At 45.6% G+C, this 220,278-nt stretch overlaps 3 protein-coding genes across 3 annotated transcripts; 1 reads left to right on the top strand and 2 right to left on the bottom strand.

Annotated features, from left to right (window-relative positions):
• Positions 1–45,060: 45,060 nt before the first annotated feature.
• On the top strand, positions 45,061–90,671 carry LOC148515544 (intercellular adhesion molecule 5-like). Its single transcript, XM_088479862.1, has 5 exons — positions 45,061–45,304; positions 59,730–60,005; positions 80,030–80,263; positions 85,624–85,896; positions 90,466–90,671. Exons 1-5 carry the CDS (start codon positions 45,241–45,243, stop codon positions 90,573–90,575), a joined length of 957 nt encoding a protein of 318 aa, XP_088335988.1. The 5' UTR covers positions 45,061–45,240; the 3' UTR covers positions 90,576–90,671.
• A 1,771-nt stretch (positions 90,672–92,442) lies between these two features.
• Positions 92,443–135,631, bottom strand: ZGLP1 (zinc finger GATA like protein 1). The gene is made up of 6 exons (XM_088479990.1): positions 135,016–135,631; positions 127,885–128,661; positions 122,804–122,907; positions 110,602–110,695; positions 97,158–97,289; positions 92,443–92,622 (listed from the first exon to the last, which is right to left on the bottom strand). Exons 1-5 carry the CDS (start codon positions 135,330–135,332, stop codon positions 97,178–97,180), a joined length of 1,404 nt encoding a protein of 467 aa, XP_088336116.1. The 5' UTR covers positions 135,333–135,631; the 3' UTR covers positions 92,443–92,622; positions 97,158–97,177.
• Positions 135,632–148,805: 13,174 nt separating this feature from the next.
• RAVER1 (ribonucleoprotein, PTB binding 1) lies at positions 148,806–195,937 on the bottom strand. Its single transcript, XM_088479860.1, has 14 exons — positions 195,689–195,937; positions 192,973–193,039; positions 192,383–192,846; positions 189,886–190,077; positions 189,571–189,700; positions 188,924–189,021; positions 176,592–176,703; positions 175,085–175,239; positions 167,258–167,351; positions 167,053–167,171; positions 166,686–166,763; positions 164,658–164,792; positions 163,061–163,144; positions 148,806–150,751 (listed from the first exon to the last, which is right to left on the bottom strand). Exons 1-14 carry the CDS (start codon positions 195,908–195,910, stop codon positions 150,605–150,607), a joined length of 2,097 nt encoding a protein of 698 aa, XP_088335986.1. The 5' UTR covers positions 195,911–195,937; the 3' UTR covers positions 148,806–150,604.
• Between the last annotated feature and the right edge of the window lie 24,341 nt (positions 195,938–220,278).

Below are 220,278 nucleotides of genomic sequence, written 5' to 3'. Positions count from 1 at the left end.
TTCCCTGGTGTACATCAGTGCGTATGAATGTGCAATGACTGAGACGCCCACTTGTAGTATCCATAGACACTATTATGTCACTTGGTGAATCTTTAGTTGCCATTATCGGTCGCACCATTGAAACTGGATCCTGCCCTATGGTCTCCAATAAGAATGATACGTCATCTGCGTATGCCAATATTTCAGTGACACACCCATAATACAGACCATCTCCATGCACCTGTTTAGCCACCTCCGAGGAATGCCAATACTTTTCCAAGACATTTCTGATACTGGGCACCATGATCGCAAGAGCGCCATTGTGCATACACAATGTGTAACGCCTGCTCCAGCTTTTAGGGAGTTTTGTGCAGTAGCAATGCGTGCGACTTAGGATCAGACCCTACGGGGTATATGTAATTGCCTGCGGACCGCAGGCATCAGCGGGTCCCTTGCAAGACCGCCCAATGTTTTAAAGTAGCAGTCATTTGAAAGGCAAAACCAAGTTGATTTTTCCTTATAAATGCTGCTACTTTAAAACATCCGGCAGTCTTGCAAGGGACCCGCCGATGCCTGCGCTCCGCAGGCTATTACATATTCCCCTATATGTGCAACCTACATCTCGCAAGGTTCAGCTAGAGCCTCGTGCTTAAATTAATTTCCAGGTGGTAGATGTATCACAGCTTGGAGAGAGATAAAGTGGATGGAGATAAAGTACCAACAACCAGCTCCTGTCAGCTTACAGGCTGTGGATACCCTTTGAAAGTGTGTATTTTCGGGGAATATCCCACAAATATGAATTGGTAAATAGGCCTATTAGCCTCTTGACACTGAGCCTGGTTTAACGTATTGAGAGTTTGGGGCCTATTCATCATCACTTCATTTTCACACAAAGCTGGTGAAACTGCAATTGTGAAAATTAAGTTATTGGGCCATTCATCAAGAAGGTAAAGCAGGAGATATCACAGATATCTCCTACTTACCTTCCTCTCGCGGAATGGGCAACTGTCCCCAAACACTAGTATCACAGATATCTCCTACTTACCTTCCTCTCGCGGAATGGCCCGCTGGCCCCATACACTAGTATCACAGATATCTCGTACTTACCTTCCTGTCGCGGAATGGCCCGCTCTCCCCATACACTAGTATCACAGATATCTCCTACTTACCTTCCTATCGCAGAATGGCCCGCTGTCCCCATACACTAGTATCACAGATATCTCCTACTTACCTTCCTGTCACGGAATAGCCCGCTGTCCCCATACACTAGTATCACAGATATCTCCTACTTACCTTCCTTTCGCAGAATGGCCACTGTCCCCATACACTAGTATCACAGATATCTCTTACTTACCTTCCTCTCGCGGAATGGCTCACTGTCCCCATACACTAGTATCACAGATATCTCCTACTCACCTTCCTGTCGCGGAATGGCCACTGTCCCCATACACTAGTATCACAGATATCTCCTACTTACCTTCCTGTCGCGGAATGGCCCGCTGTCCCCATATACTAGTATCACAGATATTTCCTACTTACGTTCCTGTCGCGGAATGGTCTGCTGTCCCCATACACTAGTATCACAGATATCTCCTACTTACCTTCTTGTCGCGGAATGACCCATTGTCCCCATACACTAGTATCACAGATATCTCCTACTTACCTTCCTGTCGCGGAATGGCCCGCTGTCCCCATACACTAGTATCACAGATATCTCCTACTTACCTTCCTTTCGCAGAATGGCCACTGTCCCCATACACTAGTATCACAGATATCTCTTACTTACCTTCCTCTCGCGGAATGGCTCGCTGTCCCCATACACTAGTATCACAGATATCTCCTACTTACCTTCCTGTCGCGGAATGGCCACTGTCCCCATACACTAGTATCACAGATATCTCCTACTTACCTTCCTGTCGCGGAATGGCCCGTTGTCCCCATACACTAGTATCACAGATATCTCCTACTTACCTTCCTGTCGCAGAATGGCCCGCTGTCCCCATAAACTAGTATCACAGATATTTCCTACTTACCTTCCTGTCGCGGAATGGTCCACTGTCCCCATACACTAGTATCACAGATATCTCCTACTTACCTTCCTGTCGCGGAATAGCCCGCTGTCCCCATACACTAGTATCACAGATATCTCCTACTTACCTTCTTGTCGTGGAATGACCCGTTGTCCCCATACACTAGTATCACAGATATCTCCTACTTACATTCTTGTCGCGGAATGACCCGTTGTCCCCATACACTAGTATCACAGATATCTCCTACTTACCTTCCTGTCGCGGAATGGCCCGCTGTCCCCATACACTAGTATCACAGATATCTCCTACTTACCTTCCTCTTGCGGAACGGCCCGCTGTCCCCATACACTAGTATCACAGATATCTCCTACTTACCTTCCTGTCGCGGAATGGCCCGCTGTCCCCATACACTAGTATGGGGACAGTATTCATCAAGCTCCGAAAATATATTATTAGAGCTTGACTGCAGGAGCATTCACCATCTTCTATGGGAAGAAGGTCCGGGCTGTGAAGAGGGATCCTTTCGTATCCCTCTGCCCCTGTTCGGCTTCTTCCACCGGACGTCAGGGCTCTTGTGCGCATGCGTGACCTGTAGGCAGGGGCGCCGAGAGGGAGGGGGTACTAATTACCTAGGCCTGGGCTTGCTGGAGGGGCCTGACGGGGGCCCGGGTCCAGCGCCACCCCCCCTCCCTCTTGCATCAAAGCAGCCCAGCACATGCTGCTTTTTGCTGAGCTGCACTGGGAGACTGTTTGTGGCTGATAAGTAGCAGCCACAGCTGTCTCCTATTCATGTGGGGAGAGCGATCACACTGATCCCACCCCTCACTGGCTATGCGCCAGGCTGAGGGGCTCACCGCACTGCCCTCCGCAGCGCTGTTTTTTTTTCTTCTTCCTTAGGGGGCTTGACCATGCCTCCCGCAATTAGCAATTAGGCCATGCCCCCTCTTACCCCCAGGCCTGGAGCTGCTGTCGGTGCCCCTGCCTGTAGGTTGTGCAGGCTCACTACTCCCGTCACTGCTCCGTCACTGCTTGCGGGGGCAGCTGATTTCACATCAGCTGTCACCGCGCTGGAGCAATGATGAATTGCTGCGGCAGCCGCATCAATTTAGGATGTTAATCATCGGGGTCTGTTCGGACCCCAATAATTAACATGAAGAATAGGCCAGTTTATGTAAATAAGTTATAATCTTATGTGCCCCTTGTTGGTTTTTTAGCATTCATTCTTCATAAAGACAATCAGCTCTTTTCTGCAGATGCAGAGCAGCCTTATCTAAGTGTATTTCAAGCTGTGGTGGAACTACTAGTCTCAGCATGTCCTACCAGCCTTCCCATTAAGCGACAGGGCATCTGGAAGTATGTAGTTTCACCATAGCTGTACAGTCCTAGACTGCCTGCTTCTGACTTGAAGGAGATGAGACCTCAGCTGGGAGCATGGAAATCTCAGTGTATATTTCCTACAACCCCAAATAATTTTCCACAAGGTCATCTCAGTATTGAGAAGTCTGGAATCATTTCAGATAAGGGTGCCTGACTGCTGCTCCCAGGTCTGGACTTGGTGCTCACGATCTGCAGTTCTAAAACTGGGCAGGATCGGTGACTCCTCACGATGGAATGTCCTCTCTGGCCAGAGTCCATGTTCCGCTTTCCCTTACTTACTGATGTGAAAAACATGCATAATAAAGGGACACAGAAAATCACAGAGCTACAAAAGCGGCACAAAAGGACATTGCAGGGCAGCACAAATGTTCACATTGTTGTATGTATTCCATAGTGTTGATCAGCTGCAAGGAAGATCTGTGCAGCATACGAGCCACTACATAAATGAAAGATCTCCACCAGAGACTACCTGTCTATAATCAGTGTTGCATATACTGTACATACCCCACAACCGTCCCTATTTGAGGGGACTGTCCCACCAACCTGAGATCAGGACGTTTATGCCAATTTTCTGGGACGTTTGGGCAATCATAGCAACTGTTAGTATTAGAGCTCCATGTATCTACTAAGATCAAGTGGAGAACTGCCAGCCTACACAGTGGCAAATGCAGGGCACATGGCTACGCAATTCGCGCCAACACAAATTCATTTATTATTTTTCATAAATGAAGTCATGAAGAGATACAGGGAAGAACAATTATCTTAGGATACTGGGAGGATAATGTACGTCAAAGATAAAAATGAAAATGTTCCTCTGCAATGAGGAAAATGTTATTTTGCGGAGATGTATCAAACCTTGGAAAGAGATAAAGTGAAGTTGCCCAAAGCAGCCTATCAGCTTTTAATTGTCATTTATCTAGCACAGTTTATGAAAAATACAGAAGCTGATTGGTTGTTTTGGGCAACTTCTCCACTTTATCTCTCTCCAAGGCTTGGTACATCTCCCCTCTTGTGTGGCTTTCACATTGTCATTTCCAGGGCAATGAAGGTTGGTGATCTGGTGTAGGTACTAGTAACACTGGTCTGCAGTGACACATAGCAAAGGGAAGAGCCATTGCTCCTATTAGTAAGAGTATTCAAAACAGATGGCTTGAATAAAGACTGGCACTGGATTTGACTATTTGCAATTATAGGATGTCAGATGTGCCTAGTGAAACCTTGAAAATTTGACATGAGTGTGTGTAGAGTGGGAAGTAGCCTGGTGATGTAGCATGGGGATGGAAGTTTATTTTTGTCACAGATCCAGACTCCAGTTCATATCCATTCTCGAACAATGGTGGGGGCACAATGTGCGTCCCTTTCGTTCAGGATTGGGGCAGCAAGAGAGACTGCCATGGGGGTTTGAGTGATGATAGGGTCACAAGTATTTAGAGATTGGAGTCAGCCCGGCTCAGGAGTTACTTCATACCCATAAAGTATTAGAAATAAATGGAAGAAGGTAACAAGGTGTCGAAGCCGGATGATTGGCTGAGGCAGAATCTATTTACAATCGGAATCTGCAAGACGCCATTTTGCGACTGATCACCCAGCACCATTTTAAGTTACAACTCACGAGCTAAGTACAGATGGCAATGTTTTTGGTAATCCTTTTAGAAGCCATGACAAGCCCATTCTGGGGACAACCTTGCATAGAAAAATACCAAAACAAACACAGTATTTACGCAGAGTTTAGTAAAACAGCTTCCTGAGAAAAGTAATTAGAAAAAACAATACACAAGGAACTGTGGGTATTTTTGCATGTAAATTAAGAGACCTCACATGTAGGCAGGTATAGCTATGGCAATTGAAATATAACCCAGACAATGATCTGCACAATTGAATTTGTAAATAGGCAGAAGAAAACCTTTAGTTTCACTGTCAGACAGGATGGCACCAGCACACAGCTGGGGGTCTCCACCCTGTTTGGGTGTGAAACTCATTACTAATAACACATTGTTTTGCAGTTTAAAAATGTTAGTAAGGGATAATATATATGTATATATATATATATATATATATATATATATATATATATATACATGCAATATCAGCGGCACTCCGGTGTTTAAAAGAACCACAGACGCAGGTGTAATTATCAACATTTCGATGTATTTCTCACATAGTCATCAGGATACAAAACATTTCAAAAGTACACTTACTTATACCCCACCACCATACACCATGTGCATCGCCACTGCTTCTGGGTTCCGGTCAGTGAAGACGCCCACAAATGACGTCATCATGTACGGCCCGTTGCCATGGTGACTAATGACTCTAAAAACATAAAACAGAAGGCACTCGAATTTACGGAGGCTGAATCCATATATATATAGTGCGATCATGTATTAAAACAACCATATAGACAGTGATAGCATATACATTTTTTCACAAGCCAATCAATGTAATACATAAGGATTATTACAAAAAGGGTGACGATTCGACATGAATAAAATGTACCAAATATAGAAAATGCAGCACAAAGAATTTTTTACCATTTATAACAATTCCTAACACTTTGTAAACCTAAACCAATATCCATAGTATAGCAAGATTCAATACTTACATACATATACGTGCTTACATATTTGTTCTATAATCATATTAATTATACACAGTCCCTAATGCAAGTTCCAGGACCTATATAAAACAATGCAAACCAAGGCTGTCATTAAGACCCCTGGGGCTCAATGTGCCCAACCTATAATCCATCGTGACTCACATTGAAGCAATCTGCGTGACCTATCCCCACCCCTTAACATAGGTGGTATATGGTCTATCAGCATATATCGCAATGTGGATAAGCCATGGCCAGCTTGGGCAAAATGCCTTGCCACAGGTTGGTCCCTGGACCCAGAGGTGATAGCCGCCCTGATTGCGGAACGATGAACAGCCATACGTTCATGAAGGGTACATTCGGTCTTACCGACATAGCTTAATCCACACGGACATGTCATCAAATAGACCACATATCTAGTGGTGCAAGATAATTGATGTCGTATCGTATATTTTGTCCCTTTGTGTGGATGAGAGAAACTGTCCCCCGTGATCAGATATCTACATGTCAGGCAGTTAAGGCATTTGAAGCAACCATTTTTCTGTCTCAAGAAATGTTTCTCTGTGTTATTTTCCCTCTCACTAATATCAGCCCTAACTACCCAATCACGGATATTTTTACCTCGCGAATAACATGCCATGATTCCAGTGTCAGCTAGGTACAAGTCACCATCTTCCTGAACTATGTTCCAATGACGTTTGGATATGGAACTAATACTACCACTGGATGTATTGAAGTGATTAGTCCAGGGAATACATTCTTTTTTGGTTTTAGATTCTTTGGACCTAAATAATTGTTCCCTTGAGACCTTGTATGCTCTATTCCTGGTGCTGAGCAATATCTCCTGATAATATCCTCTCAGTAGGAAATCATCAAACATCATATTGATTTTCTGTTCGGCAACTGCCTCATTGCTACAAATACGCCTTGCTCTTAAAAATTGGGAATATGGTAAGCTGTATTTAGAGTGTTTGGGGTGAAAGCTGCTCACATGGAGAAGTGTGTTCCTATCAGTAGGTTTACGGTAAAGTGATGTACTAAGTTTACTCTGTTGATTTTATATCTCAACATCTAAGAAAGTTACTCGTTCAGCATCTATGCACATACTCAATTTGATAGGACTACACGATGCATTATGGTCACTAATCACCTTTTCCAGTTGGTCCCTACTCTCTGTCCATATTAGAAAGATATCATCGATGTATCTAGTGTAGAAATGAATCCACCTAGATACATCAGATGTAGAAAAGAACATATTTTTTTCAGCCATAAACATATAAGCATTGGCGTACGATGGGGCCACATTGGACCCCATCGCACAACCGCTGCATTGTAAATACACCTTGCCATCGAACATGAAGTAATTATGTGTCAACACAATCCTTAATAAATCAAGGACCAGTTTGATATCAGGCCTGTATATAATGGATTATGGGCCTGATTCAGACCCACTCGCGAGCGGCTGTCCGCTCGCAAGTGGGTCGATGGTCTGCACTGTGCATGCGCACGACGGAGGGAGCTCCATCGTGCGCATGCGCGAGACGCGCCGAGCGAAGGACTTTCCTTCGCTCGGAGTGTCTCATCAAAGGGGGCGTGCTGTCGATGTTGACTGACAGCACGCCCCCTTTGGTGGGTGTGCTGGGGGCGTGCCTGCCAGACGGAGGCATTCCCAAGGGAATGCCTACCGTCTGAAGCCGGGCCCACTGACATCACTAGTGATGTCAGTGGGAGTGATTTTGGCTCTGATAGAGCCAAAATCACTCCTAGCCTTGCGGTTGAGAAACTCAACCGCAGGCTTTTACTCGCAGTTTCGATGGTCGCGATGGTCAAGACCATCGTGACCATCATCCTGCACGCTCGTATATGCTGTGGGTGGTGACCCACAGCTATACGAGCGTCCAGGAGGACGCTCCATATTAATGGAGGTGGGCCCTGATTCAGAGCGAGCGCTCTGGTCAGAGCGTCCGGCTCTGAATCAGGGCCTATCTTTTAACAGTTGAAATACAGCCTCTATCCCCTCATCATTCGGTATCACTGTATATAAACTGGATACGTCAGCACTACACAGTTAACTGTTAGGCGGGATGTCACCTATCGCTAGTAATTTTTTCAAGAAAGAAGTGGTATCCAACAGATAATCTGGGTGACCGACTGCACAAGGTTGAAGCAAAGAATCTAGGTACACCGAAGTGGGCTGGAATAGCGACCTTTGTCGCAAAGATAATTGGCCGCCCGGGGGGCTATCCAAGCCCTTGTGTACATTTGGTACAGTGTATAACAAAGGCATAATCGGAAATTTTGGTAATAATGCATCACACAATTCCTGAGAAATAATCCCGTCAGCCACAGCCCCTTCAAGACAATATTGTAGCTCTCCTCTGAAACGAGCAGTTGGATCCACATCGAGTGGTAAATACACCATGTTATCTGATAGCTGACGCATAATCTCCCTACGGTAATCAATCAAATCTTGTATCACAATTGACCCACCCTTATCAGTGGGTCGAATTACAATGTCATGATTAGACGCAAGTTGTTTAAGGGCTTGAAACTCATCTCTATTTAAATTATGTTGGACACCTGATTTTTTGGGTATCAATTTACTGACATCTTTATCCAACAAATTCATATAAGTCTTGATGGATGACTTATTAGACACAGGATCAAATGTAGACTTGTAGGTAAGTTTCCTAAGGTTCTGGGGTATATCAGTTGGTTTAATTTCAGTTGTTCTCGGTTTCGTACCTCTGAAAAATTCATGTAATTTGAGCTGTCTATTAAGTTTATATTTTTCTACCTCCCAGTTCATACCATCAAAACAAACCGTGGGAACAAAAGATAAACCCCTAGAGAGTACCTTAGTCTCTGTGTCAGATAGCTGGTAATTGGAGAGATTGAATATTATCGCCTCCTCTGTAGGGGGGTCTTCCCAATTTTCTTCATTCTCCACGTCCACTGCCTGCCACGCTGCGTGTATTGTCTCCTCGACCTTTGGCTTGAAGACGAGTGCGTACCCCTAAAGGGACACACATAGATGTATCATTGGAATTATTGACATTGATCCAGCACATGTCATCTAAAGTGTCTACGTTGGGGTCTATCATTTTTATGTGCTCCGTTGTTACTCCACATATATATCTATTTTGTTCATACTCACTGATAACATGGGAGAGTATATATGTGGAGTAACAACGGAGCACATAAAAATGATAGACCACGGGGGACGGTTTCTCTCATCCACACAAAGGGACTAAATATATGATACGACATGGATTATCTTGCACCACTAGATATGTGGTCTATTTGATGACATGTCCGTGTGGATTAAGCTATGTCGGTAAGACCGAACGTACCCTTCTTGAACGTATGGCTGTTCATCGTTCCGCAATCAGGGCGGCCATCACCTCTGGGTCCAGGGACCAACCTGTGGCAAGGCATTTCGCCCAAGCTGGCCATGGCTTATCCACATTGCGATATATGCTGATAGACCATATACCACCTATGTTAAGGGGTGGGGATAGGTCACGCAGGTTGCTTCAATGTGAGTCACGATGGATTATAGGTTGGGCACATTGAGCCCCAGGGGTCTTAATGACAGCCTTGGTTTGCATTGTTTTATATAGGTCCTGGAACTTGCGTTAGGGACTGTGTATAATTAATATGATTATAGAACAAATATGTAAGCACGTATATGTATATAAGTATTGAATCTTGCTATGCTATGGGTATCGGTTTAGGTTTACAAAGTGTTAGGAATTGTTATAAATGGTAAAAACTTCTTTGTGCTGCATTTTCTATATTTGGTACATTTTATTCATGTCAGATCTTCACCCTTTTTGTAATAATCCTTATGTATTACATTGATTGGCTTGTGAAAAAATGTATATGCTATCACTGTCTATATGGTTGTTTTAATACATGATCGCACTATATATATATGGATTCAGCCTCCGTAAATTCGAGTGCCTTCTGTTTAATGTTTTTTAGAGTCATTAGTCACCATGGCAACGGGCCGTACATGATGACGTCATTTGTGGGCGTCTTCACTGACCGGAACTCGGAAGCAGTGGCGATGCACATGGTGTATGGTGGTGGGGTATAAGTAAGTGTACTTTTGAAATGTTTTGTATCCTGATGACGATGTGAGAAATACATCGAAATGTTGATGATTACACCTGCGTCTGTGGTTCTTTTAAACACCGGAGTGCCGCTGATATTGCATGTATTTATGCAGCCTCTGGGTCCAGCGCTCAGAAGGCAACCGGGACTATTATTAATTTTTATGTGGGAGTGCCATCCTATTGTTGGATATATATATATATATATATATACATATATTAAATCCATCATAAATAGACTCACATGCATAAACACCGCACATTACGCACAGTTGCGCTGTTTCACTCTACAAATAAACGCACCACGCATATTAGCAACTTTATGCAATATTCTCTTACACTTACACATACACAAATTACATGAAGGGGTTCCCTAGTATTAAAGTGTAATATTCAAGGTTTATTCAGTGATTATTAATGTTGTGAAATCAAGATTGTTTGATATCTAAGGTTTAGTACATGATAAGTCAATCATGTTTGGTAGCGTACTGATCTACTCTGTCTCAACAGCTTTCCGGAATCATCGGTGAGAAGATTGCAACATGCATTCTCAACTTATGGACTGTAGAGAGTTAAAACACCAAAATGTACTTTGTAATGTTAGCAGCTTAGATTTGCATGCAGGGGGAAAAAGGAGACAAAAAGGCTGTCGGAGACTGACCTGTGTCCATTTGAATCAACCTGTTAAATATCCTGTAACAGAAGCACCGTGACGGAGAACCAATGGAATCATGCCAAATTTGCTTATTGTGTTGCTTATCCCTGTAAGGGTATAAATGTGCTTACAGACTTCAATCTGGAGTCTTCATGCTGATGCTGTTGATGGAGGTTTCTTATGGATGCCTGTAACTGGTCCCAGTTCGTGTGCGTATGTATAACTGTACCTTGGGTCTGTATAATTTCTTTGCGCTAAATTGTCTTTAGATCACAGCGTGTAACCTACTGTTTTTTATGTTGAATAATATCCTTTGTGTGTTGGAAACACATTTCAAGGTCTGAAGGCTTTTATTTTACTATATGACTGCGTACGCAAATAGCGTCAATTTTATAAGGTATAGGCAGGTTTAGAAGGCATAGGAAGGATTGTACTAAGGTCAAATTACGTTATAACAGATGGGGGCTCAGAGTGAGGTCACGTACCAATTCACATGATAAACATACGGTTATCGATCTCTCACCAAAGGGTGGAGTGGCCACATGCAGTTTACCTGCAAACACTTGATGCTGAGAGATCTCTATCCATTATTGTGTGAGTCAAGGTACGCTGACTAGAACCCAGGGACAAGAAAGGAAAAAGTTTGTTTTCTTTTTTGAAACAATTGCATGCTGAAAGGGGTGCCGCAGTATTGCGTACACGGCTGGGTCGCATTTTTGCGTACGCAGCAGAGATGCATTTTTGTGTACGCAGCTAAAGGTAAGAGTCATACGGTTGTGTAGTAGTTGCATTATTGTGCACAATAGTGTATTCGTATTTCCGGTCTTGCTACCACATGTTTTAAAACAAAGCCATTGAGATTACTTTATCAATTGTTGCCAATAACTGGGTTAACGTGTATTTTTCTGCACAGGAAAAAAGTGTGTAACTGTGAGTATTTGTTTAGGGTGTAACAAGAGCCCTAAATGTTAAGGGTATTGTATGATCCTTAAGGGCTAGGTGCAGATTAGCCTAGCTGCTCGGCAGTAGCTACCGTTCTGTACACATCAGCAGGTGTACATGTTGTCTTTGTTGTAGGGACCAGCAGTGTTTAGTAATTAGGTTGGGTTATTTGAGCATTGTAATTGAGCCGCACTAGAAACTTGTGATTGTAAACTGAGAGATAATAGGTGAGTGGAGGCATCTAGAAATTTCTTCCATAGGTGAGTGGAGGCATCTAGAAATTTCTTCCATAGGTGAGTGGGAGCATCTAGAAATAACTTCCATAGGTGAGTGGAGGCATCTAGAAATGTCTTCCATAGGTAAGTGAGAGTATCTAGACTGTCTTTCACCAGTTTAAATCTTTATTGAAAAACTTAGGGTTCTCCCAGGATGGGGGCCAAGCAAACGGTAGAGATGTTAGATGATTTGCTGCTGTTGGAAGCGCCGCTTGGGTCGGCAAGACATATTATGCATACTAAGTACGGTGCCAATGCAACCAGGTATTGTGTTTAAAGGTTTAATATGACGAGGAAGAGTGCTAGGCCGTTTCCTAGAATTGGTAGCTTTGATAATGAGATATTGACCAATGTCTTAGCTCACATCTGTTTGGTGCATTCTCGAGTGAAAAAGGTAAAATATTACGAATGTTTAAAATTGTGGCAGCATGAAGCGGATACATGGTTTAAGAATGTGCAAGCGACGCAAACTAGCGTTGTGAACGCTTTACCAGAAAGTACACCCACAGCGCTAAATTACAATGCGTGCGAGCCACAAAATAGCATGCATGTGCAGCAAGGTAGCATTGTGGAAGGTATTGCCAGTGGTTCACGCGCACCACCGCCATCTTATGTGGATGGGGGTGCAGGTACAGTTATTGAAATAACCCATAAAAATGTAACAAGTAATTTGTACCTTCTCTTAAGTAACCATAAGAAAAATGTTTATGATGTGGATGATGAGCCTATTGTTATGTCTGCCATTTCCCATGCTGTACACATGTTAGATGCTCCACCACGACAATCACAAGTGGTGCCGCCATCTCCATCAGTGATAGTACAGGAAGTGTTAACATCCACTGCACCCGTAGAGGAAGTTGTTAACCCTATACGTTGCAGTAACAGACTAAACCCCCAGCCAGGTAATAAGGTCAAAAGTAGCAGTGCGGTCGGTCTGCATCCCATCCGGACAATAACTGTTCCAAATGGGAATGCGGATGCGAACAGAGTAGTGCCCACAAGGGAAGTAGTAATGCATTGTCCTTGGACAAGAGCGGAGCTAAATTCCATAATGAATGATTTCCCCGATCCCAAAAAGGAATTAGCCAAATGTCAAAGATTTTTGAGAAATTTGGGTAGTTCTCATGAGCCAGTCAACAAAGATTGGCGAGTGGTGTTAAGGGCTTGTCTTCCACACAATACCAACGTGACAAAATTTATTACGGATTGTGTATTGGATGGAGATGTTCCCTTAACAGACGAAATTAATCAAGGTAACATTTCCCGCATTTTAACTCAATTGGGTGTATATTTTCCAGTAGTAATTAGTAATTTAAATAGAACAAAATCTTCACCATAAAACAAAAAGAGAGTGAATCTGCAGAAGATTATTGTGACCGAGCTCTGCAGGCTATCACCCAGTACACTGAGTTAGAAGATATTAAAGATAGCACTCACCACAGGGGAATGATTGTCACAATACTTATGGATGGTCTTAAAGAGAACCTAAAGACCCGGGTTCAGACCTCACAGCCTGACTGGAGGGGAGTCACAATAGACACCCTCATAGAATCTGCAATTGACCATGACAAGAACATCTCTAAAAATAGAGAGACCCAGAGCGAGAAACTAATGGCTGTCAGTATTCAAGCCCTAGAAGGAATGACGGTAACTTCCACAGCCAGCAGACACACCTGCATCCACACCTGCACCTGAACAGTTACACGTCCTCACTAATCCCACACCACCGCAAACACAGCCCTACCCCACTTATCCTACACAATCACAAAACCCATACTATCCACCACCACAATATCCATCACCACAATATCTTCAACAACCATACTACCCTCAAAATCTTTATCCTTACCCTCTCCCTTTGCCCACTGCTCAAACCACACAACAACCTTATCACCCACCCCGCTCACAAAAATGTTTTAACTGCAACCAAGTGGGACACCTAAGTAAGTACAGCAAAGGACTCCCAAACCAGACAGTACCTGTATACCCTCATAAGGGATATACACAGAATACAGGAAACCCCCAACAGGCACCAGCTCCAATTCTGGCCATTAATGCTTTATTGGAGAGTGGGAGCCAACGCTAGGAGTCGGGTCATACCTGTGGTCTACAGATAGACAGGTTGACGGGAAGCACTAGGGAAAAACCGGTAATGGTAATTGATGTAACTGATGCCCAATCTCTGTTCTGCTTTCTTCCCTGTGTCCTAACACCCTGACTGTCAGTATCTCTTTGCTTTCACATAGGGGGAGGTGTACACTACACATGGACACGAGTGTCCCATGGGTTCATAGACAACCCCAGTATCTTCTCCCAGGCCTTATATGACTGTCTTTTCAACCTGCCAATGGATCTGTACTCTGATACAATATGTGGACGATTTATTGTTATGCCCTGTTTCATTTATACCATGTTTAAATGATACTAAACTGTTGTGCTTCATCTCTCACACACAGGACACGGTTGCTAAGGAAAAATTGCAGCCATGCCAGGCTAAGGGCAAGTACTTGGGAAACTGTCCAAACCCAGGGGCTAAGACACTACCTAGAGCAGTAGCTATTAATAACAGGGTTTAATTGTACAGAAGGTTGTATGCAGATACGGTATCCCTAGAGTATAGGGATACTCATTTCACAGGTATGGTCATCCAGAAGCATGTGTAAGTTGATGAGTAATAGTAGCACCAGGACCACCCCCAGGCCCCCTCTAAATCTGTCCCCCTTTGAAATTCTGTTTGGTCAACAACCTCATTTGATTATAAGCCCGCAGGAAGATTCGAAAGGTAACAACGAGGTAACTGTAAAGTATCTTATATCAATGAGTAAGCAGTTAAAACAGCAGCAGCAGAAACTGAAATTGTTGTCACCTGATATGCCAGAAGCAAATTGTCATGATGTCAAACCTGGAGAATTTGTTATGATCCAAATTTTCTTACGCTCAGGTTGTCCAGTAGATCGGTGGGAAGGTCCGTATCGGGTGTTGCTGAAGGTGGCCGAGAGAGATACCTGGGTCCATTCCACTCACTGTAGAAAGGTCAACCAACCGGTGGAGATACAGGGTGGAGTCGAGGCGAATAACGTGAACTTGTCGATTGCGAGCCTGTTCCGGGAGGGTTAAAAGGTGCGGTGAGATACCTAAGCTAAAGAAATGTGTAGATCAGTGCTTCCAGCAATGGAGTGGTCTGCTGTGGTCATCCTAGTTCTTTCTTCCAGAGTTTCTGTCGTGATGATCTGATTGGGAATATCCAGTTTCTGTGATGGAGGACAGAGGACGGGGAGGGGAGCTGATAGCGATATCAATGAAGTGGAAGTCAAGAGGAGGAGTGCTATGCCAATCAGGGGAGTGTCTGACCAATCTTAGTACTGTAACTGTTAAGAAATATGACCTTCACACATGTTGAAATGCTTGGTATTCATAAAAACACACCATCACCATATCTTCACACACAGTATGAACACAGAGACAAAATAAATATGATACCTGGTGATGTGCATAAAGCCACTCAGTTAATTAGTGAGACAACTAGCTTTCAAGTTTTAGTAGCATTGGATCCCACCAGGATCGCTCGGGGTACACTAAATTTTAGATATATCCAAGATCTTGCCAAATTAATAGACAATATCACGAGATGTATGATGACAGGTTCAGATATGCAGGTAAAGAGTTACAAGCTTATAAGAAAGAACTTGTGCAGCACAGGTTGGTGTTTAATTATTTAACAGCTGTCACGGGAGGGTATTATGTAACATTGGCCACCCAGTTTGGAGTAAAGTGCTGCACATATATTACTAATAACACCAGTGACCCCAAGGAGGTGATAGACCGGAAGATGGATGAAATTCTGCAGTTAAAATGGGAATTCCGGAAGAACCATAATGCTTCATGAATGAAGTTGAGGAACAGGTAGAGGAATGGTTCGCGTGGTTGAACCCTGTGAAATGGTTCTCCGGTCTAGGAGAGTGGGTCCAGAAATTGGTTGCTACAGTGGGTAAACCTCTGATCCTCATAATCTGTGTCATCATAGTAATTGGCATATGTGTCAAGTGTGTTCCTACTGGTTTTAAGTGTGGATAATGTGAAAATAAGGTAAACTGCAAGAACGAAATTATGATGGTGGTCAGTAGTGACAATATGAATACTGAGGTAAAGGAAGAACTGCATTACAATCCTTAGTTAGAGTGTACTGTACAACAATGTAACCTGAATTTGTGTGGTTGTGCATAAATATATTGTTTATGTTATTTTAAGTCATCGTAGGTAACGCAGTCCCAATCCCTCTCTTTCCAAACTTCCTTTATACGTGAGATGAGTTCCCACATCCTGCCAATGGTCCCTTGGGGATCCTCAGATGGCGTATAAGGGTTGTTTTACAGGAGACGCATTGTCTAAATGGTTCAAATGACCAAACCGTGTCATACCGTATATAACATTAAACGGTATATTCTCATGCATGACTAAACAGATTCAGAATAGGTTGTGATAGCATTTGATTTGGCTATCAAAGGTTGGACTGTCGAAGCCGGATGATTGGCTGAGGCAGAATATGTTTACAATCGGAATCTGCAAGACGCCATTTTGCGACTGATCACCCATGGCCATTTTAACTCAGAACTCACGAGCTAAGTACAGATGGCAATGTTTTTGGTAATCCTTTTAGAAGCCATGACAAGCCCATTCTGGGGACAACCTTGCATAGAAAAATACCAAAACAAACACAGTATTTACGCAGAGTTTAGTAAAACAGCTTCCTGAGAAAAGTAATTAGAAAAAACAATACACAAGGAACTGTGGGTGTTTTTGCATGTAAGTTAAGAGACCTCACATGTAGGCAGGTATAGCTATGGCAATTGAAACATAACCCAGACAATGATCTGCACAATTGAATTTGTAAATAGGCAGAAGAAAACCTTTAGTTTCACTGTCAGACAGGATGGCACCAGCACACAGCTGGGGGTCTCCACCCTGTTTGGGTGTGAAACTCATTACTAATAACACATTGTTTTGCAGTTTAAAAATGTTAGTAAGGGATAATATATATGTGTATATATATACATATATTAAATCCATCATAAATAGACTCACATGCATATACACCGCACTTTACGCACAGTTGCACTGTTTTACTATGCAAATAAATGCACCATGCATATTAGCAACTTTATGCAATATTCTCTTACACTTACACAAATTACATGAAGGGGTTCCCTAGTATTAAAGTGCAATATTCAAGGTTTATTCAGTGATTATTAATGTTGTGAAATAAAGATTATTTGATATCTAAGGTTTAGTACATGATAAGCCAACCATGTTTGGTAGAGTACTGATCTACTCTGTCATCGGTGAGAAGATCACAACATGCATTCTCAACTTATGGACTGTAGAGAGTTAAAACACCAAAATGTACTTTGTAATGTTAGCAGCTTAGATTTGCATGCAGGGGGAAAAAGGAGACAAAAAGGCTGTCGGAGGCTGACCTGTGTCCATTTGAATCAACCTGTTAAATACCCTGTAACAGAAGCACCGTGACGGAGAACCAATGGAATCATGCCAAACTTGCTTATTGTGTTGCTTATCCCTGTAAGGTTATAAATGTGCTTACAGACTCCAATCTGGAGTCTTCATGCTGATGCTGTTGATGGAGGTTTCTTATGGATGCCGGTAACTGGTCCCAGTACGTATGTATAACTGTACCTTGGGTCTGTATAATTTCTTTGCACTAAATTGTCTTTAGATCACAGCGTGAAACCTACTGTTTTTTATGTTGAATAATATCCTTTGTGCGTTGGAAACACATTTTAAGGTCTGAAGGCTTTTATTTTACTATATGACTACGTACGCAAATAGTGTCAATGTTAGAAGGTATAGGAAGGTTTAGAAGGTATAGGAAGGATTGTACTAAGGTCAAATTACGTTATAACAAAGGAGACCAGCCAGGAGACTCACGATCAGGATTGCAGTGTATGAAAAAAACAAGGAGATGGAACACATGCGTGGCTGGGAGTACGGTGTCCTATGGTGGCTTATGTGCCTGGTGCCACAAGTGACTAGTGTAATGGTGCCTTACGTTAGCTTACGTGGAAGGCGCCCTACAGTGACTTTGCTGCATGATGCCCTAAGGAGGTTGCTAATAATAATTACTATGGACAATTTGCATCCACACAAATGGCAAATGGTGGTGCAAGTTATCAGTGATTCACAGGTATGTCATAGAGTCAGGAGTGAACTGACAGTCCTCAGTCATGTATTCTCTATCAAGCAATCACTCAAAATCATTTGTAAATGTTAATAATAACACAATTATGATCAGTGATGTGCTGTGAGGTCAATGGCTGGGTAGGCAAACATGGAGACTGGTCTGAGTGCTGAGAGCCTGTCTCACCCCCTACTCACTGTAATTCTCCTATCACTACACTAAGCTTCAGTGTCCATTGATTCTCCTACCTGCATCTCTGTGTCTTAGCTTGCTGTTGCTGACTGAGTTGAGCTCCGATCTCTAAACTCTGCAGTGCACTTCCTGGTCACATGACACATCTAAGGTGCCTCCCATTCTCAAAGGCATGGTTCTATTAGCTCTCTTTCTGTGCAGCTTACTGCCCCGTTGTGTGGCCCCGCCCCCAGCTCTGCCTGCCCTGCCTACCCTGACTGCACTTCCCTGATTATGATATGTGGTAAATAGGTATATGTCTAAGGCAGTTGTGTGCTGGAGCCAATATACAAATTCAGGGGTGTAACTATGGTGGGAGCAGAGGGTGCCATTGCAATGGGGCCCGGAGGCTTAGGAAGCCTGCCTCCCATGAACCCACCTCATATTGACATCAATGCAGAACATTGCTCCCAGCATTCTACTTCTGTGACCTGAAATGATTACATCAGTGCCAGTAAGGAGACATGCAGAGGAGCCACCAGGCACCAGTCCATAAGATACGTTAAAACACTTTTATAGGTTTATAAAATAGCTACTAGCTCCTAATATTATGCTGAGCCATCTTTAAAATCCCTATTCGAAAAAAAGCTCATGAACACCATATGTAAATTTACTTTTAGACAAGAAAAAATAAGGTGAGTCCATAATGACATTTATTTCCTAACCTAGTCCAGCGATGGTGGTGTGGTGTGGGGGGACCTGCAGTGGGAGTGGGGCTAGTTCCCGTGCACATGTGCAGTGCCCTCCTCGCTGGTGTAGAAATGCTAGACACCAGATGATGAGACGAGAAATGGGTTGATGCTGCGAGTGTCTCCCTGGTGACTACGGGGTGGTTGGGCCATGATCTCGGGGTATAGTGCTTCATCATTAGCGATCTGTTGCAGAGAAACTGGGGATAGTGCCCAGTATTGATGTCACAGTGATAGATAACTAGTTTTTGTGGAACCCCCCTGTATGTAGATGCCCTTCCTTCTAATTGTGTGCATGTTTAGAGGGGCCCCTACAAAATGTTACCACAAAGTTTTATTGAGACCTTGTAGAAATGCTTTCTTTTTGTTCATGATATTTATTTTAACTTTTACTTGGTCTGTATAAACCATCTATATTCCTTTGTAAAAGCAATAGGTATTGGATAGAGGGGTAAAATGATGCAGTGGTACAATTACTCTTCGGGGGCCAGATGTACTAAGCTCTGAAAAGTGATAAACTGGAGAGTGATAAACCACCAGCCAATCAGCTCCCAACTGTCATTTTTCAAACACAGCCTGTAAGTTGGGAGCTGAGTGGCTGGTGGTTTATCTTTCTCCACTTTATCACTTTTCAGAGCTTAGTACATCTCCCCCCTAGGAGAGTACTCACCTACAATCCCTAGCACAGTCATGTAACTATTACTAAAGTCTACATTACATTTTTATTTTGATTTTTTTACTACATAAAAAACAATAACAAGGGGTCAATTAACAACAACAAGAAACCTAGGAGTCTGAAGACAATAGGTTGGTGTGAATTTGAATACAAGTTGTCTGTAGATGCTTACGCAGTGCATGCATAGAAATTAGGGCCTGATTCAGAGGTGCTTGCCATTTGCGAGCGCTAGCTTTGAATCAGGACTTTTTTTTTTTTATGTTTCGGCCTCCAGGCCGCTCGCATAGCTGTGGGTGACCATAATCGCGACCATCGGGCTTGAGGCGAGAGCCTGCGGTAGGGTCTTGGCTCCTGCAAGCCTGAATAGGAAGTGATGTCAGTAGGGCCGCCCACAAACGGCAGGCGTTCCTAAGAGAAAGCCTGCGTTTGTGCAGCCACCCGCCCTCCCCACCTACAAAACGGGGCGAGCTGTCAATCGACATCGACAACCACCCCGTCTTGTAGTGAGCCACAGAGAGAGGGAGCTGCCGTTGCTCGCTGGGGCTCGCGCATGTGTAGGCCGGAGGCGACGCATGCGCAGGGGCCAAACATCGACTCGCTTATGAGCGGGTCTGAATCAGGCCCTTAATCTGTAAGTTTGCCCATTTTCAGAGTATGTCTTTTTGCAAGTGGACCGCCACTATCCATACATTTCACACTGGAGCAGTACAAAAACATAAAAGATTTGCTCCAAACGGGCCCATGAGTTACGGGGCACCCAGCACCTCATAACATCTTACTCTTCCAGGTTACCGACAGCACCATCTTTCCGGTGATGTCTTTGCTAACTTCTGTGCAGACACAATATGGTAATGTCTAAATCCCCTTCACGGAGAGGACCCTGACGTCATCAGCCAGTGTCCAGCATCATTCTCTGCCATCCAAGTGGGCATAGAGGGGGAATATAACCATGTGGCGAGCGTAGCGAGCCACCGTGCCCAAAGCGTGTCGGCCGCAGTGAGTGCGCGAGGGGACAACAAACTTGTTTAAGTGGGGACAAAGTACTTCTGTAGCTGGCTGTCATGCGCAGGAACTGCACTTCTGCCCTCACTCACGTCACTTCCAGGTCCCTAGCACGAAGGGGAAATACAGCCAGCCGGCACAATATACAAGAAGACATCTCCAGAAAGGTGGCACTGTGGCAGCCAAGTAACCTTGCATAGGAGGGGGAGTGATGTGTGTGTGAGAGAGAGAGAGAGAGAGAGAGAGAGAGAGAGAGAGAGAGAGAGAGAGAGTGTGTGTGTGTATATGTGTAGGTGTGTGTGTGTGTGCCATACATGCCTACCCTCCCGGTTTTCGCGGGAGGCTCCCGATTTTTTGGGTAACCCCCCGCACCCCTGGAAGGGTAGGCATTTCTCCCGCATTCTGCCCACTTCCTAGTGAAGTGGGCAGAATTAGGAGAATACCCGCGTCAATCGCGGGTCTCCGTGAAGGGGGCGGGGATTAAGCTGTGATTCTGCATGAATCACAGCATTTGGCCCCGCCCCCTATGTAATATGTGCCCAATCGCGGCAATTTTACCGTGAGGGGGCGGGGCTTAATGACGCAAATCGTCAAGCCCCGCCCCCGTTGGCCCCCTGCTGCTTCTCTTACCCGGTAGGGATGGGACATCGAAAGAAAACATTGGAAGTACCGATGTTTTTAACATTGAATACAAAACATTATTTAGATATAAACATTGGCTCTCTGGAACCGATGTTTACCGATGTTTTTTTTATAAGCAAACTGTATTTAAACATATAATAGACTAATAAACTTTTAAAATAACCTAATACTATATGGCATATGGCTATCTTCATGGAGGCAAACATATATATAATACATACATACATAGCAGCACAAGAGGGTGTTTGTTTTCAAGGGAACTCCCGCAGCTATTCAATACACCGCGCCGTTTGGGCGCGCTAAGGATATTTTTTCGCACCCCCTGGGGATGCGAGGAGAAATCCGACCAAAGTGACGGGCGCGCAGCTGTTTTTCGGCTTAGCGCGGCACTAACAGCCGCGCACCCGGCTCTTTGGTCAGAGAATGCCGGTTATCGCGCCTTAACACCCTTGTTAAGGCGCGATAGGCATGACAACCGGCATTCTTTGACCACACAGCGCACTGAATTGAATAGCTCCGGGAGGTCGCTCCCGGCGCTATTCAATTTGCGTTGAATAGAATCGCCCCCTCTGTTTCCTCAAGTTCTCCCTTTCGCTCTGCCAGCTCCTCACCAATGATGTCACGCCAGACACTTGGCACTTGCAATGGTAATGAAACATTGAATCAAAAACATTGCAGGGTTAAACATCAAACATTGAAACCATTTAACCGATGTTTCCGATGAAACATCAAATGATTCCCATCCCTATTACCCGGGCTTCTCCCGGGAAGAGAATATTAAAGGTAGGCAACCCTGGTGTGTGCGTGTGTGTGTGTGTGATCAGCCCCCACCCTGACAAATAAGTAGATGTTGTCTTCAAATAGCATTGTATTCAAGAGCAAACAGTGTGTCATGTTATAAAACAGTTATAACTAACGGCGAGGAGATTTTTAAAAAATAGTATGCTGAGAGCTTGAGAAAAGCCTTGATGGAAAAACAACAATAAATGCTGCCAAATATTCTGTGTCTGCCTTTGATCTGCAAATAGAAGGAGAGTGAAAACATACCAAATTGAAAGCGTGTTAAACTGCAAGTTAGGGTCTTGTTTTATTCAAATAATTGTATCTCAAGAATGTATACCACCTCCCTCAGTTTACCTAAGTTTTTGCTGCTTGGGAAACACAAAGTACTATATAGCATGCAGAGCTGTTCAATATAACTCAACTCTGAAAGCTGTATATACATAATGAGTCCTTCCTCATTACAGGTCACAGACGGAGCCAGATGTCAGAAGGAAATGAGAGGAAGCCCCTGGCTGAGCCCCGGCATGCTCTGCAGTTGTGGTTGCATATTTTTTATAACTTTAATTTTTTTTTTTCCACATCACTAATAATGCAGATTCATTAAACTCTGTTTAATTTCGTGGCTGGTGGTTACACTGTATAGATAAAGTCAAGTGTGCATGAATAAAGCGTAATAAGGATAGCGATTGTGATTGAACGGGAAGGGAGATAGTATCAATAAAATAAAATATGGTGGGAGAAAAACAGTATTCCAGAATTAGGTGCTATGGGCCTGATTCAGACCCACTCGCGAGCGGCTGTCCGCTCGCAAGTGGGTCGATGGTCTGCACTGAGCATGCGCACGACGGAGGGAGCTCCGTCGTGCGCATGCGCCAGACACGACGAGCGAAGGACTTTCCTTCGCTCGTTGTGTCCGATCAAAGGGGGCGTGCTGTCAATGTTGATTGACAGCACGCCCCCTTTGGTGGGCGTGCCGGGGGCGTGCCTCCCTGACGGGGGCGTTCCCACGGGAACGCCTCCCGTCAGAAGCCGGCCCACTGACATCACTAGTGATGTCAGTGGGAGTGATTTTGGCTCTGATAGAGCCAAAATCACTCCGGAGCTTGCGGTTGAAAACCTCAACCGCAGGCTCCGGCTCGCAATTTCGATGGTCGCGATGGTCACGACCATCGCGGCCATCAAAATGCACGCTCGTATAGCCTGTGGGTGGTGACCCACAGCTATACGAGCGTCCAGGAGGACGCTCCATGAAAATGGAGCCCGGCCCTCATGCAGAGCGTGCGCTCTGCTCAGAGCGTACGGCTCTGAATGAGGGCCTATATGCAACTAATAGACAGTTACATGTGCAACAGTTCTAATAATGGCCACTGCTATTTGATGCTATACTGCTAAATTATTCATATACCATTTTAAAGGTTTTGTGCATTACTGAAAGATAACTTCATCCACCCAAAAATTATAATAATAGGGGCCTCATTTACTAACGAGTTTTATCACCAAAACGATTGATTAATGTCACTGTGTATGATAAGTGGTGCTCCAGCCAATCAGCTCTCAACTGTCAACTGTTAGAAAAATGACAGTTGGGTGCTGATTGGCTGGAGCATCATTTATCATACACAGTGACATTTATCAATCGTTTTGGTGATAAAACTCATTAGTAAATGGGGGCCTAATTATGGTTACCTGATGGTCTACAGTACATACAACTCAGATTGTTATAGCTCTTTGCATGCACAAGATCTGTACTGCACCTGTGCAGGTCTCTTTCTGTGACTATGATCGCAGTGCTCCTAAGCCATAGCATGATTGGGGGCGGGTAATGGGCAACAACGGCCAGCGTAACCGAAAACGGGGGCGTGTTACCCATTTTCTAGGAGTGGCAAAGCCACTGTCTGCTGACCGCGGCTACGGAGCTGCGACTGCCACTCTGAGTAGCCTCAGGCTCACTCAGATGGATGGTGATTTGATGCTGCTTCTTCAGATGCAGCACTCTGATCTGCGATGCCATCAGGTGGCGTCTTGTGTCCTCAGACGCCTCCTGCGGCATTAGCATATTTATCTAAAGACACAGCAGTGATGCTAATAATGTGCAACTCTGAATCATGCCCAAAGTTGTATGAGATAAAGTGAAACAAATACTTAGATTCCGCACTCTGAGGCTGACTGGGTGGGACACATCTGCGGGCGCTTTTCCATCTGGCTGCGGCTGCCAGCTTACATTATGGTAATGTGAAAATCTGCCCGTGTATGCTAAAGGGGATGTAGTTATCAGACCGGCGGCATCCCCTTTAGCATACACGGGCAAATTTTCACATTACCATAATATAAGCTTGCATTCCGAAGGGGAAAACCCGACACTGGATTTAAGATAGGTGTTGAAATACTGATGCCTATCTTAACCCTGACATTGGAATCCATAAGGACGCCAGCCTGAACGAAGGTAAGTCGGGGCATCTTAGCTGTTAGCCCCAGGGAGAAGGTTAGTTTTAGGCACTGTATCGGGGGTTAGGGTTAGGCACCACTGTGGGGGTTAGGGTTAGGCACTAAGGGGGGGAGGGTTAGGTTTAGGCACAAAGGGGAGAGGGTTAGGGTGTGGGTGGGGAGACTTAGGGTTAGGCTACATGAAGAGAGGGTAAGTATACTTACCTGACCCCTGTCGGGATACCGACCATCAGGATGCCGCTGTCGGTACATTGACATCCCGACAGCCAGCATTACATACTGATTCCTGCTAAAGACCTGTGAGACTGCATGTGGAAGAATATCCTGGCCATCATTAGTATGGGGACTTACACCAGCCCCATGCTGGGTGCAAAAGAACAGTCTGAAAATAACATCCCATTTCTGTCTGTATGCTGCGATCGACAGGGGCGCTGAGAGGACGAGGAGGAGGCAGATACTAACAGGAGGCCTGTTCATGTTAGAGGGTCTGGCCCAGCTGCTCAGGAAGACAAACTTCACCTTTGCAGCACTTCAGCACTTCTCTGTGTCAAGCATAGTATTTTATTTATTGGTTCTAATTCGTCGGCTGGTTTTGGTTTTGGATTTGTTTCCAAAAATTGGCAAAAAAAAGCTAAAATCACATAATTGTAGCCTTTTTTTCCCCTAGAGTATTATTAACCTCAATAACATTAATTTCCACTTATTTCCAGTCTATATTGACCACCTCACAGCTCACAATATTGTTTTTAATATTCAATGTTGTGACTGGGTGAGAGCTGTCATGCTTGCTTCCCCTTGCAAAGGATTGTTTCACAGTCATTTGTTTTTTTTAAATAGTAGTCTTCTTGGTCCCCATCTGGGATGAAGATCCATCCCCAGCAGCAGCAGCAGGCCTAGCACTGAAGGAATCTAGGATAGGGAAGGAGTCACCTAGCCTTAACAAATTCGATGCAGGACTATCTCCTATCATTACTATGGATATTGAGGATGAAGGTGTTGGGATCTAGTTGAACATGAGAGAAGGAAGCTAGCTGATGGTGGACTGCTTGTTGTTATTTTTTTAGAACCAGTTTCTGATGTTGTCGAAAACTTTTCATGAGTTTGCTGCAAATTACGTAATAGGAGGAGGTTCCTAGATGGTTAACATCCCTACCTCTGCTTATCGTGGTTTTACAAACGCTACAGATGGCTTGACAATTGTCGTCAGGATTTTGGTAAAAATAATTCCACACATAATTTGTTGGTCCTATGCCCAGGCATGACAATGGCCTTCCTATTATCATGGCCAAGAGCTGCTTCCACTGGTGCCTGACTTACACAAACAACATCCTCATTAGCGCAGGCGTCAGCTGCACAAATATCCTCCTCATCCTCTTGCACTTCCTCGGTGGCATCCTCAATTTCTATGAAAGCTATATTTGTGCTGTTCATCCCCACATTTGCAGAGGGAGCAGAAGTGGTGGAAGACGGCTTCTCTGTGAGTAAAATAGTATCAGGTCAGACTCACACATCGCACACGTGGACACACTTAGACTCTCCTCAGGGATTTGTGACATTTCTGTTTGTAAATGCACAGTTTGTTCTACTGCCTTAGTGGTTTTCATTTTTTTTACACCTCTTCTACACTCTGAGTGATTAGGCCATTAGAAGCAGAGGAAGATGCCTCACTGACACTTGCAAAACCACCACTCGTAAATATGGCCAAGGCTTTCCTTGCCACTGCGTGTGGTGAATGGCATGTTGGCAATTTAATTTTTTTTCTGCACCACACTTGTCCTTTATTCGATGTGTGTTTTTCTTTAGCACTGTATATTGTTTTTTTTAATTTCAGATGCCCTGACTTAGGGCCTGATTCAGACCCACTCGCGAGCGGCTGTCCGCTCGCAAGTGGGTCGATGGTCTGCACTGAGCATGCGCACGACGGAGGGAGCTCCGTCGTGCGCATGCGCCAGACACGACGAGCGAAGGACTTTCCTTCGCTCGTTGTGTCCGATCAAAGGGGGCGTGCTGTCAATGTTGTTTGACAGCACGCCCCCTTTGGTGGGCGTGCCGGGGGCGTGCCTCCCTGACGGGGGCGTTCCCACGGGAGCGCCTCCCGTCAGAAGCCGGCCCACTGACATCACTAGTGATGTCAGTGGGAGTGATTTTGGCTCTGATAGAGCCAAAATCACTCCAGAGCTTGCGGTTGAAAACCTCAACCGCAGGCTCCGGCTCGCAATTTCGATGGTCGCGATGGTCACGACCATCGCGGCCATCAAAATGCACGCTCGTATAGCCTGTGGGTGGTGACCCACAGCTATACGAGCGTCCAGGAGGACGCTCCATGAAAATGGAGCCCGGCCCTCATGCAGAGCGTGCGCTCTGCTCAGAGCGTACGGCTCTGAATGAGGGCCTTAGACCCTCTATGCCCTTAAGCATCGACTTTAGTAGATGACATTGAAGGACTAGCGTTGTCATCATTACTGGTGGTAGAAGCTGCAGCGACAGTATTTGGTTGCTATTTTTAGAATGTAAGCTCTCACGAGCAGGGCCATCTACTCTTTTGTGCTTCTCCTTACTATAGTGTCATTTACTTCTTACTCACCACTAGGGCACTAACACTTGGTTGCTTATGCTCTGTTGCTTATCTGGGTGATATGGTCCCTAATGTAGCAATATATATTATCCATGTCCTGTATTGTATTGTTCTGTAAGTCACTTGTCTACAATTTGGTTATGTACCTTGTAAGTTGCTGCGGAACACTTATATAAATAAATTATAATAATAATAATAATAATAATAATAATAATATAATTCTCTAAACTGAACGTTATCTATTTTTTTAATTTGAAGGTTACTGTGTGGCTTGTATATGCATGTGAGCAAAACAAAGCGCACAAAACAGTACAAACAATACAATTATTTATTTTTTTGATGGCACAGGTCTATTCCTGCGTGAACTGGAGCTACAGGGCTTATATATGCGTGTGAGTAAAACAAAGCGCACAAAACAGTACAAACATTTTTCTTTATGGCACTGCTGTGTTCCTGCGTGGACTGGAGTCATAGAGCTTATATATGCATGTGAGCAAACAGTACAAACAATACAATTATTTAATTAAAATTTTTGATTTTTTTTTGATGTCGCAAGCACAGCTCTATTCAAAGAGCGTGGAGTGGAGTCACAGGCTAATAAATGCACATGAATGTCTGATGGAGTCTGAAAACAGCACAGCCAATACAGCAGAGTACAGCACAGCATACAGCAGCGTGCACCCCCTATACACATTGATTGACTAAGCAGCACAGCCACTTGTGAAACTTGTTGAGAGTCAGGACACAGCCTATACAACAGAGTGCAGCACAGCAGCACACACCTCCCTATATACTGTACACAATAACTAAGAGGCACATCCCGTACAGCAGAGTTAAGCACAGCATACATCAGTGACTTATATAGAATCCAAAACCTGTGAGAATCATACGCCATGAGGATGTTGTTTTGCCTCAAAGTGGAATCTGAGTAAGGCAGGAAGATCAAAGCTGCCGCTCGGACCTACCCGGATTCCAAATGTTCGGGCGGGTTCGGATTCTAAGGAATCCGAACCGCTCATTTCTATTTTCCAGTCATCACCCAGAAACGCCCATTTAATGGATAGTGTGGTCCGTCAAAGGACGGCTCAATCTGTATGCAATAGCGAACTCTGGGCCTGATCCAGTAAGGATCGCTATTGCGTACCCAGCTGTGAATTCGCATGAAATGCAGCTGCGAAAGTATACGAATGCTTGCCACAGCTCAGCCGGCATAGAGACACCCACTGATACTTTCTCACATCCGCACTATCTTGCACTCCTGTGCATAGCCGTAACTAGACTTTTTGGTGCCCTGTGGCAGAAAGAGTATTGGCGCCCCCCTATTTTTTAAATAGAGAGATAACAGACCCAAAAAAGGCCATGGCCTCATGGAGAAGGGTCAGGGAAGAGATAGGGGAGGTCAGGAGATGCTAGGGATAAAAGAAGAGGAAGCTACAAGTGAGAATGATAATAAACAGGAAAATTGACAGGCCCAAACAGCGCCCCCTGCCCTGCGATGCCCTGTGCCATGGCACTGGCCGCAATACCCTAGCTACGGCCCTGCTCCTGTGTATACATCAGTACTATAAGCCTGTCACGCAACATTTACACCAGGTCTGACCAGCCGTAGAAACTGCAAGTTTCGACGCACGCAGTGAGGACTCAAGCTGTGAATGCAATCGCAGAAGCTAATTTATGCATGCCCATGAAACAGCATTCAAACGGACAGATGTTTTTCAAACCACTCCCCTGTCACCACCCCAAATGCTCACAGCCTGTGATTCACTGTGCGATGGATTCCTCAGTGCGTCCATAACCGCGGCACACGCAGTGCATACACATGCACAGTGGTTAACAATCACTCAATCTGCGAACGTCATTGCAATTGCGTACGCTGCTGAATCAGGCCTTCTGTCCACTGCCTAAGTCTGATTTGGCGCATGTAGAGTCACTGATTTATTTCTTTAGTGCAGTGGTTCCCAAACTGTGAGCCGCAGCACCCTGGTGTACCGCTGTGCTGTCACCGTGGTGCCACGGCCGGAGGGAAGCTGCTGTCAGTTTTTTTTTCCCAGGCCTGGCAAAACCGTTGATCGCGATCTACCGGTAGCTTGCGGAGCTCCCACCGGTAGATCGCAATCAACTTTCCTACAGAAACTTGAACGCTGGCTTTCGAAGCTATCAGAGACAAAAGAAGCCTCTGATCGCTTCAGTGTTCCTAGTAATGCAGTGCGCGGGGGTGCGGATGATGTCACGACATCACCTGTGCACCCGCACTCCGTGCAATGCATCACTGGGACTTGTGAGGATCCTGTGCACCTGCTGGATCTAGTCAGCACAGCGGCAGTGGGAGTGACAGCAGGAGGAGCGGTTCCCAGCGCAAACTTCAGTCAGGTAAGTTCTGCACAGGGGTGTGGGGGCTAAAAGTGGACGCACTGCCTAAGAGGCACTACTACAAGGGGTACTGCATAATGGGCACAACTACAGGGGACTTTACATAAGGAGCACTACTATAGGGGGCATTGCATAAGGGGCACTGCATAAGGGGCAGTATGCTGAAATGTGTGAGAACTGAAGAGGAGAGTGAAATGCAGCATCAGAACCAGTGGCGTAACTACATCCCAGGTGCCCGGAGGCAAGATAAATGTTGGTGCCCCCCCCAAACTAAAATGTACCACCCCCCAGCACCTATGCCAGCCCCAGCTGCCGCCGCCCCCCTTATGCAGTTCCTTTTATATAATGCCCCCAGTAGTAGTCCACCTATGTAGTGCTCCCCAGTAATGGTCCCCCTATGCAGTACATACAGTAGTGAGCACCCGGTAGTTGCCCCCAGTAGTGAGGCCCCTTGTAGTTGCCCCCAGTAGTGAGCCCCCTGTAGTTGCCCCTGTAGAGAGACCCCTGTAGTTGCCTGCAGTAGTGAGGCCCCTGTAGTTGCCCCAGTAGTGAGCACCCTGTAGTTGCCCCCAGTAGTGAGACCCCTGTAGTTGCCCCCAGTAGTGAGGCCCCTGTAGTTACCCCCAGTAGTGAGGCCCCTGTAGTTGCCCCCAGTAGTAAGCCCCTGTAGTTGCCCCCAATAGAAGGCCCCTGTAGTAGCCCCCAGTAGTGAGGTCCCTGTAGTTACCCCCAGTAGTGAGGCCCCTGTAGTTACCCCCAGTAGTGAGGCCCCTGTAGTTGCCCCCAGTAGTAGGCCCCTGTAGTTGCCCCCAGTAGTGAGCCCCTGTAGTTGCCCCCAGTAGAGAGGCCCCTGTAGTTGCTCCCAGTAGTGAGGCCCCTGTAGTTGCCCCAGTAGTGAGCACCCTGTAGTTGCCCCCAGTAGTGAGGCCCCTGTAGTTGCCCCCAGTAATGAGGCCCCTGTAGTTGCCCCCAGTAGTGAGGCCCCTGTAGTTGCCCCCAGTAGTGAGCCCCTGTAGTTGCCCCCAGTAGTGAGCCCCTGTAGTTGCCCCCAGTAGTAGGCCCCTGTAGTTGCCCCCAGCAGTAAGCCCCTGTAGTTGCCCCCAGTAGAGAGGCTCCTGTAGTTGCCCCCAGTAGTGAGGCCCCTGTAGATGCCCCAGTAGTGAGCACCATGTAGTTGCCCCCAGTAGTAAGGCCCCTGTAGTTGCCCCCAGTAATGAGGCCTCTGTAGTTACCCCCAGTAGTGAGGCCCCTGTAGTTGCCCCCAGTAGTGAGCCCCTGTAGTTGCCCCCAGTAGTAGGCCCCTGTAGTTGCCCCCCGTAGTGAGGTCCCTGTAGTTACCCCCAGTAGTGAGGCCCCTGTAGTTACCCCCAGTAGTGAGGCCCCTGTAGTTGCCCCCAGTAGTGAGGTCCCTGTAGTTACCCCCAGTAGTGAGGCCCCTGTAGTTACCCCCAGTAGTGAGGCCCCTGCAGTTGCCCCCAGTAGTAGGCCCCTGTAGTTGCCCCCAGTAGTGAGCCCCTGTAGTTGTCCCCATTAGTGAGCCCCTGTAGTTGCCCCCAGTAGTAGGCCCCTGTAGTTGCCCCCCGTAGTGAGGTCCCTGTAGTTACCCCCAGTAGTGAGGCCCCTGTAGTTACCCCCAGTAGTGAGGCCCCTGTAGTTGCCCCCAGTAGTGAGCCCCTGTAGTTGCCCCCAGTAGTAGGCCCCTGTAGTTGCCCCCAGTAGTGAGGCCCCTGTAGTTGCTCCCAGTAGTGAGGCCCCTGTAGTTACCCCCAGTAGTGAGGCCCCTGTAGTTGCCCCCAGTAGTGAGCCCCTGTAGTTGCCCCCAGTAGTAGGCCCCTGTAGTTGCCCCCAGTAGCGAGGTCCCTGTAGTTACCCCCAGTAGTGAGGCCCCTGTAGTTACCCCCAGTAGTGAGGCCCCTGCAGTTGCCCCCAGTAGTAGGCCCCTGTAGTTGCCCCCAGTAGTGAGCCCCTGTAGTTGTCCCCAGTAGTGAGCCCCTGTAGTTGCCCCCAGTAGTAGGCCCCTGTAGTTACCCCCAGTAGCGAGCCCCTGTAGTTGCCCCCAGTAGTGAGCCCCTGTAGTTGCCCCCAGTAGTGATGGCCCCCACCGCGCGCGTGCACACACACACACACAAAAAAAAAAAACACTTACCTTTATCCCCGCTCCAGTGCTGCTGCCGTCCATCCCCGGCGTCCGCTCCTCAGCACTATGGGAGTGACGTTATGACGTCACTCCCATAGTTCACTGCGGGACCCGGAAGACGGAGGGAGCTCCGTCCTCCGGCTACCGCCAGGAGGATAGGATCCGGGCGCCCGCTGGTAACACACTCAGCGGGCGCCCGGCAAATGGAGGGTGCAGGGGTGCGACCGCACCCCTTGCACCCTTCATAGTTACGCCAATGGAGGTGGAGCGCCGATCAGCGGCGCTCCTTCTCCATGCAGCTCCCGGGAACAATGGAGCCAGGTGCCCCCTTCAGGGCTGACGCCTGGCGGCAAATGACTCCATTGTCTCTGGGAGTTCCGCCACTGATCAGAACACATAAGAACTATTACACGGGGGAACAGTCAGTTTGTTGCCAGGGATATTAGAGTCGATTTCGATTCATTTTGTGCTCCTGATCATGAATATGCCATGCTTATTTTTCAATTGGCTCTAGTTTTTGAGATATGCATATGTCTTTAATATTTATGAAAAATGTAATTAAACCATGTTAAAAAGATATTTTTTTTATTCTGATTAAATTTGTTTCGTAAAATGTTATAAAAAGACACAGGATAATTACATACATAAGTGTCAGGGAGCTATTTGTAGGATTTTCCTTTGTATTCTTTTTGTGGGCAGTCCCTCTGCAGACTCCAACAGTAATCGGCCATCATGTGACGATCCCACCTTCCTTAATATCTTTCTTCCAATACCTGAATATCCTGGTGGAACTGTTCACCCTGTTCTTCACTTAAATCTCCTACATTGGACGGGAAGTGATCTAAATGGCTGTACAAAAAATGTACTCATGTTGACACCTTCTATCTCGAAACATTTTAGCATGTTGTGGACTAATTCATGATAGTTGTCTGCCTTGTGTTTTTCTAAAAAATTTTGAATGACAGACACATAACTCAGCCATGCTTCAGATTCTGTTTCAGTCATAGATGTGGTAACATTTGGATCCTTCACCAGTTTCGTATTTGTGAGCCATCAAAAATTCCTGCCTTTAATATTTTCAATACTAAGAGATGGAAATGTTGGACAAATATACGTGAAACAATCGCCTGACTTGTCCAATGCTTTTACAAATTGTTTCATTAAACCCAGATTGATATGGAGAGGCGGCAGTATGATTTTTTTCCTGTCAATTAAGGGCTCATGAATGATGTTGGCTTCTCCTACAGTTATAACTTCTCTTGGAGGTCGTACGGTTTGCTGCCAGTGATTTTGTTTTGCATGACTATCCAATAAGCGTATGTGACAAGGATACTTAGTATATCCACTTGGCACACATTCAGTGCTACCTCCCAGCAAAAGCAGAGGACGTACTGAACAAAACAAGCCCAAACGGCAGGAACTTGGTTGTGGTGGGACAGAGAGAGGGCTGAACAAAGGAGCAGGAGGTGTGCTAACTGCACCACTCTGTCCTCTCCATTGCTTCTCTCTGTGTGCTGGGAGGAGGCGTGGCTGTGGTCTGAGGATGTCCCAGCAGGCAGTGCACTGCCACGCCTCCTCCCAGCGTTAGTGAGTAGATATGAATGTGTTATGTGTCTCAGACGTGATTACCATCTACGTTATCACAAATAAAACAAATTCTTGTTATTGTTGAAAGATGGTAGTTGTTAAAAAAAGCAAAACTAAGTCGATTCTGTTAAGTAAAGCAGGCCTAGACTAGTAAGGTGCTTCAAATGGAGAAAATAAATGAATTTATAATTTTTCATTATATTGAAAACTGGAGCCAATTCAGCTATAGCGAAGATCTAATGCGAAAATAGGACCTGCGAGTACTCTCAAACCAATCTTAAATCCTTGGCAAGAAAAAACAAATATTTTTTTTCCCCAGTGTTATTGTTAACTAGGCAATACTAATATTTAATTCCATTGCAGTATATGATCAAAGTCACAGGGCCTGATTCAGACTCGGACGCTAAGCCGCGATCGCTCGCTATTGGCGATTGTCGCCCATCTGCGCATGCATGAACCAGTCACTGCGATCGGGAATCGTGCGCTCGTAGCACAAAGACTGAGCGCTACTTTGAGTGACAGAATGTGCCATTTGTGGGTGGTAACAGGGGAAGGTGCTTATGAACCAGGGAGTGGTGCTGCGAACGCAGGTGTGTCTTGGCGTCAAAACTGAGGTTTATGGGTGTACATAATTAGCATGGAAGCGTCATTGTACATGTCACTTGGTTGTACTTCAGCCTGCAGTGATCGCAGTGCTTGCGGTGGGGTAGGGTCTACCTCAAGCGCTGCGTGCAGCTCCGATGGTTCTCGATGGTTCTGATTAATCATACACTTCCTGGAGATGACGTGTGTAAGTAAGAAAAGTGGGCGTCTTTATACCGGCGTGTGCTCCCTCTGCTGTCGCTCTCTAAGACATAGAGGGCTTCCTTACACCAGACAGTGCGATCATGGAATTTGCATACCCGACCCCTTTTGGGGTCCAGGTCTGAATTGCTCCCACAGTTCTCTATGTTTGCACTTGGTCTGTGAGTAGACTGGCATAAATCATATTAGTAGAATACCTTTTTATATATAACAATATAAATTTAGTTACAATATAATAATAATAAAAATAATAATAATAAAATGGCAATTTACCATAGATTAAGTGCAATAAAAATATTTTATTAATATGCATAAAAATGACATATATTGTAAACAAGAATAAAACTGTTAAGAAAAACAGTATAAATATATTATGAATAAAGTGCATCTATATATGTTCGCTCTAAAATCTTGTAGTACCGGTACACTACATAAAACAGTACTTATAACATCAAAGTGATCAAACATAAATGTCCGGAGAATGGGGAGGATATGTTCCAGTATAGCGGCACTGTACGGGTTTGCGGCACTATATCTTCCTGATGTGGTATGATACCCCAAATAAAATGCAGTACTCACCCAGAAATAGGTTTGCTCAGTGGCAGTGTAGCTGCTTAGCATCCGGTCATTAAGATTCCTGGAGTGTATGGTAAATGATGTGACTTTATGCTGCTCCCAACTCCAGGTACAGAGACTTCAGGCGTAGTCAGCTTATAGGGCTGCTGTGCAGCCATCAGAAATTGTGGGGCCCGGTACTGACAAAAAATAGGCATCCCCCCCCATGGGTATGGATCAGAGGTGGGCAGAGCTGTAGATAATATGGGTGGAGCTACTTCAGGGGTGGGTCATCAATTGGTGCATAAACCAGTTTAAAAATTCTCAAAGTTTGTGCTGTGGGGGCAGTTGTTATTATAACATGTCAATCTATCATATTATATATGAAATTATACAAATACAGAAAAATAGGAGAGAAAACTGCTGTAAATTCACCCACACACAGAAAATCAGAATCTATATATATAGGGAAAGCAACGTCTATACTCTCTCTCTTTCTCCCTATATAAAAAGAAAAGAAGCTGGAACTATATAATATACATTGAAACAGCCCAGGATCCACATAAAATAAATTTAAATAGCCAGACCCACATAAATGGCCAGAAGGATGGGACATGGAGGACATGGAGGGCTGGACCAATTGGGGGAATGGAGGGGCAAAGGGCAGGGAAAGCTGGACAAGGAGGACACTGGGCTGGGAAGGGTGGACTGGGGTGGCAATTGGCAGGGAAGGCTGGTTGGACTAGGGGGAGCAATGAGCATGGAAGGCCAGCTAGACTGGGGGTGGGGTGGCACAGGGCAGGGAAGGTAGGCTGGCTGGACTCGGGGGGGGGGGGCAGAGAAGGCTGGCTGGACTGGGGGGAGGGCACAGGGCAGGGTCAGGCAGTGGGTCAGCACACCTGGTTTCTTCTGCCAGGCATGTAGATACAGCGTTGGCGGCATTTCTGGAGAGAGAGTGTGGCCCGGGCGGCAGTGGTGCAGAATGCACCATGCGGGAGCCAGGGAGAAAGAGCATCAGCAGCATTTGAAATATGTAGCCAGTCGAGAACCAATCACAGCTAACACTGCCACCCGGGCCCTCTCTCTCTCCAGGCCTGGGACTGGAGTTCTGGCAGTCTGCCCCTGATGGCGGCTCTGTTGAAGAGGGTTTGGCAGCAAACTGATACAAGGTGGAACCTGAACAAAAACACCAAAAGGGAAGGGGTGAGTATAACACAAACAACACAGATAATGTCCACCGAATCTTCTCTGGATGGACGAATGGTCTTGCAAATAACAAAGCAACCCACCCATAGAGCTGCACTAGGCTGAACTTGTTTCCCTAATGTGTACCACACACAACAGCCTGGCTGCTCATTCACACATCTGAATGGCCTGGCAGAGAACAATAGTAACAGGCTGGGTGTAGTTCACTCCCTAACAAAAATTTCTACTAATTCCCCACCATTCATTTACATAACCAATGCCATAATAGTTATAGAACAATGCATCAATCACTGCTACGCCTCTGAGTGGAATGAAAAATACTTGGAACTGATGGTTTAAACTGGTTTCTACTTCTACTTTTATTACGCTGCAACTTCCTCACTTTGTATCATCTCTTCTAGGTGTTGCGTATTCCACTCAGGGTAACATACAGTATGTAGCATGCCCAAAATGGCTGCCTCACTTGGTACCTTGCGTGGGTGGGTTTTGTAACCTGTGGAATTTATTACCCAAAATGGCTGCACTAACCCTGCATTAAGTCCATGTTCATAGTTTTTTGGTCTGTTTTTTTCTTGCTGTAATACAAAATCTCTGTGCGATACTTTTGATTTTTGATGCTTGTGAAGCGACTGAGTCCTGCTGGAGAAAAGCACTATATAAATAACATTTTTATTATTATAAAAACACAAGCAGGTAACTTACCAGCAGCCTACCTTTCATGGGGGCTTGACTGCGGGGGATTATAATGACTTTGTGACAAGATTACCTAATCATGGAGACCATCCTAGCAATGCTCATGTAGCTAATGGGCAAACAATGATACCATTTAGGACCCAGTGCCCACAGCGCAGCGGCTTATTGACGCCTAACCTGTGAGTCTTATACACTAGTATAGGACCTGATGCCCATTCGTGCAACAGGCCTAGTGCCTGCCTATCAATGGGACCAAATAATACCTATGAACCTAATGCTCTCTAAAGCCTTGGCCTAGTGCCGCCTACACAGTGGGGCTTATAACAATATAGGGTCTAATGCTTTTGGTGCCTGGCCTAGTGCCGCCTACACAGGAAGGCCAGAACCTATTGGGCCGGATGCACTCTGCACACCGGGCCCACTGCCCACCTAATAAGGGTCTTGAACCTGTGGCGTATCTATAATGGGTGCAATGTGTGTGGGGCACATGGACCCCCTGGTCAAGTGGGGCCACGCAATGCACACACTGCACCCATATTATTTTTAGACCATACCTGTCCGAGGTACCGCGTCGGGTGTCACTGCTGCTCAGAACACCGAAAAAATGGGCACCGCAGCCATTTTTCTGGTGTTCTGCGCATGTGCAGTAGACTCCGGGCACTACAGTGTGCCCGGAGTCTACTGCATATGCGCAGAACCCCAGAAAATGGCCGCCGCTGCCATTTTCCGGTGTTCTGCGCATGCGCAGTAGACTCAGGGCACACTACTAATGCTTCGGTGGCTGGCCAGCCACGTCAGTCGGCTGCCAGCCACCAGGGAGAGAGGAGGGGGCCCCGCACGAGGAGTGCACACGGGCCCCCTCCTCCCTTAAAACGCCCCTGTCTTGAACACAGCTACAGTATAAATGTTCCCTCATGCCTCCCCAGGCTTAATACCCGCCTAATGTGCCCTAGGCTTAGTGTCTGATGGTGCCCAGTGGCCTTGTGCCTGGACCCTGTTGGTCAAGAAGGAAACATAGGAGATGTACTTACTAGTACTGTAGTCTTCGGCTGAGCCAAGTCTGATTCATCCACTGGCCTGTCCTGCCTCTGGGCCTCCACGTGCTTCACCTAAGAGTAAACTCACCCAGAGCTTCCTGTAGTCTTCACCCAAGAAGCAGTGGCCGGATCAAGATCTTTATAAATTGTCACTGCTGCCCTGGGACTTCTGATGGCTTCACCGACCCTGTCTCCAATGGGTGTCAGATATTTTGTCTTCACCTAGTGTATGGCAGCCTGTTTATATCTCTTAGTAATGGCTGCAGCCTTCCAGCATTACCGGCATCTTCCTGCTTCAGTTTTCAGGAGCTCTTGTCTGTTCCCTCACGCTGACTAACATGAGCCAGTGCCAGGGGGTGGGCCGCTGATGCTGCGAGCTATGATTGGCTCCCCATGGCCATCTCTGATTGACTGCTGGACCGCAAGCCACCTTTGGCTCATGGCTGTCGCCAAATTCAAATTGCCACACTGTGTTTGGTGGGGCCTGAATCCCTGCAGATTCAGGCCTGTCACTAAAGCATTATCCCCATGGCTGCTGCAAAACTCTGCTGAGAGGTAAAGCGGCAGCTGGATCCAGACTATACTCTATACACAAGTTCCAAAATCCATCTCAGACTGTACGCTATACACATCAAGCTCCAGCATCCATCTCAGACTGTACGCTATACACATCAAGCTCCAGCATCCATCTCAGACTGTACGCTATACACATCAAGCTCCAGCATCCATCTCAGGCTGTACGCTATACACATCAAGCTCCAGCATCCATCTCAGACTGTACGCTATACACATCAAGCTCCAACATCCATCTCAGGCTGTACGCTATACACATCAAGCTCCAACATCCATCTCAGGCTGTACGCTATACAGTGGCGTAAGTTCATCCCAGATGCCCGGAGGCAAGTTATAATTTGGTGCCCCCCCGTCACAGCCGCTGACACTGTAATGTAGTAATTCGCATGCAGACAGGCTATAGATAGACAACGTTAGCAGCTGATGGTCTGACACGGAGCTCTCCAGTAGTGTATGGTGGCTTCTCAGGTGCCGGAAAGGGGTGCCTTGTATTGGGTGGCTGTGACGGTACACTCCAGGTACATAGTTACAGCCCTAAGTGGGGTGAATATGTTGTAGACAATGGAGGAGGTGCCCCTTCAGAGCTGGAGCCCGGCGGCAGGTGCCTCCATTGTCTCCCATAGTTCTGCCCCTGACGCTATACACATCAAGCTCCATCATCCATCTCAGACTGTACGCTATACACATCAAGCTCTAGCATCCATCTCAGGCTGTACGCTATACACGTCAAGCTCCAACATCCATCTCAGACTGTACGCTATACACATCAAGCTCCAGCATCCATCTCAGACTGTACGCTATACACATCAAGCTCCAGCATCCATCTCAGACTGTACGCTATACACATCAAGCTCCAGCATCCATCTCAGACTGTACGCTATACACATCAAGCTCCAGCATCCATCTCAGGCTGTATGCTATACACATCAAGCTCCATCATCCATCTCAGGCTGTATGCTATACACATCAAGTTCCAACATCCATCTCAGGCTGTACGCTATACATGTCAAGCTCCAACATCCATCTCAGACTGTACACTATACACATCAAGCTCCAGCATCCATCTCAGACTGTACGCTATACACATCAAGCTCCATCATCCATCTCAGGCTGTACGCTATACACATCAAGTTCCAACATCCATTAAGGCTATACGCTATACACATCAAGCTCTAGCATCCATCTCAGGCTGTACGCTATACACATCAAGCTCCTGTATCTATCCCAGGCTGTACGCTATACACATCAAGCTCCTGCGTCTATCCCAGGCTGTACGCAACTTTCAACATCAAATATATATTGTGCACTATATACAGTTTATATCAATATCAATTCCAGACTGTACTCTATATATGGCTGACTCTAATATTTATTCCTGGCTGCGTGGTATATGCAGTAAACTCAGTTTACCAGCAAGACTCAGTCACCAGTGCCAGATGGTGCATCATATCCAACCATCACTGTCAAAACCTCAGTCAGATCGTATCAACTATTCCAGGCTGTGCGCTAGATTCAACTATATCTCCCTCCATCTTTAGCTGCGTACTATACATGTAAGACTCACCCAGGGGCGTATTTATAAAGGGTGCAGGGTGTGCGATGTATATGGTCCCCTGGGTCCAGGAAGGCCCGCACCGTACACCCTGCATCCATACTTTTTTTTGTCATACTTACCTCTCCGATATCCCACAGAGTAGCACTACTGAAAACGCCTGGAAAATGGCCGCTGCGGCCATTTTCCCGGCATTTCGCAAATGTGCAGTAGGAAATCACTGGAAAATGGCTGACGCGCCACTTTCCAGAAGAACTGCGCATGCGCAGTAGACTCCAGGCACACTCTAGTGCCTGGAGTCTATTGGTACTGCCAGTTCACTGACGGTAGCCGGGGAGAGAGGAGTGGGCCCCGGACGGGGAATGAACACAGGCCCCCCCCTCTCTTAATACGCCCCTGGACTCACCAAATGTTGTTCATGTGCCTGATGCATTTATTTGTCTGATCCAGTCCGTGCTATCTGCTTCATGTTTCTATCATTTCTCTACTGGTAGATTGTCACAGTTGTTTCAGTAATCCAGGCTGCAAGGAAGCTCACCAAGGCTCTGCATTCTGGCTCTCATCCATACTACTATCAATACTAATTGATACAGAAAACATCCCTTGGGTTCCTGACCTGGATCAACAAAACCCCAGTGACCTGATACTCTCCATAAAGCTGGGTACACACTGTGTCGACGAATACACCGATATGCGGATCCACCGACACGGTGGCTGATCAGGTAAGCTATACAAACTTACTAATCGGCCGCACGATGTGTGTTCCCTGATATCACAAATAAGCAGGCATTTGAATCTGCCCGCCCAGTTGAACTGGCAGTCACCGGCGGTCCCTGCAGCATATGTACAGGCAGTCGACTGACTGCCCATACACATAGCCAGATGCACCAATATATTTGCAGATTTATATGCAGTAAAGGATTAGTTGGATACACACTGGCCCATATACCGCATAATCACAGACATATCGGGAGTACACGGCAGCCAATGCTCGTTATATATGGGCCAGTGTGTACCCAACTAATCCTATTACTCCATATAACCTCTCACTATAATTCCTTCTATTACTCTATATAACCACTCTCTAACCTCCCCTATCCTCTCTTTCCCTGCCCGAAGATGACATGACACAAGGGGTAGGTGTGTTTGGATTTTTTTATTACAGTGATTATGGATAAGAGGACAGAGTGTCTATAGGGAGTGAAGGTAAGTATTGTTGTGAGTGAGTGTGTGAATGTGTAATAAAATAATACAATATTCAGTGTCTGTGTCCTGTCTTTTTTGACTATTTCTTTTACAGGGGGACTACAGGCACCAGCTGGCCCTTAATGCCCCACACGCTGGTACTTGCAGTTCTCCACGTACCGGCAAGCAGGGCAGGTTTGCTGGAACCTGTAGTCATCCTGTAAGAGACAATAGTATTTTTTGTAACTTTTATACCATGAACTCAACACCCACCGCCATCAGGGGTGCTGAGCATAGCTGCAGGCTATCAGCCTGGGCCAGAGGTGTACCGGGGAGGTAGGACCTCTTTATTAGGGGGATCCCCACTTTCCGAATAATCCCTGGTCTGACTAGCGAGAGATGCTGAATGCTTCGGCCGGGGGTACTAATTTAAAAGTGTCCCCTGGCTGTGGCATTACATCCCCGCTGGAAAGAGTCTGGTGCTGATTGTGCATTTTCCCCCCCTGTATTTTACACAGCCAGGACTAGCTCAGGAGCCCGATGCTGGTTGTGTAAAATACGGGGGACCACTACGTAATATTTCCCCTGTATTTTACACAACTAGGACCGGCTCAGGAGCCCGGTGCTTGTTGCATTAAATAAAGTGGACCCCTACATCATTTTTTCCCTGTATTTTACACAACCAGGACAGGCTCAAAAAGCCGGGTGCTGGTTAAGCCTCTGGGTGGTGACCACGCATTTTTTCCCAAATTTTTAACCCTTTATTAACTTTACACACACAGAAGCACTGCAAAGATCATACTGATCTGTGCAGACTTCTACAAACACACTGTGAGGTGGTCAAAACTGAAAATGTAAATGACTGAAAATGAATGTTATTGAGGTTAATAATACTGTAGGAACAAAAACAGGCCCAAATATGAGATTTTTGCAGTTTTTATAATTTTTTTAGACAAATACAGATCCAAAACAAAAACCCATGAGGGAGGTTTAAGCAAAACCAAAACACAGAGTTAATACAGATCCAAAACCAAATCCAAAACACAGTGGTCAGCGCACATCTCTAATTACTACATATAACCTCTCCCTATACATCCTCATATTATTGTATATAACCTCTCCTTATAACTCCTCCTATTACTGCATATATCTTCTCCCTATATCTCCTCCTATTACTCCATATAACTTCCCCCTATAGCTCCTCCTATTACTCCATATAACCTCTACCTATATCTCCTCCTATTACTCCATATAACCTCTCCCTATATCTCCTTCTATTACTCCATATAACCTCTCCCTATGTCTCCTATTACTCCATATAACCTCTCCCTATATCTCCTCCTATTACTCAATATAATCTCTCCCTATATCTCCTCCTATTACTCCATATAACCTCTCCCCTATATCTCCTCCTATTACTCCATATAACCTCTCCTTACATCTCCTCCTATTACTCCATATAACCTCTCCATATATATCCTCCAATTACTCCATATAACCTCTCCCTATATCTCCTCCTATTACTCCATATAATCTCTCCCTATATCTCCTCCTATTACTCCATATAACCTCTCCCTACATCTCCTCCTATTACTCCATATAACCTCTCCATATATATCCTCCAATTATTCCATATAACCTCTCCCTATATCTCCTCCTATTACTCCATATAATCTCTCCCTATATATCCTCCTATTACTCCATATAACCTCTCCCTATATCTCCTCCTATTACTCCATATAACCTCTCCCTATATCTCCTTCTATTACTCCATATAACCTCTCCCTATATCTCCTTCTATTACTCCATATAACCTCTCCCTATATCTCCTCCTACTACTCCATATAACCTCTCCCTATAGCTCCTCCAATTACTCCATATAACCTCTCCCTATATCTCCTCCTATTCCTCCATATAACCTCTCCCTATAGTTCCTCCAATTACTCCATATAACCTCTCCCTATATCTCCTTCTATTACTCCATATAACCTCTCCCTATATCTCCTCCTACTACTCCATATAACCTCTCCCTATAGCTCCTCCAATTACTCCATATAACCTCTCCCTATATCTCCTCCTATTCCTCCATATAACCTCTCCCTATAGTTCCTCCTATTACTCCATATAACCTCTCCCTATAGCTCCTCCAATTACTCCATATAACCTCTCCCTATATCTCCTTCTGTTACTCCATATAACCTCTCCCTATATCTCCTCCTACTACTCCATATAACCTCTCCCTATAGCTCCTCCAATTACTCCATATAACCTCTCCCTATATCTCCTCCTATTCCTCCATATAACCTCTCCCTATAGTTCCTCCTATTACTCCATATAACCTCTCCCTTTATCTCCTCCTATTACTAGATATAACCTCTCCCTATATCTCCTCATTTCATTCCATATAACCTCTCCCTATAACTCCTCCTATTACTCCATAAACCTCTCCCTATATCTCCTATTATTCCATATAACCTCTCCCTATATCTCCTCCTATTACTCCATATAACCTCTCCCTATATCTCCTCCTATTACTCCATATAACCTCTCCCTACATCTCCTCCTATTACTCCATATAACCTCTCCATATATATCCTCCAATTACTCCATATAACCTCTCCCTATATCTCCTCCTATTACTCAAAATAACCTCTCCCTATATCTCCTCCTATTACTCCATATAACCTCTCCCTATATCTCCTCCTATTACTCCATATAACCTCTCCCTACATCTCCTCCTATTACTCCATATAACCTCTCCATATATATCCTCCAATTACTCCATATAATCTCTCCCTATATCTCCTCCTATTACTCCATATAATCTCTCCCTATATCTCCTCCTATTACTCCATATAACCTCTCCCTACATCTCCTCCTATTACTCCATATAACCTCTCCATATATATCCTCCAATTATTCCATATAACCTCTCCCTATATCTCCTCCTATTACTCCATATAATCTCTCCCTATATATCCTCCTATTACTCCATATAACCTCTCCCTATATCTCCTCCTATTACTCCATATAACCTCTCCCTATATCTCCTTCTATTACTCCATATAACCTCTCCCTATATCTCCTTCTATTACTCCATATAACCTCTCCCTATATCTCCTCCTACTACTCCATATAACCTCTCCCTATAGCTCCTCCAATTACTCCATATAACCTCTCCCTATATCTCCTCCTATTCCTCCATATAACCTCTCCCTATAGTTCCTCCTATTACTCCATATAACCTCTCCCTTTATCTCCTCCTATTACTACATATAACCTCTCCCTATATCTCCTCCTTTCATTCCATATAACCTCTCCCTATAACTCCTCCTATTACTTCATAAACCTCTCCCTATATCTCCTATTATTCCATATAACCTCTCCCTATATCTCCTCCTATTACTCCATATAACCTCTCCCTATATCTCCTCCTATTACTCCATATAACCTCTCCCTATATCTCCTCCTATTACTCCATATAACCTCTCCCTACATCTCCTCCTATTACTCCATATAACCTCTCCCTATATCTCCTTCTATTACTCCATATAACCTCTCCCTATATCTCCTCCTATTACTCCATATAATCTCTCCCTATATCTCCTCCTATTACTCCATATAACCTCTCCCTACATCTCCTCCTATTACTCCATATAACCTCTCCATATATATAATCCAATTATTCCATATAACCTCTCCCTATATCTCCTCCTATTACTCCATATAATCTCTCCCTATAGCTCCTCCAATTACTCCATATAACCTCTCACTATATCTCCTTCTATTCCTCCATATAACCTCTCCCTATAGTTCCTCCTATTACTCCATATAACCTCTCCCTTTATTTCCTCCTATTTACCCCATATAACTTCTCCCTATAACTCCTCCTATTACTCCATATAACCTCTCTCTATACCTCCTCCAATTACTGCATATAACCTCCCTTTGGAATTCTTCCTATTACCCCATATAACCTATTTATATAACTCCTCCTATTACTCCATATAAAACTTCCTGTAAAAGCTTGCATTTTATCTCTGCAATAACACCCTCTAGCTTTTTCTGCCAATGTTCCATAAATGGTAACTGTTGCTGTAAACAATCCCACCCATTCATCTTCCCATGTGTCATTATAAACCACTTTGTACAGTTTTACAACCAGCTTATTCCATTCCGTCCAGCGCTGAAAGATTATGAAAACTGCCGGAGAAATTAAATAAACCTCCTACATCTTTGGCCATCTCACATCTCTCCCAATTTTGTTTTGGCAAAGTCATCAAGCGATCTGTCCTTCCTTCTGTGACATCCTGAGATTTACTGTAATCTGCTCATAATGGAGGTCTCCTGTGCCTGGTCTCTCCTCTTTATATGGATGTTAAGAACCTGTCAAGTGCACGGTAAGCTCTACAGTACTGACATTCTCTGCAGTGACCTGAATGTATATTGTACAGTCTACTCTTAAAAGCCACTAAATGCAACTTCTTAGATGTGTTTTATGTAATTTAAGGAAATGGAATTGACAGACAAACAGATGGCTAAAGCTATTTTTTAGTGATTCATTAACTACAGAGCACAAACAAACAGAATAGTCCTTTCGCTGGCATCAGGAGATGATTACTGTATCACTGAGCCGTAAGCATGTCTGTCGTGTCTGCAGAATGCTACAGTATGCAGACTATTAATAAGGAATGCCTAAACTCTTTGTAATAGGTGAGTGGGACAGATATATATGAAGAAACCTTTGTGAGAATAGAAAGAAAGGGAAACACAGAATAGACAGCATAACCAATAAAGTGCGATGGAATAATAATAATATAACAATGGGATGGTCTTACTTGGACAATGTGATGAAGAAATGGTTTTAGTAGTAAAGGTATACAACAGACCAATGACATCAAGCATGGATATCTTTAAACCTTGGACTGTAATGGTGGAGTTTTGGAACCTATGAACTAACATATAAGTAAAAGATATCATGTGAACACAGCGGTTCTCAACCTCAGCCCTCAAGTTTTCCCAACAGGTCATGTTTTGAAGATTGCTATCTATGGAAACAGGTGAGATAGATTAACTCACCTGTGCATGAATATAGACATCCATAAAACATGACCTGTTGGTGGTACTTGAAGACTGGATTTCAGAAACACTGATTTCAAATACTAAAATGCATTTTAAATACAATTTTCCACAATTCTACCCATAGTTACTCTTACATGCTTCAAGAAACATACTGGTAAGGTTAATTGTGTTCTGGTAAAAATAAATAAATAACCCTAGTCTATATGTTTGTCCATGTGATAGGGCAGTGGTACCCAGTATCGGTCCTCAAGGCTTCCTAACAGTCCAAGTTTTAAGGATATCCATGATTAAGCACAGGTGAACTCAGCTGGCCAGCGCCGACCAATATTGGGACCGATGCCCAGGCTACGACCTCAGTCACAGCGCTGGGATTGCAGACGCAGCATAAGGTGTCAGACACCTCCTGCTGCATTTGAATTTTAGCAAGGACTGATTTGCATAGCTGCTTGTGTGTGGCTGTGCAATTACATCCACTGATGAATAAGGCCCATAGATCGTAAGCTCCACTGGGGCAGGGACTGAAGTAAATGATTGGGGGGCCTATTTACAGTACTAGGCAGTGTTAGGAGACAGAGTGAAAAGTGATAAGGTGCCAGCCAATCAGCTCCTAACTGCCATGTCACAGGCTGTGTTTGAAAAATGACAGTTGGGAGCTGATTGGCTGGCACCTTATCACTTTTCACTCTGTCTCCTAACACTGCTTAGTACATAGACCCCTATATTATATTCTGTGAAGTGCTGCGGAAGATGTGTGTGCTACAGTATATAAATAATTTTTAACAAATAAAAATTGGGATGCTGATTCAGACGTGCGTGCTTTGAGGTAACAACCAGAGCAGTCACTGTTTGTGCACATAGCCCTGGTCTAGCAATCAGTCACAATGAGGTACAGGTGACTTGATGATTATATCACCAATATGGCGTTTAGTGGCATAAATATCTAGTGTGATACCTCCATTAATGTACCAAAGGGGTTATCCACCTTCAGAGGAAAAAATCTTTTGTATTCTGCATGCCCCCATGCAGTTTCCATGGTTTTATCTTTTTGTGATTTTGGGGCATGTCTGTACATGGGCAGAGAGGTTTGTCATGACACAACTATGCTGTACTCTATGCAGCGGTTACAGATCTTTCCAGCTTTGTGCCAGTATGTAACCTTGCATAACCATGCCTGCCCATATAAAGACATAGGGCCTGATTCAGACTTGTACGCAGTGGCTGTATGTAAATATGCTAATGCTGTGTAAATAGGCATCTCCTGCCAGCTTCTGTGATCCACTGCTGCATCTGAGGACACAGCATCGGCAGGGACGTCTTTATAATGGGTGCAAGGTGTGTGGTGCACACGAGACCCTGGGTCCAGGGGGGCCCAAACTGCACACCCTGTACCCATAGTAAATTATATGTAAGCAGCAAAAAAATCACTGGCAAAATGGTGGCGGACATTTTCCCGGTGACTCGCCCATGCGCAGAAAAGATGTCCCCTGGAAAAAGGCGCGGCTGCCATTTTCCCAGAGACCCGCATGAAGCCGGAATCTACTGCGCTCAGTGCGCTGACAGAGAGGAGAGGGCCCAAACGTAGGTGGCACACGGGGCCCTTCTTTTCTTAAAACGCCCCTGAGCATCGGCAAAAGTTTCAGCCATCCGAGTAACCCTCGGGTTACCCAGGATGGTCGGTGTTTTCACTCAGCCAGGGCTAGGAAATCTGCATCAGAAGATGCATACCCTGGCATCGGCACGTCTACAAAATGGGGATGACACACCCCGTTTTATATAACGCTCACCATTGCTGCCCCCAACCTGCCCACAAATGTTCTTGGGGGCACTGTGAGCGATTTGGCAGAAGGAGACCTGCACATGCGCAGATCTCTCACCATCGGGTAATGTCATGAGGGAGCTAAATCTAAAGGCATGTGTGTAGTAAACGTTGCAGAAGGTAATGTATAGGGCAGCACTAAATAGACTAAAGTTATCTGAAGGTAGAAACCCAAATTAAAGCCCTGGGGGTATATTTACTAAAGTGACAGTTTTTAGAAGTGGAGATGTTGCCTATACCAACCAATCAGATTCTACTTAACATTTAACTAGGACCTTCTAGAAGACAATAACTAGAATCTGATTGGTTGCTATGGGCAACATCTCCGCTTCTGAAAACTCTCACTTTAGTAAATTTACCCCCTAAAGTCATGTGAAGCCCTCACAAAGCACAATTCTGTGTACATGTTGCTGTAGCAGTAATCACATGCAGAGTGACTCATAGTTAAATAGCCGACAGTCATGATTTTTTTTTTGACTGTTGTGTTTATAAGTATTTGTTGCTTCATACAAAGGGGAATTTAAGGAATGGGTATGATATCCTGGCAGTCGGTTTGCCTGCTGTCAATATACCGACAGCGGCATCCCGACAAGAATCCGGTAAGTATAGTAACCCTCCCCCCTTCTCCCCCTAACCCTCTGTTCCTACATCCTAACACTAACCCTCCCTGTTAGTGCCTAAACCTAACCCTCCACCCTTAGTGCCTAACCCTAACCCTCCCCCCTTAGTGCCTACCCTAACCCCCCAAGTGGTGCCTAACCCTAACCCACCCCCGGGGGTACCTTACCCTAACCTCCCCCTCCCTAACCTAACCCTAACCACCCCATGACGCCGAAAGCTAACCATACTCCCCCCTACCAGCGGCTAAGTCCTAACCAGCCCTGTTATACCTACGCTTGGCATCCCGGCTGTCGGGATTCTGGTTTCGGCACCGTCAGCTACTGTCGCTTTTTCGGCACCAGTCTTCTGGCTGGGTAGTGGCATTCCGGCACCGGGATTTTGTCAGCCGGGATGCCGGCTGCAGGTATATTCCATACATCACAAATTTATATCTGTTCTCCTACATCAGTGTGACAGAAACCACACATCACTGCTGTGGGGAAACCCTGCTCCCTCCACTATCCATCTCTCCTGCTGCCTCTGGCCAGGAATCAGAGATGTGCACTATTCCGATATTTACTAAACTGAGCAATTATCGGTCGCCTGTGCATGCAGCACAGCCGCACTGCGCACGCGCCAAGGTACCTTTGCCATGCCGCTCTCTGTAACAATTATTTCACACAGTTAATGACTGTCAGGTACCATTTAGAGGAGGAAGTGGGGAGTGATGTCAAAAAAATACAGATGTGTGGTATTTTTTTGGGGGGTGTCATAGCCTGCTTCTGCGATCCCATACTCAGATAAAGTGGTTCCATTGTCTCAGTTCAGGTGGCCATTCTGCATGACCATAGGGCTACTGAAATGGGCAATTGTTAAATGATCTGTGATGGGGGCTGTGTTTGTACTCACTCGCTTGGATCTGCAAAGCCACCGGTGGCCGTCTCAATACATTTCCAGCCAACTACAGCATTATCACATTTTCGCACAGCAGCTGCGTGCGGGATCGCAGCTGTGAATGCATTAGCGTACATGTCTGACTCAGGCCCTCTATTCTCCTACTCATATCACTACTCCTTCTAGTATATCTCTCTCAGACTATGGTCTCCTTATGCCTCTATTCCTATCCTCACATCACTACTGTTGGGGAACCCTAATTCAGCAGTGGTGATCGGGAATCTGTGCAGGCGCCAGACCCGTTCTGTGCATGTGCAGAATGGGTATGCGAGCCCGCACGTTAACTGTCAGCAGACTGTCAGTGATTGACAGTCTGCTGCTGTTTGGGGGTGGGGAGACGGCGGCGATGGCCTCCATTTCCTGAAACGGATGCGTTTCGCCACCTTTAGGGGGGAGGGAAGAGGCTAGGATCTCAGTCGGCTGAGGGAGATTTCCTGGCCTCTTCCTTCCAACTGAGTGACCCCATGGGTCTCCTTAGCCGGCCGATGGTCCACAGAGTATCCGATGCTGTGTTGGTCAACACAGCTCGGATATGTAATGCAGCTGGAGGAGTGATGCCTCCTCCTGCATTACCATATCAGCACAGATGGAATAGCTGAGCTGCTTGCGAGCAGCTTAGCTACTGTATTCCGTCTGAAGCTGAATCAGGCCCATAGCTCTCAGACTGTGGCCTCCTGCTGCCTGTATTACCCTTCCCATATCATGACATTATCTCTATCACATGCAGCACTGTCCTCACTAGCAGTAGCGGCTCCAGGCACGGGCAAGCAGGTCCGTCGCCCGGAGCGCTACTGTTTCCGGAGGGCGCAGGAAACGCCCACCTCCCTCCCAGCGCTATAGGACATATTTAAACTCGGTGGGAGGGAGAGGAGGAGGGAATGGGCGGCAACACAGGACGGCGCTGGGCGCAGCACAGCCTAGCGCAGGCCCTGCTCACTAGCACCTATAAACCAGTGGACAGGAACCTACTTACACTCAGAGCCGCAGGTGAGGACCAAAGTACAGCAGAACAGCCTTCATTGCTGCACAAAGTAAGTCAGTAGAGCACAGTCACTAGTGAATTTTGTATGCAGCACCAACTCTCATGGTCCAATCCATACTTTATCATTGCAATGTAATCTTGTTAATGTAAAGACGTAGTGGAGTGTTGCACATCCTTTTTGTTTCCTGGCTTAGATTGTAATGTATGTTGAACAAATGCTTGTGGATATGTAAGTGACATGATAACTACCTGTAGGAAAATGTTGTCTGTGTGTGATCTGATTGCCAGCAATATAGGCATGAGTCACTTATGGTCTTCAGCAATAGCCAGATCACCTTCCTGCAATTCTAGGGAAAGATCAACACAAATCCACCCCAATCCACCTGCCTGGTTCCCACTGATTGGAAAATATTCCTTCCCGACTAAATGCTCCCATTTCATTAACACTCCCTGTACATACTTGCCTTCTTTTGAAAAAGCATTTCAGGGAGATTGTGAAAGCAACACCTATGAGCACGGTAAAGTGGGCGTGTACTGCTACATCTGAGGGGCGTGTCATACATGTGATAGGCGTGTACTGCTACATCTGAGGGGCGTGTCATACATGTGATAGGCGTGTACTGCTACATCTGAGGGGCGTGTCATAATACTGACTTACACACAAATGTAAACAAGCCCCAAAGCAGTTAGTAAGATCTATTTGGTGATGAAAACACCCTTATACTTTCAGGGCTTGCTCATGTATTGAGTTTTACAAGGGCTTCAATATAAGTGGCCACGAGAAACCTTATATGAAAATGCATGTAGCCATAGGGATCATTGTGCCTTATAAACACTGCAGGGAAATGGGACTGATGATCCCATTTGAATGTATATAGGTCTGGTTTCTTTATTTCCCAAAAACAAGCTACATAATGGGGGTGTAATCAGGGAGATTGCTACTACTGTATTTCATAGAGTCTCCCTGACAATCAGGGAGAGTTGGCAAGTATGTCCATATATGAGAGGCAAGTTGTTATGATTGTAAGCTATTTTGAAGGAAGCAACCTCCAGTGCTATTGTTAACTATATGATATCTGGATACACAATATTCCCTTGCAAAAAGTCTCGCTTCTCTGATGAATATATGAAAACACAAATCCTTTGTGACTACAGAATCCACCGTTGGATGTAAAAAAAGATTGGACTTGTAGTCACTTTTAATACATATAAATAATAACCATAGACTCCACACACTGTTGACATTACTATGAGAGTGGAAGTATCCAGGTGAGGACTCAATACTTTCTCTCCTTGTAAATGGAATATTCACTTTGCTCCCAAATCATTTTGTTCCCTATTACCCCCACCACATCCTTCAGTCACACTCTCCATCACTTACAGATGTGCCCTCATACATAGCGGCTTCAGTTGTGCCAAATAGCCCCACTCGGCACGATAGGACCCGAGCGACACGGTTGCACCGAGCATCTTTCTCACCCAAAATGTGCTTCCTATTTGGGAGTGACAAAACTACTATACACTACACTACATTGCACTGGTCAATTTGATGTGCGACATGTGTACATCTGTGTGCGACCGAGTTAGAATCTCTATAAGTGCTGCGACGCAGCGGTGCAGCCTTTCTCACACAAAGTTGCGATTCATCTGTGACTTTGTATATGATTAAAACTAATTCCTGTGGGGATAAAGTCGCAGGCCCAGCGTTTCTGGTACACTGACAGGTGTTTTGCTGCATCTGCATATAAGATGCAAAATTTAAAGTAGAAGATGGTACGCTACTCCTCTTTGAGTGGCTCAGTAATGCCGGGCGTCTCATGTCTGTATGGCTGTATGTCTGTATGGAGCACAGACAGTGGCAGATTTTTCCTAGGGGCTGCAAGGCTGCAGCCTCCCCCAGTAAAATCCACCACCTCAGTGTAGTCAGTGCAGTCCATGACTGCACTGGCTATGCTGGGACTGGCAGTGGTTTCCTATTGGAAGTGCCACCTGCCAGTCACATATACAACAGGCAGCCCCAGAGGGAGGTGTCTCCTCCCCCTGGGACTGCCAGTCCGGGCTGCTATTAGCAGAGAGCGGCTTCCAGGAGGAAGCCGCTACTCTGCCTTTCCGCCAGCTCTAACCGGCTCTTTGGGGCTGCAGACAATGCAGCCCTTTGGAAGCCGGTGGTGACATGCCCGCTGCTAGTGCGCATGTTCCGGTCCCAGCGCCTGACTGATCGATTACGCAGGTTCAGGGACCCAGCCAGGAGGAGGAGGAGGCAGGAGCCGGTGAGTGATCCTGACGTTTTCAGTGGCGGCAGCCCCCCTCATCAAAGAGGGTAGGAGTCGCCGCTGATGCTAGGTGTATAAGGACACATCTGTAACCTGCGGCTGGCTGGCAACTTTTAGCCTGGGGGGCAAATGCATGCAGGCAGCCCTGGCAGAGGAGTAGCATGTAGCCAGGGTGACCAGGGAACGTGTGTGCTAAGGCGCCCCCCCTCAAGTGTTTCAGGGAGGAGGCGGGTCCATATTGGATTAATGTAAAGTAAAAATAGATTAGGGGCAACCCCCTGTAGTGGTGCCCATATGCAGTGCCCTCATGTGCCCCAGTAGTGCCCCCAGTAGTGATCCCCCCTATGCAGTGCCCCTTATACAGTGCCCCCAGTAGTGGTCCCCCCTGTGCAGTGCCCCTTGTGCCCCCAGTAGTAAGCCCTTTATATAGTGCCCCCAGTAGTGGTCTCCCCCTTGTAGTGTCCCAGAAGTGGTCTCCCCCTTGTAGTGCCCCCAGTAGTGGTCTCCCCCTTGTAGTGCCCCAGTAGTGTTCTCCCCCTTGTAGTGCCCCCAGTAGTGGTCTCCCCCTTGTAGTGCAGTAGACACACGTAATAAAAAAAACCAAAACACCTGCATTTCCGCTCCTGCCGCCGCCATCCGCTCCTCCGTCCATCCTCCCAGGCCGGCCCGCTCTGCATTATGGGAGAGACGTCATGATGTCTCTCCCATTACCCACTGCAGGAGCCGGAAAATGGAGCTGCTCCGGCAGTGGGCGCAGCAGCAGTCAATGAGAGTCTGACAGACTCTCATTGGCTGCTAATTAAAACAAACACACTGCTGCTGGCGCCGGCGGCTGTGTGTTTGTCAGTCACTATGTAGTGCTGACCGAACTCCATCCGGTCAGCGCTACACGCGCGGTGCAGCTGTGTCACAGAGACACAGACTGCCCGCGGACCGCATGGCGCTGCGGCCCAGGGGGCACATGGCACCCTGCCCCCCGGCCAGGCCCGCCTCTGTCTGTAACTGTCTATCAGTCCACACTCAGGCCCATAGGGAGCTGATCTGGGCCCCAGTAATTCTTGGGGGGCATGGCCCAACTACAGAAGGTGTAGTCATGCCCCCCTTAGAAAAAGAATAGAAAAATAATTGCAGTGCCGCTAAACAGGGGACCCCCTGAGCAAGGGGAAAATCCAGGGAGTGCGATTAGTGTGATCACCAACCCCACTCCCCCGGACCCCTCCAACAAGTCTGGGCCAGGGTAATTAGTACACCCCCTCTCTGCGCCCCTGTCCACATTGTCAAAGTGGATTTGGGGTGTATAATCTATGGTACTGTATATAGTTTGATTAATGTCCCTAAGCTGTCACATGTGATGTCTTCTCCCTCTGTGCCTGTGAACAGAATAAATGGGGCTAATTCTGAGTCAGATGCATCTGTGGACACTTTACCGGATGGCCGCCCACTTACTAGCTTATGCAAATGCCACAGTCCACCCGTGCATGCAGAAAATCTGTGCGTCTACAGGTGGCAGCCTGTCCGGCCCACTGTTCTTAAGTCCACAGCTGTAACTGTCCTCATTAGTATATGGCAGGGCTGTAACTAGGATGGTGCAACCAGTGCCATGGCACAGGGCAGGGGGCACTGTTTGGGCCTGTCAATTTTCCTGTTTATTATCATTCTCGCTTGTAGCTTCTTATTTTATCCCCAGCATCACCTAGCCTCCCCTTTCTCTTCCCTGGCCCTTCCCCATGAGGCCATGGCCATTTTTTATTTGAACTATCTTATGTCCCTATTTAAAAAATGGGGAGGGGGGTGCCAATGCTCTCTCTGGCACAGGGCACCAAAAAGTCTAGTTATGGCTCTGATATATGGACATGCACCCATCCCATGGTGGGTGCAAAATACCCATAGGAAACAGGTGTCCCACCTCCATCTGATAACATAAATTATTTTCTGTGCTTGCGGGGAATCCAAACATCCCATGCCAGGAAAGGGAGCGGTTCTCCACACATTAAACATGATTGTAGAACTTAGTGTTGGTTTAACTGTAACTTGGCATTTCATATACCTGCTTAAGAACAATGGAGCAGCTTGCAGCCTATGTGGTCTGTAACTGGATAAAATGACTGTGCCCAGGAGAGTGTCCTGGAACTGGGTCACTGGGTAATGATCCAGTACCCATATCTCAATGGTATTAAAGATTGAAGAAAGTGACCATCTAGTGTTACCCAGATTTTGTTAAAACTGCAATCGTTTCCCACTTTTATCACACAAAAAAAATATTCCACAGACTTGGGTAACTGTTGTGGATATACATGCCCTATCATCACTATGATTTAAATGGTGATTATTTAGGACAAAAAGCTCAAATGTCAAAGCACAGCTTGTCAGTTAAGATTGCCATGACTCACTAGTCAAGCATATTTAGCTAAGCAGTGCTTTAGCATACTATTATGTGCTTTACAAACGCACAATAGTGTGTAACCAGACTACATTAGCTAAAGGCATTTATGACTGTAGGCAGGGCATGACTGATGTTTTAATAAACTTATTTGATGCTTATTATTACTGCTAAGAATACTTGGCACTGCTATGACAATGAAACCTGTTGGGGCAAATTTCAGTCACTCTCTTAATTCTTAACACAGCGAATGCTTATTTCAGAAATAATTTTGAAATGGGAAATGCCAGGTGCAAGGGCAATCTAACTGCAGAATGTGGTGGATAACTTTATTTTATTACTGAAAAAAGATAATGAAAAGATAGGAAAAAATATTCTTTTAGGTTGTGTACAAAGTACCTGAAAAGAAAAGGTAACTAACATTATGAGATGAGCGGTTTGGTTTTGCTGAAAACCCAACACAGCAGAACTTTGGGGTTCTGAGTCAAACTGAATCGCAGCTCTGGTCTTCTCGCCAAGTTTGGAACTAAGGGTCTGATTCAGAGCCGGACGCTATTTGCGCTCGCTCGTTCAGAAAAAGGGGGTGGCTATTTAAATTAACCGTTCGCTCTTTGCGGTCTGTGGTCGCCTCCATGTCTGAACGAGCGAACAAAACATGCAGTCGTTATTTTGAAAAATACGCCCCCTGGCCGCTCGCATCATACGTCATGTCCGCTATTTATTAGATTAATCGAGTACATCGAACAGCGTATGAACTGCTCGCTATTCTTGTGGTTGGTTTTTCCTACCGCAATCATGCGAGCAGTTCTGGCTAAAAGACACCCAACTGACGTGGTCGATGACGATGCTTTGTTAATTATGCACACCCTTAAAACGCCTGTTCTGACCGTTTGGCATGCCTGCTTTCGGATCGCCACTCCCCGTTTTCAAGCACCTTCCCCTGTTACCACCCACAAACGCCTCACTCTGTCACTCAAATTAGCAGGCATTCGCTATTTTGCGAGCACACGATTTTCGGCCGCACTGACTGGTTCGCGCATGCGTATTACAACCCGTACACATGCGCAGATGTGCGACCATCGCTCGGAACGAACGAGCGGCTGCTTACGAGCAGCTCTGAATGAAGCCCTAAAACCGGATAAAAACATGATTTTAGCTGTTTTTATATATATATTTTTTTTAATAAATCCAGATCAAAAAAACAAAATCGAACCCAAAAAGCTTGAAGGCGGTTTTTGCTAAAACCAAAACACAACTGTAGGAGGCTGCCCACAGCTACCCAGGCTGTGATCAGCAATCTTAACAGGATCACCTCCAGTCTGCTCCAAACTCCCTGATGTGCCCCCCACTTGCACCACAGCAGCAGAGATGGGCGGTCCTAAGGAGCTGTGTTAACACTTCATTAACTTCACTTACAGATGAAGTGAATAACATGGATTACAATATCTTGCTACAATGGCACCTAAAACTGTATAAACTGTATAACATTACAATAGCTATTTAAACTTGATTCAGTATCATTTTATTAACAAACCTTCATATTTATTAAAATAAAATTAAAGTGAACTAGGTTTCAATTAGCTATTATTTACCTAGTTTAATAATAATAAAAAATTTGCCAATTTTTGGGGATATTTTTTAGAATGTATCTATTCCTGCCTGTCTATACCTTCTCTGCCTATACCTTCTAACAATATTCCTTCTTATACCTTCTAAAATTGTCGCTATTCAGCGTTATGAGTCGCACAAGAAATAAATGCTTTTAGACTTCGAGTGTGGTTCCAAAGCACAAAAAGATATTATTCAATATAAAAACAGATGGTTACACGCTGTGATCTAAATACAATTAGCGCAAGTAAATCATACAGACCCAAGGTACAGTTGTTACATACGCACGCGCTCAGTGGCAAACGCAGGATTTCTAGAGGGGGGTTTCCAAATGCTTGATTTCAGAGCGAGTGTGGCCAGTCCATGAAGAGGCAGAATTAGTACTTATCCAGCTTTAATATGTTACATACAAAGTATATTGTGTTGCATAATTCCAGCATATACAGGAACAGCGATCACTGTAAGCCATTAGATGCGGCAGTAGATCCATCCTGTCTGAGCAGAATGTTTTTCTTCAGATGTGGGCATCATTCCAGAGCATTGAAGCAAGTCCGGGAGTCTGGGGGAGCGGCAGAAGAACCTAGCACTGCCCTGGACATATATATGTATATATTGGTCTAATTATGTACTGGATAGTGTATTACAGGTTGAGTCTCCCATATCCAAATATTCCAAGATACGGAATATTCCGAAATACGGAATATTTTTGACTTGACTGGGATTATGAAACCTTTGATTTTTGATGGTTGAATGTACACAAACTTTGTCTAAGGCACAAATTATTAAACATATTGTATAAAATTACCTTCAGGCTGTGTGTATAGGGTGTATATGAAACATAACTGAATTTTACTTCTGTACACAAACTTTGGCCCTGATTCAGAGCCGGACGCTCTGACCAGAGTGCTCGCTCTGAATCAAGGCCCACCTCCATTAATATGGAGCATCCTCCTGGATGCTCGTATAGCTGTGGGTCACCACCCACAGCATATACGAGCGTGCAGAATGATGGTCGCGATGGTCTTGACCATCGCGACCATCGAAACTGTGAGCAGAAGCCTGCGGTTGGGTTTTTCAACCGCAAGGCTAGGAGTGATTTTGGCTCTGTCAGAGCCAAAATCACTCCCACTGACATCACTAGTGATGTCAGTGGGGCCGGCTTCAGACGGTAGGCGTTCCCTTGGGAACGCCTCCGTCTGGCAGGCACGCCCTCGGCACGCCCACCAAAGGGGGCGTGCTGTCAGTCACCATCGACAGCACGCCCCCTTTGATGAGACACTCCGAGCGAAGGAAAGTCCTTCGCTCGTCGGGTCTCACGCATGCGCACGACGGAGCTCCCTCCGTCGTGCGCATGCGCAGTGGGGACCATCGACCCACTTGCGAGCGGACAGCCGCTCGCGAGTGGGTCTGAATGAGGGCCTTTGTTTGAGCCACAAAATTATTGAAAATATTGTATAAAATTACCTGCAGGCTGTGTGTATAAGGTGTATATAACACATAAATGCATTCTGTGTGTATATTTTGGGTCCTATTCCCAAGATATTTCATTATGATATGCAAATATTCCAAAATACGGAATATTCCATTATCCAAAATACCCCTGGTCCCAAGCATTTAGGATATCGGAGACTCAACCTGTATTTACAGTATTAATAATTAACCCTATTGATGGTCTATAGCAGTGCACCCAGTTACTGAATAAACCTTGAATATTACACTTTAATGTTAAGGTACCTTTTATGTAAGTGTGCAGTGTGTAAGTATTGGGGAATTGGGAAAAGACTCTAGTTAGCGCTGTGCGACTATGTGTTTAGTGGAGTACACCATGGTACGTGCTTTGCAGGGTTAATCATTTTATATGTTTTAGTGACTGTCTGTATTTGTATGGTGAGGACATTTAACTTCTTTCTATTACGTGGGAATCGCAAGACGCTAAATAATAGCATCGCCATATGTACTTATAATGGCGTGATTCACTAAAAATGGCGCTGGGCGGCCATTCGCAAAATGGCGTCTCATTGCCATTCGCAAAATGGCGTCGCCCCGATCTAATTTTAAACCGATCCTGTCTCAGCCAATTATCCGGCTTCGACAAATGGTTAGTCAGTTAAATAGGGAATTCTTAAATATATTTCATAGAAATGCAGTGGGCAGGTAACGGGATGAGATTGATTACAATGGGAATTGGCTAAGTGGTTGATTAGGTGCAGCACAGGTAAGCAGATTATTTTATTTGTGTTCATTCCTCTCCACTCCCAGGTTTTTTGTTTTTTTTTGCTTTCTTTGTTTCCTATGTTTTTTTTTATTTGGCTCCCTTGCATATTAAATAGAACAAAACAGGAAGAAAAAAAAAAGTGTACAAAGGAGCACTACAATGTATGAGACCTGGGTGTGTTGTTGGTTATACTTTTATTGGGTGGGATGTTTTTTCTCTGTTCTAAAAATGCCGAAAAAATCACGTAAGGGAAAAACAACAATTTTGTGCCCTGATTGTTGCAAAGTGCTTCTGGAACAGTTGGGAAAAGGAACTTTGTGACCAATAGCAGTACTGAATTTCCCTCACTCCCCATAGAGGTGCGCAGGAAAATTAGTGGTGCTTGGCTACGGCGATGAGTGGTATTAGGCACTCCCAAACCCACTTTGGTGGTATTTGAGGACTGGAGTTGAGAACAACTACCCTGGATAAGGGGTCTGTGGACTTCAGTGCCCATTCCTGGCAAGTAACAGGGGGATAGCTAAGCAGACGTGGGGATGTCGCTGTAAGCGGCTTTGTCCAAATATAGACAACCGCTCACAAGAGAGGCCATACTGTGATAGGGCCGGTGGAAGTTTCAGTGCACTGGTGGTGCATCTAAAGATGCAGTAAGACGGAAATGCACCATCGTAAGATGCTGCATGTGGGCGTCCCGGCATTAAGAAAATCAGCCGCGGCATTGGTAAAGATGCAGACGTGGCAAAGGCCGCAGCCACGTGCAACTCTGAATTAGGTCCTATGTGAGGCAGCCACAGGTGGACCCGTCTTTCGCTACTATCTGGCTGTTACTGTAGGGGCAGTTTGACCATTGACATTCCCTCACGTCAGGATTGTTCACTGCACACGTGTAATATTAACCTTCTTCTCTTCCCCCAGCTCTCCTTCCAATTCCCATACTGAACATAGAGGACAAGATAAAACTCAATGAAGAAACAAAGATAAGCTGCTCGTTACCTGCCAGCGAGTGTTCCTGCCTGGAGGTGGATTTAAAAATTGTCACTAACGAAAGACTCAGAAACTGTGTCTCCTACAAAGGGAACTTCCCTAATGTCACCTGCATGCTGGATGTCACCAAGGAGATGAATGAGATGGAGCTGTCCTGTGAGGCTCACTTTAGGACCAAAAGTAAACCTCGAAAGCTGAACATTTATAGTAAGTATGAAACTAACGTAATCTATATTAATATATAGGCACTCAATGGCCACTTTATTGGGTACACCTGTACTTTAATACAAATATCTAATTGGCCAATCATGTGACAGCAACTCACTCAATACATACAAGCATACAGACATGGTCAAGAGGTCCTGTTGTTTTTTAGACAAAACACTGAATGGGGAAGAAATGTGAACTAAGTGACTTTGACCGTGGAATAATTGTTGGTACCAGACGGGGTATCGGAGTATCTAAGAAACTGCTGATGGCTTAGAATTAGAGATGTGTGCCGACCCCTGTGTTTTGGTTTTGGATTTGGATCTGGATCTCCCCTGGTTTTGGATCTGAATCTGGTTTGGGATTTTTTTCCTTGGTGTTTAGTTTTTAGGTTTTGGTTTTGGATCTGTATTTTTTCCAAAAAATGATATAAACAGCTAAAACCACATAATTTGTAGCATGTCTAGGCATTTTCAACCACCTCACAGCTCACAATATTGATTTCACTATTTATCACTATGAATACCCCTTAATCGCTAGTTGCTTTTAGCGCTGCAAGTCGAATAAGAAATAATTGCTTTCCAGCCCAACTGTGTTTCCAAAGCACAAAAGTTATATTATTCGCATAAAGGATAATACGCACTTTGATCTAAACAATTAGCGTAAAGTAGCAAGTATATACAAAAGGTACAGCTTGATACATACGCATGCGCACCGGTCCCAGTATACAGTCGTCACTCCAGAAGCCTGTGGTCATCCAAGAAGATTGGCTACTGACTGGGACCGGTGAGCAGGTTATATACCCTACAGATCATAATAACAACAATGTAGACATACAAACATAATTCCATTGGTTCTTGCTCTTGGTCTTTGTAGTACGCTGTAGTTCATAGGACAGTTCATATGTTGTCACTAGGGGTATGTCCCTATTCTCCAACAATGTCTTGAGATTACTTTGTCTTTCTTTAACTGGTTTAAGACACTACATACAGAGTATACATTCTAACCAATAATTTCCTATAATCCATAACCATCGAATGCAAGATGCGACTCCCTCGCTGATAGATTTGAATATCTGGAAATAAACAGGGTGTCAGTATAGTACCAAACATGCCATGTCTACCATGTTGTATACCTTAAATATCATATATGCATAATGATTGTCTAACAAAACCTTTTCTTAATGCTAGGGAACCTTTTCCATATGTGCTTGCATAAGTAATAGTGAGATATTTACAGGAAATCATCAGTGTGTGTTGTGCGTCTGAACGCAGCGCAAGCACTGTGCTGCATGTATGTGTTGTGTATCATGCAAATATGTGCTGTATGTATTTTATTCGTTAATGTGTGTCTGAATATGTGTTTTTTAATTAATATATATATATATATATATATATATATATATATATATATAGCTTTATCCAGTAACTGGTATTTTTGATATTATATCTGTCTGAACTAAGTTCAACAAATGACAGACAATGAAGTTGTTCTGATCAGAGATGAGCAGCAGATAGATACTTGATGGAGTCACAATGTCTGATGGCTAATGAAAGGCCTCTTCTGCCTATTTGGAATGTAAACGTTAGTTCCTTTAGGCATACAATGATAGTCAGACTTATGACAATGGTCTCTAATTTTGCATTTAAAACACTCGTCTGCACCACACAGTATGTGTGTGTTTTTCAATTATCTGCCACAGACATACACAGAACCTGTCTCCTATACACTGGCTAAAAGTTGCATTTTTAAATATATATATATATATATATATATATACACATACCCATGCGCATCAGATCGCGCCAACGCAGGACAGCGTCCGATCTACCCCCCATCAGGCCATAGACGACTAGATTGTCAGATAATAATTACAAATGATCATGACCAATTATTTGGCTTCGACATCACCAATACAGGTCAAAGGCTGCAGTGAGCTGGCTAGCTAAAGTAAGCAACAGAGCAGCGGTACAAACGTACGGCAGTTTAAAACAATATAGGACATCTACTGTATGAAACATAACCACACAGCAGTGGCAGACAGGATGGCAGTTTAATAAACTATAATAATGTCAGTCGGCAATGCCCCAAATTGTGCCAAATGTAAAGGAAAAAGGTGCAAGATGGAATTGTCCCTCCCACCCACTCTTATGTGGGATATTAAAAAGGACATGCACAGTCTAACAAACCAAGCACTTTAGCCACTAGGACCTACACTTTCGTGGCTGAACTCCTTGGTTTGTTTGGGCCCCCACAAAACATTTTTTGGAAGGACTACCTTCAATTATTAAGGAGGAGGTTGATGATGAGGGTGTTGGTGGTGGAGATTGCATGTCCAAACTGCTGGTAACTGATACTGGACTGCTTGTTATTAATTTCCAAATTATAATTTTGTTAAACAAATTGCATGAACTTGCTGCAAATGACAAAACAGGGAGGAGGTGCCTAGATGGTTAACGTCCCTTCCTCTGCTAACTTTGGCTTTACAAATGGAACAGATGCCTTCACAACTATTTTCAGAATTTAGATTAAAATAATTCCACACCCAAGACGTTGCTTTTCTGATTTTCTTTTTATCATTAGCAAGAACTGCTGCCACTGGTGGCTGATTTACGCAAATCACATTCTTATCTTCAACATCCACATTAGCGTCAGATAGGACACAATTTTACCCCTCATCCTCCTTTTGCACTTCCTCCACACTATCATCCTCATTTTTTATTATTTCACCATCTAGTACTAGCACAGCCGTCATGGCGTCAGTGATCCACTATGAAACTAATAGAGGAAGTACGTGTAACAGCTGTTACCCAAAGGACTGTTTAATAGTCAATTGTTTTTTTAAATTACTTCCGATCACGAATCAGGATGTTGATGATGATGCAGGTGTTGGTGTTGGAGATCGAAGGCGCTTGGATCCCACAGAGAGGGAGCAGGTAGGTGACACTGGACTTGTTACGTTTTGAGTTTTGGAACTTGGCAACATACACTTTGATATTTGATGAATGCGCAGTCTTGCTTTCCAATGGCTACATATGGCTTGACAACTGTTGTCCGGATTTGGGTGGAAATAATTCCACATGTGAGAAGTGGATTTTTTTGTCTTTTGCCCCGGCATGACAACAATGGGCTTTTGCTTTTTCAATACATGGGCAACAGCTGTTGCCTTACTTACACAAAGGACATCCTCGGCATCAACATCCTCATCACCAACATCTTCTTCATCAAAATCCTCATCATCCTTAGCACCTTCAACTACCAAAATATCCTCCTTCTCCATGTGCAATTCCACAGAAGCATCCTCACTGACTACATCTGCAAGATGTTGACTGCCCTTCCCCACATTTACAGAGGGCACACAAATTTTGGACTTGGAGGATCCTCCAGTACACTATTATTTAGGTCTGGCTCACACATGGCAACCGCGGACACACTTGCACTCTCCTCGGGGATTTGTGATTTCGATTTCTCAGGGCACACAGTTGTTTTTTCCAAAGGGCTGTCAGAATCAGCAGTCTTCCTAAAGAAAGGCCAAGGCCTTATCCTTTCCTTGCCACTTCGTGTAGTGAAGGGCATATTGCCACATTTTTGTTTATTTAAAGGCAAATTTCCTTTAAATTTTTTCTCTTAACTTCAGTACAAGTAGCTGCCATATCGATGGCATGACTTAAGCCCTGGGGCATGGGCCTTCATAGAGGATGAAGAATTTGACGGCCTTGCACTGCTGGTGGCAGCTACAAAATGTGGTTCTTGGCCTTGCTCTCCTGTCATGTGACAGCCCTCCATATTTTCTGCAGTCTTGAAGCAGTGTCACAAACACCAATAGTGTAGCCAAGGTGCGGTTACAAAATTCACACACATGTAGTTGTGCACACACACAAAAATATTAGACAAAAAAAGACAATTGATTTTTATTTTTTTTCAGCTCCAGAACTTGAGCCCAGAGCACCAATTGATCATGACTGGAGTCGGGCAGCACTAGGTTGCAACTTGCATTACTGGCTGGATCTTGTGCGGTTAAGCCTAACACGCACGCGCACACACAGAAAAATATTACACAAAAAGACACTTTATTGTTTTTTTTTTTACTATTTTTATTTAATTTTGTTTGAGACCAGAACTTGGGCACAGATAGACACAGCAGAGCCCAGATGTATTCTGCACCAGCCCAGAACACAGCAGACAGCACCAGCCCAGAATAGATCAGCAGTGCACCAGCCCTGGACACAGCAGACAGCACAACACCAGAAACTCTCCCAGCCCTACAATACCCACCCTCCCTGTTTAGTCTCCACAGCCGGAGTGAAATGGCATCCGCCGCGTGATCCCTATTTACTAAATTGATCATAGAGACGTAAGCTCGCGAACCACGAGATTTCCGACTCATTGGTTTTGCCTCGGTTTTGACATCTGACTCAGGTGGGAAACCCAGAGCCTGCTTGGATCCGACTCAGATCTGCTAAATTCGGGTGGGTTCGGATCTCTGAAATCCGAACCCGTTCATCTCTACTTAGAATGTTCATATACAAGTCTCTGGAGATTGATACGTACGGGATGTGGTTGAACAGGAGACTCATACCATGAACAAGCAGCCAATATATCTTCAGCACCTGTGCGATGCCATCATGTTCAGCATGGACTGACAATCTCTAAGGAATGTTTTCAGCACCTTGTTGAATGCATGCCAAGAAAAGTTTAGGCTGTTCTGGGGGTCGTGGGGGAAGCCCTGCCCTGAATTTGGCAAGTTCACCTAATACAGTGGCTATTCTGTGTATAGCCCCATAGAGCAGTGGTGGCGAACCCTGGCACTCCAGCTGCTGTGGGACTACATATCCCAGCATGTCCTGCCACAGTTTTAGCATTCCCTAATAGCAAAACTCTGGCAGTGCATGCTGGGATATGTAGTCCCACAGCAGCTGGAGTGCCAGGGTTCGCCACTGCTGCCATAGAGAGACAATGAATATACACACATGACATGAAAATATGTAAAAACATCCTGTAAAATACATCCTAATAAATCTACAACTCTATAATGCTACCAGATACGTTATCTGCACTATGAAATCCATCATATGTAACCATCATTATAACCCCACCATTACCAGATTTGTCAGATTGTGCAGAGGGGAAGACAGTATTTACAAAGTAACCATCAATTATTATTTGAAAATTAGGGATATTGCTCATGTAGCTTATATATTGATATTTGGAGAGTCACATGTGACACATAACAGATGTATAAGCATTGAGAGGCCTATTTATCATTGTGGATTAATAAGGCTGATTCTCTCTATCTCTGCAAAATCACCTTGTTGCAGCAATATATCAGGAGTGATACTCCTTCTATACCCACCGCTTTGCCGGGTCTGTCTGAGGGAATATGTGCATATACCTGTATGTACGTTACCCAACTATCCAGCACAATGGAATTGAAAGCCCAGACTAGAGATATTAGTTCCACTTAGTGCACAAAAAAAAATAGTAATAACATAAATAAAAGTATAATATGGCAATAACAGAAACAGGATTGTGGTGTTACTTGTTAAACAGACAATACCCAGTGAAATCACCTGGAAAGATACCAGTAACAAGAAGCAGGGCCAGTCCCAAACAGATAAAAATAAATGTAATAATAATGTCAATAGGTCGACACCAGATGGCCAACAGGCAATAGGTCGACAGGGACAGAAGGTCGACTGACAAATGATTGACAGTATGAAAGGTCAACAGGGACAAATGGTAGACATTTTTTAGGGTTAAGGTTAAGTACTTGCTGAAGGGTTAGGCTTTGGAAGGGGACAGTTATGGTTAGACACTAGGCGGATGGTTAGGATTAGGCATTTGGGGAAGGGGCTAGGGTCAGGCACCAGGGGGAGGGTTAGGTCTAGGCATTTGAGGAAGGGTTAGGGTCAGGCACTAGGGTAAGAGTTAGGGTGAAGATTAGGCTTAAATTACAAAACAAAAACAAAAAAAAAACATCTTGACCATATGTGTTTCGACCATGTGTACCTGATGACCTTTTGTTCCTGTCGATCTGTCTGTCTGATCTGTTGTCAATCTATTGGGTGTCTATCTAGGTACTATTGATTTACTATACCACAACCCTCTCGCTGAATGGTCTACATATGACTTTATAAATAATTGAAAGTATGCAAATTTTATTATTATTATTATTATTATTATTATTATACTTGCAAATATTTTGGTATTAGTCATTAAGAACTGTTTTCACTTTGTTTCTAATATATATATATATATATATATATATATATATATATATATATAGTGACTTCTCATTTAAACAGCAGCCAACACAGCTAGCAGCTACAGTATATGCCACATTTACATTACAGCTAGACTAGCAGGTTTTTTTTGTTTGCAGCCCTAGAGCTGGGTACGAAAGTCTGTGGTGATATTGAATCTCGACTTATCCCCGCCAGCATTTCTATGCCGCAACTCCCCTTTATTCGCTCCAAATTGAATGGATCCCAAAGTGTAGCACCATAAAATGTACTATATATTTAGTATTGCTATTCTGTTTGATTTAATGCAGACAGTCTATCCTTATAGTGCTTTTGTCCAGCAGAAGTAATCTCTACACCCAAAGTCAGCCCCAGGTTTACCGGCACCCTTTGCAAGAATATTTGTATCATGCCCAGAGTTGGATTAAGGCTTTGGGGGTCCTGGGGCACTTTAGACAAGGGGGACCCTATAGTATAATAGAGCATAATGCAATTATTCATGTCCTAAGCAAAAGTGTACAATAGGACAAAATACATACTGAAGCACATCACATTCAGTATATTGGCAGCATCATCAACCAAATAAAATGACCATAAATATTAAAATGACAATTTATCACACACATTACCCCACCATCACTTATATTAGTATCACAAGGTTACACTACATACATTAATATAAGGGTCATCAGATCACCTTCCCCCCAAAAAATCTGATACTAAGATCACAAGATAAAACCGCCAACACTGACCTAAGGGAAACCTGCAAACCTCATCAAAATATATGCGGAGGAATTTATCAAACCTTGGAGAGAGATAATGGAGAGAGAGAGAGATAATGGAGAGAGAGAGAGAGAGAGAGAGAGAGAGAGAGAGAGAGAGAGAGAGAGAGAAAGTACCAACCGATCATCCCTTAACTGTAATTTTTCAAAAATAGTGTAAAAAAAAAAAAAGTGTTCCTATTACGGGGCACTCAAGAACTGGTCATTTGTAATCACTCTATTCAATAGACGAGTGTATAATCCTCAGTGACCCATACTAATGTAAAATACATAACAAAATATTATTGTATAAAACATAACTTTTAATCCATCTCTAAAAAAAGAAGAAAAAAAAGCGAAATATCTATTTAATTTTTATGTAATTTTCAACTTAGAATATAAAAAACACAATGCGAATGTGATTTAAAATAAAACCACTGGCTGTATCTCAAATGTTACCAACTGTATATAACATTTCATTCATAAATAATTCAACATCAGGATCCAGTGTTGTCAAAATAATGTAATGTTTTAGCTAATATATCTAATTCTGAAATATAGGCAAGTGTAAAAATTAAACACTGCCATTAAGTTGACAATTGCCACTGCTACATATATTTGAGTGTCTCTTTTTCCTGGAAATAATGTGCCCACAGTAAATGTATATGATATACTGCTGCTTTTGTTGTAAAAATAAATAAATAGCTGAAGCTCTTTCGTATATCCATAAATCTTGTTATGATGTTACATTATTTAGTTACATGCCTAATGTGCAACATTTGTAACTGAATGTGATCAATGTCTCACATCCCTGGAATGAAACATTCCTCATTGTTTGAACTTGCAGAAAATATCATAGCATCATTCTGTCAGCTACTTATGATACAACTGATACAATTTCATTATCCTCTGTCACTTAAGCTGGGCATACACATCCAGATAAAATGCCTGCCAGACCGCATAATCTCACAGTGTATTAGCCCCGACATCTGCGCTCCGCCTCCAGAGGAGGAGACATTTCCCTGTTCCTTCCATGGGACAGAACACAGGAAATGTCTGTCTGTCTGCCGGTCACCCGCACACGCTACAATTATCGGGGCGTTCCGCGGATATTGGGCGGATCGCCCCGACAATTGTAGTGTGTATGGCCAGCATTAGGAGTCATTGTAGATCCCCACATCAGTTATACATGGACATAATATTGCTGGTTTTGTTCATAGGTCTGATATATTCTATTAAATATATGTGTATTGTAAAAATTGAAATGTGCATGTAATGTGCCCAAAAATATAATTATAGTGTTACTCGATCTAAAGTGCTAATAATATAATATAATTCCCACATAAATTATCTATATGGATAAAAAAATACACCAATATATATGTATATAAATAAAAGCAGAAAACTCAGCACTCACCATTGTTAAATCACTCACAATAATATATAAATAAATAATGGGGTTTTGGTTCATGGATTGATCAATGTATTTAAGCCTGCAGCCCACATCACGGGACCCCACTTCTCTGCAGGTCCTACACTATCTATCTATCATACTTATGGAAACCTGGTAGCTGCTATCACAGAGTTTAAACTGAAAAAATGTTAACTGGTTTAAAGCTCACCTGCCAACTAATGGCTTTTAAAGGCAAGACAGTCACCAAACATAGGGCCTGATTCAGAGCCGTTCGTAAGCGGTCTCTCGTTCGCTCCGAGCGATGTTTGCCCAACTGCGCATGCGTACGGATCGTTATACGCATGCGCAAACCAGTCAGTGCGGTCGAAATTCATGTGCTCGCAAAATAGCGAATGCCTGATAATTTGAGTGACAGAAAGAGGCGTATGTGGGTGGTAACAGGGGAAGGTGCTTGAAAACGGGGAGTGGAGATCAGAACGCAGGCGCGCTTAAAGGTCAAAACGGGTGTTTTATGGGTGTGCATAATTAAAACAGCAGCGTCATTGACCACGTCACTGGGTTATTTTATAGCCAGAACTGCTCACAAGATTGTGGTAGCAAAAACCAACCACAATAGCGAGCAGTTCATACGCTGGTCGATGTACTCGATTAATCTAATAAATAGCGGACATGACGTAGGATGCGAGCGGCCAGGGGGCGTATTTTTCCAAAAAACGACTGCAAGTTTTGTTCGCTCGTTCAGGCCTAGAGGCGTGAACAGACCGCAAAGAGCGAACGGTTCATTTGAATAGCCACTCCTATTTTCTGGACGAGCGAGCGCTAATTGCGTCCGGCTCTGAATCAGGCCCATAGCTTCTATCATACTACCAAAATGGCAGCTAACACAGGTTATTATAAATGAGCTTGCACAGGGTGTGTGTGAAGAATTTTGAGGACAAAAATTAATTAATTCCATATATATATATATATATATATATAATTATAAATCCATAGTGATAGTGAAAAAAACACAAACAACCAACCTATTAATATACAAACACCATATGATGTGAATTAATTGATCATAATTACTCAGTTCTTTAATATCTCCTTTATATACGGAGAATTAATGCTGAATGTCCCTTATCTAATTAATTTTATAATTCCAAAAATAAATTGTTCAATTAATATCCTGATAGTGATAATAAATGTGTTTTTCAAAAGTTATTAAAATGATCTCTATTTATGTCCTTATTCAAATATAAAACAATAATTCACGATTATCCTTATAGATCTTAATTCAAATCAATCATAATATTCCTGATAACCATAATAACATCAAATTGACTACACCCAAGACGGTCAAAAGGATTATTAAAGAAATGCTCCAAAACTGATATGTTCATTAAGACCTATCGTTTGTAAACCACCCATTAAAAATGTCCAATAGCTCTCTCTTTTCAATAATTGTAGGTCAGTGCAGATATTCATTATTTTATACTGTAATTATTCAAACACAGACTGTAAATGGTAGATGTACTAAGCTTTGGAGGGATATAGAGTGGAGAGATGTATGAAGCTCTGGAAAATGATAAAGTGGAGAGTGATAAACGACCAGCCACTCAGAAACCCAACTGTCATGTTACAGGCTGTGTTTGAAAAATGACAGTTGGGAGCTGAGAGGTTGGTCGTTTATCACTCTGCACTTTATCACTTTCCAGAGCTTCATACATCTGCCCCCAAAGTACCAAACGATCAGCTACTAACTGTCATTTTTCAAACATAGGGGCCCATTTATCAACAAGTTTTGTCATACACAACAAGTTTTAAAACTCATTGCGTATGATAATGATGCCAATCAGCTCCCAACTGTCATCTGTTTGAAAAATGACAGTTGGGAGCCGACTGGCTGGAGCACCATTTATTATAAACAACAAGTCTTAAAACTCATTGCGTATGATAAAACTCAGTATTAAATGGGCCCTATAGCCTGTAAAATGACAGGAGCTGATTTTTTGGTACATTATCTCTCACCACTTTATCTATCTCCAAGAGTTGATACATCTCCCCCTAAGGCTTAGTACATTTAACCCTGTGGGGCTTATTCATCATGACATAATTATTTTCACTAGTGATAACTATGTTTTAAACTTGCTGCGAGTTTAAAAAATGTTTTGGAGGTATTCATCAAATATTTTTTCGGAACTTTATGAATGGCACTGACACTTACTTTTTACAAAAGTATGTGAAAATGTTAATTTTCAGCTGCTTTTGTAAAATATAAGTGATGATGAATAGGCCCCAATATCTTTCTCCATGGTTTGATACATCTCAACCACAATGCTGTAACCAGCCAGCTTCAAGGTCTACAGTTGTGGCTCCTATTTTATTTAGTATTTGTAATACGCGGTACTGGAACAATTGGGGGAGGGGGCAGAGGACATTGCCCAGCCTGTCCAGGGCACTACACTGTATACATGCAGACCTGTGGTGGAATTCAAAATAATCAGGAATCAGGGCAAACGTATAACTATTGCCATAGTGCTCTATTTCAATGATTTTCAATCTTTTTCAACTCGCGGCACACTTAACAAGATTTTAACATTTCTAAGGCACAAAATCAGTCCCTCATTAATGGCGTGCCTTAGCAATTGCAGTCTCTCACGGGGAAAAAAACATTCACAAATTGACCCCCCACAGGAAAAAGAAGACATTGACCCCACAAAAAATAAAATAAAACAAAATGGTCCCCATAGAATGAAAACAAACACAGGGACAGGCCAAGAAAAAAAGGACCTGACCCGTGAGGAGAAATCTGGTGGGCTCTATTTGCCATCTTTCACAAATGTGAAAGAACATACTTTTAGCCCTGTGCACATGCACTGCACTGTGGGAGAAAGCAGGCAGATAGCAGTGTCTTCCATGCTTTTATCCAGCGCAAGCAGACATGGCACCACCCAGAGATAGCGTTATGTTTGGAACAAAAGATGAAAGAAGCAAAGTTTCTCTCATTTTTTATAAATTGCTACCTATGGGGACTACAGGAACCGGACAGCAGGAATGTAAAGGCGGGATCTCCACACTTTTCACTAAACTAAAGTGACAATTTAACAAGAAGTTTTATCATACACAAGGAGTTTTAAATCTTGCTGTGTATGATAATAGTGCTCAAGCCAATCAGCTCCTGTCATCTGATAAATGGTGCTCCAGCAATCAGCTCCTGTCATCTGATAAATGGTGCTCCAGCAATCAGCTCCTGTCATCTGATAAATGGTGCTCCAGCAATCAGCTCCTGTCATCTGATAAATGGTGCTCCAGCAATCAGCTCCTGTCATCTGATAAATGGTGCTCCAGCTATCAGCTCCTGTCATCTGATAAATGGTGCTCCAGCAATCAGCTCCTGTCATCTGATAAATGGTGCTCCAGCAAACAGCTCCCAACTGTCAGTTTTCAAACATACATAACGAGTTTTAAAACTTGTTGCATATGATAAAACTCATTGATAAATGGGCCCCTAAATGTGGAGACAATAGAGCTGAAATGCTTAAGAAAAGCCTTTTTAGTATACTAAATAGACTCCTTAATCTTTAGCTATCTACACATGCTTACATCAGCATAAATAAGTAATGAGAAGATCCAATGCATTTAGAGCTCCCCTGCCCTCACACAGCCACACTTACTGTACTTCCTCCAGCACAGTCAGACTCGCTGCCTATTCATCTGTGCAGTGCACTACATGCTGCCTGTCACTGCCACATTGGGCAGGTACACACATAGAGCAGGAGAGGAACAGGGAGGGACCAGTCTGTGTCAGCCTATGCAGTTGCACTACCCCATGTGGGACCGATGGGGACTGGGAACTCCTTCCTCCCTTCTCTAAAGTGAGTTTCTGCATGAAAGTCCTTGCTCAGAGACGGAGAACGATCTGCCCAATCCCCGCCCTCCACATGACTGCACTTGGTAATATACATTTTTAGTTAGATAAAAAACTAGGGATGGACATTGAAAGCCCGGCGTCAAATGGCTGACAGGCTTCCAGCATCAAATCCAATGATATGATGACAATTAGCCATCACATCACAACCATTAAATAGCATAACCATCGCGATGGTTATACGTGTGTTTGAAAAGTGGGTGGAGCCTATGTGAAAGGGGGCAGGGCCTCGCGGCACCCCTGTCTACGTCACTGTGGCAATGTGCCCAGCACTCTCCTCTACACTGAGTATAGATGCTGTGCGCATGCCCCACATTTATCTGAGCTGCGAACACCACTTGCAGGTGTCCGCAGCTGAATAAAAACATCCAACCATCGAATGGGCATCGGAAAGCTGCATCAGATGGCTTGCAACCATTGAATTCCCGGTATTCGATGGAAAAAGTACTTCCATATATATATAAAATCACAAAAGAGAAAAAAGGAAATGCACAGGCTCCATGAGACTGCTGGCACCATATGCTCCAACAGTTGTTCCCCATTATCTACAGTAGTACTATATATCGCCAAACTACTAGTTCCCAAGTTGACGCCACCACAGTAGTATCCCATATGCTCCAACCACAGTAGTGTCACATATGCCCCCACCACGGTAGTGCCCATATGCCTCACTGATAAATGGAAGTGTCTGTGTGGACATTACCTGCAGGAGTCTCCAGGAGGATGACAAGGGGACTCTGCAAGGAATGCAAAAGCTAAGATGGAGCACTTCAAACACTGTGTGTTTGTGTGTGTAAAGCTGGATTAAGGTTTGGGGCTCCCCCTTAAGGCTGGAGGGCCCTAAAAAGCAAAATTGAGGATGCAGGGATCAGGATTTTGAATGTAAGCCTTTGGCGTGTACATGAAAAAGAGGGCATGATCACACATTATGCCCCCATCTCATGTCACCCAGGGTTCATGTACATTGCTTCCCCAGCTGCTAGGCTGGCCCTTTGCCTTGAGCGCACAGCAGATGTGAGCATTTCCTACCTTTCTTTTCTCCCTGTGGGACACTGCAGCCCTAGGTGGGGGGACAATATCTGAAAAGCAGGACTGTCAAGTGGCGTCTCAAGGGGGGTGCAGGGCACACACGGGTGCCACCTGCCGAGGGGTGACACCAAGGTGCTGGCTCCCCCTCAGTGACAGGAGCCGGGTGCTGCACTGAAGAATTAAGTGCAGCACTCGGCTCCTGTCACAGTGAGGGAGTCGGCACTCCGCACTTCCAGCACCAACCCAGCGATGATAACCACAGGGCAGAGATGGGGTTCGGGCCGCGAGACCACACCCCCTGTCCATGAGGCCACACCCCTGTCTTTGAGACCACACCCCTTTTCAGTGGCGGGCAGCAGCCCCGGGTGTCGCCGCTGGGACTCTCCCACCAAAATCAGGATTGTTTGGGGGTATATATACATACACAGTCACATACATTTACACATACATATAGTAACACACACAAATAAATACAGCCTCACATACATAAAATCACACAATTATACATACTGTCGTACACATATACACATGCACACACATATACTGTACATACAGCCACCCATGCATAAAATCAAACACTTATACACATATATCAGTCACACACATATACATGCATGCATAAAGTCACAAACCTATACACAAATACATAAAATCACACACTTCTACACATGCATACTGTCACACACATATACAGTCGCACACATATACACACAGTTATACATACATACACACAGACAGTGCTGGATAGTCAGGTTTAGGGATGACCATCGATAGTTAACCATCATCAATGGTTAACCACTGATGGTCGATGGTTTTGCTATCCATGGTGGAGATCCAATGATTCTCTCCTATTGATGGCACAGACCAGCGAAGCAGTCCCCACTTCCTGAATGGTCCGCTGTCTGCCAATTATTAAAGCAGGGATGACCATCGTTGGATGAAAACATCAATGGTTGCCAGGCGATTGTTTCACTGATGGCCATCCCTAGTCACGTCTCCACCACTCCTCTCTCCCATGCTGCTGGCACCAACAATACAGTACTGTGTAGCCCCGCCCCCTGCTCGCACTCCACCTCCCTCTTCTGTCTTACAGCTGGTACTGCAGCTGATTAAGGGATTAGGGGGCCTCTTGAGAGAGGGGACCTGGAGGAAATTGCACCATGTGTTAATCCGGGTGTATGTGTGTGTGTGCTACAATTTTCTTGTTGCACCCACCTGCAGTGTGAGATCTGTGGCTCTGTTAGTTGTTGGAGAGGCACAGCCACCAGGAGCATGTACAGGTGACAAGGTTGAGGTTCAACGGACAGAACACTTACTCTAACAACCCTCTGCCTTTAGTGTCCCCTCCTATCTGTGGAGTACAGGATGGGTTCCAAACACCCAAACTTAAAAATGGTGAGAAGTGGTGGCTTCTAAAAACAGCTGCTTGGTAAATTTTCCCCAAGGTTTCTAGGACCTTGGCCCCTCACTTGCTCTAATCAGCCTCATCCTCCGACACTGCACCTGCGCTGCACTTCTCTTCCTGCTCGGAGAATAAGGGAAGACCACAGAACACTCACGATCTGAGAAGAATGTTTAATTTGAGGTGTTGATGGTCTCCCAGCAAATAACTCACTAAGCTCCCTGCCACATAGGGGAGGAGGGCCGGGAGCAGCCTGGGAAAAGGTTGATGCCAGCAATATAGTGTCCAGCAGCTGAGGCCGTCTGATCTCTGTCAGCTTAAATCTGGTGCAAAAGTCAAGTCCTATGGGAATCGGTATGTAATGCCGACGGCTGAATAGCCGCCGAATCATATACCGACACCAGAAGACCGAAGATGGGAAATCCCGACGGGGGTGGTAAGTACCCTAACCCTCCACCTACCCTATTCCTCCTTTAGTGGTGCCTAATCCTAACCCCCCTCCCTGCATTCTAAACCTAACACCCCTAGTGGTGCCTAACCCTAACCCCCCCTCTCCCTGCACTCTAAACCTAACCCCCCCCAGTGGTGTTTAACCCTAACCCCCCCTTTCCCTACTCCAGTGGTTCTCAAACTCGATCGTCAGAACACCACACAGGTCACATTTTCCAGGTCACCCAGTAGATGCACAGGTGTATTCATTACTCACTGACACATTTTAAAAGATCCACAGGTTGAGCTAATTATTTCACTTGTGATTCTATGAGGAGACCTTGAAAACATGCACTGTTTGCGGTCCTGAGTTTGAGAACCTGTGCCCTACCCTAAGCCTCCTGGGGGGTGCCTAAACCTAACCCCCCCCCTCCGCGGCTAGATGCTAAAACACCCGGCTTACCTTCGTTCGGTATGCCGGGTGCCGGGATATCGTAGTGAGACTAATGATAGGCGTCAGGATTTTGACGCCTATCTTTAGTCCCATGCTGGGCTTGCAGTGTCGGGATATCGGCAGGCGGGATAGCGCCCGTCCTATGATGGAGTGGAAATGGCCTTGTGCCCTGATACACAGCAAGAAACAACCCTAGCAGTGCTCCCTTCTCCATCTCTTCCAATGCCCTGCTAAGTGAAATCTTGCTTTACACTGCTGCTCCTCAAAGCTAGACTCACTGGTCAGCATGCTCCTCCGCATGCACCACCATTTTACTCCACTTGTGCGCAAATCTGGGCGCATTTATGCTAATCCAAGAGCAGGTGAACAACGCCCGTATTGTATCATTTAGAATGAAGAATACAGATTTGGCTTTATCATGAATTTACTTTGCAGCAAAGTTTCTGTTGAAATAAAAAATTACTGCTTTATTATGTCCCTTTAAAGTGAACCAATCACCTACACACTGGAGAGACAAGCATATTTTGCATGAGTAAAGTATGCAGCCTATCAATTCACTGGGAATCAGTCACAGCAGTTTGTGTTTCAGTTATAACACTATGGGTCTGATTCAGAGCCGTTCGCTATTTGCGGTCGTTCGTTCAAAAACAAGGGGTGGCTATTCAAATGATCCGTTCGCAAATTGCAGTCTGTTCACACCTCTAAGTCTGAACGAGCGAGCAAAACATACGCTCGTTTATTTGTTAAAAACGCCCCCTGGCCGCTCGCACCATACGTCATGTCCGCTATTTATTAGATTAATCGAGTACATCGACCAGCGTATGAATTGCTCGCTATTCTTGTGGTTGGTTTTTGCTACCACAATCTTGCGAGCAGTTCTGGCTATAAAATAACCCAGTGACGTGGTCAATGACGCTGCTGTATTAATTATGTACACCTATAAAACGCCCGTTTTGACCTTTAAGCACGCCTGCGTTCGGATCTCCACTCCCCATTTTCAAGCACCTTCCCCTGTTACCACCCACATACGCCTCATTCTGTCACTCAAAATAGCAGGCATTCGCTATTTTGCGAGCACATGAATTTCGGCCACATTGACTGGTTCGCGCATGCGTATAACGATCCGTACGCATGCGCAGATGTGCGAACATCGCTCGGAACGAGCGTACTGCCGCTAGCGAGTGGCTCTGAATGAGGGCCTATATTGCTTTAGACCGGCTCAGCATTGTGCGTCATGCATTAGTTACTAATCAAAAACTGAACTGGTCTGTACTTTAGGCCTGATACACTAGGGATCGCTATTACGGTTGCAGCTGCGATTACGCATGCAGACCGCTGCAAAAATATGCTAATGAATGCTATCGCAATACTGTCACACAGCCAGCATAGAGACCCCCACTGCCGTTATCTCACGTCCGTAATACCTTGCAGTCTTGCGCAATAATCAGTAACATTGAGTAATATCGGCCCCTCATGCAGAAACACAGCAGCTCTGACCTTACTGAGAAATTGCTAACCTCGTTGCATGCAGTGAGTACTCAAGGTGAGTATGCAGTCCCAGTGGCCAATTTATGTACGTCGATGCAATGGCGTTGAAACAGACAGGCATGCCTGCTTTTCTCCAACCACTCCTCCGTCACCACCCCCAAACGCTGACTACCTGTCACTCACTCTGCGATGGCTTACCGTGCTCTGTGTGATCGCAGTATAACCTTCGCGCATTGCGATGCATACACATGCGCAGTACGCAACAATCAGCCAACTGGGTTACGCTGTTGCAGTTGCGATCCATAATGAATCAGGTCCTTTATTCTATACTCCCATCATCCTTTTCTATCAATCCATTATATTTGTCTCAGGAATTGACAATATCTGCTGTGGTCCCCAGGCACAGGAGATAAGATTCAATGCAGCTGCACTGTGCCCACATGCAGCATGCTCTGGAAAGTGTTACCTTCTATAATGGCACTCTATAACGCCGGTATGCAGGCAAATAGGGGGGAGATGTATCAATTCTCACAAATAAATTGCTATAAATCTCCAACATCGTGTTGAATCAGGGTGAGCAGCTTGTGAATAAGCCTTAAATCAGGCCTGACCTAGATATCAGCACATTGGGCCTGATTCACTACAGATCACGGCTGCGATTACACACGCAGTCTGACTGCGATTATATGCTAAACTTTTGCGATTGCTATGCCGTCGCAGCACTACATAAGGACGCCCACCTTATCTTACATACATTCATATTGTTTAGCAAGACTGCGAAACCATCAGAAACATCGAGTACAATCGCAGCCTCACACACACCTGCACAAGGTCTGACCTTACTCAGAAATTGATAAACTCATCGCAAGCACTGTGTACTTGAGTTGCGTAGGGTATCGCAGTGGATAATTTATGCACGCCCCTGCAACGGCGTTCGAACGCACTGGCACGCCTGTGTTTCGCCGATCCCCCCCCCCGTTACCACCCACAAACGGGACTCCCTGTCAATCACTCTGTGATGAATCTGTGTAGTATCTGCAATCGCAGTCGCTAGTTTGCGCACGCACACTGCGATGCATACGCTTGCGCAGAATGCAACAATCGGCCGATTGCGTGCGTAATTGCAGTTGCGATCCATAGTGAATCAGGCCTATTTACCATAATTATAGAAAAGCTCTGCTCCACACAACTACTAAATATTTAAGGGCGTGGTTGTGAGAATAACACAATCAAGGGAAGTTCAGGCGCTATTGGCTACTTCAATTATAAATGATAGATCCTCACCAATGCTGCGATGTGCAAGTAGTGAAGCCTCATCCACTTGTTCCGGAGAGTTTGTCTTGGTAGTTCCAAAAAGTACTGCTATAAGCAAGTCCAGTGCTGGTTCAAGCCGTTCCACATATAAAAGAGGGGGGTTCCTGAGATGACTGGGGGTGTACCTCTGACGCGTTTTGCTGCTGTAAGCAGCTTTATCAAAGGCCTTTGATAAAGGTGAGGATCTATCATTTATAATTGAAGTATTTCCAGTCTTCACTTGTACATGGGACATTTTCTTCCAGCGGTGCCCCAATATTTGTTGTCCATGGCATAAGGAGTTCCAGATATATTACTTTTCTGCATCAATTCAGTCCGGTGTTATGATTTAGAACAAGCATTAGTGACTTTTCAACATATACAATATACCACTGCTTTTCATCCTGAGGTTTCTGTAAGTTTACAGCTGATATCTACTTTTATTGTATCAATTGGGCATATATCTACAACATTTTTATATTTTTATTAAATCATTGTTTGAATCAATTTCACCATGTTTGCATCCAGATTGGTACATCTATTAAGACAATGGGCTCTATTTAATACAATCCGCATTGGTAATGCAGATTGTAGTGTGATATTACCGAGTGAATTCGCATTGCGAATTCAGGCAATATCACAGGGATTTACTATAAATCCCTTGCAGGGACAGAGCTTGCGATAAAGCTCTTTCCCTGCTAATCCCCTTCGGAGCCTTATCACGGTATTTTCGCAAAAAATACCGTGATTAAGTGCCCGCGCATGCGCCGAACGTTCGCCGCAGCTACCCCCCCTCCGGCGCTAAGCCCTGCCCCCGGCGCTAAGCCCCGCCCCCGCGGACCCCCCGTGACCCCCCTCCCTTACTTACACTTACCTGCATGCTCCAGGCCTCTGGTGATGTTCTCCATTCCTCCGGTCAGGTGATCTCCCATACTGCACTGGGGCCCGATCACCTGATGACCGGGCAGCAGTGCACTGTGGGAGACCAGCTGACCGGACGAGAGTCATCACCGGAGGCCCAATCACCGGTCCCTGGAGTCAGGTAAGTAATTTTTTTTTTTTACTATTTTTTTTTTTCAGTAATCAGCTTGCGGTATGTTTAGACCACACAGCTGTTTACTGGGACCGACTCCCGGCTCTGCTCTCCCCGTTAGAGCAGAGCAGGAGTCCGGTAACCGGGGGAGACCCTGGATAACGCCACCTCCAGGTGGCGTTATTATCACAGGGCTTTCCCCAGTATTTTTTTCACATTTATTTTTAGTAACTCTGGTCGGATCACATTTCCCATTACAGTTCTGGGAAATGCGATCTGCTTACTAAAAATAAGTGATACTTAGGGGTTGGAATTTTACAAATTCTACTCCAATTGCCCTGTAATAACTATAGGTGATACTAAAATAATGTGAAAAGGGTGTGAAAACACCTTTTTTCACATTATTTTAGTAAAAATAATGTTGATAAATAGAGCCCAATATTTGTAACTTTAGCACTGTGTATATTTCTCCCTACCATCATGTTGCAGTATCTAGTATGGATTAACTTATTTATATATAGTACTAATTTATTAGAAACATGGCAACTATTTCTTCTCACTTTCAGCTCAGCCTGAGTTCACAGACTGCCCGGTGAATGTCATTTGGATTGAGGGACAGGAAAACCGTTTCCATTGTAAGGCTAAAGGATACCCACCCCCAACAGTGACCTGCGAGAAAAATGAGACAGAGTATAACACAGAGCAGAAATTCACAACATCCAAAAATATGTCTGGGAATTACTATTGTAGTGCTGAAAATTTTGATAAGATTTCAAAGACAGTAGCAGTGACTGTGCAGTGTAAGTATCTGTATGTGGGATGTTGGGTAATGATGGGGCAGTAACAGTGACTGTGCAGTGTAAGTATATGTATGTGGGATGTTGGGTAATGATGGGGACAGTAACAGTGACTGTGCAGTGTAAGTATCTGTATGTGGGATGTTGGGTAATGATGGGACAGTAACAGTGACTGTGCAGTGTAAGTATCTGTATGTGGGATGTTGGGTAATGATGGGGGAGACAGTAACAGTGACTGTGCAGTGTAAGTATCTGTATGTAGGATGTTGGGTAATGATGGGGACAGTAGCAGTGACTGTGCAGTGTAAGTATCTGTATGTGGGATGTTGGGTAATGATGGGGCAGTAACAGTGACTGTGCAGTGTAAGTATATGTATGTGGGATGTTGGGTAATGATGGGGACAGTAACAGTGACTGTGCAGTGTAAGTATCTGTATGTGGGATGTTGGGTAATGATGGGGGAGACAGTAACAGTGACTGTGCAGTGTAAGTATATGTATGTGGGATGTTGGGTAATGATGGGACAGTAACAGTGACTGTGCAGTGTAAGTATCTGTATGTGGGATGTTGGGTAATGATGGGGGAGACAGTAACAGTGACTGTGCAGTGTAAGTATCTGTATGTGGGATGTTGGGTAATGATGGGGCAGTAACAGTGACTGTGCAATGTAAGTATCTGTATGTGGGATGTTGGGTAATGATGGGACAGTAACAGTGACTGTACAGTGTAAGTATCTGTATGTGGGATGTTGGGTAATGATGGGGCAGTAACAGTGACTGTACTGTGTAAGTGTATGTATGTGGGATGTTGGGCAATGATGGGGCAGTAACAGTGACTGTGCAGTGTAAGTATCTGTATGTGGGATGTTGGGTAATGATGGGGCAGTAACAGTGACTGTACTGTGTAAGTATCTGTATGTGGGATGTTGGGTAATGATGGGGCAGTAGCAGTGACTGTACAGTGTAAGTATCTGTATGTGGGATGTTGGGTAATGATGGGGCAGTAACAGTGACTGTACTGTGTAAGTGTATGTGGGATGTTGGGTAATGATGGGGCAGTGACTGTACAGTGTAAGTATCTGTATGTTAGGTAATGATGGGAGAGGCAGTAGCAGTGACTGTACAGTGTAAGGGGTAAATTTACTAAGAATCGAGTCTGATATATATATTTTTTTTTCTCAACTCGATTTGAATCGCCAAAACTTGAGTGATTTGATGGTTCTGAAACTCACAAATTTACTAAGAAGTGAGTTTAGCTGTGACCGAGTTGGCCAATGGTGAAACAGACCGATATATCTCCGCCGAGCAGCAAGTTTAGATAGAGATTACTCACTCGAGTTTGCAGTGTTTTGTCTCTGCCAAGCTCTCCCGGACAAGCAGCCTGCACATATCAGTGAGATATGCAAAGGCTGCTTGCGTGTTGTATCTGTTTAAAAAAAAAAAGGCTAATATTTAAAAACAAATGATGTAGGATCTGCGCCCCCCCCCCCCCCCCCAAAAGAACAAAAAAGGTTAACCAGCCCTGGACTGCTCAGCCAGTCCTGGTTCCTAAAAATACAAGGTAAAAAACGAGTAAGGTTACCCCGTATTTTAGGAACCAGCACTGGGCTGCTGAGCTTGTCCTGGTTTGAAAAAAAAAAATTGTGTAGGGGTCCCATTATTTCTAAAACCAGCACTGGACTCAAATCCAGCTGGGGTGTAAAGCCACAGCCAGGGGACCCTATCACCGGGTCACACCAGCCAAAGCATTATCACCCCAAACCGGGGACCTTGGAGAAGGTGGGGAACCCCAATAAAAGGGTTCCCCCTCTCCCGAGTACCCCAGGCTTAGTCTGAAGCTCGGGGCTCTTCCTTGCACCCCTGGGGGTAATAGTAGTGTAAATAGTAAGAAACAATTGTTTTTTATTGTGGAACTACAGGTGCCAGCATGCCTGCCCTTTGACACTTGTAGAACTACAAGTGCTAGCAGGCGGCCGGCACCCATATCCCCACTGTAAAAAAGGAATGGTATTGAAACTGGCGGCTGTTTAGCCAGCATTTAAATGCCGACTGCGGAAGCCAGACAGGATGAAGATCCTGACTGGGGCAGGTAAGTACTATTACTCTCTTCTGTCCCCCCCACTAACCCTCCCTTTGGGGTGCCTAGGCCTAACACTAACTGGGGGGTGCCTAATCCTAACCCCCTTTTACATTGTGACTGTACAGTGCATCTGTTAGTGTGAGGTTGTGTAATGATGGGGCAGTAACAGTGACTGTGCAGTGTAAGTATCTGTATGTGGGATGTTGGGTAATGATGGGACAGTAACAGTGACTGTACAGTGTAAGTATCTCTATGTGGGATGTTGGGTAATGATGGGGCAGTAACAGTGACTGTGCAGTGTAAATATCTGTATGTGGGATGTTGGGTAAGGATGGGGCAGTAATAGTGACTGTGCAGTGTAAGTATCTGTATGTGGGATGTTGGGTAAAGATGGGGGAGACAGTAACAGTGACTGTGCAGTGTAAGTATATGTATGTGGGATGTTGGGTAATGATGGGGCAGTAACAGTGACTGTGCAGTGTAAGTATCTGTATGTGGGATGTTGGGTAATGATGGGGGAGACAGTAACAGTGACTGTGCAGTGTCAGTATATGTATATGGGATATTCGGTAACGATGGGGCAGTAACAGTGACTGTACAGTGTAAGTATATGTATGTGGGATGTTGGGTAATGATGGGGCAGTAACAGTGACTGTACAGTGTAAATATCTGTATGTGGGATGTTGGGTAAGGATGGGGCAGTAATAGTGACTGTGCAGTGTAAGTATCTGTATGTGGGATGTTGGGTAATGATGGGGCAGTAACAGTGACTGTGCAGTGTAAGTATCTGTATGTGGGATGTTGGGTAATGATGGGGCAGTAACAGTGACTGTACAGTGTAAATATCTGTATGTGGGATGTTGGGTAATGATGGGGGCAGTAACAGTAACTGTGCAGTGTAAGTATCTGTATGTGGGATGTTGGGTAATGATGGGGCAGTAACTGTGCAGTGTAAGTATCTCTATGTGGGATGTTGGGTAATGATGGGGGAGACAGTAACAGTGACTGTGCAGTGTAAGTATCTGTATGTGGGATGTTGGGTAATGATGGGGGCAGTAACAGTGACTGTGCAGTGTAAGTATCTGTATGTGGGATGTTAGGTATTGGTGGGGCAGTAACAGTAACTGTGCAGTGTAAGTATCTGTATGTGGGATGTTGGGTAATGATGGGGGCAGTAACAGTGACTGTGCAGTGTAAGTATCTGTATGTGGGATGTTGGGTAATGATGGGGCAGTAACAGTGACTGTGCAGTGTAAGTATCTCTATGTGGGATGTTGGGTAATGATGGGACAGTAACAGTGACTGTGCAGTGTAAGTATCTGTATGTGGGATGTTGGGGACAGTAACAGTAACTGTGCAGTGTAAGTATATGTATGTGGGATGTTGGGTAATGATGGGGCAGTAACAGTGACTGTACAGTGTAAATATCTGTATGTGGGATGTTGGGTAAGGATGGGGCAGTAATAGTGACTGTGCAGTGTAAGTATCTGTATGTGGAATGTTGGGTAATGATGGGGCAGTAACAGTGACTGTGCAGTGTAAGTATTTCTATGTGGGATGTTGGGTAATGATGGGGCAGTAACAGTGACTGTGCAGTGTAAGTATCTGTATGTGGGATGTTGGGTAATGATGGGGGAGACAGTAACAGTGACTGTGCAGTGTCAGTATATGTATGTGGGATGTTGGGTAATGATGGGGCAGTAACAGTGACTGTACAGTGTAAATATCTGTATGTGGGATGTTGGGTAATGATGGGACAGTAACAGTGACTGTGCAGTGTAAGTATCTGTATGTGGGATGTTGGGTAATGATGGGGCAGTGACTGTGCAGTGTAAGTATCTGTATGTGGGATGTTGGGTAATGATGGGGCAGTAACAGTGACTGTGCAGTGTAAGTATTTCTATGTGGGATGTTGGGTAATGATGGGGCAGTAACAGTGACTGTGCAGTGTAAGTATCTGTATGTGGGATGTTGGGTAATGATGGGGGAGACAGTAACAGTGACTGTGCAGTGTCAGTATATGTATGTGGGATGTTGGGTAATGATGGGGCAGTAACAGTGACTGTACAGTGTAAATATCTGTATGTGGGATGTTGGGTAATGATGGGACAGTAACAGTGACTGTGCAGTGTAAGTATCTGTATGTGGGATGTTGGGTAATGATGGGGCAGTGACTGTGCAGTGTAAGTATCTGTATGTGGGATGTTGGGTAATGATGGGGCAGTAACAGTGACTGTGCAGTGTAAGTATCTGTATGTGGGATGTTGGGTAATGATGGGGCAGACAGTAACAGTGACTGTGCAGTGTAAGTATGTGTATGTGGGATGTTGGGTAATGATGGGGACAGTAACAGTGACTGTGCAGTGTAAGTATCTGTATGTGGGATGTTGGGTAATGATGGGGCAGTAACAGTGACTGTGCAGTGTAAGTATCTGTATGTGGGATGTTGGGTAATGATGGGGGAGACAGTAACAGTGACTGTGCAGTGTCAGTATATGTATGTGGGATGTTGGGTAATGATGGGGCAGTAACAGTGACTGTACAGTGTAAATATCTGTATGTGGGATGTTGGGTAATGATGGGACAGTAACAGTGACTGTGCAGTGGAAGTATCTGTATGTGGGATGTTGGGTAATGATGGGGCAGTAACAGTGACTGTGCAGTGTAAGTATCTGTATGTGGGATGTTGGGTAATGATGGGGGAGACAGTAACAGTGACTGTACAGTGTAAGTATCTGTATGTGGGATGTTGGGTAATGATGGGGCAGTAACAGTGACTGTGCAGTGTAAGTATCTGTATGTGGGATGTTGGGTAATGATGGGGGAGACAGTAACAGTGACTGTGCAGTGTCAGTATATGTATGTGGGATGTTGGGTAATGATGGGGACAGTATCAGTGACTGTGCAGTGTAAGTATCTCTATGTGGGATGTTGGGTTATGATGGGGGCAGTAACAATGACTGTACAGTGTAAGCATCTCTATGTGGGATGTTGGGTAATGATGGGGACAGTAACAGTAACTGTGCAGTGTAAGTATATGTATGTGGGATGTTGGGTAATGATGGGGCAGTGACTGTGCAGTGTAAGTATCTGTATGTGGGATGTTGGGTAATGATGGGGGAGGCAGTAACAGTGACTGTGCAGTGTAAGAATGTGTACAGTATGTGGGATGTATGGTAATGATGGTGTCAGTAACAGATGGCCAGGAAGCTGTGTGGCTTAGAGGCAGTACTAGCAGTGGGGGGCTTCCTCTTATTGGTAACATGCTTGTTCTTTACTTTTAGATGAGCCCAACATTTCCAGCATTATTGCTCAGCCATCAACATCTGTATTTGAAGGCGCAAATGTCACTCTGACCTGTGAAGCAGATGCCGTTCCCCCTCCCACCTACAGCTGGCACACCCCAACAAGCCACGTTGCTTACCTTCATGACAACCGGACCATACAAATCAGGGATGTAAAGAGCGCTCATGAGGGATTTTACATCTGCATAGCACAAAACAAACACGGAATTCAAATGATGAAACTGAAAATTGCTGTAAACAGTGAAGTCATAGGTGAGTCTTTGGTTTCTTCTAGCCTAAAGCTGCATACACACCTAAAGATTTTGAGTCCAACCATCCAATTAGTTGATTGGTTGGAATGAAAACCTGATAAGGTATGAAAGCAAATGACAATCAGCAATTTACTCCCAGACACCGTAAAATGGACAAAAACTGTTGTTTGAACAAATTGTTTAGATCAAATATTTAACAAACTTGTCTGAACGACCATTTTCATCTGTTTTCCGGCAAATTGCTGATCATCAGTTACTCCCCTATGTTACCAGATTTTCATTCCAACCAATCAACTAGTTGGATGTTTGGACAGAAAATCTTTAGGTGTGTACCCAGCGTTAAAGTTGATCCATCATCTCTAAAGCTAGATACACACTGTATAATGTGTACCAGGGCAATATGTCGGTCCGTCAGGCATATCGTACCACGAGTACATATTAGAGTGATGTTATGAACGACCACTCATTCCGTCCTTCATTAACATGAATGGGGCCGCTTGAGACCATTGCGACCATCATCCTGCACGCTCGTATATGCTGTGGGTGGTGACCCACAGCTATACGAGCGTCCAGGAGGACGCTCCATATTAATGGAGGTGGGCCCTGATTCAGAGCGAGCGCTCTGGTCAGAGCGTCTGGCTCTGAATCAGGGCCATAATTCAATGAAGTCCTACCACATCTCTGAACAGGCAATCTTGATGATATGGTCAGATTGGCCTGCATGTACAGACGACAAAAGACATTATTAACGACCCTCGGGAGAGAGCATAGTTGGTCTTTCACTGCATACACACTGAACAATATATCGCTGAACGATATAGTTATCGTCTATATCATTCATAAAAATTGTCTAGTGTGTACGCGGCTTTAGTGTATGAATACAGGTAAATAGAGATGATAGTGTGTGTGATGTTTTATGATGCATTAAGTGATGTATGATATGAAGGAATATGTTTTAAAAAGGACAGGCAATAAATTCCACTGAAAATATTGTATTGTAGCACATTTTGTCCATTAACATACAATAGCATAAGCCAGCTGTGTGTGGGATCTAGGTGTGATTGGGGAGAGATGGGAAGTGAGGTGTGCATTAGCCCCTTGGGGTTTGATCATAGCCCATGAATTGAGTGGTGGTGAAGTAGTCTGGTGACTTGGTTACAGATAGTATTTGTTGATGTATTCACCGTAATAGGTGATGTGGTTGACTTACTGTTAAGTGGAGATTGTTGCGGAGGGGGCACTGGCGCCCTACAATATAATAAGCACACAAAGGGGTCTATTTATCATCCCTTCATTTCTACCAAAGTGGTTGAAAATTAAATTTGTTTCCCTACTTTTGTAAAAATTAAGGTTCGGGGCCATACATTAAGCATGTAACACAGGAAATAACACAGATATCTCCTGCTTACAATTCTCCCCTGATAATTTCCAGTCCCAATACTTTATAATGGAGACGTAGAAATTATGTAATTCATCAAGTTCCGAAAAATAATTTTTTTAATTGGAACTTGTGAGTAAATGGCGTACAGTCCCCAATAGTTTTAAAAGCTGCCTTTACATGGCAGCTTATGCAGGAGAGGGATCTTTTCAGATCCTTAACTTCAGCGGCTCTGGTCTATCACTGGTTTCCTCCAGGCTCCCAAGCTGGTCCTCCTGTGCTCGTCTGCAGTTTCTCATGCAGCGGTGTCAGGAGGAGCTTGGGCTACAGACAGCAGCGGGGTTGGTGGCGGAGGGGGGCGACTGGGACAGATACCGGCGGAGGTGGGGGCAAGGTGGTTACAGACAGTGGTGGGGTTAGTGGGGGGATAGACACCGGTGGCTGGAGGGCTGCAATACTGAGTGTGTGAGTGGGGGGGTTTGTGGCAACAGAAAGCGGCGGGTTTAGTCAGTGTGATAAAATCCTTATGGACACCTCAGTTGTAGGGAGGAAAGTATCACAATCCCGAAAAGAGCAGCGTTTCGGAATTGATACTTTTGTTAACGAGGTATTATGAATGCCTCCGAAAAGGTTTTTTAAACTTGCAGCTAGTTAAAAACATAATTATTGCTAGTGATAATTATATAATGATGAATAGGTCCCAAAGTGCCTACTACAGTACCTTTATAGGAGTAGCAAGCTATGTATAAGCATTATGCGATTCACGCTGCACAGGCTGAGGCTGTTGTGGACACTGAGTAGTTTCTGTGGAGGAGATTTATCAAAGTTGGGAGAGAGATAAAGTACTCCAAGGCTTAGTACATCTCCCCCGGTGTAAGTGGTGCAGCGGAGACACTGAGTGATCCGGCTCTTACCTTAGTCCTGACACTCCTTGCTACAGGGACAGGTTGTCTGTCAGTGGAGCTGCAGCTGGCAGCATTGGGAGCTGTGAAGGCACACCACTGATGGTGTGATTTGCCCTAGGACTGCTGAACCTGACCCTATAGAGCCTGTGTGTCGGCATGCGGGGGGAAATCCTCAAAGGAATCCCAATGAGAGAACACAGAGAGTTGACTGGTGGTCGGTGGTGTCTACGGAGGCCTTCATCTGTTATGCTGAGATGCTGGTCGGGTACTGGTCCAGTGGTGTTTTGCTGTGACTCTGGATCAATGCGGTGTAGATTCTATGAGCCTTCTTCAGGATTGTGTCGTCTGCTACAATGCAATATTTTCAGTGGAATTTTTGATTTGTTTTTTTTTTTATACAACAAACACATACTGTACAAAACATTCCTTCACCACATACTGTACAACACAATTCATTACAAAACATAGCACGTAAGACACACTAACAAACATCGCAATTTACCTGTATTCATACGCTAACAACCCCAACTACACACTCACTTTTAATAAAGATGATTCCTGCTTAAATTTAGCAGCAAACTTGCTGAATCATGTTCCTTTATCTCACAACATAAAAAATATCTCCCCTAGGGGTCTATTTACTAAGCAGTGTTAGGAGACAGAGTGAAAAGTTATAAGAAAGTGATAAGGTGCCAGCCAATCAGATCCAAACTGTCATCTCACAGGCTGTGTTTGAAAAATTACAGTTGGGAGCTGATTGGCTGGCACCTTATCACTTTTCACTCTAAGGTGCCAGCCAATCATCTCCCAACTGTCATCTCACAGGCTGTGTTTGAAAAATGACAGTTGGGAGCTGATTGGCTGGCACCTTATCACTTTTCACTCTGTCTCCTAACACTGCTTAGTAAATAGACCACCTAGTTTGAATATCAGTTCTGCCTCTATAGGCAACAGCTCTCCAATCACCATGCAGCATATAAACTTGGCTTTTAGTTTGCTAAACTAAAACAGTTTGATAAACTAAAACCAATGCTATAACTGCGGCACTGCCTGATATCCATGAGGCCAGGCATAAAGTCATGTGGCACTAGTTTCTAGTGGAGAGGCTACAATACATTCTTAAAAATAATAAATCAATTAATTCAAGAAAATGGCTGCCTTCCCTGTGAATAATCCACATGTTCACTGTTGGATAGTACGAATAGGCGTCAGTAAATTTACAGTCAACAGCAATAAAGTTTGTGTCTGCAGGTAATAGACCTGCCAAAACTCTGTAAAACCGGGACAATTTAGGCCACAACACCCTTGGTTACCAGAATTTAGGACTGTCACAAAGAAATCTGGACTTTAGGTAACTATGCCGGTTGCAGAAACTACCAAAGACGAATGTAACAAAGAATATAAAGAATATAACCTCACGTGTAGTCAATACACATTCCCAGAGCGACAGATTGAGACACAATGTGGCGCTGTAAACACATCCATGTAATTCCCGAGCCCACTTCCCATGTGGATTTTTCTGTTAGTTAAACATTTTCTTTTATTTAATAAATGTATAATTTTCAGTAGGGGGGGCAGAATTTTTTCACCAAGTTATTTATGGCTAGAAAGCCGCATCCAGTAAAAAAGAAAGAAATATATAAAATTGCGGATTGCTTTGGAGTTGATCTATATTCTCACATGGAAGCATTCAAAACATCATATTTATGTACAGATAGTAGTGCAAAATGGTTTCAAAATGTTATAAACTTAATTATTCTTTTGTAAACATTATATTGTTCTACTGTAATGGGGTCCAAACATATGTGATGGATTGACCCATTTCCAGTTCTGCCAATGCCGGAATCAGGGAAATCCAACATGTTGGAAATCCTCGATTTGCCGATCCCGGTCAAAAAATGATCGATATCGTCGAGTCCAAGATTTTTAAGATGCCGTTTTCCCCTTGTCCACTGGCGGATAATCGATCATCGATGGCCGCCAATCATTAGAACTAGGAATCAGGGCAATGGATGTGTGGATTGGAAGCATTACCTGGGCTTTGGTGACAGGTGACCATAATTTTTGTCTATGGAACTGAAAACGTTCTCTGTAGGATGCGCAGCCACAGTCTGTAGTCTGAGCCACCAACCTCCCCTTCTCCCAATACAAATTATTTAATTATTGTTAAAAATCAATTTTCAGTTATATTCATGAGGTGAAATGTAAAATTAATCCCAATGTTAATCGCATCAATGAACTGGTATACAAACCAAATTTTTTATTGAGCAAAATCTCTATGTTTCAGTTCCAGAAACCGAACTTGGCAAGTTTTCAAATAACAACAGAGGAGAGAAGATGGGACCAAAAATCTTAGCCATATTGATATCCTTAAACTTGTTTTACTATTTGTGTTAGTTGTTTATGGCATTGTTTATGTTACAAATGTAAGAACGGAGAAACACTGTGTACTATTAAATTCCTGGAGTATAAAAGTTTAAAGTAAAACACTCTTCAAAAATAACAACTTGTCATATCTTTAATCTGCATTTTATTTAGAAAAAAATAAAAATAATAATAATATTACCTGTAAATGTTTTACGGTGGGAGTGTGGAGAAGAGAAGAGAAGAAGCCTCAAGTATTAATATGTGTATTTAGTCTCCAGCCCCAGTTTATATGTACAGGTTGAGTCTCCCATATCCAAATATTCCGAAATACGGAATAATTTTGGCATGACTGAGATAAAGAAACCTTTGATTTTTGATGGTTCAATGTACACAAACTTTGTCTAAGGCACAAATTATTAAAAATATTGTATAAAATTACCTTCAGGCTGTGTGTATAAGGTGTATATGAAACATAAATTAATTTAATTTCTGTACACAAACTTTCCTTGAGCCACAAAATTTATTAAAATATTGTATATAATTACCTGCAGGCTGTGTGTATAAGTTGTATATAACACAAATACATTCTGTGTGTATATTGGGGTCCTATTTCCAAGATATTTCATTATGATATGCAAATATTCCAAAATACGGAATATTCCGTTATCCAAAATACCCCTGGTCCCAAGCATTTGGGATATGGGAGACTCAACCTGCAGTACATTCATGTATTTAATGTACCTGTTTATTATTATCTCTTATTGCCAATACTATCAGGGATAACACATGGCTGTTCTGGCAAATTATTCCTAAAACTCATGCTGGGAAATTACAACAGGCTGTCCTGGCAACGTCTCCAGCTAGTGATATTATTTCATAATCAAAGAGAACTATAGCGGTAGGATTAAAATGTATTGATAACTGTAGTAGTAATAATTAGCTTTGATCCTCCATTTTGCCATAACTCTTTCATTAATACGGCCATATCAGAAAGTGCAGCCATGTAGTCTCTGCAACTAAAGACTCTCGTAGAGGAAATAATACAATGCAGCATCGGTCACTGACCAAAAAAAAAAGTAAAGAAGGAGAAAGACATTAGTAGACAGAGAAAGATTTCCAAAGTTTTAGTTAGAGAGTAAACTTTGACAAGTACCACAAAGAAATCAGTAAGCACTCTCCCCTTGTAACTTTCCACCAACTCCAAGGATGTTTAATATAAAAGCCTGTTGTTGTGAGGAGAAAAACAAATTCTGTGACTCTCTAAAAGCAGGTACTGCCCCCTAAATAAGTTCTACTGTTAAAATATAATTTAAAAAATGATGTCCCACATTTGGGTGCATATTTAAAAGCATGCATAAGCCTTGCCTGCACTTATCAAGGACTGCCTCTGATCTACTCTGAAGCTCCTCCAACTTCTTTAAAGGACCTTTTTGACACAATGCAGGTCAAAAAGCTGAAGCTGCAGTCAGTTAAGCTGCTTAGAGCTCACTGATCCTAACCCTGTGCTTTAATCAACCAGTCCACATACGCAGTTCATGGACTTTATCTATGAAGCAATAGCCAATGATTCCTGGTGGGTTGCAGGTGAAAATTTAAAACAGTACCCGCAGTCATTGTAAGGTACGCCGGGCTTAACACTGACTGCAGGTGCATTTCTACATTTTCACCTGCAACTTGCCGGGCACTGATTCGCTAATAAACCCCCATGTCTGCAAAGAAAGCATGCTGATTGTCAGCCATATTGGGCCTGCTTTGCCAGCTAAACCATAAATAACAACCAGCTGCACAGATGTGAAAGAGTACATAGTAGACTTGTGTAAATTCATTTACATACATTCAGTCACTCCTGAAAAAAAACAAAGTCTTGATTAACAGACAACAGTTTATTTTCTGTCAGATCCTTTTTTTAATGGTGATAAATTAATACAGATTTATAACAATATAAATTAACTTCAATCCTTTGAAAAAAATGTCACATTAAGACAAAATCCTCTTTTTTTTTGGAAACAAGTTTAACAGCAGCTGAACGAGGAGAAAGTAGAATGAATCCTACAAGTTCTGAACATGTTTCACCATCCTACAATAAAAAAAGAAATACATGCTGACAATAGCATTACGCGTTATTCACCGAAACTTGCAACAGGACGTGGAAAAGTCTCAGGAGACAGACAGACAGACAGAGACACACACACACACACACACACACACACACACACACACACACACACACACACACACACACACACACACACACACACACACACACACACACACACACACACACACACACACACACACACACACACACTCTATTTTATTGCATCATCGCTATCTACCTGGAGACCAATGAAAATGAGAACATGTGTAATGTACATGACTAGTTGAGGAGCAGGAATATCAGTCTGAGGGGAAAGGAAGCAAGAAACAAAATTTGAGACATGTATACTGATTTAAAGGGATTAACCTGGGAAGACATGTCTTATATAGTCATGGATTCAGACACATTTCACTACAAGGCGAGTTAACGTCAACTGAACTGGTAAAAACAAATGTAATACCATGAAATAAGATACCGCCCAGCTGTCACTGTTTAAAATTTGGCAACACTAATTTTGGGTTACTCGCTCTACATTTTGACAATCAGGACTTTTCGGAGGTGTTCCCCACTCACCATTATTCTGTGACACCCCTGCATTGCCACACACAGTAATGTATGGTGTTAATAGTACCAGCCTAGTACTTCAGATAGCGTGCCAAAATGTGACCAAGGGGTGCACCCAGCCAGGGATGACCAAATTTCACCTGTGTATGCACACTGTCTGAGGAACTGAGTTCAAATGTAGAGAGGACGATTTTGTACCAAGAATAGCACAAAATGCTGTATATTGCAGTAAGTGGTGCTATCAATCATGCTTCTATTTATTTACTTTTCCTTAAAAGCTCTCTCTAACCTACATACCTGTAGTGTACCAGGTTCTAAGGTACGCTGGCTGACGGATTCACTATACTCAAGACAAGAAGCAGAGACACACCGTGACAGGGGCCCCAGTAAAAGTCAGCCCTGAGTGCCCTCTGCCCTTCAGCCTAGGGGGATCAATCAATGGGGAACCACTTTCCTGGGCTTGGAAGTTTCTGGCTACAGTTTCAAATCTTCTCTCAGTGCTGCGCAGCTCAGCAGCCTCAGGGGTTCCAGGGTCAGCCTGAGTTCAGCAGCCCCAGCATCATACTGAATAGGGCTGTATTTTACACTACAGCACAGCTGTCTATAGGGCCAGCAGTAAAAAAAAGAAATAAAGTGGGGGACCCATTTGTGCTCATATGGGGGTACCACATACTCCCTCCCCCTAAAATAATATGGGTTCACACGTATTAACCTTACACAGTACCAACATAGAGCATGAACAAAGTAGGTGTTACACATAGGATGGACATTTGTCTGAAACGTAACAATGTACTTCCATGTAATACATCTTCTAATTGAACATTCTTCGATTCAGTCTCTATGTCTACAGCCAGGTACACAATAGACCAGTGGTTCTCAAACTCGGTCCTCACGACCCCACACAGGTCACGTTTTCCAGGTCACCCAGCAGGTGCATTCATTGCTAGCTGACACATTTTAAAAGATTAACAGGTGGAGCTAATTATTTCACTTGCGATTCTGTGAGACGACCTGGAAAATATGCACAGTGTCCTGAGGACCGAATTTGAGAACCTGTGCACTAGACGATATGTCGTCCGATCCGCTGGATCGGGCGGCATATCATCCACATCAGCCAGTGCGTACTGCAGGTTCATCGTGAAAGAGATTGTGCTGTGTACCCAGCATAAGAGGAAGGACCCCTTTCATGCTTCTTTGAGACTGTCTGAGTCCCTCTTCTCCTGTGAAGGCTTCAAGTGTTGTTTCATTGCGGCCTGGAGTGTTAATGATGTTCCAGGCTACTGAGGAATTTCACGAACAGTGGGCCTGATTCAGACCCGCTCGCAAGTGCTATGCGCTCGCGAGTGGGTCGATGTTTGCCCACTGCACATGCTGGAGCCAGCTCCGACCAGCTCGCACCGTTATGGAGGCGGGCAGGGGGGGTGGCTGGCCAAACGAAGGTATTCCCGACGGAACGCCTGCCGTTTGGAGGCGGCCCCACTGACATCACGAGTGATGTCAGTGGTGAGCTCTATAAAGAGCCAGAAGCTCACTGGGGCTTGTGGGAACGAGACCCTACCGCAAGGGTCTCGTCGCAAGCCCCGATGGTCGAGACCATCGTGACCATCACCTGGCCACTCGCAATAGCTGTGGGTGGTCACCCACAGCTATGCGAGCGGCCCGGAGGCCGCACCAAAATAACCACCCTGATTCAGAGCGAGCGCTCTTTCAGAGCGTCTGGCTCTGAATCAGTCCCTGTGTCTCTTAGTGCTTCTCTTTGCAGGGGTCCCACATGTTTTGGGGAGGCATTTAGGTCAAACAGATTACTCTTTCCGTTGAGTTGCTTACTTACAACTCCACACTCAGTTGGGCTGCCTGCAGCTGGTACAGTCTCTGTGGGCTCATCTCCACCATATAGTCAAGCGTGTGTTCCCAGACATCAATTAGGGACACAAGTCTGGGGTGCTTGGTCCAGTGGCGCAAGTTCACCCCAGACTCAAGTTAGAATTTGGTGCCCCCCCCCCATCATGCTGTCACTGTAATGTAGCAATTCACATGCAGAAAGGCTATAGATAGAAGGCAGCAGCTGATGGTCTGACATGGAGCTCTCCACTAGTGTATGGTAGCTTCTCAGGTGCCGGGAAGGGGTGCCATGTATTGGGCGACTGTGACCATACACTCTGAGTACATAGTTACAGCCCTAAGTGGGGTGAATATGTTGTGGACAATGGAGGAGGTGCCCCATCAGAGCTGGAGTCTGGCGGCAGGCGCCTCCATTGTCTCCCATAGTTCTGCCCCTGGCTTGTGCTACAGGACAGTTCATCTTTGGTGTCGAGTGTTCATGCAAAATAATAAAGCTTTCTCTCTAGTCAAAACTCTAAAGGTTTTTGATGATTTCCAGGGACAGGGCAGAGATAGCTAGTGGCTAACAAGAAACATAATTTTGTACTTGCTTCAAGTTGGACTACTTGCTAGACTTGCACATCTTATTGTCACATATCTGGATAATAAACATCTGCTTCTTCAAGATTCCTTATTCTCTAACGCTGCCAGCTACATCCTTTGAAAAGCAGCCCAGCCATCATTAAGAAGTCGAGTAGCTAGGGTGTCCCCTCCATGTTGTAAGAGCAGCTGCCTTTGGCAGTGCTGAGTCCTAGGAGGTCCTCCCAGGTCCATCTGTGGTTGCTGCTGGGAAATCCTCTTGTTCACAGTCAGCTTCTTGTACTGAACACTCATGTTGGTGTCCCTCAGCCAACACACACTCAAGGACTGAAGTGCTTACTGCAGTAACAGTCGTCAGGCAGGATCTTGTAACCAGAATGGTTATTGCTCTTAAAGAGTCCTTACAAGGACTGTTACACATTCCTCTGTGGTAGGGATGATCATCTCAGATGTAAAATAAAAAATGGTATACACAATACATTGAGATCTACTGCGACTTTTACACAGTTTTCTAAGCCCATGTTGCCAGGATGTGATCAAGCTCCTTCTTCATCATGGTGCCACTAAGTATGGGCTGGGATAACATTTTTAGCATCAGGAGACAATGCATTATGTAAAATAGGATTTAATCACAATTTAAAGTAAACTGCAATTTAACAAAGAGCCATTTGTATTCATTTTCGCCATCATCCCTAACACAGACAAGCTCAAGCTAAAGGATGTAGTAGTGACTAACACCACGGGGAAGATTAACTAAAGCTTATAAAAATGAAAAAGTTGAGGTAGCAACCAAACAGGTTCTAGCTATCGTTTCTCTATTGCATTGCAAAAATGATAGACAGAATCTGAGTGGTTGCTATGGTAACACCACCACTTGTCTGTTTTAGAAGGTTTAGTAACCTCTTTAGACCAAATGCTTAATAAACAGCCAAATTCCTGTCTCTAAAACCCACACATGCTCCTGTAGTATGCTGCCACACAAATGGCAGTGCCTTACAAATCAATAGAATTTTCACATTTACAATGAATACAAACTAAGCACTGCACTGATAAAAAGAATGAATCAAAACATTTCTTCCCATTTTTGTGTGGGGAAGGTGCATCCCACCACTATACTAATGTAAATAGGACCGGAAATGGAACCATCTTCTTGTACAATCTACAAAAAGATTTACGGCGATAAAAGAACAGCTCCTCTAACTTCAATGGGAGGCAACATTCTGCAGCTCTCTGAAGAGGTTAGTCTACTGAAATTAAGTTCAATTAGCTATGAAAAAGGAGGAAGGGGAAGCACTGTGCAAGAGGACAATATTATTAAACAAACGAAGTTTAACACTTTCTCTCAATACCCTCATGATAAGTATATGGTCTCAGATTTTGAAAGGCACTAACCATCACAAAATGATACCTGGAAGTATATTAAACAATTCCAAATACATATCATTTGTCCAAAAACAGAGACAATACACACATACAGGAAATAGGACTAGCAACTAGAGGCTGGTAGTGCCCAGGAGCGAAACAGTCACCTGTCATTACTTCCCGTCTCTCACATCGGAGCTCTGAACATCCCTCCACATCCACAGTATCTGGAGCAAGATTTTCCATCTTTCTTGGGGATATTCCAGCACTGGCCACATCTCAATCCATATTTTTTATACCTAGTATTTATAAAAGCCATATTGAGTATTAGCAGCAGTTATAGGGAGAAGTTATATGGAGTAATAGAAGGATTTATAGGCACAAATTATATGGAGTAATAGGAGGAGATATAGGGAGAGAATATATGGAGTAATAGGAGCAGATAGTAGGGAGAAGTTATATGGCGTAACAGGAGGAGTTATAGGAGGAGATATAGAGAGAAGTTATATGGAGTAATAGGAGGAGATATAGGGAGAGGTTATATGGAATAATAGAAGTTATAAGGAGAGGTTTTATGCAGTAATAAGATGAATTATAGGGATAAATGGAGTAATAGGGGGAGTTATAGGGAGAAGTTATATGGAGTAATAGGAGGAGATATAGGGAGATGATATATGGAGTAATAGGAAGAGATATAGGGAGAGGTTATATGGAGTAATAGGAGGAGCTATAGGGAGAAGTTATATGGAGTAATAGGAGTAGATATATGGAGAGGTTATATGGAGTACTAGGAGTAGATATATGGAGAGGTTATATGGAGTAAAAGAAGGAGATATAGGGAGAGGTTATATGGAGTAATAGGAGGAGATAGTAGGGAGAAGTTATATGGCGTAACAGGAGGAGTTATAGGAGGAGATATAGAGAGAGGTTATATGGAGTAATAGGAGGAGATATAGGGAGATGATATATGGAGTAATAGGAGGAGATATAGGGAGAGGTTATATGGAGTAATAGGTGGAGATATAGGGAGAGGTTATATGGAGTAATAGGAGGAGATATAGGGAGAGGATATATGGAGTAATAGGAGGAGATATAGGGAGAGGTTATATGGAGTAACAGGAGATGATATAATGATAGGTAATATGGAGTGGTGTAATTGGATGAGATATAGGAAGAGAAAATATGGAGTAATAGGAGGAGATATAGGGAGAGGTCATATGGAGTAACAGGAGGTGTTATAAAAAGGTTATATGGAGTAAAAGGTAGAATGATAAGAGATAATATATGGAGTAATGGGAGGGGTAATATGGATAGATTAAATTATCTGTAGATCCAGTAGGTATTTTTATGTCACAGAAATATGTTGAACATATAATGTTATATTATATTCACAAAATGAAATAGTTTGTATTTAGCATAGTTATCTCACTTCCATATGTAGCAGAATTTGGTTTATAAACTATAAGCCTGCAGTTAGAGCCTCTGGAAACCATCCCCTCTCTACACCAGAAAAACATTGTTTAAATCATGAAACAAGCTCTGTATTTTCCATCACTACACGAGCACATGTACTTGGCTGTTTTGGCAGGATGTGTGATTTGCACATTTTTCCACATATGAAGTTTACCATCGCTACATACTGTATTTATAGAAACAGAATTTATTGGTGAAGGCAAAAGGTAGAAAACTCTCTGTGAAAATCCTGCACTTGCCCCTGGATGACCTGGATGATCAGGAACACATACAATTGTGTGTAGAAACAAGTTTTCAAACAGGTAGCAAGACTTCAGCACAATGTATTTAGCTAAAAATGGCATTCTGTGACTCCATGATGCAGACACGTCCCCTCCATGATGTGGCCGGCATACGTCCATGGTGGTAGAAATAGCAAGTGCTGGGCCCAGGTGCAAAAATATACTTTGAGGCACCCTAACCAACTGTCACTGCTACCAGAATATGCCTGTCCTAGTATTATTGTAACCCCCTGATCAAAGTTGCACTTGTCAATAAAAATACACCTACATTATCTTTTTCTGTATTGTTGCTACACCTTATTTCTACAGCACCCCTCTCCCCTAGTCACCACTCCCTAATATCTGTCCCCATAACTTCCAAACAAGCTCCCAACACCTGTCCTAGGAACTCCAGACTCCAGTTTCCTCTTTATGTTTCCCTGCACCTCATCACACAATTCTTCCACATATAACCTGCCCTCTAACTTCCCGCAACCCTACACACCTCAGTGTTCTTCTGGAAAGTTCATGCTCAAAACGTCATCCATAACCTGCACTCTGAAATGAGACACATCCCCAGTACCCATCTTCCTGCACCCTCTCTGAGATAGGCTCCTAGCACCCCCTATCCTCTATCCCACACCAAATCCCCAGAGTACACATTAGAAATTACCTGAACCCATTTTACTCCAGCTATAACCAGTGCAAGATCGTAACATATAGTACTGGTCAGCACACAAACTCCAAATCTTTCTCATCCCATTATCTAATAACAGTACCCCTTCTCACCTCCTATATCTCTTCTTCCTCTGGGCAGATGCTAGCAACTGCACTCCCCATTCACATTGCAGAGTAAGTGAGTGAGTGGACTAGGACTGAGTGATTAATAATTGATCGGTGTGCACTGGCTGGGCTTGCAAGTCAGACTGTGACGTTGCGGCGTCATGACGAAGATGTATCAAACCTTGGAGAGAGATAAAGTATCAAACAATCAGCTCCTATGTCATTTTTTAAACACAGCCTGTTTAATGACAGTTAGGAGCTGATCGTTTGGCACATTTAGGGCCTCATTCAGAGGCGGTCGGAGGATGCAAGCGGTCGCTCAGAAACTGGGCGGCCACTTGCATCCTGACCACCCGCCTCTGTTTCGGTCGTTAGGCTGTGGGTTTACACCCACAGCTCTAACGCTCGCTAGGGTGATGGTCGCGATGGTCAGAGACCATCGCGACCATCGGGGCTTACGACGAGACCCTAGGGTAGGGTCTCACTTGTCGTAAGCCACGGAGAGATTCTGGCTCTGTCAGAGCCGGAAGCTCTCCACTGACATCACTAGTGATATCAGTGGGGCCTCCCCCAAACGGTAGGCGTTCCCTCCGTTTGGGCTGCCACCCCCCCCCGGCCCGCCTTTCAAACGGGGCGAGCTGTCAATCAACATCGACAGCTCGCCCCCTTTGGAAAGAGACCCGTTACGACCGGCGCTGTCAGTCGTAGCGGGTCTCATGCATGCGCACGAAGGAGCCGGCTCCCTCGTGCGCATGCGCACTTGACAAACATCGAGGCGGCCGTGCGGTCCTAGACCGTACGGCCGCCTCTGAATGAAGGCCTTAATCTCTCTGCTAGGTTAGATACATCTCCTCTTCCCCGGCAATAGCATCACTTCTGTATTCTATAACATTGCGATTTACACAGCAAGTACTGTGAGAGTGAGAGACAGTGCAAGTCCATGGTTCCGCATCAGAAGCAGGCACCTTGCTGCACCACAAGTTGTTCTGACCTTGCAGCGGCTAGTAAAAGATGGTAGTGCAATGCCTTATTTACCTAGTCAGAGACCTAAAGAATTACTTACAGATCCAACCATTTCCAGCATTGGGTCAGTCATCAGAGCTCTCGGACATAAAAAGCAGATCTCTGCATAAAAGCAGTGCAAAGACTATTTTGTGATTTTCACAGGTGTGTTTTTTGATCCGAGTGAAATACTTTCTCCATCGAATTAGGAGTTTTCATTGGTTTCCAACCATCGGATGCAGCTTTCCAATGCCTATCCGATGTCTAAACGGTTTGTATAAAGCTCCAGACACCCACAACTGACGTCTGCAGCTCAGATTATGTGCACTGGTGCAAAGCTCTGACTGATTCTGCGCATGTACACAGTATAACCATTGATGGCTATTCCACTGAATTGCTTTGGTTTGATGGCTAGTAGCAACACTTGTTTGAGGTCAGAAGCCCAGCACCCATTTGATGTCGGGCTTCCGATGTCCATCCCTAAGCACTATTTTAGGAGAGAAATAGAACAATTTTAAATAACAAAGAGGGTTTGTCTTAAAGTGCATGTAGGTTGGACTTTGCAGTGATGTCTCATCGCCCACTATGCCCATTTCCAGGTGGACCAGCAAACCAACAAAGCTAGGTGCAGACTGATTTAGCAGGTGCAGGGAGTGGGAAGTGGGCACGCAGCTTGAATTGTGCTTGGCAGACAAATACTTGGATACAAAAAGAAGCAATGTGGACACACATTGTCTGTGGTTTGTAAATGACCCTGGAGCCTCTAACATGGAAGGGACTGAGCAGACACTCCAGTTGGGTAATAGCACTGATGGGACAAGATACTTTGTAGGAAGACCAATAATTACAAGTCTTTGTGATTTTACACTTTCAGGGCCGTAATGCCATTCAGTGCAGCTAGACAGACAATTAGGGTGTCGATGTTTAGGAGGAAAGAGAATAAGTGACAAAGCACACATGCACATTATGCCACTAAATTTTTAACGACTACCAGCGGCTGCCATGGACAGTATAATTATAGATAGATATTGTTGCTATTTGGGTGATTAGCTACTTTTAAACAGTTAGGGGCATATTCAATTGGGGGTGAGGTGTAGCCAGTTAAAAAACTTTGCACCCAATTGTGGAATAGCAAGGGTAGCATGCTCCCAATACTCGCGGTATTCAATAAAAAAAAAATGTGCGCAGGGTTTTCAGCACTGAAAACCCCGCGGTGCAAGAAAGAAAAAAAAAAAACTCTACATAGAAGTCCGTTGGTCTCCAAGGCTCCCAGTCATCTCCCCTCCATCTTTGACCTGGGAGTCGAGGGGGCTGCTGGGAGATGTAGTTCTCCCTGCAGCTGTTATGGGGTGGGGTGTGTGTGGGGGGCTCTCACACACACTCACACATACTTTCATACACTGAAACAACATAGTGCACACCTCTGCTGCAGGAGACCGGGTCCTGACATTGGAGGAAGTAGACACCACTTCGGAAGGTGAGTATTTACTGGCTAATTGGAAAATTATGGTATAACATACCTCAGTTAACTTTTTTTCTTCAAGGTCCATAGGTTCCACAGGATCTACATTGGGGTATGTAGTTGGAGTGATCCATTGCACCTTTGCAGCTTTGAAGCTCCCAGCATGCACAGGTTCTCCTCCCTATATACCCAACCCCCAGCCACAGGCATTCAGTTTGTAAACAAGCCTAAAGGCAAGATACGGAAAGTGGAGAAGGAAGTAGAAAGTACACAAAAAACACTCAAAAAACACGAAGAGGGATCCAGTGATACAAAAAGAAAGGAACAGATCCCAACTGAGGCCGGGTGAGTCAGGGAGGGTGCACTGTGGACCTCGAAGAAAAAGAGTTAACTGAGTTATGTTATATTATAATTCTAATTTTCTTCTTCAGGGTCCATAGGGTCCACAGGATCTACCCTGGAGATGTCCTAAAGCAGTTCCCTTAAGGGTGGGGATGCTCCTGAGCAGAGAGGAGAATCAGCCACCCAAAGGAAGCATCCTGGGAAGCAAAAGGTATCAAATGCATAAAATTTGATGAAGGTATGGACGGAAGACCAAGTGGCCACCTTGCACAGCTGTTCAGCCGAGGCCCAATGTCTAACCGTCCACGTTGGTCCCATAGACAGAGTAGAATGTGCTGTCACCTTGTTTGGGACAGGGAGATCAGCCTGTATATAGACCTGAAAAATAGTCATACGCAACCAGCGAGCCAAAGTCTGTTTGTTAGCTGGCCAACCTAGTTTGTGAAACCCATATAACACAAAGAGTGCATCTGATTTCCTGATGAAGCTGGTTCGATCCACGTAGATACGTAGAGCACGAACCACATCCAGGGAATCTTTACCCTTAGAAAAGGTCTGAAGACTGAAAGGCCGGGACTACAATTTCCTCATTCATTTGAAAATGGGATACCACCTTTGGAAGGTAACCCACTCTAGTAAGGAGGACAGCTCTATTTTGATGAAAAATCTAATATGGGGAGCAACATGACAGTGCTGCCAAATCAGAAACTCTGAGCTGAGGAAATAGCGAGGAGAAAAAGTGTCTTTGCTGTAAACCATCTAAGGTCCACCTTATCCAAGGGCTCAAAAGGAGAAGCTTGCAGTGCCTGAGAACCAAAGATAAATCCCACGGTGCCATTGGTGGGACAAATGGAGTTTGCAGATGGAGAACCCCCAGCAAAAAATGTTCTAACATCTGGCAGGGGAGCAATTCTGCACTGGAACCATACTGACAATGCAGAAACCTGAACTCTCAAGGTAGCCAGGCGAAGGCTTAAGTCTAATCTCGCCTAAAGAAAAGCAAGCACTTGTGAGACCCTGAATCTTTAGGGTCATATATTCTGTGGGAACACCAAAGAAAACATGAATGCCAAATCCTGTGATAAATCTGAGCCGAAGCAGGCTTCCTTGCTCTCAGCATCGTCTGGATCACAGAAAAAGAGAAACATTTGGCTTTTAAGACGGAAGACTCAAGAGCCATGCCGTCAAAGCCAGCCGAGGTAAATCCAGATATAGGCAGGGAACCTGCACTAGTAAATCCAGTTGTAGAGGCAGTGGAAATGGACTGTCTATGGATAGACATGTCAGATCGGTGAACCAATGTCTCCTGGGCCAGGCAGGAGCTATTAGTATTATCCTGCCGCCCTCCTGCTTAAACTTTCTGACGACCCTTGGGAGGAGGGAGATTGGAGGAAACAGGTATGCCAACCTGAAGTCCCATCTCACTGCCAGAGCGTCCACGTAGGCGGCTGAGGGGTCCCTTGTTTTGGACCCGTACCTGGGGACCTTGCGGTTGTGGCGTGACGCCATGAGGTCTATGTCTGGTAGTCCCCACTTGTCCACCAGGAGTTGAAAGACGTTCGGATGAAGAGCCCATTCTCCGGCGTGTATGTCCTGACGACTTAGGAAGCTCACTTCCCAGTTGAGGACTCCTGGGATGAATATTGCAGAGATTGCTGGAAGATGGCATTCTACCCACAGCAGAATGTTCGTCACTTCCCTCATGGCTGCCGGACTTTGTGTGTCTCTTTGATGATTGATATAAGCCACCACAGTTGTGTTATCTGACTGAATCTGGACAGGCCTGCCCTGAAATATGTCATGTGCCAGAACGAGCGCTCTGTGCACTGCACAAAGCTCCAAAACATTTATCTGTAGGTGACTTTCCTAGTTCGTCCACCTTCCCTGAAAGGTGTGAAGACCTGTCACCGCTCCCCATCCTCGCAGACTTGCATCCGTGGTGAGGAGTATCCAATCTGGGACCCATAACGGGAGACCATTGTCTAAATGAGTCACCTGCAGCCACCGGGCGAGAGAGAGACGAAACTCTGGTGAGATGCGGATCATCTGAGACTTTATCCGATGATAATGACCATCCCAACGAGACAGAATCCATTGCTGCAGGGACGTGGAGTGGTACTTGGCATAAGCCACTATGTCTTATACTTCCTGCTTTCAAAGTAGACTGTGCACATGAGTTTGTAGTGCTGCAATCTTGTCCTCTGGTAGAAGAATCCTCTTTCCCAGAGAGTCCAGCCGTGCCCCTATGTGCACCATCTGCTGAGTTGGAGAAGGAGAAGACTTTTTCCAATTGATTATCCAGCCGTGCTCTTGTAGGCAGACAATGGTCATCCGGAGATGACACTAACATTTCCGGAGATTGTGCCAATATCAGGAGGTCATCCACATATGGCAGTATTCTGACTCCTTTTCGTCAGAGATGAGCCGTCATGACTGCTATTATCTTGGTGTGGCCAGCCCAAAGGGTAGAGCCTGAAATCGGTAATGTTGCTGATCTACCGCCATTCGCAGAAATCCTTGGTGAGATCGTACAATAGGAACATGCAGATAAGCATAGTGTATGTCAAGGGAGACCATGAAATCTCCAGGCTCCATTGCCAGCATAATTGACCGTTTGGTTTCCACACAGAATTTGGGCACATGGATGAATTTGTTGAGATAATTCAGATTCAGGATAGGGCGATGTGACCCATTTGGTTTCTGAATCAAAAACAAATTAGAATAATAACCCCTTCCCTGTTGTGTCACAGGAACGGGGATTATGACACCCAACCTCAGGAGGGCCCCAATAGCCTCCCGGAAAGCCAAAGATCTGACCAGGTCTACTGGAAGGGTTGTACCAACAAACCTCTGAAGAGGATGCCTCAGGAATATGATGGCGTAACCATGAGAGTCTACCTCTCGAACCCAGGCATCCGTAGTTGTCTGATGCCAGGCTGAGAAGTCAGCCTGCAACCCTGAGATCCCCCAGGGGGAGGCCCACCACATCAGGCAGTGGGCTTATCGTCCGGCTTGGAAGCAGGACGTCTGGTTGACCAGGATTTCTTGGTCTGCGGTTTCCTGTGGGAATTATCCCATCTAGAGGAAGACTGTCCCTTTGCCCTACACTGTGGGCGAAAGGACCAAGCTGATGACTGCCTATAGTTAGGGGTAGTCGTAGATGGCAACCCCGCAGATATAGATGTCACCAGAGAAGACGCTGTCATCCAGCTCTGGTCCAAACAGTACCTTCCCAAAAAAAAGCAAAGACTCCAGGGCCTTCTTGGACCCTGTATCCGTCTTCCAGGTTTTTAGCCAAATGGTTCTTTGAGTTGCAACCAAAGTTGTCGATACCCTAGAAGCCAAGATACTTGCATCAATGACTGCTTCCCCCATATACATAACTGCTTCTTGCAGCTGACTGAGTTGAGACAGCTGTTCGCTGGTAGCATTCGGCATGCTATCCTCCAGAGCCTTCGTCCATTTTTCCATAGCTTTGGCTACCTAGGCCACACATAGCTGGTCAGGTAATCGCTCCAGATAATGAAAACACTGATTTTAAATAGTTATCAAGTTTTCTAATCTGTAACCTCTTTCAATGAGGACACTGCAGGATTGGGTAATGTAGAGCTCTTGATCAATCTGGTTATATGAGCATCTACCGATGGGGGAACTTCCCATTTGTTACACTCACCAAGTGCAAATTGGTATCGAGAGGTTACATTCCTTGTAACATGAAAATGCTTATTTGGAGTACACCCTGCTTCAGACATGAGATTCGTCAGTTGTTCAGACTGAGGAAAATAATCTTTAGACACCTTCTGACGTTAGATTTCGGTGGAACCTCCGCTTTCTCTATACTGAGGACAGCTCTAACCGCTCTCAACAGAGAGGGGACATCCACAGAGGATTGATGGTCTTCCACTGAGTAAGACCCGGAACTCTGAGTATCAGAGTGTGATGAGGAGGTCGAGTCAGAATCCTGAGGCAACGCCTGAAGAGAACTTCTCTTAAGCCCCTGCTTTACTGCCACTGGTCTATTCGCCTGCACCACCTGCTGAGGGGCTATAGACGGCAGCATACTTTGACTAGAGTGAGCAGAAGAATCAAATCAACAGGGATTCATGGGGGACATATACATAGAAGGATGCAAATGCTGTGGGTACCCCATAGCCGGAGGCAATATCATTGCAGGAGTATTTCGACGCTGCGGTCCTGTCCAACAAATGCGACAAAACCTGAGACCAAGAGGCCACCCAGGGCGGTTCGTGTGCTGGTGCAGGTGTACAAGATAGAAAAGGTGGCTGTTTACAACTGACACTATACAACCCATCTTGCACAAAATTCTGCTCAGACAGGCCTGCAAAACGGGATTTACAGGATTTCAGCACAGGAAGCTCATCCTTCTCTCCTTTACCTTTAGACATGGCAATGTGTAAAGGTGCATACACACGGTCAGAATTGTCAGATGTGTCAGATGTACGACTGAACGATTTGAACTACGAACGATTTTTGACTGCATTAAAATGAATGGAATCGTCCAAATCTGACTGCAAAAACATCAGATGTCAGATATCGTTATCTGACAAGCGGGAACGCGCATCGTTCATCTGACAAACATGTCGGATATGTCAGATTTTCCTTCAGATATGAATGATTTTTAAAAATCGTTATCGTTCAGATCTGAAGAAAAATCTGAACGTGTGTATGCACCGTTACAGGTATAAAGGTATAGAGAGTATAAAAGCAATTTGACTTTAATTGAAAAACCCCACACACCTTCAGAGGGATGAGGAGAAACACAGTGATAAATATATCTCAGTTTTGACAGCAAAGAGGCAGCATAAATACAGCAGCTAGCATCACAGTCACATACAATGCATAATTATAATCAAATGCTAATGCAAATGGACTCTTGGTATTGGTAGGATATAGAGTGCTATATACCTGACCCAAAAGAGAGAGGTATGCAAGGAGACAGACCTAACCTCTGAGACCAACAGCTTTCAGCAGCACACCCAAGGTGGACTGAGCGTCTCACACATGAGGTGGTCAGAACTAGCAAACCAGATGCGGGAATCCGCAACCGGAAGTTGCATCTGGGTTGGGGGAGGAGTGGCCTGGGGAGCGCCTATTTCCCCTAAGCTGCGATTTTGGCGTCACAGCACTGTGAGGCTGGCCTCACAGTAGTAGACACTCTAGTGAGTCTATTACCTGTCCAGGCGACAGACGATATGGCCCCGGCCGCCTTAGCGAGGACACGTCAAACGAGACCTTCACCCGCAGCTGCCTCCGATACGTCTCCTACACCGGAGGTCTGGACTGCTACGTGCATGATTCCCCTCACGTGGAATCATCTTACCTGTCATCTCCGTGAATCCGATCGCAGTCCGGACCCCAGCAATGCTCAACCTAGCCTGCCGAATCCCCCAGGGCATATAGCAGTATTGGGGTTTTGGCATTGGCGGAGGTAGAAGGAGTCGCAGTACATGCCTCGTATTCGGCGCCTAGTACCGCTAAACTCGCCGAACAAACAAAAAAAGCTGAATGCCTGTGACTGGGGGTGGGGTATATAGGGGGAGGACCTGTGCATGCTGGGAGCTTCAATGCTGTAAGCTGTTTGGTAAAATGGATCACTCCAACTACATACTCCAAGGTAGATCCTGTGGACTCTATGGACCCTAGAGAAGAAAATTCCAATTGCTTAATTAGTCATTAGGAGGGGTGCCGCCGGGGTTCCAGAGCATGTCCTGACCATTTTTCCTAAAAATATGATTTTAGGAAAAAATTGGTTGTGTTCTGGAGGTGCACAAAAAATAACCTCCCAGCGCTCCAAAAATCACCCTGCAGGTGCATGATTTTTGCTATTCTCGCACCTAATTGAATATGCCCTCTATTAATTCAACTTCTAGTATTTATAGGGTCACCATAAATGTGTACTTTATTAGAGATGATGTCTATGAATAAATGTCATAACATAGTTATACATAAATGGTGTGTAATATTATTTCCTTTTTTTCCCCTTATTTTATTAACCACAATTTTTGAATAGGACTAGAATAGGTTTACTTGGGAGGAACAACAGGGGAAATTGTGTTCCATGTAGTGAATAAGCAATCTGGCCATGAACCATATGTGCAGCGTGTATCCAAAATGTAATGTCAGATGCATGCAATACTCCACGCTTAAGTAGGGTGCAAAACAAAATGCTGCATTTAGTTAGTTTGCCCAAGGGCTACTGACCAACAAGAGGCCATAATCACAGATATTGTGACTTCTAATTGGTCCTGTCACTCACACCCACCTTATGCAGCCATTTACAAATGCTGAACTTAAAGGATTTGTGGATACTGTACTGCCGGAAGCCTCATCTTGTTTCAGTATGTAGTTCCAAGGGCTTCACCAAGCGGGAGCACTTGGTCAGTGGGAAGTGACCAAATAAGTGGGAATGCTGCTTTAAGCAAAGTACTGCACGTAGGATTAGGTCCTGGTGCAAAAAGGGGTTATTCTAATAAAGGTTAGAAACATACTTTCAAGTTCCAAACTGACAGCAGACCCGTGCCGGAACTCTGTTACACTCGGAACCCCAAAGTGATGCCAAACTGGGACTCGATTCAACTCAGAACCCCTAAGTTTGGGTGTGTTCGTATTTCTATAAAACCAAACCCACACATCTCTACTAGAGGTACAGGAATCCATTGCAACCTTGCAAAATTACTTTGGCTTTAAAGTCCAGAATTTAATTTAAAATTCACTGGAAATAGTTGTCTACAAGTGCTAAGTGGGAATTCCCCTGCAGCATGAGGAATGTGGGCAGGCCTCCAGCTCCATGTGGAAAGAATGAGTGGTTGGAAGGGGAGCTGCATGTCAGGCACTTTCTGTGCAGAGATCTCTGCAGTTGCTTTCACAAGAACACAGTATGAGAAAGGTTAGGGTGAGGAGGGGCAGGATGAGCCAAGAACTTGTCCCCTGGAAATAGAAGAAAGTTTGCATTGTATATTGACATAAGTTATTCACATTTGAATTGAAATTACTTTACCATTGTTTCACAAAACATTAGGTATTTTATCTTCACGCAAAGGGCTTGTGGTAAATGTTGACAGCAATCAGGTGGGAGAAATAGAAGGAGAAAGGAGGCAGTGTCTAGTGCCACAGAGGATGACACCTGGGCCTCCAAGGGATAGGTTGTGCTGCGGTACTGGGAGCATGACCATACCTCTTCATGGGTCCTCTACATTGCACACCTAGTGGGACTTGGTTGTGCCATCTTGGAGGCATGGTTATGCTATCCTGGTGGGCCTGGGCTTCCAGCATAGGTACATTGTGCCCATCCCCACTCTTGACACAGTGTATATATATATATATATATATATATATATATATACACACACACACACACACACATACACACACACACATACACTCTCACGAGGCTGAGAGCTTCAGGCTTAATTTGCCGTGAGACCAGGTTGCCCCTTTCTCCCTGGGGCAGTCCCCGGAGGTTGGAATCTTAGAGACGTTTACAAAGATGGAACATGGAAAAAAGTGCAGGGTGATGAAGAACAGGCCACACCATCTCCACAGACTAAACTAGAAGGCTATAAGCCAATAGTGAAAAAAAGAAAAATAAGTGACTGTAAGGCCCCAGACTTCCAGAAAGATTTAAAAAATGTCTTCCTGCTGTTCTAGTCGCCAGGCCTGTTCAGTCACTCCCAGGCTGGGGAGCAATGAGGACCAATAAGCCTCTTTGTCAAAGGATAAAGTGATGTTGCCTCTCCTCCAGAAGGTAGCTTTAAACCCCATGGGTACAACCAGTTCCACACTTGGCAATCGCCCTATCTAACTTGCAGGCATCAGTGCAACATATGGGATAGAAGAGTCTATGGTATGGGGCCAGAACGCCGCCACTGTACGTAAAGTTTTGTAAAACCCTTTTAAACACATAAGGAAATCACATACTGCCTGCAATAGAAAAGCACTGCCTCGCACACCCAAATAATTGTCACATCCGGCAATGTGGCTGGAGGCATGTGGATCACTCATTTGCATAAATGTGTACAAATAATCTTCTTGTATTTATAGAGTGACCCAATGGTTAAGTAATCCAAATAATTACATGGATTAAAGTAGTCGTTTTACTAAATGAGTGTCAGCTGCATCTATGTGACTGTATAAACTGAAGGTAAATGTTTCCATTGTTAAGTTCCATAAAAAAAAACCTCAGCAGATAGTCACTTAATGAACTAGTGCATAGTATATGGATTTACTTTGCATAAAGTGTATTTAATTTGTACACAGTATAGCCCTTACCTGATTCCACAGGCGTTACACAGCGGTGTCCCATCCTCTGCATCCCTCCACAGAGGAGTTTTCTGGGTCTTACAAGATGCGCATTGTTTGTTTCCTAGATGAAAATGCTCAGTATCATTATACAATGCAGTGAGATCATCACTCTTGGCAAACTCAGGTACACTAGCATCTACATCAATGTACAGATACTCATTATAACTATACAATGTGCTGAGATCAGAACATACTAGGCAACTTTGGGACCTCCCCAAGAGGCAAGATTAGGGGGTTTGATGATGCAAATTATATAGCACCATGGCTTAATGCTGTTATTGACTGGGTCACCCTGCGGCGATGGCGCCAAGATGACACGTTTTCAAGTGAAACACGGGGTCTTCTCCAGGGAAAACGCCCTAGGAGTGTCCCAGATATTCTAGGAGAGTTGACAAATAGAGATCATATAAATATATAGATACTTAGTTATCACACTGCACTGTATAATGATTCTGCGTATCTACACTGATAGCATCATTATACAGTGCAGTGTGACCATTATCAGTGTATAGATACTCAGTATCATTATACAGTGCAGTGTGATCATTATCAGTGTATAGATACTCAGTATCATTGTACAGTGCAGTGTGACCATTATCAGTGTATAGATACTCAGTATCATTGTACAGTGCAGTGTGATCACTATCAGTGTATAGATACTCAGTATCATTGTACAGTGCAGTGTGATCATTATCAGTGTATAGATACTCAGCATCATTATACAGTGCAGTGTGATCACTATCAGTGTATAGATACTCAGTATCATTATACAGTGCAGTGTGACCATTATCAGTGTATAGATACTCAGTATCATTATACAGTGCAGTGTGACCATTATCAGTGTATAGATACTCAGTATCATTGTACAGTGCAGTGTGACCATTATCAGTGTATAGATACTCAGTATCATTGTACAGTGCAGTGTGATCACTATCAGTGTATAGATACTCAGTATCATTGTACAGTGCAGTGTGATCATTATCAGTGTATAGATACTCAGCATCATTATACAGTGCAGTGTGATCACTATCAGTGTATAGATACTCAGTATCATTATACAGTGCAGTGTGACCATTATCAGTGTATAGATACTCAGTATCGTTATACAGTGCAGTGTGATCATTATCAGTGTATAGATACTCAGTATCGTTATACAGTGCAGTGTGATCATTATCAGTGTATAGATAGTATCGTTATACAGTGCAGTGTGATCACTATAATGATACTGAGTATCTATACACTGATACAGTGCAGTGTGATCATTATCAGTGTATAGATAATCAGTATCATTATACAGTGCAGTGTGATCATTATCAGTGTATAGATACTCAGTATCATTATACAGTGCAGTGTGATCACTATCAGTGTATAGATCAGTGAACACAAAATACAAGCTATAGCACGTTTTTACACGATGCAGGAAGTTGAGGACCCGGTATTTAAAATTGATCATGCCCCACAGGACGCGCTGTGGGCAGCGTCGCAGCAACCAATCGCCGCCGGCGCCGTTTTCTCGACCAATAGCTGCCAGCACAGTTTTCTCAACCAATCGACGGAGTCTCCTTAACCAATAGCTGCCGGCAGCATTTCCTCAGGCAATTGCTGCTGGCAGCGTGTGATCAAAATGCCACCTGACACCACCTTCCTTCCTCCAAGCCCGCCAGTGTGCTGTCTGCAGTGACCCGATGGAGTCTCGATCCTGCCTGGACTGCCCTTGCTCTGATTGACATTAGTAGTTTCCTACTGGGGCTTTGTAAATTCCTGTGCCAGAACGGTAGGCTCCATGGCTCTAACGCTGGTGTACCCATCTCTGAACTTACCTAAATCTGCTGTGGTGCCCGTGGCCTTAGCTGCTGAGGCGGACTTCACCCATAATGGTTTTCCCCTGCACCTGTCTCCATGACCAGTGGGCTCCTCAATTCTCTCCGTGGAGGTTCGCTCCGGAGCCAGCTCCTGCTTTTTGCTGGTGTGGTAAGTCTGACTGCTACTCCACTTTTCTATACTACAGCCGCTGTGGGGTGGTGGACTTTCTCCCTCTTGCTTATCGGCTTCTCAGCTCATGGTTTTGGAAATTCCTCTGCTTTCTGATTTTTTACTCTGCTGATTTCCCCAGTGTGTTGACTTCCTTTGTCTTCTCTTTATTTTTATCCCTTTCTTTGTCACTTGTTCTAGCCCCCTCCTTCACTTTGGCCCCCACTGCATTCTATATGTGGACATTGGTTTGCCCAGAACCTCCAGTGATGCAGTTTTTATCAATACTAACCTGCTCTCTGTCTGGACTCTCTGGACCATTTAGAATTTACTATACTACTCTGCTGTTGGGTTGCTATTACTTATGTAGGCATCACTCTCACCTGCTTCACCCTATGGGTTTACTGTTCATTTAATGCTATTGTTTATATCCTGAGCGTGTTTGTCTTTATTCCCTGTGGGAACCAGTGTGTGTGCTTTTTATAAAATGAGAGCTATGGTAAGAACTTACCTTGGTTTGAAGTCCATAGGGTCCACAGGGTGTAGCTGATGGGAACCAATCTGGGCACCACGCAGTTAAAGCTTTCAGCTCCCAGGATGCATTGGGTAGTGTGGCCGGAGGCCGGCCTCACGTGGGGAATGGCGGCCGCGGCACTGAAGGGGTTAACCCCTGTGCTGCGGCGCCATTTTTTAATTGGACAACAGGCGCTGGGCGCCATATTTAAAATGTATTTGCGACGCTAGGCGCCGAGGGTTTCAAATGAAATGTTTTAATTTATGCATTCTCCTGCCGCAGTCCAGCCCTGCTCTGGCGGCCGCGGCAGGGTTGAGGTAGCCCCCGGTGTGGCGGGGGGAGAACGGAGGGCAGGGAGACCCGGGAGTGTGACTCCCGGCGTCCCAGCCCCACAGGGACGCCGCTGGTCCCTCCATGCCGGCTGCTTACTGCGGCCAGGCAGCGGAGGGCAGGGCGGGATGCTGACCGCTGGGGACTGGGAGCAGAGCTCCTGGCGCCCAGGGCAGCAGGGAGCCACTGCAGCCGGGATACGATCGTCCCGGACTGCAGGGCTAAGTGGCTCAAGGGGCGGGGACCGGGCTAGCCGGCTCCCCCAGGTGGTGCTGATCGCTGGGGACCGGGAGCAATGCTCCCGGCGCCCCAGCTGTACAACGCAGCGGGGCTGGCAGTTAACCCTTGGTGCGTGGCACCGAGGGGAGAACCGCCATAGCCGCACGCTGGGGGTCGGGAGTGCTAGCTCCCGATACCCCAGTGCAGAGAGGAGGCCACATGCTGGGAGACCGGAGAAGCCGGCTCCCAGTGCAGCGGGGCTGTATGGGGGCAGTACAGAGCGCTCGCAGCCAAAGTCCTGTGGCTGCGGTGCTCAGGAGATTTAACTCCTGGTAACCCCCAGCGCTGAGAGAGCCCCAGCACTGAACCCTGCAGTCCAGGGCGGCAGGGATAAGGGAGCCCAGCGCTGAGCGCTGGGCAGTGTAATAAATAAATATAAATGCATTTGAAATGATTTGTGCAGCACTGAGCCAGGACAGCAGGTCCTGGGCTACAGTGCTGCAGTGTGTTACAGCCTGATGCAGGGCACAGGCTTGGTGTATGTGTAAAAACATGAAATGTATATGTTTAATGTATAATTTAAGAAAAGTGCACTTACCTGTGGTCTGTGGAGGTCCAGGGGGATCCGGAGCTCTCTGTGGGCTGCTGGGTCCCCAGGCCTCTTCCCTAGGGGAATAAAATGTCCTCCTATGCAGCCTCATGCCTGGAAGTGGTATGAGGGGGTGCATAGGTAGCTGGCTAATGCAGCCAGCTAAGTGGGTTTAGGGAGCTTCAAATCGCTTCCCTTCCATGGTCAGGAAACCGTGCCCGGGAACCCTGCTTGCCCACCTCTGGAGCTCAGATTCGGGCAAGAGTAGCAAGCTTGGTCCCTTAGCAGATTCCTGGAAGTCCGTTTTGGCGGGAAAACCTTATCTTCCCAGGCTGTGTCCAGACGGAGCGGAGCTCAGAGGTTGAGCCCAGGCACAGGGGAGTCACCACTCCCCCTTGCCATAAGGGACAATGTTAAACGTGCATGTGGCTAGCACATGCACAGGTCATGCACTTATGATGATTGGTTGGAAACCACAGGGCGGGCTTACCCCCTGTGGAAATGTGTATTAGAGTGGCATAAAAGAAGGGCCTGTGAGCCCTGTATGTGTACATCCTTGTAAATCCTGTGTGGAGAAGAATTGCTGTAACATCTTGTATGCTGATATTCCCCTTCAGGCGGAAGGGAGGGTCTTTTTTAAGACTTTGAGCAATAAACACCTTGCCTGACTTCAATGGTATCTCAATCCTGCGACTAACAGAATTGCGCAAAACGCTATTCCGTTCTCCTGCTGTTCTGGGTAAGAGCTCCGTGTCTCCAAGTTCAAGCCCTCTGCCAAGCTACCGTGCAGACCTGGTCCATTGCGAGGGATCAGGTGGGAACAGCCGACACCAAACAGGAGGTGTGTCCGCAGTTAATCAAATGCATACGCAGCAGAAGCGGTTCCAGGTGCCGACGTAGGAGCCTGAGGGTACCTAATAAGCGGTTCCAAACGCCGATGGTAGAGTTTGGTGGTGGCAGCATCGTTACACGCCCACGGCGCAGTGGGCAGAGTCAGTGACAGGCGGTCACTGACGGGGAGTGGGAGTCCAAAAGTGCTAACCCGTGACCAGGGAAGGCCTAGGCGAAAGGCGTCCGGTCACAGGTAGACTCTCCCTATACCCAGCCCCCGAGCCACAGGCACCTCAGTTGGTAAAAAGCCAAAGGCCAGAGAAGGATAAGAGAGAAGGAAGACTGGAACACTCAAGAATCACACTCACAGAGAAGGAGACAGGAAACCGGTGACCAGTATGATACCCCATATGAAGCCAGGTGCGTCAGGGTGGGTGCTCTGTGGACCCTATGGACTTCGAAGAAAGAGAGTTAACAAAAGTAAGTTCTTACCATAATGCTCATTTTCTTCTTCAGGGTCAATAGGCTCCACAGGGAGACCTTGGGGATGTCCCAAAGCAGTCCTTGTAAAGGTGGGGACGCTCCTGCGCTGAGATGAGAATCTGGCACCCAAAGGAAGCATCCTGGGAGGTGAAGGTATAAAATGCATAGAACCTTAGAAAAGTCTGGACAGAAGACCACGTGGCCTCCTTACAAAGCTGAACAGCCACGGCGAGCTACCCATGAGGGACCCACAGACAGAGTAGAATGAGCCTTAACAGAAGCCGGAACAGGCAGGCCTGCCTCCATGTCAGCTGTTGAAATAGTCATACGAAGCCATCTAGCCAATGTTTGTTTATTGGCTGGCCATCCCTTCTTGTAAAATCCATAGAGCACAAACAAGGAGAACTGGTACGGTCCACATAAATCCTGTGGGCGCGGATCACATCCAATGAGGCCACATCTGCCGAGAGGTCTGGAGACAGAAAGGTCGGTACTATAATTTCCTGATTAATATGGAAACTAGAAACAACCTTAGGAAGGAACTCAGGGCGAGTACGAAGCACCACCCTGCCCTGGTGAAATATCAGAAAAGGAGGATGACAGGAGAGCACTCCCAATTCTGACGCCCTCCTGGCAGATGCAATTGCCAGAAGAAAATGAGTCTTAGCTGTTAACCACTTAAGTTCCACTGAATCTAGTGGTTCAAATGGAGGACCTGAAGAACTACTGCCAAATCCCAAGAAGCCACTGGGGGGGACAATGGGAGGTTGAATCTGGAGGACACCCTGGAGATAGGTGTGGATATCCAGAAGTTGAGCAATTCTACATTGGAACCACACTGACAGTGCAGAGACATGCACTGTCAACTAGGCCAGGCGTAGGCAGAGGTCCAATCCAGCTTGAAGGAATGCCAGGATTCTGGAAATTCGAAACACCTGAAGGTAGTAATCTCTAGTACGACACCACTGGAAATATGTATGCCACACTCTGTTGTAGACCCTGGCAGAGGCAGGCTTATGCGCTCTAAGCATCATGTTGATGACCGAGCTAGAGAATCCTTTGGACCTTAGAAGGGATGTCTCAAGAGCCACATCATCAAAGACAGACGATCCAGGTCTGGTTAAAGGCAAGGACCCAGAGTCAACAAGTCTGGACGTTGAGGCAGTAGGAACGGAGTGTCGATGGAGAAACTCTGAAGATCTGAGTACCAATGACGTCTGGGCCAAACTGGAGCCACCAGCAGGACAGTGCCTCCATCTTGCTTGAAATTCCGAAGAACCCGTGGAAGCACGGAGACTGGAGGAAATAGGTATGCAAACCGGAAGGTCCATTTTACTGACAGAGCATCCACCAGGCTTGCTTCGAAATCTCTTGTTCTGGACCTGTACACTGGTAACTTGTGATTGTGATGGGAGGCCATGAGGTCCACCTCTGGGAGACCCCATTAGTCCACTAGGAGTTGAAATACCTCAGATCAGAGCCCTGATCCGGTGGGGTAATCCATTCCACCTGGAGAGGATCAGCCCCAGCAGGGGCCTGGAATGGAACTGAGCATATTCCACCATGTTGAATGTGGATACCATGGATCCCAGAACCTGCATCGCCGAGTGGACTGACACCCAGCAACTGTGGAGACATCTGCGTACTCGCAGCTGCAGCGTGGAGATCTTTTCTGGAGCTAGAAAGATTCTCTGCTGGTGAGAACCAGAAGGGCTCCAAAATGAACCATCCTCAGTGAGGGAATTAGGGAGGACTTTTTCTAACTGATTAACCACCCATGCACTTGTAGACAAGCAATTGTCAGTTGCAGGTGGTGGTGAAGCATTCTGGAGAACTCACCAATAAGAGGAGATTGTCCAGATATGGCAGTAGTCGGATACCCTGACTCCGCAGGTGGGCTGCCATGACAGCCATAATTTTGGTAAAAACCTTGGAGCCATGGATAGGCAAAAGAGCAGCGCCCGAAACTGGAAGTGTCGTTGCAGTATAGCAAATCGCAGATAACGCTGGTGAGAAGGCTTTATGGGAAAATGTAGGTATGCATCCTGAATGTCCAGTAATACCATGTAATCCACAGGTTCCATAGCCAGTATGATGGATCGTAAGGTTTCCATCCTGAACCTGGGCACCCTGAGGAACTTGTTCAGAGCTTTGAGGTTGAGGATAGGCCAACAAGACCCATTCAGTTTCTGAAGCAGAAAGAGAGTAGAATAATAACATCCAGTCCCTCTTTGAGACAGTGGAACTGGTACAATTACCCCTGCTTGCAGCAAGGACTGTATGGCTTTCTGGATCTGCAAGGTCTTGACTTTGTCTGAAGGAGGGCCTGTGCAGAAAAACTGGTGGGGAGGCCTTCGAAGGAATGAGAGGGGGTACCTCTGAGAGACCACTTCTCTTACCCAAGCATCCTTGGTGGTTTGACACCAGTACTGGGCAAAATTAAGAAGTCGGCCTCCCACTCTGGGGTCCCCCAGAGGGAGGCCCGCCCCGCCAGGCTGTGGGTTTAACCTCCTGTTTGGTTGCAGGGCGTCTTGTGCTCCAGGACTGTTTCTTAGGCTTGGCAGTTTTCTTGGCAGCGGACTGTCTTGGAAAGGACCGCCCTTTGGCTTTTCCTTGAGGATGAAAGGACCTAAAGGAGGAGCTTTGAGACTTTGCAGAAACAGATGCTGAGGGCAGAAATGCAGATTTTGATTTGGCTAACATGCCAGCAATCTTGTCGAGGTTTGGAGTTGGACCAAACAAAATCTCCCCATTATAGGGTAAGGCCTCCAGGCCTTTCTTAGAATTGGCATCTGCGCTCCAACAGCATAACAAAAGGGAACGGCGAGCAGACACGGTCATGGCCGAGACCCTCGATGTCAGTAAACAAGCCTTCAGAGCGGCCTCACTGATATACGCAGCCGCATCCCTAATATGACTGACCAGTGACATTTGATCCTCTGAAACTTTCAAGGACTCCTCAAGTGTATTGGCCCAACTCTCTATAGCCTTAGCTACCCAGGAGATAGCCATGGACGGGCGGGCAACAGCTCCTGAAAGAAAGTATATATATTTAGGCAAGTTTCCACCTTCCTATCCGTAGGATCCTTTAAGGAAGAAACGGAAGGCATAGGTAACATTGCACTTTTAATTAACCGTGTAACGTGTGAATCCACTGCAGGGGGAGATTCCCACTTTTCACAATGAGCCTCCGGAAACGGGTCACAGGAGGTCAAACGTTTCTGAGGTTGATACCTCTTACCATTAGTCATGTGATCCACCAGCTGATCTGACAGAGGGAATACTGCCAAATGCGGATCTGACTGCTTGCGCCAAGGCAGGAATATTAATCCTTGACTTAGGGTCACGTCAGGGTTAGAGGCATCAACCACCTCTCCGCCATCAGAAGACATCTCAGACTCTGATAGCTGTGTGGATTGAGATGACAACACAGGACGCTTAGCTGGTCTTATGGGCTTCTCACTCTGCAACATGGTCTGAAGAGCAGTAGAGGTTGCTGTCAGACTCTGGCCCTGATTCAGAGCCGGACGCTCTGACAGAGCGCTCGCTCTGAATCAGGGCCGGGTTTTTGTTTTTTTTAGAACGGCCTCCTGGCCGCTCGCATAGCTGTGGGTGACCAACCCACAGCTACAGTAAGCGGCCATGATGATGGACACGATGATCAAGACCATCGCGACCATCGGGCATGCGATGAGACCCTTGTGGTAGGGTCTCATGGCCGCAAGCCCCAGGGGGATTTCGGCTCTAATATAGCCGGAATCTCTCAAATGACATTACTCGTGATGTCAGTGGGGCCGCCCCCAAACGGCAGGCGTTCTCATGGGAACGCCTCCGTTTGGGCAGCCACCCCCCCTGCCCGCCCACCAAAGAGGGCGAGCTGTCACTCAACATCGACAGTTCGCCCCCTTTGGTGCGAGACCCGGAGCGACGGGGTGCCCGTCTCTATCCGGGTCTCGCACATGCGCACGACGGAGCCGGCTTCGTCGTGCTCATGCGCACTGGGCCACCATCGACCCAGTTGAGAGCGCTCGGCGCTTGCGACCGTGCCTGAATCAGCTGAGTCTGGGTCACCCACAGCTATGCGAGCGGCCAGGAGGCCGCTCTAAAAAAAACAGAAGGCCGGCCCTGATTCAGAGCGAGCGCTCTGTCAGAGCATCCGGCTCTGAATCAGGCCCTGAGTACAAAGCAACGACGAGTATTTCTAAATATTAACAGGGAGCAATATATTGGTCCTGTCTTATGCTTAGGTAAGCTGCAGGAACCTGTTGCCTAAATATGGCACAGTGCAGTACAAAACAGTATGTGACAGACCTCATAAATATTGTACAATGCAGAAAAGACGCTGCAAAGTGGCACTATACTCAAGTACACAGACACAGTGTCTGGTAGGAAACAGTGCTACATACGCTGTCCCTGGGGAGAGATATGCAGGAGGACTGGACCACGTGTTGTCCTGGGAGAACTGCGACTACAGCACAGAAAATGGCCGCCGGAGACCTCAGAGGGGATGTGTCTGGAGGAGGAGAGCAGCTCAGGGAAGCCAGGCCACAGTGGAAAGGCGCGCTGAGCTGAGGGGAGGAGCCGCTTAAACAGGGAAGCTGTCTCCCCTGGCCGGTAATTAACCCCTGGGAAGCTGGTTCCTGCACCAATATGTCCCTGGTGATTCAGTGGAACGAGATGGCCGGAGCCTGCGTCCACACCCAGCACCTCCGTTCGGTTCCCTGACTGCCATAGCAAGCAGGTCACTGCGAGCGGAGACTCACCTTACCTGTCCCCTGATGTCTGGGTGCAGTCTGGGTCCTCTCTTGGCTAGAACTGGCCCCCGAAACACCTGCAGAGATCCCTGGATCAGTACTGGCGTCGCGGCACCAGAGGGGTGACAGAGCATCAGCGCAGACATCCCATGGACAGTCTGCTGCTGCGTGCTCTATACTTTGTAAAAGTAAAATTAATAAAACAAAGAAAATAAGCTTTAAGGGCTGAAGAACAGCCTCGCTGCAAAATGGTGACCCGACCGGCCGGGCTCCAACGAAACTGAGGTGCCTCTTGCTCGGGGGTGGGGTATAGGGAGAGTGGACCCAATGCATCCTGGGAGATGAAAGCTTTAACTGCGTGGTGCCCGGATTGGTTCCCATCACCTACACCCCGAGGTCTCCCTGTGGACTCTATGGATCCTGAAGAAGAAATTAATGAAAAACAATAATAATAAAAGTATTCATTATGGATATAATTGGGGGGGGGGGGCACTTCATAATATATCGCACAGGGTGCTAGTATTCCTGACGCTGGTGCTGAGATGGACACTGCGTGGGAATGGAGGGAGCTGCAGGCGGACAACAGTGAACCAGCTGGGGGCTCCCAGCAGGAGGAAGGAGGTAACCACTGCCCCAACTGCTATCTATCTTTGCCCTCTTCTTAACCCCAACCTTGCCCAACGGCAAGGTCACAACTGCTGTCTGCACTTACCTCTCTTTACCCTCCCGCTCTACCTGATCTTACGCCCCTCTAGCCCAAGCTCTACCCCAACTTCTCCCTGCTTTTACCCCCAGCTGTACCCCAACTGCTTCCTGACCCTAGCACTGTCCCAACTGCTGTCTGTCTTTATCCCTCATAATGTGTGATATGACCCAGAAACAGTGGTGTAGGATCCCAAATTATTAAAGTGAAGGGTCCCTGGGACACGCTATTTTTTTTAGCTCAGCGTCATCACTGATAGATACTTAGTATCGTTATACAGCGCAGTGTGATCACTATCAATGTATAGATAGATACTCAGTATCATTATACAGAGCAGTGTGATCACTATCAGTGTATATATACTCAGTATCATTATACAGAGCAGTGTGATCACTATCAGTGTATATATACTCAGTATCATTATACAGAGCAGTGTGATCACTATCAGTGTATATATACTCAGTATCATTATACAGTACAGTGTGATCACTATCAGTGTATATGTACTCAGTATCATTATACAGCGCAGTGTGATCATTATCAGTGTATAGATACTGAGCATCATTGTACAGTGCAGTGTGATCACTATCAGTGTATTAGATACTCAGTATCATTATACAGTGCAGTGTGATTACTATCAGTGTATATATACTCAGTATCATTATACAGAGCAGTGTGATCATTATCAGTGTATATATACTCAGTATCATTATACAGAGCAGTGTGATCACTATCAGTGTATATATACTCAGTATCATTATACAGAGCAGTGTGATCACTATCAGTGTATATATACTCAGTATCATTATACAGTACAGTGTGATCACTATCAGTGTATATGTACTCAGTATCATTATACAGCGCAGTGTGATCATTATCAGTGTATAGATACTGAGCATCATTGTACAGTGCGGTGTGATCACTATCAGTGTATTAGATACTCAGTATCATTATACAGTGCAGTGTGATTACTATCAGTGTATATATACTCAGTATCATTATACAGAGCAGTGTGATCATTATCAGTGTATTAGATACTAAGCATCAGTATACAGTGCAGTGTGATCAGTATACAATGTACAGATACTCATTAACTTTACATAGTGCAGTGTGCTTAGGGCCTGATTCAGAGCCGCTCGTAAGCGGCCGCTCGTTCGCTCCGAGCGATGTTTGCCCAACTGCGCATGCGTACGGATCGTTATACGCATGCGCGAACCAGTCAGTGCGGTCGAAATTAATGTGCTCGCAAAATAGCGAATGCCTGATAATTTGAGTGACAGGAGGACGCGTATGTGGGTGGTAACAGGGGAAGGTGCTTGACAACGGGAAGTGGAGATCCGAACACAGGCGTGCTTAAAGGTCAAAACGGGCGTTTTATGGGTGTGCATAATTAAAACAGCAGCGTCAGTGACCACGTCACTGGGTTATTTTATAGCCAGAACTGCTCGCAAGATTGTTGTAGCAAAAACTAACCACAAGAATAGCGCGTAGTTCATACGCTGGTCGATGTACTCGATTAATCTAATAAATAGCGGACATGACGTAGGATGCGAGCGGCCAGGGGGCGTATTTTTTCATAAAACGACCGCAAGTTTTGTTCGCTCGTTCAGACATAGAGGCGTGGACAGACCGCAAAGAGCGAACGGTTCATTTGAATAGCCACCCCCTTTTCCTGAACGACCGTCCGCAAATTGCGTCCGGCTCTGAATCAGGCCCTTAGTACCGGTTGATATGCAGGATCACTATATAATACAGTGTGCCATGACACTACATACGTGATAAAGATGCAGATGTTGGATCATCCTCTGAGCCACTGAAGAGTGATGTGGATTTAAATCGGAGACTGAATTTTGTGCTCTTTCTCCGGCTTCTTCCCCGGCTGCACAGACACCAATGAGCAATAAGGGTCAGTTAAAAATGTATAAAAAGGTAACACTAAAATGAGATCAAATGTATACTGTTCTGCAATGTACCAGTTTATAATGTACAAGTGAATACAGGTTGAGTCTCCCATATCCAAAATGCTTGGGACCAGGAGTATTTTGGATATCGGAATATTCCGTATTTTGGAATAATTGCATGCCATAATGAAATGTCTTAGGAATAGGGCCCAAATATAAACACAGAATGCATTTATGATGTATATACACCTTATAGACATAGCCTGCAGGTAATTTTATACAATATTTTCAATAATTTTGTGGCTCAAACAAAGTTTGTGTACATACATGAAATAAATTTATGTGTCATATACACCTTATACATACAGCCTATAGGTAATTTTATACATTATTTTTAATAATTTTGTGCCTTAAACAAAGTTTGTGTACATTGAACCATCAAAAATCAAAGTTTTCACTATCTCAGTCATGCTAAAAATATTCCATATTTCGGAATATTCCGTATTTCGGAATATTTGGATATGGGAGACTCAACCTGTACTGTTAAAATGTACCAGATATATATTACACCATTGTATACTGTTTTAATGTACCAGTTATAATATACCAGTGCATACTGTTATAATGTACGAGTTATAATATACCTGTGCATACTGCTATCATCAATTATAATGTAGCGTTGTTGCTAGGCTGTGTTAGCGGGAAGCTGCGTCCTGCCTGATTTCAAAAGGGCAGAATGTGCCCTGCCCCTTTTGGCGGTGCCACACTAAAACAGCCTGCCGGGTGCTGTCCTCACCTGCGACCAACTGTGACCCGAGGGTGGAAAAATAGAGGTGCAGCGGTCACCGCCGGTGAATGGACGCCAGGCGCATGTGCCTGGCATCTACTCACAGAGGAGGGAAAGCTTGGAGGCAGCCCGGCATGTCTGTAATTGCCGGGTACGCCACCGAGAATGATGAAAAGCAGGCGGTCTTAAAGACACACAGTCTTTACTCGTGGCCACGCCCCCTGTACAGCCTTTGGCACGTGCCAGAGTGCCCTTTCCCTAGAGTGAACACTAATAATGTACCAATTAATACTGTATGTACCAGTACATAGTGTTATAAAGTACCAGTGAATACTGTTATAATGTACCAGTTCTAATGTTCCCATGCATAATGCTATAATATACCGGTGAATACTGTTATAATATACCAGATATAATGTACCAGTGTTAAGAGTAAGTGCATATGGCAGAGTCTGTAAAGGCGGAATCGTTTGTCACTATTGTAGAAAAAATTAAGTTTTTACTTTGCAGGACAGAAACGGTTGTCAATGCAGAGGTATTGCCCAGTTTAATGAAGGTGTACAACTTATTAATTAGCCAGCCTCTAAAAATGTCTTTTGCGCCTTTCAGGTGCATTATTAGATGATAAATCATATTTCTAGGATTGGCGATCTTCCCCATGCTTAACATGAGACACATTGTCAGCCATCTAGCTGCTCCTTCACAGCACAGAGCTTTAATCAGTGTTTTATACATTTGTGGCCCATGCAGGAGCGCCGAGGGAGGGGGTTGTTTTTGAGCAGGTACTGCTTACCCGGACCCTGGCCGGCTGGTGGGGCTTGGCGGGGGCCTGGGTCAGTAGCACAAAGTGCAGGGACAGAGAGGAAACTGCTGCATGTGTCTTCTCCCTCTCAGGATTATTATAAGCTTTACAGTACAGGAGGTAAAATCAATCAGTATTATGGGGGTGCACACAAAAGTTGGCATTTATAAAGGGGTTGGCCTTAAAGTGGTAGCCAATTGGTCTTGGGAATAAAGAAATAAAAGTGGAGGTGTTACCCCGAGCAGACATTTTCTAAAATGTGCTATATAAACTATACAATGGGGGCGATTCAAATGTTAGAGCTGGTGGCTGTCAGTGCTGGGCGCCCGATGGATCAATTTAATTGTTGCTCCGTTCGAGGTTGAACAGCCATCGGAGCCGGCATTTCTGCTCACTCCCTTGCTGTTTGGACGCCCTAACTAAAACTTTAGTCGGGTTTTAGCCATTTTACACAGCTAAACCCAGTCTGATTTGGTGCGATGTTTCATGGGCGCCCAAAAACAATTCAGTTTCAATATTGGATGCCCATTAAATAGATAGTCTTAAAAAGACAATTGAATCGCCCCCAATGAATCTAATTGGTTGCAAGTGTGCGTCCCATAGCACAGGGTTTAGCCTTGCAAAGTGGCTAAACCCATTTGGGCTCCCAAAGTGCTGACTTCTTGCACATTTCTGCTCGGAACATCAGGAGGCGGTGAGCAGAAATGTGTCTACCCGCGCCAGATAAAAGAACTGAATTGTCCCCGCTGTCTTGCTGTGTCAACGTTCCACATCCACCACACCTCCATGCAACTACCAAGACTGGCTCAAATATATTCCATAATCCATCCCAAATTAGTCACTCTAACTAATAAAGCCCTCAAACAAACATTCTCCCATTGAAAGTCTAAAGTACCAGCATAACTTGTTGTATTTATGATTGTAGAAATGATGGGTATAACCGGGCATATTGCAAGATCTATTCTTTTGAAAAAATTTCACAATTCTGCTCACACAGATCAATAGGGATTTAATCACTCAGGAAGTCTGTGAGGGGGGCTTATGTAGTTTTATTACTATGTACATTCAATGATGGTATTCTGTGAGCAAGAAAAGCAATTACCTGTAGAAGGAGATTGGTAAACATAAGGTATTTGTCTATGTCTGCATACAGGGCCTGATTCAGAGATGGATGCAATGGTGATAACTCATGCAGATCGAGCGATTGTTTGCCATCCTGCATGCGTATAAGCCGCACTGCGAATGCCCGGCGATCGCATTGTGACTACGGACGCACAGAGGAATTCATTGCAGAGCGAGTGACAGGCTGTCAGCATTTTGAGGTGGTGATGGGGGGGTGGTCTGAAAAACGCAGGCGTGTCTGTCCGTTGAACGCCATTACATGGGCGTGCATAAATTGGCCACTAAGAGTGCTTATGCAGCATGAGAGCCCTCTGTGTGACAGGAGAGCTCCCGAGTCTGTGGCTGGTTAGACCTTCCGCAAGGGCAAGATGGCCGCCGATGGTACTGATATTTATGCAGGTATGTGTCGCTGCACGCAGATGAGAAGGCAGCAGTGGGCGTCCCTGAGCACGGGTGGTTTTTGCAACCATTAGCATATTTTTGCAGCTGCGTTGCGTACAAAATAGCAGCTGTGATCGCATTACCGTCCATCTCTGAATCAGGCCCATAGAGAACTAGATGATGCTTACCTGACACCTAAAACAGCAAAGGTATTGAAACAACGATCTGACCAAATGACATTACTAAACATAAGAAGAGATCAAAGGCATCACCATAACCTGTTTTATACATAAACTTAATATTTCTACAATAGCCAGGAACCTTCAAAAATCATAGAAATATATCTGAAGTCTGTATGCTGGTCTGGTATGATTTGATAGTTCCCAAGACTTATGGCTTGGAGAAATCAGGTATCTAACCAATCACACATCCCAGGGCAGTCGTGTTTACAATCAATTCATAGCTTAAATAATGGAGGTTAATGTGAACATACCATATTTCATGTGACTACTGCAAAGGAGAATTTAATGTATGGTTATTTTTAATTAGGTTAAAAGTTATTCGAGACATCTAGCATTGACCTTGTGTCATTAACCTTTCATCCATTCATCAGGGACTGGGTCATGACATCATTATGGAAAGGTGAGGGGGGGAGGGGAGAAGCTGATAAAAGGTATGAGAGCATGTTGCTCTTTGCCATGCTTGGGTGATCAATTCTAAGTCGAAGCCTGGACCTGTATTTCCTGCCATGCCCCCAACCCAGAATAAGCTGTGTGCATTTCTGCGTAAGTTTTTTCTTTTGAAATTGCAACACATTTATAATCTGTAACCCATTTTATTGACATCATTTCTGTAACTAAGGGGTTTTTGTACTTTGCTTTGGAGAGAGATAACGTGGGTGGATAGAAAGTACCAACCAATCAGCTCCTGTCATTTTTCAAACACAGCCTGTAAATTGACAGTTAGGAGCTCATTGGTTGATATTTTATCTATGTCCAGTGCTTAGCACATAGACCCCTAAGCATTACACCAGAACCTAGTCTTTTAAGAAGCTAATAGATCACTGAGGTTATGCTATTACTATTATTGATTTCTAGAAGCAGGGGGACCATCAGCTAACTGAGTGCTAGTTTGTGTCACCAATACTGCGCAATTATGACAGAGTGTTAGAGGACCTGTTGCCCTTTTTTATTTTCTACAGGTGGTGGCTGTAGAGACGTCTTGCGTTTCCGCTAGGCTATTTTAGTGGGGCACCATGCCCTGCCCAATTTTAGAAGGGCAGAATGCATCCTGCCGCCTTGGCGGTGCCCCGCTACAACAGCCTGCGGGTGCCGTCCCCATCCGCGGGCCACAGTGTCCCGAAGGTGGGGAAAATTGCATTATAGCGATTACCTCTGGTGAATGGATGCCGGGAACATGTGCACGGTATCTATTTACAGAGACATAAGTGCTTGGGGGCAGCCCGGCAAGTCCGTGCCGGGCACGCCCCCCAAGAGTGACTAAAGGGGCGCGCACATGCTAGAGTGCCTTTCTCTAGGTTCAGCGCCGGACCTAGGTATAACGGGCAGAGTGTTAAAATATTCATTATGAGTATATTAAGATCTGCCCTTGCTACATCAGGACATGGGGATCTGCACAAATGCAATCCGAACTCTAGTGTAGTACCAGTCAGGGTGATACAGTTATTGGCTCTGACCTAGTCTGAGTCAAATCAGGGATACCTATTGTGCTCCCAGTCAATGATCTTTGTTCAGTTTTTATGTTAGGAAAGCTATAATACATTAGTTATCACCTCCAGATCCACTGTTTCCCAAGGACATTCCATTTCCCCAACATTCCAACTTTGTCCCATGTACAGTGTACCTGTAAAATGAGGTCACCATGAGCTGGCAGCCATCACATTTCTCCTTCTCAAAACAGAGATGCATCTGAAACTCAATACCATGGAATGAGGGGTCCAGCTTTTCCACACTTTTAGTGGGTGTCTTCTGTTTCCGGGGGGTCCTCCTAACACAAGCCTCATATTCTATAGATCCAAATGTGGAGTGTTTTCCAGTCTGAGCTTTGTCTCTACCCTGGGTTGATATTTCATGTGAAGAATCAGAATTGTATTCTTTAGAGTGAGGGCAACCATTTTTAAAGGGGTTTACCCATTGTGAGTCCAGCAATTGTTTCCTATCTTGTTCGAAATTAGCAGAAGCCAAGTGAACAGCATCCATAGATGACACATTATCTTTCACCATCTTGGGCAACCTGCTAAAAGTATGCCTCCTCTCAGACTCTGTTTCCAAGATACTTTCATTCTTTCCCCCTAATTTATTTAAGTGGGTGCATTTCATATTAATAAGGTTCAGAAGCTCCATGGCATTACTTGTAAATGTGGAAGAACTTTGGCTAACTCGATGACAGTTCCTCAGACAGGTTGCCTTGCTGCATTCCCCATACAAGGGGAAACAATTGAACTGGTCATTGTCCAAAGTGTTCTCTCTCTTTGGAAGCTTTCTCACACTTTCTTCCAGTAAATATATAATACTGGGATCAGGAATTTGCATCATACACGTCATTCTGTGCCCAGGAAGTTGCAACTTTTTGGTATTGCCCTGTGTCAAACACCACTTATCGAGCTTCGCCACAGCTGACCTTTAAGACAAAAAAAAAATCAGTGAAATTTATACAGCTTTCATGTTTATGAAGAACTTTTGTATGTAAGTGCAAAACCCATACAAAATTAGCACAAAAAAGAAAAAAAAAATTATATTGTAACATGTCAATGCTCTGCCCTATTGAGTTGGAAGCCTTACATTGGAAATCTAATCACTTTTATGATTATTGTAATGTTTGAGTAATATCCTTTATGATTGTGGTTATCAGCTATAAGTGTAAAGCTTTGCAGAGTTTCCAAGACACAAGTGACCCAGTCACTCATTTAAATTCAAATTGGACACAGATGTGGCTGCTGGATGTCCCATGTATAGACTCTTAAGAGGAGCTCCAATCCTCAACAGGTTATGTTTTCTGGATTTCTGTAATCTGGATCAGTAAATATTCCACAGCCAGAAATCCTTAAAAAGTGACATGTTGGGAGTACTTGGTAAATTTGCATAATAATCTTTTTCCAAGACAACTATCAGATGATAAAAACTTAGTAAAAAAAAAAAGAAAACATTGGCCCTCATTCAGAGCCGTTCGCTATTTGCGGTCGTTCGTTTAAAAACAAGGGGTGGCTATTCAAATGATCCGTACGCACATTGCAGTCTGTTCACACCTCTAAGTCTGAACGAACGAGCAAAACATACGCTCGTTTATTTGTTAAAAACGCCCCCTGGCCGCACGCATCCTACGTCATGTCCGCTATTTATTAGATTAATCGAGTACATCGACCAGCGTATGAACTGCTCGCTATTCTTGTGGTTGGTGTTTGCTACCACAAATTTGCGAGCAGTTCTGGCTATAAAATAACCCAGTGACGTGAACAATGACGCTGCTGTTTTAAATATACACACCCATAAAACGCCCGTTTTGACCTTTAAGCACGCCTGCGTTCGGATCTCCACTCCCCATTTTCAAGCACCTTCCCCTGTTACCACCCACATACGCCTCATTCTGTCACTCAAAATAGCAGGCACTCGCTATATAGCGTACAAAGGATTTTCGGCCGCACTGACTGGTTCGCGCATGCGTACTAAAAAGCGTACGCATGCGCAGATGTGCAAACATCGCTCGGAACGAGCGTACTGCCGCTAACGAGCGGCTCTGAATGAGGGCCATTGTTCAGTCCTCTAATCACCCCCCTCCAAAAAAAAAAATACTCACCATAAATGAAAAATGAAACTTAACAGAAATGACAACAAAATTAGTGATAAGAGGGCCTGATTCAGAGATAAACACAACTGCAAATCGCACGCAGTTCGAGCGATTGATTTCCATTGCGCATGCATCGCAGTGCGCATAGGCAGCAGTGCAATCACCCTGCGTTCACGCAGGCCCCGGAGGCCCATTGCAGATTTATTGACAGGAAGTGACCGTTTTGGGGTGTTGACAGGGTGTGGTTAGCTAAACGCAGACGTGCTTGGACGTTTGAACACCATTACGTGGGCGTGCATAAAGTAGCCACTACAATTGCATATGCAGCTCGGGCGTGGCAGAAGAGCTCCCTAGCCTTTGGCAGGTCTGACCTGCCGCAAGGGTAAAATGGCCGCCGATGTACTTCGATGGTACCGATGTTTAAGTAGGTATGCGTAGTTACACGCAGGTGAGAAGGCAGTAGTGGGCGTCTTTATGCTCGGGTGATCTTTGCTAACATTTGCATATTTATGCAAATGCGTTGCATATGGAAACGCAGTTGCGATCGCATTAGCGTTCCTCTCTGAATCAGGTCCAGAGTTAGGAGAAGATGCCACTAAGTGATGTAAGTTTACCCTTTGTAAAAAACGTACAAGGTCATTTAAACATTCTTTGTTCCATATCTTTCTATTTTTTTATGGGTTGCGTAATCCTGTATTTTCTATGATTACAATATCCTTGACATTTAATGTATCTGATAATAAGAATCAAATACTTTAAAAAACAGCTGCTCTGTATTGCAAACAACCCTAAATTGATGGCCTTTTCCTTATATCTGAAATTATTTATTCCCCGCCAAGAAATAGCTTAATATGGAAAAGCTACTAAAGGACATCCAGCAATGTGTGTATAAAGTTACAGAAAAACGCCAGGTGGTATTAATTCTCTCAAACCACAGCTTATTATGGAGCATTACAGAATGCAATTGCTTAAACTCAGCAGGTTAAGTGTCAGTTCGGTGGCAGCGGGCGGAGGATGAAGACGTTGTTTGAAGAGCTCAGAAAATGCCGGGTTAAAGAGAGAAGAACTCCATCGGTGGAGGCGCTGGCCCATCCAGAATAATGTGGCTGAGGACCGGAGAGTGTTGCAGTGGTGAGAAAGTAAAAGGCCTTCCCACCATTAATCCCTCCCTAGACCATCAGTTTAGCAAGGCAGGCCCATGTTCCTGAAGCTATAAGTCATCGTGGGCAATAAGCCAAGGTCACATAAATGGGCGGGGGGGAAATGGGCATGGCATTTATTCCAGCTTGCCCTGGGTTCCAGACCCCCTAGTTACACCCCTGTTTATCTATCTACAAGGGTGGTTTAATAAATAAGGTAGCAAGACCTTTCATTGTGTAAATTTATTCAACTCATACATATATGTATAATCAATAGTATGGCCTTGGTACAGATTATTTTTCCACATAGTCCTCATTCTTGTCTAAGCATTCGTTCCAATGGTACACCAAGGCATCTATCCTGGCATATAAGAAATCAGTGTCAAGCGCCTGAGGCCAGGACATGGTGGCTTGCTGAACTTCACCGTTGGTTGTGAGTAACCTTCCACACAGGTGCTTCTCCAATGGTGCAAAGAGATGGAAATGACTCAGTGCGGGGTCAGGGCTGTAGGGAGGATGGTCAGTACCTCCCAATGGTATAGCCGTAAAAACTTGTGCATGTGGTTGGCGGTGTCCTGGCATTATTGTGCAGCAATATGACGCCTATTCACAGAAACCCAGGTTGTTTCGACAAATTGCCTTCCGCAAAACGCCTCAATGTGTCACAATAGCGGACAGCATTCACAGTATCTCCCTTGGTGAGGAAATCAACAAGAAGTACTTCCTTGTGGTCCTGAAACACAGTTGCCATGACCTTCTTTGCTGATGGAGTTGTTTTTAAATCCTTTGAAGGTGGGGATGATGCCCGTTTCCATGTCATGGATGCTGACGTTTCATCGCCTGTAACAACACGCTGCAGGAACTGCTCTCCCTCCTCATGGTACTGCATCATGTGCATGAGAGACAATCCCACCTTGTTGGTTGTGTGAATTCTTTCAAGTTTCCTGTACCCCAGTTACTCATGAACGATGTTGTGCACAGCACCCACTGAGATGTTCAGTTTGTCAGCAATATTACTAATGGTCCCTACACACCATTTTTAATGATTTGGCCGATTCAGACACATCGGAAAAAAAATCGTTAAAAATGTGTAGTGTGTATGCACTACATCGAGTAGTGTGCGCTCCCGTGGGGTCGTCAGGCTCATTGTCTGATCTCTTGTACATGCAGTAAGATCAGGCGATGCGGCTGGCCATCCCATACAGCACTATGCAGGGGGGGGGGGGGGCATATTGGGCGGTTGGGCACCAGATAGCCCAGTGTGTACGGACAGCCCAATATGTCGGTCCATCGACGCTGGGAGCGTGGGCAGCATTGCTGGATACGCAATCTTTTTGTGTGTACCCATCTTAACTCTAAGGCGTCTGTCCTCCTGAATCAGACCTTCATGCGGCACAAATTGTCATCTGTGGTAGACATGCCTGGCCGGCCGGATGGCTGCTCATCTTGAATGTCTGTCCTGCTGTTATCAAAGGCTGTGCACCATACCCAAACCTGTTACCGCGACATGACGTTATCACCGTACACTTCGACAAGTTGGCGATGAATTTCAGCTGCTAATGTGTCCTTTAGACACAGCAGTCTGATAACACTACGCACCTCAATGTCTGACCATGTTTCCGCCAGCCCCGCCATCTTACAGCTGATGTTGGAAAGGTATGACTGATATGAGGCACAGTCTAATGGCTGTGAGGGGAAGCAGAGGTCTACCTGCTCTAGCCTGGCAGAAAATTAGAATGCCACGAGTGCCGCACCATTTGGACTGTGTGTGTGCGTGCGAGCGTGTGTGTATATATTCTATATATACACATAGGCATGTAGAAGGGCACTCTAGGTAACGTGTACACTGACGGGGTGCCTTCCTAATACGGGACATATACTAGGCTGGTCTTCCCCAGAAAGAAGCAGGAGTCTCTCCATCGGACTTAATAAATCAACGTTAGTGCATCTTTACGATGTTTCAAAGCCATCAGGATGTGAACTTCATTACAATAGCCTCAAGACAAATATATTTACTGAGAAAAATGTTGATGTGTTCAATACGTGTGTGTGTGTGTCCCCTCATGCCTGGAGTCACTGCAGCATTAACCCCACAGCAGCCAGGTACTGTACTACAGTATGCACAAACCCCAGGAGGTAGGACATATGTGTATGTACAGGAGGACAGTACGCACGGTGCATGTTCTCTGCCAGTGCCTACATACATACTACTAATAGTAATATGCATTGACCCGACACACACTGCACACTATAATAGTATTCATCATCCCTATAACTTTTGCAGGATATAATGCATGCATACAGCCAGCACACAAGTCATTATTATATACATATAGTTACACAGCACGGAAAGACAGTGACACCAGGACTCGCGTTTGAGCGGGAAATAAAAGCGGGAATGTGAGGGCAGGAGAGCGGTCCTCACTCATTACAGCGTTAGTACATCTGCTGCAAATCTCCAGAAGCAATACACAGAGACAATGAGTGCAGTCGTGTAACACGAAAGACAATATCTGAGAGACACACACTAATATACAGGAGAGCGTGTAACTGTATCACCATCTGAGACACATTAATATACAGGAGACAGTGTATAACACCACCACGGAGACACACTGCCACACGGGAGACAGTGTGTAACACATGAAACAATGTAACAACATCTCAGACACACTAATATACAGGAGACAGTGTATAACACCATCTGAGAGACACACTAATATACAGGAGACAGTGTATAACACCATCTGAGAGACACACTAATATACAGGAGACAGTGTATAACACCATCTGAGAGACACACTAATATACAGGAGACAGTGTATAACAACATCTGAGAGACACACTAATATACAGGAGACAGTGTATAACAACATCTGAGAGACACACTAATATACAGGAGACAGTGTATAACACCATCTGAGAGACACACTAATATACAGGAGACAGTGTATAACACCATCTGAGAGACACACTAATATACAGGAGACAGTGTATAACACCATCTGAGAGACACACTAATATACAGGAGACAGTGTATAACACCATCTGAGAGACACACTAATATACAGGAGACAGTGTATAACACCATCTGAGAGACACACTAATATACAGGAGACAGTGTATAACAACATCTGAGAGACACACTAATATACAGGAGACAGTGTATAACAACATCTGAGAGACACACTAATATACAGGAGACAGTGTATAACACCATCTGAGAGACACACTAATATACAGGAGACAGTGTATAACACCATCTGAGAGACACACTAATATACAGGAGACAGTGTATAACACCATCTGAGAGACACACTAATATACAGGAGACAGTGTATAACACCATCTGAGAGACACACTAATATACAGGAGACAGTGTATAACACCATCTGAGAGACACACTAATATACAGGAGACAGTGTATAACACCACCACGGAAACACACTGCCACACGGGAGACAGTGTGTAACACATGAAACAATGTAACAACATCTCAGACACACTAAAACAGCATATAGTGCAAAATAAAAGAGTAATAAACATCAAACACATAACAAGAGACAGGGTAATTACTAAGCAGAGGATTTTCAAAACCCACGGGTTTCTTGCAGTTTTTGCCTGCCATAATTAAAAGGACAATAACAGTAAATGCAAAAATCAGGCTTGTTTTGCATTAAAATGTTTTGGCCTTTTTCATTTTGGCAGGCAAAATCTGCAAACAAAAATGGAAGGGTTTTGAAACTCCACTGCTTAGTAAATATACCACTATTATTGCAACAGAAGAGACAACAACATCACAGACATCACAACACAAAAGACAAAGAAATAACACAAATGGGACAGACGTATTATATAAGCCCAGTGTGTCTGAGTGTGATGTACTGTTATATATAAATATATATAGTACCAGCACCATCATTACCCTGTGTGGCTACAGTATATTAATAACTGCCCTCCACGCTGAGAACAAGCAGCCCACCCAATACTAAAGCTTTTTAATCACCAAAACTACTTTCCAGGTACCTGGTATTCCCACTGCATACAGTACCTGTTATTGCTGAGCTTCTTGCCCCCTCTGCTGGACCTTTTGCGGCATTGCAGCCTAGTCTCCGCAGCTGTAGCGCACCGTGCTTCACCTGTAGCGAGATCATTGGAGTCGCACCCAGAGATACTTGATTGACTCAGCCCAGCAGCGGCACACTGTGGCTCTTGGCAGTACTGCGCCTCTCTTCGCAATTCACTCCACTGTTTTTCCACATTGCCTCCTGTCGTGCATGCGTCTGATTCGAAATAAAGCGGGTAAAGAACTTCTTTTAGCAGAGAAAAATCCGGATAGACGCCATCAGCAAACAGCAGCTCTTCCATGTCACCAGATCAGTAGATTATAAGATATTTTAATGGTAGGGTCAATTATAACATAGACACCCACTGGGGGCCTGAATCCATTGGAGATTATGAATGACCCCAACACCTTCTCTGTTGTTAGATCGTTTATAAGATTTAGCAAAAACTACAAAGGGACCCCTTCACTCCAGGAGATCTCTGGTAAAATGATCTTCCAGGCCTTGTTCTGGAAGACATACTTTCAAGCCTCACTAACCCTTCAGCTGATCTTAGTGCAGAGCTGTGCAATTGGAATATTGCATTTATTTTGGTTGTGGACAGCAGCTGAAAGGTTAATGGGCCAGAATGGCATTACTAGTGATTTCTAGAATAAAATCACCTGTGTTAATCTTAGCAGACCCTCCCTCTATAACTAACCCCCTCCCCATCCACCACAAGTTAAAAAGACACCCAGGAAGAGTGAATTTTCTTTCGTTTTTCTGAATCAGGACAAGGTCTAGTAAACTGGCTGCAGTAAACCTGTAGCCTCTCTCTATCTGGCACACCCAGATATCATAATCAATATCTGTAGAACTGCATAGAGATGACTTGTGAATCCCAACATCCCCAATTGTTGGTGGGGTGATAAGGAAGTTTGTGACCATTATTAAGTTCCTGCCTTCTGCTCATCTGTTTCCATATGTAAAACATGAACAAATTTAAGTCTGGTTTAGTTTTATGTTTGAAATTTGTTTTCTGTAGATCCTGATCTAAGCCTAGTCAGTAATTTGCTAATTGGAAATGTGTATAATCAGTAATTGATCAGAATATGGAGTAGTTACTTGCAGTTAGATTCCTCAATGATTAGTTGCTGCAAAGTTTTGATTATAAGGAGGAAAAATGAGTAAGTTGTTGTGTTAGGTAATGGTGCAGGGCCGTAAGGACTGGAACACTTTCTCACTACAGAATTAAAAGCTGGTGGCTTTTACCCTTTTAGTCTAATAATGAGGAAGTTGCAATATTTGCCTCATATCAATAGGTGTGCCATTTGTTTTGGGGGGTGGGCTGTTGTATGACCCCGGAAATGGTAATTGGATAAATTCCCTTTATTCACTCCATAATTACTATCTATGAATAATGCTTCTAATCCATATTTAAGCAATGGCAGTTTGCTAGGGTAAGGGGAGAACCATACTTGCCAACTCTCCCTGGTTGTTACTATTTCAGGGAGCCTCCCTGACTCCCCTAAAGAGTCTAGCTATTTCCCTGATTGCACCTTACCCCCATTATGAAGCTGTTATATATATATTTTTTTTATATATATTTCAAATGGGATCATTAGCATAGTTTCACCGTATTTGTTGTAATGCACAAACTCCCTATGGCTATATGCATTTCCTGAAGAGTATTAGGGGTCTATTTACTAAGCAGTGTTAGGAGACAGAGTGAAAAGTGATAAGGTGCCAGCCAATCAGCTCCCAACTGTCATTTTTCAAACACAGCCTGTGAGATAGAGTTAGGAACTGGTTGGCTGGCACCTTATCACTTTTCACTCTGTCTCCTAACACTGCTTAGTAAATAGACCCCTCAGTGTGTTTTCTTAAACAAATAGATCTTATTAATTGCTTTGGGGCTCATTTACATTTGAATGTAAATCAATTTTATGACACGCCTTTCAGATGTAGCAGTACATGCCCACTTTACTACCGTGTTCTTAGATGTTTCTTTCACAATCTCCCTGAAATGCTTTCAAAAGTAGGCAAGTATGGGGAAAAGAACAAAAGAAAGTTTTTACTGCAGTGCACTATTACAACAATCAATAATGGTTTACCAATTAAAACATATAAATCTTTATTGCTTATTTGAAATATTTCAAGCAAGAATTAGAAAAATGTGCATAAAGAAAAATAGTGTTTTAAAACTTATAATACTGCTGGTTATATAACTTTATCCCTGTATATATGAATCTGTTGATCTAATTCGTGTCACTGATACAATATAGGTTCATGTTAATTCATGACCATCATCTGACACTGGCTGGCAGAGTGAGAATCGTATGCAGTTAGCCAGTCCAGCATATGTCAGTAATGCTATTGAAAACTGAATCTACTGCCGTATGACAAATAATTGTTACTATTTAACTATCCAGGGACTGTCTTCTAAATACTGATAGTTTAAATTTATTGTAACATAATTGTTACATTTTAGCTGCTGCAGTTAAATATTTCTCTCCAAGTGAATAACACTGACAAAAGATGATGGTCATGTATTAATGAATTTACATGAACCTATATTGTATCAGTGACACGTATGAGATCAACATACTCATATATACAGGGATAAAGTTATATAACCAGCGGTATTATAAGTTTTAAAACACTAATTTTCTTTATGCACATTTTTCTCTTGCTTGAACTTCAAGTATATTAAATATTTTGCCAGTTGTGAAAACCCCTGAATTAAAATATTTTAAATAAGCAATAAAGATTTGTTTTAATTGGTAAACAATATCATTATTGACTGATGTAATAGTACACTGTTTTCTTTTGTTCTTTTTGAAGTATATTGATATAGTTAGTCGTAGCACATCATTAGGAGGGACTGTAATAAATAGGATTATCCTTTCATAACTAATAATCCCTTTACTGTGTCAGTATCCTACAATATAATATGTACAAAAAATTCTATTAGTACGGGATCGCAAATTTCTTCTTTTAAGTATGGGGAAAATACAGGCAAAAGTAGCTGCTCTATGCAGGAACAAATATTCACTCATCAAAAACTTTAGTTTTGCTAAGCCTTGAAATCTATATTTTAAACTGTAGATCCCAATGGGCTCAGTTTAGCAAAAATGCCCTATCCTGTTTCTTTAGTTGGAGCTGGTCTTTGATGAAGGATCTGCATGCTGTTTTTAGCACACATCCGTTCCCCACACAATCGCTGCCTGAAGTGTGCTGTTGAAGATTCTGATACAAGTAACTTTTCTTACTAGGAATTGCTGAAAAAGGTGGATGAATTGGAGACTGGATGTGTGCAGAAACATGTTACTCTTTCAGTAATGGCAGCTCTGGTTCTTCACATCCAGCTAGTGTTGATGCCTAGTCCTGAAAGAAACTAACAAATCTATTTGCTGAACTGACCTTTTGAGGTTTAGGTATAATGTAGATGAGGGTCACATACTGTGTTTCCTTCAGATTTCTGCATGTTGTTGATTGTTTAGTATTCTGTTTGATGCTCCTTTTATAGTGTGATGTGTGTGTAGTTCTTCAAATGTCCACTTCAAATAAACTGCCTAAACCCTGTATGTGAATAGTTAGCCCTTGGGGTGCCACTTGTCTGGTTTATTCTTGAAGGTGAGATTCTGCTTAAAGATTAGTTGCGTAAAAAGAACACCATATTCTGCGTCTCACTTTTTCAAGGGGACAAATGGGGTCTGCCATTCCTAGAATCTCTGAAGCATTGTTCCCAACTCCAGTCCTCTAACAGTGTGTGTTTTCCAGATCACCCAGTTGGTGCTCAGGTGTATTGATTACTGGTTGATACATTTTAAAAGATTCACAGGCGATGCTGATGATTTCAAATGTGATGAGAAAATCTCCAGTCATCATGGGTCCTAAAACATGTACTGTTGGGGTCCCTGAAGGAATCTGTATGTAATGCTGCCAAATGTATTGCCAGCAGCCTAAATACAGACATTGGAAGCCCGAACCGTAAGGATCCCGACTGGGGCTGGTAAGTATCTTAACCCTCCCCTCCCTTAGTGGTTCCTAACCCTAACTTCCCACTGGTAATGCCTAAACCTAACCCTCCTGGGGTGGTGCCTAACCCCCCTCCCCTCGCCCTAACCCTCCTGGGGTATTACCTAATCCTGAGTCCCCCTGGGGGGGTTCCTTACCTTCATTCGGGAAGCAGTCTGTCTAGATTCCGGCATCAGTATTTTGACGCCTGTCTTTAGTTACACGTCTGGATTTAGACACCGGGATTTAGTCAGTTTCCCAGCCGTTGGCATTTTGACCACATCCCTCCCTGAGGACTGGCATTAGAAACCTTACTCTGAAGGGCTAGACTAGGACTGGCCAACCTTCGACTCTACAGCTGTTGTGAAACTAAAATTCCCAGCATGCTTTACCAGCTGATCAGTGGGAGGGTATGCAGGGACTTGTAGTCTCAACAGCTGTAGAGCCACTGGTTGGTCAGGCTTGGGCTAGACTCTCACCCCCCCCCATCCTCTCCAAATGCCCGTTTGTTAGTGCCACTGTTGTTCATAGAACCCAACCACTGCTGCTCAGCTATGCATTGTACAGTACAGACCTTGCCACTTTCTGCCCAGCAGGACAGTGATTTCCGGTAGGGATTGTCTTGACTATATTGGTACAGCTGGGAAGTTTGCATTATGCAGATAGTATTGTCTGGCCCACACCTATGGTGTGGTACGGCAACATCAGCCTGATGTAATACTTGTGCCCAGTGTAGCAGTTATTAGTGTTGATATGTATGCAAACTGATGAGGCAGCATGAAATTATGTTCCACTAGCCAAAGCTCAGTAGATTTTCATCATGGATGACATGGGGTGGAGAGAATTTAGATGGAGAGCTCCATTTTTCAGCCAGATATATATGGTAAGCAAGTCATTTTTCAGTTAACCTTGTACCTATGAGGATTTTCTGTATATTGATTGACTCTTACATGCCATTCTGTATAACTTCCATAACTCTTAAGCCAGAGGTTCTCAAACTCTGTCCTCAGGACCCCACACAGTTCATGTTTTCCAGGTTACCAAGCAGGTGCACAGGTGTATTCAATACTCACTGACCTTTTAAAAGTTCCACTTGTGGAGCTAATTATTTCACTTGAGATTCTGTGAGGAGACCTGGAAACCATGCACTGTTTGGGGTCCTGAGGACTGAGTTAGAGAACCTGTGGTTTAGTGGCTTCGAGTTGCCCTTGACTACAAAATGAAGCCACTCTTTGGATACACCTGTGTGCAGCCTGGAGTTCACCACTGAGTGTATCATGCAGAGGTAATACTCAGCATGATAGAAATACATGAATGAAAGGCATATAAGGGTATTATGCATGTAGGGGTGGTTACAGGATGGCCTGTGTTAGCTAGATGGAAAACTATTAACACATTCTTTTCCCTTCATCAATGTAAACCTGAGCATACAATTATCATCGACTCTCTACCAAAATCTGTAATAAGATAAAATACTGATGTGTATGCTGGATTGGTTATGGGCCATGAAGACTTTGTTCCTGGTATATACTGTAGTTGTAGTGAGCTAAAATGGAGAAGTTGCCTATAGCAACCAGTCTAACTCCTTTCATAGACTGTGCAAGATGAATGGCAGAAGCTGATTAGCTTCTATGGGCAATGCCACTTTCTCTAAGATTTGATAGATCTCTACCATAGATCGAACAATGGGTTGTGTTCAGAAACATTGATTATCTTAGTGGTCACCAAATAATTGGGACAAGTTATTAGGAAGCAGACAGGTGGCCAGGGACCATTGCTGAGATTACTAGTGTGACAGACTTGTGTTCTGCAGCTAATAACCATCTATCAGTCAGTAAAGGAGGAGGCAGGAGGACAGAGGGTTTGAGGAAACACTTGTGCTGTCTAGCCGCTATGTCGCTTTATTAATCTGGCCTTTTCTCACAAATTGCCAAGTTAAATGCAAGTTATAACCGCTTTATGCTTATAAGTTATGGAGGCATTTTCAGAGGTCTCTCTCCCGCAGCTTCTGAATAACACTAGTAACTGACACTGTACACATGCGCAGTGTCAGAATCTAAGGAGTCTCTCTGTCAGTCAATTTTAATACATAACAGGGATAGATTACTTAAGAAAAACCAAATTCACGCCACAATGTGCTAAAAAGTTCAATAACCCAATTATATATGATGCAATATGAAATTGCTAAAAAGCCTATTTTTTGTATTTTTTACATAATTTTCCCTTTTTTACTGTAAAAAAACACAAGTAACACAAATTTTCACTTTTTACTGTACTTCCATACAGGGAAAGCAGATTATTTTACCTAAAAACTGTTCCATTCTTTGAAGTGCTCTGTGGCAGCCTTGATGTAAGTGACACACCTTGGAAAATATTAGACATACCTTGAAAGGTATAAAGTGTGACTTTGCTTACTACTCCTATGGGAATCAGCAGCATTGACTACTGGATTTGAAAAGGCAATAACCATAAATGCAAAACAAGACTTGATTTACATTTATTGTCATTGGGCCTGACTCTGAGTTGTATTATATTGCGCAGGGAAGCGCCTATGTAATAGTACAACTAATATGCTAATGCAGCAGGAGGTGACTGGTGTAAATAGAGGCCTCCTGACCGCATTGCAGATCAGACTGCTGTGTCCTAAGACACCACATTGGATCTTGTGTGACCCCATCGGCAATATGAGTAACCCTGATGTTACTCAGACTGCCCCTCACCATTCCGTAGCTGAGGCCAGGAAGTCTGCGTCAGAAGATGCAGACGCTGGCCTCAGCACTCTCAGAAAATGGTGGAACAGAGGCTGGACCCGCCCACTCCCTATCCCCCAAAGGCCGCAGGCTGTGACTTTGAGAGATCTCGCAGTAGACCGGCGCATGCACAGTACAGATCCTGCACTATCTTCTAACATTGGGTTTGTGTGCTACTCTGATTTAGGCTCATTGTCTCTTTTAAATACAGCAGTAAAAGTTGCTGTTTTGTCATATTGGGGCATCTAATTACAGAGCTTCAAAAGCAGATGAAATAGAGTAGGAACGTCTCAATATTGTATTTTGACTTGTCACCATCAGATCTATCTGTGGAATCCTAAATGTGTGAATAATTTGTTGAAACACCTCCTTGTGCCACTGCCATCCTCCTGGGTGGATCTGATATTGGATCTAAAGCTGCATACACACGTAAAGATTTTCTGTCCAACCATCCAACTAGTTGATTGGTTGGAATGAAAATTTGGTAACGTATGGGAGTAACTGATGATCAGAAATTTGCTCCTAAATGCCAGAAAACAGATGAAAATGGTCGGTCAGAAAAGTTTGTTAAATGTTTGAGCTAAACAATTTGTTCAAACAACAGTTTTTGTCCATTTACTGGCATTTGGGAGCAAATTGCTGATTGTCATTTGCTTTCATCCCTTACCAGATTTTCATTCCAACCAATCAACTAGTTGGATGGTTGGACAGAAAATCTTTGTGTGTATGCAGCTTTAATACCTAGGTGGATCTGATATTGCCACTTTGTTGCCTTCTCCCGCTACATGAAGTGCAATATAAAATCTTTTTTTTTATTTTTCTCTGTCCATGACTTGAGTGCTGCTGTCTCTATCATTGTGCACCTGCTTTTAATGCTGCCATGTTTGTTTCTAAAGGCTACCACCGTCTGGTTGTCTGAAAATATATTTTTGCTGTATTCAAGGTGCAAATAACTGCTCTTGCCTCCAACGTCTTTACCTTGTATTGCAGATGAACACCCAACCCTTGGAGCTTATGGGGTCAATTTATCAAGCTTTGAAAAGCGTGGAGAAGTGGACCAGTGGAGACCTTGCCCATAGCAACCAATCAGCTCCTCCCTATTATTTGTACTTATTAAATGCAACTTCAAAGCTGATTGGTTGCTAAGTACAAATAGGGAGGAGCTGACTGTGCTATGGGCAACTTCTCCACTCTTTTCACTGCTTGATAAATAGATCCCTAAATCTGTTAACATGGCCTGTTCTGATTCGAAGAGGGGTAACTCCCATTTCTGCTAATATCTTAATTTAGTGGATGATCCAAAGTTCCCGAAATGCAATCTCAATGTTTGATTACAGTGCGTCTGGGTGCAGCAATGCCGAACGCCTGTGGAAGAGAAAGACCTTTCTAAAAGCTTAAGACATCTGCTCGCAGAGCATCTCAGCCGAGATTGAATTAAATCTTTTTAAGGGTAAAGCCGGGTATCCACTAGGCAATTTTGACAGGCGATTGCACGGTAATGATGTAGTTATCGTGCAATTGGGCATGTTAATGACAAAAATGACCAGTGATGTGCATGCCCGTTGGTCGTTTTTGCCATCTATCATCGCCCGTACATGCTGGTCAACCTGACTGATGTGCCTGAACTGAACGAGTGAATGTTCAGTCTAGGCACAGCACTAGATATACGAACGACAACACGATTGCAATGTCATAATCGTGCTCTTGTTTCTATGTCTAAGTGGATATGTGGCTTAAGAGTGCTTTGCCTATCTGGATTTCCAGAAACTGCAGCTGTTGAGAAGGTGTCAGGGGACTCATGTTGGGATTTATGATTTCTCCATTTTCCTGTAAGATGTCATTGTTTTTCTGAGTGCAGTTTTTTTTATCTTTTCCTATTATTTCAATAATGTCCATACTGTAATTCCTTGCTTCCTGAGATGCAGTACCTAATGCAGCAGTACACAAACTCGATGGTGTACGCGTACATGTCTGATGGTAGCAGTACAGCGCATGTCCGGAGCAGTTTGTGTCATCGCATGCAGTGTCCCCTTTGCTGCCGCCTGATTGATAGTCTGTGGCCATTTGGGTTTGGTACAGGTCAGCTTTCTTAGCGTGCCATGGCCAGTGTCTGCATCTGCCAATGCTGATTTACTGGATGCTCCAGTGCAGAGAATGTGGCCACTCTTAATAAGCTTAGGTCTACTCAAATAGCTGATGCTGCAAACATTGCAAACCGATGATTAAGATGTTGATCTGATCCTGTGTCTTTGGAGATGCACAAACACCGCTGCTGTGTGCATAATGTACAGCACTGCATCAGGCCCGTTGGGGAGCTAAATGGTAACACATGAACTGGAAATTGTTTCCCATACTGAAGAATCAAAGGAAGTGATGATGTTGACTTTATGACACACTATCTGTTTGGTATCCTTGGAATTCTGTTTCATAGTTTCTCAAAATATCCCAGGCCCAAAGGTGCTGATACTTTAGTACAGACATTTCAAAAAATGCGGCCAGAATAAACCATTTGTGAGGCCCAACAGTGTGGGTATATATATGTGTAAGGGGGTGTGTATGGAGATATATATATATATAATTTTATTTATTATGCGGCCCACACTCCTGTTCTGATCAGAGCTCAGCTCCGAGCAGGCAGTGTTTATGTTATTCAAGGCTGGCAACGCTGGTCTCTAAAGCGATCAGAAGCCAGTGTTCCCAGTGATGCAGCGCGTGGGTGACATCACCCCCGATGAGAAGCATGCGTCTGCCACTCTGGATCTAATTAGATCCAGTCAGCGGCAGTATCTACGTGGGACGGTGGGAGTGAAGACTGCGTGGACTGGAGCAGTGCCCAGCGGCCATCGTGAAGAAAGTACTGTGCAGGTGAGTGGGGCCTGTTCTATACTGGGAGGGGGCATTACTGGGGGCTCTGCATCAGGGGCACTAGTAGGGACATTACTGGGGCATTGCATTGGTTTTTATTAACAATAAACCTTTTAAAATTGCATACAAGACTTTATTTTGTTGCGGCCCACGCAATCTTACAGGAAGACCTTGAAAATTTGGGCGGGTTGGTATTTTGAGTTTGAAATGCCTGCTCTAGGGTGCAGTGATTTGAAAAAGCTTGGGAACCACTGTATTAGGGGAAATGTACAAAGCATTGCCAGAGCAGCCAATCAGCTTCTAACTGCCAATTAAAAAAACTGCTACATAAATGACAGATGGAAGCCGATTTGTTGCTTTGGGAAACTTCTCCACTTTATCGCTCTTTAATGGCGCATACACACGGTCAGATTTTCTGGAAGCTATGAACGATTGGAAAAAATCATTGCATGTCAATGATATATCGATGAACGATGCGTGTGCCCGCATGTCAGACAACAATATCTGAAATCGACTGTGCAGTCAGATTTGGACGATTTCATTCATTTAAATACTGTCAGAAATCGTTCATCATTGATCTAGCAAGTCTGACCATGTGTATTCACCATTAGGCTTGATATGTCTCCCACTTCAATGCTACCTATGGAAACATGCATTTTACTTTCTGGATTCTTATGTGGACCTCCGTTTCTTATGCTGGGCATACACTATACAATTATCTGTCTGGTTGGAATGAAAACCTGGTAATGTATGGGAGCAAATGAGTTTATCATATGGATTTTATCACAGACCAAAAAAAAAAAATTGGTTAAATTTGTGTTTTAACCAATTTGTCTGAATGACCAGTTTTTTTTTTTTTTTTCTGTTTTCCAGTGTTTGCTCCCATATATTACCAGATTTTCATTCCATCCAGACAGATAATTGTATAGTGTATGCCCAGCGTTAATGGTATAGCAGGTTTTGTTGATAAACTAGTTACAGCTGAATGCACTTTGGTTATGGAATCCAAATGATCAGTCTCTTGCTAGAGAGCATTTGTGGGGAGATGCATGATACTTTCTAGAGTGGAGACGTTGCCCATAACAATCACAGATTCCACCTATCATAGAATGCACTTATATAATGTGATAGCTAGAAGCTGATTGGTTGTTACAGGTTAATCTTAAATTTATACTTTTTCCCCAACAGATTCCATATAGCAGATTTGTAACCCTTTATGCACAATAAGCACTCTCCATTTACATAATTTTTTACTAAAATAAAGAGTATTCATGTGCTGTGGCTCTATAAGGTCCTGTATAACTATTGGCTTATTAATGTATCTATTTCAGGGGTAAAAAGCCTGTGTCCTATTTTCCCATGAAGCAAGAGCCCTAGTAAATGATCCAGATCTATTTCCTTTTACAGTGGTCATTAAGAAAAAGAACAGATTTTTTTTTTTTTTTTTTCCTTTTATATCTAAATCCCAAGGTTTTATTTTAGGTAAGAGTAACTACAAACAACCCAGGACTCTCCTCCTGGTGTACACACTCATCCTTATGGCATTAGCCACACTAGCGTTTCAAAAGATTACACTATTGTGGAAATGTGACAAGAGACCTACATACTTTGGTTACTACCTCTAGTAATAGAAAACAGTCCCATTGATCAGTGCACCATGGAGAGAACAGACTATCCAGATCCTCTTCCTATTTACTACCACTTTTCCACTTAAGTCCAGGGTCTGACCCGAGATTTGGAACATAGTTCTAAACCGGGTCATATCACTTTTCCACTGCAGCACCGATCCGGGTTATTCCTGGATTGGTGCCATTGCTGGGAGAGGACAAGGTCCTTTCGCCAGAACGTGCCTCTCCTCATGCTGTAAACTGATCCCAGGTTACCTGTTTACACTGAGCTTTACCTGGGTCCTTCCCAGGACTAACTCTGCTCGCTAGCAGGGGTAGCTTCCAGGGGGACTGGACTCAGCTTCAAAATCACAGGTTATTGCTTGTGAGCGCACATCAACCTGAGTTTTCCACCAACTGGAAAAAGGGTTATAAGTTTGCTTTCAACAGAACGCCCCCTGCTCTGCTTCTCTCAGCTGAAAGTGTGTAAGGCAGAAGGTCCCAAACTCGGTCCTCAAGGCACCCTAGTGGTCCAGGTTTTAAAGGATATCCATGGTTTAGCACAGATGTTTAAATCAAAAGACTGGTACTAATTAAGTCACCAAGCATGGTTATCCTTAAAACATGGACTGTTAGGGTGCTTTGAAGACTGTGGCTGGGAACCCCTGACTTAGCTGACCTAGATTTAACCCATACATTAGGACTGCCATGAAGTCAGGTGACTATATAACCACCAGCATCATAGGCATGGCCTCATCCCTGCAAGGGCAGTTGTTCCCGCAGGTGTCATTTATCAGCTATTCTAACTGTAACAGGTATAATTAGGGGTCAGCTCAGTTAGATGCTATTTGGGTCCTGCAAGTCATTCTCACACTGAAAATCCCATTTGTAATTCAGTTCCAAACCTGCATTTTTTTTTTTTTTCCCCCTGAGGAACATCAGTTTTCTTTTTGTGTGTGTGCGCGCTTGCCCCTGAGCAGGTGAAAAGGTAAAGGAAATCTTTTAAAATAAAAAAGGTAAAACTGTCAGGATACAGTCCAGAACCACTAGTACACCCCTCCCAATCAATAATCATGCACTTAGAGGGATTTAAATAGCATAATTTGGCCTGTAAAGACATGTCAGTTTTCAGGTACATGGAGGTGTATTAATGGGAGAGGGGTTTTTGAACTTACAAATGGGAGGCAAGTGTTAATTCCAACTTTTCAATAACTTGTGTAATGTTTTCACTGAATTTTACATTTTTCTGCACCCCAAAATGCTGGAATGACCTTAATTTGCTGAAAAACCACTTGCTCACTTATTTCTCAAACATTTGACACCATTTAAGAGCCTTCAGTACTTTCCTTATGGCCACTATCAGCCTCCTATATGGTCCAGCTATCACATTTTTAGTGTCATGAGTGGTTTCTCCCCTTTTCCATGCTCTTCACCCAGGTCAATTGTTGTAGACGTCAAACAACCCCTCCATGACTATTGCAAATTGCCATTTCTAACTGAATCCTGTATTTCAAACATTGTGTGAATATCTGCACCTGAGAGAGTTTCATAATACAAACTTAGAACATATTGTTAAAAGGTGACTAGGGGAATTATCCCTACTGCCAATGATTTAGAACAGGGGTTCCCAACCGCGGTCCTCAAGGCACACTAACAGTCGAGGTTTTAAGGATAGCCATAGTTGTGCACAGGTGACTTAATTAGTACCTTAGTTATTTTGATTTAACCATCTGTGCTTAAGCCCGGATATCACTAAAACCAGGACTTAGTGTGTCTGGAGGACAGAGGTTGGGAATCACTCTCACTTTTCATTAAAAGTTTCTTCATCTAGAAACACTACTAATCTGTATTAGAGAAAGTAGAATGTGTTGTCCTCTACCTTGCTTGCTGGTTGCAGAACAGAAAATGGGCATCTTTGTGGGAAGGAAACCTAACCCAGTAGTATACACTGTTTGGACTGGGGTGAGATAATGGTGTAGGCACAAATCTGAGTCTGAATAGCCTCTGCCCATTCAGATTACTACAGATAAACTGGATCTTATTGTTCTGTAAATGAAGGCCAGTGAACGTCGTTGTACAGAAACTGGAAACAACCATACATTTCCCATAGGGTAAATCGTGATTAACCCATTTGCTGCTGAGCCTATTTTGGGCTAGTCACATTTCCAACATCATTAACTATCCCTATTTATTGAAACTGAAAGAAAGTGAAATAGAAGCATGAACATTTCTTCTAACCACCAACAAGAAAAACTTGGCAATTCTCAAAGTACCTTCCTGAGAGAGCTACAAGGTTCCAAACCAGGTCAGACCCAGGACATATCTCCTTTAGGCTTTGCCACCGACCTGGGTTATTCCTGGGGCGGTGGCATTCAGACAACTACAAAAAGGGGCCACATCACTAGAAGAGTTAACTCACATCTTTAAGAGAATGGTACCATTGAGTTTACTGAAGCCAGGATGGAAAGTATGCATACTGTATGCGTTGCTTGAGGATTAAAAAAAAAAAAAAGCCAGGCAATAATACAGACCACAAATAAAACCCATGCACAGGACTTTCATAAAAAGTAATTTTACTTAAAACCCATTTCAAGTTTCCAGCAGGTAGAACAAATCTGACACAATAGAAGGAAGGAGTAAATGGCCCAGTGACACAGCACTGCTAGAGGAAATCATACCAGAGACTTGGATATATAGTCTCAAAGCACTCAGATAATTTATAGTAGGATGACAATCAATAGACTGGGGTATTAGCTACAAGATACTTTAACCCCTTGGTGTAATTTAGGCAAAGAGAAAATATACAGTGATTAACCCAACGTGCAGCAGTGAGTGGTAAAACAGCAGAGAAAGTACATGGTAAGGAAAAGTAAACTGAATATCAGATGCATGTAGGTGATGGATGTGAAAAGAGGGCCAAATTACAGGCTTGTGACCTGATCCTGCAAAACACAGGCCTACACTGTCCCAAACAAACATTCATAAAGCCGGTGGTCTCAGACATATTGAAACATTCCCTATAGGAAACCCAGCACCTGCACGATAGAAGCAGCCAGTGTGTGGTCTGAGCCAATAGGTGAAAGCAGCCTATTGGTGCACTAGAAACAATGACATCACTTAAAAAGGGCTTAAGCAAGGTGCCAGGTTCTAGTAATTTGACAGGTCAAATATTGTTTCACTCATAACATGAGCCACTGTGCAGGAGCTACGGCCACTGTGCAGGGGTGAAGAAATAAAAAAAAAAAAAAGTTGTGGAAATTATAGAATATAAAAAGGAAACTGCTTATAACACCTGTGTGAATTAATGTAAACCGTTCTTTTCTTTATAAATATAGGTTTTACTTTTGTTATGCAAAAGAATATATCCAGCAGTTTATCTAGTTACAAAAAACAAATACAAAAATTACAAATGTAGCAGAGCAAACCGATCGATATAGAGGACATACACAGCAAGAAGCCTAAGGAGCGAGTGGGATCTCTGCCCAGGGAGACACGTGCTAAAGGCAAACTGCTGATAGTCTAACAGTCTCAAGCACTGTGGATTAAAGAAACAATTTATCCATTTGCTCTGCTGGATGTCTCGGCAAGGAGCAAATATCTTGCCAATTAAAAAGCACAACAACAACCACCCTAAAAGTCAACTAGTACTCATCAAAAACAAAAATAAATGCAGAGTAGAATTTCCTAAAAATTAAAAAGGACACCAACAAACAATCATGAACCTGTTTAAAGCCTCAATATATAGAAGTAAAATGAAAATAGAATTTTTCGAAGCCTCCTGACCATCGTGTTCCTGGAACACGATGGTCAGGTCTAGACCCATCATGATAAATATTTGGGATTCCAATTATAGCAGGTGTAAGAGGTGTATATCTGCAGAAGTTGTGTCAGACTAGGGTGCAGAGATCACTCCGATACAAAGTGCTGATGTTTGTAGTATGTTAGGTACACTTAGACTAAGAAAGGGGACAAAAAAAAAAAAAAAAAACATCCACCAGCACAAAACAAGACAAAATAAAAATACAAATAAAAACAGACATATTAAATACTCAAAAGTAAATGAAGCATTAAACTATACATTACATCTAAAAATCTTTAAATAAAATACAGCAAACTTTAAAATATATATATCCGCACAATAGTTCTCTTCTGTCCTTCTGCACGATATTCTCACAAATGTGATCCCATTTGTCAGTGCCATGACTGACGGCAGACAGCACTCGTAGCTTAGGAGGTCATTTGTACAATCTGGAGATATGATAAAATTTAAGAGCCATAAGAATTTAACAGACAGTCCGCCAGTTACTTTGCTGTGGTGGCCAGTAGGAAGCTGTCGGTCGGCAAACTGGTGCATGCTAAAATATCCTCTTGCGTTTCATGTAGGAGTCTGCATAGTGTCCGCCAAGGCCTTGGGAGTGCTGCCCGATGTAGCCTCCTTCAGGGCTAGGCTCAGGTGATGGGATCAAGTGTGAAAAGCCACGTTTTTGGGCTCCAATGGGTGTCTATAAAAAAAAAAAAAGAGGAAAATAAAACAAACATAATATATTTATAAATGCAATAATATTTTTTTTTTTTGCTTTGACATTGCAAAATAGGAGACTGTGCCCAAAAATCTATTCTCTCCTATGCGCCAAAACAAACTTTCTGCTGGGAGTGCCATTTTACCAGTGATCCAAACTCCAACCATTATGAAGGATTCTTTTTTTGATTATTTATAATAAAGAAAAAAAAAAAAAAAAACAACTTCCAATAAATTATTTATGCCCAATTAGTTGACAATCACATGGTTGGGAGGAGGGGGGGTCTGGGAGACAATCTTGTACTCTTAACCCCTATAATGTACCTATTTTGAGAACAAAATAATTTATCAAATGGAAGGGATACCAGGGATTGCTTATTAGAAATTGAGGTCAGATGACAGTTTTCACTCAGAGGGGCTTGTGAGCAGACAAGAAAGGGACGATCAGTTAAACACAGGAGCAGCCAGAACTTCACAGCTATAGATGCGAGCAGCACTGTAACTGGCAGATAAGTGTGCTTCAACTTTTGGTCAGAATCTCTACCAACTTTGGGGCAAAGAGTTGCAGTAGAGATCTACAGCAACTGATCGCACTGACTGGCCTAATGGGTAATGGGCTCAGTTATTCAAAGTTTCTCTCCTGATCCTAATTCTTAATGGCCCTTTCAGCAGTGGTCACAAAAATGAGTTATGGCAAGAACGTCTTTGATAAACACTCTTTCTTCGATGTCCATAGGGAGACCTTGGGGTGTAGGTTGGATCTGGATCCCGGGCACCACGGAGTTAAAGCTTTTGCTCCCAGGATGCATTGGTCCATCCTCCCTATACCCCGCCCCGAGCCAGTGGCACTTCAGTTTGTAAGTAGCCAAAGGCCGGAGGAGGATGAAAGACGACTGGAACACACAAGAATCACTCTCAGAGAAGGAGACAGAAAACCGGTGACCAGAAATATAGCCCATATTAAGCCAGGTGCATCAGGGCGGGTGCCCTGTGGACCCTATGGACTTCGAAGTTAACAAAGGTAAGTTCTTACCATAACTAATTTTCTTCTTCAGGGTCCATAGGCTCCACAGGGTGACCTTGGGGATGTCCCAAAGCAGTCCTTTTAAGGGTGGGAACGCTCCTGCACTGAGGAGAATCCGGCACCCAAAGGAAGCATCCTGAGAGTAAGGTATCAAGTGCATAGAACCATAGAAAGGTCTGAATGGAAGAACACATGGCTGCCGAACAAAGCTGAACAGCCGAGGCGCCATGGCAAGCCACCTACGAGGGGCCCACAGACAGAGTAGAATGAGCAGTAACGGAGGCCGGAACAGGCATGCCTGCCTGTGTGTAAACCTTAGAGATTGGCCAGATGAATTCGTATGACTGTTTGTTTATTGGCTGGCCATCCCGTTTGTGAAACCCATAGATCACAAACAAGGAGACTGATTTCCAAAAGGGAACTGGTACGGTCCACAGAAATCCTGAGAGCGCGGACCACATCAGAGAGGTCTGGTGACTGAAAGGCCGGGTGTAGACTTTCCTGTTTATATGGAAATGAGAAACCACCTTAGGAAGAAACTCAGGGGGAGCGTGAAGCACAGCCCTGTCCTGGTGAAAAGTCAGAAAGGGGGGGGGGGGGGGGGGGGAACAACCAGAGAACGCCCCCAATTCTGACACCCTCCTGGCAAATGCAATAGCCAGAAGATTAAAAAAGAAAAGAAAAAAGAAAAAAAAGTCTTCGCTGTAACCACTTAAGTTCCACAGAATCCAGGGGTTCTAACGGAGGAACCTGGAGGGCACGAAGAACTACTGACAAATCCCATGGAGCCAATGGAGGGACAAAGGCAGGTTGAATCCGGACACCCTGGAGGAAGGTGTGGACATACGGTAGTGGAGCAAGTCTACGCTGGAACCAAACAGACAGAGCAGAGAGACATGCACTTTACGTGAAACAAGGCGAGGTCCAAGGTCCAATCCAGCTTGAAGGAAGGCCAGGACTTTGGATTTCCTAAACACTTGAAGATCGTAGCTTCTGGTACGACGCCATAGAAATATGTACGCCACACTCTGTAGTAGACCCAAGCAGAGGCTGGCTTATGTGACCATAGCATTGACTACAGAGCTAGAGAATCCTATGGACCTCAGGAGGGATGTCTCAAGAGCCCTGCCGTCAAAGACAGACTACCCAGGTCCAGGTAAAGGCAAGTACCCCGAGACAACAGGTCCGGACTTAGATCTTCGGAGGCTCTCCATCGCCACTCCGTTCCTGCTGTCTGAGTACCAGTGACGTCTGGGCCAAGCTGGACCTCCCAGCCGGACAGTACCTCGGTCTTGTTCGAACTTCCACAGGACTCGAGGAAGAAGGGAGACCTAAGGGAACCGGTACAGGAAGGTTCACTTCACTGAAAATGCATCTACAAAGGTTGCTTCGGCAGCTCTTGTTCTGGACCCGTACACCTGCAGTTTGTGATTGTGTCAGGAGGCCATGAGGTTCACCTCTGAGAGGCCCCTTCTGCTCACTAGGAGTTGAAACTCCTCTAGAAGAAACCATTCTGTGGAATGCACAAAGAAGTCCGCATCCCATTGGAGAACTCCTGGACTGAACACGGCAGAGATGACCGGGAAACTACCTTAAGCCCATGTCAGAATGTGACACGACTTGTTATTGCTGCCCAACTCAGAGTGTCTCCATGATGATTGATGTAAGCCACTGTTGTGGCATTGTCGAACTGAACCTGTACAGGTTTTCCGTTAAGTATGTGCTGGGCCAGTTTGAGGGCCCTGTAGACAGCTCAAAGTTCCAATATGTTGATTGACATCAGTCGAATCAACCCTGCCAAACAGCCTGAAATGAGTGCGGACCAGTCAGTGCACCCCAGCCTCGGAGACTGGCGTCCGTTGTTTGGATTACCCAGTCCAGGAACCGAAAGCGGGGGGCCGTTGGTTAAATGAGATCTGTAGCCACCAAGACAGACAGATGCACCTCCGAAGAGAGCACCATCCTCTGAGCTCCGATCCAATGGGGGTAACCATTTCCACCTGGAAAACGACCAGCCTTAGCAAAGTCCTGGAACGGAACAGACCATATTCCACCATTCAAAGGTGGACACCAAGGATCCCAGAACCTGCATTGCCGAGTGGATCGACACTCAGCGACTGGAGACTTCTGCACCTTTGCAGTTGAAGTGTGGAGATCTTGCCTGATGTCAGAAAGATTCTCTGATCCTGAGAATCCAGCAGTGCTCCTAGATGAATCATTGAGGGATTCAGGGAGGAAATGTTTCAGTTGACCAACCATCCGTGCTTGTGAAGGAAAGCAATGGTTAGTTGCAAATGGCTTTAGAGCACCTCTGGGGAACCCGCTAAGAGCAGGAGGTCATCCAGATATGGTAGCAGTCGGATACCCAGACCACACTGGTGGGCCGCTGTGATAGCCATAATTTTGATAAACACCCGTGGAGCTGATGACAGTCCAAAGAGCAGAGCCTGAAGTTGTGTGAAAAAGTGTTGATGTAGTATAGCAAACCGGATAAAACGCTGTTGAGAGGACGTCAAAGGTACATGTATGTACGCGTCCTGAATATCCAGCGGTACTACCAGTTCCCCAGCGTAGGGTAGACAGATGAGACCCATTCGGCTTCTGAACCAGAAAGAGTAGAACAACAAGTCACTGGTTGAGATGGTGGGACAGGCATAATTACCCCTGCTTGCAGCAAGGACTGTATATCTTTCAGGATTTGTAAGGCCTTGACAGCCCCCCCCCCCCACCAGTGTAGAAAAACTGGTGGGGGGGCTGTCTGAGTAGTGAGAGGGGGTACCCGTGAGAGACCACTTCTCTTACCCAAGTATCCGTGGTGTTTAGACACCAGCACTTGGCGAACCGAAGAAGTCTGCTTCCCACTCTGGGAACCCCCAGATGGTTAAGGCTGAGGGTTTATCCTCTGGTTTAGAAGCAGGGCGTCTGGTGTTCAAGGTCTGCTTGGTTCTGGGTATGGCGGCCCTCGTTGAGGCAGACTGCCTAGGAAAGGACTAGCCCTCAATAGAATCAGCCCAGCTTTCTTATAGCGTTAGCCGCCCATGCAATAGCACTGGTTGGACGGCAACAGCCCTGAAAGAGTACATCAATTTCAGGCAAGCTTCCACCTTGCAACTTTTAAAAAGGAAGAAACTGTAGTAATAGGCAACATAGCGCTTGTAATTTAACACAGAATATTGGAATCCAACTCATTTTGCCCAATGAGTCGCAGGAAAAGGATAACATTAGGTCAGACATTTTTGTGGTTGAAACCTCTTACCAGGCTGCAGCCATGTGTTCAGCTAGTTGATCCGTTAGAGGGAATTCTGCTGAAAGCTACTTTGTCATTTAAACAGAGGGTGCTTGGATTTAGGGACTGGGTCGTCATCTTCCATTAAGATGGATCTGACAGCTCACACCAAGGCAGGAATATTAAATTTATAACCAACTCTCATCCTACTACAGAGGGGAGTCAGGGAGATCAGCATCTGTGTGTGGACTGTGACGATAACACAGGACGTGGTAAGGGTTTACTGGGTAAAGGCTTCCCAACTTGCAATATGGTTTGAAAGGTATTAAATGTAGCCATCAGACTCTGCACTGAGTTAGAGTACATCTTCCCATGGTGGGGGGACCAGGAGGTACCTGTATCGCCTGAACTTGATGTGGCAACACCAAAGTGGGCATAATGTCCATCGGGGGAATTACAGCTGGATCTGCTAGGGGGCAGATGCCTGTAAATACTCCTGCCTTTGCTAGACATAGCTAGAGAGTAAATGGCACAATATGGCACTGGGTATAATGCAACCACCGTGTATGTAAAATACTAGTAGGAAGCAGTATACTGGTCCTTTCTTATGCCTTGGTAAGCAGCAGTAGCACACAGCCCAAATATGGCACAGTGCGACAAAACCTCACAAATACTTAGTTCTATAAATGTGAGGCACAGGAAAACCCCTAAATATATCTGTATGTTAAGGGAATAGTCCGAGGAAAAAACAGGTCCTGACTGATGCTTGGATAAGCTGCAGGAGTCACTGCCTAGGTATGCGACACACTGGTCCTGTCTGACATATTTAGGTAAAGGGCTTACCAAAGTGTCACAGTGCAGCACACAACAGTATGTGTCAGACCTCACAAATATCTTTTATATGAGAGTTAAAAGAACCACCTTAACCAAATTGTATTAGGGCAGAATTTTAGGAAAGGTATAGATATATGCTGACAGGAACAATAGTCACAAACAGGCAGCGCTACCATAAGTCACATACAACACAGAAGGTATACTGCAAAGTGGCACTACAATTAACTGCCCAGATTCAGTGTCTGGGAAGGCTATAGTGCTGCATACATCAACCCAAGGGGTGTGCAGGGGGACTGGAACACGCGCTGTCCTGAGAGATCTGCGAGTGCACCGTCCAAGAGAATACAGCTGCTGGAGACCTCAGAGGGGGTGTGCCCGCAGGAGGAAACAGCTCAGCAAAGCCAGACTGCCGTGGAAAGGCGCTCTGAGCTGAGGAGCCACTAAACAGGGAAGGCAGTCTCCCTTGGCTGATAATTAACCCCCGGGATGCTGGCTCCCTCACCATAAAAAAAGTCCCTGGTGGTCTAGTGGAGCGCAGGGTATTGGGTGCCTGCCTCCACAGTCCGCACCTTCAATCTGTCCCCTGAGACCGGAGGTAGGACTGCTAATACGTAGGTCACCGCAAGCGGTGACCCGCCTAACCAGGCCCCCGTACATCCAGCCGCAGTCCGGGTTGTCGTGCGGGGCCCGGCTAGCACAGACCACAGGGTCCCACTGAGATCCCTAGATCGGTAATGGTGTTGCGGAGCTGGGGTGGCAGCACAGACGTCCTATGGACAGTCTGCTGCGCACTCTAATGGAGGGAAAAACTATCCAAATCAAAAAAATATGAGATATGGTAAGAACCTACCCTTGTTATCTCTATTTCTACGAAGTCCATAGGGTTCCACAGGATACCTTGGGTATAGGTGATGACGTCAGGCATCGGGCACCATAGAGTTAAGTTTCAACCTCCCAGGATGCACTAGGGTCCCCCTCCTATACCCCACCCCCGAGCCAAGGCATCTCAGTTAGGTACCAAGCCATAGGCCGGAGGAGAAGAAGGAAGAGAGAGAAGAAAGATCTGGACACACAAGAATCACATTCTCACCAGAGGGAGACAGAAAAACCGGTGACCAGAGCAAAGCCCATCTGCAGCACAGGTGCGACAGGGCGGGAGTCCTGTGGAACCCTATGGACTTCGTAGAAATAGAGATAAGGGTAAGTTCTTACCATATCTCATATTTTCTACTTCAGGGTCCATAGGGTATCCACAGGAAACCTTGGGGATGTCCCAAAGCAGTATCCTTTAAGGGTGGGGACGCTCCTGTGCTGAAAGAAGAATCCGCCGCCCGAAGGAAGCATCCTGAGAGGCGAAGGTGTCAAACCTGTAATACCTCACGAAGGTATGGACAGAGGACCATGTAGCAGCCTTGCAGATCTGGACTGCAGAGGCACCACGTTGAGCTGCCCACGAAGGACCCACAGATCTAGTGGAATGAGCCTTCACAGAAGGAGGAACCGGCAGGCCTTCATGAAGATAAGCTTCAGAAATAGCCATACGGATCCAGGCTGCCAAAGTTTGCTTTGAAGCAGGCCAACCCTTTTTACGGAAGCCATAGAGGACAAACAAGGCGTCCGACTTCCTAAACGAAGAAGTGCGGTCAACATAAGTCCTTAAGGCCCGCACAACATCCAAAGTGGCCTCACCCACTGAAAGGCCTGGTGAGTTAAAGGCCGGAACAACTATTTCCTCGTTAACATGAAACTGGGAAACAACTTTGGGAAGAAATTCAGGATGAGTGCGTAGCACTGCCCTGTTCCCATGAAAAATCAAGAAAGGGGGGTCTACAAGAGAGCCCCTAAATCAGAAAAACGTCTGGCCGAAGCTATGGCCAGAAGGAAAACAGTCTTAGCTGTTAGCCATTTAAGATCCACTGAGCCCAGTGGTTCAAACGGCGGTCCTTGGAGAGCACTCAGGACCACAGCCAAGTCCCAAGGCGCCACAGGTGGAAAAAATGGCGGCTGAATTCGCAGAACACCTTGCATAAAGGTGCGCACATCAGGGATTGTAGCAATCCTACGGTGAAACCAGACAGGGCCGAAACCTGCACCTTCAAAGCAGCAAGGCGAAGCCCATGGTCTAGTCCCGCTTGTAGGAAGGAGAGTACCCGAGACAGACGAAACTCCCGCTGTGCATAACCTCTCGGTCGACACCACTGGAAGAACGTATGCCACACGCGATGGTATATTCTCGCGGAAGACGGTTTCTGAGCTCTTACCATGGTACGCACTACAGAGCTGGAAAACCCCCTGGACCTTAACATGGCTGTCTCAATAGCCACGCCGTCAAAGACAGCCGAGACAGGTCCGGGTGAAAACAAGGACCCTGTGACAGAAGGTCCGGTCGGAGCGGTTAGCGTAGAGGACTGTCCACGGACAGACCCTGATGGTCTGAGAACCAGTGCCGTCTGGGCCATGCGGGAGCTATCAACAGGAGCGTCCCTCCTTCCTGTTTGAATTTCCAGATTACCCGTGGAAGAAGGGAAACCGGAGGAAAGAGGTAAGCAAACCGGAACGTCCACCGGACGGACAGAGCATCCACCAGAGACGCCTCTTCGTCTCTTGTGCGAGACCTGTACACCGGCAACTTGTTGTTGTGCCGGGACGCCATGAGGTCGATCTCTGGAAGACCCCACCTGTCCACCAGCAGTTGAAAAACGTCCGGGTGCAGGGACCATTCCCCTGGATGAACGTCCTGGCGACTGAGAAAGTCCGCCTCCCAGTTTAGCACTCCCGGGATGAAAGCTGATATGGCCGGAAGATTGCGCTCCGCCCATACCAGGATCCGAGACACCTCCACGAGAGCCGCCCGACTTCGGGTTCCTCCTTGCCGGTTTATGTAGGCCACGGTGGTAGCGTTGTCCGACTGGACCTGCACTGGGCGACCTCGGAGAACCCGATGTGCCTGCTGGAGAGCATTGAAGACCGCTCGGAGTTCCAAGATGTTTATTGGAAGCTCTGCTTCTGCCGGTGTCCACCTGCCCTGGAACAAGTGTGGACCCGAAACTGCTCCCCAGCCCCAAAAAGACTGGCGTCAGTTGTCAACAGGACCCAATTCGCCACCCAGAACGGACGACCCTTGTTGAGATGGGTCGTCTGCAACCACCAGGCAAGGGACAGACGAACCTCCGGAGTGAGCACTATCGTCTGGGATTTTAGAGACTGAGGCAGTCCAATCCATTTGGACAGGATCAGGTGCTGCAGAGGTCTGGAGTGAAACTGGGCATATTCCACCAGGTCGAATACCGACACCATGGAGCCCAGTAACCTCATCGCCGAGTGCAGAGACACCCGGCGGCTCTGCAGACAACTGCGCACCCTCGACTGTAAGGCAGAGATCTTTTCCCCAGTCACAAAGATCCTTTGCTGTCCCGAGTCCAATAAGGCTCCGAGGTGCAGAATCCGCTGAGACGGGATCAGGGTGGACTTCTGCCAGTTTATCAACCAGCCGTGCCGTTGCAGTAGTGCAATGTTCAGGTCCAAGTGGCGGAGAAGGAGCTCCGGAGAGCCTGCCACTAAGAGAAGGTCGTCCAAGTACGGCAACATGCGGACTCCCTGCAGCTGCAGGGAAGCCGCCATGGATTCCATCACCTTGGTGAAAACACATGGTGCTGTTGCCAGGCCAAAAGGTAACGCCCGGAACTGAACGTGGTCGCTGCGGATTGCAAACCTGAGGAACTGCTGATGGCGCAAAAGAATAGGGACATGCAGGTAAGCGTCCTGTATGTCCAATGACACCATGTAGTCCCCCGGTTCCAGCGCCAGAATGTTGGACCGTAGAGTCTCCATCCGAAACTTCGGCACCCGCAAAGATTTGTTGAGAGCTTTGAGATTGAGAATCGGACGAAACGACCCATTGGGTTTCTGCACCAAAAAGAGATTGGAATAGAAACCCTGGCCCCTCTGGGAGAATGGAACAGGCACTATAACTCTAGCCTGGAGCATAGTGTGCAAAACCTTCCGCAGCTCCGTGGCTTTGTTCTGGTCTGATGGTAGACCCGTGGTGAAGAATCGAGCCGGGGGTCTGTGCCGGAAGGAGAGGGCATACCCGTGTGAGACCACCTCGAGAACCCAAGTGTCTGTCGTGGTGACCGACCAACACCGGGCGAACTGCAGCAGGCGGCCTCCCACTTTGGGATCCCCCAAAGGGAGGCCCGGACCGTCAGGCCGCAGGCTTGTCATCTGACTTAGGGGCCAGACGTCTGGTACTCCATGCCTGCTTCCGGGGCTTGGCCGATTTCTTGGGGCCAGCCTGTCGGGGAAAGGACTGTGCCTTAGGCCTGCCCTGGGCCCTATAAGGCCGAAAGGACGGAGTATCTGAACGAGAAGGAACAGCAGCCGACGGAAGACATGCCGATTTAGCTGCCGCCAGCGTGGCTACAATCTTGTCCAGGTCCAGACCGAAGAGAACTTCTCCGTTAAAAGGCAATGCCTCCAAACCCTGATTGTAATCAGCGTCCGCCTTCCAGGATCGCAACCGCAAGGTGCGACGAGCAGCCACAGCTGCCGTAGAAATTCGAGACGCCAGGGTACTAATATCCAAGGCCGCTTCGTTGATATAAGTGGCCGAATCCCGGAGATTGCCGATCAACTCCGTCTGCTCAGTCGAAATCGACGGACGCCTCCAACGTATCAGCCCAGCGTTCCATAGCTCTGGCAACCCAGCAAATGGCCATAGCTGGCCGCGCTGCCCCCCCCGCAAGGGAATAAACGGACTTCAGGCAGATCTCCACCTTGCGGTCCGTAGCATCCTTAAGGGAGGATATGGATGGCATGGGTAATGTGGCACTACGGACAAGGTGTGTCACATGAGAATCCACCTGTGGAGGGGATTCCCACTTGGCAAAATAATGGTCCGCAAACGGAAACGCCACTGCTAAACGCCTTTGAGGCTGATATCGTTTGCCTGGCTGTTTCCTCGCTTCCTCTAGGTGGTCAACTAATTGTCCCGAAAGAGGAAACACTGTGGTATCTCCTTTAACATCTTTGAAAAAGGCGTATTTGGACTTTGGTACTGGAGGCTCCTCATCCTCAATAACTAAAGCAGAACGGACTGCACGAATAAGGCCAGGTATATACACCTTAGACTTAGCGTCCGACTCTTTAGGACGGGAAGGTTCCTGGTCAGAAAGATCCAGAATCTCCCTATCGTTGGTCGTCCCGTCGTCGTCCTCATAAGGAGCAGACAGACGCCACCGGCCGCATCACAGACTCCCCTTGCAACACTTCTGACAACTGCTGTACAGAGCTTGTTAACGAATTAACCCACGCAGGCTCATGAGAGACCTGAGGAGGGGAAACAGGGAGACTGTGGGGTACCATTAGTTGTCTCGGGAACCCCTGCATGGGTGACGACACCACTGACTGCTGGGACAAACCCATCTGAGTGAAGGCAGGCTGCGGAGCTAACTGGCCCACGAGGGTTGTAAGCGCTTTAGCAAAACAAGCCCTGGGCGGCTCCTGTACCGGAGCCGTGACCGTAATCGGTCGCGTCAATGAATAAAACAGTCGACATAGTCCCTCCGCACTACCGTCCCCCTCCGCTATAGGTACCTTGCATGTAGTACATAAAAGCTGGAGAGGAAAATCACTTTCAGACATAATGGTAAGTATGTGACCCCTCTCACTGATACTCGTTAGTATAATGTGAGACCACCCTGCAAGCACCGTACCGCAAGGGCTTTAGCAAAAAGAACAGGGACAGTTAAATGCTGACAGATAGAAAATGAAGTACAGGCAGCAGACGCTAGCATAGGTCACATACAATGCAAAGAAATCAATTCCTGCACTATCAGCGCTGATCCTCAACTATGCAGACTCAGAGCCTGGTAGGACACAGCGCTGCATACACAGACCTTAATTCAACGGAGGAGAGGTATGCAGGGGAACCCAGACCGCGATGTCACCGTCCTTCAGCGTCCAGCAGCGCTCACCATGCTTCCAGCAAAGATGGCCACCGAGGAGCAGAAAGGAGGCCGGCCTGGGGGAGGAGCGATGCCACAGGGCCAGTTGGCGTGTGCAGAGAGGACTGTGTGCAGCGGGGGAGGCGCCGGCTGTGAGACAGGGAAGGCGCGCTCCCTTGGCATGCATTTAACCCCTGGGATGCCGCAGCGCTAACGCTCTGCCGCGGTCCTGCTGTCCCAGGGGGGTAGTGGAAGCGCAGGTTAGAACCTGGCTCCACGCTGCAGCCAGTCCCCAGGGAGCCCCCTGCCTGGGGACTCTGGACAATGTATCAGCGGGGACCCACCGCGGGACCCCGCTGCTTACCTTGCTGTCCCCCTTGATTCCGGCCATGGTCCTGAACATCTGGGGTCACCGCTAGCTGTGACCCCAGATGCCTACTAGCATCCCCGGATCAGTACCGGCGTTCTGGTACCGGCGGGGGTGTAGGGAAGACAGCATGGACGTCAGAACTGACTGTCCATGCTGTACTTCCAGATGTGCAGCCACAGCTGCATTGAAGAAACTTCAGGGGCTCTTCATAGCCCCCCTCTAACAGGTGCATCCGACTCCGGGAGGGCACCAAACTAAACTGAGATGCCTTGGCTCAGGGGTGGGGTATAGGAGGGGGACCCTAGTGCATCCTGGGAGGCTGAAACTTAACTCTATGGTGCCCGATGCCTGACATCACCTACACCCAAGGTATCCTGTGGATACCCTATGGACCCTGAAGTAGAAATAAAATTAGCTTTGGGGCTGCTAAACAGCTCCCCTTGCGTAAACAGTGACCTGACCACGGCCGGTTACCAACGTAAACTTAGGTGCCTCTGGCTCGGGGGGGTGGAGTGAGGTATAGGGAGGATGAACCAGTGCATCCTGGGAGCTAAAGCTTTAACTGCGTGGTGCCCGGGATCCAGATCCAACCTACACCCCACGGTCTCCCTGTGGAGCCTATGGACCCTGAAGAAGAAAACCACACACATGGGAAGATCACTATATTGCCAGGGTCAACACACAGGTTTTCAATAACCTTTAATGACTCGGGTTATGCACAGCTGCAAAAGCAATATATCCCCAAATACTAGCCAGACATGCAGAACAAAAGCCTTGCATAGCCATTTAAAATAAAATAAGTTTGGAAGCACTTTCCATTACCCGTTTAGATTCCTACACAGACAGTTATTAGAGACCCCCCTGTTGTGAAGAAAAGGGGAGGCAGCTCTTACCTTACATGAGCTTCCTGATGTTAGACCTTGATCCTCATACTCCAGAAGGACTCCCCCAGGGCTACTCGGAAGCATGCCCACCGCCTGCAGAACATCACATCATTTACTACTAGCCTCACAATGTAAAAGCACAGACTTCTAATAACTCTCATAAGGACAATCATTTTACTTGGTCTTCAACCTTTTAATCAGTATGGGCCACATTAAAAAATTCAATGAAGCCCGAGGGCCACTAAGCTATACACCAGACAGTAGCACAATCTTGATTCAACCAATTCACATTACACCACATAGTCACGTATGACACACAGCAGTGCCCCTTATACACAATGCTCACTGTAGTGGTGCCTCTAATACAATGCCCCTTATGCAGTGCACCCAGTAGTGGTAGTACCCCTTATTCAGTGCCCCCGATAGAAACGCCCCTTATGTAGAGCCCACAGTGGTAATGCCCCTTATGCAGTGTCCCCAGTAGTGGAAGTGCCCCCCCAATAGTGAAGCTGCTTACAAAAAAAATAAAAATCTACTACTTAACCTTAAACCCCCGCATCTGCTACTCTTCTGTCTGAACTATGGGAGAGACGTCATGACATCTCTCCCATAGTGCACTGCAGACACTGCAGGTGCCAGAGCTCAGGAGTGAGGTGGAACAGCTCCCTCCGGTCGGCGGGACACATGACAGAGCTCCGCGGGCCACGGGTTGAAGACCCCTGGTCTACACTATAGACATTAGACAGGTATAGCTTTATTTCAAATTATTAAATTCCCTACACACGAACCCCATCATGTATGAGGCCCACCTGGTTCCACAAACACAAACCTTAACTCTGAGTTACTCTGAAGGGAACTGGGCCCTCTCACAGAATGTGATAGAGTTCACCCAGGCCAGTGGCATCCCCTGAAGGTATACGAGTCATGTGACTGTCCGGCTTGTAAACTGAGCAGAAGGAATTTGGCAACTTAGGATGTAATTTTACTTAAGTCATAAGCCCGACCAATCCTAGACATGGAAATACTACTCCTCATACATGGAAATAAAGGCAGGGGGTACACAAAATGAAAAGCACACACACAGTACAAACAGACGAAGATCAACAGTAAAACATACAGCTGCAATCCCAACCCAGCTAGAGACTACCCTGCAGCTGGGGACATGTAGGAGAGCAGAAGCTGCTGGCACAGCACCAGTATAGGCTGAACAGCTGGAATAGGTAAGGAAAGTAGGAGGAGGCAGGGTGCAGACACCCCATCAGCAGTCACTGAAAACCCAATGCTGCCACTAACTATGAAAGCCTTTGCTGATCCGACCCACATCTGACCCAGCGTTCAAATTGGAGCCCAGGGCTCTGTAGGCCTAGCAGGATTCAACACCTTGGTGGAAGTTGACAATGGATCTCCCATCTAAGGATATGGAGTGGAGGGGAGGGGAGTGCAAAACTTTACAATATATTAAAAAGGAGCAGCTAGCAGTAGAATACGATACCCTGGATGCTAAATAAATCACACCAAACATATTTACAGAGTTTATCACAGTGGGGATTTACAACTTGCACCAGATAAGGGCATACTGTGGGTAGCAGGGAAGAGAGGTTCTCACTTTATTCAGGTGTGTCTGCTGGAGTCCAGCATGCAAGCCACTTGTGAAGTAGGAGGAAAGGGATCCCGCACTGTATGGAGGCAGAGGAGCAGGCATACTGCTACTCCTCTCCCGGAACCCAGAAGGAGGAGAGACCTGTAGGGGAAAGTGTAGTGTAAATATCACAGTAAGGTTTCTCCTTTGGTTTATTTTAGGATATAAGAAACATTTTACAGGTACCATCTATGCTTAGATCAGAGGTTCCCAAACTCTGTACTTAAGGCACCCTAATGGTCCAGGATTTGAGGATACCATGCTTGGGCACAGGTGACTTAATTTGTTCCTAAGTATTGATTTAACCATTTGTGCTCAACTATGGATATCCTTAAAACCTGGGCGTTCAGGTGCTTTGAGGACTTAGACCAGTCAAACTGCTGCCGATATGGGGAAACAGACATTTCTCATCATAATGCATACACACACTGCAATCTGCTACACCAGACAGGCTACATGATCTGGGATGGAAAGAAAATAATAATTCCATAGACACAGCGATCACTGAGGCCTGTTCCTGGTGAAGGGACTGGCTGCATTCCCATGAATGTTGGTCCTGCCCCCTTCAACCACTATGTAGGAGACTGGTACAACGTAATACAGTGTTCTCCCCAAGCTTTGTCGGGCGGTCCACCCGGTAAAAATCCCCCACTGCCCGACACTAACATCGGCAGTGCAGCCGATGCATTGCACCGGGGCCCGCACCTGCCGCTAGTATCCCACAAGTGTAGGGCAGACCGCAGTGAGTAGCGGTCTGCCCTACAGAAAAACACAGCCACCAGCGGCAGCTGTGTGTTTGTCATAGCAGCGCAGCCAGCAAATGAGTCATACAGACTGATTGGCTGCTGTGGCCACGGAGGGAGCCGGCTGGAGCTCACTCATGAGCTCCCATTCCGGCTCCCCCCGCAGTGGTTGATGGGAGAGAAGTCATGACGTCTCTCCCATAGTGCAGAGCGGGCTAGAAGCAGCCGACAGCAGCTGGAGCGGGGATCAGGTAAGTTGTCTATTTTATTTTCTTTTGTGAGAATACGTTACTGTATTAGAGGGGGGGCCGCTACTGGGGGCACTATATAGGGGACACTATTTAAGCCTGGGGGTACTGCATAAGGGGCCTGTCTGGGGGCACTACTTCAGCCTGGGGTTACTGCATAAGGGCAAAGCTAAACTACAGCGGCAATGCATAAAGGGGAAAACTACAGGGGGCACTGCATAATGGGCACTGCATAATGGGCACTTTTGACTGACAGCCAGTGGGGGAGCAGTCCGAGACCTGTTGGGCTGGATCGGTAAGGGAGATACCCCTTTTCCCGGTGCGCATAATTACGAAGGCCCCCACTCGGCTACTTTTTGATGCCACTCGGCTGGAAAAAAATTCTGGGAGAACACTGGTAATAGACAAGGGTACAGACAACTAGAAGCGAATCTCTACTTTCTATGGACAGCCTAGCTAAAGATGTACTGCTCAGACTTTAGTATTATTCCATACAGAGTAAACTAAGCCATTGCACATGCTGTATATACATATTCCACCATACCGGAATAAAGAGGCAGCACAGACGTTTCAGAAAGCCTGGTAGCAATTGTTTAATACACTATTCCTACATCTAAGATCTGGTGCTGTCTCTTTATTCTAGCATAGTGGAATGAAACTCCACAATGATAGGGTCTTTGTCATGAATTCAAATCATGACTGCATAAATGTTGATAAATATATTGTACTCCCTGTTGTGTGCGCTATGGGAAGATCTAAGGAGGGGTCTCATCCTATCCAGTGCTTCCAGGTAGAGTAGTTAATGAGTAGATGAATAAATAGTTTTGGACACCATGGCTTGTGTATAGAAAACACTGTACACATGTATAATGCATGTGTACAGTGTATTGGCACCCATTAGGCAGAAATGTTAACTGACAGAACTATTTAAACTTTTGTGGCAAGGTTGATGTTTAGAACAGTAAAGATGTGTTTAGCCTCCAGTGGTAGGTACGGCCATTTACCTTATTCCTGGTCTCATAGGCACTCATGTTTGGCACAACACGGTCCCTGCTCTGGGAAAACCCACGAGGGGGCAGCTCCTGGTAGAAGAAAAAGCACAAAGCTTACACTTCAACAGCAGAAAGCACATAATGATAATTCCACGCAAATACTTAACAGGCAGTTCAGAGGTAACCCCATATATGCCACATACCCCGACATCTTGCACATGTACAGTGCTGTTCTGCTCACTCCTACTGGCAGGGTGTGACCAGTGATCAACATGCTGCCTAAACAAGTGGAGACCTAGGTCTGCAGGAGTCCTGCAGGGCCTGTCCACCCATCATGCATCTGGACATTCTTGAATGTAAAGCCCAGATCAGCACTCACCATTGAGAAGTCAAAGGGATAGCCCTCAGTAGGCGTTAGCATCGAGTTCTGCAAGGAGGCGAGGGGTACCCGGCTTCCTGATGCTTTGTGCTTGTAAGATACCTGCTTACTAGCTGCACCTAGAGAAGGTTTAACAGGTGTCAGATCACTCCTAGGTCCTATGTTTAATTCACAATACCCTTGTTCTCCCTAGCCATGTGCTTACACATTGATCCTGTGCTGGGCATTTGGCCATGGAAGTTCATGAAAGGACCAGAATGAATGTTCAGATCCCTGGGGGGCTCACCGAGGAGGGACATCTGTAATACATCATTATTGTTACTAAAAGAATTAAAACAGCCCAAGAGAATATAAGATGACTATACACATGGCAAAAGGATGTAGCCTACACTTCTATAGCACTATTGCAAGGTCCAAAGCCTGGGGAATGAGCAACAGGCAACCCTGCCGCCCACCCCAGTAATCACCTGTCAGTAAAGACATCACAACTGCCAGTAATATGAACTACCCGACTAATAAATCAGAGGCTGGTTTAAACCAACGCAGGCATGGTGTCATGACTACTTAGAGAGAAAAAAAAAAAAAAAAGCCTATTATAAAGGAAATCCCAATGGCATTCCACATTATTGTAGCCTTCATTTGAGTTGAACCAATACAGTAAATACACACATACACACACACACTTGAAATAGAGAGGGTGAACAAGATCAGAAGTACCAAGTCTGCCGAGCATCAGCTAATACTCCACAAAATCCTCCCCTAACATTCCTATAGGACAGGGGAAAACTACAACTAACATTCACAATCTTAAAGGGTAAACAACTCCAACACATTAAAGAGGCAATACATTGAGATTCAACCATGAGGTGTTTCTCTTTCATGTTCATTTCAGTTAAAAACCTTCAGTCCTACTGAGATGAGTGATTACGGGCCTAAGTCTTCCTTTCAATTACAGGCAACAATGACGACATCATTTTCGCCTATTGTAATTATCCCCGTATTCAATTACAAAAGACTATGCGCCGATGCGAAAAATCTGTTTTAAAAAAAAAAAAATGGGGATAAGTTTTCTCCAGCCTTAAGCTGGCAAAAAAAAAAAGTGCAGAATTTGGGTTTAGGGGTGCAGGCTTAAAATAAAAAATAAGAGGGACCAAATCCTAAAGTAGCGAAATAGGTTCCAGAGGGCTTCCAAAGTATGCGGCAGGTGTTTTCTTCATTGCGGGAGTAGCAGCAGGTGCATTTTTGAATAATTTTTAAAAATCATTTAAGGGACTTAAAAATATGCTTGCACCCATTTTCATGTACCCCAAATTTGATGGCCATAGTTATTTCCCCATGAAAAAAAAAATCCTAAATGCTATTCATCACAGGCGCATTTATGCACCTGCCGCGGCTATTTAAAAACCCGACTTCCCTTCTGCAGGTAAACACTGGGGTACCCATAGTGATCCCTCATGTCTGGACATCTTTAGGGGGAGTCAAGGACGATTTCCCGAAAATTAAATTTCTTCGCTGCTTCAAGTTTCGCCGGGTCCAGTTTTTGCGTCCATAGGAAATGCATACAGGGATAATCGGGCACGCGCGTGATACTTATCCGCCTGGAAAACAGGCGCAAAAGTCTGGACTTTTCGCCTCAAATTGAATACGGGCCTTAGTCTGGCTCTTTTGATGAGATACAAAATCCTAACATTGGATTGTTACTGTTAGAAACCTTGAGCAACCATGTTCTAATGCTTTCTAATACATAGAAAGTTTCACAGTATTAATATAATGAGCAGGATTCAAGTTTCATTAAAAACAATGCAAAAAATAAAAAACTGGTTTAAACCAAATAACAAGAGATATGGTAAGAACTTACCTTTGTTATCTCTGTTTTTACGAAGTCCATAGGGTCCACAGGGTTGACCTTGGGGGTATAGCTGGATCTGGATCCACGGGCACCACGCAGCCAAAGCTTTGCTGCTCCCAGGATGCACCTGGGTCCGTCCCCCTCCATACCCCGCCCCCGGCCACAGGCACCTCAGTTGGTAAGCAGCTAAGGCCGGAGGAGGAGACTAAACAGAGAGAAGGAAGACTGGAACACACAAGAAACCATACTCACAGAAATGGGAGACGGAAAACCGGTGACCAGCCACACAGCCCATTTGAAGCCAGGTGCATCAGGGCGGGCGCCCTGTGGACCCTATGGACTTCGTAGAAACAGAGATAAAGGCAAGTTCTTACCATATCTCTTATTTTCTACTTCAGGGTCCACAGGGTTGACCTTGGGGATGTCCCAAAGCAGTTCAACTAAGGGCGGGGACACTCCTGTGCTGAAAGGAGTACCCGGCGCCCAAAGGATGCATCCTGAGAGGCGAAGGTGTCAAACACATAGAACCTCAAAAACGTTTGAATTGAAGACCAAGTGGCCGCCTTACACAGCTGAACAGCGGAGGCGCCACGTCTAGCAGCCCAAGAGGGACCCACAGAACGAGTGGAATGAGCCTTAACAGAGGCTGGCACAGGTAAACCCTCCTGTGCATAAGCCTCACAAATAACGGAACGAAGCCAACGGGCTAACGTTTGCTTGTTGGCAGGCCAACCCCTCTTGTGAAAACCGAAGAGGACAAACAAAGAATCCGACTTCCTAACCGAAGCAGTCCGGTCCACATAGATTCTAAGTGCCCGGACTACATCTAAGGAACCCTCACCAGCTGAAAGATCAGGTGACTGAAAAGCTGGCACAACAAGTTCCTGATTAATGTGGAACTTCGAGACCACTTTGGGCAAAAACTCAGGACGCGTGCGGAGCAGCGCCCTGTCCTGGTGAAAAATCAGAAAAAGGAGGGCGACAGGAAAGTGCCCCCAATTCAGACACCCTCCTGGCAGAAGCAATTGCCTGGAGAAAAATGGTCTTAAACGTCAGCCACTTGAGCTCCACCGACTCAAGCGGCTGAAAAGGAGGACCCTGCAAGACCCGCAGTACCACCGCCAAGTCCCAAGGAGCCACCGGAGGCACGAAGGGAGGCTGGATCCTGAGAACACCTTGGAAAAAGGTGTGAACATCTGGCAGTGTAGCAATCCGTCGCTGAAACCACACGGACAAAGCAGACACATGAACCTTCAGAGAGGCCAGGCGTAAGCCGAGGTCCAAACCCGATTGAAGAAACTCCAAGATTCTGGAAACCCGGAACACCTGCGGATCATAGTTTCTGGATTCACACCACTGAAAATAAGTGCGCCACACCCTGTGGTAAATCCACGCGGAAGCAGGCTTGCGTGCCCTAAGCATGGTACCAATGACCGAACTGGAGAAACCCCTAGACCTCAAGACGGCTGTCTCAAGAGCCACGCCGTCAAAGACAGCCGACCCAGATACGGGTAAAGGCAGGGCCCTTGAGACAACAGGTCCCGACGCTGAGGGAGAAGGTACGGAGCGTCGATGGAGGCGCACCTCAGATCGGAGTACCAAGGACGTCTGGGCCACGCCGGAGCTACCAGCATGAGGGTGCCGCCGTCCTGCTTGAATTTCCGCAGAACCCGAGGAAGCAGGGATATCGGAGGAAACAGATACGCCAGGTGAAACGTCCATTTCACCGACAGCGCGTCTACCAGACAGGCGCCTGCGTCTCTTGTCCTTGACCCGTAAACGGGCAACTTGCGATTGTGACGGGAGGCCATCAAATCCAGCTCAGGCAGCCCCCACCTGTCCACGAGTAGCTGAAACACCTCTGGGTGAAGCGACCATTCCCCGGGATGCACGTCGTGACGGCTGAGGAAGTCCGCCTCCCAATTGAGGACTCCGGGAATGAAGACTGCCGAGATCGCTGGAATGTGACACTCCGCCCAAGCAAGAATGCGAGACACCTCAGACATTGCTGCCCGACTGCGAGTCCCCCCTTGGTGGTTGATGTACGCCACCGTGGTGGCGTTGTCGGACTGCACCTGAACCGCCCTTCCGTGAAGAGCGGGGCCGGACGACTGCAGGGCCCTGTATACCGCCCGCAGTTCCAGGATGTTGATAGGGAGAAGTGCTTCTTCCGCGGACCAATGACCCTGAAGCGATAATGAGCCGGTCACTGCCCCCCAACCCCGGAGACTGGCATCAGTCGTGAGCAGGTCCCAGTTCGGGATCCAAAAGGGGCGCCCCTCGACCAGATGAGCTGTCTGAAGCCACCAAGCTAAAGACTGCCGAACCTCCGGGGACAACACCAGCATCTGAGAGCGGATCCGGTGAGGTAACCCGTTCCATTCCGATAGAATCAGCCCCTTCAGGGGCCGGGAATGGAACTGGGCAAATTCCACCATGTCGAATTTCGACACCATGGACCCCAGAACTCTCATAGCCGAATGGACCGACAGGCGGCAACTGCTCAGGCAACTGTGTATCCGCAGCTGCAGGGAGGAGACCTCCGGAGTCAGGAAAATCCGTTGCTGACGAGAATCCAGCAGGGCTCCCAAATGAACCATCCGCTGTGATGGAATCAGGGAGGACTTCTTCCAATTTATCAACCACCCGTGTGCTTGAAGACAAGCAATGGTCAGGTGGAGATGTCGAAGAAGCACCTCCGGGGAGCTCGCCAGCAGCAGAAGATCGTCCAGGTACGGCAACAGACTTAGACCCTGACCCCGAAGGTGGGCAGCCATAACTGCCATCACCTTGGTGAACACCCTCGGAGCCGTGGAAAGGCCGAAAGGCAACGCCCAAAATTGGTAGTGATGGTTCAGGATAGCAAACCTCAGATACCGCTGATGTGCCGGTGCTATGGGCACATGGAAATAGGCGTCCTGGATATCGAGGGAGACCATATAATCCCCGGGTTCCATCGCCAGAATGATGGAACGTAACGTTTCCATCCTGAACTTGGGAACTCTGAGGTATCTGTTCAGAGACTTCAAATTCAGGATAGGGCGATGAGAACCATTGGGTTTCTGCACCAGAAACAGAGTAGAATAGTACCCCGTCCCGCGCTGAGACTGCAGAACGGGAACAATGACCCCTGCTTGTAGCAAGGATTCTATAGTTACCTGAATCTGGCCAGCTTTGGTCTTGTCCAGAGAAGGACTCGTGCAGAAAAACTGGTGGGGCGGCCTGAACCGAAAAGACAGGGCATACCCCTGAGAGACTACTTCTCGAACCCAGGCATCCGTGGTGGTATTGTGCCAACACTAGGCGAATTGGAGAAGTCGGCCTCCCACTCTGGGGTCCCCCAGAGAGAGGCCCGTCCCATCAGGCAGCAGGCTTATCCTCCTGCTTGGAAGAAGGGCGCCGAGCACTCCATGCCTGCTTCTTGGGCTTGGGTGCGGCCTTGGTCGCCGAATGTCTCGGGAAAGACTGGCCCTTGGCCTTACCCTGAACCCGAAAGGACCGAAAGGCAGAGCTCCTCACTTTAGCGGGCGCAGAGGCCGAAGGGAGGAAAGCCGACTTGGACTTAGCCAAAGTAACCACTATTTTGTCCAAATCCGGACCAAATAGTAAATCACCATTAAAAGGCAAGGCCTCCAGACCCTTTTTGGAATCTGCATCAGCCCTCCAGGACCTCAGCCACAGGGAGCGCCGAGCAGACACCGCTGCAGCCGACACCCTAGAAGTGAGCAGGCTGGCATCCAAAGACGCTTCCCCGATATAGGAAGCTACATCCCGCATCTGTCCCACTAACGCTCTCTGGATATCCGGAGCCTCATCAGGAAAGGTATCCTCCAAGGCATTGGCCCAGGCCTCAATGGCCTTAGCCACACAGGAGATAGCCACGGACGGGCGAGCCACCGCCCCGGAAAGAGAATAAATGGACTTTGAAGGATCCCACGGACAGGAAGGTGGAGACTTGTTTAAAGAGGAGATAGACGGCAACGGCAGCGTCGCGCTTTTGATCAAGCGGGTAACGTGGGAATCCACCGCCGGCGGAGTCTCCCATTTCCTGCAATGAGCTTCAGGAAAAGGAAAGTTCGCTGCCAACCTCTTCTGTGGATGGAACCTCTAACTGGGTAATTGCCAGGCCGCCGCCATATGATCCGTTAATTGATCAGACAGGGGGAACACAGTTGAAGTCACCTTGGCCTTTTTAAAAGTAGGAAACTTCGACCTAGGAGCCGGCGCATCATCCTCAGCATGTAGGATAGCCCGCACTGCCCTAACTAAGGCTGGAACATTAATGGAGGACTTAGCTTCCACCTCCTGCCCCATGGCATCAGAGTCAGAGTCCTCATGGATTTCTCCATCATCTGAGGACACTTCCGAGTCCAACAACTGCGCAGCTAGTGAACTCACAACCGTACGTTTAGACGCCCTTGGTGGCACATCACTTTGCAACATCGACTGAAACGCCGAGGATGAAGCCGCCAGACTCTGTACGGAGCTGGAGAGAACATCCACCCAAGGTGGAGGAGCAGTCGGAGCAAAACTCTGCAAAGGCACTACAGACTGACGCGTCACTGGGGGAGACTGCACATACACAGGCAGTCCCGAGTAAGGACCCACAGTCTGGGCCCCGGGGGGAGACCGCAATATTTGCGGAACACCCGGGGAATGGGGGATGGTGGGCTGAGGCAACGCCCTAGAAGGGACCGCCGATGGGACCGATAACCGGTCCGCAATAGACGCCAGCACCTGTGAAAACATCGCCCAAGGAGGGTCCTGTGACACAGTGGGGTTGGAGGGGCCCGGTACCAGCTGGCACCGCCCGCACAGACCATCCTGAGATAAGTCCTCCCCATCAACTCCAGCAGCACAGTGTCTGCAGGAAAATAGCACAGGAGCAACAGAGCGCTCAGTCTCCTCATCAGCCATGATACCGTAAATACACAAGAAATACGTATCACCCGAGGAATTACGGTTTTAACACCCGCGCACTCACCAGTATGCGACAACAGCCCAGATATGGTACTGTGCAGCACACAACAGTATGTGACTGACCCCACAAATACGTGATTTATATAAGTGAGGGTCTCAGAAAAACACCCTTCCCCCACACACCTGCCGGGCCGTAGGAGAAGGAAAGGGATAGTTATAAGCTGACAGTAAGGAGAATAAGTCACAGACAGGCAGCACTAGCAATAGTCACATACAATGCAGAAAAGTTAGTACTCACTGTACCTTCCGCTACAATCAACCGCCCAGATTCAGTGTCTGGGAGGGCTATAGCGCTGTGTACACTGTCCTTTAGCAGGGGAGAGGTACACAGGGGGACCGGTCCACTTGATACCGCCTGGGAGTCTGCGATGCCTGCCAGTAAAGATGGCCGCCGGAGACCTCAGAGGAGGAGTGGCCGTAAGATAAGAGCAGCTCAGCGACGCCAGACTGCTTGTTGAAAGGCGCGCTGAGCTGAGGAGCCGCTAGACAGGGAAGGCTGCCTCCCCTGGCTAGCAATTAACCCCCGGGTTGCCGGTCCCGCTACCAGCCTGTTACCCTGGTGGTCTAGCGGACACGCGGGGTATTCCTCTATAGAGGGGGAGCCCGCTAGCGCCTCCGGTCTGTCCCCAGAGACCGGAGGGTTCTGACTGCATAGAAAGTATTACCTGATCCCCGTCGCGTCCGGCAGCAGTCAAGGGAGTCCCCAGAGCCCGGCTAGTACAGGCTCTGGGGTCCCGCCGCGATCCCCAGAGCTGTACTGGCGTCGCGGCGCCAGCGGGGAGAAGCGGCAGCGTGGACGTCCTGAAGGACAGTCTGATGCTGCCCCTCTAAAAGTGTAAAAAAAAGGAGAAAAAAAATAAAAATTTCTCTTTTAAAATAAAGCTTAGGGGCTGCTCCTGCAGCCCCACTGCGACAGGGTGACCCGACTCCGGCCGGGCACCACCTAAAAATGAGGTGCCTGGGGGCGGGGTATGGAGGGGGACGGACCCTGGGAGCAGCAAAGCTTTGGCCCGTGGATCCAGATCCAGCTATACTCCCAAGGTCAACCCTGTGGACCCCCTATGGACCCTGAAGTAGAAAAACCTTTTTTTGTGTTTTTTTTCCCAACGTGGTAATAAATACATACATAGGCACAGTTAGGGTAATGCCATTACCCTAAATGTATAGCCACATCCTTTGTCACCAAGGACAGTCAGTACATACCCCCAGCTCTGCAGTCTTGGGTAGTCCACCAAGCAATGAGCCCAGCACAGGAGTTGGAGGGGGACTGTCCCAGTCGGGTGCCTGTGATCCTAGAAACGGCTGCAGTGAAGGAGTACTCAAGTCAGAAGGAATACCTACTGATGGCACAGTGCCCCCTACAGAAGAGGAAGAAGTTAAACAAGTTAGGCAAAAAGAAAAAACAAAACCACACCTGTTTGCACCAACTTCATATACTCTGTATAGTCAGCATAACAGTTTAAGGGGGTGTCACAATCGGACAGTCAAAGACCGTGTAAGACGAGGACAAAAATACAGCACGCACGCCCAAAGTAAGTGTTAGCCAGTCATAACTTGCCCATTGCCTATGCTGGGCATCGTGGGTACTGAATGGGGAGATAATTAGACATTGCACCAGTAAATATGACATGACAGATGTGATGCAAGACCAGTTTCACTATAGTGATTGTATGTCACTGCAGATTCAGTCAGTGAGAATTGAATAAACACTGATCGGACCCACCGGACCTTCCCCACCCACCGAGGTGCAGAACATTGGCTCTATAATGTGCACATTATCACAGACCAGAGACCATTACAAGATAACCAGTCTGCAATGCAGAGCCAGACGAGCTAGGTAGCGCTATCCGTACAGATCTCCTAGCTGTACTGCTTGTAACCATAGAACTAAGAGGTCACACCAAGCAGTGCAAACCTTGCGTCTTCCAAGTGACGACAGTTCAGTGATATTCAGCCCAATGACCACTTCCTATGTCATAGCCATGTGTAGAACCTTTGGTGGAGCAGCCATCTCATAATAGCTGCATCCTCCCAGAAGTGCTACTTCTACCCAGTGTTCTCCCCAGGCTGTTTAATCCCCTGCCGTCCTGCACTCACCTAGGAAAGCACTCTCCCCTCCAACGCATCATTGTTGTCGGAAGGATGGTCAGCACTGCGTTTACAGACGCCGGACGAGGGGATGGTGCTGTGACGTCAGCGTGCGTCACAGTGCAGGGCGGTGTCAGGCTGGAGGGCAGATATCCCTGTGTACATTGAAGAGTGGTCCTCCTTCAGACTCCACTCTCTCACGCGTTTGTTACTGGGGGTATTCTGTGTAGCCAGCAATTGGGGGCAGTATCTGGGATGGCTATTAGTCAAGCCAGCAAGTGAGGACAGTGCCTGGATGCTGTTTTATTAGAATACACAAAGTAATGTTGGCAATATCTGTGCACTTAAATTTGTGTCAGTGACAAAGCAAGTGGGACGACTGGGCTTCCAAGTGAAAGAGAATTAATAAATAAAATGTTAACTCAAGCCTAGATCAATATAAAAAGGTCAGGATTTCAACATTTCAGTATTGTTAAGGCCCCACATGGCTACTTCTTGATGCCAACCGGCTGTAAACCTTTTCTGGGGAGAACAATCTAACAAACATTTTTTGCATTAACAACTTTGTAGACACATACATGACCGGACAGCAAAACCCACATTCGTCACAATAAACATTTACCAAGTCCTAGATCCGGCAGCAGTGGTTTTCCCGGAGGGGGAGTGAGCTGGGGAGACAGTCCGAGAGCTCCGTATAAAGCAGTGAGGGGAGAGTCGCCCAGAATTCCAGGTTTCTATAAAACATGTTACATATGTTTAACAGATTAATACAAAGTAAATGTCCCACTACGTAATGCTCAGTTTTCAATTGAGAATCCTCTCCCAAATGCTTACTAGCTCTCCTCAGTCAAGATTTGGAATCAGTCCCATGTATTAAAGCTGTTATGTATTTAATGTTAAAAAGAAAAAATGTCAGAGTAAGATTTCTCATATTAACATGTATTTCTGGAACACAGACTCGTTTTGTACATTATCATCATTCATCGTTTATTTATATGGCGCCACAAGTGTTCCGCAGAGCCTTACACAGTACATAAACAAGTTGTAGACAAGCGACTTACAGAATACAATACAGGGCCAGGACATGGATAATATATATTGCTACATTAGCGACCATAACACCCAGATAAGCAACAGACCATAAGCAGCCAAGTGTTAGGTGCCCTAGTGGTGAGTAAGATGCAGATGAAACTAAAGTAGAGAGAAGCACAAGAGGGCAGAGGGCCCTGCTCGTAAGAGCTTACATTCTAAAACTACACACACAGTATATTGAAAGCAGACACCAATAAGCCACAAATGTTTTTCATTAAATGATCAATATCAGTTTCCTTGGCTATATAGTGATCATGTATTAATAGGACTGACCGAATAGTCAGTGTAAATGGAACATAAACACACTGTATATTTCTAACTTCTGCACTGAAAAAAAAAAAAAACACACAAGCCCGAGTGTCTGTACACCACCATTTACTAACCTGAGCAACGCCACAGATGTACACATACATTTTTTTTCCCCTAAAACAAAAATGTAGAGGTACTCCGTCCGCAACATCAAGACAATCTAACAGAATTAAAATATTTGCCCCACTTGGATGCTATATTTAAAAGTGTTATCTCTTCAGTGGCAACTCCCCTCTGCACCACATGCACCCCCCTCCCAAATCTTTGAGCATCTCTCCTTACTGACTTCCTGAAGAAAACACACACACACACAGATTCTATAGGCTGAGTTATTGAAGTGTACAGCCTGCTGTTTCCTTCATTCCCCCATGGCAGCCATTACTCTTGGATATACCCAAGCAGAATACAGGGAGGACTAATAACCAGTCAAAACGTCAAGGAATATGCTTACACAGGTTTCATTTATTTAACGGTCCCTCGAAGAACTGGACTTTCATTGTGGGTGTCTGGAATATCTAAAGCATAGCGACTTGTGAATGTTTGTATAGATGACCAAGCTAACATCTAACCCTTCCTAGCCCATGAGGTCGTCACTGCCCTAATTGGAGCGTGCCTAAGAACTTCCAGGATCTTATGTCCTTTCATCTCAGACAAAAAGATTTCTGTAATCCATTTTGCAATGGTTTGTTTAGTTGGCCCACAGACTTTCCTTATCCCTACTGGGAGAACAAACAGGTTTTCAGTCTAGAAATTCTTTCACCAAGTAGATCTCTCTCTTACAAGATCTAAAGTAAATTTTATTAAATATAGACTCCACGGGGCTACAAATGATCCAACCTGTGGACAAATTCTTTACATTACTTGATAGAAAGTTTTAATTAATACTCTTCTGCTAGCCTCCTGTCCAGAAGGCCACTCAGAGCCGATATTTGTACCTTTATTGTCGATACAGCTAGTTTTTACATAAAGCCATTGCGCAGAAACTGCAGGACCTGCGACGTCTCTGCTTTCATAGTGTCAAACTTCGTTCCAGATTCCGTAGTACACTTGTGAGGAGATTCTTTTTCTTGCCTATAGGCGGATTTGTTTCAACAAACATCCGTTCAACCGTCACACTATCAAACTGAGGCCTGTTATATTTGAATGAAGCAGTGGCCCATGATACAACAGATAAGACTTGGTTTGTAATACACAAAGTCCTTCTATTGCCATTTCCAGAGTAATTGAGATCCACTCTCTTCGGCCAGTTAAGCAGAGTACACACTGGGTGACAGTCGGCCATTAAATTGAACAGCCGATCTATTGAGAGCAGGTTGGCTGGTGTGTACCCCAGATATGTCTGAACAAAGTCGTTTAGATATAACGCATCTGCTCCGCTGCACAGCGTATTGCTGAGAAATTTAAATATATATATATATATATATATATATATATATATATATATATATATATATATATATATATATATATATATATATATATATATATATATATAGAGAGAGATATATATATATATATATATATATATATATAGAGATAGAGAGAGAGAGATGGACCGGCAGCACTCTCTTACAAATAACGACTCAGACAGCAGGCATATGCAAATCAAAGTTTCGATGTTATTACATCGTCATCAGGATAACACAAAACAAACAGAAAACACTTACTTATACCCTAACCACTCCCACGTGCACAGCTGCGGCTTCCGGGTTCGTCATGGCGACGCCCACCAATGACGTCACCCGCATAATCAGTTGCCACAGTTACCAAAATAAACAAATGTGCAAAGAACACAGCATGTCAGAGGCACTGAACATACTACACATGGTATGATATCACAAATACAAATTGACAGGCAATAATCACATAAAAATAAGACAGAGAATCAATATTATATAGAAACTCAGTAACATCATTTAGATTACATACTAATGTGAAAACAGTTATTATGAAAATTTTTTTGTTACATATGGCTCTATTCGAATAAGCTGATAAGTCAGAGGCAATATAATAACGTACAAATACTCCACAAAAGACCATAATGATCAACTAAATAAAGACATAGCTAAATACCTAAACATTTAAGGCTATTGGTCCTGTGTACACAAATACTTATAGATGGCTACATAACAAATACTAAGTATCAACAGCAACCAATTTAGGGTCTAAATAAATTACAAAGATAGGCATAACATCGCAATAAATACAATTATAAAAAACAATGCAGGCCTAGATTGTCATTTAAGCCCCGTGGATGTAGGGTACCCAAACGAAAGATCCAGTGTGACTCACACTGTAGAAGCTTGCGTGAGCGATCACCCCCTCTACGTAAGGGCGCAACATGGTCTATTAAAATGTAGCGGAGAGTAGATAAATTGTGGCCAGCCTGTAAAAAGTGTCTGGCCACAGGTTGATCACTAGACCCCGAACTGATAGCAGCCCGTATCGCAGAGCGGTGCAACGCCATGCGCTCCCTCAAAGTCCTGTCTGTTTTCCCCACATAACCTAGGCCACATGGACAAGTGATAAGGTACACCACATATTTTGTGGTACAGCTCAATCTGTACCTGATAGAATAGCGTTTACCACTGTGGGGATTCACAAAGGAGTCACCTGTTAGCAAATACCTGCAAGTTAAACAGTTGAGACATTTATGACAACTATTTTTTTGCCTTAAAAAATCTTTGCAATTCTTGGATATTTCTGTATATCTTTTCCAAGAGTGTAAATACATGTTGTAGAGTGTCTATCTGTACAGCTAGGAATTGTATCTACTGCACTGGTATTAGTTGGCGTTTTTCATAAAATTATGATCAAGCCACGGAATTGCTGCAGTCTGTTATCCAAGCGTGTCCAGTCTGCAAAGATCCGGAAGCAGTCCCCCACACCATATCCGGTGGCATAGAACAGCCACACGCCAGGGAGACCTAGGATGTTGCCAGACCAGAACGCTTTGTTAGGCAATCTACATATGCGTCCAGTCAGTAAAAGTCAGTGGGCCTTAAAGACACTGCCACATACTGCAAGAGAGCTTTCCTTGGCCCTCTGAGCTAAGTGGATATCCCTCTGAACAGTTCAGCTACAACGGACAAAGAGTCTCCCTCTCCCTAAAAGCCGGGCAGTGCTCAAGCAAGGTAAGATTTCATTAGGATAGGTGCTTGGATGGGTCTTTGTGGATTTAACATATGCCAGCATTTAATATTCCTTAAGTAAACCAGAGTACCTGCAGCAATAGGATCCTAAAGAAATTGCCAAAGAAGCCGCATGTAACAAGTAGATGTGCAGCCTGTAATAGTTTTCTGTACAAGAGGTGTCTAGTCCGCTTCAGGAACTTATGAAGTGGATAAAAAATTTAATTGGTCTCTAAAGAGGAATTCTCAGCTTTACAAGTGTGGTGCAGCTTTTTCCAAATGTGGTATAGTTGAAGCTTGAGGAATTTTCCAGAGAAGAATCAGTGGAAATTTGTGAGGATATGAGAAGGTTTAATATAGAACTTATGAATATTTTTCAAGATTCTTTACACAAGTCTATGAACTATAAAGAGATTTTGGAGCAAAATAATGAACAGGACCTGTTTGAAGACAGCTCAAAAATCCTGTACACAAGATTAATAAAGAAACTGTGATTAAAGAGTGGCAGAATTTAGACAAAATAGCAGGATAGTCTTGGTAGCATTGAACGCATGTATCCCGTGAAGGATGAGGACAGTCTTAGTTGGTGCGCAGTACTCAATGTGGATGCTGCAGTCACAGAATTGGTGTCTAGAACAACTGTCCCTCTAGAGCAGGTATGGCCAACCTGTGGCTCTCCAGCTGTTGTGAAACTACAAGTCCCAGCATGCCCTGCCACAGTTTTAGCATTCCCCAATAGCAAAACTGTGGCATAGCATCCTGGGACTTGCAGTTTTCACAACAGCTGGAGAGCCACAGGTTGGCCAGGCCTGCTCTAGAGGGTAAAACTTAAAGACGCAATGGAGGATAGAAGTATCTTAAAAAAGTGCATATTTCTACAGCTGTCTATTTCAGAGGGTCGCCACACTGTAGGGCAGGGTGCTTTCAGCCCTTCAGAAATAGGGCAGGGCGCAGCGTCCCGCTGAAACAGCCTAGCAGGAACTCTAGTTACTGGAGGTGATATTAGAAGGGGTACCAAATAGAATTCAAGAAAGTCCCCAGAATTAACAGATTTGTGAGGTCAGACGTTCGGACTACAGTAGTAGAATCTCCAGTTTGGAAGATCATTACCACCTGTAAATTGATCAATTTTCTTTAAAGACTGTACCTCATGCAGGAGGATTCTCTTCTGTTCCTGGGTTAAAAAACCATTTGGGGGTTCAGAGATTAATTATTGTATTTGCGGTAAGAAGACTTTTGGCCTCTATTAGAGTTGAAGGACGCCAACTTCCAAGTACCAGTCAGACGGCAATGTCAGAGATTAACCAGGTCTTAGGTTTATCAAACCAGGTAGAACAAGAAGTAGCACAAGAAGCAGGGATATAATAGGTGTACAAAACAGGAGATATGGTAAGAACTTACCTTTGTTATCTGTTTCTATGAAGTCCATAGGGTCCACAGGGTTGACATTGGGGTATAGCTGGATCTGGATCCACGGGCACCACGCAGTTAAAGCTTTGCTGCTCCCAGGATGCACTTGGGTCCTTCCTCCTCTATACCCCGGCCCCGAGCCACAGGCACCTCAGTTGGTAAGCAGCCAAGGCCAGAGGAGGAGACTAAACAGAGAGAAGGAAGACTGGAACACACAAGAAACCATACTCACAAAAATGGGAGACGGAAAACCGGTGACCAGCCACACAGCCCATATGAAGCCAGGTGCGTCAGGGCGGGTGCCCTGTGGACCCTATGGACTTCGTAGAAACAGAGATAAAGGTAAGTTCTTACCATATCTCTTGTTTTCTACTTCAGGGTCCATAGGGGGTCCACAGGGTTGACCTTGGGGATGTCCCAAAGCAGTTCAACTAAGGGCGGGGACGCTCCTGTGCTGAAAGGAGCACCCGGCGCCCGAAGGATGCATCCTGAGAGGCGAAGGTGTCAAACACATAGAACCTCAAAAACGTTTGAAGTGAAGACCAAGTGGCCGCCTTACACAGCTGAACAGCGGAGGCGCCACGTCTAGCAGCCCAAGAGGGACCCACAGAACGAGTGGAATGAGCCTTAACAGAGGCTGGCACAGGTAAACCCTCCTGTGCATAAGCCTCACAAATAACTGAACGAAGCCAACGGGCTAACGTTTGCTTGTTGGCAGGCCAACCCCTCTTGTGAAAACCGAAGAGGACAAACAATGATTCAGACTTCCTAACCGAAGCAGTCCGGTCCACGTAGATTCTAAGTGCCCGGACTACATCTAAGGAAGCCTCACCAGCTGAAAGATCAGGTGACTGAAAAGCTGGCACGACAAGCTCCTGATTAATGTGGAACTTTGAGACCACTTTGGGCAAAAATTCAGGACGAGTGCGGAGCACCGCTCTGTCCTGGTGAAAAATTAGAAAAGGGGGGGGGGGGGGGGGGCGACAGGAAAGCGCCCCCAACTCGGACACCCTCTGGGCAGAAGCAATCGCCAGGAGAAAAACGGTCTTGAACGTCAGCCACTTGAAGTCCACAGACTCAAGAGGCTCAAAAGGAGGACCCTGCAAGACCGGTAGCACCACCGCCAAGTCCCAAGGAGCCACAGGAGGCACGAAGGGAGGCAGGATCCTGAGAACACCTTGGAAAAAGGTGTGAACATCTGGCAGTGTAGCAATCCATCGCTGAAACCACACTGACAAAGCAGACACATGAACCTTCAGAGAGGCCAGGCGTAAGCCGAGGTCCAAACCCGATTGAAGAAACTCCAAGATTCTGGAAACCCGGAACACCTGAGGGTCATAGTTTCTGGATTCACACCACTGAAAATAAGTGTGCCACACCCTATGGTAAATCCATGCGGAAGCAGGCTTGCGTGCCCTAAGCATGGTACCAATGACCGAACTGGAGAAACCCCTAGACCTCAAGACGGCTGTCTCAAGAGCCACGCTGTCAAAGACAGCCGACCCAGATACGGGTAAAGGCAGGGCCCCTGAGACAACAGGTCCCGACGCTGAGGGAGAAGATACGGAGCGTCGATGGAGAGGCACCTCAGATCGGAGTACCAAGGACGTCTGGGCCACGCCGGAGCTACCAGCAAGAGTGTGCCGCCGTCCTGCTTCAATTTCCGCAGAACCCGAGGAAGTAGGGATATTGGAGGAAACAGATACGCCAGGTGAAACGTCCATTTCACCGACAGCGCGTCTACCAGACAGGCGCCTGCGTCTCTTGTTCTTGACCCGTAAATGGGCAACTTGTGATTGTGACGGGAGGCCATCAAATCCAGCTCTGGCAGCCCCCACCTGTCCACGAGTAGCTGAAACACCTCTGGGTGAAGCGACCATTCCCCGGGATGCACGTCGTGACGGCTGAGGAAGTCCGCCTCCCAATTGAGGACTCCGGGAATGAAGACTGCCGAGATCGCTGGAATGTGACACTCCGCCCAAGCAAGGATGCGAAACACCTCCAACATCGCTGCCCGACTGCGAGTTCCTCCTTGGTGGTTGATATACGCCACCGTGGTGGCGTTGTCGGACTGCACCTGAACCGCCCTTCCGTAAAGAACGGGACCGGACGACTGCAGGGCCCTGTATACTGCCCGCAGTTCCAGAATGTTGATGGGAAGAAGAGCTTCTTCCGCAGACCAACGACCCTGAAGTGACAACGAGCCGGTCACTGCCCCCCAAGCCCGAAGACTGGCATCCGTTGTGAGCAGGACCCAGTCCGGGATCCAAAAGGGGCGCCCCTCGACCAGATGAGCTGTCTGAAGCCACCAAGCCAAATACTGCCGAACCTCCGGGGACAACACCAGCAACTGAGCGCGGATCCGGTGAGGTAACGCGTTCCATTCCGATAGAATCAGCCCCTGCAGGGGCCGGGAATGGAACAGGGCAAATTCAACCATGTCGAATGTCGACACCATGGAGCCCAGAACTCTCATAGCTGAATGGACCGACAGGCGGCAACTGCTCAGGCAACTGTGTATCCGCAGTTGCAGGGAGGAGACATTCTCCGGGGTCAGGAAGATCCTTTGCCGACGAGAATCCAGAAGGGCTCCCAAATGAACCATCGTCTGAGATGGAATCAGGGAGGACTTTTTCCAATTTATCAGCCACCCGTGCGCTTGCAGGCAAGCGATTGTCAGGTGGAGATGTTGAAGCAGTACCTCCGGGGAGCTCGCCAGCAACAGGAGGTCGTCCAGATACGGCAGCAGCCGTACATTCTGGTTCCGAAGATGTGCGGCCATGACCGCCATAATGTTCGTGAACACCCTCGGTGCCGTGGAGAGACCAAAGGGTAGCGCCCTGAACTGATAGTGGTGTTGAAGGATAGCGAACCTCAGATACCGCTGGTGCGATCGGAACATGGAGGTAGGCGTCCTGGATATCCAGGGACACCATGTAATCCCCCGGTTCCATCGCCAGAATGATGGAACGTAACGTTTCCATCCTGAACTTGGGAACTCTGAGGAATTTGTTCAGAGACTTCAAGTTGAGGATAGGGCGATGAGAACCATTGGGTTTCGGCACCAGGAGCAGAGAAGAATAGTACTCCGTCCCTCGTTGAAATTGAGGAACGGGAACAATGACCCCTGCTTTCAGCAAGGACTCTATAGCTACTTGAATCCGTAAGGTCTTGGTCGTATCCTGAGAAGGACTCGTGCAGAAAAACTGGCGGGGCGGTCTGTGCCGAAAAGACAGGGCGTACTCCTGGGAGACCACTTCTCGAACCCAGGCATCCGTGGTGGTAACGTGCCAGCACTGGGCAAACAGAAGAAGTCAGCCTCCCACTCTGGGGTCCCCCAGAGGGAGGCCCGCCCAATCAGGCAGAGGGTTTATCCTCCTGCTTGGAAGAAGGGCACCTGGCACTCCAGGCCTGCTTCTAGGGCTTAGAAGCGGCCTTGGTCGCCGACTGCCTCGGGAAGGACTGACCTTTGGCCTTGCCCTGAACCCGAAAGGACCGAAAGGCAGAGCTCCGTACCTTGGTAGGTGCAGAAGTCGAAGGGAGGAAGGCTGACTTAGACTTAGCCAGCGTATCCACAATTTTGTCCAAGTCTGGACCAAAAAGCAACTCCCCATTAAAAGGTAAGGCCTCCAGGCCCTTTTTGGAGTCCGCGTCAGCTCTCCAAGACCTCAGCCACAAGGACCGACGCACCGACACAGCTGCAGCCGACACCCAAGAGGTCAGCAGGCTCGCATCGAACGAAGATTCCCCAATGTAGGAAGCCGCATCCCTCATTTGTCCTATCAACGCGCTCTGGATCTCCGGAGCATATTCCGGAAAGGTATCCTCCAAAGTGTTGGCCCAGCTCTCGATGGCCTTAGCCACCCAAGAGATGGCCATGGACGGACGGGCCACCGCCCCCGAGAGAGAGTAGATAGACTTCAAACAAGTCTCCACCTTCCTGTCAGTGGGATCGTTCAGGGAGGAGATAGACGGCAAAGGCAGCGTAGCGCTTTTAATTAAGCGGGTAACGTGGGAATCCACCGCAGGCGGAGTTTCCCACTTCCTGCAATGAGCCTCAGGAAACTGATAGTTTGAAGCCAACAGTGTCTGCGGTTGGAATCTCTTGCTGGGCAACTGCCAGGCCTCTGCCATATGATCCGTTAACTGGTCAGACAGGGGAAAAACCGTCGAAGTTACCTTGGCCTTTTTAAAGTTACGGTACTTTGACCTGGGAGCCGGCGTATCCTCCTCAATATAAAGGATGGCCCCACCGCCCTAACCAATGCCGGCACATTAATGGAGGACTTAGCCTCCACCTCCTGGGCCCCGGCATCCGAGTCAGTCTTCATGGATCTCCCAGTCATCCGAAGACACGTCCGTGTCCGTAAACTGAGCCGCCAGTGAAGCCGGAACGGGTCGCTTGGACGCCCGTGGGGGCAAATCACTGTGCAACATAGATTGAAAGGCTGATGACGAAGCCGCCAGGCTCTGAACAGAGCTGGAGAGGACATCCACCCAGGGAGGGGGCCCCGATTGAGGATACCCCTGAAACAGCACCGTCGACTGCTGCGGCACCGTGGGAGATTACACAAATACAGGCAAACCCGCATAAGGACCCACAGTCTGAGACCCGGGAGGAGACTGCACCAGACGCGTCACACCTAGGGAGGGGGATGGTAGGCTGGGGCAACGCCCTTGAAGGGGCCACAAGCCGGTCCGCGATCGACGCCAGCACTTGCGTAAACATCACCCACGGAGGATCCTGCGCCACCGGGGGTTTAGAGGCACCAGCTGGCACCGCCCGCACAGACCGTCCGGAGACAAATCCGCTCCGTCAACCCCTGCCGAACAGCGACGGCAGGAAAACAACACAGGAGCCTTGGAGCGCTCATTCTCCTTATCAGACATGACACAAACTTTTTGCAATAAACGTGTATCACCGAAACGAGTTAAGGCATATAACACCCACGCACTCCCAAGTATGCAACACAAACAGCCCACAATCTGGTACTGAGTAGCACACCGTAGTATGTGACGGACCTCACAAATACGTTGATCTATATAAGTGAGGTACACAGAAAGAACACCCCTCCCCCACGCACCTGCCGGGCCGTAGGAGAAGGAAAGGGATAGGTAAAAAGCTGACAGTAAGTAGAAAAAGCACAGACAGCAGTACTAGCAATAGTCACATACCATGCAGGAAGTTATACTCACTACACCTTCAGCTACAATCAACCTCCCAGATTCAGTGTCTGGGAGGGCTATAGCGCTGCGAACACTGTCCTGATCAGGGGAGAGGTACGCAGGGGGACCGGTCCACTGGAAGCCTGCCTGGGAGCTCTGCGTTGCTGCCTGGGAAGATGGCTGCCGGAGAGCTCTGAGGAGGAGTGGCCGAGAGAGCACAGCCCAGCGACGCCAGCACGCTTGAGAGAAGGCGCGCTGGGCTGAGAGGAGGAGCCGCTCAAGCAGGGAAGGCTGCCTCCCCTGCTAGTAATGGAACCCCAGGGACGCCGTGTCCCTGCCGGCCTTGCACCCTGGTGGTCCAGCGGACACGCGGGGTATTCCACAGAGGGGGGAGCCCGCCGCCGCTACTAGCACCGCCGGTCTGTCCCCAGAGACCGGCGGCATGAAGACTGCATAACTGCGCGCGGCTTTTCTGGCACCTTGTGTCCGGCAGCAGTCTGTGGGAGGTCCCGGAGCCACGCTAGCACTGACTCCGGGGTCCCGCTGCGATCCCCGGATCAGTACCGGCGTCGCAGTGCCAGCGGGGCTGTAGGAGCGGCAGCGTGGACGTCCAGACGGACAGTCTGATGCTGCCGCTCTGAAGAGTAAAAAGTAAAACAATAAAATCTTCTATCTTCTTTAAAAATAAAGCTTAGGGTCTGCTTATGCAGCCCCACCGCGCCAGGGTGACCCGATTCCGGCCGGGCACCAACTAAAACTGAGGTACCTGTGGCTCGGGGGCGGGATATAGAGGACGGACCCAAGTGCATCCTGGGAGCAGCAAAGCTTTAACTGCGTGGTGCCCGTGGATCCAGATCCAGCTATACCCCAAGGTCAACCCTGTGGACCCCCTATGGACCCTGAAGTAGAAATAGTGGTTTAGATGCAGCCTGGATCATCAGGGTACCACTGGGCATAATAATGCACCGGGCATCAGGGTATTAAATACACCGGCGGATAGCAGCACTTTGCCCCTCAAATGTAGCGGTGGTGATATAGTTTACTTGCGGCACTCTGAGCTCTGCAAGGCTGATATATGCAGGAGTCTGAGGCGAGAACGTTCACTAGGAACGCCAGGGAGGAACGATGCACAAACAAATCACACACGCACAGTAGCGCATGGCGGATGTCAGGCCTCCTGTTGATCTCCGCGACTACTCCCAGAAACCGCCAGCTCAGTTCCACGATTGCACTGAGGTTGGAGGCTGCACAGGAGCACTCCTCATCCAACAAAGTGGCCCTAATTTCCATAAAGTGTATTGGTTACAACATCATTTTATATGCTGCCTATTTACCAGGAAGGTCGGTACTTGTGTACTTTACGGACTCATTGCAGAGAGAACCCAATGAATGTTTTAAATGGCACTTGTGTACTTTACGTACACAAGTACCAAAAGCTGTCCCCACCTAAAGAAAGTTTTCCCCTCGCGGGCTAGGTGCAAGGTTATATTCCCCCTCTATGCCCACTTGGATGCTAGGGAATGACGCTGGACACTGGCTGATGACGTCAAGGTCCTATCCATTATTCTCATTCATGGTAATGTCTAAATCCCCTTCACGGAGAGGACCCTGATGTCATCAGCCAGTGTCCAGCGTCATTCCCTACCATCCAAGTTGGCATAGAAGGGGAATACAACTTTGTGGCGAGAGTAGCATTCAATGGGTTCTCTCGGCAAAGAGTCCGTAAATTACAAAAGTATCGGAAAGGTCCAGCAAAGATAATACTTTGGTTGCAGTTATAAGACAGACATTAACAGAGGTTTCTAAACCACCTGAAAAACCAAGACCCTATAGAATGACAAAGTACCTGTGTGGGTGTTTGTGCCTGCAGTACCAGCTGCAGGAGGGCAGTAGAGAGAGCAGGGTTAGCCAATAGGGACACTGCAGGGGCTGCACCCAGGATTCCTGGAAATTAAGAGGCACAATTTAGAACAGACAAGATACACAGGAATACAGCTCATGACACTACTGTTGCAGATCAGCCAATTACTGTACAGCACAAAATTCCCCCCACTATTCGGAAATGAGGAGTTCCCAATTGGTGCATCAACTTATGGAGGATCACAGCAAGTTAAAAACGAACAAATCTGAAATATTCTCTATGGCAGTAAGAGGATAGGCAAGGAATGTTCATCAAAATGAACTTATTCTAGGTGCTTAATGGAATCCTAAAAGCAACATAATGGTTTTGTGCATCACTCACATCCCATCTATCGGAAGACGTTGATTAAAAGAAGGAAAAAAAACAAACACAGGAACTGAACAAACTTTGCTCCAAACGTTTACTAGGAATCGGCTGCAAAGTGCTAAAAAAGGCAGGGGGGTGGGGTTGGGGGGGGGGGGGGGGGGGGGTTTGACAAAATGTTATTGGAACGGACCACATTTAACTAAAAATCTAACAACGCAACATGCCTATTGCGTTATCTGCAGAATACAAGCCACCAAGACTCTGACCTTGCTTGTTTCCAGCTGGCCCATGGAGTAAGGGGTTGAGCAGAAGCTGTAGGGTGGCTGGAGATCCCAGACTGTTCAGGATCTGAAGCATGTTTGGCTCTGGGAGAAGACCATTTCCACGATTTAGTGCCTACCCAAAAAAAGAACAGCGATTTAAGCACAACACAGGCTGACCGTAGATAAATACAATTGTAAATGAACCTAGATGTTCCCCTAAAAGCCATTACAGAAAGCAATCATCCTACATGACAATCTCCCATACTGCATATCAGACAGCAAATGCTGCGCATTATCTTCCGATCTGTGCACACTTACCGTTGCTTGCGCAGCAATCAGGGCAGCCAGCATACTCCTTCCTGGGGGGCCTGGCACACAGAAAGAGACCCTTACACGACTTCCCGCTGCCATAGTGTTATCCATCTGCTGCTGGACTACTTCCGCCACCAGCTCAGAGTCATATTCCACAACAGCAAAACCTTTAAACTGACCGTCCTGCCCATATGCCAGCTATAAAAAAAAAAAAAAAAAAAAAAGGGATCAGATGTAGACCATCAGAGTAAATCTACTTTTGTGACCCATCCAATGACACTTATAATTTATCCAACAGCCCAGGTACTGGCATGAGCATGCCCCGGAGAAATTTCCAGTACATTGGCTTGAATGATCATTTGAGATTAGCATCACAGGACATTCACACCGCAGAAACACAATTTAAGGCACATCTACAGTGACTAGACCGGGGGATAAATGATGATACTCCTAATTAAAAATCATGAATGATCTCCACACACTGCTGCCCAGATCTGCTCCTAACAATTCCTGAGCTCACAAGGCAGAGTCCCCATCTCAGCAGCAGACATTCTCCCCTCTAAGATTCTCCACAATATCTCCCAAGACCAGAGTAAGTCAGGCGAGTAAGGGGCAGAGTCAGCGGGTTAGTGTTAATATATCTACAGCTAGGATGCCAGCTGCGAAATCCTGGTGCAGGAATCCCGGATCAGCGCTACATGACAGGCGCCGGAATCCAGACATGGCTGGAGATGCAGACGCCGGAATCCTGACACCAGGCATCCCGATCGTAAGTACAGCGTGTGCCCTTAGCGGTCATCTGCGTGGGGTGGCCGGGAGGGTTAGGGACCACCGGGGGGGAGGTTAGGCACTAACCGGGAGTGTTAGGGTACAGTAAAGGTGGGTTAGGTGGTGAATAGGGCAGGGGAACAGTACTTACTGTTCCTCGTTCAAGATTGCGGGCATCGGGATGCCGCTATCAGTCTATTGACAGCCGGCATCCCAAGTGTTGGGATATCATACCGGTCCCAGGTCAGCCACAGTTATACCCCTTTTCCACCAAAATTCTGGATCTGACCCGGAGTTGGAACAGAGTTCCTATCCGGATCAGACCTGGAATTTAGCCGGCGCCGACTTGGGATGCATAGACCCGGCTTTCCCGGCGTGAAAGTGGACGCTTGGAGATGACGTCATCTCCAAGCGCCATTGAAGCCGGACCAATCGGCCGGCTTGCAGTGCACTCCAGGTCATCGTGACCCAGAGTGCGCTGTTCTCACAGCAGGGTTTCACGGGCTACACCAGTGTTAAACCCTGCTAGTTACCTGGGTTGGATTGCCGGGTCACTCGACCCGGTAATCCAACCCTCTCCCCTTTTACACCAGGGAGCTGCCCGGGTTAACCCTGCAATAACCCGGGTTTTAGCTCTGGTGTAAAAGGGGTATTAGTCACAATGCGTTCACAGAACCAGATATGCAACCATATGCCAAGCTGTACACATCTCTGCGACACCACTACATGTGCTCTGTTAAACAGACGTTTTTGCAATACGCACTTGCACCAGCCCTATCCTTCGTGCAATAGATGTGACAAACCAAATTGATCTCTACGTACAAAAAACCCAGCACTGACTGGGAATTCTTTCCATCTGCCCCCTCCCCACTAAATTCAGCCTACATGAGAGCATCCTGTTACCACCCAAATATACAGATTAAGCCGTAAGGAAGGGGGATGCAGCTGAATTGTGTAATGCTCTAAATTGCCCACAGATGCTTACACTCTGATTCAGCGCATGCTTAGTGCTTTGAAATGGAAAGAACCATCTGCAAAATGGATTCAAGGGCAACTCTGTATCGACCCCTAAGCGTATGGTGTCCTTCAAGAAAAATAAAGTAAATTATTCTTTGAAACAGTCCTACATTTTGTTAGTTAGTCTCCACAAATTGCCATTCGCCAAGCTGTACCAGAGATACAGATCGGCACCTGATTATGACTGACCCACTTCCCTTCAGGTTAAAGGTAGACAGACCCAACTAACACGATGTGCTTGTGTCATCAACTGCACCAACACTAGCATCTTCCTGCTCAACCAAAGCAGATAAGTCAGCAGCCCACATGTTCGGCAAACTGGACACGGGTAGATCTGATTGTTTGAGCGGAGGGCAAAACAAAATTTGTGTTGGTTGCTCAGTGAGCAAGGGCAGCAGTAATAACACCCATCCTATACAGACAATGTGGCCTTAAATTGAAGATAGGTGTTCTAATGTGGAGTTACAGAACTACACTTATTTTTAGGACTGAATGGAGATTTTTAGAAACGGAAGAAGGGGGCCAGGTATGTACAGTACCAGAATAGAATCCGATTGGCTGTGAGCGAGCCACCAACTAGTACGCCCATGGGTCCAGCACCACTTAAGATAGTCCACTGATAAACAAGGAATAAGACAATCTGCAGGTTGCACGTTTACAGCACATAAGAGCTTGCGCAAGACGCAACAGCTGTTCTGTGACAAAGAAAGCCACCTACCTGACAGAATGAGGGGGCACACACTTTGGAAAAGGCTTCTTTCACCTTAAGGACGTCACACTCCTGCAGACGCTCCACGCACAGGCAGTGGGAGTGAAGCAGTTCATAGCTGAACTGGCTGACATCTGACCAGTGCACATACAGGGTGCGAGAGCCCAGCTGCCGGCCAAGTAGGTCTGACTTAGCCCGGGAGGCAGAGTCTTTCTTCATATATTCCACAAAACCATAGCCTTTGGGTTGCCCGGTGACTCCACTGTACACCAGGAAGCATCGCTCAAGATTACCAAATGGGCGAACTAGGTCCTCAAACTGTTGCTGGGTGTAGCCTGGTGGCAGGTTAGCGATGCAGAGTAAGGCATCAGTGGGTTGCAGCTGCACAGAGATCTCACGGTCACGAAGGCTTGTGTGGTGGAAGCGATGGATAGCAGATTCTGCCTGTTCTCCGTTTAGTAAGGTAACAAATGCTATAAGGGAGACAGTATTTTAAGAAAACACTTTAGTAGGCAGTTCTTGCATAATTACTAAGTGAAACAAGACATGTAACTTAGCGTCTCTGCAGTACAGAATAGAAAGTGTATGCCATATCTTACCAGTTCCCTTATATTTATCGACAAAACAGTATTTCAGCTCATATTCTCCCAAAAGATCATGAACTTCCTAGAAATAAAAGGAAAAAAAATTATAAGTAAAACCAGAACGCCATTTCATGGTAAAACTAGAATATCTAGAGGCCCATTTATCACATACTCAGTGCGACCTGGGCACGATATTAGGAAGCAACCATAGCGCCAGGATGTATGAAAAAAGCACATGCATGGACAGGGGCTCTCAAAGGACAGAAGATAAGATGTTAGCCAGTCGGACACCATATCACCCGGTTATACATTACTCCAGCGAGTACCCAGCTTTACTCAATTGCTCAGTACATTGAAAGGCTGCTCAGAGCAGCCTGTATGCCAAGGACAATGTCAATGCTTGTACACAGGCTAAGTGGCCACCATGTGTGTACAATTGGATCATTTATAAGCTTCATTTGTGTATGGTAAATTCAGGCAACGTGTACATGGCAGGATTATCTCCACGTGTGACCTTCACTGTAGGGTCCAGAACATGCACTTAGTCTGTAAATGCAGACTCAAACAGCAGCACCCAAGTAATGAACCTAAGTGTTTATACAGTTAAGGAAAACATCACTGAGTTAAAACCATGAGGGAAGATTGATCAAAGCTTGGAAAGTGGAGATAGGTAAAGTACCAAACAATAAACTCTCTTTACAGGCTGTTTGAAAAATGTAAATTAAAAGCTAAGGGGCCTATCCACTAGGCTACCTGAAAGACTGAACGTCTAGCGTTCAGACCTTCAGGTCGTCGAGGTGCGGTGCCCGCACTGAACATCATTCAGGGCAGGAGTCCGACCTATCTCTGAACATGCCGAACCTGATGAGCGTTGTCAGGTTGACGGGCATGTACAGTAGATAGGTCGGGGGTCGGCAAGGACCCAGTGTGCAACCGCATTGCTGGCCCTTGACTGCTATCCATTACACGACTGAACAATGAGACCAAGACCAGGAGGTTTCGGTCGGATTGTTCAAAGTCATGTAATGAATAGGCCCCTTTAGAAGCTGATATATTAAGTACTAACCACACTCCAAGCTTTGATAAATCTCCCCCCCATGTATATTTTTTTTTATTGGAGACATTTCCTCTATTGATTGAGCTAAGGCCATTCTAGTATGGCTGCAGGATGGTTCTGAGCTAGCACCAAGCAGGGCATTACTGCAGTCCCCAGGCCTTTGTACTCTGCATCACAGTTGGATGGAAATAGATTATGTCATGACACAGAGCTTGTGTGCAGGAACTTTCTGGAAGAGGGATCCAATTAAACCCTTTTGCTACGGAAGGGAAAGCCCATACACAGAGCTGCAGAAGTCACATTGGCCTCACACACTTCTATGCCAGGGTTTGTCTTTTTAAGTATGTGTTAATATAGCATTGTATAATATGGTGCCTCCTTTTCAACCCTGCATGACCCTCCTGAAAAGCAGCCCCCGGGTGATGGCATCAAGCAGGTCTAGGGAGAGGTGACTGGAGTTCGCGCAGGATCCCATTGTCAGGAGGCCACTGGCAGGGGCACATGAGAATCACAGGACAGAGTGACAGAATAACACTATAGTGAGCAGTTATATCACAGGACAGAAGGGTTTGGACTTATGCAGGTGACACTGTTCCCATAAACACAGCTAATGGTCTCTAACAACTATAAGACTGGTAACGTTCTAGATAGGGGGTAAGCGAGGATGACCAAATAACTCACAGAATATTCTCATTTTGTTTTCTGACTAAAGCCGCTACCATATTCATCTGGACCAAGAACAGTGCTTGTTATTCCAACCTATCCACAGCACAAGCCCCGCACTGACACCTACCGCACACTGAAATTCAATCACGCTACATTCGTGAATTGAAACAATTTCTTTCCCACTCTACCACATTCTACAAACATTGATCTCTACAATGTAGAGATCTGCACTTTACTAATGCCCGTTATAGCTAATGCAATACAGATATAAGACATCAGCAGTGACCCCTGTTGTTCACACAGATGACTGCCTAGTCAGTGGGCGGTAAAATGACTAGAGACAATTATTCTGCTGCCAAGACAGTATTAAGAAGAATTAATGCACAGACAAAGAGACCTCTTGTCAGCTACTGAAGGCCTATAGCTACATAGGACTAGGCACCAACAATAATTGAGAAGATAAGCTATAGTCTGCATTTGATAAAGCAATGAATTATGTATTGCGTATCAGCATATCAGACAAATCACTCATCTCAAGTCATGAATCTACTAGCTAGCTGCGGGAAGTGTAAGGGACAAAGCTGAAAAAAAAAGGTAAAGATATATTTTACATATACACAAAGTGTAACAATACATGGATTATATTATACATTAGAACCTAAAGTTACCTTTTGTATTATATGCCCATCGCCTGATTAGATGATGTCCACCATAGGACACCACGTATGGTTATAATCCACATTATGTAGTATTAGTATAGTATAAATCACCTGACTAAGTGGGCAGGTAGCTTTAGAAATGATATATAATATATAACCAGGTTAGTGACATTCCTTGGGAGGACAGGCAGCATTGCTATTCGTACAATATTTACATTACCCGATTGGTGATAACCTCCGGGGAAGGCAGGCAGCATTCTTATAGTATAACGTATACATTACCTAACTGGTGATATCCCCCGGGAGGGCAGGCAGTATTAGTATATAGCTATAATAACGTATACATTACCTGGTTGGTGATATCCCCGGGAAGGCCTTTGATTAGGATCTTTCTCCTGTTTTTAACCTCCCTTCTCATTCTCTCCACCCGGTTCCGGATCTCTCGGTGCTCCAACCGGGGTAGCCTGTCCTCCTCCGGCGGGAACACCTCATCATCCCCAGGCGAAGCCGCCCAGCAATCTTCCCCGGGCTGCCCCACACCAGCAGCGGTAACGGACACGGCGGCCGCCATCTTGACAGGAGGCTTAGTCCACCTGGAACAACACTGAGAATGCGGGGCGCGTTGATTGGTGGAGTTTAAACCAGCCGGGAAGACGCGCGGCGATTGGTTCGTTTAGGACGTTGCCCCGCCCAGCCGCTGTCGCCATGGTTACAGGAAAACGTCGCAATGCGCATGTGATATAGGCATGGGACATCGAACATCGGTAGTACCGATGTTTTTGACATTGGTTACAAAACATTGGACTTGATTAAGAGGTGGAAGCAATAGGTGCCTATACATGGTGCGATTTGTATACGATGCGATCTCGTATGCAATCGCCCTTGAACTCTCTCCGGCAGCTGAAGTGAACGATGTGCAACAAAAGCTGCACAAGGGGCCTGATTCAGACCCGCTCGCAAGCGGGTCGATGGTTGTGCATTGCGCGGCGTGCGCAATGCGCGTGCGCAAGCTCCGCAGCAAGTGAGAAATTCACTCTCTCCGGAGCTCGCTACAAACAAGGCGGCTGTCGATGTTGATTGACAGCACACCCCGTTTTGTAGGCGGGGTGGGTGGACAAACGGAGGCGTTCCTGAAGGAACGCATGCCGTTTGTGAGCGGCAATACTGACATCACCAGTGATGTCAGTAGTGAGCTTCCGGCTCTATTAGAGCCGGAAGCTCACTGGGGCTTGCGGCAGACAAGACCCTACCACAAGACCATCGCGACCATCACCTGGCCTCTCGCAAAAGCTGTGGGTGGTCACCCACAGCTTAGCGAGCGGCCAGGAGGCCGGCTTTAAAAAAAAAAGCAGCCATCCTCATTCAGAGCGAGCGCTCGCTTTTTGCGAGCGGCTCTGAATGAGGTCCAATGTTCACCCTAGCTATTGTGCACAAACTAATGTTTTGCATAATCATTAGATCGAGTGCGATATGAAACAGATGCATGTAGCACGGACCAGGGAGATCCATGCTACATGTATCTGTGTCATTGACACAGAAGCACGGACGGGATCAGTGAGACCTATCTGTGCTACTGTAGATGCACGCACGCAGGGCCAGCTCTTGGGGTGCTCGACAAGTGCGGTCGTCCAGGGGCGCCACCCCATAGAGGGCGTACCCCTCCCCAACATACCGATTTCAGCTGGACAATACTGTCCTGCTGTTCCACCCGTGGGCCGAAGTGGCCTGTGGGTGGTCAAATCGGGAGGCAGGGGACCCTGGAGTAGCTGAATGAATGCTTACCCCCAGCCTGACGTTTTTGGAGGTGTGCCGTGCGGACACACCTCCAAATAATGTCACTTAGGGGGCGTGGTCTATGGTAATAAGGCTGTGCGCGACTATAGGGCACTATTAACAGAGCTGGCACAGGGTACTCCGACCCCTGGAGCCGGCCCTGCACGCACGGACCAGGAGTTCCATGCTACATGCATCTGTGTCATTAACAATGAGCACAGACGGGATCAGAGAGACCCGTCTGTGCTGCTGCGGTAAAAACAAAAATGTGTAAAAGAAAAAAAAATGGGGACAAACGACCCAGGGGTCCCCTGTTCTTAAACACAACCAGCACCGGGCTAGTCAGAACCAACCCTGGTTGCCAAAATATGGGGGACAAACAACGTAGGGGTACCCTATACTTTGCGCAACCAGCACTGAGCTCTGATCTGGTCCTGGTTCTGGAAATAAAGGGGGAAAAAATGAGTAGTGTCACCCTGTATTATCCAGCACCAGACTTTTTCTAGCGGGGGGCTAATGCCACAGCCAGGGGAGCCCTTTCACCGGGCCCCCAGCTGAAGCATTAACCCTGACCGCTAGTCCACCCAGGCCTGGGATACCTGGGGAGCTGGGGACCCCCCCTAATAAATGGGTCCCCCTCTCCAGGGCATGCCAGGCCTAGACTGATTGCCCGGGGCTATCCCTGAGGAAGTGGGTGCCAGGTTGATAGTGTAGTGTAGAGCATTTGATAAAAGTAATAATATTATCTTTTGATGTGGAACTGTAGGTCCCAGCAAGCCTCCCCCGCATGCTGGTACTTGGAGAACCACACGTACCAGCATGTGGGGCATTACGGGGCCGCTGGTACCTGTAGTTCCACAGCAAAAGCAATATTAAAATAAACACAGGAAACACACACCGTACAAAGTATAAGTTTATTAAACATCTGTACATGCACTCACACACATACACACACATGTACACACACATGTACACATACTCACCTACTGTATGTAGCCCTATAGCCATCTGTCCTCTTTTCCATGTATAAAATCCATAGAGTACCTGTAAAAAAATAACCATACTCACCTTCTCCTATGCAAGGTTCGGATCCTCTTCGTTCCAAAGTAGGCATCCCCGGACTTGGCACCCCACCGCTGAGCTTTCATTCGGGAAGTACCGTCCTTTACAAGATGGTACTAAAGTCCATAGGTAGTATATTTCTGTTATTTTGTTTTGCCAAGACCCATGGATTACCTACATGGAACGAAGAGGACCCGAACTTCGCATAGGAGACGGTGAGTATGGATATATTTTTTACAAGTACCCTATGGATTCTACTGGACAAGGGGACCAATGGGCTACAGGGATACATACTGTAGGTGAGTATGTGATATAGTGTGTGCATTTGTGTGTACATGTGTGTGCATGTATGTTTAATAAACTTATACTTTGTATGGTGTGTGTGTCCTGTGTTTATTTTAATATTGCTTTTGCTGTGGAACTACAGTGTCGAAGCCGGATGGTTGGCTAAGACAGAATCTGTTAAAATCAAAATCTGCACGACGCCATTTTGCGAATGGCTACTCAGCGCCATTTTGCGAATCCTACACAGTATACAGCGCTATGTTATTATTTAGCGTTGTGCGTTTCCTACGCAATAGAACACTGTTAAAAGTCCTTACAAAAACAATACGTACATTTATTAATACACATATATCAGTGATGACAAAGTCTTGTAGACATGTCTGTGACAAATAATTAAGAATACACAAAGATACTGTGAGTGTTTGCTCCACATATAGAAACAGTATGTCTGTGACAATTGAAGTATAACACAGACACTGATATGCTCAGAGAGAGTGGATTTAGAAACAATTGTCAGACGTTTAGCTATAGTTTAACAATTGTAGGCCTTGTATCAAATGCTGATGTGGTTAAGTAGAACTAACAGTTGTATTCTGGATAAACATAGGAGAGCCTTTTGTTAAAATTATCAGACTGTTAATTACATTGTCTGTCATTGTCTGTAATTTTTTAGCTCAGACAGAAGTGATATTGATAGTAGCCAGTGACTGTTTGAAACTGTATATATATATATATATATAAATATTAATATATATATATAAATAGAAACACACAGCGCACCTTTTACACTGCATGTAGACACACAACGCTTACTTACATATAATCATAAATATACACGCACTCATAAAAGGTTCCTGCACATTATGGTTTATATTAAAGTTATTAAATATGATGTAAAATGCATGTATTTGATATTAATGGTATACAACATGATAGACATGGCATGTTTGGTACTAAACTGACACATTGTTTATTTTCAGGCCCCCGGCACGCCCACCAAAGGGGGCGTGCTGTCACTCACCATCGACAGCACGCCCCCTTTGGTTCGAGACCCATAACGACGGCCCAGCCGTCGTTATTCGGGTCTCGCGCATGCGCACGACGGAGCAGCCTCCGTCGTGCGCATGCGCGAGACCCGAATAACGATGGCCCAGCCGTCGTTATGGGTCTCGCACCAAAGGGGGCGTGCTGTCGATGGTGAGTGACAGCACGCCCCCTTTGGTGGGCGTGCCGGGGGCGTTGCTGCCCAGACGGAGGCGTTCCCATGGGAACGCCTCCGTCTGGGGCCGGCCCCACTGACATCACAAGTGATGTCAGTGGGAGTGCTTTTGGCTCAGATAGAGCCAAAAGCACTCCAGGGCTTGCGGCAACGAGACCCTACCGCAAGGGTCTCGTCGCAAGCCCGATGGTTCTAACACATAATTCTCTATAATCCATAACTTGCAGACACATAGCACCAAACACGATGTGGCTACTACATACTAAACCTTAGATATCAAATACATGCGTTTTATAACATTATACAATAACAAATAAACCTTCTAATATTAGCCTTTATACAGTGGCGTCACAAGGTGGGTGCGGGGGGTGCGGCCCGCACCCGGGTGTCACCCGCCGAGTGGTGACACCAAGGTGTAGGCTCCCCCTCAGTGACAGGAGCCGGGTGCTGCACTATAGCATTAAGTGCAGCACTCGGCTCCTGTCAGTGATGGAGCCGGCACTGCCCATGCCCGCACCTCCTGCACCCCCCACCGGCACCACCCCATTGATACATAATGCATCTTATATTTTGTTTACCGAGGCCACGGGCCGGGTTCACGCCGCGAGGCCACGCCCCTCCCGAAGGTCCGATCTGCGAGGCCACACCCCCACATGAAGGTCACGCCCCCATTTCGGCGGGTGCCGCGCACATGGCGTCCCTCCCCGCACCAGGTGTCACCGCGGGGAGGGACGCCACTGCCTTTAAGGAACGTTTTTAGGAAATTTGTGTATGTGTAAGTGTAAGAGAATCTTGCGTAAAGTTGCTAATATGCGTGGTGCATTTTTGTGTAGAGTGCTTATGATAAACAGCGCAACTGTGCGCAATGTGCGGTGTTTATGCATGTAAGTCTATGTGTGTGTGTTATGCATGTAAGTCTATGTGTGTGTTTTATGCAATTCAGTGTATTTTTGATGGATTTAATATATATATATCTATATATATATATATATATATATATATATATATATGATCCAAAAGGTAAAAGGGACACTCACAGAGCATTTCCAATAGAATAAAAAGCAGTTATTTATTTCTTACATATATCAGTCCTGTCGACGTTTCGGTCATTCCTGACCTTTATCAAGACCAACAGCATAATAGCAACGGTACAGCAAACAGCATATGTCACCAAACAGCATCACAGATCCTCTTACCTGTGTCCCCTTAAATAGCCCACTTTTCCCGCAAATCGCCATGTTGGGCACCGCCGGACCGGAAGTGCCGTGCGTTCCACCCTGTGGAACGCAAAGCCCGTCCCCCGGAAATAGCCAAACATCCGGTCATCAAATCGCCAACACCTATGACTATAGACAGGGTGATCAGCAGCCTGCACGTAACTCGCATCACACATTGACACGACCAGTCAGCCCAACAGGGCACCGGAAAACTACACGTTTAACAAAACACAGGATCGCCTCAACACCGACCCGGAAGTGCCATGCGTTCCACCAAGTGGGACGCAGGCAAACAATCCGGAAGTGACCAAAACGTCCGGTCACATAGTGATCAGATGAGTTGTCATAGTAACAGCAGACTATAAAGCGTGTCAATGTCAGTATGTATTAAAACCTAAGTTATCAAAACAACAAACCTGTATTATATAAACAATAAAGTATCATATAAGTCTCAGATTATTCAATATGATATATCAACACCATACAGGTTTGGTACAATAATTATATAAGAGAGGCAATTGGGAAAAGCAAAGCATTCTCCGGGACACATGAAAAAACAATCTCCATACATAGAAATACACATTTGTATAGAATAGCATAACATCATAAATAATCCACCTGTCGATAATGTGTCAATACCATATTCAATCGGAAAACCAATTTTATAACAAAAAGCTTCAATAAAAAGCTACATATTTTTTTTTTTTTTTTACATTTCTATGTATATATATATATATATATATATATATATATATATATATATATTATCCCTTTCTAACATATTTTAAAACTACAGTGCAAGGTGTTACAAGCAGTGAGGTTCACTTTCAAGCAGGGTGGAGACCCCCAGCTGACTGCTGTTGCCACTTTGTCTGATAGCTAATTCAAAGGTTTTCCTCTGCCTATTTAGAATACACTTGTCAGTACTTCTTAAGCAAACCTCCGACCATTGTTTCTAACTTCTCATTCAGACAAATTCAATTGTGCATATCAGTGTCTGGGTTATATTTCAATTGCCACAGCCATACTTGTCTGTATGTGGGGCTTCTCCATTTATATGTAAACCACTCACAGTATCCTGGTGTATTTTTTTTTAATTACTTTTCTCAGACATGTATACAGAAGCTGTTTCTCATTACTAACTAAACCCTGCATGAATATTGTGTTTGTCAGTGTGAGAGTGTTGTATATTATTCGCTATTTAGTGTTGTGCGAATGTGTGGATACGTGCGCACACTGGGTGCGTGCACACACAATGGTGCTTCATGGATTGTACCAACATAAATTGGACAGCGGACGACCAAATCATCCAATAACAGTGGATATTCGGTCGCATGCAATTATTCGACTTCAACAGTCCACCCTTTGATAGCAAACAAGACGCTATCACAATTTTATCCTAGTTAGTCATGCTAGACGTACCTTTTCCACACTTCATCACAGTAGGAACACACCTGACACATAAGCCAATTACTAAGATGACAACCACTATGAGAATCAGGAGTTTACCTACACTAGCAACTAACTCCTGGACCCACTTTCCTAGACCGGAGAACCATTTTACGGGGTTCAACCAAAAGAAGCATTATGGTTCTTACGAAATTCCCATTTCAGCTGCAGAATCTCATCCATCTTCCGGTCTATCACCTCCTTGGGGTCATTAGTGTTATTGGTGATGTACGTACAACACTTGACACCAAAATGGGTGGCTAGAGTCACACAGTATCCACCAGTAACAGCTGTTAAATAATTTAACACTAGCCTATGTTGCACAAGGTCTTTCTTATAAGCTTGTAACTCCCTACCTGTATACCTAAACGTGTCATCATACATCTCGGTGATATTATCTATTAATTTAGCAAGATCTCGGATATATCTAAAATTTAGTGTACCCCGAGCGATCCTGGTGGGATCCAATGCGACTAAAACTTGAAAGCCAGTTGTTTCACTAATCAATTGTGTGGCTTTATGTACATCACCAGGTATCATATTTCTTTTGTCTCTATGTTCATACTGTGTGTGAAGATATGGTGTTGGTGTGTTTTTTTTGAATACCAAGCATTGCACCATGTGTAAGAGTCATAACCTCTGAGAGTACTCTTCCCAGATAACACAAACCTTCGGAACTCAGAGAGAGCCACTAATATGCTTTTCTACCACATATAAAATATACATCATCGGGGAGAACATAAGGAATAGTAAACATCATTATCATCACACACATTTCCCTTGCAAGTGATCCTATTTCAGGTTCTCCCATTTGACTCATACAAGTTTCTGGTTGTAATACCTTGGCACAATACCCTTCTGGTACCCTACCAACCATTTCTTTGGTGGAACTTAGTGTATATTTATACCGGAAGTGTCTTCCACCTAGTCTAATTGTGCGTAAAAGTTCAAGATTTATAGGTTCACTATCAGCTCTTTGTGAGAAGGTCATCGTCTGGTTATTCCCCGTCACCTCCCAACTTCCTGGTTTATTGAAGTTGGTGATGTTCAAACATAAAAATGATTTATCTATTTGGTACAGGTGGAGTTTAAAATGAGGTGGTTTGGACTTAAGAAATTTTCCATCCAGTGCATCCCCTCTTTGCAGTTCTAAGACCTCAGAGACATTTAATGGGAACGGCACTAACCCTACATTATGCTCAGGGCCGGCCCAAGCCTAAATTTTTTGGTAAGCGAATATAGATTTTAGCGCCCCTTATATATGTATGATAATTGTGTGATTTAGATAAAATATTACAAAAGTAATTAACATAATGCTGATATGAGCGGCTAAGATAATAAGTGTTCCTTCGACTAACAATACAATGAACCCTATAGCCCTACGACTCACACCCCCCACACACACTCCCATCTACCCTAAAACACCAGCTCTTGAAGCCAGTGCAGGATCATACTTATTATTATTATTATTATTACTAGTCTTAACTTCAAACTCTGTCCTATGTGCCCTGCATCTTCTTTACAGTGCTGGCTGATGACTGCTCCCTTCCAGCTCCTCTACACTGATTTCTGTCAATGCTACAGTTCCACTACACTGGGTGCATCTCAAAGTTGCCCATGATTGGTAAGGCTATGCACCAATAGGGAGGGTTGGCACACATGCAAGTCCTGGCATGCTAGGCTGAAGTCTCATTCACCACCCTGCTCCTTCTCTCACACTCCAGCCTCTCCTCCTCCATCACCCTGCTCCTTCTCTCATACTCCAGCCTCTCCTCTTCTCCATCACCCTGCTCCTTCTCTCATACTCCAGCCTCTCCTCTTCTCCATCACCCTGCTCCTTCCCTGTTTATCAAAATAATTTTTAATCATTTAAATTCATCTGCAATCAAATCACAGTGATCACTGCTGCTGTCAGACCAGCAGCTTACCCACTGACTCCCTCCCTTGCCATAATATCATACAGCATATTAAATGTAATGACTTTTAAGATCTCTGATGTCTCAATTTGTTTAACGTAAAATATACATGTGTTTAATAATCACATTGCTTGCATGACACATAATACACATGTCCTTTAATCACACACATGCACCATAATACACACACATGTTGCAGCACAATACATACACTGAATCACAGAAGCAGGAGCAGCTTTCCTCCTCGTTTGTTGTCTGTGTTATTGCCAAACTTTTCCCCATCAGAACTGCTGCTCCAGCCAGGATGGAGCAAACAGTCACTGCTGGGGGCCACTCAAGGGGGTTACTCAACAACAATATTTTTTGCCTGTAAATTGCATGAAGTGTAGAGGGAGGAGGAATACCCTCAACACCCCCCTCCACTGGTTTCATGCTGCCAGATCAGAGAGCTGAGCTCTAATCGCAGCAGCCGGCAGTCTGTCTATGAATCAGCCTGCGCGGGGAGGTCTGGGGAGACACTGACAGGGATCGTGAAAAGCCGCCGAGTGAAACACAGGGCTCGGCCCAGCGAGAATTAGCCCAATCTGCCGCTCCAGCCCACAGTACAGTACTGGCAGCAGAGAGATGGCCTCTGGCGCCAATATAACTCCAGTAAACCGTGGCCGCTGCTCCCGTCCCAGCCATGTTAGTGTGATGTGCTTGCGACCTTGCGACGTGACGTCATGATGTCACGTCGCCCCACACGAGCAATCAGACATCCGCCCGGCGCCCATTACAACCGCGGTGCAGCTGTGTCATAGTGACACAGTCTGCCCGCGGTCTGCCTCGCTGCTGGCTGTATTGTTTAAGTGAGTAAAATACTTCACTATGTGGCGCCCTACGCGGCTGCGTACCATGCGTAATTATAGAACCGCCCTGATTATGCTGTCCCTGAGGCACATGAGAACAGACCCAACAGTCAGTCTGGTTTAAAACTTTGCCCACCATAGTATGATAATCCTCTAAAGCAGGCTTGTCCAACCCGCGGCCCGCGGGCCGCATGCGGCCCAGGTCGGCTCGTAATGCGGCCCGCATACCTCTCAAGTGTCCCGGATTCAGCGGGACATTCACGATATGTCCCGCTGTTCCGGGATTGCTCACTGTAGTCCCGGCTCCCCCAGACCACGCCCCCACGCTCTCCTTCATTCACTGTGCTGCCAGCGTAATCACCAGTGGCGGGCTGGGCCGGGGGGCAGGGTGCCATGTGCCCCCCGGGACGCAGCGTCACGCGGGCCGCAGGCCGGTGCAGTCTGTGTCCCTGTGACACAGACTGCACCGCGTGTGTAGCGCTGACCGGACGGAGTCCGGTCAGCGCTACACAGCACAAACACACAGCCGCCGGAGCCGGCAGCTTTGTGTTTGCTGTAATCAGCAGCCGCTGAGAGTCTGTCAGACTCTCAGCGGCTGCCGCTGCTCCCACTGCGGGAGCCATCTTCCGGCTCCCGCAGTGGGTAATGGGAGAGCCGTCGTCATGACGACGTCTCTCCCATAATGCAAAGCGGCCAGAGGAGCCGGTAGAAGTGTCGGGACCAGGAGCGGGAGTTTCAGGTAAGTGTTTTTTTTTTTTAATTAAGTCTCTCTCTACCAGGGGGGGGATTACTATGGGGGCACTACCAAGGGGGGGGATTACTATGGGGGCACTACCAAGGGGGGGGATTACTATGGGGGCACTACCAAGGGGGGGATTACTGTGGGGGCACTACCAAGGGGGGGTTACTGTGGGGGCACTACCAAGGGGGGGTTACTGTGGGGGCACTACCAAGGGGGGGATTACTATGGGGGCACTACCAAGGGGGGGATTACTATGGGGGCACTACCAAGGGAGGGATTACTATGGGGGAACTACCAAGGGGGGGATTACTATGGGGGTACTACCAAGGGGGGGTTTACTATGGGGGTACTACCAAGGGGGGGTTTACTATGGGGGCACTACCAAGGGGGGGGATTACTATGGGGGCACTACCAAGGGGGGGGATTACTAAGGGGGCACTACCAAGGGGGGGATTACTATGGGGGCACTACCAGGGGGGGATTACTATGGGGGCACTACCAGGGGGGGATTACTATGGGGGCACTACCAGGGGGGGGGGGGTTCTGTGGTGGCACTACCAGGGGGGGATTACTACTGGGGGCACTACCAGGGGGGTGGATTACTATGGGGGCACTACAAGGGGGGGACTACTACTACTGGGGGCACTACAAGGGGGGGACTACTACTACGTTACTGTTATTTTATTTTATGTGCGGCCCAAACCAAGTTTTCATCTTCTAATGTGGCCCAGGGAAGGTGAAAGGTTGAACACCCCAGCTCTAAAGGATACCCACCCCAATACTTGTTATACTTAGGCTGGCACCGTTGGATGCATCTCTCATCGACTAGGGACCCACAAAACTCACAAATACAATAATCTTCAGACGATAGACCTTCACACTGTCTCCGAGTTTCCACAATGGCAGATCTCTTAACAATTACTGTACTGGGTTTGGTCAGATACCGCCCTTGTGTCTGTATGGCTCCTTCTCTCAACTCCACTCCATCGATACCACCATCGACCTCTCTCTCCATCCTCTGCCCACCATTACAGAAATGAGACATCCCAAGACAAACTAAAATGAGAAAAACCCAGGAAGAAAGACCCCCCATAATCACAGCCCGCCACTCCATTGCTGGAATAGTGGTCTGTATATTTCTCTAGCTCAGGTGTTCCACTGCAGTCACCAACTCTCCCGGAACAGGCTCGCAATCGACAGGTCCATGTTATCTGCCTCGATTCCACCTTGTATCTCCTCCGGGTGGCTGGAATGGACCCAGGTATCTCTCTCGGCTACTTTCACAGATGTCGTACTTGTCAGCAGCACCTGATACAGTCCTTCCCACCGGTCAGTCAAACAAACTGTACACAAGAAATTACGGATCATTACATATTCTCCAGGTTCAACATCATAACAGTTTGTCTCGGGCATATCAGGTGACAATATTTTCAACTTCTGCTGTTGTTTCAGTTGCTTACTCATTTTTATAAGATACCTCAAAGTAACTTCGTTATTACCCTTTAAATCATCCTGTGGACTTACAATCAAATGAGGTTGCTTACCGAACAGTATCACAAAGGGGGACAGATTAAGAGGCGGCCTGGGGGTGGTCCTGATGCTATTATTACCCATCAACTTACGCATGTTCTGGTAGACATCACCTGTGAAATGAGTACCCCTATCACTTTCAATAATTCTAGGGATACCGTATCTGCATACAAGCTCCTGTACAGCCTTTTTGTCAGTGAATACAGCAGTATTAGTGGCAGCTGGATATGCCTCTTATCCAATTAGAAAACACATCTGCACAAACTAATACATACTTAAGATTCCTGCAGGGTGGTAATTGGATGAAATCAATTTGTATTACCTGAAAAGGTCCATCTGTCATAGGGATGTGTGATGACTAGGACGGTATTGTTTTCCCAACATTTTTCCTCAAGCAGGTCAGAGTCAGACCGTGCGCTGCCTCAGCCAAGCTTGGGTAATATGCCTTGGGAGCCACTGGCTTACCTTGTCTATCTCTCCAGAGTCCAGAGGAATCGGGCTCACATCCCTTTGATCTCCAGACTGCCTTTTCCTGAATCGAACACAAATTTAGCATCTCAATTAATTTCTGCATATCACCAGTTTGAAAAACCACCCTTTGATCAACCGTCATATTTATTCTTAAACCTGCTGCCCCTTTTTGCAGCTTCGTCTGCCCTGTTATTGGAAGGCTGTTAATAGTAATGTTGTAGCCCCTGGGATTAGACAAAGTCCCAAGTATTTGACCCAGGTCTGGCATGGCCGTAGTTTGTCCTTTGCAATCTTGTGCCCTGTTTATGAGAAATGAAGCATGACAGTTTAATATCAGTAAACATGACATAAACAAAATCAGACCACAACAATAAATCATCTGCATATCAGATCCATTGTTTTAAAAACATGCCCTGTATAGTTTCACTGCAGATATACTGGTGTGCTAGTGTGCTTCAGTTCTTAATCTCAATGTTTACTGTAAACAAGGACACTTGATTTTACCAACATGTACAATAACTTGAGGCTTACACACACTTACTGTATTACATTTCCTTAGAGGTGCAATGTCCTAGAGGTGACTTAAAACACATTATTTATTTATTTATTTATTTTTATTGCTGGACTTACTCTTTAAGTGCTAATAATATTCCCTCTCCTGCCATGCTCTCCACTACTCTCACCGGTTTCAACTACTGCCCCTGCTGATTGCAGATTAACAGCTTGGGCAATGGCTGAATTTACGATGGATTCATCATCATCTATAATTACATTTTCCTGTAGGTGACTTAAATCAGGGTATAAGTTACTTATTACAATTTTTTTATGATTTTTGAGATTGACTGTACCTTTACCCCCATCCGCATAGGGCGGAGGTGGTGAACATGCACTACTAACTTTCCCTTCGGCAATGTTACCTTACCGTGTGTGCGCTCTTTTGTGGCCTGAGCATGACGCTAGTTTGCGTCACGTGCCCACCGCTAAGCCACATGTTCCCCTCGTGCTGCCACAACTTTAAACAGTCATTATATTCTACTCTTTTCTTCAAAGATTTTACCATACAGATGCGATCTCTGATATTGTTCAATATCTAATTATCAAAGCTGCCAACTTTGGGAAATGGTTTCACACTCATTCTCGTCATCTTAATCCATAAATCACAATGCATAGTTGCATACGCTCCGTACTTAGTATGCATTATATGCTGTGCCGAACCGATCGGCGCTTCCACAAGCAGCACATCATCTAACAACTCTACCGTTTGTTTGGCTCCCATCTTGGGGGGAAAAAAAACCACTAAACTTTTCAATAGAGATTTAAATCGATGAAAGAATGTCAAGGCTACTTTCACTTACCTGTGGACGATTTAACAGGACACGCCCACACACCTAAGGAAGAATAACCAGGTTGCTTCCACGCACCTAAGCCCTTTTTGAGTACTTTGCACTGCTAGAATTTAAGCATTCCAATAACACTTACCCTTTTCAGTGATTTCGTCCACCACAACTCAGTTCACAATCACGCTATGCCACAACCGTGCGGTTCAATCACAATGCCCAATAACCCTAACTGATCACTGGATGCTGCGATCACACTCAGAGACGATACCTAATACAAACAACAACAACTACACCTGCTGTGTGTATAGACTCCGGTATCTACTACTGAACCACTAGGCCGACACCAAGTGCCTAGCCCCTAAGGGTCTTACGATACCCCTAGCTAGGGAACATGTTACCCCTACCAACACACATTCACTGTTACACACCTTTTTCTGCACAGAAAAATAAATGTTTTCCCAGATATGGCAGCACTGACTAAGATATTTAAAACAATGCTATCACGCTATCAATATCACAATGTAATCTCAACGGCTTTGTTTAAACACGTGGCAGCAATACAGGTAATATGTATACGCTATTGTGCGACTTCCCCTTTTAACATGAAATTTTATTAACAAAGGAAAACAAACTTTTTCCTTCCTTGTCCCTGGATTCTAATCAGCGCTCCCTGAACTCACACAATAACGGATTGCGGTCTCTCAGCAACAAAATGGTAGCAGATATTCGAAGGCACAATGCGTTCTTTCCTGCATATGGCGCCTCCACCCTTTGCTGAGAGATCGATAACCATGTGTTACCGTGTGAATGGTAGCGTGATTTCACTATGAGCCCCCAACAATGAATTCCTACTTATCTATACACCCTAAATGTCGCTATTTAGCGTTATAAGTCGCACAAGAAATAATTGCTTTCCAGACTTTGATTGTGGTTCCAAAGCACAAAAAGATATTATTCACCAAAAAGCAGGTAGTTACACGCCTTGATCTAAAATACAATTGGCGCAAAAGATTATACATAAACAAGGTACAGTCAATACATTACGCAGGTGCTCTGGATCCAGATTTCCAGCATCAAAGGTGAAGCCTCCATCAACAGAAAGAATATGATGACTCCTTACTGAATATAGAGCGCCTGAATATATACCCTTACAGAGAGTAGGCAATACAATAGAAACGAGTTGGCATAATCCTATTGGTTCTTCTTCTTGGTTCTTCTGTCATATGTCAGTTGGTACAATGGTAGTTCAGCCCTCCAATGGCTCTTTGTTTGTGTTTTAACTAGGGGTGAGCGGGTTCGGATTTCTGAAATCCGAACCCCCCCGAGCCCCCTCGATCCGAGTCCGATCCGAGTCAGGCTCGACTTTTCCCGCCAGACTCGGATCTGAAATCGAGGCAAAACGTCATCATCCCGCCTTCCGAGTCTCGCGGGTTTTGGATCCTATATAAGGTACCCGTGTCGGCGCCATTTTCTCACTCGGCTGTGGACAGTGAAGAGGGAGGGTGGGAGTCAGGGCTGTGTAGTGTAGTGTAGTGCTGCTGTTGTCCACTACTTCAAAGTCCATAGGGGCTGGCTGTTTTGTGCTGTGCTGCTGTTGTTAATAGGGGCTGTGTCCACTACTTCAAAGTCCATAGGGGCTGGCTGGACTGTGTTGTGCAGTCAGTTCTCCATAGGGGCTGTGTCCACTCCAAAGACCTGTGCAGTGTCCCAGTCCTAAAGGGGTGCTGTAGTGTTGTCCAGGGGGTGCTCTGTCCATCAGGGGTGCTCCCCCCAAGTGCAAAAAACTAATATATTTTCTGTGTTTGTGAATTGTGTGCGCAGTAGCAGCACGTGCATCAACAAAGTAGTGTAAAGCGTGCGCCTGTGTCATAAGTAAAGGGCCGGCTGGCTTGACCGTTAAGGGTGCTGTAACCCCCGAAAGTACACTCCAGTCCAAACCAAAAAAAAAATTATTTTCTGTGTTTGTGAATTGTGTGCGCAGTAGCCGCACGTGCATCAACAAAGTAGTGCCAAGCGTGCGCCTGTGTCATAAGTAAAGGGCCGGCTGGCTTGACCGTTAAAGGGTGCTGTAACCCCCGAAAGTACACTCCAGTCCAAACCAAAACAAAAATTATTTTCTGTGTTTGTGAATTGTGTGCGCAGTAGCCGCACGTGCATCAACAAAGTAGTGCCAAGCGTGCGCCTGTGTCATAAGTAAAGGGCCGGCTGGCTTGACCGTTAAAGGGTGCTGTAACCCCCGAAAGTACACTCCAGTCCAAACCAAAACAAAAATTATTTTCTGTGTTTGTGAATTGTGTGCGCAGTAGCCGCACGTGCATCAACAAAGTAGTGCCAAGCGTGCGCCTGTGTCATAAGAAAAGGGCCGGCTGGCTTGACCGTTAAAGGGTGCTGTAACCCCCAAAGTACACTCCAGTCCAAACAAAAAAAAAAATTATTTTCTGTGTTTGTGAATTGTGTGCGCAGTAGCCGCACGTGCATCAACAAAGCAGTGCCAAGCGTGCGCCTGTGTCATAAGTAAAGGGCCGGCTGGCTTGACCGTTAAAGGGTGCTGTAACCCCCGAAAGTACACTCCAGTCCAAACCAAAAAAAAAATTATTTTCTGTGTTTGTGAATTGTGTGCGCAGTAGCCGCACGTGCATCAACAAAGTAGTGCCAAGCGTGGGCCTGTGTCATAAGTAAAGGGCCGGCTGGCTTGACCGTTAAAGGGTGCTGTAACCCCCGAAAGTACACTCCAGTCCAAACCAAAAAAAAATTATTTTCTGTGTTTGTCAATTGTGTGCGCAGTAGCTGCACGTGCATCAACAAAGTAGTGCCAAGCGCGCGCCTGTGTCATAAGTAAAGGGCCGGCTGGCTTGACCGTTAAGGGTGCTGTAACCTCCGAAAGTACACTCCAGTCCAAACCAAAAAAAAAATTATTCTCTGTGTTTGTGAATTGTGTGCGCAGAAGCCGCACGTGCATCAACAAAGTAGTGCCAAGCGTGCGCCTGTGTCATAAGTAAAGGGCCGGCTGGCTTGACCGTTAAAGGGTGCTGTAACCCCCAAAGTACACTCCAGTCCAAACAAAAAAAAAATTATTTTCTGTGTTTGTGAATTGTGAGCGCAGTAGCCGCACGTGCATCAACAAAGTAGTGCCAAGCGTGCGCCTGTGTCATAAGTAAAGGGCCGGCTGGCTTGACCGTTAAAGGGTGCTGTAACCCCCGAAAGTACACTCCAGTCCAAACCAAAAAAAAAATTATTTTCTGTGTTTGTGAATTGTGTGCGCAGTAGCCGCACGTGCATCAACAAAGTAGTGCCAAGCGTGCGCCTGTGTCATAAGTAAAGGGCCGGCTGGCTTGACCGTTAATGGTGCTGTAACCCCCGAAAGTACACTCCAGTCCAAACCAAAAAAAAAAATTATTTTCTGTGTTTGTGAATTGTGTGCGCAGTAGCCGCACGTGCATCAACAAAGTAGTGCCAAGCGTGGGCCTGTGTCATAAGTAAAGGTCCGGCTGGCTTGACCGTTAAAGGGTGCTGTAACCCCCGAAAGTACACTCCAGTCCAAACCAAAAAAAAATTATTTTCTGTGTTTGTGAATTGTGTGCGCAGTAGCCGCACGTGCATCAACAAAGTAGTGCCAAGCGCGCGCCTGTGTCATAAGTAAAGGGCCGGCTGGCTTGACCGTTAAGGGTGCTGTAACCCCCGAAAGTACACTCCAGTCCAAACCAAAAAAAAAAAATATTTTCTGTGTTTGCGAATTGTGTGCGCAGTAGCCGCACGTGCATCAACAAAGTAGTGCCAAGCGTGCGCCTGTGTCATAAGTAAAGGGCCGGCTGGCTTGACCGTTAAGGGTGCTGTAACCCCCGAAAGTACACTCCAGTCCAAACCAAAAAAAAAATTATTTTCTGTGTTTGTGAATTGTGTGCGCATAGCCGCACGTGCATCAACAAAGTAGTGCCAAGCGTGCGCCTGTGTCATAAATAAAGGGCCGGCTGGCTTGACCGTTAAAGGGTGCTGTAACCCCTGAAAGTACACTCCAGTCCAAACCAAAAAAAAATTATTTTCTGTATTTGTGAATTGTGTGCGCAGTAGCCGCACGTGCATCAACAAAGTAGTGCCAAGCGTGCGCCTGTGTCATAAGTAAAGGGCCGGCTGGCTTGACCGTTAAAGGGTGCTGTAACCCCCGAAAGTACACTCCAGTCCAAACCAAAAACAAAATTATTTTCTGTGTTTGTGAATTGTGTGCGCAGTAGCCGCACGTGCATCAACAAAGTAGTGCCAAGCGTGCGCCTGTGTCATAAGTAAAGGGCCGGCTGGCTTGACCGTTAAGGGTGCTGTAACCCCTGAAAGTACACTCCAGTCCAAACCAAAAAAAAAATTATTTTCTGTGTTTGTGAATTGTGTGCGCAGTAGCCGCACGTGCATCAACAAAGTAGTGCCAAGCGTGCGCCTGTGTCATAAGTAAAGGGCCGGCTGGCTTGACCGTTAAGGGTGCTGTAACCCCCGAAAGTACACTCCAGTCCAAACCAAAAAAAAAATTATTTTCTGTGTTTGTGAATTGTGTGCGCAGTAGCCGCACGTGCATCAACAAAGTAGTGCCAAGCGTGCGCCTGTGTCATAAGTAAAGGGCCGGCTGGCTTGACCGTTAAAGGGTGCTGTAACCCCCGAAAGTACACTCCAGTCCAAACCAAAAAAAAATTATTTTCTGTGTTTGTGAATTGTGTGCGCAGTAGCCGCACGTGCATCAACAAAGTAGTGCCAAGCGTGCGCCTGTGTCATAAGTAAAGGGCCGGCTGGCTTGACCGTTAAAGGGTGCTGTAACCCCCAAAATACACTCCAGTCCAAACCAAAAAAAAAATTATTTTCTGTGTTTAGCCGCACGTATATATCAAATCGATATAACATAAATGGAGGACCAAACTTTCTCCGATAAAAATAAAATAGAGAAAGATCAAGAACCACTTCCTCCTAGTGCTGAAGCTGCTGCCACTAGTCATAACATAGACGATAACATGCCATCAACGTCGTCTGCCAAGGCCGATGCCCAATGTCATAGTAGAGGGCACATACAATCCCAAATGGCAAAGTTCAGGAAAATGACCTTGAAAAAGACATTTAAATCAGCTGAAGAGAAACGTAAACTTGCCAATTTGCCATTTACGACACGGAGTGGCAAGGAACGGCTAAGGTCGATCCCTAGTATGTTCATGACTAGTGGTTCAGCTTCACATGACGATGGAAGCCCTCCTCCCACTAAAAAAATCAAAAGAGTTAAGCTGGCAATAGCACAGCGAAGAACTGTGCTTTCTAAGAAGATATCACAAATCCCCAAGGAGAGTCCAAGTGTGGTGGTGGTTGCGATGCCTGACCTTCCCAGCACTGGACGGGAAGAGGTGGCTCTTTCCACCATTTGCACACCCCCTGCAAGTGCTGAAAGGAGCACCCACTGTCCACTTGTTGATATGCAAATTGAAGATGTCACTGTTGATGTACAACAGGATGAGGATACTGGTGTAGCTGGCGCTGAGGAGGAAGTTGGCGAGGAGGATTCTGATGGTGATGTGGTTTGTTTAAATCAGGCTCCGGGGGAGACAGTTGTTGTCCGTGGGATGAAAAAGCCCATCACGGTCATGCCTGGGCAGAAGACCAAACATTCCACCTCTTTGGTCTGGCAATATTTCTATCCAAATCCGGACAACAACTGTCTTGCCATATGTACCATATGTAAAGGTGAAATAAGTAGGGGTAGGGACGTCAACCACCTAGGAACATCCTCCCTTATACGGCACCTGCAGCGCGTTCATAAAAAGTTACTGTCAAGTTCAGAAACTTTGGCTAAGACCGTAAGCAGTCCAGGGACACCTAAATCCCATTGTCCTGTTGTATCCAAGCGCCTGCAAACCACACCATCAACTCCCTCCTCGTCAATTTCCTCCTTAGTCAGGATCGGAAGTAGTACTGCAGGCCATGTCACTGTCATGACTGACTCTCCTATCCGGGATTCCTCCGGAGGATCCTGCATTGCTACGCCTACTGCTGCCGCTGCTGCTGTTGCTGCTGCTGGGAGTCGTTCATCATCCCAGAGAGGAAGTAGGAACACCACTACTTTTACTAAACAATTGACCCTCCAACAGTCCTTAGCGAGGACGATGAAGTACGACAGCAGTCATCCTGAAGCAAAACGTATAACTGAGGCCTTGACTGCTATGTTGGTGTTAGACGTGCGTCAGGTATCCGCCATTAGTGCAGTGGGATTTAGACAATTGATGGAGGTAGTGTGTCCCCGGTTCCAAATCCGTCTAGATTCCACTTCACAAGGCAGGCGATACCGAGACTGTACAGAAACGTCAGAAAAAGTGTCCTCGGTGTCCTGAAAAATGCCGTTGTACACAATGTCCACTTAACCGCGGACATGTGGACAAGTGGAACAGGGCAGACTAAGGACTATATGACTGTGACAGCCCACTGGGTAGATGTATCACCTTACGCAGCAACAGCAGCAGCGTCACCAGTAGCAGCATCTCAGAAACGCCAGCTCGTTACAAGGCAGGCTACGCTGTGTATCACCGGTTTCAGTAAGAGGCACACCGCCGACAACCTCTTAGAGAAACTGAGGGAAATCATCGCCCAGTGGCTTACCCCACTTAGACTCTCCTGGGGATTTGTGATATCTGACAACGCCACCAATATTGTGCGGGCATTACATCTGGGCAAATTCCAGCACGTCCCATGTTTTGCTCACACAATAAACTTGGTGGTGCAGAATTTTCTGAAAAGCGACAGGGGCGTGCAGGAGACGCTTTGGGTGGCCCGAAAAATTTCTGGCCACTTTCGCCATTAAGCGACTGCGTGCCGAAGACTGGAGCGCCAGCAAACACTCTTGAACCTGCCCCGCCATCACCTGAAGCAAGAGGTTGTGACGCTGTGGAACTCAACCCTCTATATGCTTCAGAGGATGGAGGAGCAGCAAAAGGCCATACAAGCCTATACATCCACCTATGACATAGGCAAAGGAGGGGGTATGCACCTGACTCAAGCGCAGTGGAGAATGATTTCCGTGTTGTGCAAGGTTCTCCAGCCCTTCGAACTTGCCACACGTGAAGTCAGTTCAGACACTGCCAGCTTGAGTCAGGTCATTCCCCTCATTAGGCTTTTGCAGAAGCAGCTGGAGAAAGTGAAGGAGGAGCTAAGATGGAGCGATTCCGCTCGGCATGTGGGACTTGTGGATGAAGCCTTCATTCGCTTTGCCAGGATTCCAGGGTGGTCAATCTGTTGAAATCAGACCACTACATTTTGGCCACCGTGCTTGATCCTAGGTTTAAAGCCTATGTGGTGTCTCTCTTTCTGGCCGACACAAGCCTGCAGAGGTGCAAAGACCTGCTGGTGAACACACTGTCAGCTGAAGCGGAACGTGACACGTCAACGGCTCCTTCTTCATTTTCTCCCGCAACTGGGGCTGCCAGGAAAAAACTTAGGTATCCTAAGCAACCTGCTGGCGGTGATGCAGGGCAGGCAGGACCAAGTTTGGACATCTGGTCCGGACTGAAGGACCTGGCAACAATTTCTGACATGTCTACTGTCACTGCATATGATACTGTCACCATTGACAGAATGGTGGAGGATTACATCGGTGACAGCATCCAAGTAGGCATGTCAGACAGTCCATACCTGTACTGGCAGGAAAAAGAGGCAATTTGGAGGCCCCTGTACAAACTGGCTCTATTTTACCTGAGTTGCCCCCCTTCCAGTGTGTACTCTGAAAGAGTGTTTAGTGCAGCCGGGAACCTTGTCAGTGAAAGGCGTAGGTGGTTGCTTCCACAGAATGTGGAGAAGATGATGTTCATCAAAATGAATTATCAGCTCTTCCAGGGAGACCAGCCTCCAGAACGTACAGAGGGACCTGTGGTGGTGGATTCAAGTGGGGACGAGTTAATACTTTGTGAGGATGAGGATGTACACACTGAAGAGGGTGAGGAATCGGTGGATGAGGAGGATGAGGATGACATCTTGCCTCCGTAGAGCCAGTTTGTGCAGGGACACATTAATTGCCAACTTGTTTTGTGGGGGCCCAAACGAACCAATCATTTCAGCCACAGTTGTGTGGCAGACCCTGGCGCTGAAATGATTGATTTGTTAAAGTGTGCATGTCATGTTTATACAACATAAGGGTGGGTGGGAGGGCCCAAGGACAATTCCATCTTGCACTTCTTTTTTTTCTTTGCATTATGTACAGTTTGGGGCCTAGTTTTTCTAACTGCCATCCTGTCTGCCACTGCAGTGTCACTCCTAGATGGGTCACATGTTTGTGCCGCCCACTCTTGTCGCTTAGCATAGTCATCCAGCTACCTCGGTGCAACCTTTTGGACATAAAAACACTATTGTTAGGTGTGAGGTGTTCAGAATAGACTGGAAATGAGTGGAAATTAAGGTTATTGAGGTTAATAATAGCATAGGAGCAGAAAAACCTACAAATTCTGTGATTTTAGCTGTTTTTATGCTTTTTAAAAAAAAAATACAGATCCAAAACACAAAACCCAGAACCCAAAACACGGAAGGGTGGTTCTGGCAAAACCAATCCAGATCCAAAACACGAAGAAAGATCCAGATCCAAAACCAAAACACGAAAAGTGGCCGGTGCACACCCCTAGTTTTAACTAATCAATAGACACTACATACAAAGTACATTCTAACACATAATTCTCTATAAACCATAACTTGCAGACACATGTTGCGATCTCCTTGCCGATGGAACCAGAGATCTGCAAATAAAATGTGGTTTAGAATAGCACCAAACACGATGTGGCTACTACATACTAAACCTTAGATATCAAAAACATGTTTTTTTATAACATTATACAATACCAAATAAACCTTCTAATATTAGCCTTTATACTAAGGAACCTTTTAGAAAATTTGTGTATGTGTAAGTGTAAGAGAATCTTGCATAAAGTTGCTAATATGCGTGGTGCATTTATGTGTAGAGTGCTTATGATAAACAGCGCAACTGTGAGTAATGTGCAGTGTTTATGCATATAAGTCTATGTGTGTGTGTTATGCATGTAAGTCTATGTGTGTGTGTTATGCAATTCAGTGTATTTATGATGGATTTAATATATATATATATATATATATATATATATATATATATATACAGTCAGGTCCATAAATTTTGGGACATTGACAGAATTTTCAGATTTTGGCCTCTATTCACCACCACAATGGTTTTGAAATGAAACAAACAAGATGTGCTTTAACTGCAGACTTTCAGATTTAATTTGAGGGTAATTACATCCAAATCGGGTGAACGGTGTAGGAATTACAACAGTTTCAATATGTGCCTCCCACTTTTTAAGGGGCCAAAAGTAATGGGACTATCAACTCAAATGCTATTTCATGGACAGGTGTGGGCTATTCCTTCGTTATTTCATTATTAATTAAGCAGGTAAAAGGTCTGGAGTTGATTCTAGGTGTGACATTTGCATTTGGAATCAGTTGCTGTCGACTCTCAATATGAGATCCAAAGAGCTGTCACTATCAGTGAAGCAAGCCATCATTAGGCTGAAAAATCAAAACAATCCCATCAGAGAGATAGCAAAAGCATTTGGTGTGGCCAAATCAACTGTTTGGAACATTCTTAAAAAAAAAGAACGCTCCAGAGAGCTCAGCAACACCAAAAGACCCGGAAGACCATGGAAAACAACTGTGGTGGATGACAAAATAATTATTTCCCTGGTGAAGAAAAACCCCTTCACAACAGTTGGCCAAATCAAGAACACTCTCCAGGAGGTAGATGTATATGTGTCAAAGTCAACAATCAAGAGAAGACTTCACAATAGTGAATATAGAGGGTTCACCACAAGATGCAAACCATTGGTGAGCCACAAAAACAGGAAGACCAGATTAGAGTTTGCCAAACAACATCTAAAAAAGCCATTACAGTTCTGGAACAACATCCTATTGACAGATGAGACAAAGATCAACTTGTACCAGAGTGATGGGAAGAGAAGAGAAGGAAAGGAACTGCTCATGATCCAAAACATACCACCTCATCAGTGAAGCATGGTGGTGGTAGTGTCATGACGTGGGCATGTATGGCTGCCAATGGAACTGGTTCCCTTGTATTTATTGATGATGTGACTGCTGGCAAAAGCAGCAGAATGAATTCTGAAGTGTTTCGGGCAATATTATATGCTCATATTCAGTCAAATGCTTCAGAACTCATTGGACAGCGCTTCACAGTGCAGATGGACAATGACCCCGAAGCATACTACAAAAGCAACCAAAGAGTTTTTTAAGGCTAAAAAGTGGAATGTTATGCAATGGCCAAGTCAATCCCCTGACCTAAATCCGATTGAGCATGCATTTCACTTGATGAAGACAAAACTGAAGGGAAAATGCCCTAAGAACAAGCAGGAACTGAAGACATTTACAGTAGAGGCCTGGCAGAGCATCACCAGGGATGAAACCCAGCGTCTGGTGATGTCTATGCGTTCAGACTTCAGGCTGTAATTGTCTGCAAAGGATTTGCAACAGAGTATTAAAAAGTGAAAGTTAGATTTAGGATTGTTTAGTTTGTCCCATTACTTTTGGCCCCTTAAAAAGTGGGAGGCACATATAGAAACCGTTGTAATTCCTATACCGTTCACCTGATTTGGATGTAATTACCCTCAAATTAAATCTAAAAGTCTGCAGTTAAATCACATCTTGTTTGTTTCATTTCAAAGCCGTTGTGGTGGTGAATAGAGAACAAAATATGAAAATTCTGTCAATGTCCCAATATTTATGGACCTGACTGTATATATATATATATATATTATCCCTTTCTAACATATTTTAAAACTACGGTGCAAGGTGTTACAAGCAGTGAGGTTCACTTTCAAGCAGGGTGGAGACCCCCAGCTGACTGCTGTTGCCACTTTGTCTGAAAGCTAATTCAAAGGTTTTCCTCTGCCTATTTAGAATACACTTATCAGTACTTCTTAAGCAAACCGCCGACCATTGTTTCTAACTTCTCATTCAGACAAATTAAATTGTGCATATCAGTGTCTGGGTAATATTTCAATTGCCACAGCCATACTTGTCTGTATGCGGGGCTTCTCAATTTATATGTA

Source organism: Taudactylus pleione, unplaced genomic scaffold (genome assembly GCF_031769625.1).
Source record: "Taudactylus pleione unplaced genomic scaffold, aTauple2 ptg000248l, whole genome shotgun sequence".
In the NCBI taxonomy this organism is placed as follows: domain Eukaryota; kingdom Metazoa; phylum Chordata; class Amphibia; order Anura; family Myobatrachidae; genus Taudactylus; species Taudactylus pleione.
Note: the sequence above shows the minus strand (reverse complement) of the source record. Positions and strands in the feature narration are given on the sequence as shown.

Coding starts and splice junctions, on each gene's coding strand:
- LOC148515544 (XM_088479862.1), top strand. CDS start 45,241: ATGGAGGTCTCCTGTGCCTGGTCTCTCCTCTTTATATGGATGTTAAGA. Junction 60,006..80,029: donor TCGAAAGCTGAACATTTATA/GTAAGTATGAAA, acceptor TCTCACTTTCAG/CTCAGCCTGAGTTCACAGAC. Junction 85,897..90,465: donor TGTAAACAGTGAAGTCATAG/GTGAGTCTTTGG, acceptor TCTATGTTTCAG/TTCCAGAAACCGAACTTGGC.
- ZGLP1 (XM_088479990.1), bottom strand. CDS start 135,332: ATGGAAGAGCTGCTGTTTGCTGATGGCGTCTATCCGGATTTTTCTCTG. Junction 122,908..127,884: donor ATGGTGACCTCATTTTACAG/GTACACTGTACA, acceptor GTGTCTGTGCAG/CCGGGGAAGAAGCCGGAGAA. Junction 110,696..122,803: donor AACATCTGCATCTTTATCAC/GTATGTAGTGTC, acceptor ATTTTCATCTAG/GAAACAAACAATGCGCATCT.
- RAVER1 (XM_088479860.1), bottom strand. CDS start 195,910: ATGGCGGCCGCCGTGTCCGTTACCGCTGCTGGTGTGGGGCAGCCCGGG. Junction 176,704..188,923: donor AGGCACAAACACCCACACAG/GTACTTTGTCAT, acceptor CATGTTTTATAG/AAACCTGGAATTCTGGGCGA. Junction 163,145..164,657: donor AGCAGACACACCTGAATAAA/GTGAGAACCTCT, acceptor GATGTTCTGCAG/GCGGTGGGCATGCTTCCGAG.